We start from the raw sequence: 207288 nt of genomic DNA on the forward strand, positions 1-207288 counted from the left end.
CTCATGCATAAGTGTCTATCACCCAGCACAGTGCCTGGTTTATATTTATACTTTGAGTCACTAAACACTTGTTGAGTAAATGGATACAGGTGCAGAAAAGTAATAAAACCATAACGTCTCAGAAATTTTAAGCGATTTGCCCAAAGCCACACAGCCGTGTAGAATCAAAATCTTGGTTGTGGCTCAGTCCTGTGCTCTTTTCACTTCAACACACTGTCCCTGATTTCGTGTTTGAATCCACTGTCATTCGGATTTCTCACCATTTTCCATCCAGCTTCCTCCATCGGGGACAAGAAATGAGCTTTTACTGGGGAATTGTTCTTAGGTAATCAAACCTGACCATTGACCCTTTTTATCAGTGCAAAGACTGTGAAGTCCCGGACGGTGGAAGCCATTACTCACCGGTTCGCTCAGATTGTACGGTGTGCCGACGTCAAGCTGTCTGCCCTGAAATGAAGGAGGGAATGCACACGCCTATCAGTCCTGTGTTCCCTGTGACTCCCACACCCTTTTCAAAACAGCTTCCTGGAACAGTGTTGCCTCCTCAGTGTTTTCTAACTGTGAAGTGAGGAACCAGATGTTTTAAAGTCATTGAATCTGTCACAAAATCAGACAAAAGACCAATGCAGATTAACAGGCATACCTCGGAGATATCACAAGTTTGGTTCCAGATCACCTCAATAGAAAGAATCACACCAACTTGTCGGTTTCCCAGTGCATAGAAAATTTATGTTCACACTATTGTGTAGTCTATTATGCATGTAATAGTTCTGGGTTTAAAAAAAAACAATGTACATACCTTAATTTAAAATCCTCTATTCCTAAAAAAAAGCTAACCATCATCAGACAACACAGAGTTGCCACAAATCTTCAATTTGTTAAAAACAAAAAAACCTGCAATATGTGCACAGTGCGATAAAACGAGCTGTGCCCATATAAGACGTAATGCTTAAGAATTCTGCAGAAATGATAGAGGTGGGAGTGGAGGCATGGCCATAACGAGTGGTTAGCAACAATGGAGAGGTTCTCACACAGTATCAAATAAGTCTGTGACATTAGTCAATTAATCAAGGACTCTTGGATTAGAGATGAATTATGTTCGAATTTTTCTTTTTTAAAAGCAGTCTTATTCAGCACAGAGGAAAAATATAAATTTTGCATATAGTAAAACAAAATTACTCTCTTCATTTCTCACATTTCCACAGATTTTAAGAACTTCATTGTGCTAGAGGAAAATAAAAGCATGGAAACTAAGGAGGGGGAAGAAATCTATAAATTTTTCCTCCTCTTCCTGGTCATTATTTGAGTAGAGTCCTTCATGAAGAGAAGAGCTTACAAGGGACGGCAGCACTGGGCCCTCGTTCATCAGAGATGTACCCGAACAGCCTTACGTGGATGTGACCTAATGGTCGACCTGCCTCACTCATTGACTTAAAATTACAGGCAGAGGAAAATTAGGTGAATCTTTTTAGTAACTCTAATTGGTACTGACCAGAACCTCCCCTTAAAAGTTACTGAATTTGAACCATTGAATTGGAGAGGTGATTAATTCAGCAAGGAGCATGACATTTGTCCGTGGCTGACCCAGTGCTACAAGCAAGATGTGTCCCAAGAGACAACAGAAAATGCAAAGGGGCTTGCGAGGTGGTCACACATCTCCTGTGGCCCTTTGAGCAGCCCGTGCTTTTCGGAGGGACGAGCGGAGGCAGCCGTCACTGAGCTCATGCAGCCCTCTCTCTCCCTTCCACAGAAGCACCACCCATTTTGCCCTCCACTCTCTCCAGCATCTACAGCCGTGTCTAAAGGACAATAGGTGTTCGGTAAATACATGCAGAAGGAATACATCCATGAATTCAAGGTGGCTTACTACTGAGGGTTACTCCAGAAGTCCTGTCCCCTGAGAGCATCAGCTAGTGGACGAGAATTGTGGGAGTTTACCTGAGGAGTACCCAGACACAGGAACCAAGCGGCAAGTGGCTTATTCCCTCTCATTTGATGTGTGAGTGAACATCCCTCTAATCTCCATTCCCTAACCATTTATATTTGCAGGGAAAGCAAAAGAATGCTCAATATGTTTCTGTTTTTAGATAATAAGTAGAGAGTAAGAACTGTATCTGTTAGATTAATTATGCAACCATGCGCTTCACAGTTCTTTGTTTTCATAATTTTGTTCAAAATGAAGCTTTTCATTCCCCTTTATATGATCGAAACACAACCATACACAATCAAGTGTAAGATAGTGAATTTGCCATTGGATTTTTTCCTATCCCTTCAAAAATTTATGTTAGCTCATAAAAGCAAAGAGGTCGATGTTGGGTTGTGTTTAAACAATAAAATAACAGTGATGTTTCTTGACCATAAAGTCATGCTGTAACAGTATTGGGTCCTGCTTTTGGCAGCTCTCAAAATTAAATTGAACAGGCTGAATGGAGTGTCCATCAAGTGGTCTTGGGCAAGGTAGCCTCCTGAGTCAGGTCTGTGGGGTTCTGATGAAGCAGATTTTGTCACCACTCTCCCCTAACCTCTGCTCACTCCTCATCCCCCTCCTCCTCATTATCAGAGCCAACATTAGGGAGTGATTCTGATGTTGCAGCCACTCTTGGAGTTTTACTATAAATCTCATTCAACATCTCAGCAGCCCCATTGGGTGGGCACTGTTGTTAACTCCATCGTGCCTCTGAGACACAGGGAGGCTTAGTAAATTGCCCCAGAGTTAGGATTTGAAGGGAGTGGAGGGCTAGTTGCTTCCAGAGCCTGGGCTCTTAACCAAAGCACGGATGCCTCCTGTAATCTGCACCAAATTCCTCACTTTGGAGCTAGGATCCTCACCCCTTTACCTTAGATCCACCTGCTCCAACTATCTGTGTAAAAGACACAGTCCCGGTTCTGGATCTTAAATCCTCAATGCAGCGCCTACTTCTTGGCACAGACTTTTCTATCTTGCCCACCTCAGCTGGAACTAATTTCCTTCTTTATTTCCTAGCCTAACAATGAAACAGAGCAGAATGATCCACGTTTTAATCCCACATACGGTATTTGCTCCCGATATGACAGTTTAAAAGTGACCTGTGCTATTTGAATTTAGTATTCATCTGAGACGTAAGTAGGATAATATTTAATGCATATAGTTCTGTGAGGATTCAGTTAAATAATGTACTTATTATAGTACAGTGCCACACACTTAGAAATCTGTTATTAATACTACATACAAATTTTCTATAACCAGCCTTTTGCAGACACATTGCTAATTAGTTATGCAATAATCTCCTCAGATAAATTTCTTAGTGTTCAGGGTTAAAGGTATATATTTTCCCTTTTAATTTTGATATTTATTAACTCATTACGTTCTAGAAATCTGTCAATTTACATCATAACCAACACTACATGAAAGTACCAGCTTATCCAAACTTTGCCAACTATTTAATGTTTTTGTCTTTTCCAATCTGACAGAAGAAAAATCGACAATTCATTTTTACTGTGTAATTCTATGGTTGCTGTGAGGTTAAACATCTATCATCATGTGCTTTTTAGCCATTTACATTTCTTCTTTTTTGAAGTAGGTCTGCATGTTCTAAACTTACGTTAAATGCTCCTCTCTCTATATATATATAGAAGAGTTGGGGAAATTATGCTTATCATATGTAAAAATTTTTTCCATGGCTTCTTTTTATTATATTCTGCTTATTGTCATGTAGTTTGTTTCTAAGCAGTAGAATTTATTCATAATTTCTGTTAGTGTTTCTGGATTTTTGAAGCAGGTTTCTTAGGCATTTCTCCTCCAATATTATAGAAATATTCACTTTTAATTTATTCTAGTATTATTATGGGGTAAGGTTTATGCTTTGTTTTTGTTATTTGTCTGTTTACATTTAAATCGTAATTTTTTATTTTAATACCTCCTGGAATTTATTTGAATCTGGTAGTGATGTAGGAGTTGGATTTTTTTAAACTTTTTTTAAAGAAAAAAGTACTTTATTTTTATTTTTTTTAGAGCAGCTTTAAGTTTATGGCAAATTCAGATTAAGGTACAGAGATGTCCCATATGGCCCCTGCTCCCACACATACATAGCCTCCTCTATTATCAGCATCCCTCAGCGGAGTGGTACATTGTTTAGTAAGAATGAACCTACATGGACATAATCATAATCACCCAGATCCATAGTTTACCTTAGGGTGCACTCTTGGCGTTTGGACAAATGTATTACACATTTGTGTATACATATATCCATTTGTGTGACATCCATCCATCATCATAATATCACACAGAGTATTTTCACTGCTCTAACAATTCTCTGCGTTCTGCCTATTCATCTCCCCCGCCCCAGCCCAACCCATCCCTCTCAACCACTAATCTTTTCATTGTTTCCATAGTCCTGCCTTCTCCTGAATGTCATATAGTTGGAATCATACAGTACGTAGCCTTTTCAGATTGGCTTTTTTCACTTAGTAATACGCGTTTAAGTTTCCTCCATGTCTTTCATGGCTTGATAGCTCATTTCTCTTTAGCTTTGAATAATATCCCATTATCTGAATTGCCACAGTTTGCTGATTCATCCACCTACTAAAGGAAGGAGTTATTTTGTTTTCTAAATGCACAGCCCCACTTTGGTTTGAATTATCATCTTGATCATATTCCACACTCTCTTATGTATGTGGTATTATTTCTGGAGTGTATTCTCTTTTATTGGCTAGCCTATTCCTACACCAGTACAAATTGTGGCTATTTTATGGAATTTTTGGATTATGGTTTTGTTCCACTAGCTTGTTGTAAAGTTATATATTGGTATATAAGAAAGGTATTGATGTTTATACACGTTTTTAACAGGTCAACTTTCTGAATTCTATTGTTTCTAATAGTCTTTTATCAAATTGAGCAGATACTTCTTCTAAAAGAACACTTCTCAGCACTAGCTCCTCGGCTGTTGGGATTTGTTACTCAAAACAAAGAGAAGATCAGAAAGTTTGTGATTAAGCAGAGCCATGATTATGCGATTGGGCCCTGTAGCTCTACAACAAAAAGGTACAACAAAGTGTTTCCATGAATTATCTGACCAGGAATCTCTTTTGTTTCTTTTTCACAAAGGATCTCACAATACTAGTGTTCTGAGGAACATTAATCCGTTTTTGTCTGTGCAGCACGTGGCATATGTAACTTTAAAATATCAGGTCAGTTAATACACTCAACTAATACAGACAGATCCATCCACTAATGGGAAACCCATGCCCAAGCATAGAACTAGGATTTGTGCATGTGGGGGCAGCCATTCTAACATTCCTTTCTACAAGAATTTTCTGCTTCTTTTTAAAAGGCAAAGATGCCTCGGTATCAGGACCCACCCAGTGAAATCAAAGGTGACCTTCACAGCTAATGTCCAGGCTAAAAGGATAGCAAAGGGAAAAAAAAAATCTCAAACAGTATATAATACACTTGAGCACTTTTCACGTTTTCCCCCTGATCCATGGCTTCTACCTAGCTTTTGTCCATCCGGCCTCAGTGTGGGAGGCCCAGATGGAGAATACTTATTACAGGCACCAGTCAAATTGGCAGACCGTGTCTTCTGCAGCCGCCACCACATCAGCTGTGCCTTTCTCTGTAGGTGGCGAACGGAAGGCAACTCTACAAAGGAACAGACTGTCTACTCCTTCTGCCAAACCCTGAAATCAAGGAGCCCACACAAAAAAATAAGATAAAACTAAACTTAGCTAAAAAATAAAATAAAATGGAGACTACATTCATGGAAGCAGCCAATATCAGTTTTGATAATAGGAAATTAACAAATTACCGCGGTTCATTCATATGATGGAATATTCAAAATACATTAAAGATCCTGTTTCCATAAAAAAAACTTCAGGGTATAGTGGGAAACCCACAAAGTAATTTTCAATGAAAAAGCTCAGTGTACAATGGTGTGAAAATTATATACATATTTGAGGAAAAAACACTGAAAGAAAATACAATTATAGGTTAATAATGGTGGAATTATAGGATTTTTTCCCTTTATTTCTCTCTATTTCTTCTCTATCGTATAAATATTTTACAATGAATATTTATTCTTGTTATAAGCAGAAAATTGATCAATTTTTTAGTAAAAAAAATTTAATAGTCCCATTCTTATATTTTTAAGTTTGAATTATAACTGTAAAAATATAAAGCATGCAATTCTACTTTAATGACAATGACATTTTCAGCAAAAATTTATATAAAATACTAAATTTTTTAAAATACTAAACTTTTTTAAAACGTGCTACTAACCATAGCAAGCCCAAGTAGTGTTTTAACTATAAATTAAATTAAACCAAAAGTGTAACATGAATACATTTCTTTTTTATTCTACCCAGACTTCAATCTCCAATACTTTAGCATAATAATTGGTACTTTCATTATTTTAAAAAATACAACTATAAGAGTTGTCACATGAAAGTTATCATGCTATTTCCTTTGTCTTTAGGTAAGAAGAGTGTGTCTTTCCCTGGCTCGAATGCATTTGGTTTTTAAAGTTGATCTAGTGACTGTTTTAAGCACAACTAAGTCACAAGAACTGAAAAGATATGAAACAATATATATAGGAAAGATGACACCCAGAAGTGAGAAGAAAACTGTAAATTTCCATACCAAAAAAACTCACCAAAAGAATTACAAATGCACAGGTAGAAAGAAAGGAATTTACAAACAATGCTTTCTTTTAATAATATTATTATATAAATATATCATGTAAAATATATAATAATAAGATAAAATGTTCTACATGGCATCTATATCTGCTTCTCTCATTGCCCACCTCCCGACACAATTTTCCATCGACGATACAAACATTACTGCTGTCTGCAATTAGAAAGTATTGCCCTGTGGCCAAACCTATTTCATGCTTCAGGACAAATATAAATGATTTTGTAATATATGAGGTTTAACTGATATTTTTGAAGGTGTACAAAACTGATTTCATTTGAGCCTCCTTTACCCAAATCCCATTCCCCCAAGCCCCCCCCAAAAAAATCTATGAACAGGTAACTTAAAGAAATAAAGCAGCCCTGCCCTACCTTCTGTAATTACTAATGTTCCTAATTTATTTTGGAGAAAGAATCTTTCTTGCCTCGCTACCACTTCTCATGAGAAAATTTCTCATGAAGAGAAAATAATTCAATCTTTCATAACAAGCTGAATTCTACACGTTCTGGTTCCTACAAAGACAAATATTAGATCGGTAAAACTTACCAGGTTAGTTACACATGACTTTAGGCAGCTGTTTAAAACTGTGCACTGTACCAGAGAAATCCATATGCAGCCAAGAGTCACAAAATTGACAAGTTTCAGAATAAGCCGGAAAATGTTCTTCATCACTTCACCAATGGCGGATTTTTAGATGTCCTTTCTTCTCATTTTCTCCGTTTCGCTATTGAATTCTTTGGGTTTCATCACTTCAGTTGTAACAGTGACTGGTGGATTTTTTTGGTTTTGTTTTGTCATGTTGGAATATCCTTGCCTTTTAAAAATAATGTTTAGATCTTTGAATGCTAGAAAGCTTGTATCATTCTCATAATAGCTATTTCATAACATAGCTTCCTTTTACTCCCATGAAGAAAGTCACCTGCTGTGTAAAGGTTAGGTCTTAGGAGAGCGCTTCACATGGAAAGTAAATACATGAGAAAATGCAAGTTGCATTGCAGCAAGCGTGAGACACATGCACTGTCTGACGGGGACGCTTTAGTGGATCATCCACTGCTTCACTTCTTTGAGGTTTGTCCAGCTATCGGGAAATTGGGTTTGACCATCTGTTTAGCAAACAGTAACACTATTCTAATAAAGAATTATCGAAAAAATGGAAGTGCCTAAATTAAATGATGGAGCAGTGAAGGAAAACAGAACCCTCTGAAACAAGATACATATTTTAAAATTAAAAAGCAAACAAAGCTGCAATTTAATTAATAGACAAATACTCTGAGGGTTAGAGAAAGACAAGGAAGTTTGTTAGAGCACTTTCAGAACTTCACTACACATTAACTAAAGCACTGCGTTATCAGGTCTACTGAGACAGAGAACTGAAACCAGCCACCATAGAGACCTAAGATATGGGTGCGTATAGCTGTCATGGGAAGGAAATATTGTAAAAATTTCAATTAGCCTAGCATCAAGATAAAGTTTAAGTCTAAAACAAAGAATTTGAAATCTGCAAGGTACAGAAGTGAGTAATTCTGGATCACCACTTTTTTAGATTGCTGAGGATTAACTCTTTAAGGCCAGCTACGTTGTGTTGGTGTTCTTTCTTAGGACAATCCAAAGTGTCAAATCAACTTCTTTGTCTTCTTAATTATACTAAAGTAACTTAACCATCTCTTAATGGCATGAAGTTCCCATTGTGAGTAGCATATGCACGAGGATTTGTTTTAAGCTGAACATCTTTTAGTAAATGTGGACAAAACCAGTGAAAACAACATAAAGAAGTATGATACTGACTCCAGAACTGACCCCTAAAATTTGTTGTCTTAAAAAAAAATTCCCCACTGTCCACCTGCTGTTTGTTCATTTTCTGCACTTTAGAGAGTGTAGATTAAAGAATATGCAACTGTCCAATTTCTTGGTCAGAGGAATATGGCCATCTTTCTACAAAAACACTTTTAAATCAGAGAATAAACTACCTTGCTAAGGGATTTTTTCATCCCAACAAAATTTATCCTCTTCACCGTGCCACCAGTGCCTTCTGCCTTATTAGCTCAGATAATATTTGTAACTTTTATTTCACTAACAAAATGGACCACGAATCCTTCCTTGAAAATCTAAGGACATTATGTACTCTCATTTGCTCTAACTCTCCAGTGGATGTGAAAAAGAAGTCTCCTTCCAATATCAAGATTTATACTTACTCTGGGTTTTGGAATTTAACAGACACATAGATTTGCACTTGTGAAAAATGGAGTGTGTTCAAAGATATTTGTTGCAGAATTACTTATGTTAGCAAAAGATTTGAAACAATTTAAAAGTCCAAAAATATAATACTGTATCAACCAATTCACACACCTTCTCCAGGTGATTTCTCCAAATGGACTTGCTTGGACTTCTTCACAGCATAATGGTTTCCAGGCAACTGGACTGCTTACATGGTGGCTTAGCGCTTTGGTGAAAGTGTTCTGCTGTTAAGCTGTATTGTCTTCTATGATTCAGCTTTAGAAATCATGCAGCTACTTTTGCTGCATTTTATTGATTACCAGAGAGGCAAAAAACCTCCCAGACTCAAGGAGAGGGGAATTAGACCCTACCTTTTGATGTGAGAATGGCAAGGTCCTAGAAGAATACGTAGAATGGGAGAGATTGTTGCACCACCTTTGGAAAATAAAATCTGCTACCGTATAGGCAGTCATTGTTTGGATGGTTCTGAAATGCAGAAATTCCAGTTATCACAATTTAGTTAAATAGTTCCAGTCCCCAAACAATACATTTCAAACTTCAGTTAGCACCGTATATTAACTATAATTACATTAAGTACAAATTTCCCCATGTAAGTTCCTCAAACCCAGTGCCCCTCATCCTTGTGCCACAGGGAAAAGGGTGATGCTACAGAATGCAAAGAAGGACAATAGGATATAATTAGCTTTTGAGTTTCAAAAGCCAAAGTCCCAGCCTAGAGCAATGGAAGCTACAAACACAAATAAAGTTCAATGTCTGGTCTGCAATTTATTTTTGCTGCATTATTATCAGATTTAAATTCTGTGTTAGCCTGGGACCTCAGTGGTTGAAATGCAAAAGTGGGTGATTTGACTGTTTTGTTCTCTGCATGCCTTCCCTGAGGCTTGAAGAAGGAAGTGGAGTCAATCATCCCATGCCTTTTGCTCAATACCACAAAAGATAAAAATCACCACATAAAGGCATAATTTGGGGTCTTTTTTGGCTCTTCTCAAATACTCATTTCCTCTAAGTGCTCAGGGGCTTTATTATCGTTATTGTTGTTGTGTTTGCTTAGAGCATTTTTCCCTGCTGCTCCCAAGTCTGGAACTTTTTAAGAATCACAAAGTTCTAGGAGGCTGGTTTTTAAGTGGCTGCTCTTTCTTTGTGTGAGTTACTTAACAGTTATTAAAAATCTGCCTCATGAGGAGTTTTTAATAGCTTGAAGGAATTAATGCTGTAATATTAGGTAGAAAGAAGTATCTAAAGCTGCCTATGTGTTCTGAGCCTGGTCTCAACTGTGTACAATTTTTTAAATGGATAGAAATATAACAAAGTATTTTTCTCTGAGTGATTTTTTTTTTTTTAAGGAAGAGAAAAAGAAAGAAAACCTGTTTCTTGATTCCTCTTTAGTTCACGTTGTCTACGAGAACAGACATCACAATCCGAGGGCATTACTTTCATTGTTGTCCCTAGAGGTTCCTTCAGGTGCGTTTCACATCATCTTCCCTGTCTGCTCCCCAGACCCCTGGCACCCATGGCCCCCAACTTCTTACTGGAGAACTTGATACAAGAAAAAAATGTGGGACGAGAGGATGGCTGTGTCCCAAGTCTTGGCTGAGTCCCTGGGACATGCCCCGCCAAGTATGGGTCCTTGGCCTCACACAGGAAAAAATTCAAGAGCGAGCCATCGCTGAATGAAGGTAGGTTTATTCAGAGAGATACACACTCCATAGACAGAGTGCAGTCCGCCTACTTAGAAGGGAGAGCGACCATGAGGTGTGGGGGTGTTGTTAATTTTTATGGGCTCGTAACTTCATATGCAATTAAGTGGGAGGATTATTCTAGCTACCTTCCCTTTGGGGAAGGGGCTGGCATTCCACGAATTGGGCCATTGCCCACTTTTTGACCTTCTATGGTTAGCCTCGGAATTGTCACGGCGCCTGTGGGAGTGCCATTTACCATATTAATGTATTCCAAACAGTGTATAATAAAGCTCAAGGTCTACTGGAAGTCAAATCTCCCGCCATCTTGGACGTCAAGGTCTGTTGGGAGTTGAATTTTCCACCATCTTGGTGTTAATTAGTCATTCCTTGAATGGCTGTGCCCTGCCCTCTTCCTTTCTCTCTCAAACTGACTCACTAGTGCCCCTAGGTTGGGCTTTCAGTCCTACCATTGGCCAGAATTTCAGGTGCCCTCGTTCAATAAATGAAGCCTGCTGGATTTCTCACTTTAACTTTGTGGACTCCCTTCCATTTATTGAGTTTCTGCCAGAGTCCGGGGTTCTGTAAACTTCTAGTAGACAACTCCAAATTTGTATTTTCTCAGTCTGTTCCTAGATATCTGATTTCCGTGAACTGGCTGCTGGCTGAACTTTCTCCAGTCAGATCCACTGGTCTCCAAGGCAAATTCTTGCATTTGAGCCCTGATGGTTTGTCCTGGCCCTGCTGTCCAGAGATTAGGACAACCCACCACTACTGTCTCCAGGCACCCAGTGCCTTTTTATCTCCTGACAAAAAGCTTTGCTCTTTATGTGTTAACTCTCCCAAGTAGTTGCACTTTTTGAGCCTTTTCAATGTAATTGAGACTAAAAGGCATTGTTTTCATGGAAGATATTTCCAGAGATACTGGATGACTACTGAAACATTTTACCTAAAGCTAGCCCTGAAATTAAAACTGCTTTTTTAGGAAAGTTAAGAGGTTTTCAAATGCAAAATCAGGCCCTCTTCTCCCAGCCTCTGGGTCAGAGGAGCCAGAATCTACAACAGGGTTTTCACGATTCCTCTGCCTCCAGAGTGTCCCCAACCTGTGTTTATATATATATATATATATATGACACAGATGATAGAATTAGAAGTGAATGACATTAAAAGTTATTACAGGGGTGGGAAGGGATAAATTAGGAGTTCAAGATTTGCATATACTAACTACTTTATATAAAATAGATAAACAACACATTTCTACTGTATAGCACAGGGAACTTTATTCAATATCTTGCAACCTATAATGAAAAAGAATATGAAAAGGGATATATGTATGTATATGTATGACTGAAATATTATGCTGTACACCAGAAATTGATACAACATTGTAAACTGACTATACTTCAATTTAAAAAAAAGACAGATCCAAAAAAAAGGTTATTTTAACTGTATTTCATATGCCCAAAAGTTAAGTAGAGACATGGAAGATATAAAAAGATGCAACCTTTGTTCTTAATGCAGCTTCTCCATCCCCTGAGGCACTGAAGCCAAGGAACCCCCATCATACAGCGCCACCAGTGACCTTGCAGACTGTCACTCACACACCACCAGCACTCCCTGCTTCGGTAAGAATTGCTGCTGTTTCAGACCCTACTCCAAGCATGAAACAGATGAACAGAGCAAGAAAAGTGCTGATACAGCTCGTTGAGGCAGGGAAACTATGGGAAAGGGAAACAGGTGAACGAGGCAGCAAGTTTGACCCGTGAGAACCAAGTTCCAGGACTTTTATCTTGGAGGAAAGTCACACATTTTAAGAAATATGTGATTATAATTGCAATCATTAAACTGAGTGACATGGGAAAAAGCTCCAGCAGTGGCCTTTTTACAGAAATTGAGAAACCAATTAAAAAAAGGGGTGGGGGGAGTAGGACACTCTACTAACGGCTAATTACATCATTTATTATTATCACTCGTGACTGATTAGTCTGAGCACAAAACCAATTAGCTTTGCATACCGACTTCAGACTTAAAAATGTCTATCCAAGAATATACCAAAATTCACCTAGGAAAGAGAAGAATGGGAATCTTCCAGATTTCTTTGCTTCAAAAATTACTGCAGGTAAGAGAGGTTCTTGGTGCATCAGAAAGCACTTCTTCACCCTTAACATGTATGGAGAGAGAGTTTATTAGGTGGTAGACATACTATTAGAGTTCAAAGCACTTTATTTCTCTTATGCTCCCCACCCCATCCGCCCCAAAACACATCTCCAGTGCAAAGCCCTCACCCTTTCTGCCACCCGGAAATAGTGCTGTAGTCAGTACAGGAACTCCCGTGTTAGCCTGTGTCCAGTCCTGGCTCCACTTACCAGCTAAGTGACCTTGGGAGTTACTTCAGTTCTGTCTGCCTCAATTTCCTCGTCTGTAAATGGAGATAACAGCAGACTTAGTCGCAAAGTTTTAGTACCTGCCACCTGGTACGTTCTTAGTCAGTTTCTTCACATGTTCAAGAGTTTTGTCGTTTCAGATATCCAGGTTGTTCCAGTTAGAGGTTAAGTTAGTCCTAATGATTTGTTGAATGAATCTTCAACAGATATTGAATGCCTACTATGTGCCAAAGGCCATACAAAGAACTCTGAAGACAGCAGTGAGCCAAACAGGTAAAACTCCCTGTCATCACTTGGGTAGGAGCCAGAGGAGGACACGCCAGACACAAACAGGTAAGACACGTGCTAAGTTATTTGCTAATGAGCTCTAAAGAGAAAAAGGCCAGAACTGGGGCGGGGGTAGAGGCCTAGATTTGCAGGTTGTTATTTTAGATATTATAGCATTGTGTAAACTTTGTATAGTTTTGTTTACTATTTAAAAAGATACAAAATTGTGGCTTTAATTGCAACAGCGAACTAGTCTTTGCTAATATAACAAGGTTATCTGCTCACAAATTAGAAACATTTGCACAAACATGGTTTTCTTAAGCTTTTTATATTTAACAAAAAGATTTTGCAATCTCTCACATACTTTCAATGAGAGCACTTTGACCACTTACAATATCATGGCTGGGAGCAAAGTTCTTGCTTTCAAAAGCTCTTATTGCTATTGTGATAATAGGCACAGTGTTCATTTTATTTTATTTTTTTTCTTGAAGTATAGGTGATTTACAATGTTGTGTTAGTTTCAGGTATACAGCAAGGTGATTCAGTTATATATATTTATATATATATATATATATATATATATATATAAATCTGAAAAAGATTTTTCAGATTTTTTCCATCATAGGTTATTACAAGACATTGAATTTAGTTCCCTGTGCTATACAGTATAAACTTGTTGTTTATCTATTTTATATATGTTAATCCCAAAGTCTTAATTTATCCCTCCTTCCATTTTCCCTTTGGTAACTATAAGTTTGTTTCCTATGTCTGTGAGTCTCTTTTCATTCTGTAGCTAAGTTCATTTATATATATATATATATATATATATATATTTTTTTTTTTGGATTCCACATATAAGTAACATCATGATATTTGTTTTTTTCTGTCTGACGTACTTCACTTACTATAATAATTGCTAGGTCCAACCATGTTGCTGCAAATGACATTATTTTATTCTTTTTTTTACATCTGAGTAATATTCTATTGTGTGTTTGTGTGTGTGTGTGTGTGTGTATACACATTATATCTTCTTTATCCATTCATCTGTCAACCAAAACATCTAGGTTGCTTCCATGTCTTGGCTGTTGTAAATAGTGCTGCTATCAACATTGGGGTGAATGTATCTTTAGAGTTTTTTTCTGGATAAATGCCCAGGCCTGGGATTGCTGGGTCACATAGTAACTCTATTTTTAGTTTTTTAAGGAACCTCTGTTCTGTCCTCCACAGTGGCTGCACCACATTCCCACACCCTTTTCTCCCTTTTCCCTTTTCTCCACACCCTCCCCAGTATTTATTACTTGTAGACATTTTAATGATGGCCATTCTGACTGGTGTGAGGTGATACCTCGTTGTAGTTTTGATTTGCATTTCTCTAATAATTAGCAATATTGAGCATTTTTTCATGTGCCTGTTGGCCATCTGTATGTCTTCTTTGGAGAAATGTCTATTTAGATCTACTGCCTGTTTTTTAACTGTATTGTTTTTTGTTTTTTGTTTTTTTAATATTAAGTTCTATGAGCTGTTTGTATATTTTGGAAATTAATCCCTTGTAGGCACACTGTGTAACTCAGAGAAGATGAAGAACTAGGAAAGAACCATGATTTCAGACTTATCAAGGATCTATATTTCTTTCTTAAGTCACCTGATCTACATTTGCAAATAATGCAACATATATGTCAGACAAAGGTTCTGATTGAATTCTTTGCTAAGAAGAAAGAAATTTTATGAGGCAAAATGGTTGCAAATCCCCTCTAAAATAGGGGTTTATAATAATATAATTATATAGTTAAAATAATCAATATTTATTTAAATATTATTAAAATGTTTATACTATTTAATATTCCTAAATATTTTAAATATGATTAAATATAAGTAATAATACATTATTATAATATACCTAAATACTATTAAATATATTAAATAATATAGTTTAATATTACTAAAAATATATTTAACAATATAAATGATATAACATTTACTTTTTTTATTTCAAAGACTGGGCTTGGAGAAGCAGGGAAGTTCAAATCACAGGCATCAGGACATGAGTAGCCAACAGCTGAGAGAGTGGAGCTCAGTGCAGAACTGCTGTATTATCAAAGAAGCCTGGCAAGAGTGAGGTGAATGCTTTGTGGGCCTTCGTCAGGGTTTCCTTTTTGAAAGGTAATTATTAAGAAAAAGAAACTCTGCAGTTGGAGTTTTGAAGATATGCTATTTGTGTCAAAGTTTTATCTTCCTGTTTTGAAATATATACTCAATTCAAAATGGTTCTAGTGGTTTTCTTCTACCATGAGTTGTAGATGAACACACAATTATCACTGTTGTGATTAAGCCTCACTGAATGAGCAGTGTCCGTGTAGTGCTCACAGACAAATGTTTCTGGGGATTACCTCATTACATTCTCTTGAGACGCAATAAACTGAGCATTAATTAGCATACCCATTTTACAGTTAAGAAAGTTGAGTCCTGAGAATGTTAAAAAAAGTTTCTTGGATTCACACAGATGGGAGGTACAGAATTGAACCTAAAGTCTAAAAAATTAACCTTAACATTAACCTTGACACTAAACTGCCTTTAGCCAGGTAATGTTTTCTGTGGGTCATCAGTGTTCTTTTCATCTTTCTGAACTGGAATATCTAATTAGAATGGCCCTGCTTCTTTTAAGGAGGAAATGTATTTTATTTAAGACTTCAATTTAAAGTTTAGAGTTGCTCCCACTTCCTCTCATCCAAAAAAAAAATTTAATGACAATAATAATTTAAAAACAGGAGAAAAATCCCTGCATTCCAATTGTTGCTATAACTAATCATTTCTCAGTTTTTAGATTTGAAATGGCAGGGAATGGCAATATTTTAAGTGTATTATTATCATTTGTAATAGTAACATTCCTCAAATATTTATTCCTTACATAAATATTTACATTGTATTTAGTATTTCTCAAAAAATATGAAATATACTACCTATCTTTCAAAAGGTTACCAAGACTGAGATCTAAGACTGAATAGGGTTTGGACAATATACTATGCTTTGGTTCATTAGGAAGTAAAGATGTCCTATGACCTTGATGTGTCATTAGGTCAATCAGTTTAACAAATCAGACTGTTTCCTGATCTCTAGTTTTGTGGAAAGTTTATTCAAATAAATTCCTTTGACATGTGTGAAATAACTAGACTTCACTGGTCTGTTCTAGCTATGAACACCGCTGTGTTCTCAAGATTGCTGTGCCCTGTGGTTTTGAATCTTCTCCCTGGGAGAACCCTGACAGCCAAGGACAATCAATAAGTGAAGTGGAGGTTATGGCCATCCCTGGACCTGTGGTTGAGTTTTGAGCTTTGTATCTCTAACTTTGGCTTTAAGGTGAATGCAAATTTAGTGTTTTACTCTATAACATGTTTTAATATAAAAAAATCAATGAAAAATTGAATTAACACTAGGCCCACCTACTTCCAGACTTCTTTAAATGAGATCATATTTATGTTGTTCAAGACATTTCAACTTGTTACTTAGTCAGAAGCTTCTAAATTAATATACTAGAATAAAAGCAAAAAGAATATAAAATGATAACAAGTAAAGATGAAGCCCAGCATGTTGCAGGTGATACAAAAATGTTTGTAAGCGATTAAGTATGGGTATCAAATAGGAAAAAATCGAATGTCAAAAGTTCAAAATAAGGACTCTGCATTTTTTTTTCTGGTAGCTTACCCCACTCTCATGGGAAGGAAGGGTCCTAATTAAGCCTCAGGAGTACAGGGCTGTTATTTACTAGTAAGATTTGTCCCAGGTACTAAACAGTCTTGCCAACCACAGTGCACTATCTACAGCCAACACGGCTGTGTCCAGTGCAATCTGTAATGTGATTGCATAGAGCAGATCAGCTATTGTAGTCTTCATTGTCCTTTTTCAGTTACTTTTCATACCTGCCTTGAATTCTCACTGAAATAGTCACTTTGAAACCCTAGCTCCATTGTTCTGAGGGGACTTTTCAGCAGCTGATCCATCCCAAGCCATTTATTTCAAGTGGTACAAGAGAACTGTGGTGTCTTCCTTAGGCCCCCTTCATTCTGAATCTCAACTTCATCTGTTCCTCTGGAAACTGAATAGTCACTTTCCCAGGGGAACAAGAGAGCCTATCAATGAATCTCAAATGCCCCAGCTGTGAGGGCTGTGGTAAGATAGCTGCCTCCCTGTCCACCAGGACGAGCACTGCCCTCATCATGAGTGGACACCCCGTCTAGTGAGACAGGGGCACAGATTTTGCATTCTCAGGACTTGGGTTGCTGGGCACCAGTTCAGACTTTGGACAATTCATTCTGCTCAGACCTTAGGACTACATTTGGAAATGTCAGTTACACCATCTCCTGAGACTAATTCTACACCAATACCCAGTGTAAAAATCAGTTGCTCCCCTGCTTAAAACACTTTGTTGCCTCCCTGTTTCCCTTCAGATAGTTAAATTAATTAAATGTAGCCATTGGACTGAGGTGGCTCTAATGCTTTGGCGGCGGAGGTAATCAAACTGAAACCTAAGCCTGTAAATGCCCCAAGGTTGAGAAATCAAAACCTAGGGACAACACATAATGAACAGCCAACTAGTTTTCCCCAAATGAGGCAACTGCTTAATCAGATAATTCCCTTGCTTGGCTTTCTCCCTGTCTCCACAGAAGTCCTTCCCCAGCTCCTGTGGACAGAGCGCTCCTAACCACTTGGCTCCTAATGGATTCTGATTTGGTGCTGCCCAATTAGCATCTATATTTGCTCAAAAAAAAAAAAAAACTCTTAAAATTGTTCATGTGCCTCCGTTTACCCTTTGACCATTCAATATCTAAAATCTCTAAAACTGGTGTGGTTTATAAGGGTCTCCTCTGCCTACCTGCTCAGCTTCTCTCCCTCTGTTCTCCTACGTCACCCTCCAACCTCCCAGAACTCCTTCAGTTCCTTCCTCCTCCAGTGGCCCTTCCCTCATCAGCCTCTGCTGCCTGGAAGACCTGCCCCTTCCTCAGTCTGACCCAGCCTACCCATACCTCACATCACTTTCCCAGGGACCCCCACCCCTACCCCCGCCTCCACCAAGTCTTCATTCCATGGTTCCGGGTCCTTGCATTCTTTCTGCTCATGGTTGGCACACTTGAAACTATTTGCTGATCAATTATTTGTAGGAAGGCTGTATTCCACACTAGATTTTCAGTCCCTTGAGAGCAGGAGAGTTTTCACTACCGATTCCTTGAACGACATTAGCCAATAGGTTCAAACACGTGAGATGGCTGATATTTGAACATCCATTTCATATGATTCAACCTAATACCTCTTCAACAAATATTTATTAAACAAATACATTTTTTAAAAACCCAGTCACTGGGGTTTTAGGCTTTCTCTGTGTGTGTGTGTGTGTGTGTGTGTGTGAATGAAAAATGCTGCCAGCCATATCAGTAAACAAAGGATGCTTCGGCCATCAGGATAATCAGCCACTACCACTGCCCCCAACAGTGAGTAGAGGGAGCTCAGGATGGAAATAAACAGGCAGCCAATGGTGTACCCTGAGGGGACTCGGGATGGGAAAGAACAGGATGCTGGCCCTAGCTAGCTAAGGTGCATATCAAAGGAATGATTTCACATGAGCCCAGACTTTTGCACCTTCCCACACATAGAAAAGCACTGAATTCCTTAGCTTGAGATAACTGGTTTTCCTTAATTAACAATCTCTTGATGTTCTGACTACCTGGTTTTTGTTGAAAAAAACTCCTATACCTCCTGGTTCCTCCCTTGCTTCTTCCGAGCAGTCTTAAAGCAATCTGAGAGGCCACCTCTCAGGCTCGAGTCCTCAGAAAGTCCATCGAATAAAACAGAAGTCTTAGCTTTTAGGTTGTGCATTTTTTAATTGACATGTGATCAGCTATTAGTATTAGCAGTTATCAAAAGAATCTCTTGTTATGCCAAGTTTTAAAAATTTAATTAGGTATCAGAAATTTTCTCAAAGTTAAATACAATAATAATAAATTCCAGAATTGGGTCCCGTTTGAAATACAACTTCAGCAGTTTCCCTCTGCTGCTTTGATCTTAGGTCAATTTTCAGTTCACCTTAGTTTTCTTCATTCTTCTGTGAGACTTAGCTCGAACTGTCATTTCTTGAGCCCTTGCAGGTGAGTTCCATATATGATTTCCTTCTGACCCCTGGAAGGAGGAACCAGAACCGAATCTAGATTTTGCACTGCCAGCCTTCACCCACCAACTTCCAACTTCAGAAGCCCTCCTCCACTTTCCCCTCCTGAACTGAATTTAACTGTTTTATAACCATGACTGGTTCGCTCAGCCAGGAACTTCTCTCCAGGAATGCCTCACCCTAACTCCCCTAACTTGTAGAATTCCATAGAACTCCTGTGATTCAAACACAACAGAAAAAACTGTAGTGCCATGTCTGAGGCACCAGAGTTAAGGCCCCTGCTCCTGTGACTCACTGTTGTAAGCTGACTGGTTCGCTCACCTCCCGTAAGCATTCATTACGTCCTGGGTGCCAGCCCCATGAGTGAGGCAGCATCGGTGCCTTAGAGGCACTGGGCTCTGCCTCACGAAGCCAAAATCCAGCAAAGATTGTACCTAAAGAAGACGTGATTTAATGATACTGAGAAAAAATAGTCAACTGAAACACCTTTTTACTAAAAACCTTTTCGACGGTGGATTACAGCTCAGTAGTAGAGTGCGTGCTTAGCATGCACAAGGTCCTGGGTTCAATCCCCAGTTCCTCCAATGAAAAAAATTAAAATAAATGAATAAAATAAAACCTTTGCTAATTGCCCAAGCTTTGGAACACTAGAGAAACTATTGCATTGTAAATATAAAGCAAAAGATAGTGGTATGAATCATAAAATTTTAAAATGCCTATCAACTGACCAGAAGGAAAGAAAGATGAAGGAAGAACAAATGGTCTAAGAAGATAGGAGCAGGTCCTTCAGGAAGAAGATTCTGGAGAACATCACACCCCATCCATCATCTGGCCTCAGGGGCTGCTTGAGGTCCAGGGAACCCTGGAGCCCTGACTCTCCCAGAGAGCCTGAGGGGATGCTGCTGGCTTGACTTCCTGATGAATGGCAGCTCTGAGGAGCTCATTGAGGTATTCAGACCACAGCCACCCCCCAAAGGACAAGAGCCCTATATGGCCTGAGTGGGGAGGCTTTCCCTCCTTCACCCAGAATAGCAATTCGCCCAGCTCAGCACTCGCTAAGTACCTGGGCTGACAACAGGAAAAGTAGGATTCGCATGAACAACAGCCACGATAATCCTGTTGCAGGAGGCCAACCACATCACTCGAGACCCGCACGTCTTCAGTCCTTACCGCGACTCAACTCAGTGAATATGTTGTCAAATAAACCCATTTTACAAGTGAGGAAACTGGAGCTGGAGCAGTTAGGTGATGGAGCCAGGAGTCAAACCCAGACAGATGTAGCAGACACTAAATCTCCTCATCTTTATAGAAGGCAAAGTTGCATCTGAAATTGATGGTTTCCTTGCTCTTTTGAATCATTTACAAGTTAATTGATTCCATAGCTTGTAGATTTGTGAGGGGTTAATCATGGAAACTCTTACATGTTCATTAATTTTTCATATTATTTCCATATTACTCATCATCCTGTTTGCTGACAGTCTGCTACAGTGTGACACTAAGGATCCATTTTCTTTTGTAAACAGCTTTATTGAACTGTGATTCACATACCATACAATTCACCCATTTAAAGTATGCTACTCAATGGGTTTTAGTATATTTACGGAGTTGTGCAATCATCACCACTATCTAATCTAAGAACATTTCATCATGCAAGAAAGAAACCCCTACCCATTAACATTTCCCATTTCCCCTCCCTCCAGCCCCTGGCAACCACTAATCTGCTTTCTGTCTCTATGGATTTGCCTATTCTGGACATTTCATAGGAATGGAATCCTACAGGTGGCCTTTTGTGCCTGGCTTCTTTTACTTAGCGTTGTGTCTTCCAGGTTTACCCATGTTGTAGCATGTATCAGTACTTCATTCCCTTTTTTTTTTTAATGGCTGAATGATGTTCCATTGTATGAATATACTACATTTATGCATTGACTTAACAGTTGACAAACTTTTGAATTGCTTGCATTTGGGGGCTATTATGAATAATGCTGCTCATCATATTGGCTCCATATACTTTCATCAGACTCTCCTTCAATTCTATAGTGATTACAGTGAGCTTCCCTAAGTCTGTGACAAACTACTAGAAACAGAGAAGGCTAAAATCCCCTGGCAAGACAGCAATATGTGATTCATACTTAGGACGATCAATTCTTCCTGGTTTGCCCAGAACTTCCCCAGTTTTTGCATGGAAATTCCTGCATCCTAGGAAAATTTTAGTTCTGGGCAAATCAGGACAGTTGGTCAGCCTAGACTGGGACTTAACTCAGAAGGCAATTCTGCAGAAGCCCACTTCCTGGGATGAGTTTTGTGGTTTCTGGTGGCAGTATAGTTATATTTTTAAAACTTGCTTGTGTAGTAACTATCGTTTTACATAGTTTCATTTGAGTAGGAAACAATTATTCTTTTAATTCTTACCTGGTGAAAAATGCCCCCAAATTTCACAACGTCAGATATTCTGATTTTAAAGTTATTACATATGTAATATATAATCATATATGGATAAATTATATATATGTATAGATATGTTATTTGCCCTTTTTTTTTTTTGCATGTGATTTTTTTTTAACTTTATTTTTTGGAGCAGCTTTAAGTTCGTAGTAAAATTAAGAGCAAGGTACAGAGATTTCCCATATATCCCTGCCCCGACACATGCATAGCTGCCCCGTAATCAGAATCTGTCCCCAGAGTGGTATATTTGCTAGGATTGATGGCCTGCATATTTTTTAGGTAGAATACTCATTAACTAAATAACTAAAAGACCTCCTAAAAGCTGAAAAACCTCATGTCCACAGGGTGGCAGTGTGACACCCTATAAACCCAAATAGAATTTAAGTAAAAGCTATGTTAATAAAAATAGATCTTTGGTTTAACTATATAGTTTTATGGGAAAACGGATAAGGCCATTCAATTCACTGTGAGATCAATGGCTTGTTTTATATTGGTGAACGGACACGTATGGTCAACTACTGATGTCTGCAAACCTCCTTGGAGCCCTGACAAGTAATACAAATTTAATCAAACAGTTCAAAGCCTATCAATTCATGCCTTTTTAAAAAGCTTTTGTTTTCATTGTTTCTGTTGAAATTATAGACTCTGAGGAGCCTTAGAAATCACAAAATTAAATGTTTTCTGCCTTTTTTTCCATCAAAAAACGCAAAACACTTTTTCGGATACTACATATGTCCACGACAGTTACAACTTCACCCCTTTCCCTCAACTTAAGGAAGGATATTGAAATTCAGGGATATTGAGTGACAGGGCTATTATAAGGATAATCTTGAAACTTCTCTGTTTTTAAGTTAATCATTCACTATCTTCAATACTTGATTTTTAGAAATAAATTACTTTTGCATGCTTAAGATGAAATCTGGACACATGAGTGTGTTAAAATTCTTAAACTGAGAAAACATAATCTTAGTCTAATCTCTCATTGAATGAACATTCTAGAACATTCTTAACAGTTACCTATCTGGGAAATGGGCACAAAGAGCGATTACATTTAATTTGCATTAGCTCTATTAGCATAAGTCCAGTGTTGCAGGCATGATATTCACAAATTATATACATTTCCTTATTTACATTAAAAAAGGAATCTAGAAGAAAATGTATACTTTTTACTACAAACAGCAGCAGACTTGGAAACTGTTGTTTGTTCACATCATTAAAGGTAGGGGTGAAGGGAAATAAAGGCAACTCTCTTCTGCTTGACAGAAAGACAGCACTGAAATTACTGAGAAAAACAGCTTCCCTGTTACAGCTTCTAAGCACTGCCGCAGGCCAGCGCGCACCACCTGTGAGAAACTCGGTGCTGCAGCCTCCACAGCTGAGTAAAAGCAGTTAGCAAAGGAGGAAAGAACACAGACCAAATATGAATCTAGTGACATATATTTGGCCTCTCTCTTTTTTTAATATCAGGTCACAATGTCCATGGAATGAAAAGTAATCTGATCCCTAAGGGCTCTTCATGCTGGAATCTGCTTTCTTCTAGGAGTGTTTGGTCCTAGTCTTGGCTGTTTGTCTTTTGTTTGCCTGTGTTGACTTGGATATGTATCATGGCACTGCTGGAACTAAACAGGTAGACAGTGACTACCTAAATTCTCTCTAATCCTACCTAATTCTCTAATTCTATCTAATTCTCTAAGAGAGAAGGAAGCATATGTTCAAATTCTTATTCTGCTCTGTCTACAAACTTCTGTTTTGTGCCCACTTCTACAACTCTTGTAAAAATAACCACTGAGTAATTATAATTAGATTGAATTAGATTATAATTAGACTATAATTAGATTGTTTTTAATATTATTTTTAATACTAACAAGTGTCCTTCAGGACTGCAGTCTGCTTGTTGCAGAAGATCTTTGAGGCATAAAATATATATCTAGGGCTGTGAAACCTGCTTTCCTCAAAAAATTAGTGTTAGCATCTGGGTTAAATAATACATTCTCTAAATCATGTTGCTTAATACGTGTGGGGTGGTTGGCTGCTAATTAGTTAATGCAACTACTCCTACTACAGGTGGCCAGGTACCTCCCACTTACAGTTTCTCAGTAGATCCTGACGTTTACATAGTAACTTCCTGTTTGATAGCATAGGCAGTGCAAGCACTCTTCTGATAGGAATGATGCTTTTGAGAGCTGTGTCTTTGATGTCTCTTTTAGAGACCGTCGCTCACCTTTATAACAGATTTCAAAGGCGCATTCAGATAACCTGCCTGTTGTTGGTTGCTTTGGAATGAAATGCCAGCCTTCTGAACTCATTAAGTTTTGTCCCCAGGAACTTCCCCTGGAATTGCTTGTTGGAACCACTGAGAATATGGGTTGCTAACGCAGAGGCCCTGAAAATCAAAGTAGAATGGCCTGGAGGTGGCGATCAAAATAGTTACTGAATGCTTTGCTAACAAGGCTAGACATCTAATCCTCACAACACAGCAAAGTGGATCTTATCCACAGGTGTAGACAAGGAAATCGAGGCTGGAAGATTCAGGGACCTACTCAGTGCAGAGAGTATCTGAACCCGGGACTGATTCTCCTCACACAAGGGAGGACAGGGGCTCCTCTGGGCAACATCTGTATTCCTGTCCCAAGAGACACATGGCAGAGTGACACAGGTCCAGCCTCACAAGTCAGAAAGCTGGAGACTCTAGCCCCAGCCCCAGAACTGCTCAGACAGAACACGTGCCCTCCAATAAAACATAATCACTGGGGTTTGTTTGTTGTAAGATATGTGGGTTCTATTTCTTTACTGTAGTAAAGAAAAAAAGCATATAACATTAATTTACCATTTTAATCATTTTTAAGTGCTAACTCTATGCACATTGTTGTGCAACAGATTTCCAGAAATTTTTCATCTCACAAAACTCAAACTCCATAAAACAACAACTCTCCTTTTCCCCTCCCTACCAAACCCGGGCAACCAGCATTTTATTTTCTGCTTCTAAGAGTTTGATGACTTTAATACCTCATTTAAGTGGAGTCATGCTATATTTGTCTTTTTTGTGACTGGCTTACTTCACTAAGCATAATGTCCTCAAATTTCATTCATTTTGTAACATATGATGAAATTTCCTTCTTTTTAGGGACTGCATATTTTTATTATATGTAAACCACATTTTCTCTTATTTAATGGAGATACAATTGACATATAACTATGTCAGTTTGAAGTGTACATTGTGTTGATTTGATTGATACATTTATATATAGCAATGTGATTTCCGCTGTAGCTGTAACACCTCTATCATGTCACTTTTTTATTTGTCTGTGGATGGACACTTATCTCGTGGCTCTTGTGACTAATGCCACAATGAACATGGATATGCAAGTATCTCTTCAAGATCCTGTTTTCAATTCTTTTGGATATATACCCAGAAGTGAGACTGCTGCAACATATGGTTATTCTTTTTTTTTTTTTTAATTTTTGGAAGAACCTCCATACTGCCTTCTACAGCAGCTGCACCATTTGCATTCCTATTAACTGTGCAAAAGGGTTCCAATTTCTCCATTCTCACCAAAACTTGTTTTTTTCTGGGTTTTTTTTTAAATGCTCATATTATCTTTTATTATGGATATCCCTGACTTTTATCCTTCCCTAACCATGCCCCATTTCAAGGGTCTCTCTGCTTTATTTATTTCTATGTTGTTTGAATTTTTATACCTCTGTTACTTTTATAATTTTTAAAGCAATGAAGATACATTTTTTAAAAATCTGTTGCAAAAAGGTTGGCCAAATCCAACATGATAGAGGCATTTGATAGCTTTTAGTATAACATGTGTAACTGAGTACTGAGAGGAATGATGAAATTGCACTGTGGATTTTCTGAACTGTGTGGAACAGAACTTAGGGGATCACACTATGGTCCAAATAGCCCATTATCACCTGTCTTCTCTATACCCACTCAAATAAGGTTAGCATTGTTAGGGAACCTATAGTCAACTAAGGCAGGCATTAGAATGTCAAGCGAAAATTAGAGTAGTTTCCTTTGTTAAGCAGACAACTATATTTATTAATTTAAAGTAAATAAAAATAAATATTGTAACATCAAAAGTGAAAGCATAGAATGTAAGATGTAACCCCATGGAGAGATAAGAGAGTTCTCATGGAATGAGGGCCATTCTGGGAGGAGCTACTGTGGTCAGGGTACTAGTGCTAGTAACCTGCGCTCTGCCAGCGTGCATCTGATCCCCACCCAGCCCAGCCCCATCACTGACCCTGACATCAGGGTGATTCTGGCATAGGATGAGTCCCAAGTCTGATATACACATTATTTAAAAATAAGAACAAATAGAAGTTCAACAATTTATGCTTTAGAATTCTAAACTGGCCGGTGTCAAATCAACTTATGTCCAATTATCGTATGTCCCTGTCACTAACTAGCTGTGTGACTTTGACCAAGTCACTTAACCTCTCTGATACTATTTCCTCCTCCCCAAATGGGAAGATTGGAATGGATAACTGTGTCTTCTTTTCTAGAGCTTACATTCTAGGATTTTAAAGTGTACTTTCAAAATGTCCATGGCCTCTCAGGGTGACTGAGGGGATCAGCCCCAGAAGGATCACAAGACCGTCCACGGTCAGGCCGGCTCTGTGCAGCTGCCACTCCACACGCCGTCTCTTACCGCCCACTCCTGTTTTCTCACCCACCTTCCATCACCTCTTGTCTCCTCTGCCCATCCTGCTCCACTCCCAGTCCTACTCCCACCCCACAGTGGATCAATCAGAAAGAATTTGGGGATACGGATTTACCTTCACTCATAAAAACCAACTGATTACCTTGGAACAGAATGCCATTAGCCACTAAAAAATGTTTGCAAAAACTAAGAAAAAGGCTCTATGCCTCTGAAAATGTGTTTTGACTTCATTGAGGTACCTTAAACATGACTAATACTTTAGAGCCGTGTACGACCTGAGAATTGCAAAGGCTCTCGTGCATAGTATCAGTTTTAATATACCTGATGAGCTTAAAAGGTAGGTTTTATCCTCTCTCCATTATAGATGAGGAGTCCAGCAATGAAAAGTAAAACTATTTGATCAAGAACTCGCAGTTAGTAAGTGACGGATCCAGACCTACTTAATCAAGATCTCTTAGGGTGGAGCTTTGAAGTATATGTTTTTACCTCTAATTTTAATTTCTTAGGCCAGTCCCTTCAGAGCTAGATAAATCATTTTTATAATTTTTTAAGAGAAACATTACCCCCCCCAAAATCCACTCTGAGTTGTAATCACAGTGTTGATGTTTAGTTTCTTGGGGATGCCTTTGATGTTTTACAGAGTTTTTGTCTGCTGTCTTATTCTCACAGTGCTGCCTCCAGAGAGGGTGTTCCAGAAAAGTACTTTCTGAGAAGATGGGTGAATAAGAAGATGGATAGATGGATAGATGGCTGGATACACTAACCAAACAACACGTGAGTCAGTGAACTAATGAATGGACTTAGAACCATTTGGCTTTTCAATTATTGATAAGAAAATATTACCACACTTTGTTAGAGCCAAGTATTTATCCATTAATTTAATAAACACATTTACTTAATAAGTATTTTCTCACTTTAACTAAGCATTAACAGAAATAAAAAATTGAGAATTACTCCCCTGCTTATGTTCACCTACTTGATATGCTAAGAATTTAAGTTGCAAATCAACAGAGGTCAATTGTCCACCCCTTTAATGTACTGGAAAGTGTTAAATGGCAAACTGTTCAGCTTTCTTATCTCTCCAGGACGCAAAGGACTTGGTATTAACTGTGCCAGAAGCTCTTCTTGCGTTGGCAGAGGCAGCTATTACTTTCCTCCGAGGTTAAGCCTCTAGTGCCTACACTAGCTGACTTTTTTCCTACAAAGAGAAGAAGCAGAAAAGTAATGTATCCGAGAACTATTACAGTAAAAATATACAGATAGTGCGCAAGCAAGCTTTTACTAGGGGTATGGCAATTTGAGGTAAAGCTGGATGGACCCAGAAAACGATTGTGGGAACCAAGAAAAACAGGCCTAACCAGCTCTTTTTGTCCTAAAGGAATAGACTCTAAAATGAGTTAAGCGTGACACTGTCAAAAAGTTCCTCAAAGCCCCTATCATCACGTCACATATAGTAAACCAAATTTTATCTGCACTGAAAAATTTTATCTATGTGATGGTCAATCCAGTCACAAAATAATAATTATACTTAAATAGTGGTATTCTTGTAGCAAAATCAAACCTCAGTTTTGGAAGTTTTTGAGGAACTCACTCAAAAATGTAACAGTGGTTTTCTGGTATGGGTAAGGGAGAGGAATTAAGACAAAAAAAAAAAAACCCTTAATTCTGTCCCATACTTTTGAAATGTTTTCCCTTTTTACAATAATCACATATCGTATTATAAGCAGAAGAAAATAATTTAGAAATTTATGTTCAACTTCTGGAGTTTATATGATGGATAAATAATTCCCAGTGAATTTCTACTCTGCATTATAAAGGTGTCTTCTCATAGTCATATTGCATCCTTCTAATTCAGCACACAGGAAGACTTAAGCAACTGAATAACTATGAGGACCGCAGAGATGAGAGTACAGGCACTGGAAAATGTATTTCTAGCCATATTAGAAACATTATGGCCAGCCCAAGGTTTCAAATACAGTCACAGTCTCGTCAAATTGGAACTGAAGAAATTCAAAGTTAAAAGTCATTATTATCATTCTAAGTTGGACAGAGAATCTGCAAACCCAGCTATATATTAATATAAATTTATTACAGGTTACTATTTAACTATGTGTTTCTGATCAAAGTCTACAGTTACATAACACAAAACCCACATGTTGCAAACTCACCACATTCTGTAAAGCAATAGAGCACTCATAACAGTGGCTAAAATTGAAGATGCTTCTTTTGTTTTAAAACACTTAACACGTTCCATTGGTTTTAGAAAAGAACTTGGACCCATAATAATGAATTTGGGCTTATCACTTAGATAACTACAGAGAGGAATAAGGTGTACATTTTTAGAAAAGTACAAAAAGTAGACTCTGTAAATACACTAATTATTTTAAAAGAGAAATATCAAGTCATAATTCATTTATTAACCAAGATTGGGGAATTAGGGTGTGGTGCATTAACAATTTTTAAAATAGCTGAATTTAACCATTTGAAATGTTCTTTTTTTTTTTTGAAATGTTCTTTTATTTTTAACAGCAATCTATTAGGTTGTATCAGAAATTTTCTCGCCTAATTGAACAGAATATATGGAGGAGAACATCCCCTTTGTCCTAAGGTTTGGGGGCATCAGTCATTGCGCCGCACGCGGTATTCCAAGATGACTAAGGTTTTTACATGCTGTCCGGCTCCCTTGTTACTTCCTTTGCTGCCACTTGTTCCCTGCATGTCCCAGAAAGCACCCCCTTCATCTTCCCTTCTGGGACACTACACCTTAGGAACAGAGTAATAATTGAAAGTAGCCAGCAAAAGCCTGTTAAGCAAGCTTGTTTAATTTTACACACAGACCTGAGTCAACAGGCTCTGATATCAGTTCTGATAAAGGCTTCACTTCTCTCCAGCGGTGAGAGCATTACCTTTGCTCCTCAACTCAGGATGCTGCTTTTTGCCAAGTGCAGGCTGTACCTTAGCCCAGGTGGGTAAGAAGGTAGAAAAAATGGTTGCCAAATAATAAATAAAACAACACAGTTCAGGTTACTTGTGTGTCTGTGACAGCTGCAGTCTCTGGGTGAGGTCCCAGGAAATAGCACCCCTCTCCCTCACCCTGTTATAAACCATTTAAGTAATAAAATTAAAATGAAAAAAATGGAAGCCATTATCAGTAGACCTTGGTTGGAAGTATGAGACCCAACTGGGCCAACTGACTAAATTATGAAATTAGGAAATTTTGCCCTCCCCATCCTAGACAGCCCTGGGCCTAAGCGGGTCCATGCGATGGAGGTCCCCTCCCAAGACAACAGGAAAGAGCTGAGTGGCATATGCCTAATGGGTCTTTCCTAATTTACCAGCTCCACTTTGCTGATTTACGCTGAAATCATCTCAGCTTTCAATTTCCTGCACAACCGGCCTTTCATTACTTCTTCATCTTTTTGTCCTTTAATTACCTCAGGTGCAGAGGCTTGAGCTAATCGTACTCATCCCAAGGTACCAACAGCGTCGAGTCCACACAGAGCCCCCTTTTGCTTAGCTATCTGTACACCACCCCTGTTGTCTTCCCCACTACAGGCAACAAGACTAATGCAGTTTAGATGTTTTCTTGAGCTTTATACTCAACTTTGTGAAAAGTCTTACTGTTTTGTTCAGTTTTGGTTTGAATATGTGTTTTGATAACAGATTTGCACACACAAGTTTCCATTCTGGGTCTTACTTTTTCTGACTCCATACCACGTTTTTAACATCGGTCTGTGCTGTTCTATGTACATCAAGTTAATGTTGCCTGGTGCTCCAAGGTGTGTAGCCGCCACATTTCACTTGTTCACTCCCGCAAGTGATGGACATCCTGATTCTTCTACATCCTCATGCATGTCCCCTTATGGTCCTGGCTGGATCATAGAGGTATAGGGACCTAATTTGCTTGAGCACTGCCACATCACTGTCCAGAATGGTGGCTCCTGCCTACTTTCCCTCCAGCAGTGCAGAAGGGTCCCTATCATCCAACATCCCCACCAGATTTTATATTATCTCACTTCTATTTTGGCCATTCTCACAGGTGTAAAGTGGTATTTCATTGCATTTAAAATTCAAGTTTGGACAGCTGTTTATATACATGTTAGGCATTTATGTTTCTGTAAATGACATGTCATGTACTTTGCCTGTTTGCTGTAACATTTCCTGGATTTTTCTGGATGATTTGTAAACATGAATGTTTTCGAAATGTTGGTTCCTTGTTTGTTTAGGAGTTGCAAATAGTTTTTCATCGACCCATAAATTTTAGTCAGTATGTCCTTTGCAAAATAGAAATTCTTATTTTTTTTTCAAATTCCTAAACTATTTTTGCTTTATGGCTATACTTGTGTTCTTTCTAAAACCTAAATGAGTGCATATTTTTTCTTATGACACTTTAGGGTAGGCTATGTACATATGTTGTTTTCCATGTGATCAAATTGAGAAGATTCATGCGACCTATTTTACCTACATTAAAATAGTACCTTTTTGTTTTTGATAGAAGTTTTGCTTTAGTATTGGGGTGATGTGAGCAGACAGACTTGTTAACTACAGAGTATGAGTTGAATGAAAATATCCCTCTAATCCTACAGTGCATACAAAACAAGTTATTCTGGGCAGTAGATTAATAAATGGGAAGAGAGAAAGTGGGCTGTTTAGACCTGTTCCAGAACTCACAAATCAAGCCAGTCCTTGCTAAGCTCATCTGTGAATTCCAGGAAATTTTTGGTAGATTCCTTGGGATTTTCTACACAGACAATCACGTCATCAGCAAACAAGGCTAGTTTTATTTCTTTCAGTCTGATCTGTATGCCCTTTATTTCCACCTACCCACCCAGTGGCTCACACTAGCATCAGGACAGCGTCCTAGCTGTCCAAGCAGGAAGTACCACAGTCTGTCCAGTCCAGCCTCCTCCTCGTAGAGGATGAGGAAACTAAAGCTCTAAGGGAGGAGGGGGTGACTTGCTCAGGTCATAGGGTTTGTGGAGCTGGGACTAGACCCAGTTCTCCTTCACTCCTTGTCCAGAGCCTTCCCCTTGTCCCCCGTATCACAAGAACATAAGAGTTGGGGACAGGGTTGGGGCTGGGATGAGGACTGCTGGGTTCCCCAACCCTGTCTCTTACTTCCCCAGCTCCAAGTATGTTGGTTTTAATCTCAGAAGTCATCCTAAAGGTCTAAAGTTCAGGTTCAGCCTCAGAATTGGACCTGCAGCTCCACACCCAGGGCTTGCTCCCCCAACTGTGGTATCCTCCACGTCCTGCTGTCCTTTCCCTGACAACGCCTTGTTCCTCAAGCTCCCTCTCCAGCTCTTCTTCCCTGGGTTCTAAGCTCAGAAGGAGGGTCCAGAGTAGAGATGGGAGGTAACTGGAGCCTGTTAGCTGAACCTGACACTCAGCTCCCAGGTCCAATTCCAATCCTTGGGTCAATAGTCATGGCTGTTAGGAGTGAGGTGGAGGGCTCTCCTTTACTTTGGAGTTCTGAGTGACAGCTGTTAATGATGTGTAATCCCAGGAAGATTTCCCCAAAATACAAAGACCTTAGCCTGCTGGGTGGAAGTGAGCCCCTCCTTCCCCTCCTCACCCAGGCAAATGGCTCAGGTCTCTGGACTGAAGGTGGCAACTGTGAAGACAGCAAAGCCTAGATTTCCCCTCCAGCAATACACACGGGTCAGGTCTGTCCCCTCCATCTGAGTCTCATGCATAGTTAGAGAGTGTAGAAGTGGGCCACTGGTTAGTTTTGGGCTCTTAAGCCAAGGGGATGAAGCTGCCCTACTGCATCTCTTCTGTCTCCACTGAATGTATTTGAAAAAAACAGAACAAAATAGAAACTATGCAGTTACCCCTGCACCCCAGCCAGCATGCCATAGAAAACAAAAATGAAATTTCAAATCCACTTGGGAAACACTAGTTTCAATAAATAAATTTCTTTGCTTCATAGTTTTTCCAGCCTTAGAGTGCTCTGTGAATGTCCCATAATTAGGTAACAGCTACCATAGAGTTGTCTTAAGTACCAATTCATATCAAGTGTATGAACGTTCCTCAAAAACTATTTTTTAAAACTACACAAATGGATTGCAGGTAAATAGAACTTGAAAATAGGGTTGCGTCTTGAAAGCTAACACCATAAATCAATAGATAATGAATTAGAAACAGGATGAGGAAACACGGGAGAAAGTCTGGACAGGAGAAAGCCTGATTATCACAATATATCTAGAAGAAATGGAAATTAGAGAAAGGCCAGTTTAGGAGGCAAGCGGACATAGTGCTCTGTTAAGCTCTGCACTGGGAGAGGCTTTGACCTGCCTAATCTAGCTCTTTAGTGCTGGTGGCAGAAATATCCACATGCGAGTGACAAAGATGGCTCTCCCTGACCAAACTGAAGTCAAGCTTTTCCTATTACAGAATTGGTCGACTAGACCTGTGCCAGGGTTCTAGCCAGGAGTCTCAGCCAGGAAGGTTCTTTTCTGTCGGATTTGTGCAGCCAATAAAGGATACTGAGACTGAAACAGCACAAGCTTTATTCAATAGCCAAAGAATGGAGAAGTGGGAACCTAGTTCGCAAATCAACTTCTCAACCCAGTTTGGGTGGAGACACCAAATATATAGGGGGACCAAGGTAAAAGGGAGGGAACTGGAAAAAGTGGGAGGAATATTCATAACTTACCTGAGAACAGGGGTGTGGTTTGGACCCAGAACTGATGCAACCCTCCTTTTCAATCCTTGTGTGGGCTTTTCTGGTTGTCATGGCAACCGTCAACTGTCATGGCACTGGTGGGTGTGTCATTTAGCGCATGCTAATATATTACACCAAGTGTATGGTGAGGCTCAAGATCTACTGGAAGTCAAATCTCCCACCATCTTGAGCCTAGTTGGTTCTAACCAGTTCCCGTTTTTTCCTCTTTGCATCTTCCTCTTGAAACTTAGATAAAAGTAATTGGTTTCCATTCAAGGGAGGGGCAGGTATATGATTCTGGGCAACAGCCTTGGTAACACTCTGAGCCCCCTTTTTGACTGTGCCTTATCCTTGGGTCCTCTCTGGTCTGCTTAGTCTGGTTTTAGCAAGACTTCTGCTAAATCAGTTTAGAGAGAATCCCCCACCCTTGATATCTGATCAGGTTCCTCATTCCCCACTTCTGATGCCTAAATCCTCAACCTGCCTTCAGTAGAAATCCTGTTAAGTGGGTTTAATAAGAATCCCCCTACCCTTAATATCTTCTCTTAGTAATGTCCCATCCAGTCCCACCTCACTCTGCTTCTGGGCTCGAAATCCCCAGCTGTCTTTGCCCTATTCAGAGGTGGCACTGACCTCTCTCCCCTATTACAATAGTCCTGAACAAAGTCTCCCTTACAGTTCTAATAAGTGTCAAAATAATACTGTACTTTAATAGGGGTGAGGGGTGGGAAGTATAAGCAGCCTTACTTCATTGCCTTCAAACATTAGAACCACTCAAATAATTAGCCTTGCTTTTCTTTTATGTTCTAATAACCTCTGATGGAGTCTAGCTTCCAAAGTTGTTTTCATGCTGAAGAGGATGTCCTTCACCATTTTATAGTTCTCACTGTTAATTAATAAATTGGCATTGACACAACATTGTAAAATGACTATAACTCAATAAAAAATGTTTAAAAAAATACAAAACTTAAAAAAAATTGGCATTGATGCTGGCTTATATACTTCTGTGATTATCATGGAGCAGTATCCCCAAGGTCAGGCACACTGACAAAAATCGAGTTTCTGGGCCCACAAAAGAGGGGACTGGAAGGTGAGACTTGGCCACAGTGAGCTACAGCATTTAAGAATTCCTAGTGAAACTCAGCAACCCCTGTTTTTGAAAAGTCAATAGGGAGTTACAGGTGAGAAGTAATGTGGGTGATACAAATTATTTGGGCCATTGAATTTAAAATTTAATCTCTCTTCTCTCTCATGGTTTACATTCTAAGACTCAGTCTGTCTTGTGTTTCTACCCTTTATCTCTCAGCTTGGCCCGCGGCTTTATCCTTACCTGGGGATATTGTTAAAGTGCAGATCCTGGTTCAGAGGTCCTGGTGGGGGTGGGGACAGGAGTCTGTGTTTCTCGAAAGCTCCCAGGTGTTGCAGACGTTGCTGGTCTGGGCACCCCCAACTATGAGTACAAGAGCTGAGGTGTATTCATCTCTAGTGTGGAGTATTGCCCCAGGCCCCTAACTGGTCTCCCTGCCTCTCTTTCCAATCCATTCCCGACCCTGCAGCCAGTGTGGTCTTTCAAAAATGCAAACCTGAACAAGTTCTGCCAGTTTTCCGATTCCCTTTGCCCTTAGAGCCCTCAGATCCTGTTCCTGCCTCCTCCCCAGATCTCAGGCTCCCACTCCTGTCTCAAGCTCACTGCTCCAGCCCGGATGAATTAGGTTTGATTTCAAATAAGTCCCCTATCATCTCTATTTCTCCTCTTTCTCATGAGTCCTTCTTCTCATCTGCCAAACATTATTCCTTCTAATTCTCATGCTCACCCCTCCCACACCCTCCTAGGCTTTTGAAATCCAGTTAGATACCTCTCCTCTGTGATTCTGTAACACTGAGCCTCTACTATCATCGTACTTAGCAACCTATATCATTACTTTGCTCAAATTTCTATCGTTAGAGCATGAATTATGGAAAGAGAGAGGCTTTTGTATTTGTTTTCATTGTATCACCATCACATTGTTTCACATATAGAAAACATTTAAAACATATTTACTGAATTGAGCTGGAAAAGAGAGAGTATTCAGCAAGTAGAAGCCTGTAAGGGTTTCAAATTGCTCTCTTTTGTTCTACTCCATAGACCCACAATCAGGGTTACTAAATGTTAAGAACAAAATTGTTTAGATTGTCAAATTGAACCACAATCTAAAGCTTTCTAATTACTTTAGAATAATACTAGCCTTGCAGTTCTGTTGAAATTCTGTCTTACCTAAGCAATACAGGATATATATTTTATATGTAAAGCAAGGCAGCCCTGGACAGCTATTCTCTATTTTCACAGAAGAGCTAGCAAATATAAACATAAATTGTAGTCAAAAGTACAAAATAAGGATGGTAAGTAGGGGGAGGGGTTAAATGTGAAATAGACTTGGGAGAGACCCTCTTGGGAGATGTTTCATGTGATAAGCAGTTTTTAAATCTTCGTGTGTGAGATATTGTAGCCAGAGTCTAACAACTATAATTTTTAATGGAATCTTAGAATTTTACATTCAATTCTGAGATTGCATAAGGCATTGTTATTTAAAAAAAGTCAAAATAGTATCAACTCAAGAATAAAACAGGTTTACTCACACGCCTAACATAAGTCTTTGTGGTTGAAGCGTATCAATTCAGTGGGGCTTATTTATTTTCTCATATACAAAAATATAATTGATAATTTGTTGTATTTTCACGTTTTTCTTTTGCTATGCTTTTCTTAACTAGAGATTTTCTTTTCTTTTCCTTTTTTTTTTTTCAGAGGAAGGAATGGCGAATGAAAGTATTAGGATCCACCTGGCATTTTTTGTTGTTGTTTTCTCTCTGTTACCAGATCCTAAATCTCTCCCCTGATCTGGCTCAGGATTCTGGTGTAGAATAGACTGCTGGGTTCCCATCAAGGTACCACCTGAGATGGAAAAGGTTCCCCGCCACCCTCCACCCCTGGAGCCCACGTGCCCCACCCTATGAATTCCTCTGAGGAACAATGCTCCCATTGTCTTTCTTCATTCATAGCTCACAGAGCCACGCCTGTTAGAGGCCAGCAGCAGCTGCCCACATTCACCTTCTTAGAATGAAAAGAAGAACCAGGGAAAGCTAGAGTTAGGATCAATTCATCACAGTATCTTTTTATGTTTTGTGTGCAAGAATATTTAATAGTAACAAGGGTGTGAATTTGCTTTCAATAAAATATGCTAAACCTATTATTTATTGAGGACCCCTTACATGCTAGAACTTCATCTACATATTTTATTTTGTCCCTGTGACAGCCAGGAATATTAGGTGTGTACTCCAAGAGACAGAGGCCCAGAGAAAATCAACTCCAGTCAGTGGCTGATCTGAGATTCAGACTTGAATCAGCCTCATTTCTAAAGCCCAACCAAGTTCTTTCCTCTAAGTTCTGCTACCTTCGAGAAAGCAAAGCCTCAAAGATAATCTCATCTGAAATTTCAACAGCGCTTATACTCTGTTTAAAAACACAGAGTTAAAAAGGAATGCATGTATGAGCAGAATCTATCGGGGGTATCCAGAGAGGAAGTGACGGGCCACTACTATACTTCGGAGCGACTGTTTCCTTCCCACCCCCAGTGCTTTCCCCTCTCGGCATGTGCAGGTGTAAGTGTGGCTGAACCTTACTCAGGACAAACGCCGGGCGCCCAGCGGAACACCACAGGGGATCTGGAGACGTCAGAGAGCCTTTAAAATACGTTTCATCTGTCCTTGTTCATTGCCATGGCCACGTCCCTATCCAACTACTCGCTAATAGCCGTGTAATTCTCCCCTCTTCCAACCTGCCCTCTCCCAAGCCCTTCTCCACCCCACAGAGAATCGGATCTTGTCACTCCTCCGTGAGATCCTCCCGTGGCTGCTCGTTGCTCCGAGGATCAAGCTGAACATCCTTCACAGGTTCTTCCAGGCCCTCCACGTTCCGGCCCCTGCCCTGTGCTCGGGCTTCCGCCTCTGGTCATGTGCCCACCTGTTCGCCCTGCTCCAGCGACCCTGGCTCTTTCCTCTCTCAGCTCCTTTGCACACCGTGTCTGTTCTCTTGTCCTCCGCCTTCTGTTTCCTATCCCCTTTCTGTTTCCCATTCACTCTCCACTTTTTAAGTGAGGCCTTTCCTGGCTAATTCCTACCCCGCAGTTTGGTCACTTGCCATCTAATTAGATCTCCCTGAAGATGCTCCACTAGTAATCTTCGTCATCGACTGCGGTTTGTATTGCATACTTGACTGATTATTTTTAATGTCTGCAAGTGTCACAAGGTTTAGCACTGTGTCTGGCAGGCACACTTTTGGAATAACTTTTGAATGAATGAATGAATGGACTTGAACTGGATCTTGTCACCATCATCTTTCTCTCTGACAATATTTCGAGTCCCCCAGGGCTGCAGTCAATGGCATGCCCACCCCCGTGGAATTGGCAAAGCCCCAGAGGAGAGTGATCTTTCTGGAGCGCCCACCACGCGCTCGGGCACTCTGGGGACGACCAGGGCACAGCGCGGCTCCGGGCAGGTCTCACGGCCAGGGGTCCTGCAGGTTTGCAGGTTCACGTGCACTGGGGGAGAAGGGCGGAGGAAAAGGAGAGTGAAGCAGAGAGCGCCCGGCACCTAGAGGGGAGCGCGGGCGGCGCGGGGTTCGCCTCCACCCCAGCGGCCTGCCGCCGCCGGGGAGCGACTTCCTCCTCGGGGGCCGGCGCGCGGGGCGGGGCGGGGCGGGGCGGGAGACGCCCCCGCCGGGCTGGGCCCCCGGCCGCCCCAATGAGATTCGGTGCCGGAGCCGCGGCTGCGCCCAGTCCCGGCGCCGCGCTCGGCCGCGGAGGAGGCGGCCCGGCCCGGGCTGCGGCCGCCGAGGGGAGGCCGAGCCTGCCAAGTTGGCGCCCGGCGGAGCCATGGTGGCCGGCGCCCGCAGCGACCTCCTGGCCCTGCTGCTCGCCGTCTCCGCGCCGTTTTGGCTTCAGGCGGAGGAGCTGGGTGAGTGGAGCGCGTCCCGCGGGCGGCGGGCTGGGCCTGGCGGGACCGCGCTCGGGAGGAAGTCGGGGTCGCCGCCTGCGCCCTGCGGAGTCCTGGACTCTTCTGGCCGACGGCCGCTCGACTGTAGAATAAGTTACTGCAGTCGGCATCGCTCCCCACCAGACTCCTAACTTCGCCCCCAAACAGGAGGAGCAACTTGGCGCCTCCCCACTTTCTCTCTCCGCAGCCCCGCTCACTTAGTTTCCAGACTTCCTGACTCTGCCGACCCCGTGGGAACTGACTTGGCCCGGGGGCCGCGAGCTGACGACCCCAGCCGTCTGAGGGAGAGTCCAGTACGGGGACGCTCCTCTCCAGGCTCCTTTGCACAGAGCTGCCCAGCAGCTGGGCAGCCGGGCTTCCCCAGTCGCCTCTCCTCCCTGCGGGGCTGGAATCCTAGCGTGTGCGTTTGTGGCGTGCACGGAATGGTCGGGGCATGTTTTCCCGAGGTCGGCCTGGGAAGCCGGCAGCCCGACCGCGCGGCTTCTCGCCAGTGTGAGTGTGCCCCTTGCGCCCCAACTCGGACCCCGGGGCTCGGTTCCTTCTTGGGTGTGTGAGAGAGTCGACCAGGCTGATTTTCCACTGGACCTGGTCCTTGGCTTCAAGTTGGACCTAATGAGCCCACAACCGGGTTTACATATCCAACAGATGAAAGCAGTTAAGCCGTTTTACCAGCCATGGGCAAATCCTTGTGATTTAGTTCTTTATTGATAGCAAGGGGCAGCTTTCTGCGAAGTTTTTCAGTTGTTTCCCTCCTCCCCTACTTCTTTCCTTCTACAGCTGATGGCAGTGAGTCTATCCAGAATATCGTGACTGCCCCACACCCCTGCCCTGTGTTTTCTAAAGAGACAAGAATCAAAACTAAAAACTAAGTCAAATGCTGGCATTTTTGTTTTTTCACTGAACCGTGTATCCATTCCCAGTCGGCAACATTGATACACAAGATGTTCGTAGTGGTTCCTAAGTTTGTTTACATACCAATTTGTTAGGAAAAAAAGCGCTTAAATTTAGACAAAATATGGCTTGCCACTGTAGCAGAATGCTGAGCATATCATAAAATTTTAATAATTATGTACGCTTTTAGTAAATATGTAGGATTTTGATCATGGGTGTTTTAAGCACTTGAAAATGTTTCTCAAGTCACTTGGAAGATGCACCTTTAAATGCATCTATGAATGGTACAACAATTTGTCCCTATACTGATCTGGCCAAAGCTGTCACTTATCTTTTCAAATGAAGTTTCAGATGACTTCTGAAACTGGGTCCACTTTATAGAGTAGTTCTCTGGAAACAAGAGTGATTGCTTAGATTCCTAGAGCTTGAAATTTGAGATTTTATTGCACATGACTGATGGAAGAGGATGTTATTGAAGTTTCCATGAAGCATCCTATATATTTAGGATATTAAACGAACCAGTAAAGGTATAGATATTCAACCACAAAAGAAGTTTTTTGGATTTGGATCATTTCCTGAAAAAAATCTCCTAGAATCTAGAGTTTTGATATCTCTTAAGTGAAAAGGCATTATCTGTGATTTAAAAGTATTTCTCAAAACTCTGATTTTTTTTCCCCCTTTAGCCCTTGGGTCTCTGGTTTTTCAAGCTTCTGTAAATTTAAGCATGCACACCCATTTTAGGTTTTGAGATATGCTACTGGACGTGTAGTTGGATGGTTGTAAGTGAAATCAGTGCTCTCAGTGTTTAGAAGATAAGAGTACCCTTAGCATAACAGTCTGGTTTTGATGAGAAGACACTGTATTACGTTTTACCTTCATTGTTCTTGGAGTCAACTTAGTCTGGTGCTTCTTGGCTCCCCAGCCTGACGGATCACCACTCTCCCCAGGAGCTTTAGAAAGCCTCAGCCCGGCTGTGAACCAAAATGTCCAGTGGGTGGAGCCTGGGAATATGCACTTTTAAAAAGTTCCCACAGGTATTTCTGATTCAAATCAGCTTTGAGACTGTTGAAACATCTGATAATGTTAGAGTTATGATAATATGTTACTACCATTTGTGTTACAGACCATTTAGTTATTAGACTTTTATTCATTGTGTTATGTTTCAAGAAACAAATTTGGTAAATTAATCAATATTTATAAGTCTGGTCAAAGAAATTATTCAAATTTTTAAAGTTAGTGTGGTGACCCCATGAAACTACACTGATTGCTCTGTAGGGCTGCTGCTTGCCTATATGGTGTTTTTGCTCAATTTATTAAAAAAATCTCGTCTTCCTGAATTCACAGCCAGCCAGACTCTAGGCACTAGGGCTTAATGAGCAGAGTTCGGGCTGACTTTCACTCTTTCTTATGCCCTGCTCCTCTGAACTCACTTAACTAAAGTTAGATATTCACAAAGATTGTTTCATGTGATTTTGACCTTACATAATATCACATGGAAGTTGATTGTTAGCACTGATTCAATTGTATAAATCCAGAGCCTTGGCCTTAGATCTTATTACTTTGATTATAAGTTTTGTGCAATAAAATACCCTTAATTCATGTGAGGAATTTGTGTTCAAAATCCCTGATTCTCTCTTCACCTAAATATGTGGAAATGGATGTTAAAGATTTCCTCCTTGTGATTTAAGCATTAGATAAAGCATAAACATAAGCAGTTAATCTCTGAGGAAACTTCTAAACATAGAATTGGATATATAAAAATTGCTTAAAAAATTCTGCCCAACTCTAACTTTTTACTTTGGGAAGGCCTGTTTTTAAATCATCACTCCTTTATATTTGGTTCGACAGGGGACGACTGATGTCTAATGTTTTGGGTGAATGGCTTTTTTAAAAGTAAGCACAAGTTTATTTTGGCACCTTCTGCACCAGTGTATGCACTCGCCCCAGACTTTAACCTTCATCTCAAAGATCTGGGATTCAGTCACTCGTTGATTGTAAGTTCCTGAGGGCAGCAACTGGAATTGTATTTATTGTCACAGCACCTGACCAAAGTGCTCAATAAATGTTTGAGTTGAATTAAACAATTTCTTTATATTTAGATATTTTCAAGTTATGTCCTAATTAGTGGAAACTAAGTAATAAAGAATCTACCAAAGCTCTTTATGAAGGTACAGCTGGTGTTTGCACTAGTTAATTTTGTTTAGCGATCCCAGCTCTTGGCATGCTTATTTTTATTGCCTTTTAAATGCAAGTACAGCAGACAGATGGGAGCATGGCCGGCAGAACAGTATGTACCATATCTTCTGCCTCTAGTAGATGTAATTTGTAACTAACACTCTGAAACATTGTTATACCATGTATTTCAGGAAAAAAAATTGTGCTAAAGGATTCATTAAACTCATCAAATGGTGTTATGAAAGCAGGATTTGAACTCTGAGTAGTGTCACAAACTGTTTTTATTAACTTTTCAAAAGCTGAATCCTTTAACCTATGGTACTATAGCAGACTTGAAAAGTCATAAAAAACCACGGTTTGGAAATAAGCAAGATATCTGACATTTATCAGAAGTTATGTTTTTATTTTTAAGATGCATAAGGAAATTAAATTAATTGCAGCATTTAGCAAAGGTTTGAGTCATATTAAGGTGGGGGGAACTTGTTTAGGGAAATATTTCCTATGTAGAGTTTTGGACTTACTGCTATGTGTGTCCTACAGTATGAAGTCAGCTCTATACATATTAGAGCAACCAGTTGTTTTGCATTTTTAGGTTTTGTATATTAGCTCCTTATCTGGAATTGCACTTAGCACATAGCTAGAACTCAATAAATGTCAGCTCTCTCACTAATCTCCCCCTGTGAGAATGTCAGGTCCAGGAGAAGTTTTGTGCCTTGCACAGTGGCCAGTGCCTACCTGATGGGTGCTCAGGGAGGACCTGGGGAGAAGGCAGTGAAAACACAGTCCCTGACCTGTTGTTAAAAACTCAGAGCTGACTGCAGTTGAGAATCAAACCCTGAATGAGACAAAGTAACGAAGTTTTATGTCTAGTCCAATGTTGTTTGTAAATAGTCTGAAAAGAAGGATTTAAAGGAGAGGAACTCATTCTGGTATATTCAAAGTCTGGCACTGAAGATGAAAAATGTTGCCAGACTTCCAGATTTTTTTTCATTAGACTGTGGAGTAATTTTGCATGTTTGCAACTGAAGAGTCATGTTGATATCATCTTCCAGATGTTCATTCTCTGCTTTGTATATAAATTTAAAAAAAATAGTTGTCTGCCTCGTGGGTGGGGGAGTGAGAGAGACTTCAACTGATGAGAAAAACACCACATGTTGATTTTTAACCCAAAGTGGAAATAAATTCTGTGAGCCATAAGGTGCTCAGTCTGGAACCAAATGCCTAACTTGCCTTACAGTGGGAGTTGAAGAGGAGGGTTCTTTGAGGGGAGGGAGGAAAATAGGAGGAAAGTCTAAGATCCATGAGAGCAGGGACTGAACTTTTAATTCCCACCAGCACCGGGTGCAGGGCCTGGCCGATAACAGGCTGGTAAGTATTTCCTGAGTCAGTGCATGAACTGGGGCTGCCATTCGAGAGAATGAGGTGAAGGCTCATAGTCATCAAGGTGTTTTAAATCACATACATGACTGTTGTGATGTCTTTAGAAACACCATACCTGTGTTCAAGAAAATAACTAAATTCAACCCAGAAAAGGGCTGGGAACCTCGGAGACTCCTTTTCAAGGCAACACCAGAAACGCTGCCATGAGTTAGGTGCCCACAGTCTTGAGAACAGGAGCAGGTGTTACACGTTTAGCCCAGGTGAGCCAGTGGTCTTCTGAGATCTGCGGATGCTTATACATTGAATGCATCAGGGGCCTGCTTCATCTCGAAGGTCATTTGGGGACTGTGTTTAGGCATTTGTGACATTAGCACCAGTTAAGCCATGTAGTCAGATATGCCTTGACCATTTAATGCCATTTCTGCTTAATTTATTAACCTAGTTTTCACAGACTGTCTCCTTGGGAGTTGTAATCCCTCATATTTGCCAAAGTGCCTTTGTCTTGTAAATCCTTGTATGTGGTCGTGTTAATTTTATGTGGCTACATTTCATGATTGGGAGTGTTTAGTGGATGTACCTAAAGGGTGTGTGTAAATGATTTTTATGGAGCACTCTATTCGTGAAAAAAGGAAAAGAAAACAAAACTTATTTTCACTATTATTTCTGACAAAGAGCAAGGCCAGTATTTATTAAAGGTTTCTGGACAGGCAGAAATTTCAGGCTCTGCGTGTTAGCAAGATCCCCAGGAGGTTGCTGTGTCCACCGAAGTTTGAGAAGCAGCCCTTTGATCTACTGAAACTTTCATTTACAAAGCATCTTTGGTGCTACTCCAAGAGAAGAACCTTTGTTGAAAGTAAAATAGTTGCCCCTCAGACTGTTCCTTTAATAGCTTACTTTAATAATTAAAAAGAGAGAGTGGTGGAATTTCTCATAAGATTTACAGAAAACCTTCAATGAAACATGGCAGTCTTCTCGTGTTAATTTTGAGACCTAAAGAGTAGGACTATGAATAAATGATTGTGATGTGGGTTTTAATACCAGTTGTGCTGCTTAGCGGTAGTGTGATGTTGGGTACTGTCTTAAAGCTCTCTGCCTCAGTTTCCTCACCTCTAAAATGGGTGACCAGCAAGTGCAGCCTTGGTGCTTGGTCTCTGGAGTGAGACAGGTGAGGTTCAGATGCCAGCTCAGCCCTTGGGGCTGAGTTTCTCAGCTGCTGAGCGCCTCAGTGTCTTCACACCTAAACAGGGATAATAGGAGGGGGAAAGTGTGCTGTGCACATCTTGGGCCGTAATGGAAATGTTGTCTTGTAAGCTATGGGATATATACTTGGATGTTTGAGATATTACACTTTATATACAGCTCTCTGTATGTATGCCTGTTTGTATGAAGTGTTTCATAACTTTTGAAAAGGAAATCATCCTTTGATATCATCCTAATAATCATCCTAATTAATAATCATCCTAATAGTATCACCCATCAAATATGATTGTCTGGATGATTAAATAAGATAATATAAAGTCTCTTCAAACACTCCGGATCTGTCACCTTTTACAATAAATGCTAAGTATGAGAAAGAGTCCTTTTACAATTTTATTATTTTTTTTCCTGTTCCAATAACTTTTTGGTTTTCATTAATTAAAAAAAAATCTGTCAAAGTGAAAACACTTGTGTATATGGGAGAACATGAGAGAAACATTTACAGTTTCAACTTTTAAAACTTAGACCAACTTTGTACTTGGTGATATTGGAATTCTTGGACACCAGAGAGAAAAGCCAATATCCAGTTACGCTTTCTGTGACTGTTGGCGATATGCATATTTAACATGGAAGCGAAGTTAGAAAATATGGCCCGTTGTAGAGACAGGAGGATTGCTCGTATTTATCCTCAGCTTCAGCAACGTCGCTGTGGACGTTACATCAGCCTCCTGATGTTACTAGTAAACGGTGAACGTCAGCAGCCCCTTTTCTCCAACTTCCTTATCTTGAGCATCTATTTAGCAGGGATGAAACAGTCATCTTAGACTTGCTATGCTATGCAAAAAAGGTGGGTTTTTGTGTGTTTTCTATTACATTTTCATCTGTGAAATTAAGAAACCTCTCTCAAACACCGTGTTCAATTAATTGCCAATTCCCCTTGTAACTTGGTAGCAGCAGTGTGAGGTTTTGCTTTTGAATGGCAATCACATAGGACAATTTCATGATCGTTTTTAGAATTCTTAAGGCCAAAATTCATGTCTCTACCTCTGATCTTTAATCCCAGAAGCCCCGTTACAGAGTCTCTCTGTGAGTACCACTTTTGTGAGCCTGTGCAGGAGCCGGCCTGTGCGTCCCACAGAACACTACACCCAGGAGATGCTGTTGAGCAGAATTCCCTGGGAATGTTGCAGGCTGCATCCTCTGTTAGAGTTTCACATGCACTGCAAGGGCTTTGAGATGTCCTGTGATGAATGAAAAGGCGGAATTCTGTAAGCTTATTTCTCTTACACCTCTTTATTTGGAGATGAGGGTGTGACCTTTTTGTAAACCCTCTAGGGCTGAGGGATCCACAGGGCCTACTTTGAGAGATGCTGACCTAGCAGTTAGTAGGCCCCAGGTAAATCCTGGGGGATACATTCCAGTTAGACTTTCCAGCAATTCCTAGCTTTTAGCACGTGCGTCCTCATTCATCCTTACCAGGACCTGATATGGTTGATCATTTTGAAGATGAGGAAAACTGATTGGAACAGACAAAATACGGAACTTCGTAGGATCGTAGAGCCAACGAGTGCTGGAATTTGGATGAAGTCAGCTAATTCAAAGCAATATCCTCGATACTTTACTATATGTATTATTTTAAAGTAAAAATATAGTAATTACAGTATATTGAATTCTCACTATACGCTAGCCTGTGTGGTCAGTGCTTTACTAGTGTTGTAGCGTTTGATGCACATGATAACCCTGTGATTTGGGCACCGTCGCTGTCTCTATATGACAGAGGATGAATTGAAACTTGGAGAGGTACAGGGACTCCCCCAGGGCCACACAGTTCCCAAGGGCACAGGAACCCAGGGTCACAACCACTGTGCTCTGTCACCTCCCAAGTGTATGGGAATAATTTACGAAATTAGAAAAACAATAGGTATGCAAACCCTTTTAACCCCCTACTTCCACAACCCCATTCAATGATCTTTTTTCCTTTTAGTAGGAGTCACAGGACTGGAGGACTACAGAATTTTCACTGATTTTACTTATAAAGCACATTAAAGAATAGCATTAAACTAGGTTTTCAGATTTTTATTTCCGTTGGGCATAAATGATGCTTTTTAATATGTTAAGGTTAAAATTATTGATGTCTTTGCACACTGATGGAAATAGTCTCCCATTATGTAGGGACTTTTGGATAGGACCTCTTGAAATGATTTGTTTCATTTTCATGCATTCAAATTGGTTTATTTTAAGTGATTTTTTAGCTGATAGGAAACACTGTGTTGAAGAGTTTACATGGAGAGACTTTTGTCAATAAATCCCTTGTGTTTTCCTTTTAGTATACTTTCATATTTTTTTGTCTGCTGAGACCAAAGTATCGTCTCCATTAAATTATTGGTTATGCCTTTAGCATCTGTTTTATATGTGGTGAGAATAAGGTTTAAAGAGATGATAAACAGTTTTGCAGAACTTGATCTCGTGTTTCTAGTCTATAGCTGTAATTTTCAGCATAGTATTATCCATTTTCCTTTTAGGAAAAGTAAGGTTTTGAATAATTGAAGTTTTACCATCATAAATTCAGTTTTACTCTTTTTATTCTCACATGGAAGAAAAAGGCTCTCCTGCCTTTGTTCTTCCATTTTTTTCTAGGTAACGCATAAAGTACAAAAGTTGAGCGCAATTGGAGAAGAACACGCTTTATGAGAGCAGGGGGCTGACCGTGAAATTAGTAATACTTTGGAAAAGCTGATAGCCTTATCATCAGACAGAGAGCTCCCTAGACGTTGCAGGCTCCCTTTTGTGGTTGAAAAGATCATAGTCATCACGGGCTCACTTGCTCTCACACATGGGAAGGAATTTTCTCACACCCACACATGGGTGATGGTGTCTGTGTTGAGACCTGTCGTAACTTGAACATCAGGAAGAGCAAGGACACTGTCATGAACTCATGGTTCTAGAAGCGGTTTCACTTGCGGTGTTTTAGAGCACTGTTTCCCAAACTGCAGCTTGTAACCCATTTCCTAGGTGATACAGTCACTTCCATTGGCACCACCAGCATGCTTTTAATTGAAAAAAGAAATGAATAGATAGGAAATATCACAGTGCATTCCATATAATCAAAAGTATTATAACATTAGACTTCTGTTATTTACACAGCTGTCTGCATGTGTGCTTACTTACATTGTGATGAGAAAAATCTGTATTCTAACTATGGGTCATAATAAAATAAGTTTGAAGCCTGCTGTCTTATTTTATGGACTATTAATAATTAATCTTAAAAGTACTTTTGCACTGTTTGTTTTACTTCATCCAAATAATTTTCCAACAAGTGCAATTCAGTTAAAAGTTTTCTTTTAAAGCCTAAATTCATTCTTTGTAGTACTGCAGAACTTAGTCCATACCAGGTATATCTTAATTTTACTTTGCTGTTAGTGGAACGTGATTTCTTATCAAAAGAAATAGTCTTTTAAGGAAGTTATTGCTTTCCTGTCTTAGTGGGGGGAATTGGTGTAGACTAAATAAATGGTTGACTCGCGCAGACAGGCATCTTGGATTTGTTTTAAGCTTATTTAGAAAATACTCTGTATAGCCATACTTCCTAAATGGCTGATGTTAGAGGCTGAAAAGCAGAGGCATAGCCATTCATTCCAGGCATTTGGAGACCAGATATTGAGTTCATTATCTGTTTTTTGGACTTGTCACTTTACTGTCAAGAATTACTTGTTAACTTACCTCTCTCTCCCCTTGATCGTGAGCTCCTTCAAATGGGAGCTGCATTATACTAAGTTTCTAGCTGTTTGTTGAGTGAGTTTTTAATGGCAGTTTGGGTATATTGGTTTACAGAGATTCTTCCAGTCTATATACCTTAAGACTAATGCTGAAAGTAGCCTTTAATGTGACAAAGAACATTAAGTGGATTTGGTCATTTTCATTATATTGTTTTTCTGGTTTACATATAATATACTCATATTGCAGAAAATAAATATATAAATAAAATGGAAATCAATTCTAATCCCATATCATAAAAATAAACGCTTTAAACCTTTTTTTCCCTCACATCTATGTACTCTGTTTTAAAAATTAAATAGTCTTCTTAGACAAAACTTTAACTTTTCCATAATATCAAATTGCTTGGAGCTATCATAGTCTGACTCTTCTAATTCAGATTGTTTCCAAAGGCTTATAATGAAAATGCTTAAATTTGGGGTAGAAATCACTTGGGGAGTTATAAAGTATTGAGTCCTTGTGGCTTTTTTCAAAATCTAAACTTCATCCATCTGGTTTTATTTTTGTAAGTTGTTTTGAGGAGGTGGTTGGTCAGTCTCACAAACCAGCTGTGGCTCCGAGCAGACCTCAGGATTTGGGCCCATTGTGGGTGGACCACCCTTCAAATATTCTAAAGTGTGGAGCTTTCAGTCTCAGGAGAGGAGGAAATGATACATAGCTGAGTCATCATATGCTTTGACAACTGAACTATAGATCAAAGAAAGGAGAAGATAGACGTCTTATGGGAGCCACTTTTGAAGAGTAGACAGATTCCTTGTGGTGAAGCTTCCCCCTCCCCATCTTGCCACGTGCCACCCTTTGATGGTAGGTAGGTGTCAGTTCAGTGTCCCTGTCCCCTCACACTGGCTCACTGCCCTGAATCCTCCCAGTGCCATGCAGAGCTTAATCATAAAACCAAGATTGTATTTTTTCCCTTAAAGATTGACCTTTATTTCTTTTTGTTTTAATTAAAAAAAATAAAAGCTCATGAATCCTCATCATCCAGGTAACCATCAATATTTTCCTATTTTTTTCATTGATTTTCCTCTCTCCCTTTTTTGCTGAAGTATTTTATGGCAAATCCCAGACCTCTTGCCATTATGTATTTTAGCCTTATATATGCTAGTAGGCATCCCTAAAAAAAAAAATATTTTCTTACCATTTCTAACATCAATACCGTTATCACACCTAATAAAGTGAATAATACTTCCCTGATACTATTTAATACCCCAACTAGCCTTTTAAAATGGTTTTTTTAAGATTGGATTTTTAAATCAGGGTCCACAAGATTCACTTAGTGGTTGTGGTTCTTAGTTTCTTTAATCTAAAATAAACTTTTTAAAACGTCCTTTCATACAGTTCATTGTTGAAGAAACTGGGTCAGTTGTACCTAGAATGACACGGCCTGGATTCGGCTAATGACTTCCTCATGGTGTCAATACACTTGTGCTTCTACCCTCTGCATTTCCTGTAGACTGAAGTGAGACCTAAAGGCTTGATGAGATTCAGGATCAATTATTAATTCACTTGTTTTGCTTTTTGGCAAGAGTACTTCATAGGTGTTGGTGTTTAGAGCACAGTGTCCTGTGAGGAGACATGTAATAACTGTTGCCTCACTCGTAGTCCTGCCGAGGTCTACTGGTGAGTACAGGTGGTGACCTGCCTGATCGTTTCATTTTAAAGTTTCTCAACCTTCTGCCCAGGGGTTTCCATCTCTTTATGACCATTGCCAGGGTCAGTTACATCTTATCAGGGAGCTGTTCATTATAATAGACGAATGTTGTAAAATTATCTAAAGAGGTCTGGGAGGGCAGCAGTTCAGGTGGTTTTCCAAGATTAAACACAAATACACGTGCGTTACGATGTCAAATCAAGAGGTGAGACAAAAGCATTTTTAAACTCCTAAAGCCATTGCTGGATCATCTGGGCATTGTCATCTGGTATCCACCATTGGCTGAGTAGCCTTACAGAAAGTCCATAGGCATCTTGTTTGCTCATCTGTAAACTGAGACTGGATGTTGAACCCCCTCAGACTCAACACCCCATGCCCCTTAGGTAACTGTGAGAACTTGGTTAACCTTTTGGTACAGAGAGATTTTAGAATAAAAGCGGCCTCGTTTATTAGTTGTCATTCCATAGAGATCATTTCAGTGCAAGCTGGTATAAATACATTAATTAAAACTAATTTAAATAGGCAAAATGTACAGGACCACAAAATCCAAACAGTAAAGTATAAAATACAAAATAAAAGCCCCTTCTCTTCACACCTTGACAGCCAAACTTAACCAGACTGACAGGGTGTGGTTTTTTTCCTTCAATTTTTTAATTAAAATTTTTATTCTGAGGTAATCACAGATCACATGCAGTTATAAGAAATAATGCAGAGAGGCGGTGTGTACCCTTTACCTAGTTTCCCCTGCGATAACATCACACCAAACTGCACTGTAATGTTACAACCACAGTATTGATGTTGATACACTACGTATGGAACACAAACTGATAGATTTTTAAATAGCTCTTGTCATCTTCTTTGTCAGTGGTTCTTGGTTTGAGTTAGGCCCCAGGTGAAGCTGCAAGAATGTTAGGATGAGCTCATGGGAATCGTGCTCTCTGTTGTTTTCATCTGCATGCATCTTAGTCAATACATGATACTCTCCCTCGAAGTTTTTCATTTCCCCTTTGGCATATTTCTACTTCTTTGTGTCCTCGGTTTTAGTGAGGTATAATTGAGGTACGATATTGTGTAAGTTTAAGTCTGCAGTGCATTGGTTTTATACATTTATGTATTTCAAAGTTATTTACCACCGTAGCATAGCATCCTCTGACACCACATCACCTTGCATAATACTGTTCCCTTTTTGTGGTGAGAACATTCAAGAGCAGCTCTCTTAGCAACTTCCAATTATCTTATATAATGTTGTTAAATATATGTAGTCCTTTGAAGTCATCAAAACTGTAGAAAAACAATAGGTTGAAAATTGCTGATGTCTTTAATACCATGGAATCAATTTATTATATTAGTGCTTGCCCCGGAAAACTATATCGTCTTCCATAGGCAGGCGGGAAATTGCAACCTCTGATGACAGTTTTCTTTTTAATAAATTAGGACTTAGCAGCTCCTTTCAGGTTTTTTGGCAGACCAAAGACCTAGTTTCATTCTGATAGTTGATGGAAAAGGGAAACTTTTCCAGGAAGGCACAGCTACCCCGCATAAAGTAATGATGGGAGTGCGGAAGCCTTAAACTTGCTCACACTCTGCCGGTGTCACTGGACGGAATGGGTTTCCCCTTGGGCTTGAGAGTAGAAGGCATCGGAAAGAAGTGTGATTGCAGGCTTGCATAACAGACACCCTGGGATTGTCCTTTGTCATGACTTGTCACTTAAATGAAATTTAGAATAAAGTAATCATGTGTAGGCTGATTCCCATGTAATTGATCCACATTTTATATTTAGCTGTGTTTTCTAGGAAAAAGACTTCACTTTCTCTTCTCTTACAAAAGCAGAATTTCATGGTATTAAGAAAAGAGGCATGTAAGTGACCAGCTGGTATGCTGGTGGCTTAGAGAGAGTTAGTTGTGTGTATATTTATATTCATAATTGGACACTGGTTACCCTAGTGTCGTTTTATCAGAGCACTCAAAACCAGTGCTTCCTAAGGTGGGACAAGTCATAGTGATGAGGGACCAGGAGCTGGTGGGGAGCTAGGGCCTCTGTCTCCTTTAAAGGGGCAGCCACCCCCTTTAACGGGCATCACTAGCCCTGTGAGAATGCCTGCTGGTATGGTTGCCATGTTTTATAGTTTCCATGAGATATTGTGAATTGAGTCTGTTTTTTACAAAATTTAAATAATTCAAATTTTAAATCAAAACCCTGTGCACTTTGTGCTTCTGTACCATATGCTTTGCTCTAGTATAATTTCCATTTAATTCTCAACAATTTTATCCTTCCTGCCAGAGAGCCAAGACACATAGCTGTCACCTCAAACTTAATGACCAAACTTACAACCTTAGTCCCCAGACCTGCTTGCCTTCTGGGCTTCCCTTGCTGTCATATTAACTTCATTACTGGACTCAAAATCTCAATGTTTTTTTTTCCTCCCCTCTTATCTTGTCTTTCCCACTATAATTAGTCAAAACCCGAGTCTTGATTTTTTTTCTTGTGAACTTTCCCGTTTTTCTTTCCCTTCCCAACCCAGCCACCCCATTCCTCGCCCTCCTACTGCTCTTCCGATGCAGACTCTCCTGTGTGCTGGTTCCTGTGGCAAATCTTTTTGAAATACCTCTTTCCTTATCTCCCTCCTCAAGCCCTCTGTGGGCCCCTATGTCCTACTGTATAAATTCCACAGCTGCCTCTGCCCGGACCTCCGGGTTTCAGAGTGGTTTTATCTTAGCTGTCTATCTGCATTCCCTGCTGGTACTCTGTAACACATTGCTTCCTGAGGTCAACTCTCCCCCAGTCCAAACTCCCTGCTTGGAATCTTGTGGGAGTTTCTGCATAATATGTGGGTCCTCCTGCTGATTTGGGTTAGATTCTGCAGTTCTCCCCAACTCCTTATTTTGACGAGGCCTCCATCATCTTTTGGGCTGCAAGCCTCAGGGCAGGAAGAGGGTAGAATAAAGGAAGACCCCCGGTGAATCTTCAGCAGTGCATAGGCTGGAGAAGGAAGAAGGCCTCCCTGGGCTTCAGATTCCCAGGATACCCACGTTGGGGCTTCTCGGTAGGAAGCTTCGGGAGACCGAGGCCGTCTTTTACCACTGCAGGGAGTTCCTTCCCCAGCAGATTTCTGCTTTCTCTCCCTTTAGCAGAAGGCAGAACTTCTGGCTTTGTTTCGGTGAAGCTGAACTAACCGCATACATTTTGTAATTCGAATGCAGTGTTTGCTCCTTAACCTCGAAGCCCAGCCAGTTGTTCCTGCTGTTAGGTATCTGAGTGATTAACTTGGTCACTTTAATTTATGGAGCAACTTATTGGTCAATTGATTAACTTCAGTATTGAGAAAAGCCTTAAGAGAATTTCTTGTTTTAGTGAAGTAGTGATAATTCACTGAAATAGATCCTCTTTTGCCTCTTTGGCACTTTCAAGCTCCTGATATGGTACAGGGCAGTTATTATTATAGTTATCTCAACATATGACTTTCTCCCATCTGACTCTGAGCAGACTCAGCCATTGCTGCATTCATGTGTCTCCAGCCAATGCTATGTCTGGTGTGTGGCAAGCACTTAATACAGTAGATCCTTGACGCTAATGATACATCCTGAGTCTATCAGGAACCTTCAAGTCTGTGACTGGTATTAACTGAGATATGAATGTGGAATGATTGTCAGTCCCCAGCTGAACGATCTGCTCTTAAACAAAGTCCTCTCAGCATAAGCCTCAGATTCTACCAGGAGCATTTTGCATATATTATCTCATTTAATCGGGACAGTAACCCCTGAAGTGAGTAATAGTCTTTTCCCCACTGCAGATTGTTTCATGGCGTTGGCTTGCTAATAGACAAAACCACAAATGGTGACTCTGTGAATGCCAAGGGCCTACTGTGCAGGTATGGGTGGGTAGATGGATTGATGATTATATTACCAGGAAGAGGGGAATAAAAGTTACCTTGGTTCTTAGTCATCCAAAAAAAAAAAAAAGAATTTCTAATGAGAGACAGAGAGCGTGATACAAACAGAAGATTTTATTAGTGAAGTAAAAGGTAGTAAAATATAGTCCACGCCCGAGGCCTGGGGGTGGGCCAATCCGGGAGAGGAAAAATGGTGCCACTCCTTTCTTTTTTTTCTGTTTCTATAACCTGGTTTAGGGGGTGTTTTTGTGATTGACTATTTGATTGACAGCTTATGTTCCTTGTATCAGGCATGCCCGTCTCTTTTACACAGGTTCTTACCCATGATGCACACAGAGAAGCCTGTGGGAGGGGGCTCAAACTGCGGTGTTAATTGCATTATAATAAGCACTGGGTCAAGTTAAGCTGAGTCCTTCTCTCTGCTGTGCAGCCACAGCGTTAGATTCTAGCCGGCTTCTTTGCTGGCCTTCATTTAGAGAAAGTAAAAGTTTTTGGATCCCCTTATCCTGAGCACAGGGGTACTGCTATTTTCTGGGTTGCTCCCTCCCCCTTCCTCTCCCCTTGCCTGGTGCTCATGTCTAACTAATTACCTAACAATTAGAAAAAGTAATTTGATTAGATGATGTATTTGCAAAGGGTTTTTCATGCTAATACATGAAACATTTTGACCAACAATGTTCAGAAGATTAAACTGAGAAACAGGAGATGAAATAACCTGGAATAATAGATACTATTTAATAATTCAGTCTTTTTGTTTGTTTTTTAGCTTTTCTCTTTCTCCATAGAAGGAATAAAATACATAAGGTGAAGATTATACTGGACTTGCTCAATCCTTAGTAAATATTAATTTCACTTACTTTTTGTACCTTTTTTTCTTTAACAGGTGATGGCTGTGGGCACATAGTGACCTACGAGGACAGTGGCACAGTGACATCTAAGAATTATCCAGGGACTTACCCCAATCACACTGTTTGTGAAAAGATGATCACAGTACCGAAGGGGAAGAGATTGATTCTCAGGTTGGGAGATTTGGATATTGAATCCCAGACCTGTGCTTCTGGCTACCTTCTCTTCACTAGCTCTTCTGATCAGTATGGTAAGAAAAAAGATCTAGGTATCTGTGGGTGCGGGAAAGTTTGAGATGTGGGGAGGAGGACAAATGGTGTGTTCACTAGTGTTACAGCCTGGGAAGATCCGAAGAGCCACTTGCTCTTTGGAGACTCTCAGGGTAGCTCACGTGGATACCCTGGCGTCCTAACCTGCAACAAAGACATCTGAGATGTTAGTGTTAGGTTTACATGGGTTTCAGGAGCTTTGTTTGAGTTTATATCTTGCCAGGGAGAGAACTGGGGATGTATGGCATTTGGCTAAAGCACCTACAGCTCATTCATTCACGTGACAAATAGTTATTGAACAGTGATCATGTGTTCAGGTACTGTGTGAAGGACCAGGTGGGATATGGCTGTGAAAAAACAAAGTTCCTCCTTCCATGGAGCTTACGCTGGTGGAGAGGCAGGTGGAAAATAAACAAATGCATCTATAATATGAGAGGTAGTGAGAAAGAAAGATAAGGAATAAGAAAAAAGAATCTTCCTAAGGTGATACCAAGTCCGATTTTGAGTGTGTTTGTGCTACTTTGAATGGGGTGGTCGGGAAGGCATCTCCCATGAAGGGACATTGAGCAGAGACCTGGATGGAGTGAGTGAAGGGACCCTACACACACGTTTGGGGTTAGTTTTCTGGGCTACGTACAAAGGATAGTTTCCAAAGTAACCTTTTTGTGCTTTGGGGTGTGCAGTTAGCGTGATGGAGTCGGAAATCACCATTGTCAGTGACCCTGCAATCCTTAGCCCAAGGAAACAGCTTGGGTTTAGACAATTTGAAAACACAGACAGAATCTTATAAACAGGTTCTTTTGAGATTCAAGATTTTCTGAAATTCTCTGTACAACTCCAAAGATGATACAGGTTTTAAGCAAAACCCTGTCCACCTGCTGGTTCTATGGGCCATTTCTCTCAAACACACAGCTTTCAAGGCTGTCTTTACCTTTGCACCCAGAGATTCCTCACTCCTCCCAGCGTGGTAACCCAGACCAGCCCTGAGACTGTCCAGAGGTCTAAACTCACCTAGCCCCCACAGAGAAAAAACCTAAGCTTTTTCATCCTTGGGAATATTATCTCTATTTTAATGATGGTTGAATTACTCTGACAGAGGAAAGATGATTGATTTCATATAATTAGTTGCAACTTTTTAAACTCCAATTTGACTCAACTGGGAAACTTGAGAATTTCAGGGATGCTTTCAGTCTCTGGGAACACTTACTGTTCAGTGAACTCGGGTTAATGAAATGTGTGTGAATTTATGGAAACCGTCTTTAGGGAATCCCTCACTAGCCAGGAAATGTCGTTCCCATTCAGAGGACAGTGTCGAGTGTCAGAGCTCTAGTGTAAAAGGCGAGGGAGAGTGCGGCAGGGTCAGAAATGGCTTTTCCACCCTGGTCTCCCTGGGGAAGCATCTACCTTCCCGGAAGAGGGGCAATTAATTCCACTTGCTGACAGAGCAGCAGAGTGGTCCTCGCTGCTGCTTTGGGTCTGTCTCAGCTCAGAGGCTGAGGTGAGAAGAACTGGAGAGGAGAGCAAATTGTCCTGAAATGGGATTGGAGGATGGATGTGGCTTCCCCACACCCAGGCATTTGTTCCATCATCTGTGATGTACACTCACAAATGTACAAAAGGGAGGCAAAGCTTGGGATTAACTCCATTTGGAGAGCTGGGTTACAATTTGATTGTGGTCAGCCTCAGGGCATTTTCTTCCACATTTCTAGCTTCTTGAATTTTTAAGATTTAGACTCTTCATTAGGAAATGAGGAATGAATTGCATTTTTCTTCGGTAAAGCCCAGTAAGTTCATTTTTCTTTTAAAGTTTTTTTTCTACGTAGTTATGTTTGTCTTTTAAAACAAAATATGTGCTCATTATAGAAATAAATATATTCATTGCATGATAGGCACATGCTTGGCCCTTACATAGATTTTCTGGAATCTTTACATCTACCCTACAAGGTAAATATGACTAACTCCTTTTTACAAATAGGGAAACTGAGGTACAGTGAGTTTTTTGGGTTTATTTGTGTGTTTTAAAGTAAGATACTGACGATCACACAGCCGGTTAAGGACTGAAAGGAAAATTCATATCTGTGTCTTTGTGGCTCCAAGACATCTGTTTGCAGATGTCTTCTCCTCTCCCAGCCCCAGCACCCGAAGAAAACCACAGTGCATTATTGCCCATCCCGGGTGGATCAACCCAGTATTAACACTGTAGAGCAATTTTGCCTAAACCTCAGATGTAGTTAATATTTTGGATTGGAGATGTTCTTAAGATAAAATATTTAATGATGCTCAGAATTTCTTTCTTTTGAGGCTACTTTAAAGCTTCCCTGATCAGTCATGTTAAGGCAAATCCAACAGACAAGAAGAAGAGAAATTAGCAATAAATGGAAAACACGGAAAGGAAATTAGAATATTTCAATCCTGTAAGCTTATTTTAAAAGAACTAAAGAGTTTAAGGCCACATATAGCAGGTGTACACGTGCATATGCCTGTATGCTGCATGTATATGTTTGTGTCTTTTGTGGTTTTAAAGAGCATTCTGGGAGGAGCCACTTATTTATTTGTGGACTTACAATATTTAATCTAGTGACTTGAATGGAGTAGATACTCCGTGAATAAGTGACTTTAAAAGTGAATTGACAAGTTCAGTGGAAAGGAACCATTTAAGTAAAACGTATAATACTTGGAATATTAAACCGCTAAAACTGCTATTTGTTGAAAGGACTGTTAACATGGAAAGCCGCTTATGACAAAGTGTTGAATAAAGTATGAATACACAGTAATGTTACAATAACAGGAAAAACCCTCTGAATAAAGTAAGATAGAACATAACTGGAGCAAACTGTTAAAAGGAGGACGTTAGAAGGTTCAGCTGTGGATATTGTTATGACTTCTCTCTGCTGTCGATTTTTTTCCTTAGTAAACATATGTTTCTTAGGAAAAAACAAGCAGATTTTCTTTGCCCAGGAACACTGACTTTAGACCTATATTTTAATTTAGTTACAGTATCCCCCCGGTCAGTGTGAACTTCCTGGAGGAGTGCAGGCATCTGCGGAAGAGGAGATGAAGCAGAAGAGCTTTGTTTTCTTGTGCGAGCTCTGAGCTCAGGGAGCGGGCATTCCTGTGGGGCTATTGCCCAGCTCCCTGGAGGGTGGGAGGCCCTCTGCAGCTAGTGTGGCCGCAGGACTGTGATGGAGGGCCCTGGTGTCAGGGCAGGGTCGCGGGGATTCGCAGCGCTGTGGCCCGGGACAGTGAGGGGGGTGGGGGTCCCCACTGAAGTGCCCCTTGGGGGAACATATGTTCTGGAATCCCTCCTGAAATTCGAGTGTACAGGGCTCTAGCACACAGTGACACGTGTGGCTGAAAAGCTGAATAGTTTCAGTTTATCCAGCTCAGGTTGTTTTTTTATTTTTTTAATTAATTGCATTGTCAAGAGATTTTAAGACCCAACACTATCAGGCTTTTAAATGAGGAGTTAATGTTTTGAAAAAGAATTATGTTTCTGGCATTAGTGTTTGGAAGCTCAGCCAAGAGTGGACTACTTGGAATGTGAGCACGTTAGCTACTGTGAATATGCTGAAGTTGTACAGTTTTAATTGTGATGCAGTTCGTAATGGTTCACTGCCCCCTACGATTTTGTTTTAAATGTTTGGTTCATACACTTTGGATGCTTTCATAATCCACATTCATGGTAGCAGAGTGCCCTGTGAACAATTGTGACCCACACCAGCTTTCACAGTAATCAAGCAAAATATGCACTTGATCTCATTGATGCTGAAAGGCCGGATACAGATCAGATGGAGTTACTATCCTTCTGTCTGTCACGTATTATACTCAGGACTGATATTTCAGATTCAAATATCAATTAGAAGAGTGTTTTAATGGATGACACTGACACTGACTCTCCCTTTCAAAATATCCTGGAAATAGACAGGATACAGCAAAGTTGATTAAGTGTATCACTCTTACTTTAGAAAATTTGTTGTTTAAGAACAAAACACATTTTAAAAGATATTTTTAAACACAAACTTTTAAACTTATTAAAATAAAACATATATATTGACTTTCTTTTGAAAAATATTTTTGTTATTTGCTTATTGGGGGGATAAGGTTTATTTATTTAATTATTTTTCAGCGGAGGTATGGGGATTGAACCCAGGACCTTGTGCATGCTAGCAGGCACTCTACCATGGAGCTACTCCACCCCCCCACCCCATACTGACTTTCAAGATCTTGTGTATCTATTTCTTATGGAAGGATCTTTCTGATTTCCCCCCCTCTCCTTTCACCAGTCTCCATTCCTTCCGGGCCATCCAAGGTTATCTTGCTAAATACTGCTGTAATAATTTCTTTGTTTCCTTATTTCAGAAATTGTCAGTTGTACCCCCACTGCCTACAGATACTCGTTAGCACGGCCCTCTTCCCCACCCACATTTCCAGCCGCATCGCTGCATCTCCTCCTCTCTGTGCCTTCTCCTAAACACATTTGATGATGTTATTCCTTCCACGTGTCCCTCCCTCTCTTTCCTCCCTCGCTTTTCTCCCCCTACACACACACACACACACACACACACACACACACACAGAAAAGGCAAACCAAATCCAATGCTCTTACTCTAGAACCTCCTCCGATGTCCATCAGGTTCAGTCACTTCTCCTTTTGGGCTCATGTTGTTTTTCTAAGCCTTTAGTAGAGCACCTATCTCAGGCTGAGATCATTATTTTAGCTTCTGTACCAGATGGGAGGTTCCTGAGCAAGGAACTGCATTTATTCATCTTTTGAGTAGCCCCTACTGCTTAGCATAGTCTTATACATAGATTCTCCATCAGTGTTTAATGAATCTGGCTGCATGTAGCTTGACTTTGGCAAGCATTATATATTTAAAAATCTATTACACATTTAAAAAGATAGAGTGTCTTTAGTCACACTGCAGGAAGAGTCACAGTAAGATTGCTCAATCTGTAAATATCACTTCTGCATTAAAAGAGAGACTTATTTACATAAAATTTTCAGACTCTACTTATTATATGGAAAAGACCATGGAACAGTGTAGTAGGTGCATGCGGTGGAACGTTCGGCTCTGTCTATGCACTGGGCTGGCATCCTAGATTACTTACTCCCTTCCCCCTCACAATAGCCCTGTAAGAGCATGCTTGTTATTCCCACGTAAGGGAACTGAAGCTCAAAGAGATCATGTAACTTGCTCACAATCACTAAAGTAGATCTGGGATTCAAGTCTGGGCATTTGACTCCGGAGATCCCACTCCTTGCACTGTGTTTCCCGTTCAGTGTGACAAAGCCATCTGACCCCGTGCCTTGTGCAGAAGACGTGAGCTGTAGTCCTTGTCTGTCATTTGCTGAAGACATGGAAACCCCTGCAGGCCTTCCCCCAGGGGTATCCTGAGAATAAAATGGAGTACTTAGAAATCACACACAGAGAGCTAGGATAAATATAAGGTTTTAAAAAAATGCTTCTTAGTAAAAAAAAAAGAAAAAAAGGGAGAGAGACATCATCTCATGGTCAGTGAACCTAATGGTCGTCAGCTCAGTTGGCTGTGTTGTGCTAAGTGATTTGCACTATAGAGAAACCAGGAAGTTCCAGAATTGTTCTCTTACATTTCCTGTACGTCCACCTCCATTCCCAGTATTTTTTTAGCCATTGTCAGTGACTTAGAAGTACAACGATGTGAAGTCAACTGTTAATATTTGTATTATGCGGGGACAAGAGAAATGCGGAAAGCAGGAAACAATACTAAGTGTTTTGACTTACAATTGCAACAAGGTATCTGTGATAATACTTTAGAGTGATACCTGTCTGGGATATTGCAGTCAGAGCTAAGCATTATGCCTTAGCTGACAATTTTTTTAAAAATTCCAAATAGCGTAAAACACAAGATTGGCGGCCTCTGTTTTAAAAGTGGTTTACGTCTCACAGCCATATTATGGACAATGCAAAATTCTTGTGACTTCTAAAGATGAAACAAAAGCTTTTGAAGAAATTTCCAGCTTAAGAAAAGCTGTTTTGGGACTCAGACGCTCAGAAGGGCATTCTTCTCTGGCTGGGGCTACTCTGGTGGAAATTCTTCAGAAGGACTGCTTTTGGTTTGTTTTATTTTACCTTTTATGCCAAGATAGAATTCAGAAAGAATTATAAACATATGAAAAAAAAAGGTTATATCAGCCAGATGCTGCACGCGAGATGTCTCATTAACAAAACCATAAGCCTCAAGGAGAAAATAAGTATTGGCTGCCTCCTCCTCCTTTTCCCCAAACACCTCCCTGGAGACACACTGTAACTCATTTCAGTGAATTCCCATCTTTTGTTGGGAGAGAAGCAATGGCCTAGGTGGGTTCCAGTATGAAGGCACTTCCTGACCTGAGTCTCATAGCCCCAAGGAAAGCCTCACCTTTGTCTAGGAATCCGCCTACTTCATTTATCTTCTGTCACTGATTTTTGTCTGGAAACCAGAGAGCAAAACTCTCCAGGGATACCACTTACATTCTTACGTGACTATGGTTTTAATGACACAGTCCAGGAATATCCCTTTTTGATGCTAATTTCTCTCCTTTTCAGAGAAAATGGCCCTGAAAATTCTGTAATTTTGTACAGTGACCCGATTGCAATTAGCAAGCAAGGGCAACCCTGCCATTTGACTGCACTGAAAAAACAAATGGAAAGCAGACACAAATCCGATGGCGTTGGCACTTCAGCCCTTCTGGAGACTGTTTTATCAGCACGCCTCTGCATGCAGACCTGGGCCGCACCAGGTACCTCTGTCCTGGCAGCTGGCCGATCATGCGCCCTGAGGCTGACTGTGTGGTCGCACCCAGGGAGCATCACTTGGTCTCCTCAGCACACTCTTATCTGTCCTGAGAAATCACAAGTGTGCTTAGGAAGTTGCTCATAAGGTTAATGAAAGTTGTTAGGAGTTTTTTGTTGTTATTGTTGTTCAATCCGATTTATGACCAGTCTCTCAAGAGCCAGGTTTTTATTTCGTCTGTTTTTCACCACCGAGAGCGTGATTATGGAGAGGGAGGGGTCTCTTTGGTTTCTTTTAACAGCATGAGTACCATTTTTTAAACACATCTTTTTCACTGATGAAACAGTAACTTAGTGTTCTCAGTTTCAGACCAAAAGCGTAGGTCCACCTGAAATGACTTGGAACCGTTATTAAGCAAACTGTTGCCTTGTAGTGTCCAGAGACGTGAGCAGGCAGGCTGTGGAGAATGCAGAGGGAGGAAAAGTTGCTGCACAGATTGTCAGATTGCCAGGGAATCCAGAGGGCTGGCTCCAGGCAGGCAGTTCATTCTTCCCTGTGGGACAGTTTGCTTTTATTCCCATGTGGGAAAATAAAGGGCTTCCCCTCTCAGCTGCTCACGGGACAGGGGATATGTTGAGAAGAACTGGCCTACTGTGCTCAAAGCAGGCAGCTCCTGCAGTTCTGGGCCCTTTATTCCTTTTGTCCAAGGAATCAGTCCATTGTCTGCTAGCTCTTGGTCTCATGTCTGGTGCCAAATGCCGCGGTGCTGTTCCATTTGGGGTCCTTGATAGCTTTTCCCACAAGCCCATGCTCCTCGTTACCCTTCACGAGAGGTAGAAGGATTTATTTGTCCTGATTTTTCTGCCGACTTGATGAACTGCCTTTGTGCTGCCTCCCAGTTGGGTGGGAATTTGGGACTCCGAAAATGGAACTTGCATCCCTGACAAGGATAGAGGCGAGGGAAGGTGGGAGTGAAACTGCAAGTTCAAGTTCTGTGAGACACGCACACTGCCAGGTGCGAAGCAAACATCCATGCAGATGGTACTCTTAGGTCTGCTGAAGGTCTTCAGACCCCGCACGAAGGGCTGGGGTTCAGCCTGGCTGTGAGTTGAGGCATCACGCACACGCAGAGCGCTTGGATAAATTTAAGGTTTTTAAAGAATGCTTCTTAGTCAAACGGTGGTCAAAGCTAGAAGTCACCTCTGAGCTCTTGTGTGGGTTTCCAATGACACTGGCATTGTGAACGTTCAAATATAGGTATAGATCCTTTTTAAAAATTGGGACAGAGAGTACTAACAGTGAAATACATCGTTTGGGCAGGCGTGAGTGGAGAAAGGCTTTCACAAGAAAAGATTTCATCCTCAAGGGAGTCTGGCTGAAAACTGAGAACATTGCTTAAGACAGACTCGTATGAGCCTTTCGTGGTTTCCCATTATTTTTCCATCTCACTGCCGGTCACATTTTTCTCTGTTCATCTCTTCCCTTTTAACGCTAGGAATGCAGTTACTAATTTCCAGTCTGTGAAAAGGAATCTTTATCTGTCAGACCTTCAGATGGGCAACCATTTGGATGTTTTGCCAAAGGCCATGCAGCAGCCAGTCCTTGGCTTCTGTTCCCCACCCTGGACTGAAACTGCCTCCTGCTGTTGGGATGGCTGTGCCGTGATGAACCTATCAAATAACTTTTAATGACGGCGATTATACAGAGAGGGTATCCTGTCCCTGCTAGGGTTTCGTTACGTTTTTGCAGCACATCAATGAGAATTTGAGAGGGATTGGTGCCTGTGGGGTAAGTGTGATTAAAGGAGTGTGCGTGTTTAAATTTTCTTCCTTTGATCTTCCTCCAGAAACATTTACCTACCATGCCTATCGTGACTTTGGGAGGATTAAACCAAATTAGAATTTTACTCTATTTACACATTTTTGAGCTGGGAAATTATATGTATTGCACAGCAACTTAGTTCTTAGCATATGCTCTTACCTGTTTGTGTAAAGTATTTATAATTTTCAAACCTTTCAACTGTTCCATGAAAATCTTAAAAAAAAAATCCAATTGTGCAGCCATGAGAAAGAAGTCTTGTCAGTTGCAACAACATGGATGGATCTTGAGCACCTTACTCTCAGTGAGGTAACTCACACAGAAAAAGACAAGTGCTGTAAGATCTCACTTATATGTGGAATATAACAAAGGCAGGCTTGTTAAAAAAAAAAAAACGAGAGAGAGAGAGAGAGAGAGAGAGAGAGAGAGAGAGTAAAAAGGTGATCACCAGGGGGTGAGGGGTAAGGGGAAAGGACAGATGGTGTTTAAGGGTACAAACTTGCAACAAGTGGTAAATAAGCCCTAGAGATTTAATGCAGAGTACAGTGAATACAGACAACAGTACTGTATTATAATCATCCAACTTGCTTAAGAGACTAAAACTTAATTATTCCAGCCACTCCAAAGAAATAACAGTTATATAATGTGACAGAGGTGCTAATTAACACTACCATGACAGTCATATTCCAGTATGTAAATGTACCAAATTAACATGTTGTTTACCTTAAATTACACAGTGTTATATGCCAAATATATCTCCAAACAAGTTCTCACTGGTAATCAATTTAGCCTTGCCTTCTTCACTGTTTTTGTTAGAACTCACTAGAATGCTGTAGAAATTTAAGGCGAGATTGGGATGGTATCGTCATCACTATTTGGAAAAGAGTACATATGCTTTTATTTCTTCTTGGAAAAGGTCATTATGGTTAGAAAAATACTCTGATGTATTACTCGCAACAATTACTCAGTTACTAGGTATTTCATCGTTGTTCTTAGGTTTGCAAAGCAAAGCAAGGATCTTCACTTAACCTGTGCCAAGAACCAAGGAATTTCAAACATACATAAAACAAACTGGGAATAAGTTGCAAAAGTCAAGAACAGCAATCTGACTCACTTTAATTTTGCAAAGATGCTTGCCAGTCTCCTTCGCTGTACAAAAATGGATTCAGTATAAATTGCCTATCTTCCATGCTTGTGAGCACACTTAAAATTCATAAAAATCCGTATTTCCAATTACACAAGTGATTTTCTTTCCTTTCTTGTTTTTCTGTTATTTCCCTCCCTCACTCTTCACGATATTTTTAAATGACAGGATTAAATATTTTATTTATCTTTACAATCAGGTTTGGTTTTTTAAAACTGTTGCAAATAGGGGGGAAATATAGCTCAGTGATAGAGCACATGCTTAGCGTACATCAGGTCCTGCGTTTATTCCCAAGTACCTCCACTAACAAAACAAAAAAACCAACAAAAAACTCCTGTTGCAAATAAAGCAAATTATTCTACAAAGAATGTATTATACTCTTAATTACATAATTTATACTGTGGTATTTCAAAAGCATTAGAAGTTATTCTGCTTTTTTATAAACTTCATTTTTTAAAAACTGAAGTACAGTCAGATACAATGTGTCAATTTCTGGTGTATAGCATAATGTTTCAGTCATACGTATACATTCACATATCCATTTTCATATTATTTTCATTATAGGTTACTACAAGATATTGAATATAGTTCCGTGTGCTATACAGAAGAAACTTGTTTTTTATCTAGTTTATATAGTAGTTAATATCCTGCAAATCTCAAACTCCCAATTTATCCCTCCCTACCCCCTTCCCCCTTGGTAACCATAAGTTTGTTTACTATGTCTTTGAGTCTGTTTGTTTTGTAGATAAGTTCATGTATCTCCTTTTTTCTTTTCTTTTTTTCTTTTTTTGGATTCCACATATGAGTGATACCATGTGGTATTTTTCTTTCTCTTTCTGGCTTGCTTAGAATGACAATCTCCAGATCCATCAATGTTGCTGCAAATGGCCTTATTTTATTCTTTTTTATTCCATTGTATAAATATACCACAGCTTCTTTATCCAGTCCTCCGTTGATGGACATCTGGGTTGCTTCCATGTCTTGGCCATTGTAAATAGTGCTGCTATGAATATTGGGGTACATACATCTTTTCGAATTAGAGTTTTCTCCAGATACATGCTCAGAAGTGGGATTGCTGGATCATAAGGTAACTCTATTTTTAGTTTTTAAAGGACTCTCCAGATTGTTTTCCATAGTGGCTGCACCAATTTATATTCCAACAGTGTGGGAGGATTCCCTTTCCCCACACCCTCTCCAGCATTTATTATTTGTAGACTTTTTAATGATGCCCATTCTGTCCAGTTTGAGGTGATACCTCATTGATTTGCATTTCTCTAATAATTAGTGATTGAGCATCTTCTAATGTGCCTATTGTCCATCTGTACGTCTTCATTGGAAAAATGTCTGTTTAGGTCTTCTGCACGTTTTTTTATTGGGTTGTTTGTTTTTTTGTTATTGAGTTGTATGACCTGTTTGAGTATTTTGGAAATTAAGCGCTTGTCGGTCACGTCATTTGCAAATATTTTCTCCCCTTTCTCGGGTTGTCTTTTCATTTTGTTTATGATTTCCTTTGCTGTGCAAAAATATAAGTTTGATTAGGTCCCATTTGTTTATGTTTGCTTTTATTTCTATTTCCTTGGGAGACTGACCTAAGAAAACACGGGTACAATTTATGTCAGAGAATGTTTTGCCTATATTCCCTTCTAGGAGTTTTGTGGTGTTATGTCTTATATTTAAGTCTTTAAGCCATTTTGAGTTAATTTTTATGTATGGTGTAGGGAGTGTTCTAACTTCATTGGCTTACATGTGGCTGTCCAGCTTTCCCAACACCACTTGCTGAAGAGACTGTCTTCTCTCCATTGTGCGTTCTGGCCTCCTTTGTTGAAGATTAATTGCCCACAGGTGTGTGGATTTATTTCTGGGGTCTCTATCCTTTCCCAGTGATCCATATGTCTGTTTTTATGCCAATACCTATGCTGTTTTGATTACTGGAGCTTTGTAGTATCTGAAGTCTGGGAGGGTTATGCCTCCAGCCTCATTCTTTTTCTTCAGTATTGGTTTGGCAGTTCTGGGTCTTTTATGGTTCCATGTAAATTTTAGGATTATTTGTTCTAGTTTTGTGAAAATGTCATGGATAATTTGATAGGGATTACATTGAATCTGTAGATTGCTTTGGGTAGTATGCCATTTTAACAATATTAATTCTTCCAATCCTAGAGCATGGGATGTCTTCCCATTTCTTTGAATCATCTTCAGTTTCCTTTATCAGTGTTTTATAGTTCTCATCATGTTAAGTCTTTAACCTCCTTGGTCAGGTTTATTCCAAAGTATTTTATTTTTCTTGATGCAATTTTAAAAGGGATTTTTAAAAAGTCTCCCTTTCTGATATTTCATTGTTAGTACAAAGAAATGCAACAGATTTCTGTATGTTAATTTTGTATCCTGCTACCTTGATAAATTCGTTTATCAATTCTAGTAGTTTTTGTGTGGAGTCTTAAGGGTTTTCTATGTATAGTATCATATTATCTGCATATAATGATAATTTTACGTCTTTCCTTCCAATTTGGATCCCTTTTATTTCTTTTTCTTGTTTGATTGCTGTCTAGGGCTTCAGTACTACGTTGAATAGAAGTGGTGAGGGTCGGCATCCTTGCCTTGTTTCAGATTTTAGCAGAAAGACTTTCAGCTTTTCACCATTGAGTAGTATGTTGGCTGTGGGTTTGTCATAAGTAGCTTTTATTATGTTGAGATGTGTTCCCTCTATACCCACTTTGCTAAGAGTTTTTACCATAAATGGATGTTGAATTTTATCCAGTGCTTTTTCTGCATCTATTGAGATGATGTGATTTTTGTCCTTTCTTTTATTGATGTGATGTATCACATTGATTAATTTGCATATATTGAACCATTCTTGTGTCCCTGGGATGAATCCAAGTTGATCATACTGTATGATCTTTTTTATATGTTGTTGGATTTGGTTTGCTAATATTTTGTTGAGAAGTTTTGCATCCCTATTCATCAAAGATGAATGGCCTACCATTTGTTTTTGGTAGTATCTTTGTCTAGTTTTGGTATCAGGGTGATGGTGGCTTTGTAGAATGACTTTGGAGCATTTCCTCAACTTCAGTCTTTTAGAAGAGTTTTAGAAGGCTTGGTATAAGTTCTTCATTGTATGTTTGATAGAGTCCTCTAGTTAAGCTGTCCAGTCTTGGACTTTTGTTTGCAAAAAGTTTTTTTTGTTGTTTGTTTGTTTTGTTTTTAAAGATTCTATTTCACTTTTAGTGATCAGTTTATTCAAATTATCTATTTCTTCTTGGTTTGGTTTTGGTGGGCTGTATGTTTCTGGATGCTTGTCCATTTCTGCTCGGTAGTTTAATTTGTTGATGTATAATTGTTTGTTGTATTCTGTTACGATTTTTTGTATTTCTGCAGTGTCAGTTGTTATTTCTCCTCTTTTTTTTTCTTATTTTGTTTCTTTGGGTCCTCTCTTTTTTCTTCTGGGTCAACCTGTCTAAAGGTTTATTGATTTTGTTTCTCCTTTAAAAAAACCAGCTTTTGGTTTTATTGATTTTTTTCTATTTTTTAATCTCTATTTTAACCTATTTCTTCCCTGATCTTTATTATTTCTTTCCTTCTGCTGACTTTAGGATTTGTTTTTTCTTTTTTTCCTAATTTTTTAAGGTGGTAGGTTGAATTGTTTGTTTGAGGTTTTTTTTTTGTTTGTTTGTTTGTTTTTGAAGGAAAGCTTGTATCACTATGACCTTCCCTCTCAGGACTGCTTTTGCTGCATCCTATAGATTTTGTGTTTTCATTGCCATTTGTTTTGAGGCATTTTTAAATTTCCTCTTTGATTTAATCATTGCCCCATTGGTTCTTTAGTAGCATGTTGTTTAGCCTCCATTTAATTGTTCTTTTTCTCGTTTTCCTTTTTTTTGGTTGATTTCTAGTTTCATGCCACTGTGAAAAGCAGAAAAGATGCTTGATAATGATTTCTATCTTAAATTTGTTGAAGCTTGTTTTGTGTTCGAGTATGTAGTCTATCCTAGAGAATGTTCCATGTGCGCTCGAAAAGAATGTGTATTCTGGGGGGGGGGTTTCTGGAAGGGGATGTAAATGTCCTGAAAATATTAGTTAAGTCTGACTCTTATTTTGTGTCATTTAGGATATCTGTTTCCTTACTGATTTTCTGTCTTGAAGATCTGTCCATTGATGTCAATGGGATTTTAAAAGTCTCCTAATATTATTGTATTCCCATAAGTTTCTCCCTTTATGTCTGTATTAGTGTTTGTTTTGTATATTTAGATTCTGTGAGTTTCTTTGAACAAATTTAAGAATCTCCTAGATTATCATTTTTGTGAAAGCATTTTATTTACTACCTGTCTTAGTCTCCTCAGGCTGCTGTAACAAAATATCATAGACTGGATAGCTTATGAACAACAGATATTTATTTTGCACAGTCTGGAGTCTGGGAAGTCCAAGATCATGGTGCTGGCAGTTATGGTGTGGTGGCTGGTGAGAACCCACTTCATGATTCATAGCCATCTCTCTGTGTCTTCACATGCTGGAAGGAGCAAGCAAGCTTTCTGGGGCCTCCTTTACAAAAGCACTAATCCCATTCATGAGGGCTCTGCCCTTGTGAAACTAAGTACCTCCTTAAGGCCCCAATTCCTAATACCAGGACGTTGGACATTAGGATTTTAGCATGAATTTGAGGGGGGACACCAACATTTAGACCATACTTTAAGCATATTTAGGAGGCCCCTAAAATACCACTTTTGTAATAACATTTTCTTTACTACTTAATGTGTTTGGTTTTTTGTTAGTTTTCTCTTTATGGAACTGAATCTATCTCTTAGGTTCTTTACAGTTAACTAGTTTCAACCTATGCTTATCTAGGGTCAGCCACTTCCCTCACCTTGGTTTGTCTGTATAAACAGGTTCACAATCAGTCACTAATTCTCAGTCTCAGTTTTAAGCAAAATTTCAATTGATTAAAGATTATAATCTTATGTATGTGTTGTCTGGTAAATTTGATCTTTAAGGGGAAAAAAAGCCATATACTAATTCTTTGTACCAGTCTGAATTTTAAAATGTGCCTCAAGTGTGCTTTGTTTGTAGGTCCGTATTGTGGGAGTATGACTGTTCCCAAAGAACTTTTGCTGAACACCAATGAAGTAACTGTTCGCTTTGAGAGTGGATCCCACATTTCTGGGCGGGGTTTTTTGCTGACCTATGCCAGCAGCGACCATCCAGGTATAGCAGAAGAACCAACACAAATCTATAAACCTTTATCTGTCTTAGAATTCCTTTTGTTAGTCACCATTTCTGGACAGAATGGTGACCTCAGATACAGAATTAAGATGTGAGGGAACAGGAATGCAGTGTCTTTGTAAGTAGTTATGTCTGAACTGCTGAATTGAGCACTTTCATAGCACATATTAGATTGATCAGCTGACTTATGTGGGAGAGAGTTGGTCTCATTTCCTAGAAACTTTGGATTGCATATCTTTGGGCCTAACCTTCTGACCTTTCTAAGGTCTGGCTATTCTTTGGTGCTCCCCTGCAAACCCTTTCTTAGCCTTGGGGACAAGCCTTTTAAGCAGTGACACCCCCCACCCTTCATACACACCAGTGCACCAGCATGGGAGGCATGCAAGTGTGAGGATGATAAAGTCATGTCACAGGGGGCCCTAACCAGTGAGCTGACACATGAGCAGGAGAGAAGGGGAGCATGAACACTGATGAGAAAGGAAAGCATGACCTCACGCCTGGGCCTCGTAACCCAAAGTAATTACCGTGTTTCCCAGAGTCTGTCCAGGGTCACAGATGTGCCCACAGTTCCTGCTCTCCATCTCCTCTAGCAGAAATACTCTGGGAAGAGGGTACCCCATTCGTTTCCCACCCAGTCAATCAGATCTGACCAATCCTAGCAGGCCCCAGCATGGCCAGTGCTCACCATATGTTTCTCCCTAAGAACTGTTGAAAAGATCAAGGAAAAGAAAGAACTTCTGCAGCAAGTGTGGAAACTATGCTAAGTCAATCTAAAAGCATCAAAACCTACAGTGTCTTATAGTCTCCATTGCTGGGTATTGGTTCGATTTTACAAATTACTCCATAGAGCACACTCCTTGTAAGTCCTTGGTCTTCACTGGTCAAAGCTGATAGGCTATCTGTAGTTTCCCTAAACCCTGGCTTTGTGGTCACACAGATGTCACTAGCTAAACTGTTAAAATGTTCCTGAACCATCTCTGTGAACCACATTGTGCTATTGAAATTGTTTTCCTTTTGCCAGGGGAGGTTATACACTTGACCTTTGGAGGTATGTGATAACAGTAATTAACCAGTGTTGGTTTTTTTGTTGGAAATAGATTCTGTTACCATTCACTGGAGAAATGCTGAAAAACCATCAGTGATGGTAGAAAAGAAAAATCAAGGGAACTGATGAAATCCTGGAGATGGTGTCTCAGTCATTTATTTTTAAACAGAAGAGTTCAGATAACTAGATAATAAATAAATGCTTTCACAGAACTGGGTGTTATTTTAAATCTTTAGGGCACAAGTGTCCTAACTTCCATACATTCTGCTAATTGCAATTATCTTTATTTATGACAGATTTAATAACGTGTTTGGAACGAGCTAATCATTATTTGGACACAGAATACAGGTAAATACAGGGGTCCTCGCTGTGCAGCTGTCATTTGTTGCTGAACATTTTGTTTTCCTTGACATTAAACTGGAGAAAGTACCTAATTTGTGTTTAATTTAATTTTTAAAATAATCATCTATGTAGAACATAGATGTAGAACTAATAAGGAGTATTTGAAATGGTTTCTTATACAGCAGAGGTCAGCAAGCTTTTTCTGGCAAAGGCCAGATAGTAAATATTTTATGTTTTGCAGGCAATGCGGTCTCTTTGGCATCTGTTCAGACAGCTTCTGTTGCCTTTGTAGCACAAAAGCAGCCATAGACAACGTGTCTGTGCATGAATGAGGATGTCTGTGTTCCACTAAAACTTTATTTATAAAAAAAAAAAGTGCAGGCTGGATTTGGCACATGGGTCATAGTTTGCTGACCCCAGAGTTCTCTAGTACCACTGAGCCAAGATGGAGTCTAGAGTGCATTTTTTACCTGACCAGCATTTGGAAGTGACTTTTGTAATTCTGGAGGGGGTTCATTTTTTCTTTCCCACAAAAAGAAACCTACTGAGAATAGGAGATGAAAATTTTCATCCCAACTTTACTTTCACTGGAAAGGAAAAATTACTTAATCTTGTTGATGTACATTTTCTTATCTCTAAAGTAAAAGGGTCTGGGGGAGTTTCTCAGCCTTGGCACGGTTGATATTTTGCATGGATGACTTCTGTTGTGAGGAGCTGTTCTGCACATTGTGGACATTTAGCAGCATCCCTGGCCTAGGTATTCTGTGTGCCATTTATGATAAGTCTCTCTAGACATTTCCAAATGTCTCCTGATGGGCAGAAGTCACCCCTAGTTGAGAACCATTGGCCTAGAAGCCATTGTCAACAAAAACACGAACAACAACGCTAACTCTTCAGAATGTTTTCTTAGCACCAGGTACAGCTGGCTGGATTTAGCATATAGATAGCTCATGTGAATGTTCCAATATGCCGACAAGGCGGGTTCTCTTACACCCCCAAAACAGAGGCACGAAGCAGTTAAGTAACTGGCTTAGGGCTACACAATAAGTAACTTCCCCAAAAGTCAAGCTCAAGAGTCCATGGTCCTAACCATCTGACTACTAATCAATGAGATTCTTTTATATGCAGAATCAACTTCATTGTTTCCTAATATGAAGTCTAGCACATAAAAGACAAAAATGAAAATGACAAATAATTAAATGTTGCCCTTAAAGTTGTCATTCATCCAGTACACATGCTCACCAACATCTTCCCTCCAGCCATACGGGTACAATCCCTGTGGTGACAGGGCCTCTGGGCATCAGCAGTCATTTCCTATCCTCTTAAAGAAAGGGACACATTCACCTCTACAGTGTGATGTTGCGGTGCCAGGTCACCTAAGCTGTAGTCCAGCTGTTCTGTAGTGTCCGTTATAGATAAGGTGTGATGGCTAGTATAGGTCAGTAATCCTTCACCCATGACTGTGAAATGTAGAAAGTTTTAAAAGTCAGAAGATTTTTGTAACTCATTTGGTGGCAGTACCTGATTAATGTGACCTTAAATTCATCTGACAGCAAAAATTGGACTCAATTAAACATGAGGCTGTTCTGACTTCATATATATTTCACTCAATATGACTATCCATGGATTCAATACAGAGATATTACTGTTTTGATTAATATTTGCAGACCTCACTGGAGTCTTGCATCATATGGATCATTGGCACTGTTTGACTTTTCTAAAACTCCCCAAATCCGGAATTCTGAAATACACCTGGCTCTAAGGATTAGGATAAGAAGCTGTAAACCTGTAATAGGATTCTTGTCATTTTTATTTCTTAATTCCTTGATGTTTTGCTGCAGTGCTGGATTCCCTTAGGTCAATGGGGGAGAATTATGAAACCTTTATTTGGGTAGTTTTGATAATTAGATGTTGTTACACATCTAATATGCTGAGTTAGCAGGAGGAAACTGAGAGGAAATAACATAAAAGCAGCTGCTATTTTGGAATCTGTTTGGGCTGGTACATTCTTCTTAAACAAACCAAGTGAACATGATTGTAATGTGGCATACATAGAAGCAAGGGCATATGGCATTCCTCTTCAAAGCTGTCAATGTTCATATAGTATTTTGAGTTTCCTTTTGCATGTTTTTGGTAGATGTATAGCTGTCCCTCAGAGCCTACTGATATGTTGACCCTGATGGAAACAGATGAGGAAACTGAATTTAAAAGGAATGATATGGTTACATGGCTAGTTAGGTAGTAACAGAGCCGAGGTCACTGCACCTAAGCCCCTTCGGCCGAACCATATGCCAAGACATCTTTCTGGGAAGTTTCTTGAAAAATGACTCTGAAGTAAATGGAATCCTAATTTTAAATATACCTCTTTTAGTCAAACTCATAAAAACAAAGTAGAAAAGTAGTTGCCAGAGGCTGGGGGTTAGGGGTGATAGGGAGAGGTTGATAAAAGGGTATAAACTTTCAGCTGTAACGTGAATAAGGTCTGAAGATCTAATGTATAACATGGTGACTATTGCTGATAACACCATATTGTATAATTGAAATTTGCTAAGAGAGTAGAACTTAAATGTTCTCACCAAAAATATATGTGTGTGTGTGTGTGTGTGTATACATATATGCATATACTCGTGTGTGTGTGTGTGTGTGTGTGTGTGGTGATGGCTGTGTTAGTTAATTAGACGGGAGGAATCCTTTCACGGTGTGTGCATATATCAAACCATCACAGTGTATCCTTTTTATTTGTCAGTTATACACCAATAAAGCTAAAATATATATATACCCTTTTTCTTCTGATTGTAAAAGTAATTTATAACTAATGTAGACCATCACTATCCAAGACTAGCCACATGTGGCTCTCAGGCACTTAAACCTGGCTAATTCAAATTGAGATGTGCTGTCAGTATAAAACAGACTGCAGATTTTGAAGATTTACTATTGAAAAAAAAAGACTGGAAGTATCTTGATAATTTTTTCTGTTCATTACTTGTGGAAATGATAAAATTTGAATCTATTGAGTTAAATAGATTATATTACCGATATTAATTTTCCCTGTTTCTTTTCACGTTTTTAATATGGCTACTAAATATTTAAATTTGCATGTCTGGTTTCCATTATGTTCTAATAGGATAATGCCTGTAGAATGAATCCACATTTACAGAGTTAAATAACACAGAAAGTGAAGGTTCCTCAAAATCCTGCACTCAGAGAATCCAGAGATAGTCCTCCTTGTTTCCTTCTTGGCACAGAAAACATAGGTGGTTGTTTTATATATTTTACACATTTCTTTTTATAAAAACAAGATTAAGTTATATAGTGTTTAGAAACTTTACCTTTTTTCTTGAAAACATTTCTTGGACATCTTAAAATCAATTAAGATGCATTAGGGAAGCTCATTGTTTAATAGAGATTGTAATGAATCCTTATATAAAGCAAATAGTTTTTGTGTTAAACTAGCCTTCAGATTAACATTTTAGATTAATCTGTTTTTACAAATCAGGCTTCTGACTTATTATTTAAAAGAAGATATCTCTGCATGCTGTATGGAGGAGAGAAAATACTTTTATGTATAATTTGTTTTAACTTAAGCACAACTTAATAAAATATAAACTCTCTATTTTCTTTTCCCAGCAAGTTCTGCCCAGCGGGTTGTAGAGACATAGCAGGAGATATTTCTGGGAATGTGGTGGATGGATATAGAGATGTAAGTAACTAAGGGCAATTTTACGGCAGGGAGGGAATTAAAAAGAGTTAGTGCCTGTGGCTCTGCCTAAATTCATTACAAAGTAAAGTCAAGTAAGATATAAAACTTGGTAGATAGATGCACAGTTCTCTCTGTCCTGAGAATAAATGAAATAATACATATAAAGCCCAGCGTTACTCATGCATTGGTTCCTATTTTTAGCATTTCCAGTTAAGCATTCTGTAAGTGAAAGGGTTAAACAGAACCCTTTATTATACCCGAAGGGTATAATTCCATCCAGTTTCTATGAGAGATCACCCTTTTTCTTATAATTAATTTCTTTATTTTAATACTCCAATTGATTCATATAGTACAGGCAAGGACATGAACATTTTATGCCACAGAACAGAGACACTGTATCTGGGGCCAGTTAAGCCATTTGCCCTGCTCTTGTATATTACTTCCCTCCCTCTTTGCACCCCAATTTCTTATGCCTATTGAGACTCTCTGGATATTCCCGGAGAAAAATTAATTCACAAGAAATCATTTTCTGAAGTTTATGTCTTATATCCAGATACACAGTCCTTCATTTCTTACTGTTTACAGATTTCTATCCTGGAAATCTGATACCTGATTTTTTTAAATTTACATTGCTATTTAAAATAGTCAGGTTTATAATTTATAGAATCAGCTCAAGTTATTAGAAATGTGGAAATCTGTCTAGTGGTGGAACTTCTGTAAGAGTTACTGATACGTGTCTTTATGCATGGGGAAAACATACAGCTTTTAGGGGATTGAGCACTTATCTCCAGCAGGAGGGGAAAAACTTGGCTTTAATTTTGCTTTTAGCACATCCTGATTCTGGGAGCAGCAGATTTTGTGATTTTGCTGTTTGTTTCCTTTTTCATGCATTGTTTTGATTTACAGGATTGACATGTGGTAGGTATTGATTTGGCCTGTCAACTATTTGAATCATAAAATGATTTACCATACCTCAGTTTGAAAATACACTTGGCACAGACTGAAGTCCTAAATGACTTCAGGAAATTAACTAAAAGAAATAAGAAGTTGAGGTATAGTTTTTCCCCCTGGCAATATGAAGTTTTAATTTATTATTTTGTAATGTGTAAGAAACGTATGAATTATGTACAATAAGAAAAATAGTATCATTTTCTTCCCTTTCTTTCATTGTTTATCTTGCCTCCTCTTGACAGAGTTGTCTTTTTCAGGGTAACAGGGTAACAGGTGAGTGGTGTCCCGCATGGTAGATCTGAGTACTTAATCGGCAAGTGCTAGCAAACAAGTTTCCTATTTGGTGCAAAAACTGGCTTTACATCGTTTGCTTTTAGATTGATTTTACCTGGAGCGAAAATTTGTATTTAGAAAGCTAACCTCTTCAAAGAGGTCTGAATAGTGTCTTCTTTGTATACATTGATATGGTGGGTGTATTCGATACCTATTGCTACACATTACCAAAAACTTAGAAGCTTAAAACAACTTATGTTTTATCTCTCACTTTCTGTGGGTCAGGGGTTTGAGCTTGGCTTAGCTGAGTTCTCTGCTTCAGGAACACTCACAAGGGTGCATTCGAGGTGACACAAAGGTGTCAGTAGGGCTGCAGTTTCATCTGAGGCTTGCCTGGGGAAGGAACTGCTTCTAAGCTTATGTGATGGTGTTGGCAGCATTTGATTGTTCAAAGGGGTGGTGAAGGATGTGCCCCCTGCTGGTTTCCCTGGTAACCAATGAGCCAGCCAGACCTCAGTTCTCCCATAACTGCTAACCTCCCCTGCCCCTGGGAGAAGACGTCTGCCACACGCAGTGGAGTGTTGCTCTAGGACCTTGCTTTAGATGTGTAAAATTCCCCACCCATTAGACCCTAAAATATTCATGAGGTATTGTGAATTAAAGGCAGACAGTACATATGGTGTGCTCCTGGTTGAGGGTGCATACACCCTCAAAAAGCCAGAGGCAAATACGTTATATTGGTGAGTGATTGTCTCCAAGTGACGACAATGTGATTTTATGTTTTTCACATTTTCCAAAATTTCTATAATGAATGTATATTACTTCTCTAAAGAAAATGCTGTCATCATGGTAATTATGAAGACTATAGCAGCACTGAAGCAATTCATAGGATAGTGTCAACTGCTTAACAAATCACCTCAAAATTTAGTGGCTTGAACTGACAGCCGTGTTCCCTGCTGATGAGTTTGTGGGTCAGCAGTTTGGGCTGGTTGGTTCTTAAGCTCCCTTTGCCCAGAAATATTCCTGTAGCTCTACTCATGTGGCAGATCATTCGGGGCCCGAGTCTAAGGGGCCTCACCGACATGTGTGGCGGTTGGCAGGGCCACGTTACCTGCAGCAGAACAAAGCAAGCGACAGGGTCCTGTTCAGAGTCGGTGTGGGAGGTGACTGCACAGGGCACGGCCACCATAGGCGTTATTCACTGGGAGCCATGAATACAGTAAATTACCTCCCTTCTTTCCTACCTAATGGAAAGTTCCTAAGTTAGTCCACATAAATATGGTGACTCTGATATTCTTCTCAAATAGTTACACAATAATTTTCTTCCAAAGTTGTCTACTTTTTATTTAAATGAATTATAATTGAGCTATGTCATGGGTCCAGCAGGGATCCTGACCACAAGTTGTAACAAAGTGGAAAACTCCCACTGTAGTTCAGATGTGTTGATGAGTAATTTCTAAGCGATGATGTTGCTGTGTTTCAGACCTCTTTATTGTGCAAAGCCGCCATCCATGCGGGAATAATTGCAGATGAAGTGGGTGGTCAGATCAGCGTGCTTCTGCAGAAAGGGATAAGTCGCTATGAAGGAATCCTGGCCAATGGTGTGCTCTCAAGGGAGTAAGTACTTTGCCTTTTGTTCTGAGTGGAAGGTAACCCTGCAGGCATAATTAATCAGCTCACAATTTTGAAAGAGCTGCAGGCCTGTGATACCAAGGGTTTGTCAACTGGGGAAAATATGTATGAGTGCTTAGAGCGGCATTTATGGTGTCAATGTGGAAGACAAATGTAGCAGTAAAAAAGCTCACTGGTTATGCTGGCAAGTTAAGTTAAAATGGCGCACGTCTGAAGTAGAGGGCAGAAGAGTATTCTGCTCTCAGGTGTGTCAGTGGGAGGGAGTATAAAGGCTTATTCCTCTTAAGTGTTTCCAGTTTCTATAAATTACTGGTTATCGCCAATATTACCAAAGATACTAAAGGAGACAAGGGACTGAAACCCAGGCAGAACCACTGAACTCCCTGGAGGATCCCTAGGCACAATCTCTTAAAGATGAGTAATAGTTGGGAAGTGAAAAAATATGGCTTTTGTTGACATTGTTAACGTCTCTCTTTGGTGTTATCCTCTGATCTTTTAGCTTCATAAGAAAAATGTCACTTACTTTAAACGTTTCGGCCTCAACTTTTATCGCTTTCAGGTTTCCTCAGCTTCTAGAGTAGAAAACTAGAGCTGTTAGAACTAAATATAGACCAGCCTTGGGCTCCAGATGGCCACCCCTATAAACAGGCAGCTTGGAATGGTCCAGAGGGAAACTCCCCTGGGATGGGTGGACCTAGTGAGGGAACAGGGTTCCTCCAGCCACACTGTGGGGTTGGTTCCAGGATCCCCCAGATATGAAAATCCGTAGATGCTCAAGTCCCTTATATAAAATGGCATAATATTTACATATAACTAGGCACATCCTCCTGTGTACTTTAAATCATCTCTAGATTATTTATAACACCTAATACAATGTATGTGCTGTGTAAAGAGTTGTAAATACATGTAATTAGTTGCTAGCATGAGGCAAATTCAAATTTGCTTTTTGGAGCCTTCTGGAATTTTTTTTCTGAATATTTTCACTTCATGATTGGTTGAATCTGGGGATGTAGAACCTGTGGATATGGCCAACTGTAGACACACACATATGTACTGTATATAAATAACATTTTATATTATATATCACATATGAATTTTATATATGCACACACATATGTGTATTCATTTTTTCACTTATGTATTTGCCTCAGATTCTGAAACATTAGAAGTTATAATTAAGTTTTGGAAATTAAAATGTATATCCTGATTTATAGTAAACGTGATTACTTTATGCACAGTAAGCTTTACATGTCTGCTTGACTTTGACCTGCGAGGATCCGTTCCTCTATGTCTTCTGTGGCTTGCTCCACTGATGCTCTGGTGCTGTCTGAGGAAGGCAACGAGCTGCGGCCTGGACTTGCTGGCTGCTGCTGTCTCCAAATAGAAACGAAGAACTGGCCTTTGGCTTTAAATCTGTTTGTTGGAGTCGCTTGCCTATGTCTGTATATATTTGAATGCTTCTTTTGTCAAAAAATAGGACAGTAAAAAATTTTAACTTGTACTGTTTTGATTTTATCTAATTTTGAAGAAAAATTCTTTAATCTATTGAATAGAAGTAGACATAGTGTTCTCAATTACTTCTGCTACATCAACTGGACTTAAAACGTAGGAAGTCACTTTATCTCATTTGATATTACACTTTGCTTCAAAAATAAGAGTCTGGAAATCTAAACTATTAATGAATTAGGAAGAGTTTTGCTCCACATCCCATACAGTTGTTTGAACAGACTGTCCGGTTTTTATTTGGGTGGGAGTCGCCAGACAGCCCAGAATTACAGCCAGGCCCCTTCTCCCTTCTGGCTCGGTGGGTTGGGCTGTCGGCCTGCAGCGAGCTGTGCGCTCTGTCTCTTCCCCTCGCCTCCACTCCCGGATCTTCAGGGAGCAGCTGTTTTGACCTGTGCTGTTTTGCTGTGCGGGAAGCACTGTACATGCGGTCATTGAACTTCTGTTCCCACACATCATTGTTTGGCGTTCAGGAAGAAACACAGAAGGAAGCGCAGCCTCTGAGGAAGATGGGGTCCCTAAAGTAAATATCTCGGTTCTTCTGGGATTCATCCCGGGTCGGGTCACTTCCTGGATCTGAGGAGACCAGAATGGAATCAGGAAGAGCGACTGACCTCACGCAGAGGATGATGGCTCAGACCATCTGCAGGGAAGGCTTTTCTGTTTGTTTATATCAGATTATTCCTGATCACTTCTACAGTCCCTCGGGAAGGCTGACAATTCCTGGATCTGGTTGAATTCATTCACTCTAATGTGTGAATGCCCTAGAACCCCATTCTCCCTAGGGCGTTTTCATTTTTTAAAGAGGAAGCTTTTCTGTCTACAGAGTTCTTCCTAGGTGGCTGTATTTAGTCAGTTTGACTGGGTGAAATGGAAAAGCATATTCCAGCTGATACTAGAGGAAAGCCAGGCAGAGGGATCTTGGAAGCAGAGCCGTGCCCGGCATCTTCTTCTCAGGGTTAACTCCAAAGCTAACCTTCTTTTCATAACTTCTCTTTTTCAACAGCAACAAAATAAACATTTTAATGTTTTGTGCCACTGACAGAACATTTATGTGATCCGGGTTGCAGCAGTATTATTTGGGCTTATCTGGGCCAAATGTCACTAATACTTAGTGCAGGAACAGTAGAGAAAATGGAAAAGTCAGTCAAAGAGTGGCTTTAAATAAATGGTAACAAAAATTTAAATCTGAATTGCAACAACATGCACCTTTTTTCAAAGGTTAGGAGAGCTGGGTCCTCACCCCAGCTTGGCAGCTGACCGGGAACCAAGGAAAGCGCACCTGCGTTTCCTCCTGTGCGAAGTGACTGGTGCCTGCGTTATATTTGGCACAGATTATAACAGAACCTTTAAATGGAAAACCAGGCTGATGAAATCTCTGCCTGAGAGTGGACGAAGAATATGAAAGAGAAACTCCATTCCAGAGGCTTTGACTACCTGCTACTTCTTAAAAACAAAAAAAACCAAAACCCCCACAAAACCTTTGATGTGAAGGTGCTTGTACTCCTGTCCAGACTATCTTGGGGCTCTTGTGGATTTCACATTTCAGTACTCTCTGTCAGTTATTATCACCCAGCATTCGGAGTTAATCATTTACAATAGGAAGCAGCATTCTCAGATTGTAAAATGATTGACCATGAGTGACAGCTACCTTTTTTTGTTCACCTCTGGTATCTAACATAGTATAACGCACATAAGATTAATTCTTGAGGATTCCAAGTTTTCTATTTGTGCCGTGTATTGTTGCACCATTGCGTTGGTGAGGAATTTACAAGAAGGTAAATGTGACCTTAGGCCTTAGGGATCTCTCCTCTGCAGAAGGGGACAACAGCAGGACAAGGCTGATTTGATAAGCTTACCCAGGAGAGTGATACAAGCCGTGGAACCGGAGGGTCCAGAGGCCCGGGGCGCATGCCACATGAACAGGGCTGCCTTGCTGTGGTGAAGGCCCAGTTCAGGACCGGTCAGTGAGGCGCTGAGTTTTCTCTGGCTGCACCTTGTCATCCAGGAGCAGGCGCTGCTTCACGGCCTGGCATGGCCACTGCAGTAGGTAGGACTGTGACCAGAGAGAGACTGGGCTGAGGCTGTCCCCCGAGCCATGCTGCGGGGGCAGAAGCCCTCAGGGAAGGAGTGGCCACGTCTGGAGAGGAGGCAGCTAGCAAATGGCAAGCTCATTCTTCTAACAGTGGCAGGGTCTCCGTGTCTGTTGACGACCAGCAGGGCGCCGTGGGGTGACTGCTGGAGTAAAGGGAATGTCCAGGGCCGTCATCCTGTCTGCCTCCATCACCACATCTTAGTTAGCTGGGATTTAAGGGCGATCCAGAGACTGTGGATGTGCACAGTGCTTCCCATCACAGCGTGGCGTGGTGTGTGCTGATGGAAGCAGCACAGGAGTTTGATTCAGAAGCAGTGTCTCAAGAGTCCTGGCCACTTGTACCTGTATGAACTTAGGAAAGTCACTTACCTTTGATGGGCCCAAGTTTCTTGGTCTGTGAAATACCAGTAACCTGAGAGAACAACTGTGGCCTTGCCGGGGGCTGCGAGGACTGCACGAGGTGTGGGGAGGCCTGGAGCCCCTGCTGTAGTGGTGTGTCCGTCATTAAGATCCAGTTAAGCAACTCACCTCCTCGTCTTTGTGTTTATTATTTCAGTGGTTCCCTGTCAGACAAGCGATTTCTGTTTACCTCCAATGGTAAGGATCACGCTTTGCTTGAAAATTTGGTATTTTAAAATCTTCAGGGGTAGTTTATTCTTCCATACCCCTCAGATGATAATCGTTTAAAGGATTATTTCTTCTTTTTCCCTCAGGTCACATAGCACCAAGTATGCTGTGACTTAAAAATACATAAGGCAAGAGACCCAATTAGCATTAAACGGCAAATATTTTTCTTTAGAGTTTCTCTCAAGACTTTTGCCAAAAATGAAAATTTGAAATGACATTTATTTTAAGATAAATTCCTTTACGTTAGATTTTAACAGGAAAAAAAAAGCTTTTAAATTGTACTATTTGATTTATATCTGGAATGACATTATTGAAAATGAATATATAGAATGAAGGCTTTTTAGCCCCTCCATCATGGAATATATTCTGTGTAAATATTTTCCCTCACATATAAAATAGTTCAAGGAGAATAATATGGACTTGTCTTCTTGGCCATTATTGCCACCTCCACCTGGTCTTGGATGTGGTGTAGTTAAGCTCTCAGGGGTGATGTTGGGTACAACTTACTGATCTTCAGAGCACCTGATGGACTGCTCTTCAAGGGTACAGAGAGTGGAGTCCCCTTTGATCAAGGAAGAGGAACCTCAGCATTTTAAACCTTTAAAACACTTTGTGCTTTGTTGAAATCAGGGTGAATTTAGGGGGTTAGAAAGGAGAATCTACACGGGGACAGAGAGATGTCACTAATAGGGGTTATAGGTCCAATAAGAAGAAAAGCAGCAACAGTTTCAAGACACCACAGTACCAATGGGTGAAATACAAGTCTGGATCATTCACAAACTAGTAATTAAACAGTAGATTCAGTATCAGAATGGAAGTAAATCACTTGAATAATTCTGGGTGGAGCAGGGTACTTGGGTTTTTTTTGCTTCTTTTTTTTGCTTTTTTGCTTTCATTTTGTGTCTACATTTGAAATATTTTCCTGCCCTTTTTTCTAGGTTGTAACAGATCCCTGAGTTTGGAACCTGACAGGCAAATCAGAGCTTCTTCTTCTTGGGAGTGGACCAATGAGGCTGGAGACCAGGTTCGTTGGTCTCCTGGCCAAGCCCGACTTCAGGACCAAGGCCCGTCGTGGGCTTCAGGGGACAGGAGCAAGAACCACAAACAGCGAGAGTGGCTCAGGATAGATTTGGGAGAGAAAAAGAAAATAACAGGTAGTGACACAGTGCAGTTTCACAAAACAAAATGACCTGCAGTTGAAATTATATTTTCGATTTGTCTAGGTGTCCCTACCTCAAAGTTCTCCATGTCTTGTTGAAAAGTAAGAAATCTTCACATTGTCTCTGTGGGAGGAGCCTGTGTGCAGGTTGTAAATATGGATGTATGGATTAGAAAGCTGATACCTCGGTGCTGAACCCTTTTTATGGCATGTTGTCAGTGTGAAAACACTCATCTATGATCCAGTTTTTAAATGCAAATAAGAAAAGTAGGCCTGTAAAATGATTTGAAATTTCAAATGAAGGGGGAAAAAAAAGAAACCTGAAATTGCAATACATGCTATAGATAACATATTTTTAAAACTAACCCATAAATAATATTTTTTTTACAAGGAATTAGGACCACAGGATCCACACAGTCAAATTTCAACTTTTACGTAAAGAGTTTTGTAATGAACTTCAGAAACAATGACTCCAAGTGGAAGACCTATAAAGGAATTGTGAATAATGAAGAAAAGGTAAGAGACACTGTGGAGGAAAGAACTGAGTAGGAGAGTGGACCTCCAAATGTCTTCATCAATGTGTTTCCAGAAAACTGATGCACAGCGCCCCCTCGGGTTACTTAGCCTTTGATTGCAAAGCCTCATGTCAACAGCAAGCATGTCAATAAAAATACAGCAGACAGAGAATCCTGGCTTTGATTTTCCTATAACCAGGTTTATACTTTATGAATTTTGAACATGTAAATGTATAAGGTATTCGAGTAATAAATATTAAAAATACATTTATTTTTTCAGAGTATAAAATAATTTGCATATTAATTTTATAAAATTTGGAATGATTAGGTATATGAATAAGAAGATAAAAATCGTAAGACCTAGAAATGAATGGAATCTCCAGGTAAGAGTTACTTGTTTCGACAGGTGTTTCAGGGCAACTTGAATTTCCGGGACCCTGTGCGGAACAATTTCATCCCTCCCATTGTGGCCAGATATGTGCGAGTTATCCCCCAGACATGGCACCAGAGGATAGCCTTGAAAGTGGAGCTCATTGGCTGCCAGATTACACCAAGTGAGACTCAGGGTGAGTCAGTGAGTTACTGGATTCTGGTCGTCTCCTTCCCCAAGGTGGTGTTACTAACGTGGTTTTTCCAATCTCTCTTCTCTCTCAGGGAATGACTCATTGGTGTGGCGCAAAACAAGTCCAAATATCGTTGGTTCAACTAAAAGAGAAGATGAGACAATCTCAAAACCCACCCCCTCTGAAGAAATGCCAGAAGGTAGAGCAGTTATCATTTTGTGGATTCTTAAGGAATATAACTGGTACTCTATCTAGTAATACAGTAGCTTTAACAAAATTTTTTTTCCTCTGTCACATAAATGTCTTGGGGCAGTTGGTCCACAGGTATCTGCACATGAATGAAGTAACCAATATTCACACTACTCACTGAAATATTTTAAGTAGAAAAAGATTGGAAGTAAATGTATGTGCCCTTCCAACTAAGGAAATCTTTTATGGAAAAATAACACTTCCACACCATGAAATATATAGCCATAAAAAAGAGCATGTTAGTAATATAGGAAGTCCTCTGAGATATACTGACAACTTAAAATAATAAGCACGGTACAGAACAGTCTATATAGTGCTTTACCACATGTGTGAAAGCGGGGAATATCTGGGAAAACATCAAGAAACATGATTTCACTTCCTGTGGAGAAGGAACAGAAGTAGAAGGGAGACATTACATTCCAGACCTTTCTATACTTAAAAAATTTTTTTAAATTGAAGTATAGTTGATCTACAATGTTGTACTAGTTTCAGGTGTACAGCAGAGTGATTCAGTTATATATACACACACACATATTCTTTTTCAGATTCTCTTCCATTACAGGTTATTACAAGATACTGAATATAGTTCCCTGTGCTCTACAGTGGGTCCTTGTCATTTATCTGTTTTATATATAGTAGCATGTACCTGTTAATCCCAAACTCCTAAATTATTCCTCCCTGGCTTTTTCTACTTTTTGAATTTTGAACATGTAAATGTATAATCTATTCAAGTAATAAATATTAAAAATATATTTATTGTTTCAGAATATAAAATAATCTGCTTATTAATTTTATAAAATTTGGAAAGATTAGATGTATAAATAAGAAAATAAAAATCATAAATCAGCATCCACAGATAATCAGCATATTCCACTCTATGCAGTCAACCATAGGTATAACTTTTAGACAAAATGGTAGCACACCATGTATTTTGTTCTGTAGCAGACACTTTTCACTTGACACTGTATTATGAGCATTTTCCAATGCTTTGAAATAGTTGAAAAACATATCTTTATAGTATTTTTTCATATGGACATACCATCATTTAGTTAACCATTCCCATATTATTGGATGTTTAAGTTGTTATATTTTTCCCAAATTTCTACTCTTATGAGTAACACCACCGTTATCTGCATAAATTTGGTTCCCTTCTAAGTTTCTTATCCTCCCTTTCATGAACTACAATTTCTACTTCTGATCACTCCTTTATTTTCTTCCCAGGGAACACAGAAAAGGGTGAAGAACAAACATTTACCTTTTAGTTTTCATAGTTTCTACAAGCTTGGGGCCTCTTCAGTGGCTGTTTTAGTGACCTTCCTCCTTAAAAAAGACAGTTGTAGGAAGACGCGCTCTGGTGTTTCACGCAGCAGAGTGGAAATGCTGCTGAGATCATCAGGCTGCATTTCCTTTCAGCCCACAGTTCCCAAGCTCTGGTTCCCAGAGCCTCTGTTACTACACAGGTCCAAACTCGCCCACTGTCTGGGGGAACTGGTTGCTTAAGCCAAACTAAGAGCTCTCCTGTGCTTATTAAATCATCCACCTGCCTGAATAGCTCCTGGCTTGTGGCCCAGCTATACACCTTCCCCCTCAATTTTGATTTTGGGAATCTAATATGGTCCAAGCAACAAACTTAGAGTGAATGTTAATCCCAAGTAACACTGGAAGGTGCCTTTGGGGGAAAAAAAAGACAAATTTTATTTTCCTAAACTTTAGCCAGGGTTTTGAATCCTTTTTCCCTTTCAATATCGGTAAATGCCAAGCATGCATTCTTTTCCTTGTATGTTAAACTGTTGAAGCTCTTTCAAATCATGTTCAGTTTTAGATCGTAAGATTCGGTTGCCGTTCATTTCTGTTGTAACGTGGTGGTTTTTCCCCTTCTTAGGAATAAGCATCACAACTCTTGTTATTCCACTGGTGCTCCTCGCCCTGCTGATGGCTGCAGTGGGAATCTTCGCGGTCCTTAGAAGGTATGTGACTTCACATTAAAAATTTTTTCTTTAATTATGTAAACAATCAGAAAACCAAAAGTTTACTCTTCCGTTGTTCATGTGTAGAAAAGCAACATTACTTCTTCTATGATAAAATGTTAACTTACATTTTAAAAACAAGTTGGCTAGAGGTAGAAAGTATCAAGTATTATTTTATGAACAGTAATTACCCTCTAGAAGCCTTTTCAGTGGGATTTTTTGTCTTGATAGGAGGAAGAAGAAAGGAAATACTTATGGATCAGCAAAGATTCAGAAAACAGGTTGGTTGAAAACTCTACGGTTTTGTTCTGTCTTTGAGGAAGAGACAGGATCTGCTGATGAAAAGGACCTAACCATGCTTTTAATCAGCAGATCCTCATTAAAACCCTTACATGGCTAAAGAAATAAGAGCTAATGGCTCAAAGTAGGGGATAGGGTATAGCTCAATTGGTAGAGTGCTTGCTTAGCATGCACAGAGTCCTGGGTTCAATCTCCAGTACCTCCATCAAAAACAAACAAATAAATAAACCTAATGGTCTAAGTAGACTAATGGCTCTAAGCCTATAAGGAAGGAATATATTATATCATATCTCATTAATTCAGATTTTCATAGCCAGTTTACTTTTATTTTTGTTCAACATCTTATCATTTGAAAACTTTTTTTTTCGGACAACTGGCATTTAGGTCACCACCCTGCCTGTCATCAAGGAGAAGTTAGAAAAGCCCCATCTGTGAACTGAACATTGTCCAGCACTCTCTGGTATCTGCAGGCCTCTACTGGACTCTTCTGTCTGAAAGAGTGGGGGAAGGACTAGCTGGGCAGGTTTCAGAGAATCCATAGGACACAGGATGGCCAAGCAACAAGTCATCTGTGGTCCAGAGAGAGGTCAGCAGTTCAGGATTCCTGAGAATCTCAAGGTCAACTTGCGACTCCACTTCCATAGGCTCTAAACAGCCAGCTGTGTTGACTCCTCAAGGTCACAGATGCCGGGTCAGTGCAGATTAGGGAAAACTGTGGCCAGGTGGTCTAACCTAGGGGTAATCTGGGACCTGCGGGCTACACAAATACATTTTCAGGCCCAGCACAAAGCGTGGTGTTTGCTGTTGTAATGACCTCAGCATGCTGTTTCCACCACACACAGCTGAAGAGCTGTGGTTGTGCATTTATCTCGCTCGGGGGCCAAGGCAGCCTGCCCTCTGCCTTAACGAGGAACACATCCTGGAGTATGTGTGTTCCGAGGTATGTATGGGTTTGTTTCTTGTCTTTATTCCAGACTGTTGGAAGCAAATCAAATATCCTTTTGCTAGGCATCAGTCAGCTGAGTTTACCATCAGCTACAATAATGAAAAGGAGGTATCACAAAAGCTGGATCTCATCACAAGTGACATGGCAGGTAAGTACCAAGCCTCTGACAGGGCTGTTAGCCAGGAGGGGCTGCGTACGGGGGAAGGGCTCTTACGTACCTGCAGGGGCCATAATGACTCTCATAGCAATGGTCCTGCAATGTCACTGAAACCTGAAAGCCCTTAATTAAACTTAAGATGAATTAAGTACAGCTCCTGCCCTTGAGGAAGAGGAGGTAGGAGATGAAGGAATCAGAATGGCCTCAGTGTCCCAGCCAAGCCATTGTCTAGAGCCAGGCTTCCCAACTATTTGTGAGGAAGGATCCATTTTTTGCTTTAAAAAAAAAAAGTTCTAATACATCAAGGACTAATATTTTTATAAATTAGTAGTAGTAATGACATTTTTTAAAAGACATACAAAATACATAGCTCTAATTTTTTAATTAGACTCAAAAGACATAAAACTACTCTCTCAAATTACTGTTTCTGAACACTTGCTCCCCGTCTGGGCACTTCTCTCTTTGCAGACCTGTCACAAACAGTTCTCAGACGCGTAGGCGCCCACAGGCCACACGCTGAGTAGCGCGGCTCTAGCTTCTTGCTACTCACAGTGTGTTCTGAGGACCAGCAGCCGCACCCAGGAGCTTGCTACAAGTGCGGGCTTTCAGGCCGTGCCCTAGGCCTAGGAACCAGCAGTTCCCAGGCGCTGTGTCAGAAAGGTGCCAGTGGAAAGGCTGCTTGACCTGCTTCAGGGGCAGAAGGGAGCAACCCTCCAACCAAAATCCATCTCCTTGTTCCTTTCCCAGGACGGTGCTCGCTCTGCCGTGGGGGTGAAGCGAGGAGAGGGAGGAGCCCTGGCCTGTCCTCTGCTTCCTACTCTTCTTCAGCTGCTAGTGCAGCTTCTCCCAGCAGAGCCCTTCCTTTCACATCTGTCTGCTCTGCCGCTCACGCCCAGACTTCCCTCCCCATGCCCAAGAAGTCCGTCCTTCTTGCCTGCTGGACCTCATCGCCTGCAAGTGTTATCAGTTCCTCAGAGGATCCAAAACTACACCCAGTGTTCCCAACCCTCCCCACATGTGCTCCGTGCACTTTTTCCAAGTGGCTTCTGACTGGCTGTCCCATTTTTCAGGGCTTAAGACCTGAAGCATCCTCTTTCCTCCCACCATATATACATCTTTGGTGAAAAATTCCCCTGATACCTGTCCCCAAAGAGTGGCCCTTTCAAAGCTGCTGCCAGTCGCCTAATTTGTGACTTCTATGTTTCATTTCTCAGCTTTTTGTTTTTTCCCCACCTTTTCCTCTTCAGCCTCCCTCCAGAGTTACCTCTAACTTTGCCACCAGTCTCTTATTTAGAATCCTCGGGAGGTTTCTACAGAATTAAACCATACTTTCTAGCAAAGCACTCAGTGCCATCCATGATCTAGCATATGGATGACAGCTCACACTTGGGACATGTGTTCAAATTCTAGCCCCAATGGCTATGCGCTGTGTGATGTTGGAAAAATTACTTAATCTCTTTCTGCTTCAGTTTTCCATTTGTAAAGTAGAATAATAGTCCCAACCTCGTAGTGGTCGGCCCCGCGACCGACGTAGTGGTATTTTGTGTGTGTGGAGAACTTAATTGATATCTTAATATCATAGAGTAATGGCTGGCACCAAGTAAGAACTCAGTAAACGTGAGCTTTATCATTACCATCACCATTATCACTAGCCCCCACCTATAACTTTGGTCTTTGTATCCTATTAAGTTACTCCATGTTGCTCATCCTCTAGCCCACATCACGGTCTATGTTCATGGTCAGTGGGTTCAATCACTTCTCCCTTTCCTCACAGTATTACCTCCACCTCCAAAATTAGGCATTTCAAGAGCCTGTTTAAGAGCTCTGTGAAGTATTTTCTCTTATACTCCTAGAGGTGGTTAAAGCTAACCTCCGCCGCTCTCAGTACCTTTCGGCCTTGGAGGCTTCCTGAAGCAGGTGTGAGGTTGTGTAAGCCCGCAAATGCGGCATTCGCGCCTTTGACATCTCGGTCTTTCTCTTCCTGCCTGGTACACGGCAGGCACTCGGCAGAGCTCCCGCTCTACAGACAGCCGTTTTGTGGCTGGGTCGGAAGGGTGCTCAAACGTCTGCCCTTTGGATTTCAGATTACCAGCAGCCTCTCATGATCGGCACCGGGACGGTCACCAGGAAGGGCTCCACCTTCCGGCCGATGGACACGGAGGCGGACGAGGCGGGGCGGGGCGCCGAGGCCGGCGGCCACTACGACTGCCCCCTCCGGGCGGGCCGCCACGAGTACGCCCTGCCCTTGACCCACGCCGAGCCGGAGTACGCCACGCCCATCGTGGAGCGGCACCTGGCGCGCGCGCACACCTTCTCGGAGCGGAGCGGCTACCGCGTGCCGGGGCCCAGGCCGGCGCACAAACATTCCCTCTCGTCCGGCGGCTTCGCCCCGGCCGCCGGCTACCAGCTGCCGCACGGCCCCGCGCCCGCGGACCCGGGCTACGACCAGCCCAAGGGCGGCGGCGCCTTGGCCGCAGAGCGCGCCGATCCCGACTACCAGAAGCCCCAGGCCGGCCCCGCGACCGACGCTGCCTACTCGGCCCCCAGGGACTGCCTCAGACCCCTCAACCAGACGGCCATGACCGCTCTGCTGTGACACAATGTGAAAGCAACCTGCTGTGGTACTGAGCGCCAGGCTGCGTGCCGCACTGGAAGGAGGGCGATGCGCGCGCGTGTGTGTGCGTGTGTGTACGTGTACGCGATTTCATAGGATCCTGTGGTGGAGTCGCAGAGACCGCCTCTCACACTGTTTACAGAGTTGTGCAGCTGGTTTTGTTCTGAGCCTTAGGGCCAGCGTCTGTTTGTTTTTGCTGGGCTAGAAAAATGAAAATTTTCAGATGGCATTTTCATTTCTCTAACTGTGATACTGAGCTGCTTCGGTGTAAAATGTGCAATCTGTACAGAGTTGTATTTAACAAGAATTAAAGTAACTTAAGTTTGCTTTAGCAGATTTTAGTTCTGCACAGAGGTTAAGTGCCAGAATGCAGCTGTTGGAAAAACGTATATAATAGTATGTTTGCTTTTTAAATATATTTTATCTGATACTGTGTTAGCAGCAGGTCTGTTTAAATTTAATCTTGCTATTATGGCTCATTTCCTTTCCTTTGATATGGAGACCTAAAAGCATTGTTAACATTCTTCTCCTGGAAAGAATGAAATTACTTGAAGCATGAAAAGCACACCAGGGTGGTTGTTAGCAATTATGATTGTAGATTAAAAAGAACAAACAAACAGAACACAACCACCACAGTAGCTGCCTGTTCCTTAGACTCCACTTCAGGTGGGAGTGTGCAGTGGCCCACCAGGGCCTGCAAGGAGCAGGAGGTCTCTGTGGCCTGCGGGCACCTCCCTGCCCTCGGCCTAAGGGACCTGGCTCTCTGAGCAGCTGGCCTTCATCATACTTTGCTTCTTGCTCACCTCTGGCCTGGCAGATACTATACGGCTTTCATTTCACATGCAAATTTGCCTTTTCAAACTGTCTGTAAAGCGAGATGCTGAGACTTATAGCAACCAAAACTGCTTTCTCAACAAACTGAATGAAGGTGGCACAGCAATTACGCTCTGAATTACTGTGTCAGATGCTCTTGTACCGCAGAGTAAAAATACTGCTGAGGTCAGATGCCCACACTTTCTCATGACTTTCTTCAGAAATAGCACATTGTACTCTGAAACACAAAAAAGTTATTTGAAGTGTGTTCTTACAAAAGTGACCGAGGCCAAATCTACATAGAGCTTTTCTACTGAGCTGGCTGGAAACAACATTTTTTAAGAAAAAAATTTCCCTTAAGTATGTATCTATAAGTCCAGATTAGCCCAGACCTTAGCTGTACCTCATGTTCAGTGCTTTTTATCTGAGTCTGCTTTGTGAGTTCACTGTAGGGGGGGACTTAACCTTTTGCCAAAGAGGAAAGTATATGCTTGTTTAATAGAAAATGTGGACCAAAAACTCCTTTCCCTAAAAAAATGTATTATAATCCTTTTTGTATGACTACGACTTTCTGTGAAACATGTAGATATTGAAATAGTCAGGGTGCTGGATGGTCACGGCAGACCATCTGTGGTTACTGTGGAGGCTAAACCATTTACCTTGTGGAGTTTACATTGTTTTCTATGCATACTAATTGTAATAAACTCTGCCAAACCAATGTGCCCCTGACTCTCATTGGTGTCCTGCCTGCTGGAAGCTCAGGCTCCATAAAAGGGCAAGTGGTACAGTGGAAAGAGCATGGGCTTGGAGTCGGACAGGTGGTGGTTCCAGACCCAGATCTGCCACACAGTAGCTGCGGAGTCTCGGGCCAGTTATTGTGGAAATAAAGAAAGACCAAGTGGGAACAAGTGGAGGCTATTCAGACTTGTTAAGCAGGGAAGTCGGCCACCATCACTTGCATTTTGGCAGAGAGAGACTCAAAGGCAGCAGAGCAGTGGGAACGCTTTGTGGTGGGGAAAAGGGAGGCCTTCAGGTATGCCCTGCAGGGAGGCTGGTGGCTGGGGAAGCGGTAGGATGGATTAACCAGAAGCGGGTCATCCTCTGTATTTGGTCTGAGGTGCACATGTGGCTCCTCTGGTTGGTCCTACGTTGGAAGTGGGGACAAAAATTAGGGAAGCTGTGGGTTGTTAATCAAATCCCAGCCATCTGAGGTGGACTGTTTCAGGCGTTCTAGTTTGGCTTCCTGGTTGTTACCAGAAATAGTGGTCTGACTTCCTACAAATCCGACTTAACATTAGGCTGGTTACTGTGGACAATGAGTTAGTTTCCTATGCTTATTGCTATAGGTTGCCGGGCAGAGTTCTGTTTTTATTTACAGATCTATTTGTATATTCAGTTCGTCATTATATAACCCTGAGCCTCAGTTTCCTCTCATGTAAAAAGGATGTGAGTGTGTCTTCCTCCAGGACTTACAGATAACAATTAACTGGGAAACACTTGGGCTGCATGTAATTTTTGCATTAAAATGCTCGTCCATAAGAACAGACTTGGACAGTCCGTAAGAACAGACTTCTTTACGGGAGAGCTGTGTCCATCTATCACATTATTCTCCGTATTCATGATCTCATCATGACAGAAAGAGGCAAACAGGTCTTGGCGTCAGAACACCGCTTCCTCAGGATGGCCTCACTGTGTGGCCCAGAATGGGTGAGTGGAAACGTCTGCTCCACCCAACTGAGCCAAGCCTAAACTAGAGAATAAGAGCAGAAAAATACTTTTTCATTGTTTTGCAACATTAGCATATATGAAGAGGTGAGAATGAGACAATTTTGTTTTTTCCTATGTTATCATATCCTAGTGGGAGGCAAAGATTGGATTCTGTCACTTCTTTCAACTGTGGCAGAAACACATCTGCTCTGACAAACGACTCCACTGACCACAGAGGCTGCTGAAACTGGGTTCTATCACTTATTTACACTTGCACTAATATTTACAATCAGCCTAGAAAACATCTAGAAAGGATGCTAGAGGTTTTCCTGTGTTGTTTACACTGCTTTAGATTCTTAGCAGAAATCAAAATCACATAGTATAGGCACAACTGTAGACACCACAGATAGCCTTGCATGAACCACCACCACACAGCCTTGCATAAATATACACATCAGTTCAGCAATCCAAGTGCAGCCACCAGCTGGACCTCACTACTCTCAAAATGCTTCTCTTGCATTCATTCATGCCCCAAATAGTTATTAAGGTTCTGAGAGCAATGCTTACCCTGTACTTAATCCAGTCGAGAGAGCGCATGCCTAGGCTCTCGCCAGGATCTGGGAGGAGCTGAGTCCCACGAACGAACGAGAAGCGAGGGTTGAATACAGTGCTGCCAGTGGTTCCTGTCCATAAACACAGCCCATCCAGTCACCCAGTGCCCTCTCTGAACCCACACTGCTGTGTTCCTGGCCCACTACGGATTGCTCATCTCCCACCTCGGGTCTCTCTCCCAGCCTCTCCCTGGTCTGGGAATAACTTCCCCTAGAGGCTTTAAAGATTTTCACTCTGCCTGTGATACTCTGCAATCTTACTATTTTGTGTTTGGCTGTGACTGCAACTGTATTCCCTTGGGACTTGTGCTTCTAGACTTAGGATTCATCTTTATTAACGATGAAAAGCTCCTTCTTTCCAGTACCACTTGCCTCTTTGCTGTTTTCTTTATTCGCTCCTTCTGGAATTCCACTGGATGCTCATTGGACTTTCTCGTTCTCTCCCCCATGTCTCTTCATCTCTTACTCTCCATCTTTATCATTCTGTGCTGCCTTCTGGGTAAACTCCTGAAAGACAACATGTCATAGTGGTTGAGTTCACTGAGTGCACAGACTTCAGATTGCCTGGACAACGAACCGTAACTTCTGTGCCTGTTTCCTTGCTTGTTACCTGGGGGAGAAAAGACTCTCCCCCACCTATGGCTTGTTGTGAAGATTAAATGAAGCTTTTAGTGCACTGTCTGGCCCACGAGAAGCATTGTATGATTACATATTATATGCCAGTTTACAAATTCCCAATTCTGCTGTCTAACCTGCTGTTTAATTTAGTCACTGAGGTTTTAATGTCAATTAAAAAAAAACTTCTGGAAGGTCTACTGATTATTTTTCAAACCCACCCTTTCCTACACTGTCTTGGTATTTTCTTTGGCTTTGATTCCTACTTTCAAATCATTTAAAACTTACTGATTTTATCTTCTTTTTCTGTTATCTTCATCTCAGTAAAAGCGAAAGCCTGCACAACGATTTATAAGGCTCTGTCAATGATGTCCAGTAGAACTTTCGCAAGAATGGACATATTCTCCGAGCTGCTCAATAGGGAAGCCATTGGCACGTGTGGCTGTTGAGCACTTGAACTGTGGCTGGAGTGACTGAAGATAGATTTTTCACTTTGTGGGATTTTCATTTATTTAAATGTAGATAGCCACGTGTGGCCACTGTGTGGACAGGGCGAGTCCGTGGTCTGCACCCCCCTCTTGCTGTGCTCCCTCTGACCTCGTCTCCCACTTCTCCCCATTTGGTTCACCCCACTCCAGCCACGCGGGGCTCCCGCTGTCACCCGCACGTGCCAGGGGCACACTTTGCACTTGCTGCCCTCCCTTCCCAGAAAGCTCCCCGCTAGACATCGGCACAGCTTGCTTTCACCTCTGTCAAGCCTGCACTGCAGCGCACCCTCCATGAGCTCTCCCTTCCTCTCCCTGTCTAAAAAGGGCAGATTTCTCCAGGACACTTTCCACTCCTTTCCTTCTTTACTCTTCTCCTCAGCGTGAATCTCTGTCTATTCCAGCACACATTTTTCTTTGTTTTCTTGCTTATTATCTGACTCTCCAACTAGACCATATTCCCCAAGGGAAATGATTTTTGTCTGTTTTTGTCTCCTGTGTTTTCCCAGCATCTAGAACAGTGTTCTAGAAGTATTTGCTCGGTGAATGAACAGGTAGAAAACCTCGAGAATTGTCTGCGCCTTGTGTGCTTTCGGATGTTTGCCTGTGAGCCCTCCCTCAGCAGGGCTTGTTCCTCCTTGTGAAGACTTCGTGATAATGTCCTTTCTGAAGGGTTTGCATTTATAGTATCTGTCGGGCACACCAGGTAGGGTTGCCAGATAAAATACAGGATACAATACTGAAATTGAGTATCAGATAAATAACAAATCATTTTTTAGTTTACCTACGTTCTGAGAAATGGGACAGATTTATACTAAAAAAGTACTCATGTCATGTAATTTTTATTTGCTAAATCTGGCATTCCCACCACCAGGAGTATCACCCACCCTGTACCAGTTTTTAACTTTCATTTTAACAGTATAGATGGTTCCCAGACTATACTCAAGGTTTAGACTCAAGCCTGTGTGTGGCACAGGCCTCTGGTTTTAATTCTTTAGGGGAGACTGCCCTTGTCATCCAGGGCCATTCATCCTTTGTCTTTCTGGCAGATTTTTTTGGTTCACCCTTTCACTGTCCCAACTCCCTGCCGTGTCTAACCCCAAACCTTGTCTCCTACCCCTTCCTGTGGGTTAACTACCCAGGATCTGAGGAACTGAAACCCTCCCCCACCCCAGGGTGCCCAGAGCCTCAGCTCCAGTCAGGGCTTGTCGCTCTACTTTTCAGTGTCTTCTTTGATTCTGATACCTGGGTGTTTCCCTTTATTTCTTGAGATTAGCTGGGCCTTTTAAAGAATTCTGATTTTTTTTTCACCCAGGAATTTACAGACAGTTTTTCATCTTATCTCGTCTGCCATCTTGGAATGATGCCTCCCCGACAGGCGGGGGACGGCATATTTATTGCCAACAGCACAGGCTTTTGAACCATATAGAACTTGGGTTTAGCCTGGGATTTAATTTTTTTAAATACATGACTTCAAGCACATTGCTGGTGTTAATTTAGTTAAACAAGGAGGCTGTGAGACTGAGGTGGCTGTAATGCCACGGTGGTATTTGGTAAGCAAACCAAAATCTAAACCTGGAAATGCCTCAAGATTATGAAATCTAAACCTAAGGACAACCAGTCACAAAGAGCCAGACAGGCTTAAACTACAGCCAGTTGGATAATCTCTTTTTCTGCTTCTGTACTTTCTCTAAGTCTTCATTCTGGCTCCTTCTGGCAGAGTGCTCCTACCCACTTTCAGTTTATCGCTACCCAATTAGAATCCATAAATGCTCAAATAAACTCCTAAAATTTTTAAAATGCCTCAGTGTGTCTTTTAAAATTGGCGATTTCTAAACCCACTTTTTAATCCCTGAAGTGGAAAAAATTATAAGAGGGCTGTTGGGAAGATGAATTTCTATCAGTGTTTTGCATACAGTAAATACTGACTCCTTTTCTTTCTGCCTAAGTCTAAATTTTAGTCGTCCAACACCATTTCCATTAGTCCTTTTCAAGTGGAGGTTGCCTTTTCTCTTTAACCACTGCACAATGCACACCTTCCTCCTGATACCCACTTCCCCATCCACTCTCTCACCCCCATGCAAAACTCTCTCCCTCTACGATACCCATGCCCGCTGGCGCTACCACCTTCTCTTCTCAGTGTGGCACCTAGTATCTTCCAAGCCATGTTCCCCACTCATTGAGGACTGTCACCTAGCTCAATTCTTCTCCATTCTTCCCCTATCATGATGTTGGAAAGTTCAGTGTCCAACGTGGTCACTTTTACGGTTTTCTGACATCTACTTTAGAAGCCTGCAGTTCATTCAAACCACCTCCATACACATCCACACTTATCAGCAAGAACTCCAGCTCTGAAACTTTGGTAATTCTGTCTCTGCTAAAAACCTCCAATTCCTCCCTTCCCCTCCCCTCCCCTCCTACTTCCTCACTGATCTCATTAAGATCTATTTAATGCCTAGATTCCACCATTTTCCTCTGGCTATTAACTTGTTAAGCTGTATTTTCTCCCCATCCATCACTTGAACCATTCTGTCCGAGTATTTTCACTCAGCTGTCTTTCCAGGAACACCAAACACTGAGGCCCCGAGGATGTTAAGTCCCGGGACCCCATCTTCACATCTCTCTCACAGCAGCAGAACACCGCATACCTATTCACACGGAGGCGCTTACAAACTCCCCAGTTCCTGGTTTACCGGGGACCCATTACTCCTCAACCTTTTCACTTATCTGGGATCCACTTCTATTTCCATCTCTCTCAGCAACTATTCCAAAGCAGTGCCGCTCTGCACAACTGCCTTTTCCTGAGATCTTGCCACCTCCTTCACCTTGTAAAGTCATTAAAATCAGATCCTACAACCACCTGCCCATCCCTCTTCCCACAAAGAGCTGCATCCACTCCAGTTTTTAATTTTTTTTTTTAGTTCTACTATTTTTCTGCTTTCAGAAACCAATAATCCGTTTGTTATAGCCGTAGGCAGAGGTAAAGATGCCCTTAACAATGGTGAGGGTGACAAAAGGGAGGCATCTAGTGATAATGACACCTCTCTGAATGTCACAAATAACCTACTACAGCCTTGCTTACTACAGAATACGGGGACCGCAGGCACACACAGAGGCCATTTGTGTGTCTGTGTATGGGGTGGGGGGATGCTATCATCTCAAGGATCTGCGCATCTACTTGTAACGTTAGGAGTTCTTGCATTTGAACAGCCACTCATCTACACAGAAACTATATGCAGTGAAATTCAAGTCCAGGTCAACCATCATTTTTAAAAATCAAAACAGAATCAATCCGAGGCTCCATGAAACCTTCCACCATTTAAGAAAAATAAAAATAATTATTAAGGTAGGAAGACTGAAAGGCTGACAATGTCATCTGCGTTTCTTTTCTTCTCCCTCTTTGTATATAGCCTGTTAAAGTTGAATCAACAGAAGTATTTGAACCCCGGCTCTGATACTTGCTAGTTGTGTGACTCTGGACAAGTAATAGCTTTCCTAGTCCTCAGTTTATTCATTCTCATAATAGACAGTATTTTATTTGATAATCTTCATAAAGCCTTTCAACTCTAATAGACAGAAGTAAACTTAATATCACAGTTGGAATCTGCTGCCCCCTGCTGGCACTTTACCAAATTGCAAATTTTATCTTTCCAAAGCATAGAATTTACATTTTAGTTGTCTATTTTACATTTTATGTATCTAATTTCCCTTCTTATAGTCCATTCATCTATCTTCCTACTTATAGGCTAGAGGTCTTTCATTTATAACCAAATACACTCTTAACTTTAAAATGACCTTGTTACTGTTCAAATCTTCCTTCTCTCCTGATTTCTCTCAAAGTTTCGTTGCAATATTCACCATTGTGATGGATTTTTATTACTTTCTTATGGTTCTATTAATTTTTACTTTATAAATTTTGAGTCTACTTTAAACTAGTATGTACAAGATTAGAATTAACATTGGAGTGAGAAGGAAGCAGGATACAAGATTAATATATAGAAATCTGTTGCTTTTCTTTACACAACAATAAAATATCAGAAAGTAAAAAAAAAAATTCCATTAAAGATCACTTAAAAAATAAAATACCTAGGAATAAACTTAACGAAGGAGGTAAAAGACCTATTTGCTGAAAACTACAGAACATTAATAAAGGAAATTAAAGATGATTCAAAGAAATGGGAAGATACCCCATGCTCTTGGATTGGAATAATTAATATGGTTAAATAGCTATACTACCCAAAGCAATCTGCAGATTTAATGCGATTCCTATCAAAGTACCCATGATATTTCTCACAGAACTAGAACAAGTAATACTCAAGTTTATACAGAACCACAAAAGACAAAACAATCCTGAGGATAAAGAACAAAGCTGGAGGCATAACCCTCCCAGACTTCAGATAATACTACAAAGCTACAGTGATGTTTATGTCCACGTGGTATCCATGTGGTATTAGCACAAAAACAGACACATAGATCAACGGAGCAGAACAGAGCACAGAAATAAAGCCACACACCTATGGTCAACTAATCTACAACAGACGAGGCAAGAACACACATGGAGAAAAGACAGCCTCCTCAGCAAGTGACGCTGGGAAAGCTGGACAGCCACCCGTAAATTAATGAAATTAGAACATTTCCTCACACCATATACAAAAACAAATTCAAAATGGCTTAAAGACCTAAACAGAAGACATGACACCATAAAACTCCTAGAAGAGAACATAGACAAAACATTCTTGGACATAAATCATAGAAATTCTTTCTTAAATCAGTCTTCCAAGGCAAAAGAAATATGAGCAAAAATAAAGAAATCAAACCAGATCAAACTTAAAAGCTTTTGCACAGCAAAGGAAACAATCAACAAAACGAAAAGACAACCCACAGAATGGGAAAAATATTTGCACATGACACAACTGACATTAATATCCAAAATATATACAAAGATCTCATATAACTCAGTATCAAAAAACAAAAACAAAAACAGAACAAAAAAAAAAAACACAAGAAAACCAAACAACCCAATAAAAAATGTGCAGAAGACCTAAGAAGACATTTCTCCAAAGAAGACATACAGATGGCCAACAGGCACATGAAAAGATGTTCAACGTTACTAATTATTAAATACAAATCAAAATCGCAATGAGGTATCACCTCACACCAGTCAGAATGTCTATCATCAAAAAGTCTACAAACAATAAAGGCTGGAGAGGGTGTAGAGAAAAAGGAACCCTCCTACACTGTTGGTGGGAATGTAAATTGATGCAGCCACTATGGAAAACTATGGAGGTTCCTTGAAACAATAAAAACAGAGCTATCATATGATCCAGCAATCCCACTCCTAGGCACATGAACAAAGTCCAGAGGAAACCGAGCACAAGCTCGAAGTCTTCTCCCAATGGCATGACACAGAATGAGATTTCTTCCTCCAGCAATGACGTAAAACACCTATAAATTACTGTCCACCACGGAAGCTGGCCTGAGGCTGGGCACAGGAGTCCAGGGTTTTTATTGTACTCAGTCACGTAGGTGCTCTTTGCCTAGCATGTACCAAAATTCACAATTTCCAGAAGGAAAGCAGGTATTCCAATAAACCCTATAGTTTACCGAAACATTTCAGGCACAGTAAACCACTCTTATCAGTTAGGGAATGAATCAGTTCACGGGGGGAACACTCCTGAAATCCAAACTTCTGGACACCAGCCACAGGTGAACTTTGCAAGCAGGTCTTTTTGAGGATAACAGGTTCAGGCCTGCTGTGATAACTCTCTTCTGCACACCATCTGTGAAATACTTAGTCACGGAGACATAGCCTTGTGCCAAGGCCTATACGTACACCACTTACTGACCGGATGTCATCCTCTTCATCCTTTGGGTGGGAGATGAACCAGTTCCTAATCTCCTATTAACCTGTTTTCTCAGATCTCATTTCTGGTCCACCTGTGTTAGTCTGGGTCCTCCAAGAAGCAGACACCAAAACCAAGAAGGGATCGGCTGTGTAACAGATTCATTAGGGGCAACGCTGGTGGGGAAAAATAGGGAGGGAGATAAGGTTGGTGGGAGGCAGGAGGCAACCAGACCCTGATACCGGCATGACTTCAGGTAAATGAAAGGAAGGTCGGGTGAAAGCAACTTAGAGACCATAATGCAGCCTTAAGGGAGTCTGGCAAGACCGTCTGTAGTCTTCAAGCCGAAGTCAAGAAGTCACATCCCTGCCACACCCAGTCACCAGCTGGCACAGCACGTGAGAGGCGGAGCCTGCGGGTTAACCCAGGGATGACTTTAGAGTAGCGGCCGGCAGGCCTCCAGTCCAGTCTGCTCCCTCCTGTTGGAGCGTGAGAGACGCATTCTCTCGGCTGCCATGACAGTGATTGTAGCTCTCAAATTACACCTGAAAAAGATTTATTATCAGGCAAATATTTAGCACCAATAGCACATGGTAAGTTGTAATAACTTTTAGTTTAAAAAAAGCTAATTATAAAACCACCTAAAATAGAACATTAACAATTAAAATGCAAATAATCTTTTTTATTTCATAAACTGAACAATATCCTATGTGGATGAATTCTGGGGAAAGACTTTTCCAAACTGCTTGGTGAACTGGGAGCGTAAACTGACACACAGCACACTGTATTAGGACTAAATCAAGGTTATTCAATGACAAAAAAAACAAACAAACCAAAAAAACATGTATTTCTAAATGTTCATAATTCAAGTAATTTTATGAAATATAATTGACATTAATTACTACTTGAAGTACCACTTGTAAGTTTTGCCTCCTGATTGACCTCAAATACCCTGGACAAAGAACAAGCATTCCTATACATTTCACACCTAGTTCCCAGGTTGACTATGTATGGCCATATGTAAAACGTCTGAGGCAAACAAACTGAACAATGTTTACAGATATTTCTAAAAATTATTCTACCCACAACTTCTAAATCGTATGTGCTTAGATGACAGAATGGATGAATGTCCTGTTACACAGTATCTCATAGGGTTTATTTTCTAATTTTTGTCAATGTTACCCTCAAAGACAACACTGGCTATCACATTTGTAGCATAAAACTAACTCAAGGAGACTAGAGTTTCTGCACCTGCTAAGTTTCAACAGAAAACTGGTCCCACAGGTGCTCTGACAGCTCCTTCCAACCAGCATGTTTTTAACTAACCAGGTTAAATAGTTCTTAAGTTAATTCCGCCCCCAAATAACCTGTTCCACCATAGTAACTAGGTTCCGACTTTGCATAGACTTTGACTTGTTGGTTCAAATAATAGAAGCTACTGGAAATAAATAATAAATATTTAACATGAAAGAATTTTAAAATGTTTATTTTTAAAAATAAGATTAATACTATTTTAATGTAGGAGATGCCATCTTCATTTACAGGGTAATAAAAAATATTAAACTCAATGCAATTATATATAATACATTTGCCATAAATCCTATAGATTTAAGGCCGACCCTACACGGAAGGCTGGATAGGTGGGATAGGGGATTACACAATAAGGATGTCAGGTAATGTGCAATTTACACATGAATAATATATTTTGTTTTTAAACACGAAAACAAAGTAAGTCCACTGTGCTGGGAGTAGAACCAGCACCAAGGAAAAGCTGGGATAACTGTTCAGTCATATTACCAAGGATCACAAAATTCTCATCTCTTTTCAATCTTTTTTAACAAGTCTCATAACCCAAAGGTTGTCTGCCATCATATTCACAGCAGACACTGAGAATTTTGGAGGTTAAATGCAAATATATACACACATAACACACAATCCTCTCACTCTTGAAAATTTTTTTCCCAGGTATTTTGTTTGTATGTGCATTTGTATATTTTTCTTTTCCCTCTTTAATTGTAATGGCTTTGCAACAGCTCTCTCTTTATCTGTTTGGTTTTGTCCTAGAAATATGCTATGAGTTTCCTTTCTATAAATGTGAAAACATGAAAATTGCTTCTCATTCAGTCCTTAGGAAAAAGCCTGTTAATTCTAAGTTCATCCCCCAAAGACACTGTTTTATAAAATGAACCTCTAACTGCGTACTTTCTAAACACTTGACAGGAATCTCAGAGCAGTATCTGAGCAGCAGTGTTCTCACACAGGCTTGCAAACCAAGGGGAAGCAGGAATGAAATGAGAACTGACCTTTGCAATTTTAAATTACCCAGAAAATTTTTTCATTCTGCTTATCAGCCCAAGAAAGGAGTTTATATCATAACCATCTCATTCAATCATTCATGTTACACAGAGTCCTCATAGATATGCCAATTCAAGGCTCAAAAAAATCCTGTTATTAGATAGTTCTTGAAAATAAAAAGGTTTTAGCTAATATTTCCTAAGAATTCAGTCTTAGGAGATAAAGGACAGTCTCTGAAAAAATTCCATGGCCATCCCATCCCAGGCTGTGTTTTAAAAAGACAGAAATAACATGGTTTCAAGTCACAACAAAATAGTTTTCAGATATGAGACAACGGAAAATTTTTTTGACTAGATGAACAAATACACTGGTTTAAATCCAGTCTGCAGATCTCATATCATTCATGGCGTATGTGTTTGGAGCAGGGGAATACCTAAGGAGAAAACTTTCTTTCTTTTAAGAGGCCTAGACTGTCAGGAGCCAAGTAACATGGAGCTTGCTTATTCAGCTGTATAATTAAATACCAGTTTTTGCTTAGAGGCAAGGTTATGCTACAAGGTATTTTAATATCAGTAACTGCATATACTATGAAGTGCATTTCTATTACAAATTAACATGGTGATATACAGATGAATAAAACACCCAAAACAAACTATAAATGAGAAATAGTTAAAACATAAAATTTATAAATACCAAAACCACCAAATAAAGTATATACATTTTACAGATTTACCTATGAACAAATATATAGTGCATCTAGGAAAGACAAGAGAATGTGTTTTACATCACATAACATTTGAGTATTAGAATGAGATACCGATAATATTCTAAAAGCCTCACAGGCTTTCCCCCAAGTAATATTCCCTAAATGTACATCCTTTAAAACAGTGATACTGAAAAAGCAATCACCTCTTTAAATGCAATGTTTTCACTTTCCCCACAATGTACAGTGGCCTGCAGAATGAAAGTAAGAGAGAGCAGGCACTACATGCTTAATCCTGGGATAAGAGAAGTAGCAAATCTAGTTTGCATATGAAAAGCACTTTAGTCAAACATACACTGACTTGAAAAGCCAACCAAAATGAGACCGTATCAAAACATGTTCACCTTATCTTAGCCCACCAGTGCCTCAGCTTTTTAGATGACTGGCACATTGGTTTACTTTGAGAGAGAACTGCTGTTTGAATTAGATGTATTTCATGGACATCGTAATAAATTTGAGCTTTCACACCAGAAAAATATATCTTTAAGTGCCATGACTATCACAAGACAAACATGAACAACTCAAAATGTATAAAACTGTCTTTTGTGGATCCCAGAATAAAAGCATTTGTGACTAAACATTAATAATGTATTGCTCCAACAGCATGCACACAGAGCAACATAATTACGAACAGATACTTTACACTTATTTGCATTTCTTTTAAAAACGAGCGAAGTACAATGTACAGTAACTTTCCTGAAACTACTTCTAATGCAGCCTTGATTGATATAAGGATTGCTTAAAGAAAACTATTTCATACTGCATGAATAAAGCTGAATGGCAAACTCATTACAATAAATGATCACTAAGAACTGATTTAGATATCAGGAAGCACGATAAATTAAAAAAACAACAAAACACTGAAACCATTCTTTCAGTTAAAAAAATTTAAATGAAGCCTACACTTCTGCAATTCATGGAGTTAAGTTCCGTCCTTTGAAACACCACACTTGACATTCTGGAATATATAATATGAATTCATTTATTCTCTTATATTTAAAGGCTATTTCTTTAAAAAATTCCAGTTAGCACTGTCCTTCTACTAAATGGAAAAGGAACCAAATAAAGCAGCAGTGCTTCATTTGGTACTTAAGAGCCTAGTAATATCCTTTTGGGAAACACATGCTTTGGTGTGCTTTACCATTTTAAGAAATGAAAATTGCTTTACATGCAAGAACTAATTTAGGTGTACCACAGAAAACAGGGAGTTTTATGCATTTAGAATTGTTCACATGAAGCCCTGAGGTACCCGCCTTTCATTTAGGCAACAAACAGCCTCCCGTCATCTTGTACAGTCTTTGTCAACATCTTCCCTAGTGCCCCAAATTCAGAATAGTCTGATTAATCACCCTGTCTGGGGATACAGTCGATTTAATAAGATTTTTTATGATACAGGCTGTGCAGATCATCTAATTTAGAAGCACTGTCTTCTAACGGAGTTTCACTGGAAGTTCCTAGGTCTCCGTTTTCATGTCCGTCAGTTACTGCCTTCTTAGTAAATCCTGAAAGAAAGAGAAAAAAAGCAGATACTTCCTAGTTTAAAAAAAGTCATAGTTTTATTGAGCAATAACACAGGAATGCCCACTGTAATCAATAATAGTGATATGAGGCAAATATTAATCAAGTTTGCAATTTCTGACAAAGAAATTCTTCCTTCTTATAGCAGATATCAAAAACTGTAAAGATTTCTAAATATTCTCTATTGGACCTATCTAAAAATTGTATAAAATTTCCTACCAAATTTTCCATGAAACTTAGAATTGTTACACACATTAGCAAAATTCAGTCAGTTCTACCTATATAAATACCTATTAAACTGTAAACTGTATTTTTCTTTTACATTTTGCTTTCAGATTATTTAACTTCAGTTCACTGAGGCACATACTAATTTATCACTAAATCGAATTTGTTGGTAAGACAATGTCCAGATAAAATTTCAAACTAATTTTGGTTAATCTACAAAACAGACAATAGGCTTGCAAATAAATGAGTTGACTGTGTCACCTGTTTAGTGAGCTATGAAGCACAGATGTGTGCTAAACAATAACCAGTGAATTTTTTTTTAAACTGAGTCCGTTAATAGTGATCTATCAAAAGAGTACTGAGTCACATTTTAAGTGGTTTGCAATTTACAGGGGTGACAGAGAAGCCTTTTAGCCTCAGCTGCAAAAAGGAAGGGACAAACCTTCTAATTCTGACAGAAAAATAGAAGACAGGGTAAAAGACGATGAGATCTTAGGGAAATCAGCTCAACAGTATAAGGTTTTGACATCCTGCCATGACAGTTCAGTTCAAGATACACAGGCAGAACACTGCTACTGCTGTCTCTGTATAGGTAATTCATAACATACAGGTTTACCAAAGGGCAACAGTTCATCAGTTCTCTACAAAACTCTATGCCAGAAGTTCTCAAACTTTTTGGTCTCAGGATGCCTTTACACTCTTAATAAGTACTGAGAATCGCAAAGAACTTTTGTTTATGTGTATTATTAATGTTATATGAGGTAGTGACGTTCACCATATTAGTAATTAAAACTGAGAAATAATTAAAAAATTACTTTGTTAAAAATGACAATAAACTCTATAAATGTTAACATAAATATTTGTTTAGTGAAAAAAAATTCTATTTTCCAAAAAATTTAGTCAGAAGAGTAGCATTATTTTACAATCTTGCAAATACCCTTAATGTCTGGCTTTACAAAAGACAGCTGGACTTTCATATTTGCTTCCGCTCAGTCTGTTACAAGCATATGAAGGAAGTTCACCCCACACAGGTACATAGTTAGAAGAGGGAAGAGCAGCTTCTTAGCCTTTCAGATAACTGTCACAATTGTTTTTTGATCTTATACCAAAATTTTACAGTATAGAACCTGAAACCACATCAAGGAACTTCAACACTCTGCTACATGAAAATTCATTTGTCTATCCTGCACTTTGAATGGCTTTTTTACCCACCCAGGATTTTAGTAACATCATGCACTGGTCATTCGAAAAATGTTAGATCATCGGGTTATGTAGCAATTGCAAAAGCTGACATATTTTATTTTACTATATCAATAAATCACATTCATTAATATTACCACCAATCATATTAGAAAAGCTCTCTAAGTGTTGGGAAGCTGTCAAGCCCACGGAGGCTGATGCATGCTTTACGAAATTCTAATTTCCACTTGAAAGCTCACTTTCTATCACTGGCAATGAACACTGTCAGCTGTTTGCCATGAAGTGATGGACTCACTTTGTTAATTTTAAAGAAAATGGCTGCCAAATAGTCTGAACAACCATAATTTGTCAGTTATTCTTCCAAAGAAAAATCATCATCCATGAAAAAAATGACTAGTTCACCTAGAAACTTAAAGACGTAAGTATTTTTCCTCGAGACCAGCATCTTAGTTCAGCATACAGACTAAGTACTTAATGCATACTTCCCACCTCAGTACACAGATTAGAAAGTCAAGTACTCAAGGGTCAAGATTTAATAAAATAAACAGTTTTCTTTATTTCATCAAGGATATTCTTAAGAGAAATTGGCACTCTTTTTTCCTTTTAATTCTGAGTGGATGGCAAGGAAGAACACAATGATCACCAGTAAAGTTGTGCCACTGCCTTGACTCATACTAAGGCACCAGGAGTTTTACTCCTGTTGCTTCTGTACCTCAGTGCAAATATCAACATTAAAAAAAAAAAAGACAAATAATGCCTTAGTATTGTTATGAAAAGTTCTGACCTCAAGAACCCCCTGAAAGGTCTCAGGCGCCCCCAAAGATTGATGAATCACAACTTAAGAACCAGTGCTCTACGTAAAAGAAAGTGCTCGAATTTTTCTTTAAAATATGTACAAATGATAGTAAAGGAACTACACCAAAAACCCTCCTCACATATCCTGATTCTAGTAACGATCATGAGATAACAGTCTAATCACTTATTCACATGTAGCCTGTAGAATCATTGTATTATGAGAGAAAAATGTGCATTAAAACAGCAACATGACATTAAGATGTATCTACTCTAAAAGGCATGTTGGTCTTTGTCTCAGAGTCTAGAAAACTCAAATTTTATTTATTTTTCAAAGAACACTTATAGTTCAGTAACTGGTAACACACTTGTCCAAGATGAATCCAGAAGAACTGATATGCAAGTAGAATTTTGGCATAAATACTGGTGTACAATAAAGCTGTAATACAGCAAGGGAAAGCTATTCATTCTGTCAGTGACGATTACCCCATCATTTGAACAGTGTTACTGAAGGGCATCTGAGGCTTTTGTATTTTTTAAGTGTATTCATAATGAATACATTAATAGTAACTTTTAGGGTGATTTTTACCTTGTAACACTTTGATTTCCCCACTTGTGTCTTTGCAACTAGCACCAGGATTACTACTTCCCTCTAACTCATCAAGGTACAAACGGTAACGATGTCCACTCTCATCTTCATACTCTACATTTTCATCATCAGAATCCACTTCAGGAGCCACATAAACTACTTCAAATTCAATCTCTCCTCTCTAAAATGGAGGGGAAAAAAATGAGGAAACCATGTTAATTATAATTTTAAAAGATTTCCAAATTCTTTGGGGTGAGAAGCAGTGCTGGACCTCAGATTTAGTTCCTTTCAAGACAACAAATAATGAAATTCAAGACTCTCATGAGGTAGAAGCAATTTCCTTTTAACATTACAGTAAATTTTTCTACTGATCAAAATATTTTTGCTAAAAGACCTAAAATAAAAAAGGATGCTTAACTATTCAATTTACAGAATCTTGGAACAAATGTTCAGTTTAAAAGTCATTTTGCATTTTAAACTTTACACAGTAGCAATTCAGCAAATCCATCTAAATAGTCAGATATTAAAGTTGCACCTAAGGGCATCACACAGATTCTTCCTGGACTAATTCAAGAAACCTCTACACAATGATTTTCCTATTTCTTATTGAATAAGTCTTGAGCCTTTTCTTAACTTTCACTGAGTGCCAGACACAGTGCTAATCAAGGTATTCTATTCAGTAATAGTAATTACTGTATTTATTGTACAAAATTATATCCTTCAGTCCTCAGAACAACCCTAGTGTAGTTGCTTGTACATGAATGAGAAACCTGAGTGAGTCCTGAAGAAAGCAGGTAACTCTCTCCACAAGATGAACAAGTAAAATAGAAAAATAGAAATTTGACTCTGAAGTCCTTGCTTTTTCTACTATACTAGACTAGATGTGTAATATTTGTACTTATTCTTCAATAACATGTTATGTTCAAGCAAAAAGTTACAGATTATTTTACATTAAAAAAATTCCAAGCTATAATCATCTTTTAATAACAGACTATAATCACTACACACAAGTCTGGTATTTGCAATTCTTTGAAAATTATGCCCTGCCTTTGCTCAAAAGAAAGCATGTCATTTTTTGCTACTCACTAAGTCTCTTTGGTGTTCCTCTCTCCCAGAAGTTTAAGGTTATACTCCAGAATTCTAACATGTGCTTAGTGTTCCTTAAAACGATCTATCTCACGAACTGCCTATTAGCATCTCCTTTACCACAGCTGCCATTCATCCCACTCCTCCGCTACTGGGTAACAGCCAAGCTGGGCTGAGAAAACAGCAACATAAAGAGGCTAACTTGCATTCTTGGAGCTCCCTTATCAGATAATGCTTTAAAAATACCATTCTGGGGAGATGGATCAACAATGCAGTGGCAGTCTTCAGTGATGTTTTAGATGAGTCTTTAGGTAGCTGTCATGAAGACACAGATTTTAGTCTTAATACAAGGAAGAGCTTTCTAAAACTCAGCAAAGTACAACAATGAAATGGACTGCTTTATCCACAGTCGTCCCTTTAGCATAATTATTTAATTAGTGATACTGCAGAGGTTTATGCACCATGTAGAGTTGAACCAAACGAGCTATAAAGTCACTTTCAACTCTGAGATTCAATTCTACCCTGGCATACTACACTGATGATCCAACAAACACCTCCATGTACTAGCAACAACTCTCTAATTCCCTCAACCCTATTCCTACTAAACAAAACAAAAACATCTTAAGTACTCTGGATAACAAATGTGACTCCTGGATATGAATTTCAACTCTGTAATTTATTTGCTCTGCAACCTTGAGCAAATCATTTAATCTCTAAGAACCTTAGTTCATTCATTTTAAATAAAAGGGTTGGTCTAAATGGTTTCTAAGGACACTTTCAGTTCTAACATTTATGATTGTAAAATCAATCCACTTCTAGCACTGTTTTTTTCCTATAATACTTCATATTTGTATAGTGTTTCAGTCATTAGTGATGCTTTGCTTTCCAAGTGTCAAGTCTTACTCTCAACTCTTTGTATGTATTAACATATTCAATCCTTACAGCTCTCAGATGAGGACACTGTAGCACAAAGGACTTAAGCAACTTGCTCAAAGCTATATAGCTGTGGAGAAGGGCAAACAGTATCTTTTCCACTAAATCTGGCTGTCTTCTCTAAAAGCCCCAAGTCAAAGGAAACTCTTATCTATATACAAACATTTTACTACTTGAGAAGCCTCCTAGTGAAGTATATAATATTCAACTGATTCAAAAAGAACAACTGATAGATCCAATTTTAGTTACATAAAGGGAACTTACCTGCTGGGAAAGAATGGTTACAGCTTCTTTATGCTTTGTGTCCCTTAGGTTAACTCCATTAACAGCCAGAATGGCATCTCCAACGTGTAGCCCTCCACATCTGTCAGCTGGCTGCCCTGGGTGGATCTCAGAAATGAGGATTGGAACACCATGCTCCTTTCCACCCTAACGAAAAGAAAGCAATAAATTAGTTTACCTTTGTATAGTCACAGACCATTCTACTGATAAAATATTTTCCTAAAAATATATTCCAGTAAGCACCTATATTGTCTCTGTAAATGCTGAGAGAAATCCTATTTGCTACTTAGATAACAGTGAATCAAATTATTAAGAATATCAGAGTTACCTCTAAGCAAAATGATTAATAACATATGTGTGCTTTTAAAAACACATTCCAGAGCCAAAAAAACCCCTGAAAAACCAAAACAATTGGCTAAACTCTCTTAAGTATAAACAAAAATGTTTCATATATTAGTAGTCCACAGCACTATTAGATTTTATCGAATTTAAATCACTATGAATGGTAAGACAAACCATTATTTTATGTACAAAATGTACATAATACATAATGTACAAAAATAAAATGCAGTAGTTAATATCTTTTACTTTCTAGCTTGTAATCATAATTATTTGTGTGTCTGTATCTTATTTCTCCTTCTAAAACTTATGCTCTTTGAGGGAAGTACATTCAAAACAGGTAGGTATTCAATAAATACCCAAGAGATAAACTTTTTATTATAAGAAACATTTCTACATTAAGCTTACCAGAAAGCGAATGAACTCATACAGTGCCTAAGTATAAAGCCACCTCATTCATTTGTCTGGAACAAAGCACTGAACAACAGCAAAATGACTCTAAATATATATGTATTTTAATAATAGACTGCTTTCAGGAAGGTTGTCCGAAATAACTGGCTGTAAAGGCATCAACTTTAAAAAAGAAGACTATTGGGACCCAAGAGCCAGTGAAGTCTGATCTCAAAGAAATGAGATGAGAAAGATAACAGATACTCTAGAGAAAAGAACAATACAATCTGGAGCCAATTAACACAGAAGAAACCAGTTATATCCATTCCCAAAGGCTCCTTCAGGCATCACAGGATATGGTACAGAACTATGACCCGAGTCATAATGAAAATAATAAACTATGATTACTAAAGTAATACTTTTAGTAAAGTGATACTCAACAGTTATTTGGAAGATTTACATACAAAAAAAAGTTCATACAAAAAGTGTTGGTATCCATGGGGATAAATTTATTTAGAAAATATATTCAAAGTACTTTATTTCCTATTCCTCATGCTCCAACAAAGGAGCATGATTGTACTAGGTAACTGTAGAAGAGGAGACTGGAAGCACTACTTCTTACTGTAATTGAAATGCCAAGGCCTTCATGATCTTCCTTAAGGAGGAGAACTTTTCTAATTGGACCAACACCTTGGCTTTTCTTCAAAGAATCTTGATCCTTATTGAAGGGAAAAAAAGAAGAAAAATTAATACTACTTACATAATATGCCAAATAGAGTACACCCATACTATCATAACTTGCTTTTAGAAATCTTTATTAATTTCCTGTAATAGATACCCAGTATAGTGTTAAGAGAATAATTAATGGATAAAGTGGAAAAGCAAAAATAGTTGTATTAACATGGTGAAATGTATAAAAGATTTTTTTCACCCTTTTGTTAATTTCTTTAATACTGATACATCTCTTTTTAAATTGTAGGACATTACAAAAAAAATTACTGCCAGGAATTAATTGATAAACAAATATCTTCAAGAAACAAAAGTAGGTAACTTTATCTTCACTGGAAAATATCTCAAAGTTCTAGATTCATTTTAACTGATTTGTAGAAGTGAAAAACAAAATGCCAATTGGATCATTAATTACTTTTTCATTCCTTTGAGCTCTGGAGTCTACCTCTTAACTAAAGAACCTTGCTCCATTAATAATTCTTTATCTGGTACCTTTACTCTTTCTGTCTCTACAAGCTCCTTCCCTAATTCAGCATATGAAAAAACTCCAAGATTCATCCAGCTTTAAAATACTGACCATGTACAAACACAAAACTAAACAAATAAAAACCCTTTAATCACCCCTTATCTTCTTTACCTACTATCCTCCCTCCATCTTTCCTTAACCTTCAGACAAAGCTAATTCCCTCCCTTGCCTCCCACATTCAATACTGCAACTACTGTAATTAGGGTTCTGCCCCCACCTGCTTCACTGACGCTGACTTCTCTACAGTCACTGGTGACCAATATGGCTACATTCAATGAATACTTTTTAGTCACTACCTTCTATGAACCTTGCAGAAAGTTGATACTGTTTACTATCCTCTCCTTGAAATCTTCTCTTTTCCTTGGTTTCTTTCCTAGATGGCCTGTATCTGACAGCTCCACCACAGGCTTCTTCCTTTGGTCAGCCATTTCCTTCCCTCACCCCATAAAAGTCTCCTTCCATCCTTTTACTTTCTACATAATTTCCCTGGGTGATTTACTGAATTCCTTGATTTCAATTATAAAGGATGATTTACTTAATAATTCTTCAGCTCAGAATTCTCTCCAAATTCCAGTCATATTTCCCAGCCACAGTGGCTGTGCCATTGGCACCTCAAGCACTGCCATGTCTAAAATTGATGTCTCTCCCCCCAAACCTTCCATTTCCTGTTTCCTTTGTCAACGAATGCCATCATCTCACTCAGCTGCCCAAACCAAAACCCTAGACTTCCTTCTCACTCACCTACTTACCAGTTAGTCACCAACTCTGCTTGATTCTAATTCTCCAAACCTGTCTCTCCTTTCATCACTTTCTCCTTACTTTACTACCTTTCTAAATGTATCTTCCAAATAGGCCCTCTTTCAATATATCCTCTTCACTATATCAAAGTAAGTGCCAAAACAGTGTTAAATCTTATTAAGCCAACTATTTTATTTAAAAATCCCATTATAACCAGGTTAAGGTTCAAAATCCTTTATTTAGCATAAAGTAACATTTATCCTCTGGTCACTGCCTAGATGCTAATGGGGACCACCAATGTCCCAGAGAAGACAACAGCATAAATGCTTACTGTAATCACCACCCCTCTCCAACCAACTCCATGTACATACCAATTCTTCTTACAAAAATCTCTGCAGAGGCAACAAATAATTTTACCATTCAAGGCCAGGCTTTATCTGGTACCAATATATATGAGCCACTGGGTAGGAGTTAGGTATGATTTTATTATATTAAGGTTTGTATCATCAGGCAGCTGTTGTAATGAAATTCAATAAATTTTTATCCAGATAGAAAGAAGTACGATGGTGGCTAAGAAGCAGACAACTGGACACAGATCTCAAATTCCATCTTAATGTGAGATCAAACAGGTGTAAATGTTAGTTGAGAAACTACATTCAAATCTAGTCACTAAAAATTCCCTTAAAGAACTACCCCCAAATATTTGCCAATTCATCAATATGACCACACATTCTCTGCTATGCTTAAAACATGAAATATGCCTGACCGAGATCCAGGAAAATTCTGAAATATGAGCCAAAGCAATATGCATTTGCTAGCAATAGTCTACTGTCTTCAAAAGTATCATCTTTGGGGCATTAGTAAGTCTGTAAAGAGCTATATGGGCTGTTGGAATTTTAAATATGAATCTATTTTGAATACGTTTAATCTCACTTTCCTTTTTTAAAATAAAGGTTTTAAATACTAGTAGAATAAAAAAAATGCAAAGGATTTGTGATTAACGGAAGGACGAGGTTGAGCGAGAAAATGCAGCGACGCAAACCTACGTGGCCTGGAGGCGCATGCATCGGTCGTTTCAGGTCGTTCCGTCCTCTACAGGCTCTGATAACGGTTTTGTGGCGATGCAAGTGTATTTCAGCTTCCAACTGGTTCCAAAGCTTATCATGAGCAGGTCCCTTCATATCTCGTCCTAGTAATTGTATTTGTTGGACCCTTCACATTGGGAAGGAATTAATTCAGTTAGTATTTCATTATGTATACTATAGAAAGAATTCCAAAAAATTACCGAATACAAGTAGCTGCTGCATAAATTTATGTCAGGAATAAAACTACAACACAGGAACTTCCTGATGTCTCTCAGATTTATAAAGACATGAAAATTCTGAGAAGAACAGATGTCTTCAAGGGAAAACCAGTTTACAAAAAATGAATGAGACCTTCTTTATTTATATACTTAATCCATATACATCTTTAAAACAATTTATGAGACTGATGGCATTAACACATCTCATATCTTGCATGCAATCAAGGTAGTTCATCGAACTGAGATACTTTTGAATACTAGTCTGTAGATGCGGCCAACTGTACAAAACATTTTTCCCAATGACAGTTTCTTTTTACAAAAGGATTATCTTAAATGTGGTAAAATTATTAGAAAGTGTGCACTTCAAGATGATATAATTATTTTTATTTGCTCCACATCAGTTCTTAATGTGACATTAAAACAATAAGCAGAAAATTATTTAGTACTAATAATGAATCAAAGTTTGTAAATTATTTACTGTAAAAAAATTAATGAAAGCAGAACTGTGTATTATGATAAAACCACTGTCATTCCAACATGTTTTTGAAGGGCAAGAAAGAGTGGGTTTCACTGATCACAGAGAGAATTCCTACAGAGGTCATGCTGTACATGTGACCACCATCTGCTATGGTGTCAAAGCAGGAAACACTGAGAAGTGCAGCTTTTTGTCAGCATTTTACAGTAAATTACTAGCTGTGTGTGTGTGTGTGTGTGTGTGTGTGTGTAAACCATAAATACTTAGTAAGGCTAAATAAATCTGCAATACGTAATGCTATCAATATTAAACAGTAAGCTAAAATCAACTACAAAATCACTCTTAGGATAAAGATTAATAATTTCATTTGTCACAAGAGATAGGAGTCAACCTCTTTAACTATGCAACTGGTCACCAAAGAGCACAACAAAGATACCCATCTTTCACACACCTTCCTGCCAGTTCCTTATCCAAGTACTTGGCAGCCAGTCTTGCCCCATAAACTTCAGCCTGGAGAACAGCTATATGTCTACGAAGGGCTTCGTTCTCTTTTCTCAACAACTTCACTTCAGCTTCAAGTTGAGCTTCTTTCATTTTCTCTTTTTTGTTTGCTTCAAGCTCTCTCTCCTATGGCAATTAAAAAAAAAATAAAGTAATGCTAACACTTTTAAGACTCTTTAGCGACAGACCATGTTCTTTAAAATACACAAAAGCACACAATCTATGATACAACAATGAAAGCATATGATAAAGATTACCACTTCAATTCTATAAAATGAAACACAAAGACTTGGATCCAGTTCTTTTTAACTAGTACCAGAAGGTGTTGGAACCACTTCTAGATAAGATAATAGCAAGGCGGAGGGCACCTTGATCCTGAGGACACTAAGATTAGTAGCCTTCTCTAAGCTCATGTTATCACATACTAATACGGATGGCTTCAATGGATAACTGAACCTACTCTCTACTTTTAAAAATGACTCAAGAAACTCGACTAAAACAATCACTCTGGTGGTTGTACCCAAATATTTAATTAACTTTGATGCAACAATGCTATAAACAAGCCAAAATCATTCAGTTACACAGAGATACAGTCTATAGCTAATGTACTTAGAGGATTATAAGAAACTTGCAATGCTTAAATCAGAACGGATATTCTAATTCTTTTAAAACATTTCATGATCATGGAGAAATGCTGGCAACAACTGCATTAAAATATTTACACATTAAAAAATGCCTATAGGCAAGAACCTCTAGGGTATAGAGTGTCACTGAACAGTGGGATCTGGCTCATCTATTTGTCCGCATGTTAAAGTGACTGAAGAACTGTTTTCTGAGGGAAAATACTGGCCTCGCCTGCCTACTATGAGGTAGGATGGATGTCAATTTTTAGCTCTCAAAAAAGGATGCCATGGTAGATAACCCATATGTGTGAATTTACAGGTGCTAGCCAGAGAATGTAATATATCTCAGTATCTTTGCCATCAAATTTTTATTATCAACTCACATGTGAGAGATCATTTTCAATTTACCTTCAAAGTACAAAGTACAGTATACCTACTTCTATACATCAAGGGTTACAAATGTAAATGCCTTTGGAATCCAAGCACAGAACAGATAGGCAGGAACAAGACAAAGTGGAGGGGAAAACAGAAAGTTCAAAACCCTGCCTAAAGTCAGTCAAGTCAAATTCAAACACACACACAGACTGTGTGGCCCAATAAAACCTTTCCGAGAGTTGAATAAAGGCCCTGATAGATCTTTTAAGTGTTATTTTGGGGTCAAAAGAACCATCCAAACACTGTAAACTTGCATTTATCCTGAGTGGAAGTGTTTTTACTGACTTACAGAACTGCTTTTACTGGCTCACTAATTTACAGAATCTGTAAATCCTGTGAAACTCTGTTGTCTTTACTGATGAGATGTGGCACTGTTCACGAGACCGCCATAGCCCCTCTAGGAGCTTTAAATAAAGCTCTACCTCAGCACTGGGAAAAACGTTTCTCTGTAGTGAATGGCAAATGATTTGTTTCTAATGTATGAGTACTGATTATTATAATTATTTCCCTTTTGTTGAGAGTATTAAGCTGAGAAACAAATATAAGGGAACTTTTAACAATTAAATGAAACATATTTTGGTACTACTGTCAATGTCTGTTTTGGTCTACTGTTTTGACAACAGTTAAACATCAATATATGATATATTCAAATACAAGGTAGTGAGTACCACAACCTTAAAAACAAATTTAAAAAAACAAGATAAAACGAATGACAACTACCAAATGTTGGATATATTTGCCGCTTCTCTGATTAAAGTATTTATCATTATATATGTGACATACAGAAGTAAGATTAATTAGCAGGCTTTTTCAACTTCCGTGAAAAATTAATATAACCATTAGAACACAATTTCCATACATATATTTTTTTAAATTTGAAGAATAATCTAGAATTCTCCCTTTACAAATTTGGAATTATTAAAATCTCAATTTTTTTCAGAACCTCTTTCCTAAAAGGGCAGGTATCAGTTCCAAAAGAAACCAGTCTGGACAATATGAACAAAAATCTTTTTTAAATGACATTTAATGAGGTTCATGCTGTTTGTTTCAGGAAAAGGGTTCCTAGAAGACCAAGAATTCTTTGTTTGTGGGCTAAATAAGTTTTATGTTGAAGATTATCTACTTACAATTTCTTTAGTGAATTATTTATAAAATATTTATGAAACCCGAGAAACATATTAAGTCACTACTTTGTTTAATGATTCAAATTCCTAATGAATGACAAACTCGCAGGCCTGAAACTAACAGATGCAAGCAAGAACAGAACTAGGAATGCTGAACTTAATCACTTCTATATTTAAAGAAAAAAAATTTTTTTAAGTTAACCTGTTCATCATGAGGTAACAATGAAGAAGTTAATTCTGTATTCTGGTATCTGAACAGTATATTTTCAAAAGACGAAAAGTCATATAACAACCTGGAACCTGACTAGGGTGGGGCAGTGGGAAAAATATTAAGAATTTATATTGTTACTTTCTAAAATAAACTCTGATAAAGGGTCTCAAAATTCAGTTGTTTCAAAGGCCACATAAGTTTCTCAAGACTGCTGAAAAGTTATAACACATGCAGTGGATGAATAAGAAACCAACATGCACTTTCTTTCTCTGGGAATAAATTAAAATAGAAAAGGAGAAAAAAGCTAGGCCTGCATAATATATCTTTACAACACCTAAGTGGGAAAACCAACTGTTCAGGTAGAGGTATGAGCAAGTTACAAAGCTCAGAAGCTGTCAAAATTGATGGCTTCTGTAAATGATGGCAACAAGTCACAAACAAAAGAAAAATCTTTTAGCAACATGAGGCGAGAAAAGAGCAATGGGCTACCCACTAAACTTTTCAGGTACCGGCACATTAAAAAACCACCATCATCAACATCACTTTCAGATACAAACTGACAACATGTAATATGCGAATAAAGCACTAAGAACACTTCAGCATAACATATTAAAGCAAAACAGAAACGGCATACTTACCAGTTCCTCCATAGAGGGGACAGACTTAAGATATAAGAAAAAAGTTTTATGATTAGAAAATTATCAAACAAATGAGTTTATTTAGTGGTACAATCATTATAAGGAAAATTCCCATATGCTGAACATCACTTGGGTAAAGTTCATTAGAACAAATACACTTGTAAATCTACAAGCAATGGTAACTGTATAGCACTAAAAATTTGTTTCAGCAAAATTAGTTAACATGTCTAGTTCGGTGCCTACTATATAGCACCATTATTCAAATCTATTAGCACTATGTTTCAAATCTAATGTTAAAACTTCAGGTGAATTCTAGGGAAAATGTACACTGTTTCTCAATATTAATATCAAATATTCCAAAGAAGCAGTTATGAAACTGACTCATTTCAGCTAAATAAAACAACAATAATAATTTAGATTTGTAGAATATCAGAATTTAAAAAAACTTCAGGAGAATGTAAATATTCATTTAAATAAATTCTAACATATCAGTATTAGGAACTAATTAACCAATCAAATAGGATTAACTGAAAACAAGTAAAACTTTAAAATGTATTATTGTCATCATCAGCATCATTTCATCTCCTGCCTCTCCTAAGCTTTCTCTGTCTTATTTACTGCTGTGTCCCCTATAGTTTAACAAAGTGTCTGGCACACAGTACACACTTAATACATACGAGGTTAAACTGAAAGGAGACTTAAAAAAATTCTATTTAAACAACCTATATTAAGAGGGCAATGGTTAATTACGGAACATTTATACAATGAACATTATGTAAACACGACAAAGCACTCAGTGGCAGGGGAAATTACTTATAACATATTAAAAGCAAAAGGAAAAATGTGCTACTGGTTGGCAACCAACTCCATGTTCCCCTTCTTCCTTATTAGGAGAACTCTAATTTTACTGGAGGTGGCCATGTGACCAACAAAGGGACTGACAGACAGCCAGGGATAGCCAACGAGATGGCTTAATGCCTGGCAAAAAGCTGAGGAAGATTTCATGAAAAGGTCTTTAAAGAAGGTCAATGCAGCTGGGAAGCATCATTTTGCCCTTACATTCTTCCTACCTGGAATGCAGACATGCCGAAATCCTAAAGACAGAAACCACGAGCTAAAGACAGCAGAGCACGACAGAAGGAAACTGGATCCCTGATATCTGGGGAGCTGCCATTATCAGCTCTGGACTGCCTGTCTCAGGGCTTCGAGAGAAAATCATTTGTACTATTTAAGAATAAGTCCAGTGTTAGTCGGGATTTCTGTCATATGTAGCTGAACTTAATCTTAACTAATACAGCAGGGCAAATAAATTGTCTATATGTTACAATCACAAACTCTTTCAAATATATTTATATGGCTCTTTTTAAATAGGAAGAAAATCCTAAGTACTAACTGGTTATATTATCACTGATCATCTCTAGGTGATGAGACTGTGGATGATTATGATGATTATTATCTTTATTTTATATTTCCTGTATTTCTAAAATTTCCATAAGCATACAGTTTTTTATATTAACTTTCATAATTAAAAAGTCTCATTAAAAATTCTCCTCTTCACCCTCTAAGATACATGTAAGTATGTGTTACCCTCTAAACTACTTACCAATTTTGCCTTGATAGTACCAGAGTCAACACTTTGACCAGTTTTAGCATGAAGCTGAAGCTGAATAGAGTGCAACTGTAAAAGCTGATCATGGACTTCTTTCTCCAATACAACTTTCTCTGCTTGGGTCTCTGTCAGTTCAGATTTCAGATCCACCAACTGTGCCTTATAAAATACCAACAATAAAAACCATTAAGTAATGTTTCATTGAGTCTGCTTAATTTTCTTTATTTTGACTCTAATTATTATTCAAGAATGACACAAAGAGACTACCTTTAAAATAAACAGGTGAACACTAGAAGACCATTATCTGACCGAGCTATATACAGAACATCCTTCTAAACTGACATAAAATCAACAGTATAAGAGATTTCAGTGGAAAAACTCTACCATACATAGTATCTTCTAATAACACAGAATGCTAGCTCCATTTTACTTTGCCTCCTTTGAGAAAGCTTTTCACTGTTTCACCTTTATCTACAAAGTTAATGAAAATATACAGGACGGGCGTGGCTCATCACCTTGTTCAAACAGTATGTGCTATAGTGATCCACGAACATTAACAGCATGTTACAGAAGCAGCCGATAAATGGTGCTCTGTCTCCACCTCAGAGAATACTAGTCCAAATCAGCCTGACCACAATCTGTTTGTTTTAGGTGCTAAAGTATAAACTACTGAGTGGGCCCAAAGATCAGAGCTAACCGTAAGCTGCAGCTAAGTGTTCCAGTAAGCAGAACAACTCATCAGAACCACTGAGCCACACAATCTAAAGTTTTTCCTTTTTCACAACTTATACACTGTTTTACAATTGTGCCCAGGATGTGTCCCTCGTGTGTGTGATCTTCCCAACTAAAAGTAGATTAAAAATCAAGACAAGGCCTCAGTTTTCTACTAAAAATAGTTTTACTAAGCATTTAGGGGCCCAGGAATATGCTGGTCCAATGAGAAAAAAATGTGAAACATACTTTCTAAATTACAGAAGATAATTATTTATGCCCTTGAAAAACTTCCTTATCAACTGAGGTAATATATACACATTTGAACCAACTAAAGAAAAATGTGTCAAGTTACAGATATATTTAGAATTGTTTGGGTCCCAAGGGATTCATAGTAAAGGAAGGTTTAAAGGTTAGTGAGGAAGAGAGTTTAGAAAGGGCTTTGAAGTTAAATGACAAGGACAAAACAGAAGTAGTGAAGCAGTCAACAGACAAGAACACTAGCAAGGGCAGACAGAGACTAGAAGCAACCTAGGTAAATTCCCTAGTACAGAGACCAGAGCATTAGGATCTATCTCAGCCTCCCAGCTGCACCAAACAGTGCCTAGTACATAAAAGATGCTCAATAAGGATCTTTAAATTGAAATGAATTCTAACACTAGCCCTGTGATTCCAGATAAATCATTCTGTCTCCACTCAAATTTCTCCAATTTTAAAATAGGATAGGATCTACTAGGTTTAAAAAAAATAGGATACTATTTATATATACAGCAACAGGGAATACAGCCAATATTTTACAACTTTACATGCAGTATAATCTATAAAAACATCAAACCACTATGTTAATAAGTCAACTATATTTCCATAAAATTTTAAAAAATTAATTAGGGACAATATCCATGGCTTTGACTATTTTTATAAGATTATTAATCTTATATATGAAAGCACTTATTAGAATATGAAGATGTTATTAGCAAGGAAATAAAACTACTTAGAGCAGTTGTATGTTGGTAGATTGGACAAGACTGCACAGGAAAGTGAGGCTGGTTACAATGAATGGCTTTGGATGATAAACCGAAACTGAGATAAATCTGATAGGAAATCCCTAAATGCTCTCATTGACGTTTCTGTTTTAGTGATAGCTTTATTGAGATGTAATTCACATACCATAAAATTCACTCCTTTAAAGTATACAGTTCAGTGATTTTTTTAGTATATTCATAGAGTTGTGCAACCATCAATACCGTATTACTGTAGGACATTCTTGCTCGACATTTTAGTTACGTGATATTTGCAGGTAAGGAGATGAAGACAGGGACACTAGCAACACCCTACATAGCTTTCTAAATGACATCAGCATGGTAACTTGGGAAACAAAGCATTTCACATAGATGAAAGGAAATTGCCAGCAACGCTTAGACTGGATGTCAAATGGAAGATGAGGTCAATGACAACTCAAATATTTCAAGTTTAGAGAATGATGAAACCACTGATGGAAATAGTAAGATTAGGATGGTAGTTTATTTAGACACGAGGGAGGAGAAGAGAAGAGTTTAAGTCTTAGACATATGGGTTTCTGTGTCAGCCATGAGATAATCAACAGGAACGGCCCCACAGAATGTTGAAAAGGAAAAAAAGGAAGTGGTAAATTGGGACTAGGGTTGGAACCAGGAGTATAGAGACGTGAATTAACATCCTAGGACTGAGTCAGAGGGAGAACAGATGGCCAAGGACTGATGCTTACCTAATAACCAGTCAGGGATGGCCCGACAGGTAGAAGAAAGAAGGTGGCATGTCATAAACCAAACCAAAATGTTTCATAATAAAAACACTGTGCTGCATTCCTGCATTTTTGCTTCCTGGAGATCACTCTATATCAGAAGAACTTCTTAATTCATGTATAACTCACATCAGAGAAGTATATGCACAATCAATTACAGAAAATGAACATAGCCATTTTACCACCACCCAGATAAAGAAATAGGGCAGCACTAGCAGCCCAGGACTCTTCTGTGGCCCGTTTCCAATCATTACTTCCATTTGCATCAAGAAAGGTAACTATCAGAGTAAAACCCTGAATTCTAACACCACAGATAGTTTTGCCTAGTTTTGAATGGGTATATAAATGGAAGCATACAGTCTGCATCCACAAAGCCATTCTGGTAGGAATGTTGTGGCATTTTGTTGTAGTTTTAATTAAAACTTCTTGATTACTAATAAGGCTGACAGTCTTTTCATATGTTTATTGACCATTTGGATATTCTCTTTTGTCAAGTGCCTATTCAAGTCTCTTGCCTATTTTTCTACAGAGTTTTTAATCTTTTTCTTAATGATTTATAGGCGTTCTCTCCACACACACACATACACACAGATATATACACACATATTATTATGAATATAAACTCCTTTATTGGGTATGAGTTTCAAATACCTTTTTCCATTTTGTGGTCTGTCTTTTAACTTTCTGAAAGGTGTCTTTTGATGAACAGTGCTTAATTTTAATATTGCTCAGTTTTCTGAGGTAGTAAATAGTTTCCTCCTCCACATTAAATGCTTTTTGGCCTGAAATCTACCTTATCTGTTATCAAGTTTGCAACTCCTATTTTCATTTCATTTGCATTTACCCAGTATAATTTTGTCTATTTATTTGTAACCTTTCATCGTATTTTTCATGTTACATTTGTATATGGCGTATACACATGTAAGATCTTAACTGCTCATTAGATTTTAAAATATGTATTTTTTAGTATTCTAGAAGCTTTGTATCTTTGTTTCAATAATTACTTTTAGATAATAGCCTTATTATCTAGATATATAATACTTTCAAGATACTCTTTTCTCTTTCTTCTTTTTTCTCTATCTTAATCTATCTTTTTTGATAGTTGCACTATATTTATACCACAGAGCATACAGCACACAACATTTAGATATTATTTTCTCATCTTTAACTCTAGTAGTCTTAGCTCCACTAATAAATAAATTATATGCTGATCACTAGACCTTTTACCAAAGCTGCACCTATGATTTCAACTCTTTCTCTGGTCTTGCAGATGTCTCAGAAAGGTCTCATAATAATATTCCCTAATTTCTGGCATATTCATTACTATTTATTTGTAGTCTTTATATCTGAAGTCAGTTTGGCTGGATATAAAATCTTTGGCTCATGTTTCCTTTCCTTGAGTATTTTAAATACATTGCTCCATTGGTGTATGGTATTAAATGCTGCTATTGAGATGTCCAGTCTTAATCTTTGCTTTCTCTTATAAGTGACTTGATCTTGTGTCTGCTTCATTTTTAAGCCCTATATTTTACTAAAATATAGTGTGGTGATCATCATTCTAGGCCCATGTGTATTCTTCTCAATATGTAGATTTAATGCTGCGTTATTTCAGGAAAACTTTACTGAATTTTTTTTAAGAGTGATCTATTTTTTAAGAGTGATAGTTTTCTTTTAAGAGTGAATTGGTTGGTAATTTGTTTTTTATTGAGGCAAAATCCATATAACATTAAATTAACCATTTAAGTGGACAGTTCAGTGGCATTTATTATATTCATAATGTTGTGCAACCACTATCTACATCTAGTTCCAAAACATTTTCATCACCCCAAAAGAAAGCCTTGTACTTATTAAGCAGTCACTTTCCACTTTCCCTGTCCCCAGCTTCTGGGGACTACCAATCTGCATTTGTCTCTATGGATTCACCTATTCCAGATACTTCATATAAATGGAAGCATACAATACATGACTTTTTGTGTCTAGCTTTTCACTTAGCATGTTTTCAAGATTCATCCATGTTACAGCATGTATCAGTACTTCTTTATTCCTTTGTATAGCTGAATAATATTCCACTGTATGTATATACCACAACCTATTTATCCATTCATCAGTTGATGGACATTTGAGCTACTTCCATCTTTTAGCAATTATGCACAGTGCTGCTATGAACATATATGTATGTATATTTGTTGCATACCTATTTTCAATTATTTTGGTTATATACCTTGGAGTGGAATTGCTGAGTCACATAATAATTCTGTGTTTATCTTTTTAAGGAATAATCAAACTGTTTTCCACAGAGGCTGAACCATTTTACATTTCTACCAGCAATAAATGAGGGTTTGTTGATAGTAGTTTTAAATATTTGTTTTGTTTCATGCTTCTTCAGAGGATCTAATTATACTAATATTACTCTTTCCTTATCTTTTATATTTGCAATTTCCTCTGAAATCCTTTTTGTTTTTCTCTTGTACGTCATCCTTCTCCTACTGTACTTACTGTATTGCCTGTTTTTTGTTTCTTCCAAATTAGGCTCCAGTCTGAAATGATTTTTTCCTATTTTTTCACCAAAGCTCTGTAAGTATTCTTTTAATTTATTACTTTATTTTTGAGTTTTCCTATCTCTGAATTATCTCATTCATAGATGAATACCATTATTAATTTCATTTAGTTTATTTCATAAGTTTCACCTGCTTTGTGGGCTTATTTTCCTAATATGCTTTTGTGGTCTATTGTTATATTATTCTATTAGTTTTATCTTTTTTGATTACAGTACGTTTATATGGGGTTTAAATAACATCCTTTTCTGTTACTCATTTTAAATGAAATGGGTTTTTATGTAGTACATGCCTGGCAGGAAACTTCCATGCAGGGTTTGCGGTGAGCACAGAGAACTTTCCTAGCTTCCTGGCTAGCAGGCTCCCTCCTCTGGCCTTAAGATGAACTATTTGAAACCATGGCTTCTCTGTAGACAGGATCAGTTTTGAAATCAATCTCCTTTGTATGTATTCCTCCCCTATCTTGAATACAAACTCTCTTCCTTTCAAACTTCTGTTTCTGCCCTACTCAATTCGTATTCTATCTCTAGCAGTGTTTTTTAGAATTGGACTGTGTCTTTCTCAAAAGCAGTTTTTGTTAGAAATTTCTGAGATTCTTAAAGTCCACCCCCGGTACTTTTTACTTTCTGATTTCCGTGCAGCTTCTGAGTGTCCCCGGGGTCTGTTCGGCATTCCCCTGCAACCTGGAGGCAGCTCTGCCAGTTGTTCTCAGATCACTTGCTCAAGATTCCCATCCAAAGCGACATTTTCTTCTTCTGGAATCTGTTAGTAATTTCTTTTTTTCTGGGACCGCTTTCTATTTCTTCTGCCACACAGATGCTCCTCCACATGCAATTTGCGAGGGTCCTGCTACCCCAACCTACCCATATTATGGGGCTTTTAACAACAGCTTCTCATTTAATTTTGCTAAAGAGGCTATCACTGGATTTCTTTTGTAATTCTAGTTTTTCCGTTTTCACAAAAGAATTTTTAAAATTTAAAACTTATCAATTCATTGTGATCTTTCTCAGATCAGAAATCTTCAGCCCACGTTTTCATTGCAATAAAAATGTGATATTCTAAAAAGTTGTGATGTTAGCACTGCTTAACAGAAATATAATATGAACCACATATGTAATTTAAAATTTTCTAGTAGCCACATTTTAAAAAGTAAAATTAAATAGGTGAAGTAAATTTTTACAATATATTCTACTTAACTCAATATATCTAAAATATTATCATTCAAACATATAATAATATAAAACAATTATTAAAACATTACATTCCTTTTTTTCATAATCAGTCTTTAAAACCCATTGTGTATATTACACTCACAGCACATCACAATTTGGACCAGCCACATTTCAAGCACTCAACAGCCACATCAGGCTAGTGGCTAATGTATTCGGCTAGCACTTTTATTATGAATCCGAAGCAGCAACAAATGCATTAAGTTTTAAATGCCAGAAGAAATAATAATACTAGTAGTTGACTCTGTTCTATAATAAACATATGCAAGAGATTAAATAAAGTAGAACTTCACTTCCATTGTATTTCAGAACAGTATGTAAGTTTAACAGTTTTTACATATCTTTCACAAATACTCCTAACCAAAAATCTTATTAAAGAAAAGAAAAAAAAAACCCTCACATGTCTAATAGAATTGTATTATTATAGACCTTCATCAATGTAACAAATTGCCCACTAAAAAAAAATTAAAAATCACCTATTACTAGACATTGTTCAGTACACCCTGAAGACCACTTTTTTAAAGTACAAATAAGTCTGGTCTCCAATGTCCTTCTTAGTCAAACAAAACAAAACAAAACAAAACAAAACAAAACCAAACCTATAGAATTTAATAATCTTTTAAACAAAATAATCCCAAAAGGAAAATAAATATTTGAATAATATGAACTCTTTTTCAGCAATATGAACCTTATGCTAAAGTAAACCTACTCAGAAATAGTTTAAAATAAGCCATTTAATCTATAACAACCTGTATCTCTTTTTCATTACATTGACTTTTATTCTGTATTTGTCTTACTGTTTCTTTGTGGTGTTGTCTAATATATTCCTCTATTCCTTGTATTTCCTATAAACTACAAGTTAGAACTAAAAGCTTAACTAGATTTACAACAGCCCTCTGTATCCATACATTCAGCATTCTCAGATTCAACCAACCACAGATCAAAATTTTTCAGAAAAAAAAATTCAGAAAGTTGCAAAACACAAAACTTGAATTTGCTTCATGCTGGCAATTATTTACATACCATTTGCATTGTATTAGGTACTATAAGCTATCTAGAGATGATTTAAAGTATACAGGAAGGTGTACATTGCTTATATGCAAACACTATGCCATTTTACATGAGGAACTTTAGCATCCACAGACTTTGACATCTGCAGGGGTTGGGGATGGGGAGGCCTGGAACCAATCCCTTGCAAATATTGAAGAATGGCCATACGTAAATGTTTGTGGCAAGAAGTGTACTGTGTGTTTCAATATAATTGTCTAGTTGTTCCACTATGACTTATGTTTCAAACCAAAAATCTCATGAATTATTAATAACTGAATAAAACTTCTGGCATTAAGAAAGATGCTAAAGAGGCATAAGTGGTATTCATTAATTAATTTGGCAGATTAATATTCAAATCAGACTGACTATTCTAAAAGGGCAAGGGAAAACAGGGTAGTTAGTATGCAGGTCTCTTGAAAGTGGCCTACTATAAACATGGACTCTACATTAAATGAAAAAATTTCTCAAGAGGCTGCTCAACTTTAAAAAATAAAAATTCTCTACAAAGTAAGGATATACATATAAAAATTCAAAGCCCAATTTAATTTTTTTGGAACAATGTAAGTGTATCAAATTAACTCTAAATTTAGTAATATTTAAGTAACTCTTTTCTTGTCCACAATATAAGCATTTTAGCTGCCAGGAAAAGTTAGTCAATGGGAAATTTTTTGTTGACTAGAAATTTCCATATTTTATTCAAGGTTACTCTCCTAATGTTGCAGAATTTTAGAATTCAAAGAGATCTTAGAGAACATAAAGGCTATTTACAACAATTACTATTTAGATAATGAAACCAAAGTCTATCAAGGCTGCTTTTACTTCTAGGGCTACCCAAATGCTCAGTGGCAAAACAGCACTTTGAACCCAATTCTTACTCCCAGGGCAAGGTAGTGGAAGTGTTATCAAGCAGTTAGCCATAAGGAGAAATGTGTTTCTACAGCTACAATACTTATGTTTAACGTACTAACAACACTCACAGCTACCACACAACAAGCATCTATCTACCATACAGCAGGCATACACATACTATACATCATCTTTAATTCTTATCATACTCTCTCTTTAAAAAAAAAAAAAGGTTTCCTTAACTAGGAAACCGAAAGTCAGAGTTTAAGCAGTTTATCTTATCATACTCTTCTTTTTTTAAAAAAAAAAAAAATTTCCTTAACTAGGAAACTGGAAGTCAGAGTTTAAGCAGTTTGCCCAAGATCACAGAGCTAGTAAATAACAGACTCAAAACTAGCTTGATCATAAAAAAATCCTGAGCATCTTTCACCTCACTGTCTTACCTTGGCCAGACTATAACTAGTAAAGAGTGAAAATTAAAAAGAAACAGTTGGTTTCAACCATCAACTATTAAATTTTTAAGTGATATCCAAAAAATGTTTTAAAAAGCAGAACCAAAACCAGTTAAAGATTATCCTACATGCAGACTTTATTTGGGATACAATCTTTTTTCACTTTCCTATATTTGATCTTGAAGATTCATTTACAGAAAAAAATAAAACAAAGCTGACCATCAAGATATGCTTTCCCTGGAACTCATTAAGGACAAAATGTCCCCACTCTTGGAGGGTTTGTAAGCCTTAAGACCATGGCCTTCACTTGACCTAAACCATTAAATCAACCAATGGTTAGATTTTCTAAGGCAGTGATTCTCACAACGTGGTCCCTAGATCTCCACTATCAACTGGAATGGAGTCTAGAGACATATGAAAATTTAGGGCATACTCTGCAACATTCCCAGGAACGAAAAAAACAGAGAAGCAGTTTATCTAAATAAATTTTTTAGGATTATCGCTACCATTTGTTTGTATTTAATGTAGTCATTACTATTCTATTTCTCATTTCATACTCTTTTGAAAACATGTAATTTTTCCATCAAGATAATTCCTTTCTAATATAATTCTTAACTACTGGATTCCACTCTGTGGCACCAAAATCAAAGTAATTTTTTATTCAGAGTTTCCTATGATTCCACTTTGTCTAGACCTTTATCCTGTTTGTATAATCTTTTAAAAATACATAACAGCTGCACCTTTTCTGTCTAAACATAGGCTAGCTTTTATTTAACTGCCTTATGGATAAAAATGCTAATTACTTTACCTTAAGCATCCCTCAAAAACCTTTTGTTTTGGGTAAGATTAACCTAAGACAAGAAATTAGTAAACATCAAGTTGTACAGCAGGGAACTTGCATCCAGCTCACTCACTAGTTTTGGCATTTCGTACAACTCTTTTGATAACATTTTAAAAGATCTAAGGTAGGAACTTTAAAAAGTCTGGCAAAATATCTTTATTTTGCACATGAAGAAATGAGGCCCAAAGAGATTAGGTGAGTTGCCCCAAATTAGAAATTTCATAGGATTAAAACTCAGACCTCCTGACTTCCTTTATAATTCTGGCAGTAACAGGAAAAATGGTAAGGAAGCAGATTATCAGTTCCAAATGAGATCATATCTCCAAATCTCAGAACTAGACAGGGGTCTAAGCAAGAGACTACTCTGAACATCCGCGGTCTAGCCGGCCCCATCCCACACACACCCAAGTTCGCTTGCGAGCATGCACACATGCGCACAAACACCCACACACGGACACTGGATCTCATGCGCATGTACAGGCATGCACACAAAAGCACACATAGTCCGAGTTGTCCTTTGTAATGATTGCAAAGAAAATAATTGACTTCAAATAGCAGTTTAACTGTTTTGAACCACAGCACAGAATGCTGCTGATAAAGATGTAAATATTATCTCACATTTACCTATAAATGCTTCTACATCTTTTGTTTTAAAGTTATGTATACAAAAGGTAATCACAAAGTAAAAAAGAAACAATTATGCTTTTAAATATCTGTATTTTTCTTATATTTGCAAATGCAATTTAGGATGAAAAGTACAGATTGGAATTTAAATCTCTAGTAATTATACCATTTAATGCCAATATCTAAAATTTATCATCTACACCCACCTACTTTCCAAAAGGCTTTAAAGTTCATAAGGTCAATAAAACAAATGTAAAAAATAAAAATCATATAAAGATGGCAGGGTATCACTACAAAAATACCATCTTATTACAGCTTATTGAGTATAAAATACCAAGTTTCCTATTAATAGGAGAACCTTTACAGATCATATAATGCTCTTCACCTTGTTTGAAGAAGCAATGTCGTTTTATCTAGTGGGACTGCGTTTTTTTCCTGGATCTAAATTTTTAAAAGAATCTATCATAGAGATTCTTATATAAAAGATCCTAAGCTACCTAACAGACAGCAGAGGCAGAACCATTCTTCACATGGCCTTCTCTTATCTACGACAAAAGTCAAAGGGATAATGTAACTAACAAAAGCATTTTGATCCACTCTCTTACTTTTCTTCTACTTCTTCAAAATAGTTGAACAAAGTCTTAGAGCTCGTTTAATTTAACCCACTCCTTTTATAAAGAATCTTCCCCTATTTTCTCTTCTCTTCCTGTGCCTGGGATGGTTAGCACTGCTCCTACTAGCCAAGATTATAAAAAGCCAATGAGTCCTGTTCTAAAGCAAAGACTATGAACAAACAGAAAATATGCTCAAAGGTCAAATATGAAAACCTCTGCAATCCCTCAAGACAGGAAATAATATTCCTCTTTATTACAAGTCAGCTCTTGAAACAGTCTGCTTATTTGACTTGCAAAAGTTCTGTGAGAAAACACCTATTTGCTCCAATTTCCTCTAGCTTAGCATAAAGACCACTAACTTTATCTGTCATTATTTCTCCTAAAGCACTCTGCAGCTCAAGACAAGCAAACATGTTTTTTAATTTTAGTCTCTCGCACCATCACACATTCATTCAACAAGTATTTATTAAGTATATGTGCCAAACACTGGGCTGGGGTCTGGGGATGCACTGATAGACCAAACAAATGTGGATCCTGCCCTGCAAAGCTCAGGGTAGTCTTGTGCAAGAGACAGCTAGTAAAGAAAATGAATGGCATATATAATAAAAGTATTAACATTGTGCCAGGCACTGTTTTGAACATACTCATATTTTAATTGTCCTAATCCTTTGAGATACTTTTTGTACCAAGAAGGAAAATGAAGCACACAGGTTAGGTACCTTGTCCAAGGTCATTACAAAGTCAGTAGCAGTATACATAATTACAGACCATAATAAGCAGCATGAAAGAAACTAAAAGAAGAGAATTAGTGGGGTGGGCACGTATGGCTATCCTTCTGGGAAGTGTGTTGGCTATTATCAGAGTAGCAGTTCTCACAGGTCTGTGGGACCATTTCAGGGCATCCACAGGTCAAAACTATTTTTATAATAATAAAACACTATTTGCCTTTTTCACCATGTTCACATTCATACCAAAAGTGTAAAAGCAATGATGACTAGAAACTGGCAACACAAGTCAATGCAGTGGCACTAACCTACCAGGAGTCAAGGTACTCTCCATTACCATGCACTTGTAGTCAAGAAAAGAAGCTCACTTAAGAATGTCCTTGATGAAGCTGTAAAATTATTAATTAAAAAAAAAAAACTCAACCCTTGAGAAAATCTTTTTAATATCTGTGTGATGAAATGGGAAGTATGCATAAACCGAATCTGCTGCATATCAAACTATGTTGTCTCAAGGAAAAGCACTTATGCAACTGCCTGAGTTGCAAAGCTGAACATTTTTTTCTTGGAACACCATTTTTATTTGAAAGAAGAATAGACTGTGGTTATTAAGATTAATATATTTGGCAGACATGTTCTTGAGAATAAAAGTGAATCTGTTATTTCAAGGTAAACAACTGACAGCATTTGCCGCCAATGATAAAAATGTGCGCTTTCATGTGAAAATTAGAATTTTGGAAAATCAAATCCATCATCATGAGCTTGAGAGCTTCCCAGCACTTACAGACTTTTCTGATTAGACTACATTACATTACATTATAATATTACATTAACAAGTATGATTTTTTGATATTGTATAATGAGATGTGTTGCTATACATCAGTTACATTGTCTGATAATTAGTGAAATTGCCACATTTCACATATCCAGATTTGGAAGATCTGGATAACTCAGCAAACCAGTATGTTCAAAATGATCAATGCAGTTACAATCATGCCTTGGCAAAAGATCCATTCAGAGACTGCATAAATAGACCAATGTATTTTAATGTTACAGTGTCTGAAAAGTTCATTGATAGAATCCACATTGTAATGAACCTTTAAGAGAGTACCTTTACTATGAATTCACCTAACAAAACAGAATTGTAGACATAGTAAACAATCTTATGGTTATGGGGGAGGGGAGAGGGGGGAGTGATAAATTTGGAGGTTTGAGATTTATAAATGTTACTACATATAAATTTACAAATGTTTACTATAAATAAAAATAGATTTTAAAAAAGTTTCTTCTGTCTAGCAGAGGGAACCATGTTCAATATATTGTAATAACCTTTAATGAAAAAGAATATGAAAATATATGTATGTATATGTATAACTGGGACATTGTGTTGTACACCAGAAACTGACACATTACAACTGACTGTACTTCAATAAAAAAATTTTTTTTAAAAAGAGACTGCCTTTTACTATCAAAGAAGAATATCCACAATTATCTGAAAAGGCTATTAAAATACTTTTCCCTTATCCAGCTACATATATCTCTGTGAGGTCAAATTTTCTTTCTATATTATTACCAAAAACTGTAACAGATATCACAACTGTTGAATGCAGAAACAGATATGACAGTCCAGCTATCTTCTATTAAGCCAGATATTTTTATATGTTAAATGTAAAACAATGCTATGCTTCTAACTTTTTGGAACATATAGTTATTTTTCATTAATAATTATATTTACACTAACATGTAATATTTATATTAACATGTAATGGGCTTAATTTTGCTATTCTTAACTGATGTAATAAATATTTGGACCTTATAATTTGTAGAATGTAAATGGGTCCTGACAACAAAAAGTTTAAGAGTTGTTGTCTTAAGTCTCTGAAAGGAGGCCTATGTGTACTGGCCCATATTAAGAGGAAAGAATGGTAAGATATGTCACTGGAGATCTATCCATAAGTCAGACCAGACAGAGTTTATCAGTGATAAGGAGCTTGAATTTGTTCAAGTACAACTGAGGAATTTGAAGTAGAATGATATGATCAAATTCATGTTTTTTTTTTTTTAAAGAGAGCTTTGTGTATTATGGGAGACAATGTGACTGAACCAGGGTTGGGGGATTTGAAATGGAGACCAGCAGATAAATCTGTGATGTATTTTTAAAAGTTAAAAGTACTTTACATAGCAAAGGAAACCATACGCAAAACAAAACGACAACCTACAGAATGGGAGAAAATATTTGCAAGAGATGAAACTGACAAAGGCTTGATCTCCAGTATATATAAACAGTTCATATGACTTAATAAGAAAAAAATTAACAATAAACAATAAACCCAATCCAAAAATGGGCAGAAGACCTAAACAAGCAATTCTCCAATGAAGATATACAAATGATCAATAGGCACATGACAAAATGCTCAATATCACTAATTATTAGAGAAATGTAAATCAAACTACAATGAGTTATCACCTCACACCAGTCAGAAGGCCATCCTTCAAAAGTCCACAAATGATAAATGCTGGAGAGGCTGTGGAGAAAAGGAAACCCTCCTACAGTGCTGATGGGAATGTAGTTTGGTGGAGCCATTGTGGAAAATAGTATGGAGATTCCTCAAAAGACTAGAAATAGACTTACCATATGACTCAGTAATCCCACTCCTTGGCATATATCCAGAAGGAACCCTACTTCAAAATGACACCTGCACCCCAATGTTCATAGCAGCACTATTTACAATAGCCAAGACATGGAAACAGCCTAAATGTCCATCAGCAGATGACTGGATAAAGAAGATGTGGTATATTTATACAATGGAATACTATTCAGCCATAAAAATGACAACTTAATGCCATTTGCAGCAACATGGATGTTCCTGGAGAATGTCATTCTAAGTGAAGTAGCCAAAAAGAGAAAGGAAAATACCATATTATATCGCTCATATGTGGAATCTTAAAAAAAAAAAAGAGACAAAGGAACATAAATATAAAACAGAAACAAACTCATAGACATAGAATACAAACTTGTGGTTGCCGGTGGGGGTGGGGGGGGAGGGACAGACTGGGAGTTCGAAATGTGTAGACACTGACAGGTATATATAGAATAGGTAAACAAGTTTATACTGTATAGCAGAGGAAATATACACAAGATCTTGTGGTAGCTCATGGTGAAAAAGAATGTGACAACGAATATACATATGTTCATGTATATCTGTCATGAAATTGACACAACATTGTAAACTGACTATAACTCAATAAAATACAAAATTTTAAAGAAGTAACAAAAAATAGTTAAGTTCCAAATAATATACAATGTTTCCTGTTTTCACTGTAATGCTCAAGAACTCAGTTGCTCTATAATCAAACTGGAGGCGAGATGAGGAGAATCAACCTACTCAATATTTTAGAAATGTCACTAGTGCACTAATCCATATTCAATCCCCTAACACAATGATGCTTAAAATTATTCTTAGTCACAGTTTCAAATTTTCCTTAAAATGGAATACCATGAACTATTAACTCACAAATCATACCTTCATGAGTGATCCAGTCATTCAATGATGTAGCAGGCACTATGACAGACACCACAGATGGTAGAGTCAACAAGACAGATACCATTGCAGTTCTCATGAACTTGTATTACAAAATGATTATTGGTAATCTTTGAGGATTTATGGCAGAATGAGGCAACTAGAGCTGTTTCAAATAGTCTATTCATTCAAGTAAACATTTATTGAATATACACAGTGTGCCAGGATCTAGAGACAAAATGATGACTAAGACAAATTCTGCCCTTAAGGATATGAAAACCCTTAGCAGGTGAGATTAGGATGTAAGTAGGTCAGGCTGGTGTTTAATGTGTGGGTTCTAAATTTCCAATTTAAAAAGGGGTCAAACACCAATTCTATAATACACATATAAGTCAACTTGATATTCATACTCGAAGGAATTACGCACTTCTCAATATGTTTGGGAAGCACCACAGAGAAACAACCAATTTCTAAAAACCAAAATGAGTTCACAAAGAGATAACGTTACCGCCTAAAGTCAGCTTTCACAAAGCATTTGAGAGTTCAGATTATTTCACCCAAGACATAGTCTTGACCCTCGAACAGCTTACCTTCTAGAGGCAGAGAAATGTGGCAACAACTAATTACAGGACAACATAACAAATCTAACAGTCCAAGTGAGTTCAGGGTATTATGACAGCTTCTGCCTACAAAGAGCAACGAAGAGTTGGGTGAGGAAAACCTTCACAGAGATGGTGAAGTAAGTGGTGTCTTGAAAGATGAGTGGGTGTTTGATACTGTAGACAAAGGCAACAGACAAGGTATTATAGACAAAGGCCTATATACCAAAGCAGAGGTGCCATGAAAGAGCAAGGCCTAATTAGAGAAATGCAAACAGGCCAGTTTTATTGAGGCAAAAGCAGCTAAGAAGGGGTGACAAGAGATAAGGACAGACTGGGCACTGATCAATATGCTACAGAGTCTGACTTTTAGCCAATAAATAATAAGAAGGTATAAAAAGAAGAGTGACAGAATCAGAATTATCTTTTTTCATACGAACCATTAACATGAATCACTTTAGAATGCTTTTGGCAATGAAAGGATGGTTTGGAGGGGGTTAAGAAGCAATTAGGAAACTATGTCAGGAATACGCAAAAAGGGGGCAAGAACTTTAACTGTGCACAATCTCCTAAACATAACTCACTATCTTTCCTGCTAGGCCCACTCCTTCTCCTGGATTCCTTACCTCAGTGTAAGTCTCCTAGGATGGTCACAACAATTACCACAAACTCGGTAGCTTGAAAGAACAAAAACTTATTCTCTCACAGCACAAGATGACAGGAGCCTAAAATCAAAGTGTTGGCAGGGTTGGTTCCTTCTGGAGACTCTGAAGGAGAAACTGGCGCATGCCCGTCTCCTAGACTTCGTGGCTGCCAGCAATCCTTGGCATTTCTTGGCTTGTAGACATGTCACTCCAATCTCTTATTCTGCCTTCACATAGCTTTCTTCTCTGTGTATCCTCTGAGGATACTCTCATCCGGTTTGGGCCCACTGTAATCTGCTATGACCTTATCGACATTCTTACATTAAATACATCTGCAAAGACCCTATTTCCAAATAAGGTCATATTCTGAGGTTCTGGATAGACATGAATTTGGGGGAACACTATTCAAGCCACCATAGGTATCAACCAATACATTTCCCAAACAGAAATGTGATGTCATCCTTTACCCTTCCTCTTCTTCTGCACCTACATAATTATCAAATACTGTTTCTACTCATTTAAAGATTATCTCCTTTTCTTCATTCCCATTACCATTTTCATTTCAATAACACTCTTGTCTATGTAGCAAACTCCTTGCTACAGCACTGAATGAACTCAATTATTACTCTCATTACTGTGTCTGTATTGCTGGGGAAAGTCACACAACATGGAAGACTGGTTGTACCATGAATTTATGGTAACTAACTCCAAATCAGTCCTCAATATGGCCTGGCAGTCCTTCTATTTCTCTGACCAGCTGGCTCTCACACTCTTTCATTACTATTCGAAATCTTTTCCACTCTCCTTGAGCTCTTAAAAAATACTCCCTCAACCTCCCACCTTCTGTGTTCATCATCTTTCCTTCCCCTTTAAGTTCAACAGCTGTCCTTTCAATATAAGGCCATTCTCTCTACATGTATCTGGATTTCATTGTCACTTAGAAATCTTCCTATAACTAGTTATCTCTCTCTTTCTCTAGAATAATCAGCTTTCCCCTCAACTAGATGCTTCTCATTGGCTTGTAAACATGTTTAAGTTATTTTTCCATTTAAAAACAAAATGAAAACAGTATTTCCCTTGAACCCCACACTCCCCCTCCTGGCTCTCCAGCCACTCACTCTTTCTGCTTTTCTCCACCTCCTCCTTCACCTACCAGACATAAATATATGTTTTTGGAGAGACTGGTTTCTCTAGTTCTGTAGTCTTGGGCCCCTTTACTTAATCCCTATAAAATGGGAATAACAATACTAAACGTACCCCACAGGACTGTTGTGGGAATTATGTGAAACAATACATATATAAAAGACTTAGGACTGAGCCTGGCCCATAGTAATTGATCAACAAAATTAGCAATATAGTTATTGCTAATAATATCTCATATCCATCTATCTATCCAGCCAACTGACACCTTGGAGTCATCCTGAATTCCCTCATTCTTCTATTCCAGTCCAACCCTGGATTTTATTTTCACTTGTCAAATCTCTCCTGTTCTGAACACTTTCCTCCATCTCCACTATCCTATTCTGTACTACTATCATCTCACATGGGTCAGAATAAGAGCCCCCTAAATGAGTTTTTGCATTTATTCTCATTATTCCCCCAAATTCTCTCCTTACCATAGCCAAAGTGAATTACTGTAATTTCATACCAGAGGTCATCATCCAGTTTAAAACATTCCCCATTGTTATGATAAAGCTCCCAAATTTACTCCATGGCCTATAAAATCATGTAAATATGGTCCCTACCTACCTCTTCAAACTTAGTTTGCCTCTCACTTCTTTTGCCCTCTGCTCTTACAAGACATACCAACTCTCTCCCAGCTCTTCAAATGTATTAAGCACTTGCCCATCACAGGCACTTTTTACTTTCCGTTCTCTCTACTAGAATGTTGAATGATATTCCTATTTCTCCTGGCCTAATTAATTCCTATTCATCCTTTCAACTCAATGGTCACTTCCTCAAGGAAATCTTCCTTGGTCCCCCAGAATAGTCTCTCAGTACCCTGTGTACCTCAAAGTTGGAATTTCACATTTATGTGATAATTATTTCAACAAATTCCCCCAACAGAATCCAAGTCCCATAACAGGGATGACTATGTCCATTTTTGCTCTCCACTGTATCCCAAGTGCCCAATACAGCATATGGCACATAATTAGTGCTCAATAAACATATACTGGATCAAGATTAAACCTCAAGTTCAGTGCTGCAGAACATCCTCACTGCTTGTTTAAAAACAGAATAGCTTTAAGGCAGTAAAAGGACAGTACATCATTAGTTCATTATTGATGTGGCTCTAGACCAAAATTAAAAGTTTCTCCACTGATGGCTGTGAACAGTAAACCACTTTAAAAAGAGATACTGATTCAGCAATTGCTGAGGGAAAAGAAGGAAGTGACAGAAGACATACTGTTTCGCTGTTATTTTAAAGAAGGGGTGAACAGGCAGAGAATTGTATTTCAAGACAGAGAGCTAAGCTTTTCTAACATATTGGTTCTCAACCTTTATTCTACTCCAACACACGATACTACTGCTACTACTATTATTACTACTACTATTATCCCCATCAGTACCTGTGACTCCAGCACAGCTGTCACCAAGTGGCTCACGATAGCAGGAATTCTCAAGCAGGTGGGAAGTATAAGAGACATGTAAGTAACTTGAAATGGCACTACCTCAAAATATTATGAATTCTCTGCCCTCCCCTTCCCCATACAGACAGCCTTCTCCTCAAATACAACTTATAGAAAAAAGCAGCCACATAGATGTCATTTATATTTAATTTTTAAGTGTAATCTATGATTTCTTTGCACCAAAATTGTTTTCCTAACTACTACACTAATATTAAATGTGGTATTACCTAAAGTCACAATGACTGGGCAGAAGAAGGGGCAATCTGGAAGGATACTCAGGACCAATTTAAATTACATTTTAAGTTACCCATACTGAGGTATCTGTGTCTTGATTATAAAAATATTTTATTATGGTAGTATGGTTTAAGATATTAATCTTTAAAACCACTGAACTTTGGTGCACATCTGCTCTATCAAAACAATAAGCAGCCTTGAATATTATGTCTTAATGTCCATATCCTTAAAACAATAGAACTCACTCAATTCATTTACTAAAAAAAAAAAAAACAGGGCAAGAAAGTATGGAAATCTTTTCCAAAATTTCAAGATCTCAGAAGACTGGTAACAGTACACAGGGCAACCTGAAATTCTGCAGATGATACAAGAGCAGATCTACTTTGAAAGGCATTTCTGACAATGAACCTCTCTCCTCAATAACATACAACTGATTCCATGAAAACTGTAGAAATTGCTAAATTTAGGAAGAATAACCCACAGACAGAGAAGTCACTTGTAACTGAAAAAACACACAATCTCCACTTTCTAAGATCTTTAAATCAAAGGTTTCAAGCATGTTGAAAAAACATGCTCACATTGTGACAGTTTAGCATTTCTTATTTTGAGGAACACCACCATCTTCTAAGCCAGGACATGGAATCAGAATATGTAATTATAATTTCTAAAAAAGAATATGCATAATTTATTATAGTTCCGAACACTCATTAAAAGTATTTAAAGATGAAAAAACTGAGCACCACCTTCTGCTCACAGAACAATCCTTTCTCCAAAATTAGGCTTTACATCTGGTATCAAATATCACTTTCAAGTCTCATTAAGTCATTTTAAAAAATGAATTAGATACTGTTTCATTTTACAAAAACTGTTTATCCTTAGTAGATACTTTCAGTTGTAAATCAAGAGTATCAAAAGCTACTCTTGCTCTGTTATTTAAAGCTGAAGTGCTATCTCTAAAACCATCAAATGCAATTTCACCACCTGAATAAAATAACTATCTTCCAGAAATTACCACTAAGAAAGAAGTCAAGAGACATTTTCATATACCTAGAATAAGAAGTGATTAGCTTCATATCAACGCTTCCATTCCAACCTTTTCAGAAAAGATGAAAGAAATTAACAGTCCTTTCAGTGGAGAAAAGTCACAAAATCTCCCACATGCAATTCTATGCTAATCAAAGATAAATTATACCACCTTTTCACGGCTAACTAGCAGGAAGGAGAAAGAATGCTAACCACTAAGCAAGGAGAGGACGCACATCTGATATTTATATTAATTTGGATCCAATGGGCACTATCAATCATTACAACTGATAGCAGTGATTTCTTTCTAAACCTAATGTTCAAAGAGCTTTGCACATCACTGATTATCCTATGTTTATCTACTTTAAAATGAAAGACCCATTCTCTTATTTAAATTATCTAGTTAGAAAATGCTCTTTATGTAATAATACTCATCTATTATGATCTCAAAATATGGTAACAATGCACTAATTTAATTTTCTGTAACACATGGTAGTTTTTTTTTTTTTGAACCACCACCACTCCACCCACACCCACAATCAAGATTAGAGTCTAAAGTAAATGATGATTCTTCACACACTCTCAAAAATAAATCCAGACTTTGGGAAATAAAGCACAAAAACCTCAATGTTAGAAGTCACCTGAAAAACTGTAGGGTGCTCTGGAGTTACCTGTCTGTAATTTAAGGACCAACTAACTGTAAACTGAGAAGGACACTGATACTATCTTGTTTACCCCACTAATTTTTCCTAAGAGCTTTGATCAAATTCCCCTAATAGTTTATGCATGCAGGGAATAGTATGTCTGTATGCAACAATAGTCGCTGATCTGAAATACTTAAAAATAATCAGGACTGTGTCTGTCTGGTGATATACAAACCTAGTTTATCAATGTGAAAGTAGATCTAAAAACTCAACGTTAAAAGGTGGACTAAAGTATTCTTATGACAGAGAATCTTTGAGCTGAAGTCTTAGGTTTCTTACTGTAACACGTACGAATAGGCTGGTGTTAATTAGTTCCTGTTTCCTCCTCACTGAGATACTAGGAAGGTGGATGACAGAACCCCGGGAGGCCTACACGTCGATCTACACACCTTTTTCTACTCCAACCTCAACTCACTCCTTTCCTTCAAACACACACGCATTCCCCCCGTCGCACGGGAAGCCCAGGTGCCCCTGTGGGCAGTTTCCCAGGGTCGTTTCACTGGTGCGTTAAATGGGATCTGATGACTACGGTTGAATATCACCCCCTCCAGCGCCCACAGCTCACCTCTAGCTTGTGATTGATTTGGGACACAGTCTGGGCTTTATGGCAAAGCTGCGCAAAGCAGGAGCTCAGGCTGGTCATCTTCTGTCTCCCCTCATAAGTGATGTCCGCCTGGTCCGGATCGATCTCGCCCAGGAGCAGATCCACATCCACGAAAGCCTTGTCGAACTCCTTCTCCAGCACCTCCAGCCACCGGAACATGGATACCCCGCCGGGGGAGACCCCCACGGCGCAGGAGGCGCCCCCTGGGCCCCCTCCGGCTCCTGCCGGGCATGGGCCGCCCGCCGACATGGCGCCGTCTATGGCCTCCCTCGACTGCTGCTGACCCCCGCCGTCCACCCCGCGAGAGGAACTGCTGGGTCTGCGGGAAACCCCGCGCACGCACGCTCCGTCGGTCCCCTCCCTTCCCCTCGCGCCGCTAACGCCGGCAATGCAGCCCCGCACTGGCAGGAGCAGCGAGGCTGAAGCGGCGGCAGTGGCACACGGAAGACTCGGGCCGTCCCACCTCCCGGCCCGCCCCCGCTGCGCATGCGTAGCGAAGACCTAGACAGACGCAGCCAGGAGGGACGAAGTGGGCGGAGCTAGGATGCGACCTTGGCCTATGAAAAGCCTCTATTTGGGGCCAGCCTGTCAGCGGCCATGTTGACAACTGGGAAACTCCTGCTTGAATCCCCGAGAAAGAGAGGTGCATCGTGTTGGCTTCCAAGTTGGAAAGGCCGAGGAACAGAAGGGTGTCCACGTCGCAGAGAGGAACGGCTTCTGCCTGTTTGACTTTACAGTGGGTGGGAGCCGTTCTAAAGTCGTCCGGGAAACTTGCTGTGGTGACGTCCAGGGCAGGGAAGAAGAGTGAGAAAGGGCCGTGTGAGCATGCGCAGTGGCCACGTCTTCGCTTTTCCAGCCCAGTTCCTGTTGAGGGTGAGGTGGATCGGGTGGGTGGATAGACTGGCTCGTTTTGATAAATCAGCTTCTAAATTCAGGGTGGAAATCGCCTAGAACTACAAGTTGAAGGAGAGCGGCTCACCAGTTTTTGCTGAATTAATACAACACCTTTTGTAATTAATAAGAGTCAGACAAGTTTTAAACCCTGTCACATATTAGCTGTGTCATCTTAGTTGTGTTCTTTAACCTCGAAGCCTCAGTTTCCAAAATTTACTTCACTCGGTAGTAAGGTGAAATGCTTAGCTTCAGTGCTTAGCACTTGGTATTCATTATTATTACACTATATTTCCAAAGCAGCTATCTAAAAAGGTGTTCTTATTTTAAAAACTGGCACAGTGTTCCGAGACGTGACATTTCAGAAAAACAAAACTATGAGGATTCATATATTCATAAATATATTGAATGGAGAGCCCTATTGAAGCATTGGGCATACAAAGATGAATGAGACCTGACCCTCACAGAAGCAGAGCTCATAGGCTAGTTAGTCTAACCCTCAAAAGCTACTACTTTAATTTGAATTTTGGGAGTGTTGAGCAGCTGCTCTTTATCATTCTGCCTACTCACTTTCAACCCTATTTCATTTCGAGTAGCCCAGTCTTGAAAAGGGAAGGAAAACTGGTGTGATAGAGTAGGCTGGTAAGAACGGTCTGTCCTAGGAGACATTGCCTAAGGGAATATTTACTTGCCGACTACAGTCTATAGCAGTTAACTTCACCAATGCCTGCCCTGTGTGCTTCTCACTAACATGATTCTAAGAGGAATAAGAAATCAAAGCTTTAGTTTGCTGAGTCAGGGCAAACTGGTTAGCCTATCAGTCAATAAAGTCTTTTATCTTTCACAAATTTAGCTGATCAAAACTAACCAGAGATCCTTGCCTTGAGCTTAAGTAGGCACGTTCACACAGGTTTACTACCAAGAATTAATAGAAAACTAAGATTTGTGTCTTTGCTGATTCCCTTCCAAATTAACTTTATTTTTATCTGTAATATTTGCAAGAACATCATTACTACAGCTACCAAGTTCCCAGCCACTTTCTCTATTTATAATATAGTTAGTGATCCCATTTTCAGGAATTTGAAGTACAAAAAATAATTTAAAGTTGGGATTGAGTGATCCACATACAAATGGAATCACAATAACAGTTTTCAGTTGTTGAAACATACTATGTGTTAAACATTGTGCTATTTGCTTTACTTCTTTGACTGTCACAAAGTCCTGTGAGTTAGCTGTTGTCAGTTTTTCATAGATAAGTCACAGAGAATTTAAGTGTCTTGGTAAGCTTAGTATACAGCTAAAAGTCCACTGAGGTGCGATTTCAATCTAGGTATCTTTTGTCTCCACAGTCTTAGCTGTTGACCATGGGATATAGAAGGATGAGGGAATTCATTTCTTCATGTATTAGTTACCAGTGTAATAAATTGTCAAAGTAGTCCAGACATTTTTTCAAAAAAGTAATTTCTTCCCAGCTCTAAGCTGTATACAAATCTATTAATATATAAGAAATATTATCTGAAAAGGTAATTGTAATATTCACTTTCTATTACATACCACTCTATTTAGTTTATATGGACTACCTGAAACTAAATTTCATTTCTTTAAAAAAAAAAAATCATTCAACTTACTGTTACTTTGTATGGGTATAACTGAAATGCATTTTAGATGTTTATGTTTCCAGTGCTCTGATCCTTGGTGAATACCTTCATTTTCAGGATTAAAGACCCCAAGTCCATTTCTGTGTACAATTTTTACAACTCCAACAAGTCTTACATACCCTCTGTGTCTCAGAACACTTTCATCTCATATTGTTTCTTATTATCATGCAGTGTAGCAGCTGCCACATCCTCTGTGCTTCCTGCTTGGTGCTATGGGACTATTTCAGATGCTCATGGCACCCTCAGGTTAGACATTATCTTTTGCCCGCCTTGACTGGGGTTTTGCATTTTTGCAAGTCACAGCCTAACATGGAAGTGAAAGGCAGGGTTTGACGTTCCAGTGCTGCCATCTGTTGTCAGTGTGCTCTGTCTGCATTTATTGCCTTGTGTCAGCCTACTTTAGAATTTGGAATCGTATGTAATCTCAATACTGGTGAAATTAATTTTCCTAGGGATAATAAAATCTTGATACTTCTGTTTGCAGTTGCATTGGCAGAAACCTCCAATAACTGTTTCATGAGTCATGTTTATGTGATTAAAATTTTCTAATATAAATTAAATATGACAGTCTTGCTTTAGGAACTTTAGGAACTTCTACAGAGTTTTATCATAAGGTATTACTATGAATAGAGTGGGGACTGGGAAAACTGGGGAAAAAGGGAAGATGCTAAAGATTTCTTTGGTAGGTACTGGTAATTAGCTGCAAGGTTAGTATAGAGTTCAAACATTTATTACTGCATCATTAATTACAAAGGCACTGTGGTGAATGGACATAGAAGATCTCCCTTGGACTGGAGAGGGAGACTACCATTTATTGAATGCTTGTGTGACAGGCCTTGTACTAAGCTTCACATGTTTCATTTACTCTCCAGTAATCTACCAAGAAAAGGAAAAGGTATTCATTAAGTACCATTGGTTGCTAGAAACAGTTGTATGATGAATAAAGAGGGCCAGGGAAAACCCACTACCATTTTACTGTAGCAATGTAGGAAAAGTCCTGGAATATCATATTCATATGTATTATTTATATTATATTCATTCATTTATGAACAATTTTCAATTTCATAATATGCATACTAAAGAAGTTTGGGCATTCCAAAGTGATTTATTAGCCTCATTGTCCTGGTCATTTCTCTTATATACACATGTGGAATATCTGTTTGATCTCCTGTTCTTAAAACTTGAGAATTTTGATGCAGTGTTGTAGGATTAGCTCAAAAACCTCCTCTAAGAAACTTTCCTTTTTTCACATGTGGCACTATGGACTCCATCCCTGTTTAGTTTCCTGCAAATACCTACTATAACGTTTATCATACATTTTTTGGAGCCCCTTAGACTGTAAACTCCATAGCAACAATAACTGTATCTTGCATACCTTTGAACCCCAGTTCCTAATGTAGGACCTGGAATATGGTAGGAATGCTGGAAACATTTGTGTGATTCAGTTCAATAATGAAAACTTTACAACAGTCCACCAAGGAAATTCTAAAAACAGCCCCTTTTCAAGACATACTTTTGATATGTGCTAGAGAACATAGCTAAACATATGTTTTATATTGGCTCAGGAGTTAGGAATATCTATAAAATATACGTTAAATATAAAATACATATTCCTTTAAAATTCATGGAATATTTTCCCCAACCTAAAGAGAAATGATCTGGTGATTTGACTAATAAATCCAGTATAATTTAGGCTTCAAGAATTATTTTACCTATTCCATAGTAAAAAAATTTGTGAGATACTAGATTTTGTATGCAGTAGCCAAACCTAAAAATGAAATACAACAAAAAAATTTTTTAAAAACCCTATTACTCTCTTTTTATTCCCTTATACTCTCAAAGATTGACTATAAATGCTTTTCCATTTTTCCTGATCTACATTCTTCACTTACCCTTTCCCACAGCTCCAGATTTGGGTTAGCATTATCTAAAACCACCATTTATCAGCAGTGGTATCAGAGTTTACTAATCATTGATTCTTCCTTTCATCCACTGTCAAGTTACTGTTTACTTCTCAGATTGTCAGACTTTACAGTTCAAACAGAACCCCCTCATCAGCCTCTGTCTTTTACAGTTCTTCCAATTTAGTTCTACAAGGGACCCAAAATGATTGCATTCCAAACACCCCTTAAAGCTAATTATCTTTTCTTTGCACTCATATTAAAAAGTATAAAAATATTTTAAATGATTTCATTAGACTTTTTATAGTCTTCAAAATGAGCAAGTCAGAAAAGTATAGTATAACAATTACACAAAAAGCCATGTCACAGCCATTGTTGGAAATATAATTTGTTTGGTCCTCGGTTGATTGTAACTCACTCAAAACTCATTTGGCCTACAATGAGGTATCACCTCACACCAGTCAGAATGGCCATCATTAAGAAGTCTACAAATGAGGGAGGTGATGGCGACATGCAGGAGGAAAGATGGAAGACTACCAGGCTACTGAGGAGACTGCTTTTGTTGTTGAAGTGAGCAACGTTGTAAAACAGGCCATAGAAAGTGCAATCGGTGGCAATGCCTATCGGCACAGCAAGGTGAATCAATGGACCACAAATGTAGAACAAACTAAGCCAACTCATCAAGCTGGGGAAACCATTCAAACATATCGTGACCTGTGCTATCATGCAGAAGAGTGGAGCAGGACTACACACGGCAAGTTCCTGCTTCTGGGACAGCTCTACTGACAGGAGCTGCACTGTGCGATGGGAGAACAAGACCATGTACTGCATCGTCAGCGCCTTCGGACTGTCTATTTGACCGCCTCATCCTGCCCGTGATCTCTCCTTTTGTCTCGGCATTTCTCTTCCATCTTCTAACCACCAGCCATCTATTCACTGAACCCCTTTCTCATTACCTTTAAGTGTGTTTTTGTGGCACTTTCAAAACTTAGAGAAAAAAACCAAGTAACCGCACTGTTCTGCGACCTGCACAGCCCAAGTCAGAGGACTGGCTCACTCACCAGAGGCAGTCAGGAGCCTCTACTGCCGCTTGTCTTAACTGATTATTTCTCTTCAAAGGTGCTAAAAGCCGAAATCTGCTAGTGTGAAACTTTCTCTACTCTCTGAAATGATTCAAATACACTAATTTTCCATACTTTGTACTTTTGTTAGAATAATAAATTATTCCAATTTAAAAAAAAAAGAAGTCTACAAATAATAAATACTGCAGAGGGTGTGGAGAAAAAGAAACACTCCTACACTCTTGGTGGGAATGTAAATTGGTGCAGCCACTATGGAGAACAGTATGGAGGTTCCTTAAAAAAACAAAAATAGAGTTATCATATGATTGAGCCATTCCACTCCTGGGCATATATCTGGAGAAAACTCTTGCTTGAAAAGATACATACACCCCAATGTTCATAGCAGCACTATTTACAATAGGCAAGACATGTAAGCAACCTAAATGTTCATCAGCAGATGAATGGATAAAGAAGATGTGGTATGTATATGTAATGGAAAATTACTCATCCATTAAAAAAAGAATGAAATGATCCATTTGCAGCAACATGGGTGCACCTAGGGATTATCATATTAAGTGAAATAACACAGAGAAAGACAAATATCATATATCATTTACATGTGGAATCAAAAAAATGATACAAGTGAACTTACTTCCAAACTGGAAATAGACTCACATAAATAGAAAATAAACTATGGTTACCAAAGGGGAAAGGGTGGGGGGAGGAATAAATTAGGAGCTTGGGATTCACATATACACACTACTGTATATAAAATAGATAAACAACAAAGACTTATTATTTAGCACAGGGAACTATATTCAATATCTTGTAATAACCTGTAATGGAAAAGAATCACTTTGCTGTATACCTGAAACTAATATGCATTATAAATCAACTGCACTTCAATAAAACTAAAAGATAAAAAAACTCATTTGGCTTTTGTGTTCATGGTAAGCAGGAGTGAGGGTGAAAACATTTCTATAGTGGACATTTGTCACTACAAATGGCACATGATCCATATTTGAACCCCCTTCCTTTGAACAGGGGGGATTCTCTCCCTTAGGAGACTGGAATATTGGAATAGAGTCCCCCTCCCATAATAAACTGAAAACGTCAGATACTTTCCCAGCTCTGTGACAGCTAGAGCAGAGGCATATGACATACATTCACCTAACCACAATCATCCACAGGAAAGTTTTAATATGAAGATAGTGAGGCAGAGATTGGGAGATGTCCTCTTGGCGGCGAGTGGAGATGGGATGGAGTAACAGCATCCTTTTTCAGTAGCAGCAGTGCGAGCAATGGTATCCAGGTTCCAGTTCAGTGGTTGAGACCAGGGCATGTACATTGTGCAGACACTACACTGAAGTGTGATTTTGCCTGTGATTCTGTCTATAGGCCTTCCATTATTCTGGTCCATTTCCAAATCTGGTTCTCCAGGCTTTCCCACAATTTTCTTTCAATAATTCCTTTTCCTATTAAGTCAGCCAGAATTTGTTTCCATCACTTCTAAATAATAACCCAAACTGATACAACTATCATTTATTGAGACCCTCTTCTTGCCCATGGACTTGACATGCCTTACATCTTTCTTTACATACATTTTACATCTTTCTTTACATGCACTTTACATCTTTCTTTCTGTAAAATGGAAATTATTTCCCCCATTTAATCTTCATTCTATGGAAGAAAACATTGAGGTGTGGAGAGGTTAAACAGGAGAAAATTTTTTTGTTTTTGTTTTTGTTTTTTTGTTTGTTTTTTAAACATTCTTTATTGAGGTATAGTCATTTTACAATGTTGTGTCAAATTCCAATGTAGAGCACAAATTTTCAGTTATACATGAACATAGATACATTCATTGTCCCATTCTCTTTCGCTGTGAGCCACCACAAGATCCTGTATATATTTCCCTGTACTACATAGTACAATCTTGTTTATCTATTCTATATTTTGAAATCCCAGTCCCTTCTCTCTCCCCCACCCCCCTGGCAACCACAAGTTTTTATTCTACGTCTATGAGTCTGTTTCTGTTTTGTATTTATGTTTTTGTTTTTGTTTTTTTAGATTCCACATATGAGTGATCTCATATGGTATTTTTCTTTCTCTTTCTGGCTTACTTCACTTAGAATGACATTCTCCAGGAACATCCATGTTGCTGTAAATGGCATTATGTTGTCAATTTTTATGGCTGAATAGTATTCCATTGTATAAATATACCACATCTTCTTTATCCAGTCATCTGTTGATGGACATTTAGGCTGTTTCCATGTCTTGCCTATTGTAAATAGTGCTGCTATGAACATTGGGGAGCAGGTGTTTTTTTGAAGTAGGGTTCCTTCTGGATATATGCCCAGGAGCAAGATTCCTGGGTCTTATGGTAAGTCTATTCCTAGTCTTTTCAGGAATCTCGATACTGCTTTCCACAGTGGCTGCACCAAACTGCATTTCCACCAGCAGTGTAGGAGGGTTCCCTTTCCTCCACAGCCTCTCCAGCAGTTGTCATTTGTGGACTTTTGCATGATGGCCAATCTGACTGGTATGAGGTGACACCTCATTGTAGTTTTGATTTGCATTTCTCTGATAATTAGTGATACTGAGCATTTTTTCATGTGCCTATTCATCATTTGTATTTCTTCCTTGGAGAATTGCTTGTTTAAGTCTTCTGCCCATTTTTGGATTGGGTTTTTTTTTTTCTTATTAAGTCATATGAGCTGCTTATATGCTGTGGAGATCAAGCCTTTGTCGGTTTCATTTGCAAAAATTTTCTCCCATTCTGTAGGTTGTTGTTTTGTTTTACTTATGGTTTGCTTTGCTGTGCAGAAGCTTGTAAGTTTCATTAGGTCCCATTTGTCTATTCTTGTTAAATAGCAGAAAATTTTATTTTTAAACTTTAACTTTAAACTTATGCTTTTCACAACATTCTCCAGAAGAAGCAAACAGGTTAAAACAGAATCATATTCACTTTTTTTAATTATTTAATATTGCTTTTCTTTTGACTCAGAAAGAGACTTTACTAAATTAAGCCTTCTGTTTAGCTCTTGGTTGATCAGTTTTATAATAGGAAGCCAATGCTTCTACACCCAAATCAGGGAGAATTGGGTTAGTCAGTTTCTTCTCTGGAGTTCAGTTTCCTGTCTATAATGGGAACTTGCCCTTTGCTTTTAATAAACCAAGGAAGGCCAATATCCATTGCATAGAGGCACACATTTGTGTTTATTGTGGGGTCTCCTAACACTGGCACCCCTGACATTTTGGACTGCGTGATTCTTTGTTGTCGGGGCTGTCCCATGTGTTGGAGGGTGTTCAGAAGCATCCCTGCCTGTTACCCTGTAGATGCCATAGCACTGCCTATCTACCCACCCCTATCCTTTTACTGTAGTCAAAAATGTCTCCAGACATTGCCGAATTGCCCCTGGTTGAGGACCACTTGGTTTTAGGAGAAAAGAAAGTATTATAACTACTGGGTCATAGGAGGGAAGAAACCTAACAAAATAAAACTTCACTATGTAAAAGAGTAATACATTAGAGATAATTGCAAAATCACAGGAAAGCTGTTTGAAACACTGTCAAAAAGAAGAAAAAAAATTATACAATATAGTTTCAAGGCTTACTCGAAGACAAGGGAATCCCATGGCTACCTACAGAGGATAGAAAATAAAATTCACCGCTACACTGCATAACAGAAAAATTAGCTGTTTAATGGTAGATAAAAGGATAGATAGAATCTTACAAGCATTTCATTTCAAGTAACTAAATACAAATTTACCTTTTTAGCAAAAGAGAAAATAAAAATGTTCAGTGAGTATTTCCCTTTGTCGTTTCAAAGCCTGTGCAGAAAAAAGAAACTGGAAAAAAATGTTTGATTTGGGGACAGGACTAAAGTTGTTTCTTTTTTTTTTTCTCCCCAGACTTCCTATTATTGAGCATTACTTTGCTATTTGAAAATTCTAAAAATTAAAAAAAAATTATATTACCAGACAAGACAAATAAATAATAAAGTTTGTTGCAAATCACAATATTGACAGAAAAGAAATCTCTCATCACTTTTTGTCTCTGATAGTAAAAGAAAAGAAAACAGAGGGCAAACAATCAGAAAAGAGGAGCAGAAAAGTCCTTACTCTGGAAATAGATGAATTGATTATTAGGGCAAAGAATCTTTTGGCTTCAGAATGAAAATGGTAGCAAAGAGGAGAGGTTGAACAGGGGATCGGAGAAGCTTTTCAATATTAGAAAAGGTTTCAATAGAGCAGTCTGCTGAGGCCAACCAGCATGGGGAAATTTAGATCTTCCATTTGTGGGAGAAGGAGCTTCTCTCCATATAATCTTTTGCCTAAAATGCTTTTAAATTCCTCAGCAGTAATGATAAAAATTAAATTCCTCAGCAGCAAGACAAAAAGCCACAACAAACGAGCACCCAAGACAAGTGAAGTTCCCTCCTCTCCAGTTTTCCCAACCAAATTCCTCTCAAAAAACTAGAGGCCTTTTCTTCCGTTATTACAAATAAATAAAAATAATAGACCTAATTTGATGTTTTATTCTTATTTGCTTCAACAGTATTTTTGAATGACAAAAATGTTTTCCAAATACTATATTTGGGTGGATTAAGTGATCAATGAATTGAATGGTGGCTCTAAAAATCTCTCCATTGTACCCCATTGTTTCACTAGCAATAAAGTGTCCCTGAAAAAACAATAATAAATAGAAAACCTGCCTACTTTCCCAAACTAGTTAATGTGAGAAGAAAACACCTGCCAGTTGCAGTCCCACAAAAATGGTTTTGATATAGGGTCACAGAAAATCCGAAGGTTTTATAGCCCACTATAAAACAGCTCTTTGTCTTTTCCACTAATTCCCTAGTGTCACATTTAACAAAACAAGGAAACTACAGATAATAGGGGTGTTTGCAGATTAGCTTTCCAAGCCATAAATAACACAGGGTTTTGCTCACCTACAAATATTAAGGCAGCTTATCAATGTTTAAGCCCCTTCGTCTTTGTAATGGTTGCTAACATTTTAACCCAGGCAAAATGAGATTTTTTTTCTTTCCTGTCTTCTTACATTGACAGAGTACACATTCATAAGATTCTATTATCAGATTTCATGGTATAAAGAGTGAGACATTGCCTAAACCCTCGCCTGCTCCCCGAGAGGCCCTGTTTTGGAAGATGCATGTGCTTTATGCTTTCCTTGTCTTGGTTTCTATTAGCGATGGTTTCGATCCTGCCTGTCCTGGAAGGTGCTTCTGTGACTCAGCGCAGTCGGTGCAATGCTACAGGCTGACGGAGGTACCGTCGGGAATTCCTTCCACCACCAAGAAGCTCTACATCAGCCATGGCAAAATCCAACACCTTCAGGTAACAACTCATTCTACACTCAAGTTGCTGCAATTTAATTTTGCAAGGTAGGGTGAGGGGCGAGTGTGGGGTGGTTAAACTTGATTTAAATAATCAAAACTTAAAAGTGATGGTTATGAAGTTGGGTAGTTGCACTAGCTAGCTGCTTGCTCGGTATACCAAGATGGGTATATGCCTCCGGCTATTTCTTTTTAGGGAAGCAGCACTGCCCCCCCCCAAATTGGAATCTATAATTAATAATATTTTATTTTTGTTTTTGTTTTTGAAAATTTTATTTTGGTGCAGAGTAAAAGTAGAGAAATGACTCTTTCTTAACAAAAAGAGTTTAAGACCATACAGCACCTTTCTGTCCCCATATTAAGAATGCATCCTTTCAGGGGTAAAAAGAGTTTTGTTTATGCCATAAAAGGCAGGTGACACTTACAGCATTGTAAGACTAACAGGGTGAATGCAGCATATGGGAATTCTTCACACAAACCCTACAAACCAGCCAGGCATCAGTGTCTTTGCAGAAACCTATACAGAAGAAATACACAATTTTATTTTGCCACATTACTGCAATTCTCATTCTGTGTGCTTCTAATTATAACTTTTATTTTCAGGCTTACCTATTCAGAGGGCACTGAAAAGAGTGCTATAGATTTGTCTGACTCTTCTAACAGGAAGGAATGTTTGATTTTTGGCCTCTGGTGTTTTTCAAAAATATCAAGAGACCAGGGTTCTCATTCTAGTTTTCTCACTAACTAGAGATAGAACCATCTTAGACAAGCAGTTGAAAAAAAATCTCTGGATTTAATTTTTTACTTTTATGAATGACAAGACTGGATTAGATTGGGGATCCCAGGAACTTTCTTGATGGGAAATTCTGTGGCTCTCTGAGTTTGCCTCTCCCGGTCACTGCTTCTCCATCATCGATCCAAATCCTAAGATAAGGAAATGCCCGTCTGTGATCCAGATGCAGAGAGTCAGCAGGTGAATGTACTTTTCTTTCAATCAGAGACCCCCCCCTTTTTTAATTTGGTTAAGAAATTTTAATGTAGGTGCACATAAACCCAGTGAATTTAAAATATGGGGCATAGTATTTATTTCAAGGCCCAATAAGCACAACTGCCTAGTCGTCATCTGTTTCCTTTCCTCTTCTAACTCAGTAGTACCTAATGCCAGAGAGCAGGTCTGACCCTGTCGGGTCTCAGCATTCAAGCAAGACACTGGTTAAAGGGCAGGATGCTTAAATATTTGTTCAGAGGACTTGAGATACCAAGACCTGGAGTGTCAGCTAAGCCTGATAGTGATCCCACACTGCTGCTTTGCAGCCAATGAGATGAAATTCTGCCAATCACCAAATTCAGTTACTGAATGAGTTCATGTGTCATTAGTTTAGGCTTGTTGAACAGCAATATTGCTGCTTCCCTGACATTAACCCAGTTAACTATGTCTTGGAAGGATAGTTCCCAGCAGAAAGGTTGATGAAAGAGAGGATTGTTTTGTGAAGGAAATAGAAAGCTCTGAGCAATAATTCTTTTCTCATAAAAATCCTCAGGTTTTAAGTGGCCATAGTTCACTTGTATTTGGTGAACACAATGTTCATTAGGTTTATTTGGTTTGAACTATAGAATTGGGTGCCTATATTTAAAGAAAAAAAAACCTTAGAATAGATCTTCAGATTAATAGCAATGGAAATTATATATATGCATATATATACATACACATCACACATATATATGCAAGCATGCACACACGTGTATATAATCACAGTTTTCAATGATTCTATTACTTGTTCACATTATTCAGCTGTCTTTGAGACTGTGAATGCTATGTTTAAGACCATGTACATGTTTACATGAATTGATCCTATTTATTTATTTTCCTAAAAAAGATGTTATGTTGCTTATTAAATGTCAGTTTCCTGTGTGCACTGGACTTATAAGGAACCCAAGAAAGGCACGTAACCCTCTAATGCTTGGAGTAGGACCTGCCCTGAATTGAACCCAGAAATTTGAAAGCCTTTTCATGGGGAAACCAGCAGGAGTTGCCCCTCTGCTCTACTTCATTTGACTTGCCTTGCTTTTTTTTTTTTTAACTTTTCATATTATCTACTATCTTTTATCTACATATGTTATTAGGCTCACTAGACTGTAAAATTGTGATGACAAGAATTTTACTTAGCTAAGCTTCCTAAGCTTAATTGTTAATACCAGGCCATATTTACCTTGCTTTTTAAGCAATGTTGAACAACTGCCAGCAGCCCCAAGGTTATCTCTAGGGCAAAAGCACCTCTTTCCACGTCTCTTGAGCACAGCCCTACTGAGGCCATGGAAATGGCAAGACAGGTCTGGCAGATTTTTTTTCCCTTTATCAGCTCTGCAAACTCAACTGATAAGTTGAAAATCAGTGGGTGTTTTCCTCTCTGTTTGTGGCACCAGAACTCTATACTCTTCATCTAAATGCATGATTGAAGCAGTAAGGTTGAAAATGTATGTGTTGGGGGGAGATAAACCTGGGTTGGAAGCCCCACTTTTCCACTTGCTAGCAAGACATACTTGGACAGGCTGTTTCACTTTCTTGGGCTTTACTTTCCCTCAGTGGAAAGGGAATAATCATGCTTACACAGAGAGCTTTGTAAACGTGGTAAATACTTAGAAAATGGTAGCCATTTTAACTAATAATAATCAAAAGTAATCTGCATTGACCTGATAAAAAGAGAAAGTTCTCCATGCTTAATAACAGAAAACAACTATCCACTGGATTCAGTAAAGAACATGATCTATTTTCACTATTTAGGCTAGTCTAAATACTTTACAAAAAGAAGTGAAGACAAGATGAAGCTCTGACACCATTATTGGTCTAATCCCCAAATAAATTGCCTATTCAATCCATGTCATCGCTGAGACTTGCTGCATAGGCAGCAATCTTTTAGAGTCTGTGATCACTCAGATAGAAGTGGAAGCATTAGTAACACCAAGGTCTTTTTTAGGGAGATCAGCAGTCCAACAGGTAAAGATCTATGTTTAGAGTCGTTTCTGATTTTATATGAAAGAAAACCTAGAAAAAGGCACTTCAGATTGAAGAGTAGGTGAAGCAACACTGAGTCCTGGGTAGGTCATCTAATTTTTTTTTTTGGGGACTAAAATTCTTTATCTGTTAAATAGGGAGATTTGGAATAGATAATCTCTAAAATTTCTCCTTTCCCAAACTCAATGATTTGTGTCCAGATCTTGAGTTTTTTTTGGAAAGCATTAATTGTAGACCACATGCAATAGAAAATGATGAGCTGAGGAAGAAAGAGCTTTGGAGTCCCATAGACATTGTTAAAATTCTCAGCTCTTTCAAGTTTGATGATAGCAAACTTGCAGGGCTATTAGAAGAATTGATGGTAACATGTAAAAAAATACTTGGCACTTGTAGATACTCAACAAGTGCAAGAAAAATTGCTATTATTCTTAGTATTAGAACTAATTAATACATCAGATTAATCATTAAAAAATATCAAAAGTTAGCAGCAATATATAAGCCAAGGCAGCTGCCAAAACTATTGTGATGAAAATCATCTATTTTTGGAAGTTTTAACATGAGATTCTTCTACTAAGAATATCATATTAGGAGATGCTTTAAAATATACCTTAATTCACATCACATGTTCTCCCAGAATACAGATACCTGTAATAAATAATGCAAAATTAACCCACTTTGAAGGTATTAATCATGCATTGGCATTACAAAAGGGCTTGACTGCACAATTAAATCAAACATTTAGAAACTGCAGCTAGTAAGACAAAAAATTGTGCATTGAAAATTCTGCTCAGTTGAATTCTACAACAGGTTGAAATTTCTGTGAAGACTTCTCAAGCTGAGGATAACCTGGAACAATTCCTCTTTTTGCCTAAACATGATCTTACTCTGAGAACCAAATACCAAAGATTATATCATCCTGGAAAAGAGGTAGATGTCAAGTTAGGAGGGTGGAGGATATGTGGAGAGATAGGGGTGCTTGAAGTTGCAAGCCATAGAGAAAGTATTTCAGACTTGGTCATTTTTAAAATCTAGGGGAGGAACAGCATTAGGTCTGGGCTATATGCATGAATGGACTCCTTGCTCTACAGGGATGAGAACACATATATCTGTTTCTTCGTGAATCTTTTCCATCAGTGAAGTGTAAATTGGAGGGTAGGAACAGGGAGGCTAGTTTCCCAAACTACTATATAGTTGAAAATGTTTCTCTGATAGGCCCATCCTACTGCTGGCAGCATCTAGGAAATTTAAATATTTACTTTCAATGCTTAAACATTTTTAAATGTAATTTATAATTTAAAAAATCTGAACAGTGCAAAATGTAGACAGATAATGAAAATTCCTTAAAATCTTGTTAACAACTCTAGTTAATAGATTGGTGAAAGATTTCCAGATTGCTCCTGGTTTTGGCTTTTATAAGATGATGCAACGAGAACATCCTATTGCATAAATCACTGTGCAACGTGTAAGTAGATTGCCTAGAAGTAAACTTGCTGGGCCAAAGAATATGCAGCAAAAGTCGGCCAATGTATGTCTATCAGTAGTGTGCAAAAGTGCTTAAAATATTTTAGCTATCTTACCCTGTTAGCAATCATGAATAAAAATAGTCAGGACCTGAGTTTCTATCCTTTTCCAAGAAATCACTTAACATAGATCCTGAAGGGAAATCTGAAGTATCATTAGTATTCAATAATAATGTATATGGGTATATATATATATTTTTTACAATACTTTGATTTACTGCTCTTCTCCACACTTGCCAATCCCTTCTTTTTTTGTAGGTATCTAACTTCACCCAAATGTTGGCTCTAGAAGATTTTATTCTGTTGGCTAGTGGAACAGAGTCAGTAGAAAAGGACACTTTCAAAACTCTGAGTACTTTGAAGACCTTGGAACTCTGGAAAAATAAATTAAGACGAGTCCCCACTACTCTCCCAGCCAGTCTTGAAGTGTTAAAACTAAATGATAATTCAATATACGTCCTACACGGATCCGATTTTGAAGGACTGGAGAAATTAAAAATCCTTGAACTTAAAAACAATCTTCTCTCTTCCCTCTCTCCCAGCATGCTCTCCTCCCTCGTCAGTTTGCAGAGTTTGATGCTAGATGGTAACAATATCGAGTCTGTAGCTGGAGCCCTGGAACTTCCCCATCTGACACGGATGAGCATGGAGAATAATCAGCTACATCTCATACCAGCTGGCTTCTTCACTTCTCTCCAGTCTCTGCAATTTCTCAGTTTCAGTAGTAACTTTCTGACTAAAGTTCCTATTAACCTGCCCAAATCCTTGCTCTCTTTAAAAATGGAGAGAAACCGGCTCAAAGTGATAAGGTTTCGAGATATGAAACATTTGGAGAATCTTTCCCATCTTTACCTGTCAGAAAACTTGCTCTCTTCCATCGATGGGGCACAGCTCCTCACCAATTTAACTACTCTTGAGTTGTCCCAAAACCAGCTTCCAACGTTGCCCCTCAGACTACCAGCAAGGCTCCAAAAGCTGGATATTAGCAATAATCTGATTCAGAGAGTTACAGCGCAAGATTTCCAGGACCTCCAAGAATTAAAGCATTTGTTTCTGGACAACAACACTGTCAGCTTGTTTGAAGCTGGAGCCCTGCAGAGGTGTTCCCAGCTGTCCAACTTGGCCCTGGAGCAGAACCTGCTCTTGTCTATACCTCTCAGGTAAGTGAACCTCATCATTTATGCTAACTACGATAACAGATACCCAGCCAAGTACATTATGCAAGCAAGAAGAGAAGGTTGAGCAAACAAAGTATCTGATCAAGGCTATCCAAGTGTTCAGGGATAGACGTTTTTAAACAGCGGTTTGGAATCTCCAGCCCTCAAGCTGAATCCTGCACTAACTTAATTTATCTTGCTTGTGGGACAAGACACCAACAGGTGACTGACAATTTGCAAAGCAGCTTTAGGGAAGTATGCTAACCAATATCGTAGGGGGATGTTAGTTGTAAAAAATGTGTTCCGGGTTTCTAAATATATGGCCTGGCTCCAGCAACAAGCAGACCAGGCATGTGCTTAACCACTAGCAAAGTAAGGACACCAAGAAAAAATGAGAAGGGAGATGTAGTAAGATATTTATTTTAAAAAGCACTGAAATAGTGCTTGTGGAAAAAAATAAAATCTTTGTAATCTAATATCATATTTACTTTGAATTACGCATTTGGGAGCCTTATTTCTTCTCATTGCTGTGATCTTTAAAGGACTTATGGTGGCGCTGCTCACCTCTCTGTGGGTCTGTGAGTGTGTGAGTCCTTCTGTGTCCATCTTACCTTCTGTTTCTGGTTGTTTCTTCAGTTCTCTTTCTCACACAAACGTACACAATCCCCCTTGTATTCTGAAACTTAATTTTTCTTCCAAACATCCCTCCTTCTACACCCAACCCACTATTTCTGTTCCCCCTAACCATTCATAATCTTTAACTAAGGTACATGTTTACATGAATTAATCCTATTTATTTAAACTTTATCCCATGTTTCACATTTTAAAGTAGATTAAAAAAAACAGTAGAAGAACAAGTACTATTATCCCCCTTAAAAAAGATGTTATATTGTTTATTAAATGTGCCTACCAGTGGATTTTTCTCCCTTTCAGCACTTCATTGGGAAAAAGGCTTCTTGCCCTGTCTATCACCAAACTTCTCATAATTAATATACCCACTCCTGGCTTCTGTAGAATCCTGTGGCACTCCACGTACTTATCATTGTTTGTAACAATAATTTTTCTTACCAGTGAGAAAGGGAAAATTACCTTTGATATGAAGAGATGTTCATTTTTTTTCTAGTTGAAAAAGGGATTTTTTAAAATTATATGATATGTTAACTGTACCCAATGCAGAACATCAAAAAGTGATTTTTTCCACTTGAAATCAGTATTTTATAATACATATCGAGGGTGATTTGAAAGTAATCAATTTCTCTTAATGTAAAAGCATGTGCACACAGTTCATTTAATTTGACAAATATGCTTTGAGCGTTTGCCAAGCACCAGGTACTTTACCAGGCAGACATTTGGGAGACATCAGTGTAATAAAAGAGAGAAAACTTCTTGTTCTGTACAGTTTAAATTCTAGCAGGGAAAGAGTGACAACATCATATATAAGTCAAGTACACAATATTTAGACAGTGTGAGGGGTTAGAGTTCACAACAAAAAAGGGCAGGATTACCAGGTTCAGGACCGTAGAGAGTAGGGGTAGCTGGCTGCAATTTTAAATAAGGTAAGCATAATAATCCTCTTGAAAAGTTAAGCTTTGAGCAAAGACTGGAAGGAGGTGAGGAATTTAGTTGTGAAGCTATTTGGGGGAAAAAGTGTTAAACAGAAGAGCCGGTACAAAGGCCCGAAGGCAAGAATCTGTGGGTAGTATTTCAAGACTCATACTTGTTATTTAAATAATTTCCCTATTATGTTTCAAGCCTTATTTTCTGTTACTGCATTTTCCTGCTCCAAGAAAAAAAAAGTATGCATAAAATAAAAATTGATAAAACAGGTTGGGGAGGGACTGTATCACATAGGATTCTACGCAGGCAACAGCCACAGGCAACACGGTGAACTCAGTGGACTCCTCCATTCAGGTGACTTTTAGAGTGCATTAGGTTAAGAAATCCTGCTAAGTTTAATGAGTGAAAAATAGCTTAATGATTTACTCCTGCCAGGGCATTTGTGTTTTAACAGGTGACTGCAGAAAGCACAATGCCTTTACCCAATGGAGTGTATAATGGAATTGCAAGCCTGCACTTACACACATTTCCAAATCTGACTTCACGTTAGAATTATCTGGAGAGCTTTAAAAAAGCCCACTCATGCCTAGATCTCACTTCACACCAATTAAATCAGACCCCCCAGGGTTGTGGCACAGGCATCAGGATTTTTTAAAAGCTCTCTGGATGAATTTAACGTGTAGCCAGGGTTGAGATCTACTGAGCAAGGACAATGGGGCCAGTAAGCAGGTATGAGGATCCTTTTCCCATGAGGCTTAAATGAAGCGACACACCTGTGTGCTCTGTCACAGAACTTGGCAAGCAACAAGAGCAATGTGTTCTTGCAGAGACTGATTTTTAAATTCCTCATCAAGACCACTGCCTATCCCCGCAACTCCCACTCCCCAACTTTTCTTTGTATTGGAAAGTGGGAATGACCCAAAAAAGTTTTTCCATGGTTTTCCTCCTGTAAAGAAATAAAACAGAATACTACCTCTTCCTTACATCTGAATTTTGAGACTTTTTGAAACGAGCTTTAAACAGTACACTATTTGTTTGCATGCTTCCTATTCATACACAAAATTAACCTTCAAAATTGAGCTTTCTATAAATAAACCGTAAACAGGCAACTTCTCTGTGCTAGTTGCTAACCTAACCTAACGTGACCTGTTAGTGCTAGTTGTGTATCCTATCACAATCTATTTCCACAAATCCCTTCCTCTGTCTACCGTCCTCCATTCTGTATTTCATCAAGAAAGTAATGGTATATGGCTTTAGGTACACATAAACTTAACTATCTCCCACATTTGCTTAAATATGCTAATTGAGATAGAAAACTATACCTAACACTTAAGTGCTTACGAAGCCCAGCAGTGAATGTATATACGTGTATTATTCCCTGTTACTCCTTACAACAGTCCTGTGAAGGCAGGTCCACTGTTTTACCCATTACTTTACAGATCAGGCATTAAGGTTAAGAGGTGTCAAGAACTTGCTGGTAGTCATGTGGTCAATATGTTTTGGAGTCAGGATTAAACACAGTCTAACTCCAGAGCCAGGGAATTGTAGGCACTGATTCTTACCAGCCTCTGAGATTTACTCTACTGTCAACAATACAATGTACTGCTTAGAACTTAGAATACAAGACCTGGGTCTCACTTTTCACTGCTTCTCATTTCACCAATCTGCAACTCAGGGAACAAATATAAGTCACACCATCTCTTCTTTATCTACAATTAGAATAATTCAAATCCGGAATAGCTTTCTACAACCTAACGCAGTTAGCATTTTTCTCTTACTTACACTCAAGTGCCATCTACTGGCAAAATGGGGGTATGCCCCCTTTTACTCTAAAACGCGACACTGCCCAAAGAACAAACAGCATTTCCAGACATGCTTGTCTTAAAATCAGGGCTACCTTTTTATATAAATAAGACTTATAAACACAAATTATATTCAAGCCATGAATAACTGCCAAAAGGTCTCAAAACCAGGGAATTAGTGATTTCTCTGTTACAATGCCATTTTGGTTATCCATAGAAACATGAAAGAAAAACAGGCACTCCTAAGAACAAGTACAGTTTTTGGCCACCCAGCCGTGAACTGAATAACTGTATTGGTATAAAAGAAAGCTTGGCTTGCTCATTTTCACTGGCCAACATTTTTATGTGACTTCTGTATGCTGAGCACTTTTACCTATATGGTGGAAATTAGAAGCTTTAAAAAGCTGAATAACTTACCTAAAGTCACATATTGATACATAAAATGGCCAAAGGTAGAACTCAGGTCTTAATAAGTAGACTTGACACTTCCATTTGCTGTGTCTTTCCTTGGCTGTGCTCCCCTGTACTCTCCGTTATCGGGGAACATTCCTTACTGCTACACCATCTATTAATAGTCCATATTTCCCTGGGGAAAAGAGAGGTATACATAAGAGATTTTCTGTATAAGTTTTAGAGACATACCTTCTATAAGCTGGTGTATGCACAAAATTACATTGTCTTAGAGATTAATGTCACATTGAAGTTAAACTGTGGAGACCAATTTGAAAATTGTTCGTAGTATTAACAATAGACCCACTGAGAGAAATTTCTTTGTAGACACTTTTGACAAACAGTTAAAATGTATGAAGCAATTTTCCCTGGTAAATTAATCTTCTTTGTTAGGTAAACTTTATTCCAACTAAAGAGAAGGCACTTTAAGCATAAAAGGCTTTAAAACACTCCAAAGCACAAATATTTATGTATGTTTATGCACTGTATAGTTTAGGCCATGAATTCAAATATAAAATATATCAACATAAATGTATATAAAAATAAAATGTAAATATCAAAAGAAAAAAAAGGGCAAAATTTAAGCTAACTGCCAGTAATCAAAAAGGTAAACCTTTTGGAATGAAATTCATATAAAAATAATACTATAACAAGCAAAGGGTAATATTGTCATAAAATATGGTTAAATTCATTGGTTTTTTTCTCTTTGACATAGCAGTCATATAACTGGGACCACCACAATAAATTTTACTGAATACTAAAAACCTTGAAATGTAGATCCAATATGTTCGCACTGTACAAAGACAGGATTTGGATGCTATTTCAAGGGACTTTTTTTTTCCTATAAAATATTCTTCTTGCACTTCACAAAAAGAATAGCTCTTAATATAAAGTTGTTGATTAGCAGAAAGATTCTCAGTTCAGAACTATGATTCTTTAAAATTTTTTTATCAATAGGCATTAGCATAACATTTTTCAAACTGGTACCCAGAGTTTAAAATTTTTTTCCTGATTATAAAACAATACATGTTAAAGTTTGAACACTTAGTGTGCTGAAAAATTAAAAAGTCACCCATAATTGCTCAACCAGAACCTATATCTAGAAATAATTTGTTTTTATGTATTTGGGATCAGTCAATTTTGTTTTCTATTTTTCCACTTAACATTATAGTGTGGTTTTTCTCTCCCTTTTCTATTTTTTTCCAAGTATCACAATGGACCCAGGGATCTTAATTTATTCAGTGTGTTATAATCACTTACAGTTGCTAGTCTCTTTTGATGCTCAAACTTTTCCAAATTTGGCTAGTGGGAGCCTCTCAAGCTGATTCCTGTGATCATGGGATATAATTCCACTAACTCTTTTTTTTTAAATGATGGTTACAAATATACATAAAATTTACCATCTTAATCATTTTTAATTGTACAGTTCAGTATTATCTTCACATTACTGTGCAACCAGTCTTCAGAACTGTTTCATCTTGCAAAACTGAAACTCTGCACCAATTAAACAACAACTCATCATTTCCCCCTCCTCTCACCCTCTGACAACCACCATTCTACCTTCTGTTTGTATGAATCTGACTACTCTAGATATCTTATATAAATGAAATTCTACAGTGGTTATGTTTTTGAGACAGACTTTTTTCACTTAGCATAGTGTCCTCAAGGTTTATTCATGTTGTAGCGTAAGTCAGAATTTCCTTCCTTTTAAGGCTGAATAATATTTCATTGTATGTACGTATTTTGCTTATTCATTCATCCGTCACTGGACACTGGATTGCTTCCACATTTTAACTATTGGGAATTCAATATGGGAGTATAACATGGGTGTGTAAGTATCTCATTGAGACCTTGCTTTCAGTTCTTTTGAGTGTATACCCGGAAGTGGAATTGCTGAATCATATGGTAACTCTATTTTTAATTTTGGGGGGAAATACTGTTGTGTTTTCCACATCAACTGCACCATTTTACATTCCCAACAGCGCACAAAGTTTCCAATTTCTCTACATTCTTGCTAATACTTGTTATTTTCTGTTTTTTTTTTTTAAATAGCAACCATCCTGCTATGTGTTCCACTAATCTTTGAACATTTCATTGCATTCTGGCTCAGACATTCTAGCTTAGCTTGTCCCAGACATAGAATTGGTCATTTCTCCAGGAAGTCTTGCTTCTTTTAAGCGGAGACTGAAATTCTGCAACTAAGATCTGTGTGTTCAGTTCACTTATGCTATTGCAGTAGCGTTACTACTAGGGTGTGATATTGCCTCTTGATCTTTCAGTATATGGAGCCAGAAAATATATGTTTTTAAAATTATGGATTCACACTGGGATTTCCAATTCACATTAACATTAGAGAGGGGTTTTTCTTCTTTTATTTTATATTTGTATCTTTTTCTCTTACAGTGAAAATCCTGGTTCCTAATAATATTAATATATTTACATATTTGCATTGTCTTACAGTATTCATTAAAAAGTTTCAAATTTTTAGTATTAAAAATAGTATTAACAATAAATTTACTAAGAGAAGTTTCTTTGCAGATCCTTCTGTCCTCAGAGTCTAAGGCTTAGATATATCTACCAAGGATATTCAGTCAAAGTACTTTTTCTTTTCTTTATAGTGTTATATTACCAAGATACACATTTGATTTAATTCGTTAATTAGATTTGTTTGTTTTGTCTTCTGTTCAACTTTAGGGCTTGATTTTGTTTTTATTTGCTTTATGAACATATAAAATGTTAACATCATGCAAAAGTTACAACCATGTGGAACCAAACACTCCCTATACAAGTAACCATTTTAATTCACCTCTAGTTTATCATTGTTTTTCAAAAATAAGCAAAATGTGTACATGTATTCTTGTTTCCTTCTTATATAAAAACTAAGGTAATATTTATACTATTCTACTTCTTGCTTTTTTCTCTTTAACAATACTTTCCAGAAATTATATTATGATAATTCATAGAGACCAACCCCTTTCTTTTTCAAGGCTGCACAGTAGTTCTTCGCTGTGGTACTGGGTTGTTTCCAGTCTTTGCTTTTATAAATACTGCATAAGAAATCCACATGTGCTGTTTTATATTTGCAGTCACATCTTCAGAAAGTATACCTACCAACGAGATTGCTGGGTTGAAGGGTAAATAAACGCACATGCTGTTTTGTTAGGCTTTGCTGAATTCTCCACAGGAGCTGTCCTATTTCAACTCCCACCAAACTATGTATGAGAATGTCCACTTTGTTACAGCTTTGCCCACAGAGTGTATGGCTAAGGATTAGGATTTTTACCAATCCGATGGGTGAGAAATGGCATTTCTGAATGTTTCAACTCCTCATTCCTCTATTCTGAGTATGGTTGAAGACTTAAGGGCTTTGCTTTTATGTGGATTTCCACTCACACTTTTTGCCCATTTTCAGACTTACTTTTCAACTTTTAAGAGTCCTTTATATATTGGGGAGGTTAGCTCTTTGTCTGGGATACAAGGTGTAGATTTCCCCCCCAATTTATCATTTGTCTTTTGACTTTATAAATATCTTTTGTAGTTGAGTTACTGATCTTTTACAGCTTCTGGGTTTTTAAGCCATAGTCAAAAAAGCTTTTTTATAGAATCAGTATTTTATAAATTATTTGAAAACATGATTTTTATGATCACATAATAGTCCATTATTTCTTAATTTTCATATTAGTGGACATTGGCCATTTCTCATTTTTTGCTATTATAAATATGATCAAATATGTGACAAACATATTTGTAAATAAATCTCTATTCACTTCTCTTATTATCTCCTGGGTTGAGAAGTATGATATTATTTAAACTTGATACATGTTACCAAATTGTTTCCAAAGTGGCACCCACTATTTATATACCCACTAGCAGAGTTTAAGTTCTTACTTCACCACACTCTCATCAGCAACAAATTTTAAAATTAAATCCAAAAACCAAGCTCTAATTTTATACACAAAAGCACTGCATCATTTTTCATTGTCTTTGATATTCATGAAGAACAACACTTTTTCACATTTTTATTTGACATTTTTACCTCTCCTATAAATTATTGTTTCATGGCCTTTGCCAACTAAAAAATTGGGAACTTACTATTTTTTTATCAATTTGTTACATGACTCATTTGTTAAGAGAAAAATTAAAGAGTTTTATGGCTAGGAACCAGAAAAATCAGAGGGTTAGAAAATCAGGCCTATAAGAGAGGGTTAAAGATCTACAGGTAAGACTGAGGTTTGCACTTAGAGTTTTTTAAAATAAAGCTTATTTTCTAGCTTCAGACAGGACTGAACAGTTGCTCCATCTGAGTTGCCTAGGCAGTGATGGAATGATAGTCATGGCCTCCTCTCACATCCTGTTTTCATGTATTGCAGACTCCCAGGAACTTTAGCCAGGTTGGACCTAAAAGGCAATGCCATTCGGGATATTGCTGAGAGGGAGCTCAAAGATCTGAAGCAGCTGCAGGTCCTAAATCTTAGGAACAATAAGATCTCTGCCTTAGACCTCAGAGCCTTGGAGGTACTGCCTCGCCTCAGGCACCTGTATCTAGACGGAAATCCGTGGAATTGCACCTGCAGTCTCCTAAGAGCCAGGGAGGTCCTGAAGGCCAAAGGCACAGATGTGAGGGGAGGGCAATGTGCAGCACCCGCTGAGCGACAAGGGGAGAGCTGGATGTCTTCCAAGAAGATCCTGAGGCAATGTGAGCATCTCCTACATCAGACCGAGAAAAGCAAAGAGGTCAAAAAGAAACCAAAGCCTGAAGAGCACTCGAGCATCCGAATCAACATGGACGATGATTACTATGATTATGAGATTGATTAAGGATGAGCTTTGTTTACAGTTTAGAAAAAGGTTTTGTTTCTTTTTTAAAATACTTTGTTTTTTCATGTTCAATCTCTTAAGCAGAAATATGCGATACATTTAGATATTGCAAAACTCTTTTTCTAAATAAGTTTTTCTTTTTTCTTTTTAAGAATGAAATGAGAGTTAAGATAAGTTGAGGTAGGGGGAGGAAAGCAGAAAGGAACAATAGTCAGAAGATGTAAGATTCCTTCCACGTTACAAGTAATTTGTTGGTATTTCATACTGAAACCTAGATGAATAGTAACGCCCAATAAAATATCCAACTGGCTAACTTCCTGCAAATACAGTAGTTCGTTTTATCAAATAAAAACTGATGATTTTGTATGTGAAGCTGGTGTCTATAGGGTCTACACTATAGGCTTTTGACTATAAGCAATAAAAACTGACTCTAACTTAAGCAAGAAAGAATTTACCGGAAAGATCAGGCATAGCTCACAGAATCAAAGGAAAAGCTGGAGAATCTGGAAAGGACAAGGATGAAAACTGCTTCAGGGCCCCAGGCAGGGGAATGCAATGGAGAGACCACTTGTCTTCCAAAGTGTCTTCCCTATTATTAGTGTTAACTTCCCCCTTCTCAGGATTCATATCCCCTGAGGGAGAGACTAATTGTCCCAGCCAGAGTCACATGTTTGCCCTTGGCTAGGGACAGTAGGTTTTGTTTGACAGGCTCTCCAAGACCAAAGGGAAACCAGAAAGGGAAATGTAAACTGGCACTTTGAATACTGCAGATGTCCCTACCACAGCTTTCCTGAAAAAGAGTTGTGCTTTGAGGAACATTCGGTTTGCTTGGAGTTGACCACAATCCCTGCAGTACCTTCCTTTTGATTAACTGCATGGGTTTGAGAGCGGCCTGACTGGGGATAGGGGTGTGACTGTAGAATTTTTTTTTCTATCAATCTTTTTGTGAAAATGATCTACTTACAAATAAATCTGAAACCCCATCTGATTTAGTTCCCATTCTAATTAGCAAGATTTATCAGCTGCAGTATTTTTACAAAACTTTTCATCAAAATACCCCCAATGGCAGAGAAAGAAACAGTAGAAATTGAGTGGGTGAGCAAAGACGCCCACCAGAAGCCAAAACTTTCTCCAGAGAGCTGTAACTTAAACTTTTTGCACAAATTTTGCATTACTTGCTTTATGTCCATATTTTCTTCTCCATAAGTCTTTATAAAATTGATCCTCCTTGGAGAAAAGCCCTATTCGTATCTTGGTTTCCAGTACTCCCTGGGAGGCACACTGACAGCTATGCCAAGTACACATGCACAAATGAGCAGAAATCAGCGAACTCTTACATCATGTTCCTTGCTATTGTGCGGAACTTCAATTCTTCCAATGTGTTAGCCCTACAGTTCTCTCTAACAAAGATCAATGATGCTTGATGTGTAAGCACTTATGCCCACTGACATTACCTGGATATTTATCATCAGAATTCTCCAGCTATGAGGGCCTCCAGGAAGAATCTAGTCTTTTACAGGGTGGGGAGCTCTAGTCTTTTACAGGGGTGAGGTGACGGTCAGGTTCACATATACAGGAAGTGGCCAAACTGGAACTTGATTACACCTGTACTCTTTCTGCTCCAGCATTCAAAGCTAAGTAAGATTCATTTAGCACATTCTACTCACAAATAATGTCCAGAATAGTAATATGTTCAGTAAAGCTCTGTATTTCATCTGCTTGTGTTACGGAAGACGACAGGCCAGTCAAGAAACAAGCACCACTCAGAGGGTTGGAGTACTCAGATGTATTCCGCCGGCGGGCTCAGAGGGGCTTCTGCTCCGAAGCTCTGAGCACCTCCAAGACGTGCGCATGAGGTTTTATAGGGTAAAGTACAAGCTTGGGGTATTTGCCAATAGGCATGGAACAGCTTTAGCAGCATTATCATCACAAAAGTGGAGGCAGGGAGGCAGCAAACCAACATTCCAAAGCCAGATATGTATCTTTGAAAACCCAGCTGGCTAGCAAAAAAACAAACAGCAAACCAACACTAATTAGCTTAGATTTACAAGTTAGTCCAGCAGAACTCAGATCAGTATTCCAATACTTAGACTTGTGAGTTATCTTGTTAGCCCAGCCCAGCCTCTCCTTCACATTCCTAGACCTGTGAGATATCTTGTTAGACCAGCCCAGCTTTTCCTTCACACTTGGGCTGCCATAACAAAATATCACAGGCAGCGTGACAGAAACAACAGAAAGTTATTTTCTCACAGTTCCAAAGGCTCAAAGCCCAAAACCAAGATGCCGTAAGGGCTGGGTTTTGGTGAGGACTCTCTTCCTGGTGTGATGACTGCCTTCTCAGTGCATCCCCACATGGCCTCTTTGCTGTGTGCACACAGGGAAAGAGTGAGATGTCTCTGGTGTCTCTTCTTCCCATAAGGGCACCAGTCCTATTAAATTAGGGCCCCACCTTTAGCACCTGGTTTAACATTCATTATTTCCCTGGGGGTCCTATCTCCAAATATAGTCACTTTGGAGGTTAAGGCTTAACATACAAATGAATCTTGGAGGGGCATAATTTAGTGCATAACAACAGTATCTATCTATCTGTCTATCTATCTGTCTATCTATCTATCTACCTACCTACCTACCTACCTACCTACCTACTCACCTATCTACTTACTTATTTACCCCAATTTCTGGCTCTTGACTAAGTTTGTTGATGAATTTACAAAAAAAGAGCCCTAGGATTACCTTTATTCTGAGTGGTATCTGGTTTTGACAGGGAACAGCTGGTATGATGAATTTCCCTCTCTTTTTTTTTTTCTCTCTAAGACACAATATTGTTCTAATAGTCTCTATAAGTTTTCACAAAACAGTTTTTTAGGAATCCAATATAAAGGATTTGATTTAATATGTCAGTCAATGGTCAAAACAGTAACTGACAATTGCCTTTAGAGTGTTCTTATCCCAATTTATCTTAGTTTCCGGAAAATACTTAGTATACAGTCATTCCTTCTCACCTCTTCTTTCCCCTCAACACAGATTCCCATGAACTCCCGACCCCCATGTTGGATCATTGTTATTTAGGCTTCAGGATTTATCAAACACTTTTTTTAAGAAATCACAAATGCCACTGAAAATAATACTGTCTGAAGAGACAAAATAGTCCATATGTTACATGAAAAATAGCTCATGATAATCATTCACTTGGAAATGTAACAAAATTCCAAAATGGCACCCCTGTGTTAAGGGCTATATGTATTTTTAATTATAATTGATCCCAACAGATTTTTTCCACAAAGATAACTTTTGTGAAATGTTGTATAAACTCATCAGCACTGTTTATAGATACCCGTTTCTAAACAATTGTCAACATTCACCCTCGGTCTTTATATTTTGCCAGTCTGGTGAAAAACCTGTATCTCATTGTTTTGATTTTCACTTTCCTGACTACTAGTGAGGTTGAGCATGTTTTTTGTATATGTTTGCCTTCTCATTTCCTTTTCTGTTTATGACCTGTTCATAGACCTTGCTCATTAAAAAAAAATCCAGTTCTTTGTTTTTTCGAAAAATCACTTTGTAGGATTTCTTTGCATAGCAGGGATATTATCTCTATTTTGTCAGCTATATTACTAATATTTTCTCCCAGACCATCATTTTTCTTTCAGCTTAGTTTTTGATGTGTTTTGTCTCAGATATTTTTAACCCTTAGATAGCTAAATCAGTCAATCTCTTATATATATAGTACACACTAGGCACATATATGTATATGTACCTACTCTAAGATATATTTGAGTGTCTATATGTGTGTGTTTATATTAGTATATATGTATTTATATAGTGTATATATAAGATACATATCTATCTCTATGGTACAGATATATCTTTTATCGTAAAACATGGTGACCTATGTTTCAATATTCTATGTTCCTTAGAAATTATCTATTTAACTCATGTCATTTAATCAACTAGCCTGATTTATTATTATTTCCAACTATTCAAGTTAATAAGGATCTCAGAAATTCTATTTAAAATGACACACTACAGATCATAATTAATACTGACATAAAAAGTTCATTTGAATTTGTATAAGTTGTCCTTTAGACAATATGGTTTCGAACTGCGTGGTCCACTAATATGTGGACTTTTTCAATAAATACATACAGTACTACATGACTGGTAGTTGGCTGAATCCACACATGTGGAACTGTGGATATGGAAGCCCAGCTATGGGACTTGAGCTTCTTCGGATTTTGGTATCCTTGGTGGGTCCTGGAACCAATCCCCCTTGGATAGTGAGGGATGACTGTAGCTCTAAATTGTTGAACGTATAATTTTACATTTTCCTAATGTTAAACATTATGTGGGAGTAAATTTATCTGATCAATAACCTAGTATAAGAAGCTCAGGAAGTTCAGATTAACTAGTCTCCTTATGTGTCTTCTCAAGAAATAAACTTACATATCCAAAAAAAATCCAAACTGTCAAACAAGTATGATTCCCCCCAAATTTTGGATTCTTGTATAAAAATGCTTATGACCTAGCAGTTTCTGGGATAAAGTGATTTTTTTTCCTTAAAAAGCTAGTACATAGTTCAGTTTCTTACTTTCTGGGAATTCTAGGAATATTAGATTATGTAAGTATGTTTTAGCCCCTATAAACCAATCAGAATAAAGCTCCAAGTCAGGTGTTGGCCAACTTTTTATGTAAATGAACAGCTAGTATATATTTTACCCTTTGTGGGTCTTGTGGTCTCTGTTGCAACTACTCAGCTCTGCCAGAGACAGTTCATAAATGAATGAATGTGGCTATGTTCCAATTAAACTTTTAAAAAACGATGGTAGACTTCCAGTTTACAATCCAGCACGTAAGGAGTTTGGAAGTTGTTAATCTGTAGAAACAACACATAAAAAGCTGAACAAAGTGAAAAATCAACACCTTTTCTTAGACTCATAGAGAAGTGAGGTCACAAGGCAAACTGCTGCTCCCTAAATTGGAGAGTCAGGGGAATACAGAGAATTACAATTTACTGGAGTAGAAACCTCTGCGGGAGCCGGTGCTGTGGTAGGAAAACCTGAAATGTAATTGATGAATTGCTGGAGGCTCAGAGTGGACAAGTCTTAGAAATAAAAACCCTGGGAGGGGCCCCAACACAGGGAGGGCCCCACCTTTTGTGAGTTTTATCTCCAGGAACTCAACCAGGTTCTCAAATGAATATTGGAGAAAAATCCCCTCATGCTTCCAGCAACAGGAGGGGGAAAGGAACCATTCTTAAATGTGCCAGAGTATTCTATTCTTAACAAGCTCTGCCCTCAACAGAAACTGTTTTACCAAAACCTAAGCTGTTGAGATTGTATTGCAGCCTGACTGACCTAGGGGAAGAGAAATACTCAACTCCAGCCCACTCTAGCCTTTCATGTTGGGGAAGGGAAATACAGTTGGCCCTCCGAATTTGCTGGTTCCACATCCATAGATTCAACCAACTGTGGATCAAAAACATTCGGAAAAAAAATCAGAAATTTCCGAAAAGCAAAACTTGACCCTTTTCTGCATATCAGCAACTATTTACATTGCATTTACAATTCTTCATGTAACATTTGCACTGTATTAGGTATAAGTAATCTAGAGATGATTTAAAGTATGTAGGATAATGTGCTTAGGTTATATGCAAATACTACACCATCCTTTGTAAGGGATTAAACATCTGAGGATTCTGGTATCTGCAGGAGGTCCTGGAACCAGTCCCCTGTGGATATTGAGGGATGACTGTACCCAACTCTAGCCCACTCTAGCACCACCAGAAATGAAATACTTAGGTATAAATCTAACAAAATATGTACAAGATCTCTATGAGGAAAACTGTAAAACACTGATGAAAGAAATCAAAGAGGAACTAAAACCTGCAGGAACCTTAAATGCATACTAAGTGACAGAAGCCAGTCCACAAAAGCTGCATACTGTATGATTCTAACTATATGACAATCCTGGAAAAAGCAAAACCATGGAAACAGAAAAAAGATCAGGAATTGCCAGGAGTTGGGGGTGTGGGTGAGAAGGATATATAGGTGAAGCACAGAGAAATTTTGGGCAGTGAAAATACTCTGTATGATACCATTATGATGGGTACAGGTTATTATTCATTTGCCCAAAACCAGAGAACATACAATACCAAGAGTGAACTGGGATGTAAACCATGGACTTTGCGTGATGATGTATGTTCATCAACTGTAACAAATGTACCAGTCTGGTGGGGATGTGTAATGGAGGTGGCTCTGCATGTGTGGATGTAGGAGGTAGAAGGGAAATCTCCGTACGTTCCTCTCAGTTTTGCCAGAACCTAAAACTGCTCTAAACATAGTCTCACTAATAAAGACAAAATACAATAATGTCTTGTGGGATTTAAAATATATGTGCAAGTAAATACATTGCAACAATTGCACAAAAAGCAGTAGAGAGTAAACAGGTTTGAGTTAGTCCAGGTCCTCTAAAAGAAGATGCTGGAGTAGCCATGCAAGAGATGTGTTAGGTGAAGACCTGTGAGGGAACACAGGAGGGAGCTGGGGAAGGACAAGAGTCAGGTCAAACTGTACCTTCCATGTGCCTCTAAAGTGCACACGGAACATCTACCCAGACTTGACTACATGGAGGGCCATAAAATATATCAAATAATGGAACTCATTCATAATACATTTTCTGTACACTGTGATTAAGCTAGCAGTTGATAACAACAACAACAAAAATCTCCCAAATGCTTGGAAATTAAGCAATGCATTTCTGAAAAATCCATGTTCAGAAATATCACATCAGAAATAAAATATCTGTAATGGAAGGAAAATGAAATATTACTTATCTGGAATGCCAGAAGGAGTAGATTCTGTTTTTTGTTTCTTTCTTATCTTTTATGTAGACAATTTCAAACACATTAAAGTGTAATGAGACACCTTGGTACTCTCTACTCTGTTTTGCTGTGAACCTAAAACTACTCTAAAAAATACAGTCCATTTAAAAAATAAAATAAAATAAAATAAACAGGGAATGGAACAGATTTAGTCCATGGCCATGGTTGGTTGACCCTTGGACTAAATTTTTAATATCCTACAGAGGATGAAGAAACATGCAAAACTACACCAAAACAAAATACAGACAGTAGGAAACTCCACAGGACAATCTGGTTTCTTAAAAAATAGACTGAAAGAGAAAACAAAGAGACGGAGGTGGGATGAATAGATTGAAAGAAACCCAAGAGGCATTATCAATCAGTTGCAAAGTGTGGATCTCACATGGATCCTGATTCAAACCACAAAATATACAAATTAAAGATTTTTTATGATTATAAAAACAGTTGAAGATTTGAACGCCGATTTGATATACAGGAAATGTCAACTTTTCAGGTATGATAATGTATTGCGGTTATACATTTAAAAAGAGTTCTTATATTTGAGGTAGGATGAAATTTTATACAGAAGATTTATTTAAAGATATTATGAAGGATTTAGCTCTATATTTGGGGGGAAGTGAATGGGAATATAGGTTTGTCCATGAATCAGTAACTATCTAAGTTGGGTAATGACACATGGAAGTTCATCACACTTGAATGTATTTCAAATTGTTCCCATAAAAGTTAAAACAGACAAACAAACAAACTCCACCACATTTCCCAGCCATACTTGCTTCTCCATCACCTGTAATTTCCTTAGATCTTTTTCAGTTTAATATACACTTAAAGGGCACCTTTTTTTTTCAAACTAAATACATACATTTAATCTAGTTGTATATAGGATTAATTTAATTTAATTTAATTTTAATATTCTTCTTTTTAAAAAAGTCAAGTTGTACATGTACTCCAGCTTTATTTTGGGGAGGGGAGGTTAGGTTTACTTTGTTTGTTTGTTTGTTTGTTTGTTTTAATGGCAGTACTGGCAATTGAGCCCAGGACCTTGTGCATGCTAAGCACACACTCTACCACTGAGCTACGTCCACCCTCTGCTCCAGGATTAAACTTAGACAATACAACCAATCTTATGTAAAACTGCCTTGCCACATTCTTATATCTCACATAAATTGAAGCATTGTACAGTTTGCAAAATCCATGTCATGTTGGTTTGCACGATCATAATAGGTTGCAGCTGAACATTCAGCATTTCTTCTAAATGTTCTGCAGTGGAACAGATTTAGTTTTTAATTTCTCAGATGATTTATCATATAAATCCTATCTACTAGAGCCATAACTGCTAGAAGAATAACTTTTCAGTAGCTGTGTAGCTCATTTTCTCTTTTGTATATAAATGATATGCAACCAATATGGCAACATTAAAGTTTTCTCTTGAATGAGCAGAAATTCTTGAAATTCTTGATTTCCTGTTTCCATAATTATAGTCTTTCTCTTTCCTTTGTTTAATTTTAAGAAACTTATTGACAGGTTCATCATGCTGTGTTTCCAGGTTTTTTTTTTTTTTTGAAGATTTTAAACTTTCATTTGCAAAGATACCATTACAAATATTTTTTTAAAAGTTCAAGGTCTCATTTTGGGGGCTCACATATTTGCCAAACTGTATTTTAAATAACCTTCATTTTACATTCTTATATTTGATCTATTTTTCTTAGAACGTGGCTGGATATAAATCAAAGTTTATCCTTTGAGTCAAAAATTTTTTTTTAATATTGTCACTCTTTATGCTTCAAGATCCAGCAGTTGAACTTGGGCCAGGCCTCTGTATTTCTACTTAGAGAGGCTTTTACTTGTTAAGGAGAAAATTATCCATTTTAAGGCCTATTTGTATTAGTTCAACCACAAGGTTACAATTGTCAACAAAGAAAAATGTAGTAAATGATAATATCCTTCCTAAAAAAAACAAACGAAAACTGAAATTTTATCTCCCTTTTTTTTTTTTTCAGCAGTAGATTAAATTACTGAGCTCTCACTACTGACCAGACATTATGCTAAGTACTTCACAAACACTTGCCCTAATCCTTACAACAAACCAGGACTGGAGTAGCATCACCTCCATGGGGCCATCGCCACACTACAGATGAGGATACAGGGAAGGCAGTAAGAGGACGAGCTGGCTAAAAAGGTCTTCCTTACAGCCCAGTCTCTTACACATTATCCTTAATTGTCAATCTCTAACAGTTTTCTGTAAAATTGAGATGGTTCTACCAGGTCATGTGCTTGGTTGTGAGGGTTGAGTTAAACTTTAAATATTTTTGTAAACTGAAAACAAATCAAATACTGTTCCCATAATGTTTGGGACTTAACATCTTTCTGAGGTTTTGGAACTCTTTTTGCATTTTTCTGTCCATGGTGGAATTTGAGGAGTTTAGATAAACTTAAAAAGTCCAAAATTTGTATTCTGAACCCTTAAAGTTCCTAAAAGTGCCATATTTTCTCCTTTTTTTGGTGGGAGGAGGAGGGAATGACAAAATAAGAAATCATTTAGAAAAGAAAGCAGTTCATAAACTTTTTGGGTTGAATGTATATACATATAACAGGACATGCAGTGCAGTTTTCTTATTGTCCCAGAATTGTGTCTGAAAACAAAAGGCAATGAATCTAATTCCTTCTAAGTGCAGAGATACAGCCAGAAATAGGAGCAACCACTGGGCACCTTCATTCCTAGCCTACTAAAAGGTGCCAAAGAAAAGAAGTGGGTCCCTTCTCCTCCTACTTCCTCTTAGGAGGCTGAACATTCCTCCGTCAGGATGAGACTGGAGGGAAGAGGGCAGGGTAGAACCTTTAAAAGAATGACATAGCCATTGAGGATACAACAAAAACTGGTTAGAACCAACTAGATTCAAGGTGGAGGAAGAGTTGACCTCCAGTAGACCTTGAGCCTCTTTATACACCATCCTTTAGCATGCTAAATAGCACACCCACTGGCACCATGACAGTGCCGGGGCTGACCATAAAAGGCCAAAAAGTGAGCGATGGCACAATTCCTAGAAATTCCACCCCTTCCCCCAAATAATTGGAATAATCCTCCCATTTGTTAGTATATGAAATTAACCAGCCCATAAAAACTAACCACAACCACATGCCCTGGGCCGCTTGGAATGTGTATCTCTCTAAATAAACTTGATTTCACTTTACTATGGCTCATTCTTGAATTCTTTTTCAGAAGCCAAGGACCCTCACTTTGAGGGGCGTGTCCCAGGGACTCACTTGAGATCTGGGCTATGACCATCCTCTCTCGCCCAATTTTCCTACAACAAGGAGACCTGCTAACCTACCTCTGGCTTCTCCAGGAGATAACAAACAACTGGGGAGAGATGCCAGGATCTGCATACTGGGGTTGGGGGGGACTATTAGATGGAGATCCTTTGCTTAAGTTTTCCATTCAAAGAAATATAAAAATTGCAACCTGCATTTGATTTCACACGTAAGAGCTGGCCATGGTGAGATGATACTGATGGCTCTAATCTTGTCAGAAGAGGCAAACAGTGGGACAAAAAGCTAAGTGTATCAGAGAAATGTGGCAGGGTGTCAGCTGGGGGTGGGGATGTCCTGTGAAATATGTAGCCAAATTTCAGGGGGACAGTGGTGCCTGGGGAGCTTCCTTAGCAGAGCATCCTGGAGTCACATAAACAACAGCAATGGCCAATGAGAAAGAAGACCACAGGTTTTCCTCGTCATGGCCTTTCCCTCTCCCTCTTCTCCACCCATCATCAGAGAAGCAGGTGCAGAGGAGATGGAGGAGGTCAAAGTGCGTGAAGGGTGTGCCTGTTGTCCGGCCCTTACTTCCTCGGGCTAAGCTGCCAAAGGGAAGAAAACGTTGAGCTTAGTATGAGATTCAAGTTTGAAAATAAAGTCAAGGGAGTCTTAGAAACAAACAAAAAAAAAGAGACTAGTTGAAAAAGTGACAACAATTGAAACATTAAGGCCTGAAGCCAAGATGTTAACAGATGTTTCCCAGTGGGAAAAGGGGGCCTGAAAGAACAAAGGTAGGTATCACAAAAATGCAACTGTTTGGTTTCATATATATGTTATGTATATATAATAAAATATATAACTATATAATATATAACATGTAATATCATCTATACAGACCCACACATGAGAAGCCATGAAATTTAGGAGGAGCCATGCAATTTACAAGAAGGGATAGAGAACTTCGTATTAGGAAATCAAGGGAAGTTTAATTAAGGAGGTAGCATGTAGGATGGGTCCTGAGAAACAGGTTGGGATTTGCGCAATACCTAGATGGAATTTAGGAAAAAGGATGAGCTTGCGCAAAAGGGGCAAAAATGGTACAGAACTGCTGCAGGGAATGACAGAACTGTTCTGGAGGAAGACTGTGTAGTTCGGATTGGCTGTGTGAAAGGAATGACACCGCTGGATGGGCAGTTTACCTCAAATAGGAATGATGACTGAGGTCAATTGTGCTGCTAATTAATAACCGTTACATGCATGAATGAATGAATGGACGATTAAAGAATGAAATGACTGGAGTGCCAGGTGACAGAGCCTCTCTTTTATGTACTACAGCAATGAACAGCCTTTAAGGATACCATTTAGAGAGGAATGACACGGGCAGAAAGCACTGTGCTTCAGGAACATTACTAAATATCCTCATGGCCATTCTTGGAAGAATTAGCCTCAGCTATAAGGTATGACCAAAGCACAGGAGCAAGACCTCTCTGCGGGCCAACTTCCACCTCTGCAGACACTTCCTCTTGGTGACCCTGGTTGACCTCCAGCATCAACACTTCCTAAGGGCTATTTCTACCTCTCGGTTCTTTTTTGGCATTTACAGTAGCCAATCCCCTTGGGCCATTTTTACTCCTTGGAAGCTGTTTCTGGCGGGCCTGTGGGAAGAGATAGCCAGTGTAAGACTCCCAGGACCTGAGGGACGCGGTGTCCCTGAAATTGCCCATTCCAGCACCTAGCTCGCGTCCTGCTCCGAGTGTTGTCGACGTCCGCTCCTTGCCCTCCACGCGACCAGGGGGCGCTCTGGGTCTCCGGCTCCCTAGTTCTCAGGCGCACATCCTCCCTTCCCGGCGCCGGAGTAGGCCACATCCTCGGGCCCAGAGGCCGCGTCAGAGTTCCACACTGGCCAATCAGAATTGTCCATGTACTAACGGAGGCGGGGCTGCCGAGGCAGGAGGAAGATGGCGGCGGGGGCGAGGTGAGGTGTTGGCAGTAGAAAGGGGTTCGGGTGCGGGGGGCGGGGGAGCGCGGAGCGATGGCCCGCGCCGGCCGCAGGGCCGGTTAAGAAGCGGTCGCGCCGCGGGTGTGGGAGGGAGAGGAGAGGGCGCCCGGGCGCCACGAGAGTATGACGGGGCTGTACGAGCTGGTGTGGCGGGTGCTGCACGCTCTGCTCTGCCTGCACCGCACGCTTACCTCCTGGCTCCGCGTTCGGTTCGGCACCTGGAACTGGATCTGGCGGCGCTGCTGCCGCGCCGCCTCCGCCGCGGTCCTAGCGCCGCTTGGCTTCACGCTCCGCAAGCCCCCGGCTGTCGGCAGGAACCGCCGTCACCACCGGCATCCGCGCGGGGGTCCGGCCGCGGCCGCCGCCCACCTGCGGCTGCGCTGGCGCGCGGACGGCCGTTCCCTGGAGAAGCTGCCTGTGCATATGGGCCTGGTGATCACCGAGGAGGAGCAGGAGTTCAGCTTCTCGGACATCGCAAGCCTCGTGGTGTGGTGTATGGCCGTGGGCATCTCTTACATTAGCGTCTACGATCACCAAGGTGAGGCCCGGAGCGCGTAGGGGGGCCCGGGAGGCTCCCGCCGCGGGGACCGCACATCCAGCAGGTGTACCTGGAGCGCACCGCTCATCACAGCCCTCCCGCTCAGCGAGTTTCCCAGTCCCAAGGCCCTTAAGTGCAAATTACAGTGCCAGCGCTTTCGAGGAAGGAATATAGGCTTTAATGAACACCTACTAAGTCCGTGAGCCAGTCGCTTTCTGTACGTTTAAAACTGGTTCTTATTCGTTATAATGCTCCAGTAAGGTGGATGATGTTTGTATACCCTTGTTTCAAAAATGAGGGAGCTGAGATCAACAACATTCACCAATTTGTCCAAAGTTAGAAAGGTATTAGTAGGTAGATTGAAATTTTAGCAGGTTTGTGCTTTTCCACAGACTAAACTTTTTGTTACACCTAGTGGTTCTTCAGAGGGGCTCAGGGCAGTGTTCTTAAGTCAGTTAGGCTGCAGAGAATTTATGCATAAGCTGAGTGGTTGGGGCCAGGTGGCATTTGAAGCGGGCTTATGAAAAGTATGTGAGAGACCGGATAGGCAGAAAGGAAAACGACCACCTTCTGTTTTCGGAGGTCTGGGATGCTGTGCGATCCTTGATCCTCAGTGGCCAACACAGGACTTGACACAATAATTGTCCTCCCATAAGTTTTAATTGAGGGAATTTTCACTGTAGGGAATTTTTGTAGGTACCGAAACGCAACACTTATCGGATAGCAGTAAGTGTAAAGCGCTGTGCTAGGCATATTCCTTGGATTCTTACATGTAATTCCATCGACTCAGCCTTGCAGGGAGTAGACACACACTCACATGAGTGGCATGGTTAGTTAACGTTGGGATTAACTGCTACGAGAAAGGGAAGAGAAATTTTAAATGGAGGAACTTGAGAAGTTCCTGTAGAGGATTGAAGCCGACTGAAGAATGAACGGGAGATAAGATTGAGGAAAGCTCTATGAGGGTCAGGTTTGGGTTTCAATCAAATCCTAAAAGCAGTGGAATTCCTTAAGAGGTAAGAATGGTTTAGGAGTATTGGTCTGAAGGAAAGAAATCTAGTCTCTGTTCAATAACTTAAGTTACTGGTATGCTCCACAGAAGCTACAACTTGATTTTTAATCTTTAAATCCTCGTCAGAGAGGCAGGTTTAAGTGTGAGGTTTTGTTAGCAAGGGTAGGTTGAGGTCAGACAGGAATTCTTACAGGGGATTAGAGTAATCTTTGGTTGACTGATCACCTCCCTTGCAGCCAGCAAGAAATATGGTGACTCAGTAGCCTGTCATCATCAAATAGTAATTTACCCTGTAAGGTAAAGTTTAATATACTCAGGGGCTGACATTTTATGGAACTTGGCAAAGAACTCAGCAGACCAGTAGAAATCACAAGACTGTTAAGAAGCGACACGGTCCCTGCTTAAGCAGTGCGGCAGAAATATTGTCTGGGGAAAAATAAGTGAAGCAGAAACGGAGATTAATGAAAGCCACTGAGCATTGTGGTGAATTAACTTTAAGTGAATCACTTATATCCACGTGATTCTTTTCAAGCAACTACCTTTACCTTCCAGTAGGGAAGGAAAATGAATAGCTAAATAGTTTAACTTGGTGACTGGGCCAACTAACACAGGTCATATTGCCACACTTCCTTGTTCTGGCAATTCCTGTTCTTGATGTGATTGCTGATGTGATTCAGAAATATCCTATGTCATATTTGCTAAAAGAAAAATGGTGGTAATGAAAAGGAAGAAGTCAGACTAACCAGGAAGTGCATCGACTCAGAGCACTTTGTGTCCTACTGTAAAAAGCAATTTTAATTATTTTTTAAGGGATAAAGGTTAACTCCATTGTTGGAAATAAGAGACTTTCAGTTTACTCATTCTTGGTTTTGATTGATTCATGCATTCATTTAACAGGTGACAGTTGGGTGTCTATTAAGTACCAGATACCTCATGTTCTAGGCATGAGGGTGCAGCAGTGAAAAAACAGACAAAAATCGCTGTGCTTGTGGAACTCACATTTTATGAAACTGACAAATATTCTAAGTGAGTAAAATATATTAGATCATAAATGCAATGAGGAGAAATAAAGCAGGGGCCAGAGAGAGGGATGTTGAAAGTCAGTGGTGGAGTGGGGGGTGCAGTTTAAATAGAGCAGCCAAGGAAAGCCTTATTGACTTTTGAGTATAAACCTGAAAGACGTGAGGGAGCGAGCCATGTGGCTATGTGAGAAAAATTATCCCTTTTCAAGGGAACTGTAGGTATTTAAGCTATATTCAGTTTTCCCAAACAAACGTTCACTTGAACCTATTTCTTTGTAAGTATTTAACTTATTTTAATAAGTCCTGTTGGCATGCTCTTAAATGCTACATTTATTGAGTACCTACTGTGATATAAAGCACTGGGATACAAAGAAGGACAAGAAACTGTGTCTCTCAAGGAGTTCATTCTTAAGTTAGGGAGAGCTGGTAAAAATTAATACAGCCTGATATATAAATGCTAATGAGTGGCAGAGACTTTATTTAAGGAGAGAAACAGAAAAATCCCTGAGGAGCAGGATTACCTTTATATGTTCATACTAAGGAAGGAGGTGACACCTGAGGTAGGCCTTGCGAAAATAGGTAGAATGCAAATCAGCACAATCAGTACAGTGCTCCGTGTGTGCATGTGTGACAGCGAGAGCCGGGGACTCCCTCAGGCAACATTCCCATTAGAGCAGCTTGAGCAACAGCACTGAGCAGAGTGTTGGATCAGTAAATATAATTGGTGAGTTTCTGTCAAGTTGAGAGATGAGGTAGGATGAAGGCTTGGCGACTGTTCTGGTTAGCTCTTTCTTTGTAGTCTACCCCAAAGCATAGTGTTTTTAAGCACCAGCTGATGTATTGACTTAGTTCAGGTGGGCAGTTCTTCCTTGTTGTCGGGTCCCCTTCTAAGGGTACAGTCAGGAACTGGCGGGGACATAGCAGCCTCTCATCAGTGTTTGTGCCTGGTTTGTGATGGCTAGGATAGATGAGCACAGATCAGCCAGCTGTCTTCACATCATCTTTCCACCTGGTTAGCTTGAGTTTCCTCCTTTAATGGTGGCCTCAGTGTAGTCATACTTCTTTTATATGTGTTCCCAAAGACCCAGCCGAAGGCCAGGGCTGCAGGGCTTTTTATGACCTTGCTTAGGAAATCATGCAGTGCTTCTGCCGTATTCTCTTGGTCTGAGAAGTCACAAGTCTTCCCGAAATCAAGAAAATGAGAGACTTTACCTCTCAAGGAGAAGATGACTTGTGCAGAAGGGTGGGGGTGGGGATGGGAGGGGTTGATGGCAGCCGTCTTGGAGACGGGCTACTGAACCACCTTCCATTGTTCACTGTTGTGTACCCCTTCACACCCACATTTGTATATAAATCAGTATTCATTCTAACTATAGTTGGACCTAGATTATATTTAATCCTTAGACTAAAAATCCACTGACATTGACTCCGTCAGCAAACTGATCTTTTCATTTTTATTTACCTGCAGTATTTCTTGATTATAATCAAGAATTTCTGTCAGTAATTTTTTCATCTATCAGAAATTGGAGTTGTTTTCTCAAGAATTTCTTGAGCTCCGAGTTCTAATAAGGAGATTTGGCTATTTTGTCTACATTATTATCATTTAAGAAGAGGTTGTAATTGGGCTGGTACAAAAATTGGAGTTTGGGGTTTTGGTGCTGTAGCCATAGAAGTGCTATGCTTGCCTGGGTCTCACTTGAAGTATGCCTAGATCCAAGTCACCTGGAGATGTATTGTTATCTTTGGTGATGGGACCTGTTTGGTTGTCCAGCTGTATTGGTGCCATGCTGAGAACCTTGCTGGAGGGCAGTATTTTTCAAAACACAGTCTGTGGATCATCTGTGAATGAGTTAATGGGGGTGTTTATAAGAAAAATACAAATTCAACACAATTATTGATCAGAACAAATTAGGCAAGTGGGACCTAAGCATCTCTGTTTTTATTAAGCTACTTACATGATGCATTTGCACAATGAAGTTTGACTCAACACAAATGAGAGGATACTGTATGACTTGCATTACATTGAATTATTCATTCATCCTTCATGTTCCTTTTCATAAGTGAAGATAATTTTGGGTGGGTCTTAATATTACTTACAATAAATTGGAGTGAACCAGAATAAGGCATTGCCTTCTATGTGAGAATTCAGCAACAAAAGAAATCTTTTGTGATGCTTTTTTTAGTGTTGTTTCCATAGTTATAAATCCATATTGGGTGTCTTACTAAATGGTTTTTGGATACAGATTTCTTACACTAGCGTTAAGAAGATCTGCCCAGTGTACTCTCAGCCTATTTCTCACTATTTTATATACCTTTTGCAGCGTCTGTAATTAGGTTACCTGATGTTCCCTCCTCCTGGAGGGTGGTCCTCTCCTTTTCTTGGCAGATGGCTGACTACCCATCAAAAGACTACCGTTGATCCTTGTAAGTCCATCCTAACTACTGCCCCTTAGGTAGTCTCTCCTAACTATTCTGTTCCTAGTCTTGCTCAGTCCTTGAGTCCCCTTAGAATGTTGTGCATCTCTAACGGTACGTCTGTTCTCTATCTTGTGAAGTAGTAGTTGTGTGTATACGTGCCTGAACTTTCTTACTAGATTGTAAGCTCCGCAGATGTTATCTGTGCTCCTTATTGTTGCTTCTCCTACAGAGTGTAGCTCAGTGCTATGCATTTAAAGAGTAGTCAGTATGCACTCCTTGAATTGGAAGAAGGGCTGCATTTCTTGTAAATGAGAATGATAAACGGAGTTGTGATTTGTTTCCCAACACCAGTACTGAAAGCCCTAAAATAGCTGGGGGAGAAATGAACATAGTTTGCCCAAGTTTACTTATTTGGCACACTGACATAGATGCTGTTGGGAAATACGATTTTGTTGAGTATTGTTCTTCTTATGTTGAAATACAGAGTCGCTAGAAGTATTGAAAGTCCAAATATAAATGTGATTACATTTTGATATACCAACAGTACAAACTAGAGTACTTGCCTTCCCTCATGTGGAAACTCATGTGAGGGAACATTCTACTTCTTAATACTCACCTCTGTTTAGTACACTTCAAATATAGTATAGAATTTCACATTTATCTTGATGTCCTGGGGTGTCCTCTTCTCTTTTTTCTACCAAAGGGCTAACTACCTGTCAAAAGCTATCATCGATGCTTGAATGTCCATTCGAATTCTCACTATCACTTTCTAGGCAGCCTCTCTTGACAGTTTATCCCCAGTTTTGCTCTGTCTTTGAAACACTCTATCCTGCTTTTGAAATGACCTCATTCTCTGAGTACCCTTCTATTTAGCCATAATACTGGGTTTATGTTTGAAAATAAACATTTACTTAATAGTAGTAATTACTCTTTGTTGCATTCTTACTGTGTATCAGCTGCTATGCAAAGAAGTACATTAAATCCTTAGCACTTTTACAAATCAAGAAACTGAGACTTAAAAAGTCAAGGACCCATATCTAGTAAGGGATAGATCAAGAATTTGAACCCAATTTTAATCCAAAGCTTTTGTACTTAACCATTATGCTATACTGACTACCACTCATAAGTGAACGTAACCACAGGGCAGTCACTTTTAGTACTATTCCTGATTATGTTGGGTCATCTTAAAGCCTTGGTAAAGTGGTACTTATCTAGAGGTAATAGAAATAATTTGTAAAAGATATTTAAAGGCAAATAGAATATCCTTCATACCACAAATATGAATGTTCGTCCCATGCATCAAAGGACACACTTTACTTTTTTTAATCAGCTAAATTTAGTTTTATGGAGCTCCTGCTCCGTATCAAACTATTTCCTTGTCAGGTGAGCAGTCTGTGAAGATATTCTCATTTTAAAAATGTGCAGCCAGAGGCTGAGAAAGCCCATGTGGCTTGCTTATTTCACACATCTCACCTGCTGAAGAGCTGGGGCTTAAAACCCAGTGCTCGTTCCACTATGTGCCACCATCACACATGTCTCTTCCCTTGCTGCAACATGCTTATTCCAGTATAATTGTTGTTCTTTGAGGTATCCTGGGGCTCTCTTGAAATAAAATTGTTTAATGCTTTGTAAGATTTATTTTGTTACGACTACTTCAGTCATGTAAAATTTTATCAGTAGATTTTTTTTAAAAAAATAATTGTTCCATAAGTGTATGTTTTTCCTCTGAAGATTGCATCTAATAGTGTTATAATTAGATTGTTAGAGAATTAAATGAGGGTAGCCACTAGATAAGTTAATTAGGTATCTAGTTTAAAAAGGAAAAAGGTAGATTATTCTGAAGGATGGGTATTTATTTATAAAAAAGTATTGTTTTAATTCCTTAACTGGTCAGATGCTTTGTAACAAGAGAGATTCTTTCAGTGTTTTCTTCCCTTCTTTTCCCTTGTCCTTATAAATTCTTGCTGTTAGATATTTCCTTGAAAATCTGTTTCTATAGAAGGGAAGGAATTACCACAGTAAACATTCAAATTTCAGATTTAAAAGAAGATATATTGAATGTGTATTTTTAAAGTCTCTTTTTTTAGAATTGATTATTCATTTCACATAACTTTTTAAAGAAGCAATGTTTAAGGGATACAGATTTGCTGATTAACTACTTGTCTAATTAAACTCCTTGTTACTTTGTTCCCTTAATTTGAAAAAGTATTATATCACGGCAGTATTACCCAGTTAATGTATACATAGTTGAATGTTAGGGTAGATTGAATACTGAAAACTGTAAATAATTCTAAAAAGTTATTTTAACTGATATAGGAGAGCTTTTTAAAGACTCCAGTAGGGTCTTTATATACTAAATATAGTATGTAATCTAATTCATGGATAGGGCATACTTAATTCCACTCTCCATGAAATATTTTTTCTCCTGGCTTCCATGATCTTATGTATGGTTGGATTTCCTGCTGAGCCTTATGTCTAACTTCTCCTTTGCTCCACTTTTAAAAGTTGGGAGGTCCTAGAGTTTCTGCTGTAGGTGTGCCCTTGTTTTTCTGGTGTTTACTCTACCCCCTTATCAGAGGTCAGAAAACTTTTTCTTAAAGGTCCAGCTAGTAAATATTTTCGGCTTAGGCTATCTGGTCCCTGTCACAACTACTCAATTCTGCAGATATAGCCAGAAAGCAACCATAAATAAGTGGTGTACCTGTGTTTCAGTAACAGTAGTTTGCAGACTCCTGTCCCAGATGTTTTTTTTTTTTTTCCCAATTCCTTGGCTCTAAATATCATCTGTGTGCTCACACTCAGATTTGTGTCTCCAGTCCTGATCTTTCCCATAATCCCACACTCCTGTATCTAACTTCCTACCCAACTTCTCCACTTTTATGTTACTAGGCATCTCAAATGCATAACATGTCCAAAATAGTACTCTTAAAATTTCCCCCTAAACCTGCCTCGCTCAGTTTTTTCCCATCTCAGAAAACACTACTACTTTCCAACCAGTTGATCAAGCGAAAAATTTAGATAGGAGTTTTCTACGTTGTGTTCTGCCTGTAATCTATCAACAGACCTCCTTGATCTTGCTTCTAGAATGTGTCCCAAATTTGCCACATGTTTTGGTTCTTTGTTGCAGCCACCCAAGTTTGATATTTCATTATCTTTCACCTGGTTTATTGCTGTAGCCTCCTAATTTGTCTTCATTTCTGTTCTGGCCCCCATATAATCCGTTCTTCACTCACCAGCAAAATGATCTTTTTGTTAACATTATTCAAATTGAATAAAACCATCTAATGGCTTCCCATTGTACTTCGAAGGTTTTCTGAATTCAGAGACCTTTTTTGTTAAATAATGCAATTGTTAAAATAATCGAGAGACTAGCACCAAAGAAGGATACATGTTATACAAGTGAAAAAAGCAGGATACAAAATTGCATGATCTCATATGCCAGGATTACACATGCATGTGGACAAAGACTAGGAAATATTAAAAACCAGAAATAGTTATGATTGTAAGGTTAGGGGACATTCAGTTTGTTAGAATGGATGGTTAGGGGACATTCCTTATTGTCTCAACTTTAAACATCGTATACAGTTTTAATACTAGAATTTAAAAATGATATTTCTTAAGATATTTTTAAAAAGTCTACATTTGGCATAGTAAGTGTTTATTAAGAAATACGAAAAAACACTATCTTTCTGAGAGCCAGCTTTCCTGACATAATATTTTATTCTTTCAGGGAAATTATAGATTTTCCTGTATGTGTGCATGTGTGTGTTTTAAAAAATATTGGCTCTCTCATATATCTTTTCTCTATGTATTTCCAGATAGTTTACATGTGGGACATTGAGGGTGCATGTGATACAGTTGTAGAGCAACAAGTATAATGTAAATCATTGTTGCAAAAGCTTATTTTAGTTTCCCAAGTCATTCTTAAAGAATTCAAATATCTGTTAGCCCTCCGACCCTTAAAAGCCTTTCAGAAAATAATTTTTTTTTTAGTTTTTTTTCCCCCTGAAAGATTCTGCTCATTTGTAAAAAGATCACCTTTATTTTATGAAGTTTAACTTTTGGGAGCGGGAAATTCAAAATTTAATAGTTAGGTAGAGTTAGCTTTGTTTATCAGCATTAGAAATAGTTACTGAACTGAGTAATGAGAAGCCAGGAGACCTGGATTTCAGTCCAGAGTCTTAGACTCTTGACCAGGAGTGGCTTGGCTTTTCTAAGTCTATATCCTCATCTGTAAAAGGATGGGATAAAATTGTTCTTGCAGTTCATTATAATTCTGTAAAATACAGTTCTCTCAAAAATTTGAGTGTTTGCTAATGTTCTTCCTTCAAACTGGTTATTTCTAAATGAATGCAATCTTAACTTTTTGCATAAAATGACCTTTGTGATAGTTTCCTTATTTTTATTATATCATCTTGGCTTTAGTTTAAATTCTGTGAAGGAAAATAAGATAAATTATGTCCTGATATAGGAGAGCTTTTTAAAGACTATGTATACATTAACTAGGTAATACTGCCGTGATAAAATACTTTTTCAAATTAAAGGAACAAAGTAACAAGGAGTTTAATTAGACAAGTAGTTAATCAGCAAATCTGTATCCCTTAAACATTGCTTCTTTAAAAATTTGTGTGAAATGAATAATCAGTTCTAAAAAAAGAGACTTTAAAAATACACATTCAATATATCTTCTTTTGAATCTGAATCTCCACATACATTATGATATTGTAGAGGAATTGTCTGTCTCAGTCAAAGGCATTCTTAGATCTTGTTGCTTTTCTTGTGTATCATGTGAAATGTGTATAGGTGGGCTTTGAATCCTGAAGAAAATTGTAAGCTGGTAATGTTGCTTATGGGTAAGTAAGATAAGTATCTTAGAATATAATCAGATTTCTAGATGGGGGTCAAGCTATGAGGTATCAAGAATCATTTTGCTGGTAATCTGTCTTGCCTATGCATGTAGCACTTCTCAGAAACTATAGTTGTAAATTTCACCTCTTCATCCAAATCATCCAAGACAAAGGTTTAGTTTAAAATAACTTTATGAAAGTTTTCTTCATAAAAGGTACTTTGTAACTGTGCCTCTTTGCAACAGTTTTTCCTTTGTAACAGACTTTCTGCCTATGTGCAATAAGAAAATGTCTTTTATTGTGAGAGGTTCCTGGAAATGTCTTAAAGGTTCCATTCAGTGACATGTCCATTTAGGTTTTTTTGTTGTTAGGTGGCACTTTGTGTACTAATAATTCAGTTTATCAAATAAACATTGAACTCCTGCTATGTGGAAAGTACCTTAAGGGGAAAGAGATGAGTAAGATCCAAGTTCACAAGTAAGATTACAGTTCAGTGGCGTTGGGGGAGGGGTTAAGCTGTATCTAATAAAAAGCAGAATATTGGTTTTTAAGGAGTTTGAATAAGATAAACGTTTTTGGAGGGGGTGAGGTAAGAAGAGGAATTGGGCATATTTGGCAGGGGGATTAGAAAAGGCTTCTTCAGGATAAGTAACACTTCAGCTGGCCTGTGAATAATTAGGAGAATTTCACAGGTGTGGGGCTGGGAAGGTAACAGAGGATGAGGGTTGGAGTCATTCCATGTGTTTGGGGGGTGATGTAAGGGAATCTAATTTGCCAGGGATAGAGTACTATTGAGAAATTGCAAGATTTATTCATTTCATAAACATAAATTATTTCTACCTACCAAGTGTGGAAGTATACGCCGGAATGTTAATGCTTATCTAAGCAGTTTGTTGTTAATACATTAAGGCATTTTGGGAGCCATTGAAGATATTAAAGTTGGAATGTGCCAGAATTGAAGATGTCCCCAAGGAAGTTGGTAGTTAATTTAGTGCTACGTTGCTATAAAGGGCAGGAAGACCCATTAGAAGGCGGTTGTAATATTATAAAGAAGGAGACTGTTGTTTGAAACAGTGGGGACATTGGACAAAGGGAAATGGATACAGTAAACATTGCTATAGAAGAGTAAAGGGTTTGGAATCTTAATAGGGCATTGGGGAGTGGTGGTGATAATGCCAGAAAGTAGAGAGGATGCCTGGGTGCCCTGGCAGGTAGTGATGCCTTTATCGGAAATAGAACAACAAGAAGAAGGGCTATTTTTTTTTTAAATTATACAAACAGAGCTTTACAGCAGTTATGATTTTAAATCATCTATTATCCCATCAACCTTATATGTTTACTGTTCTCATATTGCCTGTTCTCTTCTGGGTCTTATCCCCAAGTGCATATAAGTTTTACACTTAAAGTGCTGTCCCCCCCTCTCTTTTTTTTAATTTGATGCAATGTAAGTGTTTGAGAGCTAGCTTTAAAAGATAAGCTGCCAGGGGGAGGGTATAGCTCAGTGGTAGAATGAGTGCTTAGCATGTATGAGGTCCTAGATTCAATCCCCAATACCTCCATGAAACAAACAAACAGACCTAATTACCACCACCATCCCCCCCACAAAAAGATAAGCTACGAAGTTTTAGATTTGTTCATTTTCAGATGCTTACAGAACTTCAATGTAGGATTAGATGTTTTAATGAATTCAAAATGTTAGGAACCAAATGCTCATCCTGTTTTTACTTGAAATTTTAATGTTTTGTTCATCATAGATGTTTTTGCGTTAATTTCAAGTTTTTAAAGCTATTGCATCAACTTATTTATCTTAATTACAGAGAATCCCCCCCCCCCATTTTGCCTCATTCATCTACCCTGGTCCTGAGTGATTTTAAAGTCCTGTGAGTGACTAGAATCAGAGAAGAGGAACAAGTAGACAGGAAGAAGGCTGAGGTAGGAACTCAGAGGAGTAATCTCCATTTAGGGATGGAAAGAGGAAAAGGATTCAGTGCAAAGTGAGAAGGGGCCATTCAAGGAGCAGACTGGGAGTTGAACCAGGAGAGGACATTCAGAGGAGCTGAGATGAGGATAGAATTTTTAGTAGGAAGCAAGGTAGTCGTTAATGATAATACTTCAGAATGGCTAAGAAGGAAAGGATAAAGATTGAGAAGAGGTAGTGACCATTTTGATGATGAAGAATGTTATCCATTGCCTTGGAGGGAACAAGAGTTCCTGAAGAGCTTTCCCATTTTAATCTAAAGGCTAAGGTAAAGATGAGTGAGTTGGTGAGACCTGAAGCATAGATCTTCAGAGTATCAAATGAAAAGGTCAGGATAAGTGTGATGTGACTACCCAAAAGCAAGTGTTCCTAGTCTGGGTTACTATTAAAATGAGTAAATCTTAGTTCATATGAGGAATATATTTATTTAACCTTTTTTTTTTAAAAAAAACAATAATACACTCGTATGTCCTAGCAGTAGTGTTGTAGAGATTTTATGTTTTTAAATTAAGAAATTTTTGAAATTCGTATGCCTTCCATAATTTGTACCTACAATATAGGCCAAAATGTGGTCTAAATTAAGCTTTTCTTTTATTTGAATTGATAAATTAGAAATCTTGTAACATTTATAAGCCCATAATGTATGTTTATATTGCTATTTTTTAGTGTTTTTTAATCATGTGTGTGAATTTTATGATTGACTTGAGGATAATGATTATATTCTACATATTTTTATTGCTACACAAGTATTAATATTCCTAAACATTGTTATTCACATAGCTCCTAATATTAATCACCTCCCTTTAAAACTTTTCTTTGTATTTGGGAATATATTTTTCTGTTTAATCTTACTCTGGGTACAGGTATCACAAAATACTTGCTTTCATATTTCCAAGCTTAGGATTGTAGGATTGTGGGCTTTCAAAAGGAGCCACGTCCTTAGCCCTCTGCTCTCTCCCTGTGTGCTCCTTCACGTTTGGAGACCTTGTTTCTCATTTGTGTGTGTGGCTCTTACCTGAAGGAGGATGACTCCCAAATTTCCATCCTCAATCCTTTGTTATGTTACCTGTCCAGCCGCACACCTGTAAAATTCTCTTAATTCTTTGTGGGCCACCTGAGATGTCACTTACCCTAAAGAGGCCTTTCCCAGTCCCCTGGCTGGTCTCTGACCTGTCATTTTCTTTCTGCAAACATTTATTTGTTGAGTGTCTGTTCTGTGCCAGGCACTGTGCTAGCCACTGGTAAGCAAAACAGTGAGAGCCCTGCCCATGTGGTGCTTGCTTATATGAATGTCCTTTCCTTAGGTCTCTGAATTGCTTTTATAATAGCCCTTGCCTAAATGTCCTGTCATCAGCTGTCTAAACGAAACTCATCTTTTCCTTCAAACCAGTTCTCTTTATATAATTTCCCTACTCTTAAAAAATGTTATCACTTTCTGTTATCCAGGATTGTGGAATTTTCTGTGTTCACCTCTAATCAAGTCATGTTCTTTTGTCTCTCAACTCTTCCTTTGTAGTGAATCCTTTTTCATTGCTTTATCAAATTATGTGTGGACTGCTGCAGTAGTCTGCTGCTTGGCCTTCTCTGTCCTGTTGCTAACTTGGTTTTCCTAAAGATAAAAATTTCCACACATTTCCACATCGCTCAGAAATCACTGGTGACCCTAGTGCCTTACATTGGGTTGGCAAAATGAAATAAAAATTAGGCCTATCCCCTTGCCTCTTTTCTCACGTCATTTGCACCAGCAACATTTGTCTGCCTTTTGAGTATTCAGTGCTTTTTTTCTTAAGCATTTTCCTCATCTAACTATCCTCTCCATTTTCTTCTCTTTAACCTTCTGAGGTCAGATCAGCTAAGTCTTGCTTATTTTACAAAGCCTTTTCCTACTGAAGGAGACTGCTTTTATCTTTGAACTGCTGTTAAACACAAACAGCCAGGTTGGCACTGTATGGCATATTCAGCAGGTTCTGTGCTATTTTATATACATTTACAATATTGTCTCTCCCAGTTAATCTTTAAACTGTTTTAAAGACAGATCTGACTGACATTACAGAGAAGGATCACTTGATAAAGATCAAAAGACAGTGGCCACTAGAAAGCTGGCCTCTCTGAATATAGCCCCAAATTTGTCATTTTTTAGTTAGAGCTCTCAATGTTAGTTTTATATTAAATAAATGTCACATAGTTCCTTTATCTTTCTCATGATATGATAGTAGTTTAAGTCTTAACTTTTCTGTGCATGGTTGGGGAATCAAAAACAGTTTTATGTAGCCTATTTCACGCTTTGAATTTACTAAATTTTGGTTTTGGTACTTTTGTCTGTTCTTTGCTTTTTGCATAATTCGTATTTTATTCTTACTGTAAAAGAAACTAATCAAATTGAGGTAATAGTATTGAGTGTATAGAGTAAATCTATAGAGAAATTATGTTATACTGGGAGAGGAAGATACAGGCATTGGACCGCTGCTGCAGTTTATAAATTCTTGGACAAGTCCCTTAAGGATGTCGGGTCTCAGTTTATCTGTATATAAAGGTATCAATAGATGATCTCTTAGAATTTCTTTCTAGGTTTAGATTTCTCTCATTCATGTTGACACAGAGTTGTTACCTCTGTCCTTTTTTAGCTTGAAGACTTTAGCCTGAAGCCAGACTCTTGTAATAACAAAGTTTTGTTGTCATGTTTTCCTTTTAGATTCTAACTTAGGATTAGTCATCCCTGCTTCGTTTGGCATTTGTTCAGTTCTGGATCCAATGTTTTCACAACGAGCATACATTATTTATTGAAGAGGATAAATTCACCTAGTTGGGATTCACTTAGGTTTTTGTTTTTCCCTTTTAAGGTATATTCAAAAGAAATAATTCCAGATTGATGGATGAAATTTTAAAACAACAGCAGGAACTTCTGGGTTTAGATTGTTCCAAATACTCACCAGAGTTTGCAAATAGCAATGACAAAGATGATCAAGGTAAGCATGAGTGTAAAATTTAGTATCTAACATATGCAGAAATGTTTTGTGTTTCAAGGCAGATTCTGTTATTCATTCGTTTATTTATTAGTTTTGCCCTGTTAGTGTTTATTTTCACCATCTTTAATCATCAGATTTAGACATTTCTTTCTTCATCTTGTTAAAAGATTAATTTTCAGAAAAAGATAAAATCATGATTCTCATAGATATTAAAAACTAAACACATGTTAAAGATTTCATTTAACTCATTAACAACCAGGAGCCAGGTAGATTTTATAACCAGTTCCAGGGGAATCCAAAGAATTGGTACCTTTATAGATCAGAAATACTGAAATAAAGAGGCTCTTTTTCTGTGGGATTAGAATGAACATAATTGAACCTCTACCAGATAAAGAACTGCATGTCTATAGAAAAGAATTGGGCATTGTTGTCAGTTACCTAGAATTCTGTTAATTGTAAAACAGCTCCATAGAATCAGAATTTGATAAGGTGGATGTGTGTGCTATAGACAATTCATATTCCATTGAAGCACATTTTTTCCCCTACAATCTTCTCTTTTGTGTTTTGCTAACTGATTGTAGATGTCATTTTAGATGATTGGAAATTGTTAATTTACTGTATAATTAAAATTTCTGTTTCCTAGAGGGTTTATTCACAGATACATGGTCATTTTTAGCACTCTGAAAAAAAGGTTGTATATAAATATATACACAAATGTCACAGCATGGGTTCTTTCAGAGGAGAGTAGCTAAGTATGTTTTGATACTGAAGTTGAAGGGCTTAAACAATTTTTGTTCACTGTAAGAACAGTACCTTTATTTTAGTCTGAACTTAATATTTCTTGAAATTGATTTTGAAATGTATCTGGAAGAGGGTGTTTTTTTTTTAATATCTTGTTTTTTTGTCCCCTCCAGTTTTAAATTGCCAACTGGCAGTGAAGGTGCTGTCCCCAGAAGATGGAAAAGGAGATATTGTGAGAGCTGCTCAAGACTTTTGCCAGTTAGTAGCCCAGCAGCAAAAGAAATCCACAGATTTGGATGTAGATATGTTAGACAGTTTACTTAGTAAGTCATTTACGTTTGTTCTTAGTTTGTCCCACGAGGATACAGTATGAAGGAGAATGTCTAAGTTCCGTTCACACCATAAAGCCTGATTTTGTTGTTGTTATTATACTTGTTATGTTTATACTTGAAGTTTAGAGACCCACTTGTGGAAATGGTTCTGAGATCATGAAATCTGTAGTCAGCTTGCTTGCCTGAGGAACTATTGGTGAAGGACCTAAAAGGGTTTTGAAGGAAGTAATGAATATTCTTGAAAGTAGGATTTCTGCTATCAGCTCTCTTCCCTCTTCTCAAAATTCAGAAATTTTTTTTCTTCTAGTTTTGTTGAGATATAATTGACATATAGCATCCCTCTTTCTTTTTAGTTTGAACTATTAAGTTTGAATTTAATAGCTATTTAGGAAGCAATGCCAAGAATATAATATTACTATCATCATTGACTCCTTTTTAAGTATTCCTTCCATCATATTATACTTACTATACCACTACATTTGTTGTGTTACAACAGCTGTAACATACTTTGTTTATTTTTCTTCAACTGTTTATAAAAGCCTTTAGTTTGCTTATTTTCCCTCTGTAGTCTCCTCAGAACTTTTTGCCTTAGTTTTATTGTCCTTCTGCTTACTAGCCTTGTCCTTGATTCTTTTGAAGAAAGGCAGTACTTCTAACAAATTCATGTCCATCATGTTCTATAACCATATAATTTCAGACAAATTTTTCATTCATCCACATAGATTCTCCATTTACTTTACTTATTAATCATCCATTTTCTAACTCAGTCATTTATTTAACTCTCCATTCTTTGTTTTTTCCACTTTGACACATTACAGAGCACAGTCCTTCTCTGGCCTCTTGGTCTCACCTGACTCCCTACTTTTGTTGACTGCTCACTTCTCACCCTACTTGCCTGTTCTCTACTCTGTCATTGTCTGTACTGAGACTGAATGAATAGGCTTAAAATAGACCTCTAGACAGAGGTTACTGGGAAGTTTACTGTTTCCTGGAGCCTAGTAAGGCTGCAACCAGAGAGTAATTTTGAGGATGTCCTAAAAGTGGTGCAGGGACCAAAAGTTGCCCTTCAGATAGCCTAGGGAGACCAGGTTTTGACTGCAGGGGTTGTAGACCCATGATAGACAAAAATGTACACAGTTCTTAAGTTAACTCATTATTCTGACAGAAGCAAACCCTCTGAATATTGTCACCCACCACAGATCCCTTGTGACTGCGATTAATCCCCATCCCTACCACCAGCACTGGCAGCTGCTGATCTGCTTTCTGGCTATACTTAAGCCTTTTCTAGAAGTTTTATATAAATGCAACTATATAATATAAAGTCTTTTACCTCTTGGTTTGTTTACTCAGTATATTATTCTTGAGATTCACCCATGTTGCATGTATTAGTGGTTCATTACTTTTTGTTGGGGAATAATATTCTATTTTATGGATTTACCACATTTTGTTAATCCATTCATCAGCAGATGTATATTTTATATCTTGCCAGCAATGTAGAAGGTTCTAGATTCTCCACATCTTGCCAAGACATAGTGTTGTCAGTTGTTTTTTAATTTTTTTTTTTAATTTTAGCCATTCTAGTGGGTTGTGCTTCTAATTCACATTTTCCTAGTGAGTAATGATACTGAGCATTTTTCATGTGCTAATTTGTCATCTATACTTCTTTGGTTAAGTGTCTGTTCAAATATTTTTCCTATTCTTAATAGGTTGTTTATCTTATTGAGTTTTAAGGTCTATGTATATTCTGAGTACAAGTTTTCTATTAGTGATAAGATGTGATTTGCAAATACCTTTTTTCAGTCCATGGCTTACCTTTTCTTTTTCTTAATGATTTCTTTTAAAGTATGTAATTTTTATGAAATTCAGTTTTTCAGTTTTTTTTCTTTTATGGATCTTGCATTTGGTGTCATATCTAAGAAATCTTTGCCTGATCTAAAGTCACAACTATTTTCTCCTGTGTTTTCTTCTAGAATTTTTAAAGCTTTAGCTGTCACATTTAAGTCTGTAATCCATTTTAACTTAATTTTTGTGAATGATGTGAGGTCAAGGGTACCAGTTACTCTTTCACCACTGCTTGTTGAAAAGACTGTGTTTTCCCCCTTTAATTACTGTGGCTCCTTTATTGAAAATCAGCTTACCATAAATCTGTGAGTTTATTGCTGGACTTTCTGTTCTCTTCCATTGGTCTGTATGTCTGTCCTTATGCTACACTGTCTTGATTACTGTAGTCCCAGAATAAGCTTTGAAATCAAGCAGTGTAAGTCTTTCAACTTTGATTTTCTTTTTCAGAGTTTTAGCTATTCAGGGTCTTTTACATTTTCATACACATTTTATGATCAGTTTGTCAATTAAAAACAAAAAAGGAACAAACTCTTTTAGTAGAGATTGAGTTGAATCTGTAACTTAATTTGGGGAAAATTGCCATCTTCACAATATTGAATCTTGCCATTTATTTGGGCCCTAATTTTCCTCTTAGCAGTGTTTTATAATTTCAGGATATAGAGTTTCTACTTTTGTTCAGTTTACTCTTAAGAATTTTTATTCTTTTTCATGCTATTGTTAATGGGATTTTCTTACTTTTATTTTCAGATTGTTGATAATACATGGAAATATAATTTTTTGAAAATACTGATTTTGTGTCTTGCAGCCTTACTCAGATCTGCTTAGTTCTAATAGTTGCCTTTGCAGAGTTGTAAGATTTTCTAAATACAGGATTATATTGTGAATAAAGATGACTACTGCTGTCTCTGCTTGGCTTTTTCGTTTCTTTTTTTTTTTTTTTTAATTCTTTCGTCTGGCATTCTGTGTCTGCATAGTTTAATGTGTCAGTCAGTGATTTACACACTGGTTGTGCTTATATACCTTAAATTTGTAAAACTTCCAAGATCTCTGTGTGGTGTTGGAGAGTGCATTGAAGTCAGTTCTCAAGTCTCCTTGGCTGTTACCTTTCACTGGGCTTTTTTGCCACCCTGTCCCCTCTGCAATCCTTCCTCCCTTGCATGTGGTAGTTTGCCAGTCAGCCTGAATATATGGAGAGCTTATCTGAACACAAATTTCCAGCATCTCCCTATTAAATTTCTGGCCATTATACTGCTAATTGGGACTACGACCTCAGGGTAACAAAGCTGTGGGTTTTCCTCATTTGTTTCCGTTTGAGTTTCCCACTTTTAGCTGGCAAATCGTAGGTTTTCATCATTGCCCCCTCCTTCCTGCCCACAACCTCCAGGTCAGATTAAGTCCATATCTTTTGAATGCAAGCAGCACAGCTTGCTGTTTTTTTGCTGTCAGTTTCCTGCTGGTAAAACTACTGTTTCATTCAGTTGATGGAGTAGAGGCCTGGGAGTTGGGTGCATCCCCAATCAGGAAGGCCAAAAGACTCTTACCGTTTGTTCTTACCTGAACTTCTACCTGGTGTGTGTTGTTTTGTTTTGTTTTAAGAATAATTGTTTGCTTTGGTTAGTATTCAGTGCCCTCAGGTGATTGATTTTGTCCAGTTTAATACTTGTTATTTTTGGAGAGAAGTCACCACACTCTTCACACCACTATTAGCCAGAAGTCCCTTCTTGTCCTTTTTTTTTTTTTAAACTAAAGAGGATTTGCTTTTTAGCAGAAAGAGGAATGTGTGTTCCACTTACTCCGTTCACTCTGCCTACATAGACTCTTAGAGACTTTGTTATGGAAATAATTCTTTATTACTGCTGGGTGAGCCTGTCTAACCCAGTCTCCTTATTTAACAAATGAAGGAACTAAGCTCTGGAGAGATGGTGTGACAAGAAAATGGCTGAACTGAGCTTATTAGAAACTGTTAGAACCTGGGTCTCCTGGATTATAGCAACTTTTCTGTTATACTAGTGACTGATTATTTTAAGATTTATTTTACTTTATGTTTAAGCAGTTGAAATATTCTTATTCCCTTTTGCTCTCAATCCAGATCTTATACGGAAACCAGTTTGTAAAGTGAAAATGGCCAGGCCTTGGTTGAGGCAGGTGTACAATCTTCTTTTCCCTCCTCGGGAGCTTGGGCTCTGGGGAACACAGAACATTTATAGTCTACAGCTAGGAGTTGGTCTTTCTGGGTCCTTAGCTGTACAATAGGAGCATGGGGAAGGAAGGAGAGTAGATAACTTTTTAAGTTACTTTTTATCTCAGAAGTTATTTGGTTTTGTGGCCAGAATAAGTATTTGAGTTCTTAAAGCAGTGCCAGTTCCAGGATGCCAAGAGAAGACTTCAGCTGAGTCCCGATCCTTAGATGGGATTTGGGGACTAACCTGTAGGGTTTAGGGTGGGAGTGGGGTTACCCTTCCTTATTGAGTAATTAATCCAGTTAAATGGCCTTTAGAGAAAACTTCCATATGTTATTTGGAAATAACATAGATATTAAAGTATATATTGGGCCGTGGAGTAGGGGTATGGAAACATACAACTAAAGCTTCCAGCGAGAACAGATACTCAAAGCATAAGAAACCAATTTGATGAACCAGTTTGCCCTTGATCGTTTTTTGGTAAGCAACGTGTGTTAAGTTCATGTGTCTTTCTTTCTTCCAAGGTTCAAATGGTTTCCCTGATCCTGATTTAGTATTGAAGTTTGGTCCTGTGGACAGCACACTAGGCTTTCTTCCCTGGCACATCAGGTTGACTGAGATTGTGTAAGTAATTAAAAGTGTACTGACTTTGGTTTGATCCAACAAGTGTTTCTTGAACCTAGCACTGTACTAGACACAGTGGAAATTCCCAAAGAATTATAATATTGAATTCTTTCCCTCGGGTATTTCACAGTATCAGTGGTAAAATAAAGATCTATGTAAATGACTCAGACACAAGAGAGTGTGTGGTTGTGCAAATGTTTGGTATTGAAACTAATCATCATAGGAGATCAGGAGTGAGATAACTGTGGGCCAGAGTTGTTGATTCTACAGAAGAGATGTGACTTGATCCAGGGTGTAAAATGGGTAGAGTTTCTGTAATTAGAAGATGAGAAGTGTAGGGATGGGCAGGGGAAAACAGAAAAGCTGGGGGGCTAGGCATGAACATCACATTTTAGAGAAATAGGGAAGTGGTCACCCTAGAGCCGAGATTAGTGTTAGATAGTAGTGTAAGGTGAAATCAAATAGTCTGGCTTTAAATACCAGCATAAGGAATGTGTGTTATTGTTTAGCCAGGCAGTAGGACATCATTGAGCCTGTGGATGATGCAGGAATGGTGATTTTGAAAGGTGTGTTCTAGAGTAGATTGGGTCTGGGAAAGGATAAGGTAAAAAGACAAGTGAAGAGGCCATATCTGTAATTTCGGGGAGAGTACGTTGATGAGAATGAAGTTGCTGACTTGGAACAGGGTTTGGCAGACTTTTTGTATACAGGGCCAGAGAGTAAAGCTTTTGGGCCTTGGGGACTGTATAGTCTCTCGCAACTACTCTTCTCTGTTGCCACTAACCACTTGCTAGTACAGCCAAACAAACACAGACAATATGTAAACAAATGTGTGTGACCATGTTCTAATAAGACCTTGTTTACAGATACAGGGGATGCATTCCTGGACTGTATTTGCAGACTCCCGATCTAAAATAAAGGAGAGACTTAGGATCCTTAAAATATATTTAAATTCTGAATCTTAGGAGAACTGTACTACAACTTCTATCTCTCATGAGAAATAGTTCCCAAGTATACTTGCAGGCCTAGCACTTTACCAGTTATGGTAAAAACTAGAGTAGAAATGAAATGATGCCCTAGTTTTTAAGCATGAGTGACTGGATGAACTATAGTGTTATTGAGACAGGTGAGAAAGTCAAAGGACACCATTGATCTTGAAGGAAAGATGTTGAACTTAGGAATAAGATGGTTTTGAGGCCATAGTCTGTTTAGATGGAATTCCTTAAGAAGGCAGATGAAGATGTAGGATTGGTAACTGGATGAGAAGCCAAGGCTAAGGATGGATGTTTGGGATTGTCAGTACCTGGGGAGTAGAAGTAGTTGAACCTATGAGAATAGAGGACATCCCTGAAGTGTACATAGACGAGCACGGTACCAAGGGGTTCTTTAAGAGATGCTTGAAGCTGGGGCAGGGGTGGGGGGGCAGGAGAGGAAAAGGTATCAAAGAGGGGAAAAAGAACACGTAGCATGTTAGAGTCAGAAAGGGATGTAGGTTACCTGGTACTACCCCCTCGTTTCATAGGCCAGAAGAATGGGAAAGACATTGCCAAAGCTTGTAACAAAGTGAATTAGAACACAAATCTCCAAACTCTGGATTTGTTGTGTGTTTCTCTTATCTCTTTTTAACCCAGGAGTTTCCCAAGTCATTTCACGTGCCTTTCAGGTGGACTCCCAGAAAGGTAGTGGTGATACTTTGTGAGGTTGAGAGTGGTTTGGAGGGAAGAGTATGTCTTAGAACATAGATCTTGGTTTGAATCTTGGCTGTGCAGCTCAATAACATGACTTTGGTGAGCTATTTAAACATCTCTATGTCTGTAAAACGGGCATTTTAATTCAGAGTTGAGGATTTAAATGTGATATGGACATTAGATACCTGGCATATAACAGGCTTTCCCGTGGATCTTCGTATGTGTGTCTGTCATAGCTCTATTACATTACCTTCAAGGTTGCTCTGTATTTGTCTGCTGTCCATCAGGCTGTGAGCACCGTGATGGCAGGAAGGATGTCTGAATGTCTGACTCATACTGTGGAGAAGTAGAAGACTGGTGCTCTGACAGGACAGACCAGGGAAACAGCAGAACTGCTTCTGAATCACTGAGGGGAGTGGTGCCAAATGCTTCTTGAGGAGGGTTAGGAGATGAGGCTGTTGATAAAGGGCGTAAAATGAGGAAGACTTAGGAAAGTGGGTAGTTTGATGAAGACATTGGAAGCAAACTTTAGCAAGAAGAATGCCATTAACTTTGTCCTTTGAGAATATCATTTCAGTAGAGTGAATAAGATATAAGGTTGATGGCAAAGGAAAATGGAGGGAATATGTTGAATTGTTTCAGGGCTCTTGGCAGTAAAAGGAAGGATAAAGATTGTATGTCAGTTACATCTCAGTAGCCCTGGTGGGGAAAGAAACGGAAGTATAAGGAAAGCTTAGCTAAAGAGAACCACAGGGTCAGGCAGGAGTTCATCTATGGTAGGCTTGCTCAGACCTTTTCTTGTGTGCATGTGACTGTAAAATTCTGAATGTGACTCTTGTAATCTGACCAGGTTTTGGCTCTGATACTGTTTGGAATTTCCAAATCCTCACAATAAAGCTGTGTAAATTAGACATTTTTTTTCATTGTTAATTATTGAAAATTATTTTAAGTGTTTAAAATACTTAAAAATGAATCCTCTGGCTGTATGGTCACTCTGTCTTTAAAGAACTTGTCTTTACACTGTAATTGCCCCCTTGAGCAGTTGGAATTGGTGGAGATAAATACTGTTCATTCATTGATTACTCACCACGTGGCTTCAGTATATGATCACGTGGGGATGCTGGGCTGCTCTGCCAGTGTTCAGCCTGACTTTCATAAACTGTTCAAGTAGTACTGGCTTTACTCTGACAGAGACAAGTTCTTGAAGTGAATTTGAGTGAGATCCTTTATAAATAGATCTCCAATTTTACATTAATCTAGACTTATGTTTTAATATGTTCTGAATATTTCTAGCACTACATTGTGCCTTCGTTTTGAAGGATGAATGAATATTTCAAAATACAAAAATGTCAGAATTGAAAATGGTCTAACATTTCAATGAATTCATTGTAAGTTACGTCTCTTAGTAATTTTCACTTTATCTTTAGAATTTGAAATGTAATGTATAATTTTTTTTGTTCAAATGGTCCATAGATGTGTGTGAGCAAAGGGTAAGTTTTATCGTCCTGAGTGGATTACCTTCAGATAGGCTGAAGCCCAGTGCCGTATGTGTGGTACTTTGCCACTTTTTTGTTTGCTTTAGTCTTTTGTAGACTCACCTTCCAGTTTTATATTTTAATAAAACTTTATCAGCAGAATCTTGCCTTGTGATCTTTAAAAATAGTATAGAAATTCATGGCTTAGACACAGTTTTTCCAAAGGCAAGAGATGAGATCTATCAGATAACATTTATGTCTTGTATGCCTGGTGGTACAAGATTGTTAGAGAGCCTCAAAAATAAAAATTAGAAACTTGGGGGAAAAAAAAGTTTCTGAATCTCCACCTCACTACAAGTTGCTTTTTTCTTCTTGTGGAAAGGAGAGATTATTTTTTATTTGAACTGTTGCACAGTGAGCTTGACAGTCATTTAGTAGAAATAGTTTTGACTTACTCAATGTTTGTAATTTACTTTCTTCTGTTCTTAACCTTTGTGGTCATTAGCCTTCTGGCTCCCCACTCCAAATTATAGCATATCGTCTAATTGCTTTTTTCTCTTGTGCCTCTTTTTTTTTCTTTTTTTCAGCTCCTTGCCTTCCCACCTAAACATCAGTTATGAGGACTTTTTCTCTGCCCTCCGTCAATATGCAGCCTGTGAACAGCGTCTGGGAAAGTAGGGATCCCTGGTTGTGTAATTTGATTTCAGGCTTTTGGAGAAAAGGACTCAAATGACTCTGATGTTTACAAAGCACCTATGAAACCCTATATACACCTAGTTCATAATCCTCATAATTTATCAACAAACACAAAAAAGTGTCTTACTGGAGAGTAAGAGTATGTATGTGTGAGTGAGTATGTGTGTGCGTGTGTGTGTGTGCGTGTGTGCGTGGAAATAAACTTATAAATGGGGAAGTATTGGAGAAGGAAAATGTGGACTTGCACCTTTGAGCAAATAGTAGCAATGTTTTAGGAGCTAAACTTTCAAATTTAAAGGCTTCAGCCCCAACTACTTCCCTATTTTTGTGGGGAGAGAAAGGGGTGATTAAAGCTGTTTTGTTGTTGTTTCGGGGGGAGGGGAATACTTTTTGTTCAATCTTTCCTAGTGACCAAACTTTAATTTCTGAGAATAATGTATTAAATGGAACCATTCTGAGTTTGAGGGATCTCCAGAGGAGTGGAGTTCTGCTCACATGTTAGAAGTTTGCTCACCTCTGGAGCAGAGGGAATACTTACTTCCAGACATCCGTCCATTTTCATTTCTTCATTATTGTCAAACAACATGACCTGAAAGTGTTGCTCTGTTGTCTGTGAGCTGGGTTGTGAAGATCATTTGAAAAGAACTCTTACAACATTGAAATGCAGAATTTAAAAAATTAAGTATTGTATGAGGCAGTCAAAAGAAGGTAAAAACATTGTAATCTTAGAAGTAAAGATGGGAAGTTTCCTTAATAAGGAAAGTTTTGATTTCCTTTTCTGTTCAGTGGGCAGTGTGCTAAAGAGTACCCAAAATTGGTTTAAAAAATAATTCCATTAACTGTGTTTATTTAAAATAAGCATGTGAGGGAAGTTACCAAGGCAGCTCTTTTTCTTAAAAGTAACCTGTTCCTCTTTGAAATAGCACATCTAGGGCCGTGTTAGTACTCAGTAAATCCTGATGGTGACTTTGCATAAAAGATCTTTAAGTAAGATTGAGGCCTGTGTAGGTAATAAACTATTACTGAAGTCTACAGAAGTAATTTAATTTTGCATGTTGTCTTTCATGGCCAGAGAACAGGACTGGTTCTGTTATTTTTAAAATGAATAAATGATTTTTTTGTTAGGTGTTTAATATTTCTTTCCTCACTGCTGATCCTTGGATAGAAACCATTCTTTACATTTGATGGACTGTTTTCAGAAGAATCTTATCAACAAGTGCCCAATAGTTATCCAAAACTCTGCATTTAGAATGGAGTAGTTTAAATACTAGGTTTCAGAGTCTGAAAAATAGCAAAGCAAGACTGGATTTGGAAAGCAAGGTCTGGAGTTGCTTGTCAAATTCTGAAGCTATGAAGAGTAAATGTTCTGACTTTGGATTACAAAACCCCATTTATGATTTTAAAAATACACTTGAAATAAAATGATTAAACTAAATTTTGGTTCAGTGACATTACTTTGCACAGTATAGTTCTTTGTACATTGTGAGACTTTTTTTAGTCTTAATTTATTGCTTGAAGGTTTTGTGTGATGCTACAGCGTCTCTCTCAACTTTACCAGAGAATTTTTATTTCTGTTCCCCTGTACTGTGATCCATGTTCTATTGAGGCTTTTTGGCCTTAGTTTAAGACTGAAATTATGCCTTTTATAAACGTGTCTTTTTTAAACATTCTGGAATATATATGGTTTTAATGAATTAAATTTATTGGGCCCAGTTGAAGTAAAGGGATTTCTTATTTGTTAAAATGAAGTTGGTCAAATAAATTACCCACTGGGATATAGCCAAAGTCACGAAAGGTTTAATAGTTGAATCTTTGTGTGTTTATTTTCTCCTTAACATTTCATAGCAGTATAGTGTTACGCATCAGGGTGAATCTGTAAGCTGTGACCTGAGTCTTACAGCCCTAGGAAGAGGCCCTTAAAACAAGTTGCTAAGGATTCTGATTTCAGGTAAAGGCATTCCAGATCCTTCTCACGAGTTTAACTGCGAGTATCGTCTCCACAGCTTGAATGGCATTAGTCATTCTGTAATCCCTGCCAGAATCATCGCTAGTTACGTGTTGTCAGGGCTCCCTTTGCACTCCCGAGAAGAATTGGTAACTTTACAGTGTTGTTTGTCTCTATGTGTTTTGAAGGATATTGTCTTTAAATTGTTTCTTCTTGACACTCCCCATAGTGGAAAAATTATCAAATTAAACCTACCTTATGGATGGTAGCTTGGAGCCTATCAAGAAGTTGGAGGGTGTGAATTCCATTCCCAATTCTGGTTCTGTTTTATTTTTTAACACTGATAACTGTTAGAAAGTTTGAAAGCTGGTTTTCATGTGAGTAGCAAATTTTGGTATATTGTAACTAAGGCTTAATAATGCCTATCTTAAGAGAGGAATGTGTTGTAATATTAAAGAACAGTGCCAAATACACTGTGCACGTCTACAGTTTAATCTTTGAATGTATGTTACTTGATTAGCTCCCTCCTCCTGTGTGATGGTCCCATGCATAGAGTCAAATCCTTGTGATGTTTTGTATGCTGTAGACTTTGGCAACATGTAAATAATGTGTAAAGCAAGTTTTTATGATTAAGGAATCAAATTTATTGAATTTTATTATTGAAAGTTGAAACAACATGTATGAACAAAAACAATAAAAGAATATACTCTTTTCATGGACTATAGTATTATGTGAATGCTACATTTATTCTAAACATATAGGCCTGCAGAAATGTAATGAGAAACTCATTTGACAAGATACCAATACTGTTTTTTCAGATGGTATGTTCTTGATTGAAGTATATTCTCATTTTTACCAGATTAAACATTTGGAATCTTACAATGTTATTTGGTTTTTGCTAGGTAACAGCAAGATAAAATTCAGCTTTGCCATTGGTAGAGTCGTCCAAATTTCACAGTAATTAAAATCTGAATAGTTTTTTTTTACTGAGTATAGAATGCCAAATTAAAAAATATATATGTGTACTCTTTTAAAAAGGAATTTGACAGTTCTTGTCAAGCCAGGAAATGGAGGGGTAAGAGCTATGTTTGTCTTATGTTGCATAGATTATTCACTCTAACTTGGGGATCTAATTATAAGAGAGTTGGCTTTTTACGCATAATTTTCATCTGAAATGAAGTTTTCCAAAGGTCACATTTTAACATTAGTTAATAGGAAATGCCTTTAACAAAAATTAGTGTAGGAAAAGTTCAGGATAGTTTGAAATAAAACCCAGGAAACAAGATTAATGTCAGCAGTTGTCCAAAAACCTTAGTTGTTAGGCCATAAACTATGATAAAATTGGTGGAAAAGGGAAGTGCAAAAAGAATTTTCTTACAATTAAAAAAAAATACACTTTCACTGTAGAAAAAATTTGAGAATTCAGAGAAGCAAACGTAAAGGAGAATAACTTCTAATACCGTTGCTCATTGATTACATTTTAGTGACAATCCTAGATTTTTTTTGTATCTATATTTTAAAAAATGGATGCTACTGTAACAGGTTTAATAAAGAGATTCTTTTAAAACTACAAACATAAATTGAGTCTTGCATTCTATCGTATATTTGGTTATTGTGTTTGGATATAAACAATTAGATCAGCACGTGAAAATTAAATGTTTGGAAAAAATTATAGTCCACATTCAGTTATCCTTAATGCATATTTAACCTTGATCCAAATTCTTTGAGTAATTTTATACTCACCTCTCTAACCTCCATCTTATCTTCTAGAGAGTCAGGTGTTATAAATTTGTTTTAGCATCTGGATTCATATCCTGTTAATTACAAAAAATAAAAATAAGAATTATATGTACTCCCAGATCAAACTATTTGGGTTATCTTCTGTTGACCATGTTTACACTCCCCTTCATTAGCACTAATAATTTAACTTGCTTTTATTTATTTATTTTAACATTTTTCATTGAGTTATAGTCATTTTACAATTGTTGTGTCAAATCCCAGTGTAGAGCACAATTTTTCAGTTATACATGAACATACATTGTCACATTTTTTTCTCACTGTGAGCTATCACAAGATCTTGTATATATTTCCCTGTGCTATACAGTATAATCTTGTTTATCTAGTCTACATTTTGAAATCCCAGTCTGTCCCTTCCCACCCCCCGCCCCCTTGGCAACCACAAGTTTGTATTCTATGTCTATGAGTCTGTTTCTGTTTTGTATTTATGTTTTTGTTTTGTTTTTTTAGATTCCACCTATGAGTGATCTCATATGGTATTTTTCTTTCTCTTTCTGGCTTACTTCACTTAGAATGACATTCTCCAGGAGCATCCATGTTGCTGCAAATGGCGTTATGTTGTTGGTTTTTATGGCTGAATAGTATTTCATTGTATAAATATACCACATCTTTATCCAGTCATCTGTTGATGGACATTTAGGCTGTTTTCATGTCTTGGCTATTGTAAATAGTGCTGCTATGAACATTGGGGTGCAGGTGTCTTTTTGAAGTAGGGTTCCTTCTGGATACTGGGTCATATGGTTAAGTCTATTCCTATTAACTTGCTTTTATGAGGACGAGAGAAAACTCTGTCTAGGGGAAGGAAAGCCTGACATAAATGATAAAATCACAGTGTAGTTAGGTGCTAACAGCATTGTTTTACTTGTATAAAGTAATATTTCCTTTCTGATTATTGATTTCAACTGCTATATCTTTTATGGATTTTGTTCTCTGGGACATTTCTGTATTTTGATAAGTGTATTTTGCAATGTTAGTCCTCAGTAACAGCTGTACATAACTGCCATAAGTTTCTTATTTTTACAAAATTTAGTGGAGGAGTTGATGGGTAATGGTAATAGTAACCAGATGTTTTTTCCAGAGAGGAGCCTATATTTTAATCAGATTTCAAATAATTAGAAAATAGGATGTAAAAATGTGGAAGTTACCTAACCGGAGATGTTTGGCATCATTTATCCAATGCAGTTGTTCTCCACTGGAGTGATTATGCCCCCCAGTGGACATTTGCTAATGTCGGGAGACATTTTTATTTGTCACAACTGGGGA

The 207288-nt window shown here is 38.5% G+C and overlaps 4 protein-coding genes, 2 long non-coding RNA genes and 1 pseudogene across 8 annotated transcripts; 4 read left to right on the forward strand and 3 right to left on the reverse strand.

Annotated features, from left to right (window-relative positions):
- Window positions 1-27512: 27512 nt before the first annotated feature.
- Window positions 27513-33227, reverse strand: LOC140697864 (uncharacterized). Its single transcript, XR_012075239.1, has 2 exons — window positions 33157-33227; window positions 27513-27696 (listed from the first exon to the last, which is right to left on the reverse strand). It is a non-coding gene; the product is annotated as an uncharacterized lncRNA (long non-coding RNA).
- A 4744-nt stretch (window positions 33228-37971) lies between these two features.
- On the forward strand, window positions 37972-91362 carry DCBLD1 (discoidin, CUB and LCCL domain containing 1). Of its 2 annotated transcripts, XM_072965781.1 has the most exons (15): window positions 37972-38154; window positions 54036-54248; window positions 69041-69175; window positions 70535-70586; window positions 74208-74280; window positions 76988-77121; window positions 81291-81331; window positions 82300-82515; window positions 82912-83036; window positions 83442-83601; window positions 83690-83797; window positions 85730-85814; window positions 86046-86095; window positions 87089-87208; window positions 89302-91362. In XM_072965781.1, the coding sequence occupies exons 1-15, from the start codon at window positions 38073-38075 to the stop codon at window positions 89811-89813; spliced, it is 2106 nt and encodes a 701-aa protein (XP_072821882.1). In that variant the 5' UTR covers window positions 37972-38072; the 3' UTR covers window positions 89814-91362. The 2 variants fall into 2 exon arrangements, with proteins under 2 accessions (XP_072821882.1, XP_072821883.1); XM_072965782.1 differs by lacking the exons at window positions 87089-87208; window positions 89302-91362 and adding an exon at window positions 86499-87051.
- On the reverse strand, window positions 83595-89312 carry LOC140697705 (uncharacterized). Its single transcript, XR_012074954.1, has 3 exons — window positions 89106-89312; window positions 85103-85842; window positions 83595-83740 (listed from the first exon to the last, which is right to left on the reverse strand). It is a non-coding gene; the product is annotated as an uncharacterized lncRNA (long non-coding RNA).
- Window positions 91363-103929: 12567 nt separating the features above from the next.
- On the reverse strand, window positions 103930-141096 carry GOPC (golgi associated PDZ and coiled-coil motif containing). Its single transcript, XM_006205695.4, has 8 exons — window positions 140574-141096; window positions 119224-119388; window positions 114540-114715; window positions 113357-113522; window positions 110940-111035; window positions 109571-109735; window positions 107288-107468; window positions 103930-104465 (listed from the first exon to the last, which is right to left on the reverse strand). The coding sequence occupies exons 1-8, from the start codon at window positions 140859-140861 to the stop codon at window positions 104335-104337; spliced, it is 1368 nt and encodes a 455-aa protein (XP_006205757.1). The 5' UTR covers window positions 140862-141096; the 3' UTR covers window positions 103930-104334.
- On the forward strand, window positions 141057-166109 carry LOC102525545 (nephrocan). 2 transcript variants are annotated; one of them, XM_031680121.2, is made up of 4 exons: window positions 141057-141499; window positions 151333-151480; window positions 156271-157172; window positions 165349-166109. In XM_031680121.2, the coding sequence occupies exons 1-4, from the start codon at window positions 141438-141440 to the stop codon at window positions 165794-165796; spliced, it is 1560 nt and encodes a 519-aa protein (XP_031535981.1). In that variant the 5' UTR covers window positions 141057-141437; the 3' UTR covers window positions 165797-166109. The 2 variants fall into 2 exon arrangements, with proteins under 2 accessions (XP_031535981.1, XP_072821884.1); XM_072965783.1 differs by lacking the exon at window positions 141057-141499 and having other exon boundaries at window positions 151394-151527.
- Window positions 141493-146836, forward strand: LOC116281532 (dynein light chain Tctex-type 1 pseudogene; annotated as a pseudogene).
- Window positions 166110-177860: 11751 nt separating the features above from the next.
- On the forward strand, window positions 177861-204947 carry NUS1 (NUS1 dehydrodolichyl diphosphate synthase subunit). The gene is made up of 5 exons (XM_031680120.2): window positions 177861-178462; window positions 192580-192705; window positions 193620-193769; window positions 198325-198424; window positions 202175-204947. Exons 1-5 carry the CDS (start codon window positions 178048-178050, stop codon window positions 202263-202265), a joined length of 882 nt encoding a protein of 293 aa, XP_031535980.2. The 5' UTR covers window positions 177861-178047; the 3' UTR covers window positions 202266-204947.
- Window positions 204948-207288: the final 2341 nt, after the last annotated feature.

The sequence above is a fragment of the Vicugna pacos genome, chromosome 8 (assembly GCF_048564905.1).
Source record: "Vicugna pacos chromosome 8, VicPac4, whole genome shotgun sequence".
Taxonomy (NCBI): Eukaryota; Metazoa; Chordata; class Mammalia; order Artiodactyla; family Camelidae; genus Vicugna; species Vicugna pacos.

Bases quoted from the DNA above. Each gene is read 5' to 3' on its own strand.
- LOC102525545 (XM_031680121.2), top strand. From the start codon at position 141,438: ATGCGCAGTGGCCACGTCTTCGCTTTTCCAGCCCAGTTCCTGTTGAGG. The intron at 141,500-151,332 runs GTGGGTGGATAG...GGTTTCTATTAG, and splicing joins TTGAGGGTGAGGTGGATCGG to CGATGGTTTCGATCCTGCCT. The intron at 157,173-165,348 runs GTAAGTGAACCT...CATGTATTGCAG, and splicing joins CTCTTGTCTATACCTCTCAG to ACTCCCAGGAACTTTAGCCA.
- NUS1 (XM_031680120.2), top strand. From the start codon at position 178,048: ATGACGGGGCTGTACGAGCTGGTGTGGCGGGTGCTGCACGCTCTGCTC. The intron at 192,706-193,619 runs GTAAGCATGAGT...TGTCCCCTCCAG, and splicing joins CAATGACAAAGATGATCAAG to TTTTAAATTGCCAACTGGCA. The intron at 193,770-198,324 runs GTAAGTCATTTA...CTTTCTTCCAAG, and splicing joins TATGTTAGACAGTTTACTTA to GTTCAAATGGTTTCCCTGAT.
- GOPC (XM_006205695.4), bottom strand. From the start codon at position 140,861: ATGTCGGCGGGCGGCCCATGCCCGGCAGGAGCCGGAGGGGGCCCAGGG. The intron at 119,389-140,573 runs GTGAGCTGTGGG...GTATTTTATAAG, and splicing joins AAATCAATCACAAGCTAGAG to GCACAGTTGGTGGATCTGAA. The intron at 104,466-107,287 runs GTAAAAATCACC...TCTTTCTTTCAG, and splicing joins GGAAATCAAAGTGTTACAAG to GATTTACTAAGAAGGCAGTA.
- DCBLD1 (XM_072965781.1), top strand. From the start codon at position 38,073: ATGGTGGCCGGCGCCCGCAGCGACCTCCTGGCCCTGCTGCTCGCCGTC. The intron at 38,155-54,035 runs GTGAGTGGAGCG...TTTCTTTAACAG, and splicing joins GCTTCAGGCGGAGGAGCTGG to GTGATGGCTGTGGGCACATA. The intron at 70,587-74,207 runs GTAAATACAGGG...TTCTTTTCCCAG, and splicing joins TATTTGGACACAGAATACAG to CAAGTTCTGCCCAGCGGGTT.